We start from the raw sequence: 243,793 nt of genomic DNA, 5'->3' as shown, positions 1-243,793 counted from the left end.
ATGCTTGTATTTTGTAACTTTTTCATGAAGAATTATGCACCTGTTTCCTAGGTCAGCTTTGTTAATTCTGTTGTTCAGGTATTTATGTATTTTATGAACATTTTGTCTCCTGTTCATTCCACTGCTACATATAAAAAATTACCCTATAAATTATGGTATGCCTCCTTGCCTTATCAAGATCTAGTACTTATTTGTGCTTTTACCATTTTATAACCTTATTATTATTATTACTATTTGAGACAGTCTCGCTGTGTCACCTAGGCTGGAGTGCAATGGCACGATAGCTCACTGCAACCTCTGCCTCCCGGGTTTAAGCGATTCTTCTGACCCAGCCTCCCGAGTAGCTGGGATTAAAGGCATCTGCCATTATGCCCAGCTAATTTTTGTATTTTTGTAGAGATGGGGTTTCATCATGTTGGCCAGGTTGGTCTTGAACTCCTGACCTCAGGTGATCCACCTGCCTTGGCCTCCCAAAGTGCTGGGATTACAGGCATGAGCCACTGTGCCCAGCCTATAACCTCATTCTTTAAAAATGCAGATTTTTAATGAAATGAAAGCTGAAAAAATTACCACCAGTAGAAATTCACCAAAAGAAATATTAAAGAGTATTCTTCAGGCAGAGGAAAAAGATTTACAATGAAAGGTGAAGGAAGAAATAAAAAACAAGAAAATGGCAAATGTGGGAATGTGGCTAAATGAATAATGAGTATTAGAAGAAGAATAACTTTTCAGATTTAAAACACACAGAATTAAGATACAGCAAAACAGTAGACATGGTGAGGGAATAGTTAATGCATTGTCTGTAAAAGTGATAAAAGCATCAATAAGTATTAGGTCTTAATAAGTCACAGCTGTATACTATATAGGGCACTAATTATGTGTATGAAATTCTAAGTTGGGAGTTCTTTTCATTCAGCATATTAAAGATGTTTAACTGCCTTTAGAATTCCTTTTCTTATGCAAAGATAAGACTATTAAACATGCATCAAACATTCACAATTGTCATAATTCTTTTTTACATGGAATCTGTCTGTTTCCTCTGGCTGCCTTTATGATTGTCATTTTTACTTCCTTTCACTGTAGTGCTGCTACTTGGGAATTCTTTGTTTTATCGTCTGTCATCAACTTTAGAAGGCCATCAGCCATTTTCTTTCTAACTATTGTTTTTCTGTTCCATTCTATCCTTTTTCACCTTTTGGAACTTCAACTTAGTATCTGCTATATTCTTTACCTCTTATGCATTTTCTATTTGTACTTCTTTTCATTTGATCTGTCTTCAGATTCACTCTTTTCTCTTAAGTTGTTTCTAATCTGTTAAATCCATTCAACTAAGTCTTTAATTTCAGTTATTACATTTTGCAGTTCAAAAAATCTGTTTTTGATTCTTTTCAACTTTGCTTGGCCAGTTTAGGTTTCTAATCCTCTGCTGAAATTTCTGATTTTGTCCTATAGCCTTTGAATATAGATTTATTTTATATCTAGGTCTGATTATTCCATCATTAGGAGACTGTGATTCTGAACTTGTTGTTGCTTCTGCTTCATTGTATTTGTGTAGCCTCAGATCAGCTGTGCACCTTGAATGCAGCCCCGTGGGGCCACAAACACATATGGGGAGGTCACCCGCCTTTGTATACCCAGACTCTAAAGTTTGCTCCATTTTTTCCATGAAATGTCAAAAAGTGCTATTCAGCTTCTCAGCATGCTATTCCAATAGGAAATATACTCAGGGAAAAATGCTCAGAATGCCAGACTAAACTCTAATTTGGACTTTCCCAGCCGTTGGTCTGGTAGGTTTTCCTAAGTATTTAGTTCTCCTCTGGCTTCAGGAAGAACTCTTTTTTCTGCCCAGCTTTTCCAGTTGCCCTTGGCAGGAGGATTGTTCTAAATTGCCTAATCTTCCTGTTCTGGAATGGGAAGTTCTTAGCCTTAAGAAAAAATAATTTTTGGTTTTTATTTATTTTTTAAAAAGCCTTTCTCCAAGTCAGTGCAGAGGAGCCTCTAGAGTGTTTCCATTAAAAAAAAAAAAAAATCTGAAACTAAGATATTTACTTACTGTTAGTCCATATTTCTCGATTTGTGGTTTCATAATCATTACATTTGCTTTTAGAAATGACAAAGTAGAAATGTATTATCACAGTCAATTCCTTGGGATATTGTATTATAGATGCTACTTCAGTGTACAGCAGTGTCCATCTTTCATTTACATAAGAGAAATAAAAGTTATATATTTGAGTGAGCCTCAGGGATTATATTTTAAAGAACTCAAAATATTTAAAGCATTTTAAATATTTTTAATGACATACATACATTTTATTTATCTTGCTTAATTTACTTTCAAAAGCTAAAATATTTCAAAGGATTATCTTAAATGTGACTCTACCTGGAAGTGCAAAACCCAGTTTAATAAATACTTTATTTTATAAATCAGGTCAATACACATACCCATCCAACAACACATACAAATTAGGCCTAATTATTTAAATTCAGCTCCACATAAAATTAAGGTATTACAAAACATTTTTCTGGTAAATATATATATAAATGAGATAAAAACTAAGATATAAATTATATGTTAAATTTAAACATGACGATAAAATATTTTTCAAATGAGCGCTAAATTAAATTATTTATTTATTAGAATCTTCAAAATGTTTTAATTTCAATAGTCTCATATTCCAATGTATTATGTTATAAACACTTTAAATAGATCTTGTGCTTTATAAATATTTATTCTAGGCTACGTGTTTTACAAATATTCACTCATTTAATCCTCTTAGTGGTTGATACCACTCTCCCCATGTCACTGATGAGCAATCTGAGTTACAGAGGTAGGTAACGTGTACCTGATAAATAACCGGTAAGTGGTAGAACTGGGATTAGAATCAGACCTCCAAAGGCCAAAGTCTTTACTGCCAAGTTACATTAAAGCAAATAAATTGCAAACGTTTATTGAGAATACTTATGATAGAAATGTTAAAAGGATGCTCTGGCCTTTGTTTCTAGAGACTAAGTTTCTATAGCTATGGAGTAAGGCCCAGGCCAGGGATGGGAACAACTCACCTATGCCTTTTAACTCCTATCATCTCTGCTGGAAACCAGACCCATCCTCCAGCCAGCATTTTCTCACCCTGGTTTCCTGAAAGCATCATGGGCATTCCCTTTTGATCAGTTTGCTCTCCTCTTTTCCCCTCACTTGAGTTCCCTTTGGTATCTTCAACACTAAGCACAGTGTTCTCCATCTGTCAGATATGCAGGAAAAGTGGTGACTGATGATTTATTAATGGTTACAGTTATGTAAAATTGATGTTGTTTAATAAAATTTATGCAGGATATGAACATTTACTGGAAAACTTTCACCAAATAATTTATAAAAACATATCATTGTTCTCAGTCTATAGAAACTGTCTGAAATTCATAAATGTAATAAGCACAACATTTTAGTACATTTTCCCTATAACAGTCTATTAGAAATGAAGACTAAAAGCTAATAATTTTACATTCATCGGGTACCTTGTAAAGCATCACTCAGACTTGGTAAATGATGTTATTTAAAATGACTTTTCTTAAAAATTTTCAAATACTGAGTTTATGGAGTAAGTATTTAAAATTATTTTAAACATCAATTCAAATTATAAATAGCAAATAACACAATTAAATACATATGTGTATTATTCATGCTATATTTATAGCTATGTGCAAATAGTTGTGAACTTTACGTAGCCTTACTGACATAGACAAACGAGAATCGCAAACTCGGCCAAGCAGTCTCTCTGTTCCCCTACATCCTTCACTGCTTAGGTCCAACTTTCTGTGGGCTTAAGTCTGACTTAAAAGGAATTTCTGGCCAACAATGCAGTGCTTCTTTTGTATTTTGTTTGTTTTGTTTTGTTTTAACCAGACTCTAGCTTATATTTATATCCACCTTTCCTATCCCAGCGAATTGAGAGAGTAACTGTTTTACCATTTGTATAGATGCATGCATGTATAGAAAGATGAGCTTCCAGCTGGAAAATTTACATCATTCTGAGGAATAAATTTAAAGGAAAATTATCTCATCCAAATACCACTTTTATTATTTTCCCTTTTTCCTTAAGAAAAGGATTCATTGTGTATTAAAATGTTTGAGTTTTTAAGTCATACTTCTTAATATTTTAAATGTTTCAGACCGTCTGTTTTGCTCTATATTACTCTGAATTTCAGCATTTCCATTTTGCTTCCATATCCAAATTAATGTCTCCTTTTACTTTCCCTCCTGGTTATTATATAACATGATTTGTCCTCTGAAGTGTAGGTATGCTGTTTATTGTACTAAAAAAAACCATTATGTTTATTTTAAAGACATTTACTTTCTTGGCTTCAATAGAGGGCACAATTTTGAATGTCACTTCAGTGTTATTTGTAACATAAATATTTTAAAGTACTAATTGGCCATAATTAATCTACAAACTAAAAAAAATATATAGAACATAATGATTTTTGTATCAAGCTCCTTTATTGCACTGATGCCTATCTTAAAATGAAAATCTTTTTCTTGACAGAAAACAGGGCAGGTGGGAGCAGTCGACAGACCTGGCCGCTGGTGGCTGAGCCCCCTGGGGATGGGTGGGACTACCTCTGCCCACCCACGACCTTCACCATTGCTGTTATTGTTTGGAATGGGGATAACCTTTGTTTTTGTTTTAAGAAATAGCATACACTTTGAAACTACAGATTTAACACTATGTAACATGGGTAGATTACTTTTATAATTAATCTATATTAAATTCAATTGAGGTTTGTGAGGACTTTTTATTTAATCCTCACAATAAACCAGAGTATATTGCAGAGTATAAGTAGCCCAAGCAAGCACTTAGGTTTTTATGTCATTGGACCATACAATAGTAACTTCATGATTTTATCACTAGCTACTATGTGTCAGAAAATGGCAAAACTCTGCTTAAAAGTATAAATCGTAATACTGATGTAAGTTAATGACTTTAATGCAAAAGTTCAAAATGGCATGTGATGCCATCGCTTTTTTTATTAGTTTAAGGATATCTGCTGGTATAGTTGACTCAGAGCTTCATGGGTCCAAAGACCATGTATGACTATCACTCAGGCCTAAATTGCATTTGACACATAGAATGCAATGAATAAATCGATTCAGTCAGACTCACAGCCGCTCCCCAGGGAAGAATATCTGGAAGCAGGTAGAGCTATCCATTCCAGTCCTGACTATGCCCCATGTAGGATAACTTTGGAACCCAACAGATTTGGCCTCAGTACCATCACGGATTTTTTTTTTTTTTTTTTTTTTTTTTTTTTTTTTTTTTGAGACAGAGTCTCACTCTGTCACCCAGGCTGGAGAGCAGTTGAGGCGATCTTGGCTCATGCAACCACCTCCTGGGTTTAAGGGATTCTCCTGCCTCAGCCTTCCAATGTGCCACCATGCCCAGCTATTTTTTTTTTTTTTTTGTATTTTTAGTAGAGATGGGGTTTCACATGTTGGTCAGGCTGGCCTCAAAATCCATCTGCCTCAGCCTCCCAAAGTGCTGGGATTACAGGTGTGAGCCACTGCGCCCAGCTCATCACCGAAATTTGGATAAGTTACCCACCATATGTTGACTTCCTCATCAATACAGCAGAGTTGATAAAAAGAATAAATCAGATAAAAGAATTTGAAATTTGAAATTGTAGTGTTTGCCGTATAATCATCATCTAATAAATGGCAGTTTACTTCTCTTGGCTCCAGAAAAACTGGGTCACAATATTTGGTTATATTTTGTAAATTTCAATGTGAGAATCATACCTGAACAACCTGATGCTTCAATACTATTTTTAAAAAGAGATCTAGAATTAGGAATCAACATATAGCATAAGCATTTAGACTAGGGAGGTCACAACATTTTTGTGAGGAGCTACTATTTACTTTGACAAGTATCAAGATTGATATTCTAGAATTAAAGGTCAGTGTTGCTATTTATTATCTTATTTATAGGGAGTGGGGTAAAAGACCATTTTGGAAATTTCTGTCTAATTTCTAGAGGTCCCTGACCTAAAGACAAATGATAAGACTTCAAATCATGGGCTCTGGTATAAAGCAGATTTGGATTCTTAACTCAGCCTCTCATTCACCAGACTGAATCTTAAGGCAGTTTTTAAATTTCCCTGAGCCTGTATTTACTTTTCTGAAACAAAGGGGATAGCATTACCCACAATTTGGGAGAATTGTGAGGTTAAATGTGATAATAAGTGAAGGAAACTTAGCATAACTTTTGGCTGATGATATACATTCACTGATTGCTTGAGAATGGCTTTTTAAAACTAAAACTACTTGGTAATATAAAGAACATTAATAGTTTCATAGGTTTATATTACTTACTGGATACTTCTCACTTTTTTCCATTATTATTATAAGAATTATATGCTTAGGAAAAGAATAAACCCTGAATTCTAATAGAAATAAAAATAGAATTGTATTTATTTGACAAGGTAAATATAAAAACAAAGGAAATGGAAAAATGAAATCTTTCCATAAAATGTGTTTGGAAACAGTTATTTTTAAAACATAGATTACAGAAATTCAAATAATAGAAAATATTAATCATTAAGTAAAATAATGATCATTAAATATTAATCATATAAATACACTTTAATGTATGTGTTGGTCTTAATATAATTAGATACTAAATAAAACTGAGAAATATTTCTACTTATTGAAAATTGAATTAAAATCTAAAGTCACAATATTTGCAATTGTGTTTAGTCATTAGGCTGTATTCATAATATACTAAATTGACTTTAGGTACATATTTTGATTGCTTTTGGTAATTCTGTGCCTATATAATAGGTCAGCCAGGGGCTTTATGTACTTTTCTACCTTTGAAGGAAAGACTTAAACAGTATGCATGTCTTAAATCATAAACTGCTCATGGGCCAAGCACTGAGAGCACATTTTCATGTAAGTTTCCTAATTCTATTGAAACTTTGGCTGAATACTTTTCAGGGTGATTGTCAATGTCACTTAATATCAATGGGATTTATTCATTTAAAAATTAGGCATTGGAGTTAGCTTCTAAATTTTTGTGTTAAGGCTAGAATAGCAGGTGCTTTGCAAAATTTAAAGTGAAATTTGACACTAGTAAAATTTCGACAACCATCATTTTTAAATAGTTATCATTCAGGTTATGGAAGCTACTATATTTCTGTACAAATGACTCAGCTCGTTATTTTATCAGTTCACTAGATACCTGCTCAGGTGTTTAATTACATTATGTAGAAAGATTAAAACACGCAGAAATACTCAATACCACAAATGAAAGTCTAAGAAAAGTGTTTTCCAAAAATTAGAAATAAGAAAGTAAATAAGTATCAAAACTGTAAACTTGACCTCCTTTTTCATAAAGGGCCAGTGTCTCTTCAATACAATAAACTTTCTTCAGCATCAAAAATTTCGCACTAAAAGCAATTTTTTTCTGACTTGCACCAGAAATAGCCAATAGCTGTTAGAGTTCATCCTAAAACTACCATGGGGTATTTGGGGTATTTGGTGTGTCTCTGGGTTCTGTGACTTAGATATTTGATACTTGCAAGTTGACAGAGAAATCAAAAGACAACTTGGTTGGCAAACAGTAATGGGAGCTTTTAGTTGCTCTTTAATATATACATTGTCCTTAAACAAGAATAGCAAATAACTCTGAACTAATAGATTGAATACAATTCAACAAGCCTTTAACATATAGATATTGGGTGATGTTTTGGGGATTGAATGTCTCACAGCCCAAACTAAAGGGATTTGTAAATAATAGAAGAAGCAGGCATAAAATTAACTATTATGCAAACTATGGTATGATTTCTAAATGATATATTAAAATAAGAAACCAAATTAGTACTATTACTGGGACACAGAGTGACAATTCTTCCGATAACTACAGAAGTCTTCCTACCAGCAATGGCACTTGAATTGGACATTGAAAATGGCTAATATTTCAACGTGCTGCAGAGGACACTCAGGGTAGGATCTGAGATAGTAGAGACCATGTTTAGAGTGGTATCCAGGGCCCAGAAGTCTCACCAGCCACAGGGGCCTGGGTCATGGTGTAGTCCATGATCTAACTGAAGACACCAGTCTTCCATGTTGAGGAGTTTGGATGTTATTTGGTGTGTTATTGTGATCCTCAAAATAAATAATTCAGTTGAAAACTAGATCTACATTTAGAAAACTAAAATAATAGAACGAAGCGGTTGGTGTGGAGTGAGGATATGATATAAGTAGGTTATTTAAACTGTGCTATGGAGCAATGAGAACCTGATCTTTGGAAGTTGCAGCTGGATTGTGAAAAATATGTGCTGTAAAAATGCACTTATTCCTGAATAAGTAAATTGTTCTCTCTTAATCTAATTCTTCAGAATAGTTACTGACTGTATCAACCATCAGATGCTAATAGTGAGGGAAAAAATATAGTAGGTAAGTAGGTTCAGTAAGAAAGTTACAAATTATATTGGCCAAAGAAGCATGTATGTTTTTACCAATGGTGCTTATTTGTACATCTGATACTCTTATTTTCTTATTATATTATGTTGGGGAAAAATATGGTATTAAAAAGAATAATGAAAAGTAGGATTGATCTCTTGCCCATTGAAGCAAATTTAGCAAATTGTTAATATTTTTAAAATCATAGTTTATGTCCATAATTTTGTTTTCTACATGTTTAAATAGTCCACATTTAAAATAATGGATTTAGTTTCCAACAATGCTTGTTTGAAATAGTAAATTTCAGATAATGTACACATTTAAAAACCCATTTCACTGCTTAAAATAAAAACAAAACTTAAACATCTGAATTTTCTGATTTTTTAGGACTTTTAACCTTATATAAATGCAACATTTGTGTTGGAGAAGTAGGGAGGAGAGTTTATTAAACATATTATTGATGTTACAAACTTAAAACTGTATGAGGACTCTTCTCAGCATGTTTTACTGCACAAAGCAGATGATGAAATTCTAAGTATCAAAAGATTAGAAGTATTATAATCAAACCTAAATTAGTTTCAAGGCTTACAGACCCCTTGATGTCAAGGATACTGTGCCTTTCCATGTGTACTAGCAGCAACATTGTAGCAGGACTTGCCCAGACTGGAGTGCCTCTAATACTTGTTGCATGCAGGGATGAAATACAAGTTTTTGAAATGACTTTTCTCAAGACTTCTGGGACATGTCAATAAAAAGTATTGTTAATCTACCCAACAAGTAAATATCATATCACTGAAAGAATGAATTTAACTTGAAAACCTCTAAGACATCAGATAATTTCCAGAATCACTCTATTGCTTACATAAGTAGCTTTATACTTTCAGATCTAAATATAGGTTGAACATTTGAAATAAATTCATTAATACATTTGTAAGCATGGTTTATTAAATTGAACAAATCGTTTAACAATTATTAGGTACTTATAGAGCAGGCCTATTTGAATTTTAATGATTATGGCTTTTTCAGAACTTCTATACTTGAATTCTGAGGCCCCCTTTTCTGTACTATCTCCAAACACTATTATTTTGAAATTGAGTGACTTATACTTTCCTTTTTTATTGGGCAGTTATTGAAGTTATGATGTTTACTGAATAGAACAGTTTGTTGTTGATCATCTCAGCAAAGAGTTCTCTGACAACAAAGGGGAGGAAAGTAGAATGTCAATCTGAGATAGCTATATATTTGTGAAAGTCTAACTGCAAGAAGAAGTTGATCTTGGACAAAAATGCAAATAATGCCATTATTATTCATGAATATGTACACTGTCATAAATTCAAGTTCTTCCGTGGGTTGGTTTATGTATTATTTCTATGAGGAGAGAGGAATGAGGGGGTTGAAATCATAGATGGGGAGGGGAGTTACTTTGGTGTAATAACAACCACTGAGTTTTAGTGCTTAGGAGTGTGTGCCTGTGACCCTGCAGGTCAAACTAAGTTTAGAGCAAGTGAGTCAGTTAATTTCCCAAGATGATATTGGGTTCATTCTCTATATGCAACAAAATACTAGGTTTTCTGAAATTCTCTCAGCATTGAAAACGCCACTGCAATTATTTCAGAGCTCATCATCCATTCTGGCAGGAATTATTATTAAGGGAAACAGGAAGACTTTGAGCTGCATAGGGGGATTGAGTCTCTAATTGCATCATGCCTGATGGAGAGAGAAGAGGTTACTAATGGCCCACCTACCCATGGGGGCTAGGGCCATTTATTAGCAAAACGACAACTTTAAATAACTGTGTCTCAAACAATCCATCCTTGAATAAAGGAGGGATGGCCAATGTCTACCACTCTTGAATACAAAGGTTAAATTTTGGAAAGCTGATTACACCTGAGAGCAATTAGCTAATAATTCCCCTGAGTATTTTCATGAAATCTATGTACTGGTAGTCCCTTTGGCTCAAGGTGTTCTTTATGAACAAGATAAAAATTAAATGACTATATGTAATGTTTTCATGACTCAATCAGTGGCATCTTTATATTTACTAAAGTCCACAATAGTTTTTCAATTATGATAGTATCCATTTTTGAATATGATAGTATTCAATTATGATAATATCCATTTTTCTTGAATATTATTCAGTGTTTAATGATTGAATTATTTTTTATATAACGATTTTTTCATGTTCTCCATCTTTGCATTAGGAAGGCTTTCTAATCTCCATTTGCTGGTCTCTAGTTTGGCTTCTAACACAATACATTATAATTTCATATACTTCTTATGCCAGAGACCAAAAGTCCAAGAAGGCAAGAAATCAAGCCTTATTCCCTTGTTGTCATCACAAATGCTTTGTACTTAATAGGTTCTTAATGCAAAATTTAAGAATAAAAATATGAAAAATATCTTTAGAGGCTTCAAATAATGATGATATATATTTTAATCCTTTAAAGACATAAATAGTGATTATAGTTTTGCTTTTTTTATCCTACACCTATTAAGGCTCCAATTACCTCTTTCATCAACACACTGCATGCTGATATGATTGATAAAGGTAGAACTATTTTCTATTATGCATTGATTAGAGTAGCAGGACTTTGCAGTGGCTTTTCATGTTCTCTGTTCAAACGAAGAGAAAAGAAGTTGGTTTGGAATTATAACTATAGGAAAGTTGTGGAGTACACTTGGTCTTCAGCTTTGTTTTAACAGAATAACTGCTTTCTCACTCTGCTAGTAAAGGGTGGCTGATTCAAGGTTATCAGTCAAGATTTTACTGTGTAGTTTATGGAGAATAGATGACTCAGTCTGATGACGAATATGATTCCACTGAATTGAGAGCTGAGATATCTGTATAGCACATTTAGATTTCAGGTATATGAACTTGCTTAGGAGTTTGATTTTCCTTAACTCTCTTAGGAGAATTGAAGGACTCCTCCCCTATTTTGTTGTCTGCTTCAGCTTGATGGAACAGTAATGCAAATTTTCCAGCCTACTTTATTCCTCAGTTTAGGGAATGAATTAAAGTTATGCTTAGAAGAGAAAAATAATGTAAATAAGAACGAAATATATGTATGTGCTTACCTATAGTCTACAATACAGGAGGTTAGGGGAAAGAACTGAGAAAGTGTGAGTTAGTGATCTTTACACCTGCATTTCACAAGTGACTGAGAATGAAGGAGACAAAAGCAGCATATTATTATAAGAAGGAAATATATTTATGTGAAGTAGACATCAACATTAGAGATATGTCTGTAATTAAATAGAATTTAAACAGGGTTTCAGTGGAAATTGGTCCTAATATCTTATGATCCATTCATGGGTGACTCTGCCCTGTGAAAATGTGCAGGGGGAACATTCCTGGATGATGGAATCAGAACTGAAAAAGATATGCAGGAACACAGTGAGGACGGTTGACAACACAGCAATTTTAATCTGCATCTATAGAAAACACTTATATAAGCTCTCTAATGGAGGGATTATAGAAATACATTTAATATATAATAGTGTACTTTTGTGTACTTACTGTGAAAATAGCACATTTATTTAGAGAGGGATTTTATGCCCAAAGTTCTTGTTGATGTTTTGAAATATATCCATTTCCTTCTGTTGTAAGTAACTGTTATCAAGAAAAGGAAAAGTACCAACACTTTTCCATTATTCCTCATCATAAGTCTTCTCCTTTGACTGATATTTCTCAGAGTCATCTAGAATGTTCACATCAGTAAAATGTTCTAGAAAAAGTCAAGAGTTTGTGTTCTGGGAAGCGTCTACATTTGCCTGCATTCATGTCTTGTGCACATGGCCTGCCGCTCGATTCTCCATGTGCCTTCCTCATAAGTACAGTGGCATATGGTGCACTCGTCAGTCTTCACTTCTCTGCCAGCAGGGATCACCGCGGTTTCTGCAAAGCAGTTTGGACCTGAAATGCAGAAAAAATGTTTTATGCTATATGTGTGCATAAACATATAATGTACATAGGTATTAAGCATTACAGTGTGTGTGTGTGTGTGTGTGTATATATATATGTATATATTTGTTTGTGAGACAGAGTCTTGCTCTGTCACCCAGGCTGGAGTGCAATGGCACGATCTCGGCTCACTGCAACTTCCGCCTCCCAGATTCAGGCAATTCTCCTGCCTCAGCCTTTCAAGTAGCTAGGATTACAGGGGCATGGTACCATACCCAGCTAATTTTTGTATTTTTTGTAGAAATGGGGTTTAACAATGTTGGCCAGGCTGGTCTTGAACTCCTGACCTCAGGTGATCCACCCACCTCAGCTTCCCAAAGTTCTGGGATTACAGGCATGAGCCACTGCACCCAGCCAATGGCACACATTTTATTCAGTTTTTTTTATGAAGGACAGTGGCAAAGTTATAGTTTCAGTAATATGAAGTACTCTACTTTTGTTCTGAAATGAAACCAATGTCATTTAATTTTTTTTCTTTGAGATAGTCTTGCTCTGTCGCCAGACTGGAGTGCAGTGGCGCGATCTCGGCTCACTGCAACCTCCACCTCCCAGGTTCAAGCGATTCTCCTGCCGCAGGCTCCAGAGTAGCTGGGACTACAGGGGCATGCCACCATGCCCAGCTAATTTTCGTATTTTTAGTAGAGATTGGGTTTCACCATGTTGGCCAGGATGATCTCGATCTCTTGACCTCATGATCTGCCCGCCTTGGCCTCCCAAAGTGCTGGGATTACAGGTGTAAGCCACTGCGTCCAGCCCATTTAAAATTTTTCTAAGAGACAACACTGTGACTTTCATTAACTATTCCATTTGGGGGCTAAAATCTGCAACCATTTGATTTAATTAATTCTAAATAATCACAGAAAAAGCATAACTAAGACCTTCAAAGAACCAGTCTTCTTCAGGACACTTTCGGCAGAGATATCCTAAAACAAGCAAACTGCTTGAAGTGACATAAATTCAGTGTACCTTCCAGGCCTCCCAGGGCAGCTTTTCAAACTTTCCCATACATTGCAATGGCCTGGAGGGCTGTTGAAAACACTGTTTGCAGAGTTTGTGGCTCACTAGGTTTGGGTTGGGGCCTGAGAATTTGCTTTGATAAGTTCTCAGGTGATGTGGATGCTGCTTTTTTGGGGATACACTTTGAGAAGCACGATCTCAGTGTGCTGCAGGGTGTATCTTTCACAATCTTCGATGAGAATTGAGGATCTCTGTAATTCTCAATCAATTCTATGTCAGTTATAATATATCAGCCAACAAATGTGTCATATCTGCACTTTATGTTAAGATCAAGGACATGGAGAGATGGCTATCAGAAAGAGTTCCAATGTTAGTTAAAACACATTATTTTTTAAAGATTAATGGCTTTCTATTATGGTTTATACCTATAGACCTCATTCAACTATGAGCAACTGCTCTACCTCTATACTTCCCTCCAAAATTCAAACACTGGTAATTACTGCATCCTGGCCCTCAACTTCTATCTTCAACAGTTTGCAAAATTCTCATTCTCCTCCCTTCTTTGCTTCTAATATCTTTGATAATGTGCTCACAACTAAAATGTGTTCAATTATAATGTGTGAAGTCATCAAAGAGATGAAAAAGGTCCATCTGCAAAATTTAAAAAAATGAATTAATCCAGCAAACTCCAGAATAACAGCCAGCCTTTGAATAATTCTAAGTACAATAGCTCATGTTCTATGGTGGTGGTTTTCGAGTTCGCCCAGGAGGTGGAGGGCCCGCGCCTCTGGATGCCCAGCTCTGCACATGGCTCCCTGCTTGCAATGCGCCCCCTTCTCCCTCCCTGAACTCTGTTTTCTTTTTTGTTTGTTTTGTGTTTGAGACAGGGTCTTGCTCTGTCACCCAGGCTGGAATGCAGTGGCATGATTACGGCTCACTGTAGCTGCTTCAACCTCCTGGGCCCAAGGGACCCTCCCACCTTAGCCTCCCAAGTAGCTCCGATTAGAGGAGCACACCACCACACCTGACTAACTTTAAAAAAAATTTTTTTTTGGAGATATGAGATCTTTCTGTTGCTCAGGCTGGTCTCAAACTCCTGGGCTCAAGAGATCCTCCCGCCTTGGCCTCCCATAGTGCTGGGATTACAGGAATGAGTTGCCACATCCAGGCCTGAACTTTCTTTTCTTCTTGTCCCCTGCTCAGACACTGTCCTAAGATTCTGCCCTTGAACTCTTCTCTTTCAGAGAACCCAACAATCATTCATCTGCCAATGACTCCCAAATTATAGTTCCCATTGTACTTTCTTGCTTGAGTTCCAGTCCCGTGTTTCCAGGGGGCCAGTATTTGCATTACCTGAAAACACCAGATTTATGATATCTGAGCCCAGTGTCACATATCCATTAGCTTTGGTGAATTGTAAGACTTTAAATTCAAGACTCCTCCCCACCCGGTGGCCCCAAAAGGATATTCTAGTCTTCTCTGCACTCCACCACACCCCACACAACTGGTCTCCACACTTCGCTGCCTCCCTTGCTCTGCAATGCGTTTTCCTTAGTCCATAAGGCCAACAGTGCCACAGTGACCATTCGGATGGTGCCTAGGTTGTAAAAGTTTCCCTAATTAGTCACATTTGGCTCGAGCTCTCTTTGGCATGCCTTCTTTTCTGTATCATCTTTTTTTGCAGAGGTAAATTTGAAAATACAATCTGCTTTTATTTCACCCTAATATCTGTCAGTGTGCTTTGCACAGAGAAACCACACCATAATTGCCCAGGCCTGTATTCTTAAATACAGATACTGACAGGTCTCATCTCCAGACAAATCTGGATTAAAAATCTGCTACTTAATAGTTATGTGATCTTGGACTGATTAAATTAATTATCGTGTGCCTTAATGGGAATAATAAGACCTCACAAGGCCTCATGAGGGCTAAACTGGATAATTATATTTCACCTATCCTGTTGTTCTACAAATGCTAGCAAATGTCTTTACCTGAATAAATCTTTCTATGTCAGGGCAATAGTCACTTGTAATGAGCTTTTATCATTCTAAAGTTAACTCTTCATTTTGCATTTTACTGTAGAATATAAAATCTTTATTTTTCAGTCTTTTGCAACACACTGAAGTCTTTTTTCTTTTTGATGTTCAAATTGTCCAAAATTTGGCTAATGGGAGATCTGGACATCAAGCTAACTCTCATGTCTTTTTGACACACTCCTTTAATCATTAAAAGCTTCTTTCATTTCTAAACTAAGAAGATATCTTCAGCTCATCTTGCCCATATCTGTAATTAACCTTCTCTCTTCCTTTTGGTGGAGAATATATTTAGAACAAAGACCTGGTTATCACATGTAGTATACTGGGGTGGCACACACATATATATATAAAGCATATATAATAGTTATACAGGAAGGCTATCGTGGGCTAAAGTTGGGTATTTCTCTTCCCCCAGATTAGTTAGGCTCTGGTAAGACCCTAGCAGGTTAAGTTCTGGTTAAACAGTTTCTCCTGAGAACTGAGAAGAACACAATGCTCTGGAGTGTTTCAAATGGCTACTTTTCCCCTCCCGCTGCAAGAAGTGTGAGTGAATTTTTCTCTAATATTCACTGTGAGAACCTTGTTGAGCTCCTGGCAGTTAAACTCAAAGTGTGGGAACTGTGACCCTATGACTGGATCCCCCTGGAGTTTTTTTACTTTCAATTTTGTCCAGCAAGCTTCCAGCAATTCATCAGTTACCAGTTAGGTTTTCCTCCACTACAGTTTACATTGTCGTAACCCAATACTGGTTCCCATGGAGCTTTCTGCTCAGGTAAGTTGTGATTTTCTGTATTTGCCTGTAGATCTCTTCAATTTGGAGAGTAACAGTTTGTCCTATTACCTCTGAGGGATCCAAGAAGAGTTGTTGATTTTTTAGTTTGTTCAGAGTTTTACTTGTTTTTAGGATAGAGTTGCAACTTCCAAGCTTCTACATGCCAGACTGGAAACTCTATTGATCAGTGTTTGAGAACTAAGCCAACTTTGGCATATCTGGAATAAACTCCCCGTGGTCTTGGCATGTAATTCTTCTTCTATAGTGAAGTATTCCTTTTATCAATATTTTAAAAGAAATTTTGTGGCAGTATTCATGCAAAATCTTGGCCTGTATTTTTTTCACTGTTTTTGGTTTTGGTATCAGGATAATAATAACTTCATAGAATGAGCTGGGAAATTATTGGATGAGATTCAAGGATATAATTAATTCTTCTTTCAATGTTTGGTATTATTCTTGAGTTTGAGTTTTTAAAAAATTATCAATCCAATTTTCTTAATAGTTCTCAAGTGAATTATTTCATATTGAGTGAATTGAGGTAGTTTGCATTTTGAGGACTTTATCTACCTCTTCTTACTTGTTAAATTTATGTGCATAGAGTTGCTGATAATATTCCTTTGTTTTCTTTTTAATGTCTGATGGACCTGTAATCATAGCTCCTGTTTTATTACTGATTTTAGTAATTCATGTCTTCTTTCTTTTCTTCCTTTGTACTGCTATGTGTTTAATTGTCGATCTTTTCAAAGAACCAATAAGCTTCTGGTTTCATTGATTTTCTTGAGTGATTTTTTGTCTTCAATTTTACTGATTTTTGTTCTCATCTTTACTATTTTTTTCTTTCCATTGCTTTTGGTTTATTTTGCTTTGCTTTTTCAAGTTTCTTCAGGTAGGAACTTAATTATTGATTTAGGAATTTTTTCTCTTTTCTAATGTGAGCATTTCATCCCATACATTTTCCTTTTAGCACTGCTTCGCCTGTCTCTCACAAGTTGTGATGTGTTATATTTTCTTTTCTTTTTTTTTTTTTTGAGGTAGAATCTTGCTCTTTCACCCAGGCTGGAGTGCAGTGGTGTAATCTCAGCTCACTGCAGCCTCCACCTTCTGGGTTCAAGTGATTCTTGTGCTTCAGCCTCCTGAGTAGCTGGGACTAAAGACGTGTACCACCAAGCCTCACTAATTTTTGTATTTTTAGCAGAGATGGGGTTTTACCACATTGACCAGGCTAGTCGCAAACTCCTAACCTCAAGTGATCCACCCACTTTGGCCTCCCAAAGTGCTGGTATTACAGGTGTGAGCCACCACACCGGGCCTGTATTTTCATTTTCATTAAACATTTACTTTAATTTTATAGACTTGAAACCCAATAACTACTAAGAATCTTGGGAAAATATATCACTCATGAGTACCTGGTGGATGAAAATATGAATTACTTAAGAGAATGTATAAAATTTATACATGTATACAAATGGATTCTACTATTATAATTACTCAATGCAAGTAACCTCCCATAAATTTAACTTCATTAGTAAGTAGGAGAATGGGTTAATCTTAATTAATTAACATTGTACTTAATTTTCATATTTACATGCTACTTATTTTTTATATTTATATACTATATATTATAAGAAATATGATGCAGGCAGAAAAATTATATAAATATAAAAAATGAGACTTAGACTATTAGTCCAAGTCATATGGCTGATAATTAATTACTGATATGTTACATTGTGTTGATTTTGCATGGTTTCAGTTAAAGGATGCTCTGGTTAAAAATGATTAGTTTTGAAATTACTACAGGATATAATGCTTTTCTTGTCTCATGGACAGTTGATAAACCTGGCTTAACTGAATTTTTCTGTGATCATTTGATGTCAGAGCAGAGGGTTCACATTGTGAAGGGTTTTTTTGTTGTTTATACCATCTAGACTCCATGAGTATGTCCACCCTGCTCACTGGTGCTGATGCACAATGCTATGATCTGAATATTGGTGTCCCCCTGAAATTCGTATGTTGAAACTTAATCAACAATGTGATAGTGTTAAGAGGTGAAGCCTTCAGGAGGTGATTAAGTCCTGAGGTCTGCTCTCATGAGTGGGATTTAGTGATCCTAGGGAAGAGATGTGAGGGAGCTGTTCATCCTTTCCATCCCTCCCCTGCCCGCTGTGTGAGAATGCTACCATAACAAGACACCATCAATTGAACAGACCCTCTCCAAACACCAAATCTGCAAGTGCCTTTATGTTGGACTTCCTGGTCACTAGAACTGTGAGAAAATACATTTCTGATGTTTATAAATTACCCAGTCTGTGGTATTTTGTTATAGTAGCATGAATGGACTAAGACATATAGTATCAGAATGGCCTAGCACATTTAACAAACACTCACTCTTGATTGGGAAAGAGCCATCTTCTATCCCTTAAAAAATCTCCTGCAATGCAGAGGCTGCTGTTGCCCTAGTTGCCAGCACACTGTAGCCCAGGATAGGTGCTTTTCACTTAGCGCTGAACAGATGATAAGGCTGTGGCTTACAAATTACAAATCCAGCTAGAACCTCTTGGGCCATTTTTAGTTGAGCCTCCCCTCCTGGCTGCTCCTGTGTCTCCAGCAAAACTGCCTTCTCAGTGACAGCCCTAGGTCCCCACCCACGCTTTTCCCTGATTGGAAGTCCCTCAGGACAGGAGCCAACACAGCACTGCAGCCTCACCTTAGAGTCTAGTACTGCCTGCAGCACAGAGCTAAAGCTCAGTATATGTACGGTTGAGTTAAGTTATCAAATTAAATAATGAATTGGCATACTGAAATAAAAGTATCACAGCTGTGTTGGTGGATAAATTGCCACTATGTTTTAGATTTTTATAACAAGGGATGGTAAGCCATAGGAAGACTGTGTTGATGAACAAGGATCGGGCACAGTGGCTCATGCCTGTAATCATAACACTTCGGGAGGCCGAGGCAGGCGGATTGCTTGAGCCCAGGTGTTCAAAATCCCGTCTCTATAAAAAATAGAAAAATTAGTCGGGCATGGCAGTGTCATCTATAATCCCAGCTATTCAGGAGGCTAAGGTGGGAGGGTCACCTGAGCCTGGGAGGTCAAGGCTGAGGTGAGCTGTGATTGTGCCACTGCACACCAGCCTGGATGACAGAGTGAGAACTTGTCTCAAAAAAAAAAAAGAAAGAAAGAAAGAAAAAAAAGAAAAAGCCCAGAAACGACACACATAGGTGTCTATGTCATATCTCCTCCCCTTCCATCCAGGACTAGGTATTGAGGAATGGTCCATCACACCAGAATGACATAGCCCCCACGGAGCAGAACTCCAAGCAGTGAGAGCCCAGCAGGGTACAGCATCTGCTTGTGGCAATGCATTTTATTTCAGGCACTAGACTATTGGTAATTTTTTTGCGTTTTTCTGAAATTAAACTGCAGATAATTCCCAAGTATTCCAAAATTTACATCCCAAACCTCTTTTGAAACAGCTGCTTTTTCTGTAACTTATTGTAAATTATGTTCCTTAGCACCAGCTCTGACTGCCAAATGTAAAATTTCCCAACTGTTATTTATAGAGAGGAATCAACATCTATTGTATTTAGATTTCCCTTTTACATACCGGATATATTTTAGTTTCACAGAGCGCTGGTCTCAAAAGGATTAAAAAAAAAAACAAACACTGGCTTCCTAAGATGCATTTTCATTTCACTAAGAGTAAACTAAAAATATGTCGATGTCTTTGTGCACATTTATGTGTTCATGTGGACTTGTGTGTTTTCCTAGTAAGGACCTAGTACAAAATCGTTTTTAACTAAGAGTTCAAATGAGCAACACTTTTTAAAAAGGGACTAAAACAAGCATGAAAAAAAGCAAATCTGGTCTCTATGGAAGAAATAATCTTCATCAAAAGAAAACGCCTGCCAGCTTGAAAACTATCCTGCCAAATTAATATCCTGTCTTTCTCAGTGGCTCCCAGGGAGTGCTGTGCAGGAATAGGAGCGCTTCTTGTAGTTTATACTCTTCCTTCCAGCCCTCTGGGAACATGCCCTAGTCTAGATTCATGGAACCTAATGCATAGCTCCTTGATCACGCTGTTCCAATCCTTTCAAGTTGATTTATCATATGCTACCCAGTCTCCACCAAAATTCAAGATATAAAATATATCTCCATTTTTAAAGGCTAAAGTATTCTCATGCTCAACATTCTCAGGAAACAGAAATAACATGTCATCCTCAAAGGAATAAAAACGAAATACTTCCCAAAGTTCATACTCCAGTATAGCAAAAGGTACCCTGTTTAAAAAAGTGTCCCTGCTGTCAAATAAATTGAGGACAGGCTTCATTATACAACTTAAGTGAAGATTCTTCATTGAAGATCTTTTCAGAACCTTAATTGTGCTAACATATACTGAGAACCTCAGAGAAAGGGGCAGCGTGGGCAGCATTTTCTAAATTCACTTGAATTGAAGTCTTTGCTCACAAACAGTTATTAGGATCTGATGAACATTTATATTCATTCCACGGAGCAGTGTTTGTAAAATGAGCCAATACAATGTAAGTAAAAAAAAGTCACTGTCTCCTTTGCATACAATATGCAGAACTGAGAGGCAAATACCCAGGGCTTGCACAAGCTAACTCACTGGGCAAGTATTATTATTATTATTTTTTGTTGTTGTTGAGACGGAGTCTCGCTCTGTCACCCAGGCTGGAGTGCAGTGGCCGGATCTCAGCTCACTGCAAGCTCCGCCTCCCGGGTTTACGCCATTCTCCTGCCTCAGCCTCCCAAGTAGCTACAGGCCCCCGCCACCTCGCCCGGCTAGTTTTTTTTTTTTGTATTTTTAGTAGAGACGGGGTTTCACCGTGTTAGCCAGGATGGTCTCGATCTCCTGACCTCGTGATCCGCCCGTCTCGGCCTCCCAAAGTGCTGGGATTACAGGCTTGAGCCACCGCGCCCGGCCTGGGCAAGTATTATTACATAGGCCTTCCCATCCCCCTGACAGAGCACACACAAAAATGCCAACGCAGCATGAAACTGCAACACAAATCAAAAAACAGAACATGACCAGGGCCTAAGAAGCCCCCTCATGTGCCTTTGCTGACTTCTCACAGAATAAAATAGGTTTGCCTATCTCCGCACTCCTTAGATAATCATAATGTATAAACTCCTGTAGAGCAGGACTTCTTTTCCTCAATATTATGTTCATAAGATTCATTCACATTGTTGAAGTTGCTGTGCTTATTTCATTCTCATTGTTGTGAAAGAGACCAAATGAAATCTACAGGCAGGCAGCCCGGGCGGCGCCTTGAGCCTAGTTAGAAGTTGACCCTACAGGCAGACAGCCCGGGCGGCGCCTTGAGCCTAGTTAAAAGTTGACGCCGGACCTAACCGATAATGTTATCTATAGATTTCAGATGTTGTATAGACAAGCAATGTGAAAGTCCCTGTCTTGTTCTTTTTCTGTTCTAATTACTAGTGCTTGCCATATATCTCTCAACTTCCTGAGCCCAGTATAAACATATCCCACCATATGTCTCCCCTCCATATATCCCTCAGCTTCCTGGGCTCATCCCACCATATGTCTCCCTACCATATATCTTTCAATTCAAAGACTACCATATATCTCAACTTTAGAAGGACACCACCTGGAAAATCCCCGATAAGAACACAGCCGTTTGTGAGAGCGCGGGAACCAATAAAAAAACTGCTAAATGTATAAACTTAAAATGTTAACCAATTGTAATGCTGTAACCTAGAGAATTCCCTCGTTCCTCTGCAACTTTACAAGTCCTGTTTACATTAGGCTATAAAAGGCAAGCGCACGCATCGTTCTGGGCCCTCCTGTATGTTGTGGAACGGAGGGACCAAGTTCGAACTTGCATTAAAGATCCTTGCCGCTTGGCTTTGACTCTGGACTCTGGTGGTCTTTTTCGGGGAACAAACGGTCTGGGCATAACAGTTGCATGGTATGGTGTTTTCATTTTATGAATGTATCACAATTTATTTACTACTCTTGATAGACATTTACTTTCTACTGGATAGATATTCAAAGTATCAATAGCAGAAAGTTAGAGTACTATAGTAGTAGCTATTAAAAAGACCTATTATGAAGTAAAACATTATTCCATAAGCATTTTTAGAAGTGTCCTTGCTGTGCAACTATCCCAGGAATGGAAGAGTTGGGTCATAGGGCATGTATACTTTCAGCTGTAGCAGAAAGCAGTAAACGTTTTCCCAAAGTGGTTACATCAGAATCAGCATATAAGAACTCCAGCTGATCCAGAGCTTGATGTTGGTATTACTGTTTTTTTTTTTTTTTTATTGTTATGTTTTACTTACCCTGGCGGATGTGCAATAGTATCGAATGGTGGCTTTAACTTGCATTTCCTTGATGACTGATTGTTTGGATACTCTCTGCTAATATGTGTCTTTTGAAGTATTTTGTCATTATTTTCTACTGGTTGTCAAGTCCTTATTTATTTGTCAGAATTTTCATGTACTCTAGAAAAGTCCTTTGTCTGATGTGTGATGACAAATAAAACTTCCAATGATAATTATGAGATTGTCATCTCTCTTTTTAGTTCTTTCAAATTTTGCTTTACTTTAAAGCTATGCTATTGAGTACATATATGATTAGCAGAGTAATGTCATCTGGCTAAACTGAGGTTTTTATTGCTTGTCTCAAGAGATGCTTCTTGTCTTAAAAGCTACTTTGTTCTGCCAACTGCATTTTTTCGGTTATAATTTATAGGGTCCATATTTGTATCTTTTTACATTCAATATTTCTTCCATCCTGCAGTTAAAGTGTCCCTTGAAAGCAGAAGATAGAGTTTAAGAAACTGTGTTCGAAAATCTTTGTCTTAAAAATATATTTAATTGATTTTTATTCAATATAATAATGAATATATTTGGCTTAAATCTATGGCCTTAGTAGTTCTTTTCTATTTAGCCCATCTGTTTTTATTCATTTTATCTCATTTGTTGTCTTCTAAAGGACCTTTTTTTTCATTCCTGTTTACCTGTCTCCTGGCTTGTGGGTTTCCTATTGCCTGATACAAATCCTTAAATACAAATTTTAAAAGAATCTTAAAGTAACGAGGTGAACATGGGGTTTATCTCAGTGAGCCTTCCTTTCCTGTGAGAGCTAGACCTTCAAGTCCTTTGTTCTCTCATGCTTTCTGTTTGGATGAACGGAGACAAGATGGTGCACTTCCGGGTTCTTCATCCCCCCCCCGCCCCAACTTTTCCCGCGCGCGCGAAAATGCAGCCGGCGACCGGGGAAGGTGCAGACCAACTAGGCATGCGCCAGGTGATGTCAATCCGAAGAGACCAAGATTTACCTGGTCGCACCTGTGGAACGCCCCCCGACACGCCCGTGCCCCGCCTATTGCCCTCCCACTCCTAGAAAAGCCGCTCCGGAGGGACGCCATGCGCGGCCTTCCTCAGTCCTTCACTCCTGTCGGGATGTCAGGACTCCAGGAACGCCGTCCGAGAGCCCCACGGGGGGACTCTGTCAGCCTTCTTTGCCGGAGGCCGACAGACCTCTTCCCCACACCTTAGGTGACCAAAATAAACTTGCAGTTTTGCTCCTACACTTGCCTAGTCGCTGGTTCTTTTGTGCCCGCTCTGGTGGTCTTAGAAAAACAAGTCACTTTCAAATCAGTTTTTTGTTTTGTTTTGTTTTGCTTTGTGTTTTAATGTGTGTGCATTCTGTCCCTTAGAGTTGTTCTCAGTAGTGGGAGTTACTCTCATGCACCCTATTCCATCATGGCTAAAAGTAGCTTTGGGATGATTTCATTGTCACATTTTATTTGACTAACACCTCCCAAATAAGAAAGGAGCAGATCGTAAGTATCCCTATAAAATGAGAAGTTAACCTGCAGAGATTGATAAGGTGTTATGATTGTGTAGTTCAGTAGGGATGCTAACCCAGAGATGTTATGGATTTATTGGTCTGTAAAAAGTCAAACAGCATTATTATGTAATTTAGCAATCTTATATATGCATTCCTTTCCATATTGACTGTTATAAATCCCTGTTTTTGAACAAGTAATTTTGTCTTCCTCATGGTTCTACCATTAGAAATTAAATACAATTTGCATGTGTCCCTGATCCATTTATGTGAGAATATAATTTATATAATAGAATTTCAAAGTTTTTATCAAATACACTTCACCTGGGAAAATTATTAGGATAGTACCTCCCCTTGTCATTTTGCTACTTATGCAGTTCTTCATTGTTAAGACCTCAGAGCTCTGCTTCATCTGTGTTAATCTTCCCTCTGTTCCTAAAGGAAATGTATGGGTATTAAATGTGAGGTGGGAAATTGAGGCTTTGAATGCTCAAACTACAAAATATTAGGCCTTGGTGATCTTTGTTCTGATAATTCAACACTCATATGGGAAAACTGAAACCTAGAATTAGATCCCAATTCTAATCACAAGATTAAAATTGAGATTAGTTATTTGACTCTTGTGCAAAACATATATTTGTCTCTCAAACTTTTTGGTAGGATCTAACATGCCAGATGGTCTCCCTGTTTCAAAATTGCAAGTGTGAATGACGGCATACTGGGGCACCTATTTGTTACCGTTAAAGACCAACTTGGACTGTTTGAATTCAAATAGAATATATTCAAGACATGTTAATCAGGTTTGTTGTTTATTTCCAATAAGTTCTTTTTCTTCCAATACAGTTTGTAGTTGTCACTGGCGAAAGCAACATGAAAGCCTTGAGGAGCTCCTAGGGCAAATTTAAGGGGCAAGAAGGTCCACATGTGTGTCACCCAAAATTCTGACTGGGTCATCACATTGTACCGCTGCTCTTTTCTTTTCTTTTTTTTTTTTTTTGAGACGGAGTCTCGCTCTGTCGCCCAGGCTGGAGTGCAGTGGCCGGATCTCAGCTCACTGCAAGCTCCGCCTCCCGGGTTTACGCCATTCTCCTGCCTCAGCCTCCCGAGTAGCTGGGACTACAGGTGCCCGCCACCTCGCCCGGCTAGTTTTTTGTAATTTTTTGTAGAGACGGGGTTTCACCGTGTTAGCCAGGATGGTCTCGATCTCCTGACCTCGTGATCCGCCCGTCTCGGCCTCCCAAAGTGCTGGGATTACAGGCTTGAGCCACCGCGCCCAGCCTACCGCTGCTCTTTTCATCCTCATCTTTGACCAGCCTTGGTGTCTAGCTCCCGGGACTCCTTTCACTGGACCCATTTTAATGTCTTGGCTGCCCTGATTCTGCCGCCATCTTCTGCCTCTCATGCATTTCTTCCCTCTACTTCCCCACATTTGAGGCATAACAATTTCAAGTATGTGGGAAAGCACTAATATTGCCACGATATGTTTAAATTATACCGTCTTATTTTGATAGTTAGACCTCAATCCACTGGCTACTATGACATGCCATCAAGTTTAACTTTCACAATAGAAGCCTAAGTAGCATTTTGAAAAACTCGCAGAAAAATGGCAACACCAGGAAATGCTCCTTCTCCAAATTCCATTCATATATTTTAAAAGTCATGAAGTGAATGTGATGTGACTCAGAAATGAGGGAATAATAATTAATGCACTCAGAAGAAACAAAAGGTGAGCATTCCTGGTATATCTGGTCTCACAGGGGTGAGCCATCGGGCCCGGCAAAGGGTGCACTTCTTAAACACCGCTGGGCCCAGGGAGTGTGCTTGGATGCAGGCTGCCTAAGGCTTCAGGGAGGCCTGCTATGATCTCAGATACTGAAGCCAGTCCTCCTGAACTGGTCTTAACCCCTTTGTAGTGACATGGTGCTAGGATGAATGGAATGTTATGAATTAGAAAAAAAAAAATCGATATTACTAATAGAATAAAATGTAGTGAAACCACAGTTTTGTAGCTCTATACCATACCTAAATTGATAATCTGAACAAGAACTAAATTTAGGAAAATCAGTGATCATCTAGATAGTAGCTACAGAGCTAACAAAATCGATAAACACCAAGTTATTGTGAAACAAATAAGGAAAACTAGAATTAGGAGCAGGATTAAACCTAAGAAGATAAGGAAAAAGGAAATTTAGTGGTGTCTTGATTAGTATTTAACTGGCTGTTAGAAAATTTAAAAAAAGGCCCAGAAAAAATAATTGCCATGGACTACTTCCACCAAGGCCAATTTTGAGCTACCAATGCGACCTCACTGAAGAGGCTGGGAAGAGTCCCTGAGCTGGACAGAGAAGTACATGATCAACTCTCAAAGCCAGTAGGAGCCCGCCTCTAGCGACGTGGATGAATACATGATACCAAGTGGTTGTGAAGGGCAATGATGAAACAGGCTACAAATACACAAATGTAAATAAGTGAAGCAGTAAACATAGATTGGAGAACTGTGAATAAATACAATGCAAGGAAGAAACCAGCAGCTAGTTTGGTGGTTAAGTGCAGTAGGCTAGAACATTTGTGAATAGATATTTCTGGGGGATGGGAGAGAAGTTCCATATCTGGAAAGCACAGTGCAGACAGCGGAAGTGACATAGGTTGGTGTGATGTTGTATAGACTTCCTAATTCAACAAATGGAGACACTTGCATTTGAGCTGGGCCCCGGGACGAGCCTCTCTGAGAATTCACTGAAATTTTGGAAGGGCCTATTTTACTTCCATAAGTTGTGTTGAATCCTGTACAAATGGAAACCACTGACATCTGATTATCATATAGACACAAATGAAATGATACACAAATGAAAAGACCATGTAAGGAGAATACAGCATGATGTTATCTAACACCCCACAATTACAAGTTTTATTAGGGAAACAAAAACATGGTAATCCAAGCACATACACTAATAAATCAATGATATAACGACATTTAAAATCAGTCCAAAGTGATGTCAATACTTTGTCTGTCATTCTTGATGACTGGCATCCGACATAAAACAAATCAATTGCAAATCTTTCAAACGATGCAGAAAATCCTGATGTCAAAATTGCTGTTGAGAAATTGCTAAGAATCACACACAAAGCCACTAATAAATAAGTGTATGTCAGAGCTAGACCACAAATCTAGCATCTATTCAGTAGTGCTGAGATTGGGGGGGAAACCCAAATCATCATTGATCAGTATAAAGCATCCCTGAAGTTAAAATACACAAACCTTTGTCGATAAAGGATTTTATAATTCAAGTAGTTTAATGTTCATGTGCAAAGACGAGGTTGGGCTAATATGGTGAATTTTGTGTTTCCAAATAGGAATATACTCTATTGTCTGCATATTCAAGGGCTTTTACTAAAAGTGATTCAAAGCCACACTGATAATTTCAGTAAAGTAGAAGCACAGCTTACCAAGGTCCCCTCACTTCCCTCACCCCACACTGTGGTGCCCCAAATTCAGTGTGGGATGCTTCCTTCTCTGTACTTGCCCAGCCCAGGGGCTTCAGAAACTGCCCAGCACCTTGATGATGCCTCCAATCTGGACCTCTCCCCTATCTCCAGTCTCCTGCACACACTGCTTTCCTGACTTCTCCACTCTGATGTCCAACAGCCTTTTCAAAATCCATCACATCAAAAATGTAACTGATTTTCTCCAAACTTCCCCTTGCAGGGAGGGGAGACTCCTCTGACTGCACAGCACCAGAATCACAGGGGTCTTGATTCCTCTCCTCCTCTGCCACGCCAAGGACCTGTAGCCCTATCAGGTTTACCCTGAATGCAGCAGCGGCCAGCTGCTTCTCCCCAGCTCCAGGGCTGTGTCCTCGGTGCTAGTGGTCCAGGCCGCAAGCGCCTGCACTCATAAATCAATGCTTTAACCACATCTAAAATTAGTCCCAAATGCTTACACCCTCCTAGACTCTTGTACCTATTCCTGATCACCATGTTAACACCTTTGTATTAATAGACTAGGTAAGAACTTTCCAGAATAAAATGAGAGGAGGTATTTTCCTAAAAACAAATCTTGTGCTTCACTTTTTTGTTGCTGTTTAGGAGACTGAGTTGAAATAGATAATTCTTGTAATTGAAAAAGGTTATTAGAAAACATCCTAATTATATATACCTTTTCAGAATGTATTTTCATAAAGTTAATCTTCCATCTTACATCTGGATCAATAAGTGCAATTTTCCCATGTTTTCTTGTAAATTTTTATTTTTAATTTTTATGAACATAATTAATTGTATATATTTATATAGTTTTCCTTTGAGATATATTTTTTAAAAATTAGGTCGTGGTTTAGAATTATCCTAACTTTATGAAATTTGTTGATAAATTACCTGTCATTTTATGTGCCAACTTTAACTGAGACATATTATTTGCTTTTCAAAAGCCTTGCAGAAGTTACATTAAAACTTTTCTGGAACTAAATTATTTAACAATTATTTCAATTTCTTATGTGCTTTTTGAAGGATTCTATTTTTCTGCTTCTCCTTTAGACACACTTTTAGTGAACCCAGATAATCATGTAATTGAGATTTTGATATTTTATCAAATATTTTAAAAATTGCAGTAGTACAAGGAATTCTCCTTTAATTTTAAATTTAGCCATACAACTCTTATATTATATTTCCTAATTTCAAAAATTTGACGCTTTTCATCTTTGTATTTGACTTGTTAGAAGCTATGATTTTATTGGTTTGGTCAAGGAATTAGTTTTTAGGTTTCTAAATTTCCTCTGTAATTTTTCTATTTTCTAATGTATATTTTTCTATTTGTTTTGACTAGCTATTGATGTCTATATAATTTTTGGACTTTTGTTTTTCTCTCCTTTGGAATCCTAGGTTTATTTATTTATTTTTGTCCCTGTTTAGGAGTGAAAATATTTAAGACAATGAATTAAAACTTGAGTTTGGGCTGTAAATCTTATAGTGTTGACACAGTCAGGTGGCAGGTCCTGCTCTCCTGAGACAATCAGCCCAACTGTCCTATATAAATGATATTTACTGGTTTTTAAATAGACATAGAAATTGACTCACTGCCTTAAAACTTGAAATTTATATTTGTCTTAGAACTGAGTTCCTTCCTGAACTTCAGTGGATCCCAGGATCCAGAGAATGAGATGCCACACCCCTCATCCGTCAGGATGGCTTTCTTACCCCACCCCAATTGCTGTTCTCCACCTTCCCAGCTATGTGAATCCCCCAATTTTAGTCAAGGAGACAATGTGAGACTTTATCTCCTGTTCTCCTTGGCTGTAGCACCCAGTTAAAATCTTCCTCCCAGGCAGTACTCAACTCAGTGATTGGCTCTCCATGCTATGGTCAGCAGGACATAGGAGGAACCCGTGTTTCTGTAGTACTGTCACCCATTTGCTATCTTTGTCCTTCCTGCAGCCCAGACATGGGCCGCAGCTCTTCAGCCAGCAGCCTGGACCCTTCTTCCCTCCCAAACTCCAAGGGACTGGCTCCAGTACTGTGGCTTCAGGGCCCACTGCAGGAACCCCTTCCTCTACCAGCCTGACAGGTCTGCAGCTGGTTCTGTGCTCAGTGTGCTGTGTGGAGTGTGCAATGCCCCTAGGTCCTGGGAGTTTCCTCCTACCTTGGCTGTCCCCACACCCACAGTCGTGCTAACCCTCTGCAGGAAGAAATACTATCTCCACCCATCATGCCTAAGGGGGATTGCTCTCCACTGCTTTCTGTTCTTAGCACAGGACAATCTGAGGCCAGCATGACTTTTACATCTTTGCAGAATACTTGTTTTCTTTACTCTAGAAATTCAAACATTCACTAGGGTATGTCTATGAATTAGGTTCTGTTCATTGATTTTAACTGATACTTGATGGACCATTTCAAATTTGTGTTCAATTAGAAACTTTAAAGCCAAAATTTGTGTTCATTCTCTTCAATCTGTTCTGATGTCTGCTTGAGGAAGTGCAACTAAAGGAAGGTGAAATTTTCTTTTTCTGTCAATTTTTCCCATTTTATTTTTACATTGTTTATCATTTCCACAACTTTGGAAGAACATGCCTGAGCTAATGTCCTCATCAATCCTACATGTGCAACTAATGTTTTACACTATGATTTTTGAACATTGGCCGATGTGATTTTAATTTTTTCTTGGGCTCTCCCAATCTGCAAGTTAGTTTAAATCTAATACCATGGATATATCATTATTTTTAATGTTTATTTTGAGAACATAAATCACCTTTTTTCCAAACTGTTTTTCCTATTTTTCAGTACATTCATTTCAGATGAAACCATTTTTATATTTAAGCTTATTTTTTGAGTCAACATTGCAGCTTGGTAACTCGGCCTGATCTGTTCTCCACGGCAGTGCCCTGGATTCGCTGTTCTGGCCCCTGCTCTGGGAGGACGCCTCCCTGGGTTAGGTACTGCTTGGCAGGTTCAGGTCAGTGGACTTCCTTGCCTGCTTCTCCTCAAGTTCAAACCTGCATGAAAGCCTGACAGCTCCCCGCGCCTTCCTCATTTCCCCTCAAAAGTTGTTTCTTTTAGGAAATCTCTGGCCCATCTCATCCGTTCTTGGCTTCTCTGTCTCAAAGGACCCAGACAAGCTCAGGGAGGAAGAGGGAATGTTAATCCAGGTAGCAAGCAGGTGGGCCCACGGCAGAGACGAAATGGAGACAACTCTGAGGCGATTGACAGGGAGGGAGCTTTGAGGTTTTCTGTGGATTTATTCTCCAGAGAGTTTAAGATAGAGGAAAATTCAGGTTAAAAAAAAAAAAGAAAACAAAAAACAAAAAACCCACAAAAAATAGAAGATGTAGTTGAAACTTATAAATGACTTAAATTTCCTTTTAGAAAAAAAATTGGGAATCAGATTCTTTTAAATAAATTTTTGTCTGTGCTTCTTGTGTGGCCTTAGGAAGCTTACACATTGATCTCTTCAATGGACACCCAGAGGTGCAGAAGCTAAAAGCTCACCAGGGATGAGACATAGTGTTTACCTCTCTCCCCGTCTCTCTCCCTGGTTCCTCTCTGTACTCACTGTCTCTGTCTCTCTCCGTGTCTCTCTTTGTTACTCCCTGTCTTTCTCTGTCTCTCTCTCTGTCTCTCCCCCGTCTCTCTTTTTCTGCATCTCTCTCCATATCTCTCTCAGTCTCTCTTCCTTCCTCTCTCTCTCTTTACAGTGACAATCTAAATTCCGTATAGGATGTATATGGAAAAAGACTAAAAGAGAAGACAAAATAAAGACAGTGGATGGTTTATTGACGTGAAATACTGGTATGTTTTTCTTTTTCTAGTTTGCTTTATATTGCCATGTGCTAACATTACAAGGTGGAGAAGGTTTAGCAGAACAAAGAGAAATAGCCAAGAACCTCTCTTGTTACTCCTAATTGAAAACGGTGGACAACTTCCATGTAAACAAAAAAGTGTTACTTCCACTAGCTTTGTTTTCTTTTAAATTAATAAAAGAACAGAACAAATATTGATTATATCACCAGTTTTTTTTCTCAAGTATTATGACACATATAAATCTATTTTTACACAATCATTTTTTGTTTTAAATAATTTTTAAAATTAATAATTTTATTTTTAATAATTATTATAATAAATAAATATAATAATTATATAAATAATTATAATAATTAATAATTATTAATTTAAAAAATTCTATAAAACAAAAAATATGAGCAACTGTTAAGCAGGCACTTGGGTGATTCTGTAAAAGCTGTTTTCATTTTTACTTATGCTTATAAAATAATACCAAAATGTAATTTATTTTCAAGACAATTTAAAAAAAGGAAAGGAAAATTTTAATTAATTGGAGATTAAGTATATCTAATATTTGTCTCTTTTATTAAAAAAATCTATGAATTCAACTCCAGAAAAATACCTGTTTAGTAGTACAAACATAAATTATGAATTATTTTAATTATTATTATATACAAAGTGATTTCAATCCATATTTTAAAAGAGATGAGTTGCCTATCAAAAGCCTGTTTATAGTTATTCTACTAGAAATCTAAACAAACCAAAGACTTTTAGGGAAAACTAATATATTCTGAAATAATATTGTAGTGGTTTGAGACAAGCAAGGCATAGATAGACGGGAACACGAGTATCTCAAAGAAACAATATAGCACACATTTTGGGGGGCTAACAACACATATCTTGAGCTTCCTCCTAATTAATTTCAACCCACATAACTAAGGCAACCCAAATAACTAAGGCCACAGTCAAAAGAGACAGGATGTTTTGTGCATGGGCAGAGGTGGGGTAGGATCAGGCACAATTAGTGCTCTTTTACTCTTTTTTAACCTTTCTACTAAATCATTCATTCCAGACTCCCCTATGACCCCAAATATAATTTCAGTGCTGTTCTTTTAAATTTCCCAAGTTCCACAAGCTGTATTTTCAGATGGGTGGAGTCTCCTATAGGCCAGCGGCACTCTCTAAAGATTTAGCGGGTTGGTGGAACAAATGGAACAAAAGAATTGGAAAGCTGGAACTGAGGCAACCTGAACAGGACTCTCCTCCTCTCTGCTCAAGCTCAGTCAGCTTCACCCCCTGAGTGAGCCTAGTAGCCCCAAAGGCTCAGGACAACTAAATACAAGTCAAACACAAACCTAGCCTCTCAGCCTGAGACAACTGACGCCAGGAATGGAGGGCAAGATAGGGGAAGATATTGGCCAACAGAGAATGGGCAAAAGGACCCAAGAAAGGATGAAACATTTGAATAAATCACTTATTATACAAAGGATGGATTGAAAGCTTACTCTTTAAAAAAGCACACAAAGCCAGATAAACTGACAATTAAATAAAATAAAACCTTTGTCTACAGCCATACTACCCTGAACACACTCGATCTCATCTGTAAGAGAACCTTTACTCCTGGTAGTATTTACAGTATTCAGTGTCATAGGCAAAAATGAAGAGCTTCCCGTGACATAATGAAGCCACGTAAACTTCAATACAAATGCTACAAATGCCTAACAAAGATGGTAACATGAAAGAAACCCAAAGTTATCTATAAATTCAGATAAAAGCTTAAAAGGAAAATACATAGAATTCAGCATCATGCATTAAAAATACAAAATGATATATTAAGAAATGCAAGTGTGGTTCTATATATGGAAATGTGTCTACATGTTTTATAGCCACACATATAAGAGAAAAATCATTATCACATGAAGAGGTAAAAAAGGCACTGATGAAATTTAGCAGATACTCTCAGTAAAATATTGCAAAAGCAGAAAAGTTTTTAAATGAAAGAAGAAAATTTTGTCAGCATCTAACAGGAGTTATTATTCCAAATCATGTTGAACTAAAATTATTTCAATTAAAATCAATTGATTTTAATTGGGAGAAGATGATGCTCCCTCTAGCCATTACTATTTTCTTTAAACTTGAAGCCTGTAAAACAATAAAACAGAGAGGAGAATGAAATTGCTTCAATAAACACTGGAAAACCAGTGATGAATCTCATCTGTCATGCTGTTGGGAAGACTGGATACCCAGAAAACCAGATAACTTTCTGAGGTTTTAAAATCAGTACATAAAAAGGGAAATGAGAAAAATATCCACTAACAATTGTGATCACACCTAAAATTATAAGAATAAAATTAGCCAAGATAGCAAAGGGCCTACTTAAAAAAATAACTATGGAAAGAAATAAAACAAGAACCAAAGAGAAAGAATTACTGTGTACTAGGATGGAGAGATTAAATATCACAAAAACTGCAATACAAGCCCTTCCAGTTGGGGTTGGGACAGAGTTGCCTGTGAACGCCACGAGCTTTGGGTCAGGACCTGGAACTGCTGTGTTCTGGAACTAGGAGTGAAATAGAAGTGGACAGGCCCTACCAGAGACTAATGCTCAACTTGATTTGGTGATTCTGCATTCTATTACATGCTATGCTTTGGTGGTTCTGGTTGTATTACGTGCCATGCTGTCTGGTACCTGCACATATAAACCCTCTCCGGAAAAGATAATGGCATCTTTAGTCTCAAATCATTCCTACAAATGTTTACAAAAAGAGTATCCAGCAAATAATAAAAATTAATAAACACATGAGATCAGGCAAACAAGAATAAAAACAGCAGACTAAAGCATAGTTGCTCTAGAGATTGGAATTATCTGACAGAATTTCAACTAGATTTGCTCACTATATTCAATAAGATAAAAGACAAAATTAAGAATTTAGGCAGAGAACTGAAAACTACAGAGAATCAAGTGGAAGTTCTAAAACCAGAAATATAGTCACTGACATTACAAAGGCAATGGAGAGAAATAAGAAAAAGCAGAGACCTTTGAGGATTGAGGGAATGAACTGCCAAATATTAAGAAAACATCCAGTGGAGTGGAGCACAAAGAGATAAAAATTTAAGAATATGGAGAATACATAGTGACATAAAGAATATGGTGGTACGATCTAACCCAGGGGTTGGCAAACTTTTCTGTAAAGGGACAAACAGTAAATATTCCAGATGTATTAGATTATTCAGTTTCTGGAGCAAACTGAGCTCTTCTGTTGCAGCAGGAAAAAGTCACACCTGGTACATAAGCGACTATAGCTGTCTTCCAACATGTCTTCATTCACAAAAGCAGGCAACAGGTTGTGTTTGGCCAGTAGGCCATGGTTGCCCACACCTGGTATAACCTGTGTGAAATTAAAATATCAACAGTACAGGAGAAAATAGTGCGTGAGCAATTTTTTAAAAGATTATGGCAGAGAACTTATCAAAGACATTGAACCATAGATAAGGGACACCAGGAGGAAAAATAAAAACTACTAATAATATACAACTTGGAATGCCATTATATAAAAAAACTGCTGGAACAAAAACAAAGATGAGACACTAATGGCAGCCAAAGGGAAAAAAAAAAAAACAAAACAAAACATTAAATTACTTCCAAAGGAGCAAAAGTAGACTGAGCATTGAGAGCTAGGAGTCAGGAGACAGTTAAAAAATATATTCAGGGCCGGGCGCGGTGGCTCAAGCCTGTAATCCCAGCACTTTGGGAGGCCCAGACGGGCGGATCACAAGGTCAGGAGATCGAGACCATCCTGGCTAACACAGTGAAACCCCGTCTCTACTAAAAAAAAAATACAAAAAACTAGCCGGGCGAGGTGGCGGGCGCCTGTAGTCCCAGCTACTTGGGAGGCTGAGGCAGGAGAATGGCGTGAACTTGGGAGGCGGAGCTTGCAGTGAGCTGAGATCTGGCCACTGCACTCCAGCCTGGGCGACAGAGCGAGACTCCGTCTCAAAAAATATATATATATATTTATATATATATTTATATATATTATATATATATTATATATATATTTATATATATTTATATATATATTTATATATATATTATATACAGAGTTTTGAAAAAAATAGTCAAAACAGATATGTATTGAGCAACTACATTATTTAAGAATTAAAGGAAAATGTAGACAGTTTCAAATGAACAAGTACTGAGAAAATTCATCACTCTCAGGTCTTTACTAAAGGAAATACTACAGGGTAATCTTCAGGCAGAAAGAAAAGTATCCCAGAAGGAGCTTGGAGAGGCAGAGTCACACACTCATAAATATGTGAGCAGATCTCAGTGACTGCTGTCTGCAGAAAACAACCGTATTAACATATTGCAGTGTTTAAAATACAGCGAATGAATATATATGAAAGAGAGGGAGTGTGAGAGGGAGTATTTGGAGGTAAGGTGATCTGAAGCCTGAGTGTGGCCCAGGCTGTGGGCACCAATTAATATTAACATTTAAGTCAAGGGGACATGCTGCAACAGTTGGAGCAGTCACTGAAAAAAGCCAGAAAAACTTCTGAGCTCACAGAAGTGGAAAGCTGAGTAAAAGACCATCAGTCATCCAAAGATATCAAGAAAGGAGAAGATTATTTAACCCAAATGATATGACACCAAACCCCAAAATGACAGAACCTATGTTTTTCAACCAGACCCAAAACATTTTGCCCAGATGCAAGGTCAGGAAGATGATGACAAAGTGGCAGTTGCTTAACAGTGCGGTGGAGAAATGGTAGCAGTAGCCTTGGAGACTACTCCCTATTCCAAATAATAATAACAACAACAACAACGGCTTAGATAAAAGCAGCTGACACCTGAAAAGTGAGTGCTCTCCAGAATGTAAAAGTTAGGACTAGATGGGAGGGGTCCTAACACCCAGTTCATGACTCTTGGGGTGCTGCCACAGGTAAATCATCACATAAATCACAGCATTTACAGACCAAATTTTGTCCATCCATGAGTCCAGACTTCAGTCATGGAAACAATCATAAAAAAGGAAGACAAAGGATGAAATGGGTGAGCAAGTGACCAAATATATATATATATATATATATATGTGTGTGTGTGTGTGTGTGTGTATATATATATGTGTGTGTGTGTGTGTGTGTGTGTATATATGTATATATGTGTGTGTGTATATATATATATGGAGAGAGAGACAGAGAGAGAGAGTTTCTCTCTTGTTGCCCAGGCTAGAATGCAATGGCATGATCTCAGTTCACTGCAACCTCCGCCTCCCAGATTCAAGTGATTCTCCTGTCTCAGCCTCCTAAGTAGCTGGGATTACAGGTGGCTGCCACCATGCCCAGCTAATTTTTGTATTTTTAGTAGAGACGGGGTTTCCCCATGTTGGCCAGGCTGGTCTTGAACTCCTGACCTCAGGTGATCCACCTGCTTCAGCCTCCCAAAGTGCTGGGATTACAGGCGTGAGCCACCGTGCCCGGCCCCAAATAAATATTTTTGAGCACTGAGACTGTGTGTCAGGAAAGAGATACGTGTCTTCCAATGTATTTTCTCACTTGATTCTCACAACACCACAGCATCTTTCCTTCCAGTCCCTTTGGGCATCAGCTGTAATCTGGAGGAGACTGATGGTCAAGTAGAGTGCCCTGTACCGCAAGGCTATCCTAAGGAATAAATGTCGCTGAATAGATTTGAACCTTGAAGACCTGTCAAAAGAAATTGGGCAAAGACACTGACAGGAGTGCATCAAAAGGACCCACTGATAAATTTAGACTTTGTTTTAAGTCATCTCGGTGCGTTGTGTCATATTCTTTAGATGTGAAGGCTGAGCAAATAAAGCAACTCCACAACTGTAATTAAGAGAATCATTTTCAAGCTAATTATGCCATATTTATTCATACCAAATAAAACTGTGTTGACAGGTAATGACTGAATACAGATACAGGCTGTCAGGAAAAAGGAGGAGGAAGGGGGAGTCTTAAAATAGGGTAAAATGTCAAGCCTTCTAAAAAACAACAAGGCATTTCTTCCCTTGATCTCTTTCCTGGAGCTGCTCTTCGTTAGTGCTCACAGAGTTTCTCCAAGTAGATATTTAATTGAAGCACTAAATTAAATATGAATAATGTCAACAGCATATCCCTGAATACAACTTGAGAATTATAATTATAGATGAGTTTGTGGTCTTAAAAGAGCTTTTACATACAGTTAATTATTTTCCAAACTCTAGGAGACAGGTGCTATTTTCCTACACTATAGATGTGGAAACGAAGGCTCACAGATATTGACTTGGCCAATCTTGTCAACCACAAAGTGGCAGGCCGAAAAATCAAACTTGGATCTTTTAAATGAAAAGCATTTTTCACCAAACTAACTACAACTTCTCCCTGTAATGAAAATTTACCTATATTTTCAAATTATCTTGGACAAAACATGTCAGTATCTTACCATCTGGACATGATTTACCCAACCTTTGTCGCTTAAAGGTTACCAAATTCTTATACAGCCAAGACAGCCTTCCATATAATTCCTGGTCTGTATTTTGGATCCTTTCTTTAGGATAAGCTTCCAGAAGTACAATCTTCAAACCACAAACTCTGAACAATTTTGATACTTGATACACAAGGTCAAGTGGTTTTTGAGAATATTGCCTGGGTTCATATTCACAGTACAGAATAAGGGTTCCGGCACAATGCAGCACCAGTTTCTTCTACTCATTATTCCAGCCACTACATAATTAAACACCACTATTTATTAGATAACATAGTCGATGCCAAGGACAAGGTGGTGAGAAACCAAGCAGGATTCTCCTGCTTGTGGAGCCTGGAGCCAGTAGCAAAAAGGAATAATAACACCAATACTAACAATAAATAGTTATGTTTTGGTTGCAGTACTATGGCATTGTTTTAGAGGCTAAATATACAGCATGTTAAAGTAATTCTCATGCCACCCCATCAGACACTGTTATTACCCTCATTGCAAAGAGGAGGAAAGTGAGAGTCAGGGGGACAACGTGACCAGCCAAGGCCACAGAACTGATACTGGATGGGAGTGGGTTTTCACTCAGCAAAGCACAGGCAGCTGCACCCCTGACCACCTTTTATGTGTCAATCATGCAGAAGGACTCTAGCCACACACCAGAAATAGTGGCTCTCCTCCAGCTTCCCCAGCTCAGCACAGAGGCTCCACATTGTGAGTGAACTGCATTCAAATACTTTATTTTTTCCTGTTTTTTAAAAATATGTGTAACATGACATTTATTCCTTTTTTTTTTTTTTTTTTTTGAGATAGAGTCTCACTCTGTTGCCCAGGCTGGAGAGGAGTGGTGTGATCTTAGCTCACTGCAACCTCCATCTCCCAGGTTCAGGCGATTCTGCTGCCTCAGCCTCCTGAGTAGCTGGGACTACTGGTGCACACCACCATGCCCCGCTAATTTTTGTATTTTTAGTAGAGACGGGGTTTCACCATATTGGCCAGGCTAGTCTTGAACTCCTGTCCTCATGATCCACCCGCCTCAACCTCCCAAAGTGCTGGGATTACAGGCATGAGCCACTGAGCCCAGCCATTTTTTCCTATTATTTAAATATGTTGGAAGCTCTTTTTTGTTGTTGTTTTTCACAGAAACAAGATCATAAACTGTTTCCAGTTCTTTCTGCAAAATTTCTTTTATCCATTGGAAACGATGAAACTATTTCAAAGACACCTCTGCATAATTTAAAACTGACTTCTGTGGGTAATTAACATTCCAAGAATCTCACTCTCTCATACAAATAGGAACAACCAAGAGGCAGGTCCTGCTTTCTGAATTCTGAGTTAGGGAAGAGGGGCAGGAATCTTTACTGAAGTAGGAAAAGGATGGACAAGTGAGACGTAAGACTCCTGGTCTCTCATCACTTCACACTCCTATAGCAAAGGTGCCCTAACCCGAGGCCTGCTAGTAGAGTCTTTCTGTAATAATTTTATAAGTAGAGGTTACAGCAATTTTATAAATTCCAGAAAAGAAAAAGGAAGAACACAAATACCTCCAATCCTGTCACCTAAACCTAACAGCTGTATTTCTCTCTCTTTCTCCATATATACATATATATATACACACACACACACAGACATATATCCAGACATATATATATATATATATATATATATATATATATAGTCATGTGTCATGTAACAACGAGGATACATTGTGAGAAATGTGATGTTTTGTGATCTTGTTGTTATGTGAACATCATAGGGTGCACTTACACAGACCTAGATAGTACAGCCTTCTACACACCTAGGCTGTACGGTATAGCCTATTGCCCCTAGACTACAAACCTGCATAGCATGTTCCTGTACTGAATACTGTAGACAGCTGTAACACAATGGTAAAGATTTGTGTATCTAAACATATCTAACCTATCTAGATATCTAACATATCTAAAGGTAGAGTAAAAATGCAGTATTGTCATTCTATGGGACCACCATCCTATGTGCAGTCTACAGTTGACCAAAATGTGGTTATGAGGCACATGACTGTGTGTGGGTGGGGGTGTGTGTGCATGGATATAGTTTCACTTTTTCAAAACCTTGGCTACAACGCATAGAGCAAGGGCATCCTTTGCCCACCAACTCCAGTCCCATCCTCACTCCTTCCCCAGGGAAAGCCTCTATCAAAATATGCCATGTATGCGATAGTGTGTGCATATGCTAAACACACGCACACATACACACACACACTCCAAGCAATATAATGCATTGGTTTTAGTTTGTTTGAATTTGCAGTAAATAAATATATCATACTAATACTGTTTCATCTTTTTTTTTTTTAACTTAGTTATTTGTTTTGACATTTCTCCATGCTGGCGTAAATACAAATGCTGTGTAGCAGTACATTATACAAATGTTCCATAATTAATTAACCCACTTTTCTCTTGATGACCACATTTCTATTTCTGTTTCCATTTTGTATTTTTGGTCATTAATAACAATGATTTAATCAATATACATGTTCAGGTTTCCCTGTACAAAATGCATGAGAGCATCTCTCTATCAACCCACAAGCAAAAATTTGTGACTGCTGCACATTGCCTGGCTATGCACATTTACAATTCTAAAATATACTGGCAAACTTTTTTCCAAAGAAGTCCTTCCAACTCATACTCACACCAACTGTGTGCACCATCATTACTTTACACACTAGCCAACCACCACTGTGCAATGGTCTGAATGTTTGTGTCCCCCCCAGATTTCACATGTTGAAATGTTAACCCCCTAGGTGATGTTATTAGGAGGTGGGGACTTGGGCAGATGATTAGTTCATGAGGGTAGAGCACTCATGATGGGATTAGTGCCATTATGAAATAGACCCAAGGGAGCGCCTGCCTTCCCTCCACTATAAGGTGGAAACAGGGAGAAGGGGCCATCTATGAACCAGGAAGCAGGCCCTCACCAGGCACCGAATGTGCAGGCATCTTGATCTTGGACTTCCAGCCACCAAAACTGTAAATAATAAATGTCTGTTGTCTACATTTCACCCAGTTCATGTATTTTGTTACAGCAGCCCAAACAGACCAAGACAAACTGTTACTCTCAAATTTTTTTTTCTTCAAATTAATGGGTAAGAATTTGCTTTCTTTTGTACTGTTTTGCAGTTCCCTGAAAACTACTAAAGTTGAACGTTTTTTCTTCATATCATTCTTGTCATCAGTACTTCTGGTTCTGTTCCTGCTCATTTCTCAGATTTTTTCTTATTTAGAATAAGGAAATATTTATTTAGAATAAATATTTTTGAAATACTTATTTAGAATAAATATTCTAATATTTATTAAAAATAAATATTTAGAATAAGAAAATATTTATTTGGGTACAAAATTCTTATTTTTAAAATTTCATTTTATTTTTTGAGATGAAGTCTTGCTCTGTCGCCCAGGCTGGAGTGCAATGGCATGATCTTGGCTCACTGCAACCTCTGCCTCCTGGGTTCAAGCGATTCTCCTGTCTCAACATCCCAAGTAGCTGGGATTACAGGTCTGAGCCACCACACCCGGCTAGTTTTTGTTTTATATTTTTTGTAGAGACGGTATTTCATCATGTTGGCCAGGCTAGTCTGGAATTCCTAACCTCAGGTGATCCACCCACCTTGGCCTCCCAAAGTGCTGGGATTACAGGTGTGAGCCACTGCACCTGGCCCCAAATTCTTATCTTCATGGCTTTTATTGTATCTTATTGTGGAAATATATGGTAGTTTTTTTCCTTTGTGTTTTGTAATTTTTTGTGTATCTTAAAATTTTCATTCCCCGTAAGCCATAGATTCTTACTCATAGATATTGAATCTTACTTTTTTTTTTTTCACACTTAAGAGTTTTAAACCACCTAGGATTTATTTTTGCATATACTATGAGGCAGTGACCTAATTTTTTCTGTGTAAACCCAATTTCCTTGACATTATTTATTGAATAATACCTGCTAGGGTTAGGCTTGTCTGCAAACAACAGGCTTACACTGTATTTTCTCTCACATCAGGAACTCATGGGCAGCATTCAGGCCTGGTATGGCAGTTATGTGCTCCAAGAGGCCTAGCTCCTTCTGCATTTCTGTCCCCACAATCTGTGGTTTCCTTGCTCAAGTTCACATCATGCTCCAGGTCAGCTGCTGGTGCACCAACCAACACATCCCAGTTCCAGAAGGGAAGACAATGCTGAGACGTTCCATCCATAAGCCTGGTATATGCACTCATTTAGGTTGGCCTGTTTTTACTTAAGCATTGTGGACATATTTGGTGAGGTAATTTTTATGGGAACTATATGTTTGTTACTGTTGTAAATGGTATGCATTTAGGGGAACATATAGAGCTTTGCATTTTGTATTTGGCATGTTTCTCTTTGCTTCTTTCTTTTCTCCCCTCTTCATTCCACCCGTGGTGCTGATGTTGTGTCTTCCCTTTGTTTTCCTCTACTAGTCAAGTTGTTAAATATTCTATGCATATTCTTTTGATGGTTGCCTTTACATTTTCTAACATAATTGAAAATTAACTAAAGTTAATCAGTATTTCTAGTCTCCCCTCAAAGAAAAAGAAGTTGTTGTGTGCTTTAACTGCTCTCTTTTTTTCTGAGACTGAGTCTCACTTTGTTGCCCGGGCTGGAGTTGGGAGGCGCGATCTCGTTTCACTGCAAGCTCCGCCTCCCAGGTTCATGCCATTCTCCTGCCTCAGCCTCCCTAGTAGCTGGGACTACAGGCGCCCGTCACCACGCCCGGCTAATTTTTTTGTATATTTAGTAGAGACAGGGTTTCACCATGTTAGCCAGCATGGTCTCGATTTCCTGACCTCATCATCCACCCGCCTTGGCCTCCCAAAGTGCTGGGATTACAGGTGTGAGCCGCCGCACCTGGCCTTAACTGCCTTTTAAACATCCTTGCTAACTCTCAAGTAATGGTTAGCCATTCTTTTCTTTAAGAAGTGATTCTGAGCACACACAAGACCTATGTTCCTTCTATTCTCATTTTTAGACTAATACTTACTTAGATTTACCATAATATTTTACCTTTTTTCATTCTCTTTGCTTCTGGCTTAGAGTTCTGTACCCCTCAGAATCCTCTTGCCTCTCCGCCTTCTCCTTCTGTTCTGTGCTGGGCTAGTAAGGATGGTGGAAGAGTCGGGGAGAGTCTTCAGGCTTCTGGCAGCGTCTGCCCAGGGATGCCCAGCTTAAATCAGAGGGAGCAGGAAGAGAGGCATGACACTTTCAGCTATCTGTGCACCCAGCCCCCAGGCTCCGGGCTGTACATACCTTTCTCTTTCTGGGTTCTACAGAGGACTCAGCTCCTGTCTCTGTGGGATGGCATCCGCTGAGCCGATAAACTCCATCGACTGCAACGGCCCGACTCCCAGGCATCTGTAAATCACTGTTTTGTTCTTTTTGGTTTTTACCTACCATTGCTTTCTGGATGAAAAAGATATTTTTGTTGGTAAGGTGCATCTTCAGTATTAAAATATCTTAGTTCTTGTAAACTTAATGTCTTTACCTTTATTCTTAAATGAAAATGGGTAACTACAGAAATCTAGATCATCATTATTTTCTCTCAGGACTTCTAACTATTTTAAATACTCATTGCCTTTCCATGCCCATTATTATTGTTGAGAGGAAAGCTATTGTTACTTTGATTGCTGGTGTTTTCTAGAAACCTGCCTTTCCATATGGACATTTTCAAGAATTTCTCCTCCAGCTTCACTGTGATGTGGCTGGGTGTGAGTCACTATTTCTGTCATTGTTCCTGGCACATCTAACTTGACACTTGGTGGACAAGTTAAATCCAAGACCTTTCATGTTTTCACTTTTTTCTCAAAATTCCTCAGTCACTGTCTCTTCAACAGTAGCCCCTCTGTCTCTCCACCTCCACCCCCAGCCATGTTACTAATTCTCTCTTTAATTGTGACCAATCAACTGGATTTTTAGTTTCAATGACCAAATATTTTTCACTTTTTGGGATTTTTTTAACTGCTTTCCACATGTTAACTACCTGTTTGTTTCATAGTCTACTGTTCTTTAAATAAGTATTATTCCTCTACTTAGTTTTGTTTAGTCTATTAATTTTTTTCTATATATTACTTTATCATTATCTCTTGTCTCTGCTTATTCTTCCTACCCTCCCTCTCTCTCTCGGTGTGTGTGTGTGTGTTTATATACACACATATATACATAATATATATGCACATATGTATGTGTTTGATTGGGTTTATAATTTCCCTTAAATCTAATTACAAAATGCATGCTGCTTTCCAAGGACAGTATTTTTAAAATAAACCATTTATTTGTTTTGATCTTTTTCCTTACCTGATCTAAATCCCCTGCCCAACATTTGCACAGAACAACAGTATCATCCCATTATGTTTCCTTCCATGACATTCCATTCTCATATCACATGAATAAAAAAATCTAAATCCCCTGCCCAACATTTACATAGAACAACAGTATCATCCTAGTATATTTCCTTCCATGTCATTCCATTCTCATATCACAATGAATAAAAACACATAGAAGTTTCTGTTTTTCCCAATTCTTCTTGTAGGAAAAAATGAGATACTAATCAACTTTTCTGCCATTTGTTTTTCTGCTTAAAGACTCATTATAGAAACCCCACCAAGCCAACTCATCTATAACGAAGTCACTGCTTTTAGTCACTGTGTATTAGCTCATGAATGTATATGGTGTATTTTATTCAGCCATTTCATTACTGATGAGTATTTACCACAATTTCATATTTTGTTCTTATTAAAAGCAATGTTATAATAAAGAAAACTATGGGACATACCTTCATGCACAGGGGTTTTAATTGCACAGTGCTTCAGGGAATCAGACTTGGATGGAAAAGTCCATGAAATTTCAGTTTTAGGCAAAAATACCCAATTGTTTACACAGAAGGCTGTAAGAAGCCTCATTAAGATACCAACAATAGATATTATTATTCATTTTTATTTTTACCACTGGAATTTTGCTATAAATTGATATCTTATTCCTTTATCACCTTATGTATTTGTGAAATACTACTTTGAAGTCCTTCTTGGATGGTTCCATTAGCTCTCCATTCTTAGGGTTGAATTCTCCAATTTACTGGTTCTGTGGAATACTTTTCATGGTTTTGCATTTTTTAGCATGTTCTATCATTTTGATTATCAATTCATTTTGCAAAGGGGTCTTCTTCTAAGAGAGTTTAACATATATCCTGGAGCAGTTCCATAGTTGTTTTGCCTGGGTTCTATGGAGTTCACCTGTTATTAATAGGTTTTGTTGATGGGTTCTCGAACTGGGATTCTCCCACAAATATCAGTATAAATGAGGTGCACAGTCTATATTCCTTCTTTGTGGATGACTCTTTTCCAATCATGCATTATCACGCAGGTTGCATTTTCAGCAGTGTGGATTAGTGAGGAGAAACTTTGTTGTCTACTCATGATAATGTCATGGTTTCCCAACTCTTGTTTCAGAAGAGGAGCCCTTTTCGGACATCCTGCTGCACATGTGAACTATAGCCTCAGTTTCCCTGTGCAAGTGTGAAAATCCTACTCGTAAGGCATGCCCTATATTCAGCTGTGTAAGTGCCAGTCACCACTCCCACTTACCTCTTAAAATGTTTAGTTTCATATACAGAAAAAGATGCAAATCTTATAGGTTGGTAAAATCTACATATCTATACACTCATGCATCTACCACTCCAATCATAATATAGAAAATTTTTATTTTTTTGAGACTGAGTCTCGCTCTGTCACTCAGGCTGGAGTGCAGTGGCGCAATCTCGGCTCCCTGCAAGCTCCGCCTCCCAGGTTCATGCCATTCTCCTGCCTCAGCCTCCCTAGTAGCTGGGACTACAGGCGCCCGCCACCACGCTTGGCTAATTTTTTGTATTTTTAGTAGAGATGGGGTTTCACCATGTTAGCCAGGATGGTCTCTATCTCCTAACCTCGTGATCCACCTGCCTCAGCCTCCCAAACTGCTGGGATTACAGGCATGAGCCACGGCACCCAGTGAAATTTTTTTTACTCCACGTTTCCTTGTGTCCCTTCCCAATCGGTACTACACTTCTGTCTTCTACCACCATAGATCAGTTTTCTTATTCTTGAACTTCAACTAGACAGAATCATATAGTATACACTCTTTTGTTCCAAAGTTCTTTTATTCAACATAATGTTTTGAGACCACTATATCTTCTATATATCCAGTAGTCATTCCTTTTGGCATCTGCTGTATGAATAGGACACAGTTTGTTAGTCCATTCTTTTCTGAATGGGTACCTAGGAAGCATCCCGTTTTTGATTACTATGAGAAAATATATATGTACATTTTATAAATGTAGTTTGGTGGCCATGCACATCCCATTCTCTTGGGTGTATCTAAAGGTATAATTGCTGGTCATAGTGTAGACATAGATTTAAGTTTGTGACATCAACTTACAAGAAGTCCAGTGGCTTTACATCCTTGCCATTCCTTGCTATTGGCAGGTTTCTTAATTTTAACTATTCTGGTGACAAACAGATCCTTTTTTAGGACTTTTAAATTCCTTAGCCAAAAGATCAAAATAAGGATTTCAATCTTTACAAAAGGATCAATATAAAAATATAAAACACATAAAGCTTAGAAATATCATGATACAGCAACCATAGCAGCTACTTTTGTAATACACAAGATAATTCTTTTTTCCTACATCCAATTTGCTACCCTAGTGTAGGCTTTGATTTGGTAAAATCGTTGCTTTGTTTGAAACAGTCCTTCCTCCCCTTCTCCTCCTGGCCAGATGAACCCACCCTTTCAGACCTTGCTCAGTGTTATTTCCTCTAATATTCTTCCCCAGATTCCTAAATGGAGGAATTATATCCTCCATTCACTGTGTATTTTGCTAAGGCTTAATTTATAACAATTATCTAATGGAATTATAGTCAATGTCTGCCTCTTCTCCCAAGCTGTAGGATACCATGTTTTATTCATATTTGTGCCCTCAACTTACTGTAGTGTTTAAGCACATAGCTAGTGTTCCATGAATATTTATGGGGAAAAAAAAAAGAAAGTGTAAATGTTTCCTCACTTGTACGGATTTCAAAAATTCCCTACAACTCAGAAAGATAAACAACTAATATTTTCTTAATTCATAGCTTATCCCTTTGGAAACTGTACTCTGGAAAATCATACATATATTTGAGAGAATATGTACGAGAAAACTTCTTCCCTATATATAACTATTTTTAAAGATCTCCCAGGCCAGGCACGGTGGCTCATGCCTGTAATCCCAGCACTTTGGGAGGCTGAGGCAGGTGGATCACTTGAGGTTAGGAGTTCAAGACCAGCCTAGCCAACATGGTGAAACCCCGTCTCTACAAAAATACAAAAAAATTAGCCCAGCATGGTGGTACATGCCTGTAATCGCAGCTACTCGGGAGGCTGAGGCAGGAGAATCACTTGAACCCAGGAGGCAGAGGCTGCAGTGAGCCGAGATCGTGCCATTGCATTTCAGCCTAGGTGACAGAGCAAGACTTCGTCCAAAAAAAAAAAAAAAATTCTCCCTACATGAGATCATTACACTTAAACGTTGCAAATTAATGCTTAGAAAAATTAAACATACATGTAGAACAATATGATGAAAATCCACATATGGGAACATTTTTAGGTACTTTTTTAGAATTCTATATGATTTAGATGTTTTTATAAAATACAGTTCATATACTCCCCAAGTAGACATGGTGGCTCTGAATTAGATGTGCTTCATCTCACAAATACTATAAATGTTATTGTCACTGATTTATGATCAAGGAAATGAACCATCAACTAATATTTTGAAATATCTACAAAATTGACTTGGCAAAAGAGGTCTAAAGCAAGTCTCGGCTTTAAAAGAAGCAGCATATATCTCCTATTAATGAAACCTAAATTATTCCAAGCTCTTGGGAAACAGCACCTATTAATGTTACACAAAAACACCAAAATACAGTCATTGTAGGGTGAATGAATCATTCACTTGGGTTTTCCTCACTTATAATGTAATTTTCCTTGGCCGGGCACAGTGGCTTATGCCTGTAATCCCAGCACTTTAGGAGGCCGAGGCGGGTAGATCATTTGAGGTTGGGAGTTTGAGACCAACCTGGCCAATATGGTGAAACCCCATCTCTACTAAAAATACAAAAAGTAGTAGGGTATAGTGGTACGCACCTGTAATCCCAGCTACTTGGTAGGCTTAGACAGGAGAATTGCTTGAATCTGGGAGGTGGAGGTTGCAGTGAGCCGAGATCATACCTTTGCACTCCAGCAGGGGCAACAGAGCAAGACTCCACCTCAAAAAATAAAATAAAAAATAAAAATAAAAAATAGAAAATAATGTAACTTTCCTTAAATAAAAGGCTGCTGCAGGCAGCCCCAAGAGATACCAGCAGGTCTTCGGCTGTTTCTACTTTTGTAGCCATGTAGTGGGATCATGGCTGACTGAGAGGTGAGCCTCAGGGCCAGAATTCTCTTGTCTCTTCAGCCAGGGCCTCGCAGGTGCCAGGGTTCATGAGAACGAGTGCCTCCGATGTCCCTGTGCCTCCAGCACCACACAGCACCTGTGTCCTCTATGTAGCCTTTAGTTACTTGTTCAGTCTTTTATTTTTAACAGAGCAAGACGACTATGTCAGCACATGAGACATACTCTGTTTGGTATGGTGCATCCTTTCTTAATATTTTCCTTCGCTTGGGAGGCCCACCTCTGCCTCTCTGTTGATCTGTACTCCTTCCCTTACTTCATCCTCCAGGTCTGTCCTCTCTGTGCCGGGGAGCAGCTGCTGATACTGAATATGTAAATGTAAGGATGGCCTTTCTGGGTTTCTCATGCTTCTTCCTTTCTGGCAATCTTCAGGAATGAAAAAATCTTTAAGTATATTTTTAGTGATAGTTTGGTCAATATCATATTCCTATGGGATTGTTAAGGGATGTGGACAAGGTTTCGATCTCTTTAGATGAAGTTGACTGAAAGGGAAAGGCCTTCCTCACAGGCTAGTCTGTGTGTGTTGTTCTCTCCAGAGGCTCCCCACATAGCTGCAGGACCTCCAGGGAGACATTTGGCTATTTACGTTTCTTGAGCCATCTGTCTCTCTAACAGGGGTTACAAAGATAATGTAATCAGTCCTGGATTATCCCTGCTGTAGTTTAAAGTTTCACTTATGATTTTGCTTCTAGCAAGAAGAGGACACAGATGGGCTTCTGGGTCTGTGTGTCCTCAGAAAAAGGTGGCTTTGCTGCGCTGCTGCTCCACTGGAGCCATTTCAGGCATGTTTCTGCCTCAGGCATGCCTCGGGCTGTCTGATTTGAAAGGAAGCAAATGTAGATCCAATTCAACAAATACAAGAACCTGAATGCCATAAAAGGAAGCTGTGCTTCGTGTAGAATTCCAGCCTATCCAGCTGTGGGCCATCATCCTCTGAAGCAGATGCTTGAGTGTTTCTGCCTCCTTCTAGCAATGCACCATAATTCTGCAAATGAGGGACCTGTGAGAGATGTCAAAACTGATCACCCTTTGTAATGGGATGTTGCATTTCATTCCATCAAGAAGAAGGCTGTCTTCCTTCTTTTCCAAGTCACATGGGCAAGCCCGAACTCAAAAGATTCAGGGCTTGCGCAAGTGACCTGCTTTGATCAACGGATCCTTAGCAAATGTAATGCAAGCAGAGGCTTGCAAAGGGCTTACCTGCAGGGGCTGGCTCACTACTGCACTCGCAAGCCTGAGACCACCACAGGAGACCCCTAGGCGAGCCTGTGGCATTAGTTTCAGGATAGAGTATAAGGCAGGGGTTAGAAAAGCAATGAGGGAAGAACGCCAGTCAGGACAGGAAAAGTGGCAACCAGCGTTAGGCCATAGCAAGATACCTGGCACAGCAGACAGCTGGAGGACCTTGAAAAAAACATACCCAATGAACACATCTGGCGAAGGGTCTATTGGTTCTCCCAGCTGTGTCTGAATAGATAAGCAAGTGAGAAACAATCCGAAGAAGGAATTGTTTGGCTTAGAAGCAGAATTTAGAGGTGATATGAAAGAGCCAGGACTTGCTGGATGGAAGAATGAAACTATTTCACATTTCTAATCTCTCCACTGGCAAGAGTCTCAAAGGAAGGAAGAAAATTTAAAAAAAGAAAAAATAATAAAAGCAAGGTATGGCTGTAAAAGTCTTTTATTAAACCTAAGCAATTTAAAATGGTGCTGAGTAGACTCTCTCAACTGGACAAGTGCGCTTGTAAGAATCTTAAGGATATTGTTCCACTGAAACATGAAATGTTCCCCAAAGTAGAGAGACATCCGGACTTTGAGACTGAGGTTGAATCGAATGAGCATTCTGGGTGCTGGGATGGAGTTGATGTATCTTGCAAGTTGGAGGTGGGTGGATCAGGAGGCTGACTTGTTGCCATAATAGACCCCTGTGTTTGGGTCTGCTCTTCTGAAGGCACGCCCTTAGGTGTGACTTTCACTTGACATGTGACTTGCTTTGGACAATGGGACTGCAGCCAGTGATATACAGAGTCTCAAAAATACTTGCATATTGGAGTTTGCCCTCTCTTGATGCTTTTTGGAGTCCTAGGCCCACTATGTGAAGGATAATGAGTTAGCTTATGAGGAACCACATCGCCAGAGGCCACACCTGCCCAGCCATCTCAGCCACTTAAGAAACAAGAGCTAAATAAAACAATTGTTACTTGAAGCCACTACATTTTGTTGTCGGTTGTACAGCCAAAGCTAACTGATTCAGTGCTCATGTTACTCCCATTTTTCAGCTGGGAAAACTGAGGGTTATGTGCTTCAGTAAATTATCAAAGATTATAAAATGGATAGGAAAGAACCTATTACTTGATCCAAGGTACTCAGATTTCAGATACCAACTCTTTCATCACCGTTCCTCAAGAAGCTTTTGCCTTTCTCTCCTACCCCACGGACCACACTAACAACTGGACTGCACATTCTCTTCCTCCTTTTCCTGAACCGGCATATTCTTATAAAAGCAATATACAAAATCAATCACATCTCTACATGGCAAATTTCAGCGAGAAAACATGACAGAAAAATATTCCATTTAGAATTCTTTACAAAAAACAAGACCTTTAAGAATCAATACAGAGGAATATCATCAAACTGAGAGTAGGCAGCTCTACCCTCCCGTTCTCCCCACAGGAGCACTGAAAAACAAGCAGGAACTGTCAGAACCAGCTTCATTAGAAACGTAGAAAACAGTCAAAGGTTTACAGCAACAAAGCAAACACTGAATCACGAACAAGGCAACTTGAAAATGGCAGGAAAGCTTTGAGGCAGTCTTGTTTGTCCTTGCTTCATCCTCCCCTGCTCAGCAGCAGTCTTCATTCCCATGCTGGGAACTTAGTCCTGGGTTCCGGAGGGAGCAGACAGCATTCATAAATTATGGTGCATGTCTGTTTGAAACTGTCTGGAGTTACTTGAAAGACCAACAGAAGATGCAGGCCTCTGTTTTGCCTAACTCAGAAGCCATTTGGGATGGAAAAGCAGTAGATGGTGCTCGAAAACACTGTAAGGCAGACAATAACCTGCAGCCACCCACCCAGGCCAAAAGACAACTGCTGAGACATGCAGAGGCCTACTAGAGTGAGGGAAGAAGAGCCCAGAAACTGCTTCCCTGGGATATTCGGGCATTCAAAAGCACCCATGTATTTGGAGGAATCTAGAACACCATGCACACACCCAAGGTAAGATGCATGACCAGAAAAAACCTGAGAAGACCTTAAGCTTCCATCCCAGATGGATTCCGAGGCTCCCGGGAAATCCAGTTAAGGACTGAAGGAAGGTCCCAGTACAGAACCATTCTGCGGAGACTACAAGAGGTTCTCCTATCTTCTCCTCCCTCCTTCTTTGTTTTCTTTCTCGTCTTCTTCTCTTTCCCTTGATATTCAAGGAAACTTTTGGAAAAAGCTAACTGAACAATATCTAAGGAACAGAGACTTCAGTGACACCAATGGTAAGGAGTACAGTCTGAAAAATAGTTAAGAAAAGTCGCAAAACAGACAAACAACCATAGCCTGCAATACCCACAACAAAAACAGAAAACCTCTGGAAGAATGGAAGTCTGGTTTCCAATTTTATCACATTATAATAAACAATATATGATTTTTGCAAAAATAAAGGAAAAATATTTTAAAACAAAGTAAAGGAAAAATATTTTAAAACAACATGCCAAAACTTACAGAAAAAACGGTGCTAAAAGGGAAATTTATGGCTATAAATGCGTATATTATAAAGCATAAAAGGATCTCGAATCAATAATCTAACTTTACACCTAAAAGAATGAGTAAAAAGAGAGCACACTAAACCCAAGGTTAGCAGGAGGAAGGAAATAATAAAGATTAGCACAGGGCAAACAAAATAGAGAACAGAAAAGCAGACCAGGCACAGTGTCTCACGTCTCTAATACCAACAGTTTGGGAGGCTGAGGTGGGCGGATGGCTTGAGCTCAGGAATTAAAGACCAGACTAGGCAACATGGCAAGGCCCCTTCTCTACAAAAAATACAAAATTTTTCTGGGCATGGTGGTGCACACCTGTAGTCCCAGCTACTTGGGAGGCTGAGGCAGGAGGCCTAGGAGGTGAAGGATGCAGCGAGCCAAGATCATGCCAGGCACTCCAGCCTGGGTGACAGAGTGAGATCTTGTCTCAAAAAAGAAAAAAAAAGAAAGAGGATCAATAAAGCCAAATTTGGTGCTTTATGAAGATCAACAAAATTGACAAATCTTTAGCTAGAGTGGCAAAGATAAAAAGAGAGAAGATACAAATGACTAAAATCAGGAATGAAAGCGGGAACTCACAGAAACACAAAGGATGGTAAAGGATTGCTGTGAACAAATGTACTCCAACAAATTAGATAACCTATGTGAAATGGACAAATTCCTAGAAACACACAAACTACCTAAGCTGACTTAAAAAGAAGAAAAATAACAAAACACCTATAACAAGTGAAGCTACTGAATCCGTAATCCAAAACCTCTCAACAAATAAAAGTTCAGGACCAGATGGCTTCACTGGTGAATTTTATCAGACATGTAACAAACAATTAGCACAAATCCTTCTCAAACTCTTCTATATAATAGAAGAGGAAGGAACACATCCTACCTCATTGTAAGAGGCCAGCATTACCTTGATACCAAAGCCAGATCAAGATATCACAAGAAAAGTATAGGTAAATATCTCTAATGAGACAGATAAAAAAAATCCTCAATGAAACAGTAGCAAAGTGAATATAACAGCATATTAAAAGGATTATACATCGTGACCAAATGGGATTTATTCCTTGAATGTAAGGGTGATTCAACCTACAAAAATTAATGGACACAATACAACACATTAACAGAATGAAGAATGAAAAAAAAAAAACAATTCGTGGTCATCTCAATTGATGCAGATAAAGCATTTAACAAAATCCAATGCTCTATTATAATGGGAAAAAAAAAAACAACAACACATCAAAGCAGGAAGAGAAGGGAACTTCCTCATCATAAAGTCTTTTACGGAAAACCTACAGCTAACATTTTACTCAACGGTGAAATAATGAAAGTTTTCCCCCCTAAAATAGGAACAAGACAAGGATTTCCAATTTCACCACTGCTATTCAATATTGTATTGGAAGTTCTAGCCAGAACAACTAGGCAAAGAAAATAAAAGCATCCAAATTGGAAAGGAAGAAGTAAAACTATCTCTATTCACAGTTAGTATGATCCTGTCTGTAGAAAACCTCAAAGAATTCATCAGAAGGATACTAGGGCTAACAACTGAACTCATAAAACTTGCATGTTACAAGATTGACACACAAGAAATGGCTGTTTTTCTATATACTGGCAATGAATAATCTGAAAAGAAATTTAAGAGAGCAATTCTATCTCGATAGCATCTAAAATAATAAAATAGTAATAAATTTAATTGAGGTAAAAAGACTTGTGCATTAAAAACTATAAAACATTGCTTAAAGAAATTAAAGAAAACACAAATAAATGAAAAGATATCCTATGTTCATGGCTTGGAAGACTTAATATTGTCAGGATGGCAGTACATCCCAAAGCAATCTACAGAGTCAATACAATCCCTTCCAAAATTCCAACAAACATTTTTTACAGAAATGGAAAAGCCTATCCTAAAATTCGTTTGGAATTGCACAGGTCCCTGGATAGCCATAATAATATTTTAAAAAGTAAAAATACACAGTTCCCAATTTACCACCAACTTACTGTAATCAAAACAGTGTGGTACTGGCATAAGGACAAACATATAAACAATAAAATAAAATTCAGAGTCCAAAAATAAACCCCAGCATCTGTGGCCAACTGATTCTTGACAAGTGTGCCAAGTCTATTCAGTGAAGAAAAGATTAGCCTTTGCAAGAAATGGTGCTGGGAAAACTAGAAAGCTATGTGCAAAAGAATGAAGTTGGTCCCCTACCTAATACAAAAATTAACCCAACATTGGCCTATGGCCAAAATACAGTATCTAAAAATCATAAAACTCTTAAAAGAAAACAAAGGTTTAAATCTTTCTTACCCAGAATTTGGCAGCAGATTCTTAGAAGTGACACCAAAACATGAACAACAGAAGAAAAAATAGATGAACTGGATTTCATTAAAATTAAAAACTCGCCTGCATAACAGGATATTTTATCAAGACAGTGAAAAGACAACAAACAGAATGGGAGAAAATGTTTGCAAGTCATATATTTGATAAGGGCTATATTCAAAATATAAAAAAGTCTTGAATATTTTTATATTCAAAATATAAAAAAGTCTTAAAACTCAACAACAGGGCCGGGCGCGGTGGCTCAAGCCTGTAATCCCAGCACTTTGGGAGGCCGAGACGGGCGGATCACGAGGTCAGGAGATCGAGACCATCCTGGCTAACACTGTGAAACCCCGTCTCTACTAAAAAAATACAAAAAATTAGCCGGGCGAGATGGCGGGGCCCTGTAGTCCCAGCTACTAGGGAGGCTGAGGCAGGAGAATGGGGTAAACCCGGGAGGCGGAGCTTGCAGTGAGCTGAGATCCGGCCACTGCACTCCAGCCTGGGCGACAGAGCGAGACTCCGTCTCAAAAAAAAAAAAAAAACTCAACAACAAAAAGACAAGCAACTCAATAAAATGAGTTGAACGGTCATTTCTCCAAAAATTATGGGCAATAAGCACATGAAAAAAGGCTCAATGTCATCAGTCATTAGGAAAATCCAAATCCAAACCACAATATGGTTCCATTTTACATATACTAAGACAGTTGTAGTAAAAACAAAGACTAAAAAAAAAAAATAACAACTGTTGGTGAGGACATGGAGAAACTACAACACTTAGAAATGGCAAACTGTCCATTGCTGCTGGGAATGTAAAACTGTGCAGTCACCATGATAAAGGGTAGTGGGTCCTCAAAACGTTAAAACAAAGTTACTTTCTTAGTTCACTAGAGCTACCATTTAAAATACCATGGACTGGGTTGCTTAAATAATAAAAATGTATTTTCTCATGGTTCTGAAGTCAGAAAGTCCAAGGGCAAGGTGTTGGCTGGTTTGGTTTCTGCTGAGGCCTCTCCCCTTGGCTTGCAGATCGCCACCTTCCTTCTGTGGCCTCACATGGTCTTTTCTCTGTGCACACATCCTTGGTGTCTCTTTCTCTTATAGGGAGATCGGCCCTATTAGATTAAGGCCTCACCCTTATGACCTAATTTAACTTAATTACATCTTTAATGGCTCTATCTACAAATATAGAAACACTGAAAGTTAGGGCTTCAACATATAAATTTTGGGGGAAATAATTCTGTCCCTAACAGTTACTATATGCCCTAGCAATTCCACTCTTAGGTATACAATAGTCAAAGGAATTGAAAGCGGGGCTGAAACAGGTACTTGTATGCCAATGTTCACTGCAGCATTATTCACAGTGGCCACACAGATAGGAGCAACCCAAGTGTCTATCAGCGGATGAATGGAGCAACAAATCATGGCATATACATACAATAGAGTATTACTCAGCCACAGAAAGGAATGAAGCACTAATCCATGCTACCTTGACCTTGGACTTTCTGACTTCAGAACCATGAGAAAATACATTTCTATTATTTAAGCAACCCAGTCCATGGTATTTTAAGTGGTAGCTCTAGTGAACTAAGAAAGTAACTCTGTTTTAACGTTTTGAGGACCCACCACCCTTTATCATGGTGACTGCACAGTTTTACATTTCCACCAGCAATGGATTAAGTGAAATAAGCCAGACACAAAAGGACAAATATTGAAAGAGCCTACTCATGTGAAATAACTAGAATAGGTAAATTTTTAGAGACATAAGTTAGATTCAAATTTACCCTGAGCCTGAAGTAGAGAGGAATGAGGAGATATCACTTAACAGACAGAGGTTTTCAGTTTGGAATGATGAAAAAGTTTTGGAAATAGTGGTGATGACTGCACAACCTCGTGAATGTACAATGCCACTGGATTGAACACTTAAAAATGATTAAAATGGCAATTTTTTGTCATTTTTTTAACACAATTTTAAAAACCTTAAGAAAATAACAAAAGTGGCATAAAACTATGGATAAAATTATGAAACTTTAAAGAAGCCCTTAAAGAGTACCTAATTAAATGGACATACATGTATATAAATATAAGCATATATTTATATACAAGTGAATATTATATAAATAATGTTTATTTATTTATATCTAGATAGAAAAACTCCTTTAGGCAAAGTTCTTAATTTTCCCTGTGTTGATTCATACATCAATGCAACTGTGATTAAAACCTCAACAGAGTGTGTGTGTGTGTGTGTGTGTGTGCATGCACGCGCAGGCGCACACGTGTGCGCTCTACACATCAAGTACATCTGTAGGGAGAAATAGATGGAGAAAACAGTCAAGATCATTTTGAGGAAAACTGACTCGCCCACGGATTGGCAACACATAGTATAAATCTATAGCACTTAAGAAAGCAGAGTATTTGAATGCAATAGGCAAATGCACCTGTGTAACAGAATGGAAAGCCCAGACGTCAATGCACACATATGTAAAAGTAGCCACATGACAGAGGCTGGACTGAAGGTCCCATTGTTGGGGCTGAGACAAGTGGTTATCCACATGAAGAACAACAAGGAAAAAATTAGATTTCCCACCTCACACCACACACAAAAATCAATCTCATCTTCATTAAAGTTTAAATGCAATAAGCAAAATTTAAAGAATTTCAGACTTTAAGGAGGATATATATGAGAACAGCCTTGTTACCTTAAGGAGGATAAGATTTTAAAAACCAGACTTAAAATAAAAAACCATAAAAGATAATTTAGAGACTTTAATTCCATCAAAAGATACCACAAAGGAATTGAAAAGAAGAGCCCCCCAAATGGTTACTCAAGACATCTGCAATATATAAAACCCTTAGAGAAGATTTTAAAAACTCCTAAAGGTATTATAATTTTGGTGTTGCTGAGTAACGCTGAAGACACACACGCCCCATGAGTGAAATTCTCCTCTAAGGTATCCTTCCTAATGCTTCCTAAATAAGTATGTGCCCATATGGGCCACAATGTAGCACAAGATGTGTCACTAGTGGCACCTGCAGTTGCTAAAAACCATCAGATAGCAACACCAATGTCTAGCAAGCACAGTGGTTGAAGATATCCTGACATATTCTGATAAACTCTGTGGGGCCATGAAATAAATATACCTTCAACCTTTGTCAATGTGGATGAATCTCTGGAAGAGAATACTAAGGAAACAGGGTACGTTTTTAAATAATTTCCACAATGGGATTCCATTTGTATGAATTTTATAAACAAAAAAAGTAACATTTAAAAACTATCTACATAAGTAACAAAACTGAAGGTAAATGCATAATCTTGCATTGTGTTCCCTTTCTTATGTATGGCTTTCATTGACACGAGGTTACAGGGGAGCTCCACAAGCCTAAGAAAAAGAAATCAGGGTGATGTTCTGGGGAAGGCTGTGTGGTCTCATCTCTGATGTATCATCATCAGTAGACCTGTGGAAACAACAAACTTAGCTCAGATGCCCTCACCACCTTTTTCAGATCCAGGATTGAAAATCATAGGCAAAGAAGGTAAGGAAATGGAAGCCCTGCTTCACTTCTTATGGATTTATACCCAGAAGTGAGAATGCAGAATTGTATGGTGGCTCTGTTTTTAACTTGTTGAGAAATCTCCATACTGTTTTTGACAAGGACTACACCATTTTGCATTTCCACCAAGAGTTACAAGGGTTCTAATTTCCCCATATCCTCACCAATACTTGTTTTCTTTTGATTTTTGTTAATAGCCATTTTGACAATTATGAGGTAATGTCTCATGGAGGTTTTAATTTGCATTTCCCTGATGATTAGCAATGTTGAACACTTTTTCTTCTACCTGTTGGCTATCTGTATGTCTTCTTTGAAGATATCTACACTCCCATATTAATTGCAGCACTATTTACAATAGGTAAGATACGGAAACAACTCAAGTTCCCCTGGACAGATTAATGAATGAAGAAAATGCGCTATATGCCTACATTGGAATATTCGGTCTTAAAAAAGAAGGAAATCCTGCCATTTGTGACAACATAGAGGAACCTTGAGGACATTATGCTTAGTGGAAAAAGCCAGTCACAGAAGAACAAATACTGCATGATTCCATTTATATGAAGTCCCTCATAGAACCAGAGGAGTCAAACTCATAGAAACAGAGCTGAACCAGAGAGGAGAATGGTGGTTGCCAGGGGTTGGGGGCAGGGGCAAATGAAAGTTGTTGAATGGGTGTAAAGTTTCAGTTATGCAAGATAAGTTCTAGAGATCTGCGGCACGATATAATGCACATAGTTAACAATATGATATTGCGCACCTGAAAATTTGTTAAGAAGGTAGATAACATGTTACGTGTTCTCACCACAACAACACAAAACAAATAAAACAAAGCAAATAAAACCAAAGGGACATCAGAGAACTTTTGGAGGTGATGGATATATTAGTTACCTGGACTGTGGTGATGGTAATATGAGTGTGTACTTATGTCCAAACTCCCCAATTGTATACACTAATTGTGTGAAGTTTTTTATATACCAATTATACTTCAATAAACCTGGTGGGGGAAATGGAAATCCTGCTGCATTATTCCATTTTGTGTTGTTATAAAGGGTAATTTTTAAAGAAAAGAAATATATTTGGCTCATGACCTGCAGCGTGTACAAGAAGCATGGTGCCAACATCTTTTTCTGGTGAACCTCAGGAAGCTCATAATCATGGCAGAAGGAGAAGGGGGAACCAGTATATCACATGTTGAAAGGGGGAGCAAGAGAGAAAAGGAAGGTGCCAGACTCTCTAAGCAACCAGATTTCACTTGAGATAATAGACTGAGAACCCACTCATTACCAAAGGGAGAGCACTAAGCCATTCATGGGGAATCCGCCCCCATGACACGAACACCTCCCACTAGGTCCCACCTCCAACATTAGGGATCACATTTCAACATGAGATTCCCTGTTTGGACACACATCCTAACCTTATCACCTGTCTTTACTTATATGGTCTTATGCATTGCCTCCCAGCAGGGTGGCGTTTCTGGGGACAGAAGGGGACACCAGCCCTGAAAGGCAGCCTTGTATACCTGAACTAAGCAGGGCTGAGCATTATCTCAAAAGGTTGCAGAAATAACTGAAGGAAACCCTTCCTCACAGCAGCAAACTGTGGGGCTTAGTGTCTCAGTGTGTCTGAAGGAAACATCAGCTTTCTTCCTTCTCTTCCCCACTTCAGTCTGTCCCTCTCACCAAATCCCTGGGAATCAGCCGGGGAGCCAGGTGCTCTGGGAATTAATGTGCACCGTCAGCCACCGACCCCTGGCTGGTGAGGGCAGCTGGGAGGGCTGGGCTGGCTGCTCGGGAGGCAGGGACCCTGGAGGCCAAGCACTGAGCTGGCCCCTCAGGGGACTCATTTTTGCCTAATTCACACTACTCACCATCTGCCACCACAAGGCCCCCAGAAATTATTTTGGAGAACTGCCACATTCTCCTGCAGCACAGATCAAGAAACCTGTCCTGACTTAAAGGGACGCTACCTAGCTAATGCTTGGCAGGTCTCTAGGTCTCTTCCTCCTCTCTGTCCCTGGAACCTGTCCTCGCTGAGCCTTCTTTACCTCTCTCCATGACATCTGTCCTCTTTCACCTGGGAAATACCCAAGCCTTCCTCCTCCCAGCTGGGCTGAGAGTCCTTAAAGCCTACTCCCTGGATGTTAAACTCCCACCCAGAGATGCTGACGAGGTCCCTGTCATGTAAATGTACCACCTAATGCCAGGCAACCTGGTAGTGAATTGAATCAAAGCTGTCAGTGATCATAAGGAAGATCATGAAACTTCACTAAGAAAGAGACTACACTGTCCATAAACTATGACCCAGTGTTCTCCTCAACCATTTATTGCAAAACATATCCCATTTTCAGAGACATGAAAAAAAAGATTTGCCTTTTGGGAACTAAGAAATATGATAATTGCATATTAACCATTAAGACTCAAATGGGAGGAGGCCTTTCACATACACAATCTCATTTATTTCTATCTTCACAGCTGTACCAAGGAAAATATTTATTTTTCTATTTTCAAATATAAAAACCAAGAACTCCTCATCCCTCTCAAAGAGGCAGGCTAATGCTTCAGTTTGCATTTTCAGGAAGCTTGGCACTCCTCTTATAATCAAAAGCCATATTTGTCAAGTCCTCTAACCTGGACTAGGCTGCACGGCATTGGGCAAGTTACTTAACCTTTTTGAGCTTCGTAATTCTAATCTAAAAATATGGTTGATAACAGCCATCCTGTCCAGGAGTTGTGACACGTGCACCAGTGTATCTAGAGCATTTAGCACAATGTGTGGTTCATGCTAAGGATGCAGTAATAAATGACAAGTAGAAAAACAAATGTTCATAAACATACTTTATGTAAATTCTCTCATTTAATCTCATTATAGGGCTTATAGTCTGCCATGATAAAGAAAAAAAAAAAAACTTAAGACCTATCTTATCCCACTCTGTCTTTCGAACTGTAAGACACTGGAGGGCAGAGATGAGGTTTGGATCCCTAATAGGCCCCGATGCCCAGCAGAGCTCCTGACACAGAGCAGATAGGCTGGCTGCCAGCATCTCCTGAGGCCGAAGGCCAGTCCAGATTTCAGGCGTGACTTCCTAGGCCTGGGGAGGGACAGGGGGTGCCCCCATGGGCAGATGCTGGGGACCGGCCACAGGTTCCTAAGGGAGGCTACAGTCATCCCTGGTAGGGTCTGCCATGCAGAACATGCACAGTCCACACGGCAGCAAGAGCCTGACCACCAGAGGCCTCACCTTCAACCTGGGATCCAGAGCAAAACCAAGTCCACCCCAGGGACTGCTCCTGTTTGGAGCCCGCAACCCTGCCCCACAGCCTGGGAGCCCGCCTTCAGCCTGCAGCAAGAGCTGGGCATGCTGCCTTCCTGTGGCCTCTGCTTTTGTCCTTGGTGCGGCTGTTGTTTTTAATGTGTGGGGTGAGGAAGAGGAAAGGGCTCTGGACTGGAGTAGATCTGTGGTGATAAAGGACTGGATTTGTTTGGAGGCCTAACTTCTGCACACTCATTCTGGTAGTTACCCAAGTTCACAGAGTGCCCTGGCTTTACAGAAGCGGGTTTCCACCTGCAACTGTAGTTCAAGGAGCCAGGCACTAGATGGAGACGCAGTCCAAGTCATGGCCAAATGTTCCTCACATCTGGGAGTTTGAGAGCAGAGGGAGGAAGCAGGGTTTGGAAGAAGTTGATTAAGACAGTCACTTAAATCCCACAGATATTGGTCTGTAGGAGCAAGGCCCGTCCCCCATCTGTCACACCAAGGTGATAGGGTTCTTTCTGAAGAGGGAAGGTGAGACATCATCCTGCACCCACCCCTCACTCCTCCCACAACATCACTTCTCAAAAAGCCACAGAAACAGGAAAAACCACTAAAGAGCATTATCCCCAGGTATGCTCTTCAGCCCTTCTGACCCCCAATTTTAAGATAATTATAAAGGTGAGCTTAAAGATGGAAAGAAATTATCTCCCTAAAGGGTTGGGCCATGCACGGATCAGATTTCTAGCAAGTGCAAAACAGTACCAGTCATCTTGTTAAGGAGATGAGTGAACAGGCCAAGAACAATCACCAACTCATGCCTGGCAGGCCTCTTCTTTGAACCAGAGCCTGCAATGTCGTCTGCATGCATGTCCCTGAAGAACGCAGCCACAGAGCCATCATGACCCTCTGATGCTCCAGGGGCATGCATCTGGAAAAGGAAGAGCTTTTGAGGCTGAACTTTCAATTCAGGCCATGTTAGTGAGGGTCTGAGATAAGGCAGTGGTCACAAGGCAGAGAGACCAGGGCTGGCCTGATGACCGACTCTCCAGAAAGCAGACACAGGTGGTGCTGGTGCCTGCTGGCCTCTGTCAGGCTCCCAGCATCCAACTGCTCAATATAGTTCTTGGTTTAATCACTGACAGCAGTGATCTACAGGGGATGAAGATGCCATCTTCACTGCCTAACAGTCCTTAGAACAGGAGTGGGAAGGAGCCCACTGGGCTTTAGAGATCCAGTGTTGTGGGTGTGAATGCTCTGTGGGGTCTGGCCGTTTTGCAGCAGACTTTTTTTTTTTTTTTTTGAGACAGGGTCTTGCTCTGTCACCCAATCAACCCAGGCTAGAGTGCAATGGCATGATCTCAGCTCTCTGCAAACTCTGACTCCTGGGTTCAAGTGATTCTCCTGCCTCAGCCTCCCAAATAGCTGGGACTACAGGTTTGTGCCAGCATGCCCAGTTAAGTTTTGTATTTTTAGTAGAGACAGGGTTTCACCATGTTGGCCAGGGTGGTCTCGATCTCCTGACCTTGTGATCCACCCTCTTCGGCCTCCCAAAGTGCTGGGAGTATAGGCATGAGCTACCACACCCGGTCTGTAGCAGACTTTTTATTTCAGAGTTGGTCCCAGAGCCTGGACTCTGTTCACTCACACACCGTGACATGGCACTGTCAGAGCCGCTGGAGCACTTTCAATATAACATTGTGCTAAGCAACTGTCCCCTTTCCTTTGGGCAGACCTCCTTAAGTGTCTGTCTGCTATCAGCCAGGCTCTGGTGCTTAGCACCAGAGTGAGTTGGATGGTGGCCCCCAGAATGTCTGTCCACTGAGAACCCACGAATGAGGCCTTATTTGGAAAAGGGTTTTTGCAGATGTAATTAAGAAGGATCTGGAGATGAGATTATCCTGGATTACTCAAGTGGCCCTAAATCCAATGACAAGTGTCGTTATCAGGAAAGGAGAAGACACAGGCACAGAGAAGACCACATCAAGACCGAGGCAGAGCCTGCAGTGAAGCCTCTAAAGCTCAGGATGCCCAGGGTGGCAGGCAGCCACCGGGATCCAGGAGAGAGGCATGGAAGGGAGCAGCCCTCGGAAACTCCAGAAGAAACCAATTCTGTCGGACCTTGACCTACTTTAGACTTCTGGCCTGCAGAACTGTGGACGAGTAAACTGACTTTCCTGAAAGCCACTCAGGGTGTGGGATTTGCTATGGCAGCCCCAGGGAGCTAATGGAGTCTGGTGCCATGATCACTCCATGCAGCCTTCTCCACAGGGAGCCATCCTGAGGTGCAGTGTCCACTATGGCCAGTACAGTGCCTGACCAAGCGTAATGGTGGTACGTGGTTGCTGAGTAAATACACAGAGGTCACTGTAGCCATGATGTAACTGAGAGTTATGCAGGGTGAAGTAATTTGGGGAAAGTCACACAGGTCAGACACTGGAGACCGATACATGAACACAAGTTGTCTGATGCTGGCTTTTTTCCAGAAGATGGCATTACATCTCCTAATCACAAACAGTTGATTGCTTAGGTAATATGAAATTAGACATGATCTGGCCTAGTAAAAACTGATGAGGCTGCTGTGTGTGGGCATCTGTGTGAGTTCATGCACGCACCTGTGAGCAAATGCTCCTCTCCTCTCTCAGGACCTCCTGCAGAGCCCCTGTCCATCTCCTTGTGCCTAAGCTACCATTCTTTCCATCGTTCCAGGAGTACTTGGCTTATAAGGATGCCACAGGAAGATGGGAGGCCTCTTACACTGGATGTGAAGCTATGTCATTGCACTGGCCAGTTTTGTTCATCTTGGACTCACCAATGGAACTGGCAGATGGCAGGTGTGTTAAACAATGTGACTTAAAATAAAGGACAAATTCCTAGATGATGATGTTAATTCTAGGTCCGTGGTGCGTGGCATGAAGTAATAAGGTTACTATAGTCAAACCTTCATTGATGACAGACCCTACCTAACCACTGTGTTGTGGTACTATGTTCAGTCTTTCTGAATACTGCATTACAGCACTGTGCTCTGTTTTCCTGCGGCACCATGCTATGTACTAGGCTCGGGCTTTCTACAGCAACATGTTGTGGTACTGTGCTTAGTCTTCCTGCAACTGTGCTAGGATACTGTGCTCAGTCTTCCTGTGCACCGTGCAGTGGCACTGTGCTCAGTTTTCCTCCACACCCTGCTGTGGTACTGTGCTTAGTCTTCCTGTGCACCATGCTGTACTACTGCACTGAATCTTTTTGTACCTGTGCTATGGTACTGTGCTCAGTCTCTCCAGGGTCCTCTCAATCCCACTACATGAGGCTTCATTGGCCTCGCAGGTTAGAATCTGAGAAGTGATGCTACCCTAAGACTTGGTTAGAACAGTAGCCACTTTCATTAACTCTCAGCAGAATAAGTGACAGGCTGGTTGCCCATTCTTCAGGCTTCTGCTGACATCCAAAATCTCCGTGAAATAAATAGGGCGCTACCAAGTGGTGAAACAAGCACGCAGCATTAGACCCCATCTAATGATGCATGTTCTCAGTCTGAGTCTTGGTTGGAACATTTACATTTGTGAAACAAGAATACAAGAGGCAGCGTGTGTATGTAGAAGAGCTGACGTGTGGCGTGGAGCAGGGGTGCATATGCCAGTGGGCTGCAGAAAGATACACTTCAGAAGGGAGATCCAAACCCCATCCAGAGACCCCCGAGGAGCCTTCCTGATAGTCTGCTCCCAGCAGGGCCGATTGCTTTTGAAGCCCTCAGGAGCAGTGGCAGGAACACAGCAAATCTAAACTCCCTTCTTAGCCATCTAATTTCCAGTGCTCCCCCTAGCCAGTTCATCAAAGGTAGCACTTACTTTCTCTCTCTCTCCTCAGGGAAATTCATTCATAAAAGACAAAAGCATTGTGTGATCAAGAGATGGTGACTGTATTGGTTTCCCCCACAGCTGAGGCTTCATGGGATCCAGAGGGGTCTCCCTGGGACTGTAGAGTATGAACTGCTGAGATATGTAAAGTCCAACTCTGAGAAATAAGAAATACAATACAGTAGGACAAGAAATGCGAGGCAAGCGTGCCCACATATTTGTCATACATGAAGCAAGCAGGACCTAAAGAGAAATAGAGACAATTGGCTACTATATTGATCAGATATAATAAACACACATTTTCCACAGTTTAGATAACTTTTTGTGCTATCATATAAGAGATATGGAGATTAGGAAATTCTGAAAATATTATTAGAGGTGTTTTCTGTCTAGATTCCTTTCTGGTCTACTGAATTAGATACAATGTAATCATTTTATTGACTATACTATAAAAGTGTATTTGATCTGTGGCATAAAAAATAATTTAAGGGCTGAAGAACAGTTACCAAAATATCCACTTATATTATTAACATGTGAGAGAAATGATGCATACAAAACACAAAAATGTGTTTGCCTTTGAACATATAACGTCCGAGGAGGTGAGAAACGACAGTCAATGATTTATAGATGCACATATTTTTGACAAGATTTTACAAGTGGAGAAAGGGAAAAGATAGCTCCTGAGAGCAGCTAAAGAGGAGCTGGGTGATAAACCAGGAAACGAGAGAGCAGAGCACAGCTATGGGAGACACACCACTTCTGGGCTCACTGAGCGACAGCTCCCATGGCCCACAGCCGACCCTGGGCAGGTGGGTTGGAAACAGAGGATCCCATGTGTCCTGGGATGGACGGCTGGTCCAGGGCCATGCCCAGCTCCCACATGCTGCAGGGCGTCTCCTGCTTCCTCTTGTCAGTGGAGAACAGGACATTTGGAGCTGCCCCACAGGAGACAGAAGATCCTGGAAAGACCCTGCTGTGGGAGGTTGTGAGTAGAGATGGGAGGGTGACACACTCCAGACAGCTAGTGCTGCACCACAGACTGCTCCCCAAGGCATTTACAGCACAAGTGCAAAACTCATGCATCACTCAAAGTCTGGGCCCCTACCTTGCAGCCTCCCCAGCTCCCACTGGGTAGACAGGGCATCCCACACACAAAGCTGACTCCCGTTACATTTCTCCCTGAAAGAGATCTAATTAGCGACTGAGACCTAGAGAAGCCCCCACTCCCCACCCATGTTGCTGTGGAAGCAACACGCTGTACTAGCCCTGTCTCATTTTCTGCATTCTAATGCTTTGACATTGGGCCTTGCTGATGCGGGAGGGACTGCCCCTCCCAGGGCTAACCCATTCCAGGAGATAGTAAACCACTCACCTGTGAGTGCATTTTTCATGTTGATTACCCAATCAGAGCTCACATCCCCATGACCTCCTCTGCGGGGCTTTCACAAGAGCCACTGTCCACCTCTCCTGATCATCAGGGCCAGGTTCCAGACACTAGGGGCGTTCCTGTGCCCACAGCCTGCTGAAATCACTCCAAGTAGCCAATCCTAAGCCTGCCTCACCCCTTCTTCCCGTGGAAGCCACCATGAGGGCTTTTGCTCATATTTTCCTTCAGCTTCTGCTGCCTCCTGACCCAGGCCAGAGTGCCCCTGTGTGCTCCTCAATAGAACACCATCTTCTCTTGGGATCTCTAAGTATAACCAACTCTCTTTGATCAATAGCGATCCTCTCATGATCTGTTGACCTTACCATACCCAATAATAAAACCCACATTCTCAAACCTTTGCCCTCGGGAGGTTCACAAGTAATAGCACTGAATTAATAATGGTCAGGGATCCTGGCGAGGCTCTGTGCTCAGGCTATACACACATTCACTGTTTGACCCTCTCAGCAACAATTCTACAACACAAATAGTACTATTATGCCAATTTCAATATTAAGAAATAGAGGATGAAAGAGGATAAGTAACTTGTCAATAGTCGCAAGTGATACTAGTCAGATGTGGAATTTACAGCCTAATCAGATATTATATTATGATAGGTTCACACTTTTTTGTGTCTTAATATTACATCCCACAGAGGATTCTTACATCCTGGCAATGACCCTTTTAAAATCCACCTATTCCTGTCACAAGCCCCTCTTTACAGCTTGCTATTCTTTTAAAACACTTTGCAAGTAATAAGCCAACCTTTTCAAAGACATCCACAATTTGACAGAGACCTTCTGCTCACTGCAAGTTAGCGTTAAATTCTGCAGGTAGGAAATTTACTGCCTCACACTGAGTAATTCACATTCGCAATCTGTCAAACTGCTAATTATTCCTGCAAAGAAAAACAATCAGATATTTGTATCATAATATTTTACCTCATCTAGGCTAAACTGCCAAGGTGTCAGAGTGATTAGGAACCTGCTTCTCTGGCTGTCAAATGAGGCTGGGGAAATTTACATATGTATAAAGAAGGGAAAATGTATGCATTCCTATATCAGGAAATTATGAGTTAATCCAACCAATGTGGAGCTCGGGGACTTAGGCATTATCTTATCTGTTCTTTGCTCTTTAGGTATAGTGGATACTGTGACGAAAACGTCTCTATGGTACTCACAGTTTCATGCAAGAAATAAGTATGGCGATAATAATAACAGCATAATAAAGAGAAAAGGAGAGAGCCATCTGTCTTAGCCCACAAGGCTTTCTACAGTGATAAGCCTTGAGCTCAGCACTGTCAGGCCACAGCCAAATTTGGAAGCTTGGAGATGACACTCCAAGCACAGGAAAAGGCATGTGCAAAGACGTAGAAGTGAGGGAGAACTTTATGTTGTTCTGCAGATGTCAAAAATGTCCCACAGGGCTGGAGCCCTGCATGTAGGTCTGGGAACAGCAACAGTGGAGAGCTGTTAAGAGACCAGATCACAGAAGCGCAGGTAAAGACCTGTGTTCGTTGTTGTTATTGTTTTAGTCCACTAAATTTCTTTCCATATTTACCACAGAGGAAGTGGTGATGTGCAGGTTGGAGCAACAGTCTTGGGGGGTGACTCTCTGCACCACACATGGAATGATGGAAAGTTATTGGAAATGGGGTGGATTCATATCTTAGTAAGTCTAGTGGGCTCTATTGACTTGCTTAGATACTTGGGATAGTTATCTCTAAAGAAGCAATGTGATATCATCCAAAAAAAGCAACGTTTATTTTTGAAGCTGCCTGAAATACTTTTTAGAAAGCAGGACAACATGGATAATTTCCACGGACTGGAGCCATCTTTTATCATGACTGTACCAAGGAGGCATTTAGAACAAAATATCCACAGGGTTAGGTGTCAAAGACTCATTAGTAAAAACTCTCCAGGGATGACTATGTAATATGAGTAACGTGTGGGTGTGCACACGTACTCACACTCACTTACTCACTCGCTCTTCCTTCCTGCATAGCTGTTCTGTTTGCCACTCCCACATCACAAGGTTCTATATCTGTGGCCATAAAGACAGGGGACACTTACCCTGTCACTCTGATGTCTGTTTTGTACTGGGAAGTGCTCTTGGGTTTAATTTTGTTACAATGTCAAGGTCTTTTATTAGGAATTATAATTTGTTTCCAAAGTATCACCAAGGGCTGGTATTTTAAAGTTAGGAATGTCTGTATTTGAAGACTGACTTTGGGTAGGAAGTCCTCTTGGCCACAGATATTCTGCATTTTGTTAGCATCTGACCAATTTCACACAGACACCTTGCCTGCCTCTCTCTCTCAGATATATTCCTTCACCATTCTACATTTCAGTCTTTTTTACAGTTGAACTAGTAAATGTCACGGGTTTGCTATCTCACTAATATATTGATAGTAATAATCACCAGCATTGTTGTTGAAATTAGAGATTGTATATGAAAAATCTAAGTTTCTACAGAAACTGTAGATGCTTAACAGATGGATAGCGTCCTAGAGATTGTATACTTAAATCATGTAATCATGTATCACCTTTATTTTTTTCTTCGACTTTTAAGTTCCAGGGTACATGTGCAGGATATGCAGGTGTGTTACATAGGTAAACGTGTGCCACTGTGGTTTGCTGAACAGATCAACCCATCACCTCGGTATTAAACCCAGGCTCCATTAGCTATTCTTCCTGATGCTCTCCCTTTCCCCACCCCTACTGACAGGCCCAGTGTGTGGTGTTCCTGCCCATGTGTTCATGTGTTCTCATCGTTCAGTTCCCATTTATAAGTGAGAACATTCGAAAATAACTTCCTTTTGAAAAAGGAAAAGTGAAGCCCAAAAATGAAGACAAAAGTGACTTGCGAGCTGGGCGCAGTGGCTGCTGCCTGTAATCCCAGCATTTTGGGAGGTCGAGGTGGGCAGATCACCTGAGGTCAGGAGTTTGAGACTAGCCTGGCCAACATGGTGAAACTAAAAATACAAAAAATTAGTTGGGCGTAGTGGCGGGCATCTGTAATCCCAGTTACTCAGGAGGCTGAGGCAGGAGAATGGCTTGAACCCGGCGGGCAGAGGTTGCAGTGAAGCGACATCGTGCCATTGCACTCCAGCCTCGGCAAGAAGAGCCAAACTGCTGCTCAAAAAAAAAAAAAAAGAGTGACTTGCCCAAGGTAATGTGGCTGCTGCGTGCCAGATCCATTGACCCTAACCGGAGAGTCTCAATCAAAGACCAGGGCTCTCACACTCTTCCATGCTGCATTCCCATTCTAGGGCTTCTGTTTGCTACAGTTTTATGACCCATTAAAAAGCAGAAATTTATATTCAGCAATAGATATACCATTAATTGAGGAACATAGTATAAATATTGCCCAGGGAAGTATTTATAGGATAATATTTTAGAAGCTATCATATCTATAGTTAGCTAACTCTGCCAGGGCAAAGCCGATCGTTCTGACAGACCTGGTTTGGCTTACCTAGAACTGTGAAAATGGAAAGTTTAGTAACTTAAGGAGATTTCCAAATGTAAATACTGCAGTGTTTTAAATTGCTTTAAAGGCTGAAAGGATGGAATCGATGCCCTCAAGGGACTCAGTCAGTCATCATATAGATTGATGTAGAGATATTCTCTACCAGCATCCGTGACGTCCACTCTGAGTGTGCGATTCTTGTCTGAGTAGACCTTTCCACGTTGTGGTCCCAACACACCTTAGGTGAAACAACACACATTCATCTTCTTGTTGCCATCGTCTCCTGCAGCAAAACCTGCCCTGAGTCCCCTCCTGTGCTGCCAACCTTCATGAATCATCATCCAGCCAATTCCATGGCTAAACCCAGAAATCTTCATTGACTTTTTCCCTTCCTTTACACATAGGCCCCTGTAATAGAATGAGTCCTAACTGTCACCTTTTCTTCATCTTTTAAAGCTCTGCTATCTCTCCATCTATCAGGGATTATTACCACTAGTCTTCTTTTATCCATTCATCCTCTGCACAACTGACAGATTGAGTTTTCTAAGATGAACTGTCATCACATCGGTGCCCAGGTTAAGTCCTTGCATGATGCCCTATAGCACTGGGGGCAACATTTCAACTCTTTGCTTCTCATTCCAGTGCTTCTATGATCTGGCCTCTAACAGACCTCAGCTGTTGCTGTTCTCCAACCAACATGCAAGACTCTAGCCCTCTGGCACATTTTTGACATCATTACCTACATTGTGGGCATTACAAATTGAAAACTTTTCTCTACATACAGAACTAAAGTCATTCACTGAAGAGTAATTCTTAGCTTTTGTTTGGTGTTTGTTTTTCACTTGAGTAAAATAGTCAAATTATCCTGAATCAGTGCTGTAAGCTGGGCCCCTGCTGTCCAAGCTCATTAATCATAGACCCTTTCATTTCTTGAATGATAAGAAATGGCACCTATAAACAATCTCTGAAAATATTTGCTTAATATGTCCATGGGCCTCACTGAGCTGTGTCTCCTCTTCACTTAGGAGATTTTTCACATCTGATGTTTCTGAGAGCTTTACATGCCTGCAGCCATCAGGAAAGGGGCTCACCATGAGAAAATGAAGTTTAAACCAGAATTTGAATTTGGATTTATATGAGTATGGAAGAATATTGGAATTCCCACATTTTCCATTTCTTTTTTTTTTTTTTTTTTCTGAGACAGAGTCTCGCTCTGTCACCCAGGCTGGAGTGTAGTGGCACAATCTCGTCTCACTGCAAGCTCCGCCTCCGGGGTTCACGCCATTCTGCTGCCTCAGCCGCCCGAGTAGCTGGGACTACAGGCGCCCACCACCACACCTAGCTAATTTTTTGTATTTTTAGTAGAGATGGGGTTTCACCATGTTAGCCAGGATGGTCTCGATCTCCTGACCTTGTGATCCGCCTGCCTCGGCCTCCCAAAGTGCTGGGATTACAAGCATGAGCTACCACACCTGGCCTATTTTCCACTTCTTATTGGTTACATAAGCAAGAAGTTTACAGAATACTGCATGTTCTCACTTGTAAGCAGTAGCTAGACATTGGGAACTTAGAGACATAAAGTTGGCATCAACAGACACTGGGGACTGCTGGAGCAGGAGGGGAATGCAGTGACTCAGGGAAAGGGAAGGGTAAAACAAACTGTTGGGTACTATGCTCAGAGTTCATAAGTTCACTATGAGATCATTTGTACCCCAAACCTCAGCATCACACAGTATACCCAGGTATCAAACCTGCACATACACCCTTCTGAATCTAAAAATGAAAGTTGGAAAAAAACCGAAAGGGGAGATGAATAATATTATGAGATATCTTTCATTATGCAGTGAAAGCATGAGTAAACACACTTCTTTGCTATAGAATCTGCCCACCTTCTACATGAGATGTATTAAAGCTACATTGCCAAATTCATACTATGAAATTTGCCTCTATTTCAACATCTCCAGGGAAATCACTAATAGTGGACTTGCATGAATTATTGCATCACCTCCCACATTTATTCCCGATAACTTTAAAGACAATTATCATGCAAGTATATACAGACAATGCCTGATAAGAACATTCCTAAGTTCACTGACACATGATTATAGGGTGATTTCTGGAAGCATCCTATAGACAAGGGTGTGGATTCACTGTCATGTCAGTGAATTTCACTAGATGGTGAAACTCTCAACATGAGTTTCTTAACCTCATTTGCTCTCCTATATTATCTCTAAGGTTTTAGGTTCTCTCCTATACTGACTTGACTAAACTATCCTATGTAACAGGCATCCAGTTAAAAATAAAATAAAATAAAAATGTCATGGCATTTCAGTAATTTTTAAGTAAGCTAAAGTATACAGATAATATAGTTTTAGTTTCTTTTTATTTCCTGAATAATAATATTCTCTCATGAGCTATGGCATTGCAATAGCCATTTACTAATTCACGCATATCCACTAAGATTCAACTTGTATTTATCAACATGTATTTATTTATCATTTATATAAGGCTAATGACAACACTTAAAAGAGTTGATTTGGCCGGGTGCAGTGGCTCACACATCTAATCCCAGCTTTTTGGGAGGCTGAGATGGGTGGATCACCTGAGGTCAGGAGTTCAAGACCAGCCTGGGCAACATGGTGAAACCTTGTCTCTACTAAAAATACAAAAAGTTAGCTGGGCGGGGTGGCGAGCACCTGTAATCCCAGCTACTTGGGAGGCTGAGGCAGGAGAATCGCTTGAACCCGGGAGGTGGAGGATGCAGTGAGCCATGATCACGCCATTGCACTCCAGCCTGGGCAACAAGAGCAAAACTCCATCTCAAAAAAGAAAAGAAAAAAAACAAGAGTTGAATTTATGGCATTCTCCTCCTAGGAGTTATTTTCTATCAAGCATAATATAAACAATTGCTTTGGTCATGATTTCTCACAAAAATGGAATTCCATGAAAAATGCCTGCAAAAATTATTACACATGATAAGAAATGTGTGGACAAGGGCATCAAGTAGGATGAATGCTTAGAAGAAACGCAAACCATGCTAAGTAAATTTCTACTGCAGGGCCTCCCTAAGTGTGTCCCACAGAACCTCTGTCCTCCCAGAAGGTATGAGGGAAAAAGCTCCACGTCCAAAGCATTTTAGGAAATTTGCCATATTTGGCGATTTGTTATATGCACTATACTAGTTAAGCTCCGAGTCATGAAACTTCCAAAAGAAAGACTTGTTCAATACTGTTTAAGTGAAAATTTTATATTCACATTTTAACACTGAATCCCTACCTTAAATTCCACCAATCCGTTTAATTTCTCCACCTTGAAATCATTTCTTTTTGCTTGCCTACAGTACTTTGAGCTGACAGTTCTGCTTACTGCTTTTGCCTGATTCTCGTACTGAAAAAAAAGAAAAAGTAATGTGTAAACATCTTAGGCTGTTTCAACTAATACTAGCTTTCAAAACATGGCCACAAGCCCAGTGGAATTCATCTCTGCAAACAGGGAACAGTCAGGCCTCTTTCTTGCTTTGGTTACTTGAGTCTGGAGCACGAAGGCCACTTGCTCTGGAATCCCTCCTGGGTCAGAACAGACAACTTCACTTGTATGCATTATGTCTCATAATTCAGACAGAAAAAAATTCCAGTCCACATTCCTCTGGAATCCAAATAAGACCAAATATTTCCATTTTCTGTCGTTGCAGTGGAGTCCAGTTATGAAAGAGGTATTCCTTCTAGCTCTTCTCCTGACACCATCTGAGTCTGTTCCTTGCATCCCATCAGGTCATTCATGTTAACCCACTGTAGTGTTGACCAGCTTTCACCAAGAGGCAGAAAACTTGAGACAGGGCAACAGTTCTGCCTCGGGGGTCAGAAAGAGGATGGAGAGGGACAAACTGTCAGTGGCTTGACTCACTGTGAACCTGAAATATAGGGAAACTAACTAGAGATTTTGGAGAGTTTTCCTGAATGCCAGATCCACAAAAATGAACAATAAAAGAGTGAATAATCGGCTTTTTATGTAAACAGCTTTTGAAGCTGCACTGAAGCAAATTTCTTAGTAATATGGGAAGAAAAAATAATCAAACCAATACTCCTTATGCTCACAAAATAGAATCAGAGGAGTTAACAAAGACTTATTTATTTGAGAACCCAACTGACTGATTTGTGCTCAATGATCCATAATCACCCCCTCCCACTGCTAAACATTATTACACAGCACTTGAGGTTTATAAAATGGCTCCTCACCAAGCTGGGGGCTACCAAGCAGCAGCTGGTACATCCTGATAAACATGATGGATCTGGAATCAGTCACTAATCAGATGTGATGCGCCCCCACGAGGCAGATAGTATATGCAATTAAAACACGGTGAAACCCCGTCTCTACCAAAAATACAAAAAGAAATTAGCCGGGCGAGGTGGCGGGCACCTGCAGTCCCAGCTACTCGGGAGACTGAGGCAGGAGAATGGCCTGAACCCGGGAGGCGGAGCTTGCAGTGAGCCGAGATCACGCCACTGCACTCCAGCCTGGGAGACAGAGTGAGACTCCGTCTCAACAACAACAACAACAACAAAAAACAAAAAACCTCAGAGCTGCTGATGATCTGCTGCATGACTGTCAGAATTTCCTATATTCCATGCCCCTCCACCATACCACCAGACATTCTCTGCAGCTCTGGAAGACCGTAGTCATTTTCATAGTTTACAATTAGCAGCCGAATAAACTTACTTGTTCATCTACAACTCTCTCGAAAATAGCTTCCTGGGTTTGCTCTACCACTGACGGAAGAAGAGTCACTCTTCTCAGGCAGTCTCTCCTCGGGTGGAAAGTGAGGTGCAAAGTGAGAGCCAAGTAAATGGGCTCCTGCTCCGGAAGCCTGGTCAGCCCAAGAGGGCCGGGATTTTCCATGAGGTGAGACTGACACGCCTCAGCACCCATTTCCTGGAAACAGACCTTACTGCCTGGGTCTTTGCCACAGTTTTGATTTTAGGAAGACATGATTTGATCCTAGAAATCATTCATTTGGGAAAACAACTACAACAAAAACTTAGCTTGGAACCACCAGATCTTCTTTGAATGCTTCTAACTTTAGGCTCTAGAGACATAGGACTTCACAATTTCAAACCTGTGGTTCTCACTCCTGACTTGAGTTCATGTCAAAGGCCCCGTTTGTGAAGTGGCTTTATTTCTGCAGGCAGCTCTTTCTTCTCAGACCATTTTCAAAAATTACAAATTTCCAGTTGCCTGGATCCAACATACATAGTCCTCGGTCTTCTAACCATGGCCACCACGTGAGAGATCTTTGGCAACAGACAAAGAAAACCTTTTTTTTTTGGCTCTTGTTTGAAGGTGGTTATCCTTCAGTCAGATCTTGTCCAGGTGAAACCTCCCCTAGGTTTCTCAACAATTATTATGTTGGTTTCTCTCTGCTTTAATCATGAGATGCTTTAATCATGAGAATGTGAAACATCATTCAGTTCAAACAAGAAATTTTGAAGGGATAAAAGACATTTCTTAACAAGCAAAGCCTTGGTTGTCCTCAGATTTGACGGCATTAGAGCATGTTTTAAACAAGCATATAAATTAAACGATGTCACATATTGTAAGTTATCCCCATTGCTGCAGAAGTACCACGGTATCAATGAGACCTCAGGGGACACACGGGCTAAATTTAAATTCTGCCTTTGGTTCTTATATTGGTGCTGCCATAATAAAATATCACAGACTGGGTAGCTTAAATAACAGAAATTTATTTCCGACAGTTCTGGGGGCTGGAAATTTCCAGAAGCAGATCCAGGTGGATTGTTGTCTGGCATACTCGTCCTGGTTTACAGACAGCCGCCTTCTCACTGTGTCCTCACATCCAAAGAGGACAGGGAGGGTTCCGGGGTCTCTTTATTTTCTTACATAAAGGCCCCACGCCTATCAGAGTAGGGCCCTACCACTGGGAAATCATTTAAACTTTATCACCTCCCTCACAGGCACTATTTCTAAATTCTGTCACATTGGGGATTAAAGCTTCAATGTACACATTTTAGGAGGACACAATTCAGTTCCTAGCACATCTTAACAGCTGTGTGACTTTGGGCAACTTACATATCACCTCTCAGCCTCGTTTTGTGATTTGTAAAATGTACGTTATATTGATTTCATAGTATTACCATAAGGCTTAAGTGATTTAATGTAGGTAAAAAAGCTCCTGGAAAATCCTGGAAACTTTTAGATCCTAAAAAATAAATTGTAGCTATTACTGTGTCCCTTGTAACCTTATGAGGATGTTGGTTAATCCTTCCATCAAAACACTGCTTGTAGGGAGCCACATTCTACTCCAAAGGCATCGTCTACTCAAGCGCAGTAGGATGCTCTGCAGCCCGTCCCAGAGACACAAGCCCTCCTGTGCTAGCCCTGGGAGAACTCCAGCTGTGAGCACTCACATCCTCAGCAGGGCAGCCTCCCAGCTCCCACTCTCCACTGACAAGATCCCAAGAGACCGGAATCTGCTTCAATCCTACTGTCTCCTGACTCCACTCCGTCAACATCTGCACTCCCCTAAAAGTCCAATTAGTTATCTCTAAGGAAATGAAAAAGTGCACCAATCTGGTGGAAAGAAAGTAAGAGATAATAGATAAGTCTCATTATGTGTTTAACAGAATATTGTTCAAGAATCTCAAGTGAGAAATGTCTCACATCCATAGAGCGTTTTGCCTTTTATGGTTGTGTGCTCCCAGCATGTACTTACATTACTGAGGTTATAAGACCAGCCTCTGCCTCCTAATTCACACAGGCTGGCATTAGATGGCAGGCTAGGGAAGATAGTTTTCAGGATCTTCATTCCTCTGTCCCCATAGCTAGAGTGAACTCAATACTTAGGCCAAACCAGTCCATTTGGGACTTGCATATCTTGACTGGATAGCATTGACTTCCCTTTGAATTGCTTCCACTGAGCTGCATGTGATACTGTCCCATCAACATACGTGGAAGAAAGTTATAGACAGATTTTTGAACTTTATGTTTATATTTTCTATATGGATTTGAAAAAAATTTTTCATTATATCATAAGGACTAAGAGGAAAATTTCTCTCAGGTCTCAAAATAAGAAATAAATATGCTCTTCCTAGGTAACACATCTTTATTTTTATTATCACTACTGTGGATTGTGCAATGGATTAGATTTCCACCCCCTCGGCTACTGGAAAATTCAAAATGAAATTTGTATTCCATCTCTGCTAAGTAAGTATTTGGAAAGCATTTAGAGTCATAACCTTGCCATTCAATTTATCTTTTTTCCTTCTTCCTCTCAAATCTCATAACTTTAAAATTTTTCCCTCACAAAGTGCAAGTAATTCCCTGGAGACTGAATCCAGCAAGTGCTATGAGTCCACGTACAAAACTCTCCCCATGACCTCCCCCAGCCTTCAGGGATTCCAAGGCAAAACTCAAAGTGAAGGATCCCTCTTCTGTTTTTAGCTAATAAGGGGGAGAACCGAAAGTCCTTCACATGTTTTCGGGACACTTATACTCTTTCTTGACACAGTAGGCCCATAATCGAGGTGACTTGCTATTGGTTTTCTTGCATTTAATATCAGGTTTTGCAAAAGGCAGACACAATTTTCAGCAATTACTCTAAGAATGTCTAAATTTAATTAAGTTCTTATTCCTCAAGCCAATATCCAAAATGTTTGCATGGTTCATTGAGTCTCACAGAGCTCTGGTTATTTAAATATTCCCTCACTGAATATTACAGTTGCAATTCTTAATTTAAAGTCTGCACATCTCTATGGAATATGTTTAATAAAAATGTTTGAAAAGAACTGGGTCATTTTGGTTAAGGTTCTCAACTCACTTCAATAGTTGCCACATATGATCATCTGTAAAGTCAATTTTTAATGTCACACAAATCAAATAAGTTAAACTTCAAAGACTAAATTTCAAGCATTTAGTGACTATATACTTTAGCAATTAGTTGTGCACACATTCTCATGATTTTTGACATTTTGTTCAAGGGTAGGAAAAAAGTGGTGTCAAACTCTGATCTAATTGTGACACATCAAGTGAGGCTGCTCTCTGAGAAGAACATATGACACAACTTACTAAAGAAACCAAACCAATCTACATATATCTACAACTAAACAGTGGTTTGGTTTCTTTTGTAATGTATCTATATTCGTTGCATATAAAAAATCTAAAATAATTTTTCTAGGTCTCAAGAAAGATTTTTTATAAATTCATGCACACTTAAGTATAGATTTTATTTATGTATTCATGTATTTACTTATTTATTTATTGTGATGGAGTCTTGCTCTGTTGCCCAGGCTGGAGCGTAGTGGGAGATCTCAGCTTATTGAAACCTCTGCCTCTGGAGTTCAAGCAATTCTCCTGCCTCAGCCTCTGGAGTAGCTGGGATCACAGGTGCCTGCCACACACCTGGCTAATTTTTCTGTTTTTTTTTTTTTTGTTTTTGTCCTTTTTTTTTTTTTTTTTTTTTTTTTTTTTTTTTTTGAGGCGGAGTCTCACTCTATCGCCCAGGCTGGAGTGCAGTGGCCGGATCTCAGCTCACTGCAAGCTCCGCCTCCCGGGTTTACGCCATTCTCCTGCCTCAGCCTCCCGAGTCGCTGGGACTACAGGCGCCCGCCACGTCGCCCGGCTAGTTTTTTTTGTATTTTTAGTAGAGACGGGGTTTCACCATGTTAGCCAGGATGGTCTCGATCTCCTGACCTCATGATCCGCCCGTCTCGGCCTCCCAAAGTGCTGGGATTACAGGCTTGAGCCACCGCGCCCGGCCTTTTTTTTTTTTTTTTTAAGGGACAGAGTTTCACCATGTTGGCCAGGTTGGTTTCGAACTCCCAACCTCAAGTGATCTGCCCACCTCTGCCCCGCAAAGTACTGGGATTATAGGCCTGAGCCACTGCGCCCAGTCCACACTTAAGTATAGATTTTAAATATCATTTCACTATAAGTCATAGACCAAAAATTTAAGTGTAAAAATATCAATGCAAACCATCAGCCTACATGTTTATCTCGTAGTTCATGTTAGCAGAAAAAAAAAATTTCAGTTTGGTTTTACAAATGTGAATACAATTATTGATTGAATGTATCTGCCTAAAATATTCTATCCAAATTAAATCTGATGACGTGATGCCATATGGAATAATCTGAGAACAGCAACACAGACTTCTGTTTTAACGCAGAATGAAAACAAATTAACTAGCTAACTCCCTTTCTCTGGCTTCTATTCATTATCATTTGCAAATTATGATTTAATGCCTAGGAATCAATAACCAGAAAATTGTATTTTCTTCTAAAGCAATTTAATTTATCAATGTTTGTTTTTATAAGAAATTTAGTAATGATATCACGACTTTTTTCTTTCATACAATTTAAAAAATGGTTGTTATAACAAATAGGAAAAATATATAAAGAAGAAGCAAAAGGTCTTAATAATGTTCAAAGAGAGATAGCTAATGACAATAGTTTATTTCCTTCCAGTATCAATCAATCAATCAATCAATCAATCATACATTTTACTTATAAATTCAATTGCTTTAACACAATGCTGCCAAACCCTAAAATGCACATAAACGCAACACAAATTGCCACACCACTTTTTCAGTAATTCTCCACTTAGCCCCTACTGTAATTTTCCATTTTCTCATAGGCTCCAAGTTTCTTTTTTGTTCTTGCTTTTTGTTCCCTCTCTGTCCTCCTTTTAAAAACCTCAGCCACCTTGGTCTTAGTTGAAGTTGAGCTCAGTGTATACTGGATTGTCTCCCTTACTGCAGCTGTCTGAATACAATCCGTCTTACCCTCTTCAACAAGTGTTCAGTCCTGTTTCTCTTTAAAAATTTCTGATCCCGGTCCTCCCGGCCCCCACTATGCATGTAAGAAAATTTGCACCCAAGCCCACACGTGTCACTAGCTTAAATATTGAGAAAGAAAAGAAACTTCATCTGAGGAATGTGAGCCCCCTTTAATTATCAGGCCTAATTACATCAATCACCTCTCATTCCTCCTTGAACTAAATAATTACTGCTTGAAGCCACTTGCTAGGTGGGTTCTGGACTAACCGATGTCCAGTAGCCATAAAATACCATACGCTGGACACTATGTTCCCTACCCTATTGTTCAACAATGTATAGCCAATCACTGACAAATGTTACTGCTGTAAACCAATGAGAATTCTAAGCAAACAACTTTGTATCAGGGCACTCTTTGTCTCCTTTGCCTTTAAGAACCTGTTTGTAACAAAGGAGCACTCCCCAAGGCAACGTGGAATTATGTCCTAGGCTGCTGTGTTCAACCTTGACCCAAATACATTCTCTATATTAATTTTTCCTCAGCTTCTATCTTTAGGTTGACAGTATCTCCCCCATCCTGGCCTCCACCACCACACACAGTTTAGATTAACAACTGTACGCACAGGGTGTGCTCCAGGTCTTCTGACTAACAAGCATTTACAGCCAAATGTCCTGTCCCCATGTGAGATCACCACTTCAATCCTTGGGGCCTCCAGCCAGTCCCAAACTCCAAGAATCACATGGCACTGCCTGTCTGATATTACTCTGGGATTTACTTCTTATTTGATTTCCAGCACCTGGGGAATTTTATTTTTTCCAAACTAAGCTAGATATTTTAAAGGCAAATATATCCAGCATTTACTCAGCATTTTGTGTTTACAGTAGGAAGGATCCATGAACCTCAGCTCCATCTGCCACGTGACCATAAACCCTATTTTCTACTAATAATTTGGCATATAATAGAGACTGACACTCAGTAGGATTAACAGATCTGTGGAATAATCCCCACTTGCTCATTCACTTGTGGCATGAACATGTATTTACATAATTGGGGTCCTCCTTTAATAGTTTTATATCTTGTTTCCAGCATGGGCTTCTTAATGTATGATGAAAGCTCTCTGCCTAGATTCATTTTCCATATAATTGAACTATTTGATTCCCACAGAGTCCCCTGGAAATGAATTAGCCACTGGGGATAATGAATAGAGGACAGGAGAACATGCCAATGAACTGTATCAGGCCAACCTTGAAGTTTGGCTCAAGGCCCACATAACCCACACGGTGATATTCAGCTAACCAGAACAGCCCTGCGCACAGATCGGAGAGGACTGTGGTGGAAAATAGAAGGCCCCCTTTACTCCCAAGTCCTCCCATCAGCTTAGAAACCAGTAGAATCGTTATCACCACTGGTTTTGCTCAGCCAATACACTTCCCATGGTACAAGATCAACTTTATGACATCTGGATGTGAAGATCCACAAGCCACCTCTGAAATCAACAGCTAAGCTAGTGATCTTGCAAAACTTTATCTGTTTTGGTTGCTTTTAGTTCCTTTTTTCTAGTTGATCTTAAAACCTATATAGTTAAAAATCATGAGCTAAACAATATATAACGAAATTCCCACTGCCTAACTTATAGATAGAATCTGTAAGTTACGACGGTAAGTTGCTTACATTGTTTTTCAGGAACTTGGGGTCAACCCTTGTCCAGTTCAAGCCATCTGAGCCTCCAACTGGACAGGGTTGATTCCCTGCAGCAATGTTCAATAAGTGATCTTCTAACATTGGAGGGACAAAAACATCACTCTCAGATCATGTTAATGATGCCATTTTGTGAAGACGTGTCCCATAAAGAGCCATGAAGCTTGACTGCATTTACATGGACCACTGATTACCTCATTTTTCCTCACCCCCAATCACCTTTCCTAATGCCTTGGACCACCTTGCTCCTCTATCTCATAAATATCCCTAAGACCCCATCTTCAGGGAGGTGGATTTGAGAGGTATTCTCCCACTTCCTTGTTTGGCTGCTTTGTGAATAAAATCTTTTCTCTACTGCAAAACTTGTCATCTCAGTGATTGGCTTATTGTGCAAGGGGTGGAACATGCTGGTTCAGTATCACCTCCACATTCATCTTTCTGGTCGGGATCCCATCTCTGCATTCCAAACTCCAAATCTCTACTTGAAGAAGTTACTCAGACTTCTAACAGGGCTCATCAAATGTAACACAGACAAAACTGAATTCTGCATCTCCCTCCACTGTCTCCTGTTAAGCCCACATTCTTCTCTGTATCAATAAATATCAATCCCATTCATTTAGTTGCTCACACTAAACTCCTTGCAGTTAACCTGGAAACCTTCCTTTCTCTCATGCCCAAATGCAATGCATCAACAAGTCTTATTAGCCTAACCTTCATAGCATCCTTTGATCTTTAGCCCTTACTCTGGTCATTTTGACTTCTGGACTTTTCACATTTTCAACTCAGGAGGTACAGGGCCTGTAGCTGCAATTCTGGAAGTGTACTTCTCCAGAGAAGACTCTTAGACTGTGATCTCCTTGAAGCAGTGTCGATTTTTGACCCAGATTTTTAACCTTAGAGCCTAGTGAAGGGCCTGGAGGTACCTGGCAAATGACCAAAGACAGCTAAATGACAACTGGACACAGCTCATTGCCACGAAGTGAATACAGCTTGACAAAGTCTTGGCAATGTAGAATTTTACCTGAATGTTGTTAAACACGGTTGATGAGAGGCTGTTGGCTTAGACCAGCCTCCTGCACTAGGCCCCAGCAGACCAGACCAAACCAGAATGGAGAGACCTGTGGTAAGTGCCATGGAACCAAACGGAAGTTTGAAATGGGTTGGTTTTCCTAAAAAACAGGAGATTTCAGTTAACCTGGTTCAGCACAATAAGGAAGTTCCCTCTGTTTTAACCCTGTAAGGAAAGAAACTTTCAGATGACCAATACACTTTTTGTTCCTTGTTTCTGCTTCCTTGAGTCCTTTCTGCCTGTAAAGCCAACCTCCTCTGATCAGTTGATAGGAACCTCATTCTATTTCTCAGAAAATAGAGAATATAATTCTCTCTTTCTCAGAAAATAGAATGAGGTTTTATTTCTCAGAAAATTCTCTTTTCAGAAAATAGAATGAGGTGATGCTCAATTCTAGAATAGCAAATAAAAGCCAATTAGATCTTTAAACAAAATCTCTTATAATTTTGTCTTTTGATGAGGTAAAGGAATATCCCACCCTTCTGTGTCCCTGAAAACAGCTTACTGCAAAGACTCGCCCCTCCCATATGACTTAGATGTGTGGATGCCCCCTTGTTCCTGGTGAAAAAGACAAAGACCCTGCAAATTTCCATTTTTCTGCCTCATAAATAATTAGCTGAACTGCTTTGTCCCCACTGATCAACCAAACAAAATGCTTGTTAACCTTCCTCCAGGGCCCCCTCAGCCTGAGCAGCCGATGCCCCTCCTGAGAACAGGCTGGCCTCAGGGAAAACATTATCTGTCTACTATCTGATGATGCTACTCTTTCATCCCAATTCCCCATGCCTGGTTCTTTCTAGCCTTGTTGACTCCTGTCTATGAAAGAAATAAACTGTTTTTTTTTTTATTTTTAACTATACTTTAAGTTCTAGGGTACATGTGCACAACGTGCAAGTTTGTTACATATGTATACATGTGCCATGTTGGTGTGCTGCACCCATTAACTCGTCATTTACATTAGGTATATCTCCTAATGCTATCCCTCCACCCTCCCCCGCACCCCACGACAGGCCCCCATGTATGATGTTCCTCTTCCTGTGTCCAAGTGATCTCATTGTTCAGTTCCCACCTATGAGTGAGAACATGCGGTGTTTGGTTTTCTGTCCTTGCGATAGTTTGTTCTGAATGATGGTTTCCAGCTTCATCCATGTCCCTACAAAGGACATGAACCCATCTTTTTTATGGCTGCATAGTATTCCATGGTGTATATGTGCAACATTTTCTTAATCCAGTCTATCATTGATGGACATTTGGTTTGGTTCCAAGTCTTTGCTATTGTGAATAGTGCCACAATAAACATACGTGTGCATGTGTCTTTATAGCAGCATGATTTATAATCCTTTGGGTATATACCCAGTAATGGGATAGCTGGGTCAAATGGTATTTCTAGTTCTAGATCCTTGAGGAATTGCCATACCTTCTTCCACAACGGTTGAACTAGTTTACAGTCCCACCAACAGTGTTAAAGTGTTCCTATTTCTCCACATCCTCTCCAGCACCTGTTGTTTCCTGACCTTTTTTTTTTTATGGAACGCTTCACTAATTTGCATGTCATCCTTGCGCAGGGGCCATGCTAATCTTCTCTGTATCATTCCAATTTTAGTATATGTGCTGCTGAAGCGAGCAGTTTCCTGACTTTTTAATTATTGCCATTCTAACTGGTGTGAGATGGTAACTCATTGTGGTTTTGATTTGCATTTCTCTGATGGTCAGTGATGATGAGCATCTTTTCATGTGTCTGTTGGCTGCATAAATGTCTTCTTTTAAAAAGTGTCTGTTCATATCCTTTGCCCACTTTTTGATGGGGTTGTTTGTTTTTTTCTTGTAAATTTGTTTGAGTTCTTTGTAGATTTTGGATATTAGCCCTTTGTCAGATGAGTAGATTGCAAAATTTTCTCCCATTCTCTAGGCTGCCTGCTCACTCTGATGGTAGTTTCCTTTGCTGTGCAGAAGCTGTTTAGTTTAATTAGACCCCATTTGTCAATTTTGGTTTTTGTTGCCATTGCTTTTGGTGTTTTAGACATGAAGTCTTTGCCCATGCCTATGTCTTGAATGGTATTGCCTAGGTTTTCTTCTAGGGTTTTTATGGTTTTAGGTCTAACATTTAAGTCTCTAATCCATCTTGAATTAATTTTTGTATAAGGTGTAAGGAAGGGATCCAGTTTCAGCTTTCTGCATATGGCTAGCCAGTTTACCCAGCATCATTTATTAAATAGGGAATCCTTTCCCCATTTCTTGTTTTTGTCAGGTTTGTCAAAGATCAGATGGTTGTAGATGTGTGGTATTATTTCTGAGGGCTCTGTTCTGTTCCATTAGTCTGTATCTCTGTTTTGGTACCAGTACCATGCTGTTTTGGTTACTGTAACCTTGTAGTATAGTTTGAAATCAGGTAGCATGATGCCTCCAGCTTTGTTCTGTTGGCTTAGGATTGTCTTGGCAATGCGGGCTCTTTTTTGGCTCCATATGAACTTTAAAGTAATTTTTTCTAATTCTGTGAAGAAAGTCATTGGTAGCTTGATGGGGATAGCATTGAATCTACAAATTACCTTGGGCAGTGTGGCCATTTTCACAATATTGATTCTTCCTTTCCATGAGCATGTAATGTTCTTCCATTTGTTTGTGTCCTCTCCACCGATCCCACAGAAATACAAGCTACCATCAGAGAATACTATAAACACCTCTACGCAAATAAACTAGAAAATCTAGAAGAAATGAATAAATTCCTGGACACATACACCCTCCCAAGACTAAACCAGGAAGAAGTTGAATCCCTGAATAGACCAATAACAGGCTCTGAAATGAGGCAATAATTAATATCCTACCAACCAAAAAAAAGTCCAGGACCAGATGGATTCACAGCCAAATTCTAACAAAGGTACAAGGAGGAACTGGTACCATTCCTTCTGAAACTATTCCAATCAATAGAAAAAAAGAGAGAATCCTCCCTGACTCATTTTATGAGGCCAACATCATCCTGATACCAAAGCCTGGCAGAGACACAACAAAAAAAGAGAATTTTAGACCAATATCCCTGATTAACATCGATGCAAAAATCCTCAATAAAATACTGGCAAACCAAATCCAGCAGCACATCAAAAAGCTTATCCATCATGATCAAGTGGGCTTCATTCCTGGCATGCAAGGCTGGTTCAACATATGCAAATCAATAAACGTAATCCAGCATATAAATAGAACCAAAGACAAAAACCACATGATTATCTCAATAGATGCAGAAAAGGCCTTTGACAAAATTCAACAGCCCTTCATGCTAAAAACTCTCAATAAATTCCGTATTGATGGAATGTATCTCAAAATAATAAGAACTATTTATGACAAACCCACATTCATACTGAATGGGCAAAAACTGGAAGCATTCCCTTTGAAAACTGGCACAAGACAAGGATGCCCTCTCTCACCACTCCTATTCAACATAGTGTTGGAAGTTCTTGCCAGGGCAATCAGACAGGAGAAAGAAATAAAGGGTATTCAATTAGGAGAAGAGGAAGTTACATTGTCCCTGTTTGCAGATGATATGATTGTATATTTGGAAAACCCCATCGTCTCAGCTCAAAATCTCCTTAAGCTGATAAGCAACTTCAGCAAAGTTAGGATACAAAATCAATGTGCAAAAATCACAAGCATTCTTACACGCCAATAGCGGACACAGAGAGCCAAATCATGAGTGAACTCCCATTCACAATTGCTTCAAAGAGAATAAAATACCTAGGAATCCAATTTACAAGGGATGTGAAGGACCTCTTCAAGGAGAACTACAAACCACTGCTCAATGAAATGAAGGAAAGAAACTCTTTTTGCCTAAGTTCTGGAGTTGTTTAAAGATCTTCTGTTCTTCCATTTGCAATCGTCTTTTATTATCACAAAAATCCTTTTGAACAAATGTCTCTTCTTGCTATGTTCAGATTTATGTTTTTATTTTGCAGTTGATCACCTTGTTGACAGAACTGAATGCTTCTTATCATTGCCAGAGTCAGGAACTCTTCTCACTGTAGCTAAAGCATGGCCAACGAGCCTTTGCCCTCCCACCTCCAGTAACTGGAAATTGTTGCTTCCTTAGTGTCTGTTTCACTAGGGGTAGCCCTAAGTATGAGGAGTGTCTCTTTACACTGAGCGAAAAACTGCCACCTGTATATTCTACCCATGTGCACCCTATCAAATTATGCAGACGAAATCGAATTCCTTTTCCATAAAATAAGCACTCAAGTATCATAACATTTCTCCCCTGAAGTACCTGCATCTTCTCCAGGTTAAATAATTATTTCCTGGTTAAATAAGAATGCTAATAAATACATTTGTTATAGCATTCCTGAATTCTGGTGTTCAGAGAGTGTGGAATAGCCCTTTTTACAATTGCTGGTGAAAAAATAAAAAATTCAAATTACTGAAAGTCTAAAGCACAGACTTTAACATTTCAAAAAATAAAATCTACATCAAAATAAATGAGAATGACTTCAAAAAGCAATGAGAAATTTACAAAAGAAGATCACCACCACCATGAGCTCTTAGGAGAAGAGCCAGCAGCTGGAGATGGGCGCCCTCAACTCAGGAGCCACAGGGAGCTTCTGGAGGTGTTTGGTCACCTCTTCAGCCAAAGCCAAAGAAGAATGATTACCACCTTAGATGCAGACAAGCACGTGGCACTGTATTGGGCTTGCTAAAACAGTCAGGTTTGGCGGGGAGTGGGGGCGCGTGCTGGGTAATTAACAAACTTTCCAGAAGTTATGAACAACTGAATAGAAAGAAATACTGGAAGAGCAATGTTAAATAAAACTAGCCCAAGAAAATTACCATTGGACAGTGGACAGGAATAACAATAATAATACAAGGTGAATTAACACATTTTGAAGTCAAATCCCAGTAATACAACATGTTATGAAGTCTAGATACCAGAGAAACCAGAGACTTCTGTCAACATAGAGCCCCCATCACCCCACAGTGAAGCGCAAATTATTAAGGAAACAACTTCTGTTCCGGGACTCCTACTTGTTAAAGTTCTTTTTTTTCTTCAAATTTTAAAGATTAATAAAAGATTCTACAACTTGCCAAGGACAAAAAGGACAATGCCTAATATTTCTTCCTGGAGACTTTGAAAAGGAAGAGAACCACAGGGAAGAGCTGAACAGTCAAAAGCAAAAAGCAAGTTTCCAGTACAAGTACTACATTCAGTGATGTTGACTTTTCTTTTGAAGGCAGAAAAATATAGAGTAGTTGGAGGACATGAAAAAAGAAAATCTGTAAACACAGTCCATGGCTGTAAAAAATTTTCCTAAGCAGACAATAGAGATCTGAGAACAGATTGAAAAAATGACAGTAACCCAAAAGATAGTTAATGGCACACAAATCAATCAACATGAAGTTCTGCTTCCAGGTAGCAAATAAAGAGTCTCCAGAGATGGCTATTCTCATCCTAACAGAAAGAGCTGGATAAACTGTGAAACCACAGGTTCTTGTAATTGTTGTTTGTTTAATGTATCTATTCATTAGAGAGCTAAAGATGCAAAGAGATCCAGGTGGACTAAACGCAGAAAGGGATAAGCCTTCTGGCACCTACAGCTTGCCCTCCTCACTGGCAATGTGAAGGCAGAGGAAGAAGGCTGTTTAGGCAGGGCTAAGGAGAAAGGAGACAATGGGATCACAAACTTCAAAGGGCGTGTGTAGGCTGGCACGATGCCTTAGACCCCAGAAGAGCACCAACCATGGAATGAGTCTGCAACTAAACACCAGCCCTTTCCCATGAGCTTCAACAAGTGAACAGGGATGTTAAGGGAAGGGCACGAATGCCCAGATGCCCTGCCAGGCTGTCAGATCCTTAACTGGGGTACTATGGATGCCTCCATGGGACACAGAGGAGAGAGAGGCCACTGAAGAAGTGGGACCCAGGAGCAAAGCTGGAGAACAAGGAACTCCCTAGAGACCCAAAACTCTGGCAAGCTGTAAATCGGAGAGACTCTAAGAGTTCAGAAAGCTGGTCGGTGGGATATTATTTTCTAAAAAATCTCAGGTCACCTGGGTGTTCAGATTCTAAGCACTGCTAAAGAGAAATTCTGATACAGCCTTGCAAACATTTTAAGCCAGTGAATAATTGTTTTAAAATATAGTGTATTAACAGAAAGTTGAGGTACAGTAAGGACAACAGATCAGGAGACAACTCTCTTTGCAAGATAGTTCATTACTCATAGGTTCCAGTAGAAGAGAGACACCACCCTCAGGGGACCACTGGGAAGTGGCAGGGTTAGCCAGGAGGCAGAGAGAGAGAGAGAGGAGCTGTGGGCAAGAGCCTTGGTGTGGGTTCTATGGGAAGGAATTGGTAGAGCAGGGCAAACAGGCTCCCAGCATTGACTAGTCTGAATCATTTCAGTGGGCTGTGGGGCACCCGGGCTATCCCTGGGACCTGGCCCTGAGTGAGTATTAGGGCAGGGTACAGCGGCCCAAAGTGTAAAAGCCTGCTGCAGGAGGTCGCTGGGGGAGTGAGCTCTGGATTGGTTGTTTATATTTGAAAAACCTGCTCTCTGGCAAGTTGCTTACTACCTCTCAGAACTGATGACTCCTGGGAGAGGCCGTCCGTCTAGCAGCAGTGAGACCCCAGATGTCAAAGTATCAGAATACAAAAAATAAAAGACATGGTTAATACAGAACTAAATCCAACTACACAGCAGCACAGCCCAGCCCAGCTCAACACACACAGGCTACCACCACACCCCACTAGAATGGACAAGTTTATAAAGACTAACAATACTGAGTGTTGGTGAGGATGTTTAACAACTGGAACACTCACATATTGCTGGTAGGAGTGTAAAATAGTACAAACCCTTTGAAAATTAGTAATTTATTATAACTTTTCACACAGACCTACCCCATGACCCACTCCTTAGTATTTACTTGCAAGCCATAGAACTGTATGTCCACAAAAATCCTGGTGCAAAATATTCATAGCACTTTATTCATTATAGTTCCAAACTGAAAAGGAACCAAACATCCATCAGCAAGAGAATACACTTACAAATTGTGGTTTATTTGTACTATGGAATACTATTCAGCCAAAAAAGGAACCAAAATACAAATAGGCTCAGCACGGATGAAATTCAAAAATATGCTGTGAAAGAAGCCAGATATAAAACATCTCATGTAAGATTCTACTTATATGATGTCTCAGAACAAGCGGAAATAATCTATAGAGACAGAAACTGGAAGTAGGTATTTCTGGCACAAAGGGTGGGGTGGGAATTACATGGCAATGTGCATGAGGGCACATTCTGGGATGATGGCTGGTGGAAGTATGTAACTATGAATACTTAACTGAATGATCAAAATTTGTGCATTTTATTGTATGTAAACCGTGTCTCAATAAAAGACTTGATCAGAATATATAAGAAAGCAAAATGCATTCTGAAAAAACAAAGAACAGTAAGTATTGCATTTTACAGTAAAAAACTAAATGGTAAGATGTAATGGGGTGTCCAGAGAAGGCTATACCAATGCCAAATTTAGAGAAGACCCCCAGAAAAGAGGTGAGACATGAAATAAACAGGCCATTATTAAGAGGAGGCTTAGAATTGCTCTTGTATATGGTGGACCTTTTAAATGGTGATTATTATTAATACAATATAATGGTAAGAATGGTAGAAAATAATGAAAGCAACTTATTTTCAGCATAATAAATTCTAGAAAATGAATTTAATAACATGCAATTACCTCCCATCCAATACTAAGAAAAATAAAAAGCTATTGTTTTATACAACATAGAAATAAAAAGACACAACAAAGCCTAGCTATGATATTGAATATATTGGAGAACGGTGTCCTGTACTAATAAAATACTAAAATGGGCTGGACTTTTCTATAAAATAGAAGGCACTTTCTGGAATTAATATGAATTAAAAAAATTTAAAGCATGTCAAACAACTTTGCTAACTATACAATAACACTTAAAGTCAAAATGCATTATATAAATACTAAAAAATGGACAAAGCTTCACTCTACTTGCATGAGTATAAAAATGTCAGAATTGACAATAAAAACTAGAGAATACAGAAAAGTACTTAAAATGTAAACATACAAATATGTGAGTCCTATTCATAAACACAACTGCAATATGATGTAACTAACTGTATTAACAATATATAAAATCATACAAAGCAAGAAATAATTTTAAAACTTCAAAATTATAATAAGCATATGTCAAAACTTGGGAATATTATGAAAATGAAATGTGTATTCTTATGTATAAGTGGATATAAGCAATTAATAAAACAATTATGAATAAACTATTTTTTCCTGACTTGGAATACTGAACATGCTAAAGATAAAAATTTTGCCTAAGAAAATACACCAAATTCATATAATTGTAAATTTATCATAAGGCATAAATAATGCATAGTACTTGCTAGAAAAAAAAAGAATATTTATATAGTCCACCCATCAGGGGCCAGCAGAGTCTGTTAAACGACTTTAAGTTATCTTTTGTGATAATATTTTCAAACATATGAAACATTAGTTAAACAAATAAGAAATCTATTAAAAACTTTTTAGATGAAACCACCAAAAATTTCCTAGCAGATTTGTAGTATACAAGACATTAATATTTAAAAATATCACTGGTTTTGACATGTAGTATTTATTTTGTTTCTAAACAGCACACAATTTTAGTATGATTTCTTCTTTAAGCAAAAAATGATTAAGACAATATTTTTTTCAATTGAAATTTTATAGGACATACATTTGTGCACTTCTAAAGACTCTGGCTTGTTCATCTGCAATGCTATAGTTAGAACCACACCTGTATATAACAGGTTCTTGACTGAAAATTATTGAATGACTGTCTGTGAGTCTCACCTTTTTCAGTCCACTAATATTTTTGAGGGGACCTATTGCATGATCATTTTTTTAAAAATGTTCTAAGATGTTTTAAAGGAGATTATTCTTTTTTGGACACAAAATTCTATAGGTGAAAATAACTAACTTGTTAAAGATTTCTCGTATCTTCATTTTCTTGAAGACTAAAAGTGGAAGACTTCTGGTAATGATGATGGTGTCACTGAAAAACTGTTCCCCAGACAGCAATGATGAAAACCAGACAGAAGGAATAACTATTGGGAGGTATCAGAAAGCCACCAAAAGCAGGCAGAAAACCTAGGAGAGTTTACTCTAAACAGACGCTTACAACAAAGGGTAAGAATCATGAGTTTGTAGCTTTTTTGCCTGTGGTGGTTTTTGTCAACTCTCCTTTCTACTCAAGTCACAGGAAATCACAGTCTTACTGCCTCAAGGACAGAGTCAGATTTGGCAGAACAGTTGGAAATATGGGGGTGGTAGGGATCACTGAAGTAAGAAAGCCAAAGAAAGGGGTAAGACTCCAAATCAGTACAAACTGCCTGTAACTCTGGCCAACTGATGAATAAGCATGTACAGTGAGGAGTCTGAGGAGGTAGCCAGAAAGTAGGTGTAAATGTAAGAGGAGTCTTTCATTAAAGGACAAAAGTGCATTAAGAAACATCAGTTTCTTATTGCTGTTTTGATTGTATGACTTTCTCAACTCACCTGCAGTTCAGATAATAGAAAGCAAAGTCTTACAGCTGGGATTAGCAGAGCAGCTGGAAAGTGAGGAGGAGCACATGGAAGCAAGGAAACAGAAAATGGCTGGGCCCAAAATGCCAGCATAAACTGCACAAGTACTTTGCTTGACCACTAACCTCCACAGGCACAGTGAATTCTGAAGAGGTCCAGACCAATTTAGAAGCAGCTGTAACCAAAAAGAACTAGGCAAAGAATAGAGGAGATCTATATTCACACTGTGGTTCCAGGCAGGAACAGAAAACCATCAATCCTCAGAAGAAACAATAGAACGCAGAGTTGCTGCAATGTAACAACAAAATGTATGCCCCATACTGAAGGAGAAAAAACTAAAGAAATGGACTCCAAGAAAGCCTATATGTTGTACTCTGTAGACAAAGACTTCAAAGCAGCTATTAAGGGATGTTTAAAAATTTTAAGGAAAATGTGATCTGAATGGGTCTTAATGAGCAAACATATAGATAACATGAAGAAATAAAAACTATAAAAATAATTCTATGGAATTTCTAGAATTGAAAAGTACAATAACTGAAATGAAAAACTCACTAAATTAACTCAACAGATGATTTTAGAGGGCAGAAGACAATCAATCAACTTGAAGATAAATCAATATAAATTATCCAATGTAAAGAACAGAAAGAAAAAAAAATACAGGGAAAATAAATCCTTAAAGACCTGGGGGGTGAAATAAGAAGTTTTCATATGTATAATTTGGGTTTAGGAAGGGTAGGAAAGAGAACAAGAAACAGAAAAATAACTCAATAAATAATGAATGAAAATTTCACAAATTTGGAGAGTTTTGTAAGGTAGGAAATACAAGATTAATAAAAATCGAATATATTTCTATACTGAAGGAGCAAACAACTGGAAATTGAAATTAAATGTAAACATTTCCATTCAATATTAGGAAAAGCATAATATTAAGAATAAATTAACAAAAGATATGCAAAACCTGTATAATAAGAACCATAAATATTACTGAAAGAAATTTCAAAATATCTAAATAAATGAAGAGATATGCCGTGTTTGTAGACTGAAAAACTCAATCTGGTTAAGATGTCTATTTTTCCAAAATTAATCTGTAAATTAAATGCAAACTCAACCAAAATCAAAACAGGGTTTTTGTAGAACCTGACAAGCTAAATTTAAAATTTGGTGACAATGCAAAGGCTAATGGAATTTTAAAAAATAAAGTTGGACATCTTATAGTACTTAATTTCAAGTTTTTCAATAATTCTAGAGAAGAGTCTGACATTGGCATAAGGATTAACATACAGGTCAATGGAAAAGAACAAATGGTTTGGAAAAAGGTCCCCACATATGGTGAACTGATTTTTGACCCAAAAAAGTCAAGATAATCCAATAGGAAAAAGCTAATCTCTTCAAAAAATGGTACTGGAACAACTAGATATCAACATGGGCAAAAGCAAACATCAACTCTTATCTTCCTCCATGTACCCAGACAATAAATCTGAGAGCTAAAATTACAAACTTTTGGAAGACAATGTAAAATAAACTTATGACCTTGGATTAGGCAAGTATTTCATAGACAGGACTAAAAAGTAAGCCATGAAAGAAAAATTGAGAAACCGAACTTTATCAAAATTAAAAACTTCTGCTCTTTAAAAGATACCATTAAAAATGAAACGGCAAGCCACAGACTGAGGGAAAATACCATATACACATATACTAGACGAAGGATTTGTATTAACTTTTTCAAGTCAATAACAAGAAATATGACAGAAAAACAATAACAATAAAATGAATAACAATAAAGAATGAGCCAAAGATTTGAACAGGCACTTCACAAAATAGGACATAAAAATGGCTATAAACAACATGAAAAGATGCTCTTATCACTGGTAGTTACGGAAATGCATATTAAGGTGCACTAGACCTCCTAGACCTTCTGAAATTAATCTCTGTCAGTACCAAGTGTTGGCAACGATGTGGAATACCAGTGTAATATAATATTTCACAAGTGTTGTTTTGACCTAGATTTGATGTCATGGCTGAAAACTTTCAATTCCTCTACACAGGCAGTTTGCTAAGCCCCCGCCACCACTACTTCCCTTACCAGGCACTAACACTGCTGAATTATAATAAATACACACTCAACCGCCAGGGACCCCAGGATACTTAGGGCCCAGGAATGGACCTTCTTATTTGGAATTATTCAAAATGTTCAATGTCCAGGGATCCCAGTTGGCTCCACCAAGCTCACCCCACCCTACTTGCCATACAGAAGATTATGTTTTCCTTTAAATCTTTAAACATACCCTAATAGCTACTTTGAAGCCTTTCTCTGCAGAGTCCAACATTCTAGACTCTCTTAGAGTCGGTCTCTTTAGTCTTTTTTCCTTCCGTATGGGGAGTACATTTCGCGGTTGTATAGTTGCATCTTGCTGTTACCCTGTCCCTGGATGCAGCTCACTGTGTAGCCCAAGTGGCAGCCTCTTCTCATTCAAAGCTGTAACCAAGAGTTCTTTCATCTGTCCAAGCATCCTTGTATGATATCCTGCCAGTTAGAGAATCCATACTCGTAACTATTATTGTTTAATTATAAAACAAACTGGAGCACTTATGCCATCCTGAAGGGAATGCTCAATAGAACAGCCACTTTGGAAAACTGTTTGACAGTTTCTTATAAAGTAAAACATATCCACTCGCTCCCACAGTTCCATTCCCGGGAAATTACCCAAGACAAATATAAACATATTTCTACACAAGGGCTTATCCATGAAAGCTCACAGGAGCATTATTCATACTAATCAGAAGCTTAAAATCTCAAATCTCCACCAAGTAGTAAATGAATGAAGTGTGCTGTGTCTATATAAGCGAGCACTGCTCAACAGTAAAAAGGAAGGGACTGATACAGGCAACAACATAGGTGAGCCTCAAAAACATCACCAAGTGGAAGAAGCCAGACACAGAGACTCATACTCCATGATTCTCATCTGAAATTCTGTGAAGCACTGGTTAAAAATAACCATAGTGATAATCCGAACACTTTGGGAGGACAAGGCAAGCAGATCACCTGAAGTCAGGAGTTCGAGACCAGCCTGGCCAACATGGTGAAATCCTGTCTCTACTAAAAATACAAAAACTAGCTGAGTGTGGTGGCAGGTGCCCATAATCCCAGCTACTCAGGAGGCTGAGGCAGGAGAATCAAATCGCTTGAATCCTGGAGGCAGAGGTTGCAGTGAGCTGAGATCCTGCCCCTGCACTCCAGCCTGAGCAACAGAGTGAGACTCCATCTCAAACAAAAAACAAAAAACAAAATCCCACAAAACCCCACAGTGAGATGAAGCAGAGCATCATCTGCTTAGGGCTAGAGCTGGAGAGAAAGGTGAGAAATAAACTGCACCTTTAAAAGGCAGGTTTTTAATTATATGTGAGGTATATCTCAGTAAGCATGATTTATAAAAGAAGAAACTAAAAACACTACACGATTTATACATGACGGCATAACTGCGTTAACAATGGCAACTTTCTAAAACTTCAAAAGCTAGAGTTTTTTTTTTAATTAATTAATTCGTTAAATACTGTAATGAAAGATTTCTAGTTGGAAAGAAATATGCATCCAAAATAAAGAGAATTCAATTTTTTAAATGTCAAAAACTTTGTTAGGCATTTAGATTGACTTTACAGTAGGTCTTCCAAAGTTCAACCATTTCTAAAGAAATTCCAACTGATGAAAGAGAAAACACTACTGCCATGCTGAGAATTTTTTTATATTCATAAAAAGATGGGTTTATGAGAATATTTTTAAATTTTGACAACTATAGCTTCTATATTTATTTTTAGAATGTCACAGCTTGTTTAGATGCAATTATGAATATGTGCAACACAATCAAATTCAAGTGCATTTGTACTCTGTTGGTTTCTTAAGTTAAATCATGGTTTTTATCATGACACTCTGCTCCTGCCAAAATTTATCCAAAGTATTAGTCAAAAAAAATTGTACTTTTAACACTGAATTCTTTAAATGAATTTAAAATACAATTTGCAATAGTATTAGATGTTTTAACTCATGGAATCAACTTCCAAAAGCTTTTTTTTATATCCAAGAATAGATTTGTTTTTAATTACTAACTTTGAAAATTATGGAATTGTTTTTCTACTTGAAGTATGTAAGACACTGATATAAAACTGACATTATTTAATGTTTTGCTGCTTTTTTTTTCTGCTATTGGAGTCAACATAGTAACAGGATTTGTTTTACTTTTTGCACAGCTATTAGAAAATTGCAGTTGAAAATGAGTGATGTTAATCTCGGGTAAAATTCTCATCTGCTGTCAATGAGCATTCATGGTTCAGAGAGTGACAAGTAAATATTCCTTCCACTGCCAAGTGTGTTACATCATTGTCTTGAGATCCTCTTATTACTGTAACTATTTACTTTTGAACTAGAAGCTGATGTTTCTTCAGCAAATTTATGTTTTCCAGTTTGTTTGTATCTTGCCAGTGAGCTCACTGCAGCCTCCAACAATGAGTGGGCAAACTGCAAATTAAACACTCATCAATATCCTTGCAAAAGCAAAAATCAATATTAAAAATTGGCTAAAGTCCCCTTTCCCTCTCTGCTTCCTTCCTCATTGCTAGTGAAAGGACTAGTTGCAAAATGGAAAAGTTCATAGAATAAGTTACTTTCATTGTGATAATATTGGCTAACATGAAAACAAGCCCTTCATTCAGCATCCTGGGTGTGGGGGGGCTGGGCAGCTCATCTCCAGGCTGTGGTTCCATAGGTGGTGCTGGCTGAAGGACAGCTCTTATCTGACCACGCTCCTCACTGCACAGAACTCTCGTCCTGCCAGCCTTCCTCAGCCTGTACTTGGGCTGCACCTTTGGGGGATGACTGTCAGTGTTCATCTTTTTGATAAGTTTCAGGTGCTAGATTTTTGTGTTTAATCAGGGATCGCAAAGCATTGCAAGGATAAATGATGGGGAAGAATCAATATAAGTGAGGTACACTTTACTCTCTGCATTTCTGGTATGTGCAATGACCATATTTACATTCTTTAGACAGTGAAACAAAAGTCAAATTCTTGTCAGTTCCATTAGAATTTTTGAACAAAATGTTACTAATGAAACATTTCAAGAGTACTTAGTTCAAAGACTCACTCACAGTAACTGAACTTCATTTTAATCCTTTTTAAAAATAAATTTGAATTCCCTACAAAGTTCCTCAAAATTAGAATATTGGACAGAAATGAATTTCTTTAAAACAAATATCCAATTGTTCTCCTCTGCTTATAAAATCTTAATGAATGAGCCCTTCCTTCAGGCTTTCATTACTCATGGGAGCCAGAGGGGAGAGTCTTAGCATCTTCATTATTCTGATGCTGTATTTTCAATAATGACTGCGGGCTGCCATGGTAATCATCGTTCATGGTGCCTGGAGTGTGGAGCGGTTGCCTGTGAGATGTTTCCAGCACTCCAAATGGGCTCAGAGCTACAGAGTAGCTGTGGGGTAGAGCGTTCCTGAGATATTAAAAGTAATGGCACCTACCTAATATTTACAAGAGGTAAGAAATCATCATCAATCTCTTCAAGAGCTTCAGGGAGGTTGTGAGGGTCAATCTCTCTCAGAGTAATGAGAGGGAGCTTGGTGTTTCTAATCTCACTTTATTTAGAAAGGATTAAAACCTTAGAAATATATTGTGAGAGACCAAAATACACCTCCTCAAATAGGGAGGACTGTTGAGCTGAAGATGATTAAGAAGCAGCAGATGCAGGAAAGACCTCTGCCCTCCCTTTATTTATATGGAAATAGTGTTACAAAGACTTAAGGTACCCTACCTGTCCCCTTCTACCAGGGAGAACAGAGACCCTCCTGGACCTGAGATGGTACCAGAGGAGCCCACACTAACAAGCATCGCAAACTAGTCTCTATCTGCCAGTTATTTGCCCTCCCCCACTGGATCTCTCAGATAATCAAAGTCCTTTGCTTTTGTCTCCTTACTTCTCTAAAAATTTACTGTTTCCTGTTATCAGCTAGAATTCAAAGCCACCTCTTTGAGAACTATTCATTCTCTGGGTATCTCCCATGTATGTATGAAATATAAACATGAATAAACTTGTTGGTTTCTTTTAACTTGCCTTTTGTAACAGGTCTCCACACTACAAACCTATGTTATTTTTCCCCTACAATATAAAGAACATCATGCAGTATTTTACATTTTAGGCTGCACAGCATGGCCCGCGTTTTGGCTGCATGTCCCTCATGTTTCAGAGAACTCGGTCATGGAGAACGCAGTGTGAAATGAGCAAGTTCACGAAGGTGGCCAAGGAGTCATGTCACCCGAGACTGTGAGCACCACAGCAGGGGCACACACGCGCTTTCTGTGAACACAAAGTGGAGACCTTGTGAAGCAGGAAGTAGACATCTGCCTCCACCCTTGAACTCCTGTAGAGTTCTGTTTGTTCGAGAAGGGTTTTAAGGCATTCTGGATGGAGTAAGCAACAAAGCGAAAAGAGGTGAACAGATGTATTGACAGTTTTGTGTAGGTTCAATACAGAAGGAAGGGCTGAATGCAGCCACAACAGAGGGAACTGCAGACCAATGAGGAAGCTGTTGGATGCCAAGGTGTCTGTCTTCCCAAGGGGCCAGTGAGAGGGCTTCGAAAATTGAGTTATTAGGAGGTAAGTGAAGTTCGGGTTTTGGGACATGTGTGACACTTTTCATAAACATTAATCACATTCAAGTTATTTGCTGAGGCTGTTGACTTCCTTTACATAATATTTTATTTTATTTTATTTATATATATATGAATTTACATATATACATGAATTTATATATATATGAAGATATATATATATATTTTTTTAATCTTCAATTTTGCTTTCAGTCTCCTTTCACTGATGAGGAAAGTGAGGTGCATGCATCACAGGTGGCCCCGGCAGCAGATCTAGCCAGATCCAGCTCCCTTGCTGCAGGGTCGACTCTCTCTCGGGGTCCTGCAGAACCCCTATGCAGATTGGATGTTGCTCTGTTCCGCTTTGGGGAAAGGTGATCCGCACCTTCTCTCGAAGGTCTTCAAGGAATAAAGGATGAATGTTTTAAGTGCATATCTCATTCACTTACCAGATGATTTACTGGCATAAGATGGGGAAAAACAAGAAAATTTGTGAGTTAACTGGAGGAAAAAACAACTGTTCTTTCTGTGCACCCAAAATGGATCACTGAGTAACGATGTCTGAAACATTTATGCATTAGTGTCAAAGAATAATAGATTTTTAGCGTTGAAGGGCTTTTCAAAGAAACTAGTCCAATTTGGGAAATATTTCTCTGTGAATTTGGCTCCCCATCCCCTGAATACTTAAGTAATAGGAATTCTAATGATTAGAAAATTTTTCTTTGTGTCACTTCCCAATCTGCCTTCTCTCAATTGCCATCCACTTTTAGCCATTCCCTCCTAAGATTACCCCTAGATGTGGACATGTTCAGCATTTGGTGGCTCTCCTTGAGGTAAAGTCTAATGTGTACTTTTGTACCTACCGTAGCCTGCTCATAAGGTGACAAAGTACATTCAAATAACTGCTATTTTTAACCAGTATTATAAGAATCAAGTTATAGCATAGGCTAAAATTCAGACACTCTTTTCAGAGGCATTTAATTCTTACTATCTGAAAAATTTCTGTTTTCCTTATTAATGAATTGGCAATGTTTTTCCCCCCATATGATAATGCTTTACTCAATGATGGCTGATGTGCTTTCAAAAGACACTCAGTGAATGTGTGATTAAAGATAAATTCAGTTCACAGCTGTCAGGACTGGCAAATTGAAACTGCTCTTAAGTGAAGGCATTTGTTTTAGAAAAGATGAGATGCAATTTTCAGAATTGGAGGTTTATGGATACCTCCTGGGGTAATGAACTCTTTTATACCTGAAGTTTATCTTCCTGAAAGACAAATAAAAGGTTTGGGTTTTGCTGTTAGTGTAAGAGCAGAATGTGTCTTCTGATCAACAAAGAGGGTATTTTACATTCCCTGGAAGCACCCACTGAAAATCCTTGCTAAGAATATTCATTGGCTTATTCTCCTGGAGATGGAGACAGATTGGGCAAGTCATCCACAGGGTTATTTGTCTTCACACTGTCTACCACTGACAGATCATTTCTACCAGAATGTGTTCCATGTAAGTGTTTTGGATGCAATTCAAGTTACCTCTGGTAATGGCGCCATTGATCATGCTGTGGATGTGGTAAAGATATCTGCCTTAGGATGAATAGCTATATTGTATATTGTGACAATTGATTTCCCTTTTGCTGAAGACACAGGCTGGAGATATTTTAAAGCACTGTATTAATGACCAAGCAGCTTTTAACAGATGACTAATGGTGAAGGAGTGTGAATGGATAATCTTCTAGAGGACAGAGGGCCTTGCCTGTGAAATACAGCTGGAAATTTAACCGCTTCTGCAGCTTGGGGCCACTGCCTGAGACTGGACAAACTGCCATAGTGTTCAAGCAACAAGTCTTAGAGGTTGATTGAAAGAAAATTTGGAGGTGGATATTACTTTTAAGAAATTCAACTTGGGATGGAGTCCCAGGGGGCCAATGGCAGGGAGAAAGCAGTCGTGAGTGTCTGGATTCAACAGTGGGCTCTTGATTTACTTAATCCTCATATGAAGCCCACAAGGAATGAATGGAAGATTGTCCAGTTTTACAAGTGAAGAAACTGAAGAGGGGAAGCAAATTAGACAAGGTGATAGGGATAAAGCTAGAATGTGCCAGTCTAGCTCCAAAGCCAAGGCTATGTGTACTATTTCTTCAAGGAATTCAGTCTAACTTGACAGTTCAGAACACTGAACATAAAAGCATCCATCAGTGCCTGTGATGTGCTCTTCCTCCCATTCTTCCTGCCTCTTGGATCAACCCATAGTCTTTGCCATTACCCAAATAAGAAGTGAAGCCCCATTCTTAAACTTTTGATCTCCCCCTACCTCGTCTGGTCAACCACAAAGTGCGGTTGACTTGACCTTTGATGTATTTCCTTAGTGCACCGTGTCTCCCTGTGCTCACTGCCCATGTCCAAACTATTGCCCTTCTCTGGATCACTACAATAGCCTCTTTTCACACACCCTCAACCAGAATGACTTTCAAGAGGTCAAATGTATTTGCACCATTTCCATCCTATAATCCCTTCTTTGGCTTCTCATGGCCTCAGAATTAAATCTATTAATAACTTCTCTAATGAAGCATCAGGGTCCTTCCTAATCTAGTCAGCATCCATTCTCACATCCCTGCCTCACTTCCCAACTCTCCCTCCAACTCCAGGCTCAGGCAACAAATCCAGTGCATAAATGTGGTTCACTCCCACCCTCTGGACATATGCTGTGCCCATAATCCACAAAATCCTTCTCTTCTTCTCCTGTTTCATGACCCACTCCCACTCTGCAGCAGGGATTCTCCTTGCTCAATACTGTGTCCTTCAAAAATTCAATGGAAATCACCTGTTTCCTTCACATAATCTATGGTTCTGGAAGTTTTCCTATTAGCCATTTTCTCTTCTGTGACATACAGTAAAGGATGAGTCAATATATCTGTTGAATAAATTAATGAAGGACTTTGAAATTCATCCTGGTATTTAATTGACACAAAGCATCCACTGATGTGGCTATGTTAAATATTTCCAAGTTATAGGTACCCAAAAGGATACACAGAAATCAAGTTACTTGACCAAAGTTTTACTGTATAATACTCCGTCGTATTACAAGGCAGTCTGATCATTGGTTTTCACATCAAGGGTCTTCAGTTATTGAGAACCACTTAAATTATGTTCAAAATTATTTTACCAATAAGGTAGAGAAGTATAATACATTGTGGAAAAATTACCATCGAAAATATTGTAAGGTTTATGTGCTCAATATTGAAATAATGAGGCATCACTTTTCTATAGTTTAAATTAACAAAAGGTTAGCAAGGTTATAATAAAATCAGAGGCTTTATAAATTTACACAACCTTTTTTAAAACAACATGGTGATATGTATCAGAGTCATAAAATATCCTAAGCTGTCAGCCTAATAATCTCACTCCTGGGAGTTTCTCCTAATAAAAGAATTCAAAGGCAAATAAAGGCCATATACATTATGATGTTTACTGCAGTATTACTCACTTCTTCCCCCTCTTTCCCTCACTACTTTTATCATAATTCAAGTAAAACAGCAAACACAAGTTATTTACAAGGCTACCTCATCTCTAGACTGTGAGATCATTAAAGGCAGGCATCATAGCTTGACTCATCTTTATACATGCAGTGAAATAAACAATAAGTGCCTCAGTGTTTTATAAGAGTAACATATATATGCTACAATATATACAAAAATGCATGCACATACACACAACACACTTTTCTCCAACAATCTGAAAAACAAAGGGTCCAACATAACATGGTGTCTACACAATTCCTAAACTCAGTATCAATGGCATAAGAATACAATGGGATTAGGACTGTGGCTTCTGAGAATAGTCACGAGTGAAATCAATCTCCATTAGGAAACAAGCCAGAGAAAGTTCCCACAAGGATCTCTGGACACACATTTATACAGACTCAGTGACAGTCAAAGAGAGGCAGAGATGGGGAAGTGACTCCAGGGTTGGTCCTCAACAAGTTCAAGGGGCACAGTGTAACTGGTAATGGCCAGGCCTAGTGGACGCCAGGTTTTGATCCGAGTCCCTGGCTTTGTCTGAAATCCATTCCCAAAGGCAGTTTGTCTTGAGGAAGCATACAAATAAAGCCACCAGCACACATCTTCTGACCAGCAGTTTAGAAGTACACTTAATTCTGAAAAGTACTTCAGCCTAATAAACTGGTAGCAACACTTTGGGGCAGTCTGTCTGTAACTTTATTTATTTATCTTAAAAATATGATTCTGCCGCAGTGCTTGCAAACAAAGGGACTATTTTAAATTGTTTTCAGATTTACAAAGAAGAGGTGCTAATTCAAAGATCTCAGGAAGAGACAAAAACAAATTAAATTCCTATATGTAAGAGATCAAATGCTATCTATTCATCCTCCTTATCTAGTTTGTCAGAAAAGAAAAGATCGGAGAACCATCTGAACTCTTTCCTGCTGATACTGAGCACTAAAGCCTGAAATAGCAACAGCAAACACATAGTTAGTATTAGTCAAGGAAGTGATCAAGAACAGCGTGAAAATACTTATTACAGAGGCTGGGATACTGAGGTTCTTCTCTAATAAGAATAAATAATTCATACCCGTTGGGTTTTTTGCAGATTAACGGGATGTCATCTGAATCAATATTCCCACAAAATCAAAATGCAAGTAAAACAGAAGACATGTGTTAAATAAGTACTTTAGCACTTTGGAGTAGAGTTCTTGACTTTTGTTGGGAAATGCCAACAGGAGGAACTGAATAAAGCTTTTAAATATTTTAAAATGTATTTATGTGTTTATTTGTACAGAAACAATTCACCAGCGAGTCATTTCCTCCAGGCTTCAGTACCAAGAAAAACAGAATTGTGTGTTTCTGATAAATATTGTAGCTAATGTTTCCTATGGTTCTCTTTTTTGCTTTGGCTGCTAGCAAGCCTATAGTCTAATTTTATGCCAACCTGTACTAACTAGCTGTATATGACGATAGAGAGCGTATTTCTGTATAAAACCTTTCTGATTTAATTTGCCATTCAACAGTCATGTTTTCTCTGCCCTGATATTTTCCAATTTTAAAGTATTATTGCATGTTAATATATTTCCATGAACCCTACAATCTGTAGAATACACCAAGCATAAATTAATTAAGGCATTTGAAATCCATCCGAAGTCTCAAATTTATCTCATTTCATGTTTAAAGCCTTCTAAGCACTGTATTCTCTCAGTAAATTTGACTGGCAGGAAATATCCAAGAATAATATGAACAAATGAGTGCCCGAAAGCAGTGGCTCCCACAGCAGCAGCAGAAGCACACAGCAACAGAAGACCAGCAGCAACAGAAGCACACAGTGTTTGTTAAAATGCAAATTCTCAGGCCCCAGCCCAGACCTCTGGACCAGGCACTCCAGGCATGGGTCCCCAAAGTGTGCTTCACCAAGCCTTCGAAGTGGTTCTGCTACACACAAGACTTTGGGAATCACAGGTCCTAAAAAGCATGTGAGTGTTGCGTCATGGGCTCTGCAGTTTTAACAGTATGCAGTGCCTGCAGGAGAGCAGGAGGCAGGCACTGGCTTTCATTCTCCCTGCATTTTCAGTGTTCAGCCCCATCTTCTGGGAAGCTGAATCCATAAAAAGGAAGAGCCTAGAATGACATGGAGAAGAGCACTGCTTGAAGGAGAAAGAGGGTATCTCCATGGCAAGAAAATAGTAACAGGAGAGAGGGAAGTGTGGGGAGTTGGACTTCCACATTACGCGTAAGGAACCAAGAGTACAAAAAATCTATAACCAGCTATAGCCTTGTGTTTCTTTGCCTATTTTTCTTTACAACTTCTTACCTCTTACAGGTATTAAATAAGAAGGAGGCTATTAGCTTGAGGCAGCCTCCTTACTTTGACTTTCTACCTAACAAATCAAAACATAATTTAGGAGTATATTTTTATAACAATTGCTGGGCTTCAGCCAATCACAAGCAGCTGAGCTTCAAGCAATTACAGGCAGCCAACTGATCAGACTATGCCCAAATAAGGGAAATGCCTCATCACACCACACCCAAATATGGCAGACGTCAGGCTGCAGCAAACCAGGTGACTTCTCCACTTTGCTTCTGTGTTCAGCCTATAGAAGCTCACTGCTCACACTGCTGGGTGGAACTTTCTGAACCTCTTCTGCTTCTGAATGTTGCCTGACTCATGAATCCTTTGCTTAAATAAACTCAAGTTTAATTTGTCTAGAGTTTCTATTTTAACACTGGCAAATAATATATACTTATAAGGGTCTCAGCTTCAGTAGGCTTAAGAAGGACGATTTCATAAAGCTATTAAAGACATCAGACCAGAATTAGAAAAGTCAGTCTCTGAGGAAAGATAAAGGATGTGTATCAAGATTAGCCTTGGGAGTGAGTCAAAGGAAATTACAAAAATTTCACTTTGCCTATCTTTTTTAAGAGGGTCAATAATTTCAGGTTTATTCAGGAATATTTCACATACCAGAAAACTCACCCCGTGTAAATGTATAATTTAATGATATTTAGTAAATTTAATTGTGTATCCACCTGACAACTCAATTAATAAACATACCATCACCTCAATAAATTCCCTCATGATGATTTGCAACTAATTCCCACTCTGATTATAGCTCTCGGCTACCACTGATCAATATTCTTCCTATGTAAATTTGCCTTCACAAAATATTTCAAAGAAATAGAAGCATAAAATATGTAATCTTTTGCAACAGCTTCTGTATTTGAGGTTCATCCATGTTGTATGTATCATTAGTTCATTCCTTTTTACTGATAAATAGTATTCAGTACATGAATATACTACATTTGTTTATCCATTCACTGGTTAACGAACATTTGCATTATTTCCACTCTTTGGCCATTAATAATAATTCTAGGAATAATAATAATCTGCTAGGAACATTTGCATACATATTTTTGTGTGGAAATATGTTCTCAATTTGCTGGGATATAATCTTAGGAAGGAATAACTGGGACATATGGTAAGTTTTCTTTAACTTTTTAAGCAACTGCCAAACTGTTTTCCAAAGTAAGTGTACCAGTTGACATTTCTGCCAACAATATTTTTCCATTTTCTCCACATCTTTGCCAACATCTGGTACTTTCTGTCCTTTTTATTACAAACATTCTAATGGGGTATAGTAGTATTGCATTAGACTGCTCTCATGCTGCTAAATAACCTAAGACTGGATTATTTGTAAAGGAAAGAGGTTTAATTGACTCACAGTTCTGCGTGACTGGGGAGGCCTCAGGAAACTTACAATCATGGTGAAGGGGAAACAAACAAGTCTTTCTTCACATGATGGCAGCAAGGAAAAGTGCAGAGTGAAGCAGGGAGAAAGCCCCTTATAAAACCACCAGATCAAAAGAACAGCATTAACACCCATGATTCAATCACCTCCACTATTTCCCTCCCACAACATGTGGGGATTACAGGAAATACAATTCAAGATGAGATCTGGGTGAGGACACAGCCAGGCTGAGGTTGAGCATCATCTGCATTGGTTATTTGTCATTTGTTTGTCTCTTTTGCTGAATTGTCTGTTCAATCTTTTGCCTGTTGTTAAATAGGTTGTCTTCTTTTCAAGTTGTGTGAGTTGTTTATATATCCTTGATACAAGTCTTTTATCAGATACATGACTTACAAATGTTTTCTCAAAGTTTGTGGCTTATATTTTCATTTTATTTGTTGTGTGTTTTGAGATGCAAAAGTTTTTCATTTTGATGACATTCAATTTATTAGTTTTTTCTTTTGTGGATTATGATTTTGACATTAATTTTAAGAAGTATTCACACAACCTATAGTCATAAAGATGTTCTCCTATCTTTTTAATCTAAAAGTTACATAGTTTAAACTCTCACATTTAGGTCTATGGTTCATTTTGAGTTAATGTGTATATAGTATAAAATAAGGGTCTAAGTTTTATTTTGCATGTGAATATATAATTGTCCCTGCACCATTTGTTGAAAAGATTATTCTTTCCCCACTGAGATATCTTACAACATTGGTTGAAAATGAATATGTGAATATTTGCATACTGGATTTCTTTTGGGACTGTCAATTCTTTTCCATCATCTATCTTTGCACCAATACTATGGTATCTTGATTATTGTGATTTTCTAAAAAGTTACAAAGTGAGATAGTAAAAATTTTCCAACTTGGTTCTTTTAAAATTTTCTTTTGGCTATCCTTTACATTCTACATGAATTTTAGGATCAGACTGTCAATTTCTACAAAAAAAAGTATGCTGGGGTTTGTGTGGAAATTGTACTGAATTTATATTTTAATTTGGGAAGAACTATCATGTTGACAACATTGAGTCTTCTACTCATGAAATATCTCTCCATTTATGTATATGTCCTTTGATTTCTTTCAGCAATCTTTTGCAGCTTTTAGTGTGCAAATCTTGGATTGTGACATGTGTTTCTAAGTATCTACTCTTTTTGAAGCTATTCTAAATGAAATTATTTTCTTAGTTTCATTTGTATTACCCATTGTATACTACAAAAATGTGTATTTTTGTATATATATCTGGTATTAATCTTTATTAGCCCCCATAGTTGTGTGTGTGTGCATGTGCATGTGTGTATGCATGTATATGTGTGTGTGTGCATGTGTATGTGTCTGTGTGTGTACGTGTATGTGTAATTCTTGGTATTTTCATATACAGGAGCATAACTTCTTCTGATAAAGGTAGTTTTACTTCTTAATTTCCTTTTCCTTCCTCTTTTTTCTCCTGCCTTCTCTTTCTCTCTGTATATAGGACCTCCACTACATTGATGGATGAAAGTGGTCAACATGGATATCCTTACCTTCTCCTAGATTTTAGGAGTATTGAGAGAGTATTCATAACAGTTGTTAGCTGTGAGTTATTCATAGTTGCTCTTTATCAGATTGAGAAAGTTCCCATTTATGCCTAGTTTGTTGAGAGCTTCAATCATGAATTAGTGTTGGATTTTTCAGATACCTTCTCTGCATCTATTGAGATCATATGAGGTTTTTGTTATCATTTACATCATTAATGTATTATGTTCATTGATTTTTCAGACAGTAAACCAAACCTTGCACAACTGAAATCAACTGCATTTGGTTAAAGTATATAATTCTTTATATGGTGCTGGATTCAGATTGCTGATATTAACTCATTTTGTTAAGGAGATTTCCATTTATGTTCATGAAATAAATTTGTCTCTAGCTTTCTCTTTTGTGTGGTGTTTTTGTCTATGTTCAGTGTTGTGGTAACAACAAATGCAGAAACTAAACAGGAAAGTGTTTCCTTTGCTTCTGTTTCCTGGTTGAGTTTGTAAAAGATTGGTATTATTACTTTCTTTGAATGTTTGAAAGAATTCACCAGTAAAGGTGAATGGGCTTGGGCTTTTATTTGTGGGAAGCTTTTAATTATTAATTTGTATTTTATTTGTTTTAGGGCAATTCAGAAATGAACTGAGTCAGTTTTGGTAATTTGCGTTTTCCTAGGAATCTGTCCATTTCTTTCAACTATTCTAATTTGTTGGCAAAGAGTTGTTCATAGTATTGCCTTGTAATCATTTTCATTTTTGTAGGGTTAGTAGTGATGCCCCTCTTTCATTTCTGACTTGTGTCTTCTCTAATTTTTTCTTGGTTAGTTTAGTGAAAGTTTTGTCAATTTTATCAATGCTGTTAAGAACCAGCTTTCAAAAACGAACCTGGTTTTATTTACTTTTTTCCTAAGCTTTACTATTTTCTGTTTAATTGATTGACGCTTATATTTTTGAGTTCCTTCTGCATGCTTTTAGTAAAATTTGCTGATCAGTTATTAGTTCCTTAAGGTAGATGGTTATATTGCTGATTTGAGACCTTCCTTCTTTTCTGAGATAGGTCTTTGTATCTATATATTTCCCTCTAAATACTGCTTTAGCATCATCCAACAATTTATAGTGCATTCTGTTTTCATTATTAAATCAGTTCAAAGTATTTTCTAAAATCTCTGAAATTTCTTCATTGGCCTTTGGGTTATTTAAAATGTGCTGTCTAATTTCCAAATAATCTCCAATTTCCCACATTTCCTTCTGTTGTTGATTCTAATTTAATCCTTTCAAATTCTGTTGTGTTCAAAAAAGAAACTTTATATGATTAAGTCCTTTAAATGTATTGAGACTTGTTTTATGTCGTAGCATATGGTCAACTGTAGAGTGTCCACCTGCACTTGGCAAAAATGAGTATTCTTCAGTGGATGGGTGGTATATTGTACATATATGTCAGATCAAGTTCACTATATAGTGTCATTCAAGTCTTCTACATTATTGTTCATTTTCTGTCTAGATTTTCTATGAATTATTGAATGGTTTATCAGAATTTGCAACTACAATTACTTGTTTATATTTCTCCTTTGAATTCTATCAATTTTTACTTCATGTATTTTGGGGCTCTGTTATTAAGTACATATATGTATATAATTTTACTTGTCTTCTGTCAGTTTCCTGACAGTTGTTCCTCTGTTTCTCCTTGACTGCCTTTTAAAATTAGATATACAATTCTTTCGTGTGTCATGTTTAATGCCTTTATTGATTTTCTTAGTGATTGTTCTAGGAACAACAAAATGCGTCTTAAGTGATCACAATCTATGTCAGGTTAACACTAATTTAATTCCAGCAGAACAGGAAATTCTTTTTTTCTATTTTTTATTTTTCCTCTCATATATGCAGCAAGAACAGGACCTGTCATGGAAACGCAATGTTACAGAAATAACGAAGGCAGCCCATTACTTAAAACTCAGTAAGAAAACTCATCTTGCTGATCAGAGGGATTAGGAAAAAGGTATTGATGTACAAAGAAAGTTGGGAATCTCTCCTTATACTTTTCTCTCTTTTGTATCTTTCTGCTTTATTTGGATGTGTTGGAATTATTTAAATAGATATTAGTTAATTATACATACTGCAAATACTTTCTCAAAACATGTGAGCTATATTGTGCTTGTTTAATAGTGTTGTTTGGTGAACAAAGATTCTGAATTTTAAAAAGTTCAATTTGTAAATTATTTCCTTATGTTTAGTGCTTTTAGTGTTCTTTTAACCTTTGCATACTCAGTGACAAAGCTGTTCTATGTTTTCCTCTGAAAGCATTATTGTTTTAGCCTTCATATTTAAATCTGCAATCTGTTTGGAAATGATTTTTTGTCGAATGTGAGGTAGCAATCATGATCTCTTTTATCTCCATACTGCTATTCAGTTGGTCTAGCACCATTCATTGGAAAGATTACTCCTTTCCCACTGTTCTGTGACGTCGGCTTAGTCACACAGCTGGTGGTCTTACATGCACAGGCCTTTTCTGACTCTGTTCTGTTCCATGTGTCAGTCTTTCTTTGGGACCAAACCACAACTGGCTAATTACTATCTCTTTGAGTAAGTCTTAATATTTGTACATTTTTCAGCTTTGTTGTTCCTCTTGGATATCTCTCAGGCCAGCCTTTGGCTTTTGTATACCATTTGGATTTTAGAATCAGTTTGATAATTGCTAAAGAAAACCATCGGATTTTTGGCTAGAATTTTGTACTGAATCAATAGATTACTTTGAAGCAGACTCACATCTTTATATTATTGATTCAATCATGAACATGATGTATCTCTCCTTTTACTTAGGTATTCTTTAATTTCTCTCAATAAAGATTCATATTTTTTAAGTACGGAGACTTTTCACAATTTTGTTAGATTTACTTCCAAGTCTTTGATTTGTATGACGTTATTTGAAACTCTAGTTTTTAATTCGCTTCTATTTGTTTCTGGTATATAGAAATACAGCTGATTTTCAAACACTGATCTTGCTAAACATCCTTGCTAAAATCAACTCTTCATTTTGATATTTGTAAATTCCTTTATTTTTTATGGGCACAATCATGTAATCTGTAAATAATCACAGAGCCTTTCCATAAAATTTGTATTATTTCTTTGGTAAAAACGTTGGAAGGATTCAATGGTGAGACCATATAGGAGCGGGCTTTTCTTTGTGAGAGGATCTTGATATGACCACACACACACACACACACACACACCATTCCGTTTTGTCTAACTCACTGCATGAAATTTACTACCATCTTATCCCACTCGATGAAATACACAGGAAAACAAACAAAACTTTGCCGAATTCTCAGTCAGTGCTTCTTACATATTTTCCCATGAAATTATATTTAATAATTTGACGTCTCAGTGTTTATCTTTAAAGTGTCATAAAAGTTTTTCACTTTCCTCCAAAAAAATAGACATTTACTTTTCGTGTGAAAATAAAGCTGCAAGTAATAATCATCAGGTGGCAGTAATACTTCAGGGAGATATACAACCTTTATATCCAGTGGCTTTGTGCTTTTGGCATAAGTCATATCCTCCCCTGGATACCATATTCCACCTTTGAGAAACACAGCTAATTCTGACAAAGTCCTCATATTTCAATACCAATGTCTTACTTTTATCATTTTTCTTCTTTGGATCTATAAAGTAAGACGACATGTACACCTGCAGAATGGAGGTCTTCTGATCGCTAATGGGAGCCTAGTGCCTACTTGATGCAGACAAGCATGTCTAAAACTAAGGGGTTTGATCGGAATCGGTGCTGTGCACCTATCACCAGAGAAAAGTTGAATTCTTGAAAGTCAAATAATACTCACTGTTTGTATCATTGTGGGGGTGGGGGGAATTTAAAAACAAATAATGCCATGCAACATCCATTTTATCAAAAGAAAAACACTGGGAGATTGATCTGCACAAGTCAACAAAGTGAATATATTAAAGTACATGTGATTTGTGATCATTTATTTATATTCAAGACATTCTTGGTTTCCATCTTCTGCTCCTTTGATGCAAGTGACTTTGGCAGCTGGCAACTGAACTGTAATTTTCCTTCTGTCGGAGAAAGAGCTATTTAATGCTACAGGTCAAGATATGCCAGAGTGAGGAGTAAAGGCCAGTCTATGGAGATCAAGAGTTGAAACCTTCATATTTCATCCAAGATAAGTCTATTCAAGCTTTTAATTTCATATAAAGCATTCATTTCTGATGTCACCTAATCTGTGATGCATCAAACATATAATCTTTTTACAAGAACATTGTTTATGTGGGGAGGCAGGGTTAGACTACTGTAAATTATTCATTAATCTCAGTCAATTATTATAGAGCATTTGTTTTTCATAGAAGCTGTTTTCATTTTTCAAGTAGCTCTCTTTTACTAAGAATTTCAAACCCCGTTTTCCCTGTCAAGGTCAGAATACCCTATAACTAGAGACAGCTGAAAGCCAAGCTCTATCTGGTGAATAAAAGAAATGTAATTGTATGTGCGTGATTAGACACATTTAAATTTATTTCCAGTTAAACTCCCCAAAATAAGTTGTTGATGTTTTGATACAACTGGATCAAGCCTTATAATAGAAGTCTTTCTGTAATATAAATCTAGCTTTAAAAAACATATTCATCTCCCTTCTAAAAATCTCTAGTGGGCCACCACAAAATCTTACCTTATTCCATCCCATACTGCCTCTCAAAATATAGAGGGAAAGGGTCAACATTTAGAAGTTTACTGTCAGGACAACAACTATCTCACAAAACCATCAATGCAATATTAAAACAAACTGTGAATCTCTGAGTATATAATATTTATAAAGTGTTTCCTTTTTGTACATTTTTTTACTCAAACATATAATTATATCTTACATGAAAAAACTGAACACAGAAATAAATTACATCTCTGTAAATTTAACATATCTGCACACTTTTAAGTATTCATTCAAATAACTGTCCAATGTAGTTCTCTGACTATATGCTCTAAGAAGGATAAATCCTAAGGACAAAAGAAAAACTCTAAAAAAATCTTGAACGCTATTCAGTAGGTTTCACGTTGGTGGTAGTCGCAATAGAATTTGTGCTGTGTGTCTTATGGGAAAGAACAAATAAGTAAATATATTGATGGTGTTGGGTTATGTATACACAGAGATGGGGCAAGAGAGGACCAAAGATAGAGGGCAAAAAAAGAGACAAAGCAAATATGGCAATGTGTTAGGAATAGGTGTAGCTAAAGGTATACAATTCTTCACTGGACAGTTATTTCAACTTTTCTGTAGGTTTGAAATTTCTCTAAAAGCGGGAAAAAACAATCCAGAGGTTGAAATCCTGTCTTCTCACCTATTGGTAACACCCAAGGTAGGATTCCCTGGCTATCTAATGCCAAGACTTAGTCTATAATCAAAATTTACAGGGAAAACATGGAATATCTTGGATAGTTAAGATGCCAAATATTTGAGCAACACATATTTAAGCCACTCACTAAACCCCCTGATGCAGTGAGAGTTGTTGTCCAGTACCCCTGAGATGCAGGGCACATGGCCTGAGCGCCAGCCCTCAGATCTCCCAGCAGACCAGAGGTGCTCACTCGGGCTCCTCAGTACATGTGCTGAAAGCCACACCCCGAGACTCTGCCAGACTCTCCACCTGCCTCTCCTTCCTCAATCCGAGTCTTCTTCCCCCTTTATTAGTGTTAATTAGTGGAAATTAACACTAGCAGAGTAAACTGTATTGATTTCCCTCAGTCTCACAGCTGGTGTCTCAACATCATTAAAACACACACACACACACACACACACACACACACACACACATACTCCATGCTCAAAGGCCCACTCGTTCCAAATGGAATCCTACCTCAGGATTTCTTCATAATTAACATGCACAAGAGACCAGCCAACCCCATATAAAGTACACTCTGTGACATCTTTGTTTTAACACTGTCCACTTGCCTTTGGAGGACTGGATGTACTATGCTACAATGATTATGACATTCCTAACACAGTCATCTTGTTCTTTCAGGGCTATCCTTCAACAGCAACATCACTCCCTCTTCCAATTATTTACCTCAAGAGTTTTACAATGTGTTGTAGTAAAATTTGGATATGTACAGGTACGTGGTCGAAGGTACCCATGGAACCTCATGGCCCACACAATTTTGACTGTGATGACACGGACTCTGGGAGTTGCCTGAGCACCATGACCACCCCTGTGTCACCATCCTCTGACACACGCCTGCCACTTACCAAACCTATGCCACACAGCTATCAAGCCTCGGTCCAGCAACCCACTTGAACGGCCAACAGTGTCACAAGTTAGCCCTGAATGCTCTCAACCAGGGGTCCCCACAGCATGCCCGGGCAACATCCAGAAAGTCCAGTCGCTCCTGTCAGCAAGGCCACTCAGATTCTTGTAGACTCCAGCTGTGTTCCCTCCGTCCGCTGTTTCCCAAGCTCTGCTCAGCCTCTTGTCAAACTGCCCTCCAGCCATAATTCTCAGGCCCAGCCATCCTGGGAATGCACTCTCGTCAAAAACCATCTTAAAGTGTAATGCCCTCAGTATTTCGGGTACAGAGTAATCATCGTTTGTCAGGATGAGGAAACACTCTCCCTTGACAAATTAAGATCAAGGACATCCTGCCACTTCATTTTCATAAAGCAGGCAAGGCTTCTGATCTACCAGGGGTTCTCACTGGGAATAAGAAGGGACTCTCTTCCTGCCTAATTTGCTTATGAAAAATATTCAATTATGTCCCAAGTTTAATTCACTTAGTAATGAAAAGTAAATGAGCCCAACCAGTGTGTTTAATTTGTCTTGGAAAGATAGAAATAGCTTTGCAAGAACAAACGAAGTTAAATTAAAATAAGTGACTCTCCTCAAAGGTGGAAATTGAATTTCTCCCCAAAGAACTTCTTAACATCCATAAAACATGGTGCCGATGCCAGTAAGAGAAGGCCTTGCTACAGAACCACTGTGGCCGAAAGATTACACACGTGTGTATGCATGTGTATAGACACATAGGTTGAAACTCACATATCCATACGTGTGTCCCGTCTACCATGAAGCAGCACATGGGTTGTATGTCAGGGTGGGACGTGCACCCCATCACCAATGGGCATCTCACATACCGTTTTTGCAGATGGGACAGCACTGATCAGGCTCGTACACAGGGTCTACACACTCCGTCTGGGGACACGCTGACACCGTGCACAGCACCTCACCGTTGGCTTCACAGCGACACCTCTCACATGGAGACACCTGAAACACAAGTCCACAATCAGCGTCATGCCTGCTGTCATGTTTATCCTACAGGGTCATATATATATATATTTTTGAAATGGAGTCTCGCTCTGTTGCCCAGGCTGGAGTGCAGTGGCACAATCTCAGCTCACTGCAACCTCTGTCTCCTGAGTTCAAGCAATTCTCCTGCCTCAGCCTCCTGAGTAGCTTGGATTATGGGCACCCGCCCACCATGACTGACTAATTTATGTAATTTTTATAGAGATGGGGTTTCACCATGTTGGCTAGGCTAGTCTCGAACTCCTGACCTCAAGTGATCTGCCCACCTCGACCTCCCAAAGTGCTGTGATTACAGGAGTGAGTCAGTGTGCCTGGCCCTATAGGGTCATACTTTTCTTCCCCTAAACTTTCTGCAAAGACACCTAAGTGTTTTAGGAATGTTAAAAAAAATGATCCAGTCCAGTGGTTTTCAGAGTGTGGACACGGCGTGCTGGGTGTTTAGTGAGTTGTGTTAGGTGAAAATGCACAGGACGGGCTACAGGGCTATGATGTTCCATCTCCTGTCCAGCCAGAGCCACTGTTTAATTCGTGGTCTGCATATTGGGTTTCTCAATAAACTTTTTTTTTTTTTTGAAGAAACGTTTTTCATCTCTTAAAAAATTAAACAAATAAAAACTTGCTGCTGAGTTGTTGCTCATCCCCTCACCATGTAGGTGAGTCCCTTGTCTAGAACCCTGTCAAGTCACCACCCAGCCTCATATGGAACACTCCCAGTGTTTCCAGTTACAAAGACACTGGAATAGGAAAGGGGAAAGGAATGAAGGAGGAGAAACAGAGTGGCATCCAAGCAGGGCCACGGGCCAGGGACTCTGAATATTCCCTCACAGAACTTTTACAGCAGTGCTAAAATACACCTACTCAAATTACTGACCCTTTGTACTAACAAGAAACTGAGACTCAGAGGCGTTAGACAACATGCCATGGGCAGGTCTGTCCTGTGAGCACAAGATCCTCTTCCACTGACGGCTGCTGACTGCGAGTCCATGGTGATTCCAATCTCCTCCATGTCATTCCGCCCACTATCCAGCATCATGATGCTCTGTTAGAAACCAAGCTTCCATTTGCCTCTCTGTACTTCCAGCCCTGAGCTCAAACTCTGCCTTCTTGAGCCATCCAAATCAAGCATACCAGCCATTCCCAGGAAAGCTGTACGTGGCTAATGGAACCCTCCACGGTCACCCACACAGGGCATGGTGATTTATCTCCTGGTTACCACCAATGGAGTGATTTTTGATCTCGGTTAACCCAGGACAAAGTGGGAACAGCATATGCAGACCCAGCCATTAGAAGCAAAACAGGAAAGTGGGGATACCCACTAGAAAGACTATGGAAATGGGGGACATGAAAATGGGTCATATCAAGCTGAGTTCCTGCTTTCCCAGGGGCAGGGAGACCCCAGTTGAGTTGTGTGCCCCACGTCCATGGTACAAACACCACTTCTAAGGTAAAGAACATGAGCACCTCTCACAGATGCTCCCTTTGTCTATACAACGCAAACACTAAAAACTGAAATCTCCACTGAGTGGACTGGCTATTACGAGAAGCAAAAGCTCAATGTGAGTTTGACCGTGTCTCTTTCTGACGCACTAGACCACAGTCAACCTGCCTGGGAGTGAGGGCTAGGTGTGTGTGTATGTGTACTTGGCCAAAAAAAATTTTAAAAGAAAGGAAACTTAGAAAAACTTTAGAGTAGCCTGAGACAAAACGCTGACCTGGTTTGCAATGTAGCCTTAGAAGTTAAAATCAATCTTGAAGTAATATAAAGACCTGTTTTTGAGATGAGTTTTTTTGTTATTGTTGCTGTTGGCACATTTAGGTTTTTTCTTTTTTTGCTACCATAACCAGTGTTGTTCTTTGCTGTTGCTGTCATTGCTGTGGGTCTCATTGCCTTGTATCTCCTACCAATTGCCCCATTCAGTCTGTAGCATTTTTGTCTCAATGGGGATATATACATAGCAAGCAGAATGAGAACAGGATTCTGAGTTTTAAAAGCCAAGACCTTCAGTTGCAAGAGACATGGTTTATTGCATGTCAGAACTCTTTGACCAGAAGGACTCAGAGCATAAGCCCTCAAGCCCAGGTGGTGTGGATTATGTGATGGAGAGCCAGAACACCCTGCCCCAGGGGAGGGGAGCACCATCCCCTATAGAGATCAGGATAGTCAGCAAGGAGCAAGAGGTCTGTCCTCACGAAGCAGCACAACGTGGCATCCACTCCTCACCTAGGCATACACCAGGGAGGGAGTAAAAAGCATCATTTCCATTTGGGAATTTAAAGGAAGGCCAGATCATGCCCTATGTCATATCACCAGGGAGGGCCCTGGAATACAGCAGGACCAAAGATAAATGTCCAACTGCAACGTCAAACAGGCTCCAGGTCCTTAGGCAGCAGGCCCTGAATCAGCCTCGTCCAGCAGCTTTCTGCATGAAGGCGCACACCTTGGCAAATGGGGCAGAGATCACTGGCCTGGAAACAAAACACTTCTTACTGCCACTGGAGCTGAAATTTCACTGAATCCATGCCACAGAATACTGCTCAAAGGCATGCACACAGGCCGGCATGCTATTTTCTCAAAGGTTTTGTAGCTTTGTAAAACATTTGATTGTCAGTTATATTGTCATTAAATAATTAGAAATCCTGATTCAACTTCAGTCATGTGCCCCAAATGTAGTCAAAAAGGGACTACATATATGACGTGGTCCCATAGATTACAATGCCACATTTTTACATATCTTTTCTATGTTTAGATACAAAAATACCATGTGTTATAACTGCCTACAGTTTTCAGGACAGTAACATGCTGTGCAGGTTTGCAGCTTGGGAGCAATAGTCTATACCATATAACCTAGGTGTGTAATAAATAGGCTATGCCGTCTAGGTTTGTGTAAAGCCCACTTTATGTTGTTCACATCATGATAAAATCACCTAAGGATGCATTTCTTAGAATGCTTCCCTGTCATTTAGTGATGCATGATTGTGTCTGGAGATTTGTTTACTTCTAAAAAATGAGAGTTGATGCTTAGAATTAGGATCGCCAATCAGGCCTCACCTCCTAGCGCCTACATCTGCCTTCACCAGCACCCATGCTGGGCTCCTATGCACTTCCCTCCCGGTTTGGGCATGCCTCAATTCCCAGAGAAAGTGAGGCTGGTGACAGCAAGTGGCAAAGCTGTGTCAGTCCCTCAAATGCCAGCCAGGTGCCCTGCTAGTCCTGCCTGGGCAAAAGCCCTCAAGCTAGTCACAGGTCCTGGATACTTAGAAGTCAGAGTTTCTCATCTGATAAGCAGGTTCCAGAATCCCTACCCAGGATCCAGGTCACATAAAAGAACCCTGCTTTCACCTGGTTTACGTTCCTATCTCCTGCAGGCAGGCGTCCTAGGCCTGAGGCAGCCACAATCCCAACCTATGAACGCACCTTCCAGTAAAACCTTCTTGCCTCAGTCTCCCACCACCTGCTGGGCCACTGGGCCACTTGCCAGTGTTGGGCCCTGATCACTGATCAGACTTCACCCAACACTGTGGGTGTGCCCAGACTCAACAGATGAAAATAATGCCCCGTCCTTTTCAGCCATGCCAACCCCCTGAGCCCACCCCGCCAAGCTCCTCGCTTGGTGGAGCAGTGGCCTGTGCCCCCTCAGTGCTGTCCTGTCTCTCTCGCTCACATTTGATAAGCTCCTACCCATCATGGATTCAGCTCAAACGTGCTCTCCTCTACGGAGCCATCTTTGATACCAACATGGATGAAACTGGGCACTTTCCCTCCATTGAGACATCGCTTGAGATCAAACCTAGGCCTTGCATAGCCCTCATGTAGGGAAGGGAATGTTGTTAAAATAGCAAAACAAAACAAACACAAAACCCAGTGCCCACGTGAACTCAGCAGCCAGCTGAGGAAGATGCAGCCTCACCACATGAGGGAGGAAAAGCCACCACTGAACTCCACACCTCAAGTCCTCCAGGGACATCTGACAGAGACCCAGCTGGATTCAGGCCAGCTCTTCCCATGGCTCCAGTCCCTACACTGCCTAAGGACCCCTCATTCCAACACAGGGCTCTGTTTGGTGTCCCAGGATGGCCACTGTACACTCATAAAAGCAGCTTCCTGCTCAGAGTCCTCCGGGACAATGTGCCAGTGCCTCCCACCTCCTGAGACACAGAGACGCTGCCAAGGAGCAGATGGAAGCTGCAGCCGTGGCTCCAGCCATGGGTTCCAGCTTTGACATGAGGCTTTAATCCCCAGTCATCAGGGCCAATCTGGCATTCTGGGTTACAGTGGCCCTCTTTTAGGCTCATTTTACCAACCCATGGCTGGATCCCCACTGGCGTGGTCAGCAGGCCCAGGAAGCTGACCCAAAGGTCTAGGAGTGAGGTCAAAGATTTGCCTGTCCCTCGACCTGGTCAGACACCAAGCTGCTGCTCTGACTCTAAGCACCCACCAAGCGATGGTTGTCCACCTGCCAACTCCAGCACCACAGACCTTTTGCCAGGCTGTGCTCTTTGTTCCACGTGGAAACTAAAGGTAAGATGCCCAGCACATCACTTACACTGCAACCAGCAGCTGGAACTTCCATGCACATTTTTTTCCAATCAGATGAAACCAATCTTTCTCCTCTTCTAAAGTTATCATTTCCCCAGAAGACACTTAACTAGGGATAACTCAAGTTTAAAGCACTAGTACTTCTTATTAGCAAATCACCACCTACATTTTATATAGAACACCTTACGGCAGAAATATCATTCTTCACAATCTTCCAGTTATAATTCCAAGTTTTGCATGGATAGAATTTAGATGCATAGCCTGGAGAAACAGCTGGGTATTTGAGAAAAGAATTCATTCCCTTTTTTTTTTTTTGAGACAGAGTCTCGCTCTGTAGCCCGGGCTGGAGTGCAGTGGCCGGATCTCAGCTCACTGCAAGCTCCGCCTCCCGGGTTTAGGCCATTCTCCTGTCTCAGCCTCCCGAGTAGCTGGGACTACAGGCGCCCGCCACCTCGCCCGGCTAGATTTTTGTATTTTTTTAGTAGAGACAGGGTTTCACCGTGTTAGCCAGGATGGTCTCGATCTCCTGACCTCGTGATCCACCCGTCTTGGCCTCCCAAAGTGCTGGGATTACAGGCTTGAGCCACCGCACGCGGCAAAGAATTCATTCTCAAGGCCCCTACTGTGTGCCAGGAGTAGTGAAAAAAACTTGTGGGATCCAAAGAACATAGTTTCTTGGAATTGGGAGTGAGAATGAAGACATTCTCTATGTGTTCATTTATTCATTCCAGTCCTGAGGCCAGAGAGATGAATGCTACTTATACCATTTTTCAGGAAGGTGAGAAAACAGATAATAGCAGGGGGTGGTAAGGAAAATTAGCAAAGGTGTGCACATTGCACCTGACCCCCACAAACAGGGTCTCTAAGCTGATGCACTAATCATTCTCACTCATCCACATTGCTTTCACAGTTACCAAGTGCCACTGTCTGTAAGACAGCAGTTAAACAGGATCTGAGAGATATACCCTCAAATCTGAAGCAAAACAATGGAGAATAGATACGTTAGGGAATATTTTTTCAACTATGACTAGCAGAGGCTAGTCATAACTACTACATGCATAGCAGAGGCTTTGTAAAGATATTAACTTGATGGCAAAGTAAAATTATTCATAATTAGTTAGACCTTTATAATGCTCAATAATTATAGACATGTCTATATCATATGTACATAGGCAGCAAGGACTGCAGAATAAATATTGAATCTATTTCTAAATAATTAAGTAGGAGTAGGTAATAGAGTTTACACATGAAACAATTCTTAAATGAAAAATGAGGCCTATAAAACTGGATACTGCTTAAATCAAGTGACATACATAAACTAAAGCTGTATATAATGGTAAGTGGTACAGAGTTGGGATTAACACTCCTAGATGAGTAGCATTTAAGGAGCTTCATGTTGCATTGCATATATTTTACGTTAGTAAACTGAAGACCAATTAGGCATCTATCTGTAAGAAGCTTTGCCTTGTTTAACTTCATAACTGTGATTATAATCATTATAACCACGAGAAGGACCAAACTTCGAAATGTTACAGAAAGCAGCTTGATTTTAATGTCTCAAATGTCTTTCCACTATGGAAGGTAGGAAGTATTTTTCAGACACTGCCTCCTACTCCATCCTGTCTGCAACAGCAGCAACCCTCACCATCTACCGGGATGCCTACCTACCTGGGAATGCCAACCTATTTTTCTCAAATCCAGCTTAAACACATCTTTCTGTGAGAAGTCAGAGATGCCTATGCTCACAATGTCACCTGAATAAGGACCACCATGACATGTCTAATCTGGAGCTTCTGATTGTGAGCTGCTGGAATAGGTGCCAGGAAATCCCACTGCTGCAAAGTGCACTGGCTTTCGGTAGCTAGAGAGTAATTTCAGGCTGAATGCACATGCCCACTCATGAGCAGACATACGGGAGGCATGAAAACCCCAGAACAATTTTCCAAGTAATTGTAATGGTTTCATAGATGGAGTTAATTTAAATATAGAGAAGAAAGAGAAGTATTGAGCTGATAAACTTCAGCATAGAACTTTCTCAACTACTATTCAGCATAAAGTAAATTCTTCTTCCCATTTTGCTATTTCTTCCATTAGTAGAGATACTGCATTGATATTTTCTAACTCTCAGATTATTGGATTCTGCAATGATACAAAATAATACTAACATGAAACCAATGAAACACTGAAATATTGTCTGCCCCCTTCCTTCCTATCTGCCTATCCCAATCCCTCCCTTCCTTGAAATTCTTTAAGTCTCTGGACCCCCTGGAGCCTGCCAGGCCTTTTGGACACAGATGATCTATCACTGAGATTCCTAACCCCCATGTTTGCAGAAAGTGTGGCCACCTAGACTCGGTGCAACTCAAGGGCCAGAGCCATCTCTCAGTCACATCTATGATGGCTACAGTAACTGGGCCAGTGCAAAATGTTGAACAAGCTCAAGAAATATTGACTGAGTCAAGAAAGAAATGGTTGGAAAGACACAAGATCTAACACGAACTTACACAACATATTATGAAAACAAAAACAGTGTCTACAACTTTGCTACAGGGACAATTACTCAACACTTCACAAAGAGCTGCTCAAGGATTAGGCACCCAACCCTTAAGAATGGGGAATAAAGTTAAACCTTTCTATTGAGATGGATCATGATTTGAATTACACATGTAATCCACAAAGGGAATAGAAGGCATAGATACTAAAGCAGTGACTTTAAAGAAGGGGCCGATAGTGTGTGAGGGCTGTGTGGAAAGTGAGTAAATGCAAAATCTGAGATCAGAAAGCAAACTTCAAGGTCCTGATTCCAGTTCTGAACCTAGGGCACATACAGCTGCATATCACACTCCACCTATTCCAGACGTCTAACTCTCTGCTCTACTCCCTCTGTTGATGTCTTCTTTAAACAGCTAAAAATGTATAATGAATAATTGATAATTCATACTTACACAATTGACAAAAATTTTCAAATTCAAATATGAAAGATACACATCCATCTTGCTGATTAGAGATTACATACACATGGGACCTGGGGCAACAATACTAAGAAGAGGCCCCACAAATCGCATCAACAATCCGGCCATCCTACTCTTGATCAATTGCATAGGCTTACTACATTATCTCTCCTTGTGTTCTCAAGGAGAGACATAAAGAAATACACAAGTCACTCACCTCAAATGCTCAGTCTGGTTAGGGAGATGAGGTATAAATGTATGGAAGAGAAACCAACAAAATGGCTGAAAATGTTGGGTACTAACTGAGCTATGTGCATACTGAGAGTTTTAAAGGCAGTGCTGTCACTTCTGGTTGGAATTATCGGACAGAGAACTTGGAATATGGTAAGTCAGGTGGGAAGGATTGGGACAGGTAGAAAAGAGAAGAGGACCACGTAGACAAGACGATGAGGATGGAGATGTGTCCAAAGGATGCTGCACATTCTAGACTGGCCGAACTGAACTATGATGAAGAAGTGCAACAGTGGATCAGATTGGGCAGGTGAAGAGGGAAGGCATTAGGAATATAGCCTGTATACCCTGGGGAATATGGAATGAGGTGATGAATATCCTGTGCTCTGGGTCCTTGTACCATAAGACAAGACCAACTTGGATCTACAATAACCAACAATAACCTCTTCAAACTACATGCAATATTTCCTTCTCAAGCTTCTGGGTCCAGCACCCATACATACGTGCCTGCTGAGCTCACACCCTGTTTATTACAAGGGCCAAAGACAGTGCAGCTAACAGGCATGGATGCAAATTCCAATGTATTTATTGGTGTAAGCTTGGGTAAGCACTTAACATTGCTGTGTCTCAGTGTTCTCAATTGTGAATGCTCTATTAAGTGGCAAAAGAAGAAAATCTGAATGGTCAATTAATGTATAAAAGAACATTCCATCTCATTAAAAATCAGAAAAAATGCAAACCAAATGATAGTATTTCATGCACATTTGAGTTGCATGAAAAGAAAATCTGATAACATCAGGTCTTGGCCAAGAGAAGGGGAACCAGAGTTCTTACATTTGTTAGCATGCAACTGGGCAAAAGGGCTTTGGTTTGGGATATGTAATAGGTTAGAATGAGAGGGTCGGGAGTGAGAGAAATTCTTGCTTCTCTTTCAGTCTTTAGTTATGTCTCTCTGGGAGGAGGCATTCAAAGAAACTCTACAGCCACTCTGTTCAGCCCCTCTGATTAGCTCTCTGGTGTTGGCTAGTTCACAGGATGAGTGCATTTGTGCCCTCCTTTCAGAAACCTTGCAGGTACCCCTACAGGTGGACTCTGAGTTGCTCAGACTGCTGATGTTCAGAAATGCCCCTGGTCTACCCTGGTCCATCTAGCTACACTTCCCAGTCGAGGATGCTGATCCTGGTCTCTGTGTCCCTTCTAAGTTGGTTGTTAACGTCGAAGGGAAAAAATGCATGCCATTTATGTGCTATCTATCAAAGACCTAAAGCCCTAACAGTTTGCAATAGAAAAAAGTTAGAAACAATCGACCATTAAGAGAGTGGATAAACACATTGTGGTGTTAATCAGATGGAATAATAGACAGCAGTTATAAATTAATGAACAAATATGCCTGTGACAATACAGATAAATCTCAAAAACATAAACAGGAAAAAAAAGTTGCAAAAGAATATATGTGGTATGATGTTGCTTCTATCAATGTCAGTCTTTGAAAACACATGTACAAACAGGTGTTGCTTACAGATACAGGCTCATGAATAAAATAAGAAAATCAGTACAGGAACGCATGTAGTAACTTCACTGCACCAGCTACTTCTGAAGAGAAAGGAAGGGGGGCAGGATGGGATTAATGAGAGGGCAGTTTTGTTTCTATCTGTACACTTCAATTTCATTTAAAAAAGGAGGGTTAGAAACAAATGTGACAAAAAAGTGGCATCCAGTGATGCCTGGACAGAGTCTGCATATTATTTATTTATTTGATATGATATCAATGATATCATTTTTATGATTCATGTTGATAATTTTGTCTTCCACTTCCAAATAATATGTTATTATTAGAGTTCTTATTTTATTTCATCTAAATAAGCCACCATTTCCCTTTGTGATGGCTTTATAATTAGCACTATTTAAAATTTTAATCATAATTGTTATCTATCTTATCTAGTTCTTAAAGGGCATGGCCGTGCCACATCTGCAGTTGCTGTTATCATTTATGTTAGTTAGGATGGGCTAAAGGCACATTTGATATATTCTAAACATAAATTTTTAAAAATCTCAGATACGAATTTGTTCCACATCAAAGGTCATTTATGAAGTACCTAAAAAATGCCAGGAAATATTCCACATCCCACTGATCACCTGTAACCAGCAGCCATCTGATGGAGGATTTTAGTGGCGCTTTACCGGGCTGCAGCTCTTCCATAAGAAAGCAAAGACAGAGAGTGGAATCATTAGCACAATTTAAAGTTCTGTCAGGGCCTCTGGGAGCAGCTGCCAGGAATCTTAATTGCAAAGGAATAAGCACGAGGGTTCTCCCAGATCTAGAGACCCAGGTAGGCCATGAGACGTGGGAAACTCGGTCTTGGACCTCACTCCTCAGCCTGCCCTGTAGCCTCAGGCGAGCCCCTGACCAACCACCCAACATCATAGTACCAAGATGAGACACACAGGAGGAATCCCATGTTCCTTCTCCCACTGAAACCCCATGAGACTTCCCCAGCGAGGAGGCTGTGCAGTGGCTCCAACATCTGGCCTCTTCCGGCCAAGCCCGAGGAAAAATACAAAGCTGGACACAGCGCAGATGGGGAGACCTCTGGCCACCAGGACAGGAGGCTTCCAGAGCAAGGGTAGGAAGGGTGGCCAAGGAAACAGGAGGAATGACAGCATACATGGCAACAGTACAGCGATTCTCAGGAAGAGAAGCAGCTCTAGAACTGGACTGTGCCATCTCCAGCCAGTCCCTTTTCCTTCCTGAGTTTCCATGTCCTCATGTTAAAAAGGGGAAGGAGGAAGTTACCTGTTGAACCTACTGGGGTACCCATCTTCACAGTCACTGCCTGGCCACAGGAGTGCAAAATCAAAGGTGTCTAGTGCAGTGTAAACGTGCACAGCAGGAGAGGACAATCAAGCCCAATTCTGCCCCTGATTAACTGTGGGACCTGGAGCAAGTTATCTGAAACTTGTGCCTCAGTCTTTTTATCTGTAAAATGAGGATGGTTAAATTACTGTTGGCAAAGTGCTTAGAGCAGTGAGTGGCTCGTGATGGACACTCCACAAGGATGAATTTCAGTCGTCCGCTGGTATCCACTCGGGACTGATTCTGGGAAATTACTCGGATACTAAAATTCAAGGATGCTCAAGTCCCTTCCAGGTGGCTCTGCATATGTGGCATCTGTGGATGTGGAGGGCCAAATGTGCTAGTAGTCATGGCGGAGAGAAGGACAGTGTTTCGAAGTGACACTTGTGTATTTCTTTCTCACCAGTGTTTCCCTTTGGCCCTTCCACCATTGCATCTACACAAAGAAGCTAAGCTTTGGTTTTCTAGAGAGCAGACACAAGTAAGCAGAACAAGTAACTACATAATTGCCGTGCTTTTAAGAATGATGAAGGCTAGGCTTTCCAGGAAGGCAGTGGTCATTATCACTACTTCCTGAGCTCAAGTTTTACAGACCAAGAGCCAAAGTCCAGAGGTTCAATCATAGAGTGGGAAGAATGAAAGAACATATAACAAAGGAAGGCAAAGCATCTTCTCATCTGGAAAGAAGGACCTGAGGGAGGAGAATGGAATGAGGGTGAAGCCAAAAGGTCAGATGTCACCACCCTGGCTTGAACCAGCCTGCAGCTGGTGGAGGGGGCACTCAGAAAAATGGCCCTAGGTTTGGAAGATAACTCCTGAAAAGCTGAGTAACTTCCCAGAAGTGATCAGATTCCTGACTGTCCAAAAGGCTGGGATATCCCAAAAGAGACAGAAACTTTAGTTTCATAAGAGCAACTGTTTTCAGCCATCAGCAAATGTTGGGAGCCATGAAAGGAAAAGCAATGTTCTAAACTAAGAGGACCTCCCTGCTTCCACATATGACTTTTGTTGTATTCATTTTGACCCTGTTACATGATTATTTGGATGAACCTCGGATTAAGAAGTTAGTGAAAGGTATGAATGACAAAGCAGTCTCTCCGTGTAGCCCAGGACAAGCAGCCTCCCAAAATCATTGTCACAGTTCTGTCACCAGATGGCGAAAGTGCCTTTTCTAGCTGCCCAATTTATGAAAACCTGTTTCCAGCTCACACCCTTCCGATGCATGTGGCGGCAAGTCACAAAGTCCCTTCCATTTATATAATGAAGTCTTACTAGCTTCTGATAACCCGGGACTGTGTGATTTCAGAGCTGGAGGAAAATGCTGAAAATGCTGAAGTGATTCCTTTCAACTTTGCTTTTTATGGAGTGAAAACACACCTAGAGGTCTGGTGACTTTCAGAGGCAGGTCGCTGCCTGAACTCAAGTCTGGTCCTACCACAGGGCCACTGATAGAAAATCTTCATTACTAAGTACTCAGAATCCACAGGCATCCTGAAGTGGCTCTGCCTGCACCTGTCAGCCCTCCTCACGACCTGTAAGAAACCTGGAAAATGAGGTCTTCCTTTCAGCCGTCACCTGGAACTAAACCTCTCCCCTGTCCTTCTTCAGTTTTCTTCCCTGAAACTGTCTGATTAAACTAGCACAGGACATGGCCAAATTCTCCTTCCAAACTTGACAAACAGAAGGGCCCTTGCCACCTGGGGACACTGGCCCTGCAGCCTGAGTCCCCGACCCCCTGAGGGCTGGCAGGTGCCCTGCGCATGATGTCCCTTCACCCACCCAGGCAGGCATAGAAAGGCTCCCCACCTAGCTTCCCTGCCCCTCTCTACTTTCTCCCTCAAAACGAGAGCTAATTCTAATGTGAAGTGATGCTGATTCACAAGCTACCTTCCAGCCTCCAACACAAGGATTATAGCAACAGAAACTAAGGACAGAAAGATGCTGCTGCCTGTGCCATTCAGAAAAGAATTTTCTTCTGTTCTCTTTGTCTTTCCGCTCTCTGTCAGAGAACAGATTTGCACACAAAGGGATTTAATTAAGAACTGTCCCCCAGAGGCTGTCAGTTTCCGAGTGTCAGTAAGAAGACAACTCCACGTACCACACAATAGATTAAGAATACAGCAGCCTGACAATCTGAGGCAATACAGCTTTCTTCTCGGGCACCACAGACAACTTTTCCTTCTTTATGGCTTAAGCTTCAGGCAAGACCCTTGTCTACTAACATCTTTTAAATCCTCTCCTGAATAATTCCTTCATGTTAATACAGATCAACAGGAACTTGCTAGGTCAATTATGAGAGGAAAAACTAGTGGCAGTGTTTATAGTACATATTTATTTGGCTGCAAACAGCAGAAGAGCTAGGAGAAGAATGAGGAAGACCTCCTTCTTTGCTGATGGTTCAGACCTGATGGGCAGTCTGGAATCTGCCAGCCTGCCTACCAGATACACAATCAGAAAGGATGCAGCCAAATCTGCTGGCCACCTGCACCCCGTGGCCGTAGGGCCACCCGGAGCACCAGGGCCAGTGCAGGGAGCGGCCTCTCACTTCCCACCTGGGAAGCAAGGGTGAAGCTGAAATCTTTGTAGAATCATTTTGTAGATAATTTGCTCATTTATAGATTCCTAAATTAAGCCTGTAAGAGAAGGAACGTAATGTCAGCTGCATCTGACCACCTGCTTGGGGAGAGAAGAAGGTTCTCTGACAAATTTTGAAAGAGATTCTCTTCTTTAAAAACATTAGAAGATCAAAACCCTTTTGTTTTAGAATTAAAGAATTAAAGCTAAGTAATCCTTGGGAGAAAAAAAAAAAAAACAGAGAGCTTAATTTTCACTTAATATATAAATGACTAAAATAATGTTTTCCTAAGAATAGACTTTTAAAAGACGAGTGTGACATGGGGATTAGTTCTCTCAGGGATGACAAATTCAAATTACTTCAGGGACCACTCAAGTAAGAAAATGAGGCAGTGAACTAGGTGTGTAATAGGGAGTGGTGGGGACTGTGGCCAATGGGGGGAAATGTTAATGCAATGGAACTACTATGCCTACTTCATACACACACTCACACACAGTCACATATACACTCACACGCACCCACACACTCACACACTACACCCACATTCAGGCACACACACACCCACACTCTCACACCCACACACACAGTCACATATACATTTACATGTACCCACACACTCTCACACACACCTACACCCATACTCATGGACACACACACCCACACTCACACTCGCTCACACCCGCACTCTCACATACACGCATACAGCCACATTCACACACACACCCACTCCCACGCCTACACTCTCATTCACACACTCACACGTACACCCACACCCACACATATGCACCCACACACACACTAACACACATACACCCACACTCACACATACACCCACTCATTCTCACACACACACATGAACTCTCACTCATTTACACCCACACCTACACTCTCATACACCCACTCACACACGCACTCACACATACACCCACTCACACACGCACTCACACATACACGCACTCACACCCGCACTCACACATACACCCACTCACACACGCACTCACACATACACCCACTCACACACGCACCCACAACATGCTAACACACACACACACACGCTCATACATGCACCCTCATCTCTCACACACACACGCTCACACACACACACACACACTCATAGTCTCACCCACATATGCCCATACTCATGCAACCCACACACACTCACACCCACACATACACACTCCACATACACCCTCTCACACACCCACCCCCCTCACACACCCCCACACACATGCTCACACTCTCATATCCACATATCCACTCTCACACTCACACACACGGTCACACACTCTTACATACCCAGTCACACATACACACCCTCTCTCACACACACATTCACACCCCCCCACCAACACACACACATCCACACACACCCCACACCCATACACCCCCTCTCACACACACACCTCACACCCCCCCACTCACAGACTCTCATACCCACACATCCACACACACACACACCCACTCACACACCCACCACTCATGAGAGTGTGGGTGTGTGGGTGTGGGGGTGTCACACACCCCCAAACTCATACACACTCACTCTCTCACACTTACACATACTGTCTGACACCCACACTCACACACATCCACAGTGTCTCACACACCCACACTCACCCACTCTCACACACACACACACAGAGGCCAGGAGAAAACAGAACTACACTGCTCCCATTTGGCATTCTTTTATTTGAGACGGCAATGACAATGCCCACTATAAGCAGGAAGTGAAGATGACCAAAGGCACCCATCAGTCTGCCTTTGCCCAAAGCTGGCCTGGCTCCAGCAGTAGCACTCGCACCCGCAACTGTGAAGTGACCCAAATGGATGCTCGTCTGGACGCTGTCTGAAGTCATGGTTTGCTTGTCTTGTTAAAGTTCCTTCAGCATATCAGCTGCCAATTACCCAGAAAGTGCAGGGCCACAGCCCGGGCCAGGAGTGGACAGGCACTGTGGGCTCCCATTACTGGCTCTGAATCTCTTCTTGAAGCTAAGCCTATTCAAAGGTAGGCTGAAATTAGAACAGGACACCCACTGCGGATTCTCTGTTTAATGAAGTCCCTTTCCATGGAGTTTTAAGCTCTGGTGGAGAAGGCACAGCAGTGCTCACTCACGCAGAAAGGGACTCTTTGCACTCAGTCATACGGTGCAATGGTCCCTGAGATCTGACCATTAAATTATATCTGTCATCCCTTGCTGTTACCTAGAAGCAAGATGAGCTGATTTTCTTGGCTTCCTGGAGGGCACTGGGAGCCCAGACATGAACTCTGTTACCAGTGGGAGGTTACCCTGAGCTGGGAGGCTGACATCAGAGCACAGTGTACCCCTCAGCTGCCTGTCTCTCTCCTGATTCTCCTGCCCAGGCCACAGCAGCAGCCTTGTCAAAAGCCATATTCTTTTTCAACCTACCCACTCCTGACATTTGTGTGTGTGACGCAGCAAAAGCACAGTGAGTGGAGGTAAAGGCGCTCCGGGCAGTTCTGCCCCACATGAGAAAGGAAGGTGAGCATCTGGCCACCTGCTGGCTCCCTGCACATCCCAGGCTCCTCACGGGTGGGGCTTGTGTCCCTCTATGTCCCTAGAGCGTAGCTGTCAACAGTGCCACAGTGTTACCAGGCAGGGAGGTTTAGCTCCTGGCATATCAAGAGGAATTAATAAGAATAGTGACTCACTTGAAATTCATTCTATTATATTTCATTTGTTTCAAGCTTTCTAAAACAAAAATGTTGAGCTCTCTTTTTTAAAAGCACACAGAATTTGAAAGTGAAATATAAATAAAAATTGTTTTTAAAGCTAGATATGAGGAAAGCGAAGACACATACAGAAGAGCCAATCTGTTTGGTATGGTTGAAGGTACTATTTATTTCTGATTGGCCTATTGCCCCAAGGGTATAGAGAGCAGTAGGAAAGGAATCTGATTTCCAGGCATTCTGACCTTCATTACAGGAAGGGCAGGAAAAATTGCCTATGGCTGAGTAGAACTTGGTGGTGGGCAATTCTGACCAGCTGGGGGTGCCTTTGAAATGTTCACCTACTTGATGATTTGGCCTAAGGCTGAGCTGGCTCCCAGCACCTGTTTTCTAAGAATATTTAAACTAAAGAGCTTCTGCACAGTAAAATAATCTATCCACAGAGTAAACAGACAGTCTACAGAATGGGAGAAAATATTTGCAAACTATGCATCCAACAAAGGTCCACCATCTATAAGGAATTTAAACAAATCAGCAAGCAAATAACTAATAGCTCTATTAAAAAGTGGGCAAGAGACATGAACAGACACTTCTCAAAATTAGACAAACAAGCAGCCAACAAGCATATGATAACATGCTCAACATCACTGATCATCAGACAAACGCAAATCATAATCACAATGAGATACTATCTCACTCCAGTTGGAATGGCCATTATTAAAAAGTCACAAAATAACGGATGCTTGTGAGGCTGCAGGGAAAAGGGAGCACTAATACACTGTTGGAGGGAATGTAAATTAGTTCAGCCACTGCAGAAAGTAGTTGGAGATTTCTCAAAGAACTTAAATCAGAGCAATCTACTACCCAGCAATCCCATTCCTGGGTATATACCCAAAGGAAAATAAATCCTTCTACCAAAATGACACATGCACTCCTTTGTTCACTGCAACACTACTCACAATAGTAAAGACATGGAACCAACCTAGGTGCCCATCAACAGTGGACTGGATAAATAAAATGTGGTACATATATACCATGGAATACTACATAAGTCTTAAAAAAGAATGGAATCACGTCCTTTGCAGCAACATGGATGCAGTTGGGGGCCACTACCCTAGGTGAATTAATGCAGGAGCAGAAAAGCAAATACCACATGTTTTCATTTATAAGTAGAAGCTAAATATTGGGCACTTATGTACTCAAAGATGGGAACAATAGACACTGGGGATAATAAGAGGGGCGAGGGAGGTGGGCAGGGGTTGAAAAACTGACTGTTGCATACTATGTTCAGTATCTGAGTGATGTGATCATTCTTATCCCAAACCTCAGCATCACACGATATACCCAGGTAACAAATACCTTGCAAAGGTCTCCTGAGGGAAGGCAGGCAATGTTGCCCACAGCTGAGCTCCACCGGTCTACACCTTAGTAAACAGTTAAGTTTCATCCACTCCTCCTTGATTCTGTGACTTTGCTTCTGGGATCATCTTCCTTCTTCCTAAATTTCATCCTTTAGACTCCTTTTTAAAAATTATTTTAGTAAATACTTTTTGGTGATCAGCTCTCCATTGTATAAAGTATCTTTCTTTAGGTTTATTCCTGAAGGACAATTTTGTTGGATACATCAATCAGATTAACACTTGTTTCTCTCTTATTTAAAAATATTCTCCTACTGTGCTGTGTTTTCTGTTGACCAGGTGTCTGCTGTCAGCCTACTCACTGTTATTCTAGAGGTAATGTCTTCTCTGTCTGGTTGCTCCGAACATCTTTATTTTGCCTTTGTTGTTCTGCAGTCTCTATAATATGGCTGGTTGTGAATATATTTTTATTTATCTTTCTTTAGATTCATTGGGTTTCCTGAATGAGAAAATAGATGTCTTTCAACTAGAAAGTCTTGGAACTTCCATATCTTAATTTCTCCCATGCTCTACAATCTCTATCAGAATTCTAAGCAGATGTGTGGTAGATCTTTTCACTTTATCCTTCGTGTATCGAAACATCTCTTTCCTGTGTTCCATCTATATATGTTTCATACTAGTTAACTTCTTCAGATCTGTGTGCTGGTTTGCTATGAAATATCTCAAAATAGATATCAAAATGAGTATATATCAAATATACTCATTTTACATCCCAATATCTGGGCCTGATTCAACTGCTTTTGCCTCAGCTGATTCTTGCTTACAATGCCCTTTCTCCTTGTGACTAGTTTTTATTTTGAGGTCACATTCCTTGGAACACTATTTGTGGGATTTTTTTTGTAGCCTGGGTGAAGGGTGCATTCACCCCGTGTGCATATGTTTAGGTCAGACACCTGTCCATCCATTTAAAAACACATATTCTATTTGGACTTTGCACACCACACAGGGAAGCATAAATGGGGCTCCACATTCATAAGACGGTAAGCCTGCTACAGATGGCAAGTGACTCAGGGAAAACACAAACATTTCTTTCTCTTCTGGACAGAGCCAAGGTTCACTGAGAGATGTTTGTTTACATTGTCCCACTGCAGTACAGGCTCTTGGGTCTCCTGGCTTTATAAGATAGATCCTGATCTGATTCTCTCTACTTGGGTACCTGCACTCATCACATGCCACAACCCAGCAATGATTGGCCAGGAGGGCCAAGGGCCCAGGCCCCGAGATCAAGAGATGCTCCCAGACAGCCACCACTTCAAGGCAGACTTTGCTCTATGCATTCCAACTCCACCTCTAGAAATTAATTTCTCTTATTTTCTTGCCATGTCAGCTGTGCTTTTAAAAATGGACGTAGAATGTGAAATGACAGACAATGGAGACTCAGAAGGGTGTCAGGGATGGGGAGGGAGTAGATAACGAGAGATTATGTAATGGATGCAGTGTACATTATTCAGATGCAGTGTACATTACTCGGATGCAATGTACATTATTCTGGTGATGACTTCACTAGACACTCTTCCTTTACCACTACACAGTGTATCCATGTAATAAAATTACACTGTACCCCATCAATTTATACAAGTAACATTTTGCTTTTAAAAATATGTATTTTATATGGTATTCAGGATTTCAGGCATTTTGTTGAAGGTGAGTTGTCAGGCTGTCCTCCATATTCCCAGGAAAGGAAGGAATAGTCTCATGTTTAAAGCATCATCATTTCTACTATACTTGGATACTTGGAAATGTGCAGAGCCACCTGGCATTTTAATTTCTTTTTCCCCTTCCTGCCTCCCTCCCTCCCTTCCTTCCTTCCTTCCTTCCCTCCCTCCCTCTCTCCCTTCTTTCTTTCTTTCTTTCTTTTTCTTTTTTTCTTTCTCTCATTATTGTTATTTTTTTTTTAGAGACAGGGTCTCACTCTGTTGCACACGCTAATCCTAAACTCCTAGGCTCAAGTGATCCTCCCAGCTCGGCCTCCCAAACTGCCTGGAATATAGGCATGAGCCACTGTGCCCAGCCATGGAGTTTTAATTTGCAAGCTCTATGCTTTTTCACAGGCCCAAGGCTTCTGAGAGAACTCACAGGGCCCTCGGCAGAGGCCTGACATCATCCTTTTCCACAGATTTGAAAGGCGGTCTATGTCCTGGCCGCACCCCAGTGCCCGACATAAATAGAATGAGAAGTATGATCCAGCTGGCAGGATCTCATCCTTGGAACAGACAGGCAGTAAGAAGGATTTCCAGCTACGTGGTCAGAAAAGTACCATGAAGGATGGTCACAGGGTAGGTAGGCCTGGGTGGGAAGCCATATCCTTCATGCAAACTCACAGTTGTTACATTTGATACAGACTTTTTTCTTTTCTCTAGAACATCTGGCCCAGGATTCCTCTGTCATTTAAAAACAAGTCATCAGCAACAATGGAGTCTATTAATAATAATAGAGTGACTTCTACTGTGTGTCCCCTTGAACCCCTGACCCAAGCTCTCACAGTGCCTCACACACCACAGTACTGCTGCCTGTCTCCTGGAGGGGGCCATTTGCTTCCCATCACATCTCGAGGATGCAGCCCAGGGACTGGCACACGTGGTGTCCTAAATATTTTCAAATAAATGTAAGAATAATGTTTCTGTTGGGACTTATCAGATTTAGAGATATCATCTGAGGAGGTAATGCTTTATGGAAAAACAGCTCCATGGAACCTGTCCCTAATGGTCTAGAAGAGTCCTTCTAGAGACCAAAATCTGAACCAGGGTGTGGCCACCTACCCCTGAGCAGCACACTCTGCAGAACTTGTCTAAATATTCACATCAACTTTGTTCAGAGCTTTACAGGTTCAAATTGCTTTCACATACATCTTATTTACTTCTTATAATGGGAGAGAAATGCAGAATACTATCCACTTTTTAATTTTTCTTTTCTGATTTTTAAGATGGGGTTTCATGCTATCATCCAGGCTGGCATGCAGTGACCCAATCATGACTCATTGCAACCTCAAATTCTTGGGCTCAAGCCATCCTCCTGCCTCAGCCTCTCAAGTAGCTGGGTCTACAGGTGAGGACCAAAATGCCTGGCCATTTTTTTTGTTCTGTTTTGTTTTCAATTTGTGGTAGAGATGGGGTCTCACTATGTTGTCCAGACTGGGCTTTAACTCCTGGACTCAAGTGATCCTCCAACCTCAGTCTCCCAAAGTGCGGGGATTACAGGCATGAGTCACCACACCAAGCCCCGTTTTTTTTTTCTTTTTAACCACTAGAAAACAAGGCTCTGAAAGTTGTCCAGGGAAGCACTGGATAAAACAGAACCTGGTTCACACTGCTGTGTTCAGATGATAAGTACCCTGTCCTCAAAGTCCCAGAAGCTGATTCTCCACCAAAACTGAAGAATAAAGGACTGCAGAGCATGGGACCTGCTTTCCTAAACGTCTTCACGATATCAACTGCCTGTATGATTTTGGAGGGGGCACTAATTTTCTGAGGTGAATTTTCACTGCCTATGAACAAGAGTCTTTTCAAAGTCGTGTATCTATAGAAGCATGGGTGAATCGCACATCTGCCGAGTAGGCGTGTGGTCAGCTGGAAAGCAAATGCCCTGCCCAGCTCTGACAGATGGCTGCCATCTGGGAATCATTTCATTTTTGTAAGAATTAGGCAATCTGGGAATTTACATGAACCTCCCACTTGTCAAATACTGGCACTAATAAACAAATGTTTTATATGCCGTGAGCCAAACAGAATACCTCCTAGAACCAGATCTTCCTCTTGGGCCACCTGTTGCCCCACGTGGGTCTGATAATCCCTGGAGTCCCACCCACCTCTTGGGATCTAGTCTTCTTTTCACTGCCCCCTGGACTCATTCCCCCTTGCTCTCAGGGAAATCCTGGGACTAAGTACTTTTTTTTTTTTTTTTTTTTGAGACGGAGTCTCGTTCTGATGCCCAGGCTGGAATGCAGTGGCTGGATCTCAGCTCACTGCAAGCTCCGCCTCCTGGGTTCACGCCATTCTCCTGCCTCAGCCTCCCGAGTAGCTGGGACTACAGGCGCCCGCCACCTCGCCCGGCTAGTTTTTTGTATTTTTTAGTAGAGACGGGGTTTCACCGTGTTAGCCAGGATGGTCTCGATCTCCTGACCTCGTGATCCGCCCGCCTCGGCCTCCCAAAGTGCTGGGATTACAGGCTTGAGCCACCGCGCCCGGCCGGGACTAAGTACTTTTAGTTCCATTACAACTCAAGACTTCATCCTTTGAAGGACACAGGCGTTATTTTGTCCATCAGATGGTCAAGTCAAATATAACATAAATCCATGTAAATACATGTTTAACCAAGTGGATCAAGCATTTATTGGACAAACATACGAGCAAGGTACTCTGGACTTGTATAATTTTTCCTTTTTCCAGGTACCTGAAATGTTCTCCACCACACACAAAATGCCACTTTATCACCATATGGTCACGAAGACACTATGCCCGATCTTCAGAGTCCAACACGCTAGGATTAAAATCTTGTCTTTACCATTTACTAGCTCTATGATGTTGATCAAGCTATTTAACTTTTTTGGACCTTAGTTTTCTCTCCTTTAAAAATAAAGAAAATACCACCAACTGATTAGTCTGTTGTGTAAATTACTCCAGAAAAGCCAACACATAAAAAATATTGGCACTAGATAAATATTGATTCCCTTCTGCCCACTGCAAAAGGTTATGGTGTTAATTCCACCATACTTCACATCAGATATTGGATGAAGCAGGCAAATAAGCAGTTTTTAAAGCTGTGTTTCCCCCACCTCACTTAGGAACACATCTAAAGAGTCTACATATGGCATATGACTCCCTCTTTAAAAAAAAAAAAAAAAAAAAGTCACTGTTTAAATGACTTTAGACAGAAGGGTAGAAAATGAGAAGTCAAGAATTTACAAAATCTTACTCACAACCAAAACAAACTCAGAGACAGCAACAGTACATGCATTAGCCTGACTTGCAGAAAAGAACAGAGATTGACTCATTTTACTTAGTGAAGGTAGATAATAATAGCATTGTTTTCAGTTAAGTAACATCAGCCAAAAGAATATAAATACCATTAGACTGAAAAGCATGAATAACCGTGGCTTTCTCTTTGCTGGCATTTTCTCATAATTGCAGTAGAGATCTATTTAGATGGAGGTTTTGATTCCAAATTTCATGTTTGAATTTTTTTAATTGATAAAAACCTAGAAATAAGATTTTGCAGTGGGGTTAACGGCAAGTCAGATACGGAAGCAGTCAGAGAGAATTTGGCTTAACTCAGCGGTCCCAAATCATTTCACCTCCAAGTACCCCTTCCTGTTATCTCTCTCTCAACAGTTCTCATGCTTTGAAAGACAGTCTAGTAAGCTTCACTTATTAATAATTCATCTTCCCTTTTTCTTCAAAGACTTACACAATTGCCAATCAGAGCTCCTGATCAGCTATGATAACCAGTGTTGACACACTTTGCTGATATCAATCCTACCAAAAGCAAAGAAATGTGAAGATTTAGTTATCCTGTATGGCCCTATTTCAGAGTCACAAAATTTCCATTAGGTTCTATAAAGCATGCAATAAGCCTGCAAACTCCCCTTTCCACCATCACAGTCCTCCCAAGATTCACAGAGGGAATCACAGAGACCAAGATTCTCTTGATGAAAACAACTTGTTTTGTTGATCAAAATAGAATGTTTTTTTAAAATTAACACATTTCAAATGTTATTTTACTTCTGAACAAATCACATGGTCACTGAAGCAAAATTTACAACTACTCAATATAGCCCCCCTCCGCACCCTTAGTCACCTTTCAGTTTTCCATGATACAAGGATCCATTCACATAAGTAATACAAGAACTCCTAAAGTGACTCTCAGAATGCAACAGACACAGAATCAGAATGGTCAAGATGAGCCCCTCAGTTAATGTTCATTGGCATACACTTCATCACCACTCACTCTATGCCTTTGCCGTAAGCACTGTTTTCCCATCATGCGTGCTGATGCATCCTCACACACCCCACTGTTACTACCTCATTAGATTTGTTTTATGAAGTCAATTTTGGTCATTGACACTATGTTTTGGGCTGAACTGTGTGCTTCTACAATTCAAATTTTGAAGTCCTCATGCCAGTAGCTAAGAATATGACTGTTTGGAGACAGGTCTTTAAAGAGGTAATTAAGTTAAAATGAGGTCATTGGAGCAGGCCCCAATCCAATATGAGTGTGTCCTTATAAGAAGAGAAGTGCACACAGACAGATGCAGAGGGAACAGCACAAAAAAACCCAGGGAGAAGATGAACATCTGCAAGCCAAGGAGAGAGGCCTCAGAAGAAACCAGCCCCGCCAATGCCTTGATCTTGGACTTCCAGATTACTTGCAAAACTGGAAGTCTGGAAATCTTGGATTTCCAGACAACAAATTTCTGTTTAAATTACCCAGTCTGTGTTCCTTTGCTCCAGCAGCCCTAGCAGACTACTATACTGTAGGAAGCACAAAACAGTTAAAAATATCATTCCTTTACTAAAAAAAAAATAATGATAAGCCAATAGACAAGCTTCCTTATTCAAAGTTGGATGCCTGCTGGTCTAAGTTAAAGAAAAAAAAGACACTTGGTATCATTTGAGAGGCAGTGGAGAAAATTCTATTATTAACTATGTTTTTATTTGAATGTACAAATTAAATTACAACCATCCCTGGAGGAATGAACACATTACTCTCATTATTATTAGCAGCTTAATGGTATTTTGTGGAATCAGTGAGATCTTTCACAAGTATCTAACTGAGATCAAACAGGCTGTAAGGAGAGGAAGTTTTAATGGGGTAAAAGAGTACAGAGAGAAAGGAAAGAACAGGTTCAGAATATGCTGAAAACTGAGTATAGAAGGCAGCAAGAAAACATGCCCAACAAAAGAGAAGCCTATGAAGACAAGGAGAAACCACACTCCTGCCGGAGCCAAATACCCTGCACATCACAAGCACAGGCAGGCTCTGGGGTTAATCTACTGCTCAAAGATGGTCAAGCCTCCATCAATGACTAGTAATTTCCCCTCTCTCTGTCTCTCTGTCTCTGTCTCTGTCTCTCTCTCTCTCTCTCTCTTTCTCTGGAAGCAGAGAACAGACTGTTAAAGAATCTATGCATCTTGCAGGGAATGAGGCCCAAGTAATCTCACTTTCACTTCCTTCCTTGCTAAAGTAAACAGTGTTCCAGTCATGACCCTACTGTACCACAATCTCCATTTGAATCACATTTTTTTCAGAGAAGTGTAAAGCACTTCAGACAGAAATGCTTTCCTTTTTCGTTTTCCATGTACTTTGTGCTATGCAAACTACAGAGTACAATTTATCCCTCTCTGAAACCCAGAATACCCAGAGCAGGCACGTTAATTTCTGTGCCCTGGTACTCAGCATCATGACAAATCTCTATTACTACAACCCACAAACCCCGTGGACTCACAACTAACCCTATACCATTCTACATTCATATTTTCAACATTCTTCAAAAAAAGCATTGCTTTCTCTTTTGTACACTGAAGGAAAGAAAAATGGAGACAATAAATGGCCTGCACAAGGCCACGATAAATTAGAGGAATGCCTAGAAATGTTCCTGATACTAACAAAAAGGAGTAAACATGATATAACATTATAAAACCTTTATGTAGTTGACATAAGAACAAGCATATAATTAAAAATGTGTAACACCTTTGCAACTTTCAAGCATGTGTGCATCCCAGCATCTGGTAATAATTGATGAAAGTTTAGAATGAAATGTCATTTGAAGATGGAAGATGCACTCAATACTCCAAAAATAGCTTTACTGGTATTTTAATTCTTCCTAAGATTGTAATCTTTCCAATTTCCCTTTTGTCAGTATCATCTCCTGTCCTCAGAGTTTGAAAACACATTCTACCTATGGACTACCAAACAGGTAGCAAAGAGGAATTAAATAAGAGATCCTTCTCCTCCATTGACAAAAGCAGCTTCATGGCTGCTAGCATTTAGCATGTACAATTAAGACAGAAGTTTGAATTATTCCCTTTACCTGTGATCTCAGGTAGGTAAGTGGACACTGAAGTATTTGGGCTTTCTAGATCAAAGTGCTACTAATTCCTCAGTTTACCTCTCATGACAATTCTAACAAATTACTATGGAACTATAAACAGTGCAAACAACAAAAGGAATTAATTACAAACCACTGCTTGCTTATCTTTGACTTTAGAAGAGCCAATGATGTTACCAATTCAAAACTTAAGAGAATTGTTCTAGTGTTCTACGACCCTGCTCCAGGCCAAAATGGAAGGCCCCTCCTCTGGGGTCTTCTGGCACCCACAAGTTCCTTTACCTGGACACATTTGCCTATGCACTTTTGTATTGCACCCAAAACATCTGGAGAGATAACTACCAGACCCTCCCATAGGCAGGAAGCATTTTGAGGGCAGGGTTTCTGATTTAATTTTGTATGGCCTGGGCGTGGATCATATGAGTTGCTCCTCTCAGCTGTCTTTCTCCAAAGGGCTGAAGTCAAATGTTAGTACTTAAGCAATGTATGCCTGGAGCTATATTTTGCTACATGAGCCTAGGGATAGCTGGCCCCTTATCTTACAGATAAGAGAAAAGAAACCCAGAGGGGATATGTCTTTTGTTCCAGTCCTGCAGCTGGTCAGTGGTAAAGCCAGAATGGATAACCATGTTTCCTGACTCTAAATTCCAGCACTCTTTCCATACTTTGTACACCATATATAGATATGTCCTTCCTGGCTTTGTACTTCTATAACACTTGATAATTCATTGCCACAAGTCAGTAACTACATGGCCTTCACATCCTGGGAATTAGCAGATCTCACAGGCTAATTCCAGGAGGGGTATTCCAGCAGAATTCCTCCCTACCTGCCTGCCGAGCTTTGCTTTAGTAGCTGCACGTTCCATGACGCCCTCTGCAGGTGGGAAAAGGACAGCTATGGCCTGGCAAATCAATGGGCCAAGTCCAGGCAGGCCATAGGTTGAGCCTACCTTGAGGAGTTTGGAATAACTGAACACCTGTGCAGGTCTCTCTCAGGCCCCCAGCCCACTTGCAGGGATTTTACCTGGAGCCTGTGCATGCAGGCTGTGCAGCATCTTCACCCAAACTAAAGCCCCAGTGGAGCTGGGCTTTTGGTTCAAGTAGAGTATAAGGGTTAAAAACCTAAGATATGGAGTAGAACTGCTTAGTTTGACATATGAATCTGCTTCTTAATAACTGCTCTGCCTTCAACACATTGTTTAAATATTCTGTGTCTGTTTCCTCTTCTCCATAAAATGGAGACAATGGATAATAATCCACCTCCTAGCATGGTATGAGATTTAACTAATGTACATGTAAAACAGCGGGATCCTGACGCACAGTAGGCATTAGATGGCCGGTATTATTAACACTACTACTACATATCTAAATCAAAACAATTTTTAACCATTAACTGCACTTGTTGGTTTCGCCATCCACTATGATTTGGCAGCCCATGAGCAAATAATTTTTTCTTTTAATTTTTAGAACATTTGCATGATACCCTAAACACATAATCTAGGGAAATGGCTTATTTATATGAATAGTCTCCCTTAATTAGCTATTAGTTGAAAAATATATCCCAAATGGCATGGTAAATTACCCTGTGTTTGAAAGCAGGTTGAGCATTTCAGCGACAACATTCCCAAATTAGGAGCAGTAAATTAATGTTGAAAGTCCCTCTGATACCTGTTGGGACCCTTCCCTTCAGTGCCATGCGCTTCATCCTCATGAAGCCCTTTTAAAGTGAACACCGAAGGAATCCCTATGGATTGGCCACAGTGCTCCTGGAAGGATTACCTCTGCCCTGAAAAAGAGAGGTCATGTCAAAGGGTCTTGAGCACAGCGCTCTCCACCTCTGAAAACCAGAGAGCACCTCTTCTTCAAAGTGGGGGACCACAGAACCAAAGCTGTTCCACCCCTTCCTGGAAGGTGCAAAGTCGCCCGGCGGGCGTTCGCCTCTTACCACGAACTCCTCCAAAGTCTGATAGGTCTTGCCCCGGAACTCGCAGTAGTTCTTCCTCTCCTTGCACTGCGGGCAGCACTGGCTCGTGTCGACGTGGATGCAGCGCGGGTGCAGCCTCGGGCACTCCGGCTGCGCGCACAGCGGCCCCTCCTCGGTGCACAGGCACGGGCAGGCCGAGGGGCCCGGCGCGAACTTCTCTCCGATCGCGTACACGAAGCCGCTCTCGTCCACGCAGCCCTTGCCGCGATAGTCCGGGTACACGTACTCCTCTGGTGGCTCGGGCGTGGGTGCGAGTTCCGGGCCAATCGCGTCCTGGGCGGCTGCAGCCAGTGCTTCCCCCTGCGGGGTGTCCCCGCGGGGCCGGACCTGCAGATCCCCGGCCTTGGCGCCCCCGCCCTGGGAGACCCAGGCCTGCTTCAGCTTGCTCCACGGCTCACGGCCGGCGAGCCCACGGCCGCTCTTGCTCTTCCAGTCTCGGCCGCTGCCGCCCTCGTCCCTCGCTGCGCGCCCGAGCTCGTTCACCCGCCCCGGGCCGTCCCGAGAGGCGTGCTCACGCTTCTCCTGGCCCGGCTGCTCTGGTGCCTGGGCCAGCTTCTCCAGCGGGATGCTCGGACTGCACAGAGCCACCATCAGGCAGCAGGTGACCAGGAGGGAACTGGAGAGCGCGCCAACTGCCATCGCAGTGGAGCTGGGCATCCCCTACCACGTCCCGGCGGGCGGGCGGGCGGGGAGCGCGGCCGAGGGGAGAGTCGCATTCACAGCCCGGGGGCGCGCCGCCGCCAGCCGGGAGCCGCCGTCCCTGCGGAGAGAACAGCAGCACAACTGAGCCCCGCGGCCCGCGCGCGCCCCGGCCCGCCGCGGCCCCCACCTGGGCTCCGGCATAGCTCTAGATTAACGAGCTGGGCGACGGGGGCGGGGGCAGCATGCCCAGCGTCGGTGCACGGCCGGGGTTCTTAGACATCACAAATTGTGGAGCGATATATTGGAAACGAAATCCAAGAACGACACCGGCCGGCGTGTTTCTGATGTAGTCGTGATTAGTGTTGGAGATGGCCAAGGGCGGCTTGCGGAGCCCAGGGAACGCAGCGAACAGGGCTCGCGCCCCCCTGCAAAGCTCTGCTGGGAACCACGTAATTCGGGCACCCAGGGTGTCCCTCCCTAGGTCCTCGCCACATTTCCCGAAGGTTATTAAATGGAGAATTCAGCAGTGGAGTTAGAGACAGACGAAAGTACAGGAAGATAAGAGGGAAACTCTTCCTCATTTGCTTTAGGGGTTTGTGCTGGGAAAATGCGGGGAGGTTAAACAAAGCTTCTACTAGGACTCCACGACTCATTTCTAACAACTTCTTAAAAGCCTCCCGTCTCGGGAGCAGATGTCCCCTCCCTGCTCTCTAAGCCCGGTTGCATGAAAAGAAGATGCCCTCGACCCCTTCCCAGAGGGCCGAGTCGGGGATTCCCGGGGCTTCAGTTCCTCCGTCGGCCCGCCCCTGGGAGCCTCGGGAGCCAGGTCGCGGGCCGCGGCGCTCAGTCTTGTAGGGTCCTGGCTGCGGAGCAGAAGCGCCCGGGCAGCACCAAGGAGTGCAGTGCGGAAGGCTGGGGCTCCAGGGCGCAGAGTGGGGGCGAGACCCTCCTACTTGCCGGACCCTCGCCAGCCTTTCTGGATTCCAAAGTTTCTGCCGCCCAAAGGGGCTGGGAGAGCCCGATACGCCGCAGGACACCGGCAATCCAGCCTCTCTCTGCCTCACTCCCCGAACGCCCCCACTCTGCGCACTCCAGTGCGTCTGTCCCCTCCCCCTAAGCCCTCCTCCCTTAGGCCTCCGAATGTGCCCGGCCTTGCTCACCCCCTGCCCGGTCCCTTCCGACCTCAACACTGGGCGAAGCGCCCATATTCACAAACTTGGGCGGGGGAGGGGGGGTTCCTCCGGGGCAGCTGAGCGGCCGAACAGAGCGGGAGCGCGTCCGGCAGCGCGGGGACACCCAGCATGCACCCTCAGCCCTGAAGACCAGCGCCCAACCTACATACATGAGTGCAAGGCGTGGGCCGGACGCCGGGCTCTTGGCGGGAGCAGGGGTAGCAGCGGCGGGCGCGGACCCGGGTTGCCAGCGCCCATCCTGGGCCGGTAGGGGACCCACGCGGGGCGGACCGCGGAGAGCCCAGCCCCACCTGCGCGCTCCGCCCGGCGCGCGCACCAGGCTAGGGCGTCTCCGGGGACTCGCTCATCGCGCTGCCAGCTGCCGGTGGTCGCGGCCCCAACTCGCGTCAGTGCCCGCGTCGCCCTCAGCCGCTCATCCTCCAGCCTCGTCCCCACTTCTCCAAGACCAAGCGCTCGCCGGACGCCACCAGGGCGCCGCCTCACTCCCCTCCGCGGAGGGGTTCGGGGAGCTGTCCAGACCCGGCAGCCGGAGTGTCTGAGCAGCCGCTGCGGGTCGGAGGGGAAAGAGAAGCCGGGAGCGCCGCAGGCGCGCTAGTGGCACCGAGGCCAGCATGGGAGCCAGCGCGCCTGCCACCCGCCTCCCCCTGCCGCAGCCGCCTCCGCCCGGCTCCCGCTCCGCTCCCTCCTCTGCTGCCCCCGCTCGGGAGGCGCCGCCTCGGCCCGCGCTGCCCCAGGGGAGGCCCTCGCGCTGCCCCCGGGGAGGCCCCGCCGCCGCGCCCGCTCCCTTTGCTGCGCCAGACCCACCTGTCAGTCATCCGCGCGACCGCGTCCCCACCTCCGCCGCCGGCCGCAGACCGTGCTAGGGTTGCCATTCTCCAGGCGTGTCACTCACTTTGCGCTGGACCTTTCATCTTGGCTTTTCTCTTTTCTTTAATTTCTTCCTCCCTAATTGGCCCCCTCTGGCTTTCCTCTTTGTGGGCGGCTTGGTTCAGCTACCGTGTTGAGTTTGGGATTCGAAGGCCGTGTTAGTTTAGCAGACTTGAGACTTTTTCGTCTTTGCATTCAGAAACCCAGAGAAATAGACGTGTATGAGTAAGAAACGTAAAAATCTCAAGCGCGAACTTTCTGAATCTCTGCCAGTCTCTCCCCCCGCTCCCATCTTCCTCTTCCTGCCTGCTCACTCTTCTGCTACAAATAGAAACCTGTTTCCTAACTTTGCTGGAATCCTCAACTGTTAAGCAGAGGCCTGGTTGTTTTTACTCTTTGATGTTGTGTACAGGAGAAAAAGTCAATAGCACCTGTTCAGATTAATCCCCGAAATGGAATTTTCATGGAAATGGCCGTTCCCAGGGCACTGGTTCCCACTCATGGCATTTTAGAATCCCCGAAAGTGCTCGGACGGTAAACGGATAACCTTCCCTGCAAGGTCAGGCGCTCTGGCTGGTGGGAACTGGGGAGACTGGTTTAGGACAAAGTATTTCTACCTTTTAATTGTACAGACAAACCAGTCTTAGCTGAGGTGGTAGGAAGCCCTCCTTGAAAGCCTTCTTAGAAGGCTGCCCCTCTACCCCCTCCAACACACACAGAACCAACAGGGCAACAGGGCTGGATGGAGGATTTCTTTCTGGTTTGTTTGTTTGTTTTTGAGACGGAGTCTTGCTCTGTGGCCCAAGGCAGGAGTGCAGTGGCTGATCTCCACTCACTGCAAGCTCCGCCTCCCGGATTCATGCCAGCCTCAGCCTCCTGAGTAGCTGGGACTATAGGCGTCCGCCACCACCAGCCGCTAATTTTGTTTTTGTATTTTTAGTGAGACGGGGTTTCACCGTGTTATCCAGAACGGTCTGGATCTCCTGATCTCGTGATCCGCCTGCCTCGGCCTCCCCAAATGCGGAGATTACAGGCATGAGTCACCGCGCCCGGCCTGGATGGAGGATTTCTATGTCCAGGATGATCTGAGCCCTTCTGCTGTTTCAACTCTGCTCTCATTTTTCCTTTTTTTTTTTTTTTTAATGTTTTGGAGACACGATCTCACTTTGTCATCCAGACTTCAGTGCAGTGACATGATCACGGCTCACTACAGCCTCAAACTCTTGCCTCAGCCTCCGAAGGAGCTGGGTATACAGGTCACCACACAGGGCTAATGGTTTTATTATTATTATTTTTTTGTAGAGATGGAGTCTTGCTTTGTTGCCCAGGCTGGTCTTGAACTCTTGACCTCAAATGATCCACTCGGCCTCTCAAAGTGCTGGAATTACAGGTGTGAGCCACCACACTCGGCCCTTTTATTTCTTGTTACCGTCAGAAAAGAGATAGGCCACATTTGCCTGTGGCTGCAGCAGCCTACCCACCCACCTGCCTCTCATCACATGCTCTAATCAATTATGGCTTCCGTGTCTTTATGATGCCTCTATTCCAAATATCACACCTTTCACAATACCACCGAAATAAAAACACGCCTCAAGGTATGATCATATGTAATGTGCAAAATGGGTCCTCAGTTCTATAAAATCAAGTTTTTATAGCATGGGTTAGGCTACAAATTTTGTTATTTGACTTACTTTATTAGCTAATTCTGTTCTTGTCATTAAATGCCCTGTTTGTTTTGTTTTGCTAACAGTACTCTCATGTGGTTACAATGGGGTAGCCCCAAACGTGTGACTAATAAGAAGAAACAGTAACGGTGTATGTGTCCAGGATTTTAACTGAAAAATTGACTGGGGGCTCAGGTGAGAAAATAATGATGTCTTTTTATTGATCCCACCTTGATCACTGGTCTCTTTGAATCGGAAACTCCTTGTCCCAGCCAGCTGGTTCCAGTAGAGAGCCATGAATATGAGACAGCCAAGTTTTCAAGAAGAGGCCTGACAGAACTGAGGATGAAAGTGACCAAGTGTCCAAATGGCTTTGTTCTGTTAGATGGTCTCAGAGATAGTGTTATAGGGCTGATAGAAAGAGGGAGGAAAGCAGTTTCCAAGGGATTGCTGTTCTTTGTGAAGAAGAACAATACCCATGCAGCTCGATGAGCTGAGTAATTTGAGAAAATATAGGGGATTTTGCAGGCACTGAAGGAATATATAATTCATTTATTGCTAGTGCAATGAATTGTAATTCACTTTTCTTCTTTCCTTCCTTCTTTGTTCCTTTCTTTCCTTCCTTCCCTTCGCCCTCCTTCTGCCCTTTCTGCCTCCCTCCTCCATCTCTCTCTCCTTTCCTTTTCCTCTTTCTCTCCCTCATTTCTTTTCTTCTTTCCTTTATTCCCTCCCTCCCTCTTTCCTTTCTTCCTTTCCACTTATTTTCCTTTCCCTTCTTTTTCTTTCCCTTCTCTTCCCTTTCCCCCATTTTCCCTTCCCTTCCCTTCCCTCCCCCTTCCCTCCCCCCCTCTCCCTCTCCTCTCCACTCCTCTCCTCTTCCCTTCCCTTTCCCTTCTCTTTCCCTCCCCTTCCCCTTCTTTTTCCCCCTTCCCTTTTGCCTTTCCCTTCGTCTTTCCTTTTCTCTCCTTTCCTTTTTTCCAGGCTACAGTTTGCAAAGCAGCAGCAGAAAGATCTCTGGTCAGGGAGTGAGGTGACATGGGTGTCATCCAAGTTCCACCAGAGGCCAGTTTTGCAACTTTGAACGAGTCACTCAGTGTTACAGGTTCTTTGTTTTCTCACCTTTAAAAGGAAAAAGAGAGGATCTCTGAATGAATAGGAAGTCCAAAGCACTCTAGGAATATAGCACATTTCTGCTTTCATGCTGTGTTTTAACTGAGTTCGTTGGTCCATTTTCTTCCTGTGCGCAAGAGTTAAATCCATCTGCTGAGATATAGTCATATTTAGTAGCTGGTGTGACAGTCTGAGCTTGGCCACAGGGCCAATCCTGAGCAATGCAGAGCAAGTGGGTTCCAGGCAGGATTTTAGGCCAGTCACCTTTCCTGTCCCTTTTGGCAGAATTAATCTTACCTTTATTTTCTCTCCAGAGAGTGGTTTATGTCTCTTGTAACAGTCAACTTTTTATGTCAACTTTTTTTTATGTCCCTTAAACTTTTTTTAATGCCAACTTTTGTTTTTTTTTAATGTCCCTTATAACAGTCAACTTTTTCATAGCTCCGGATTGTCTGTACTCATCTCTGAAATGGTTGTTTATTTAAGGGCAGTGGCTATGCTTTATTCATCCTTCTATTCTTAGAGCCAATAGGACCAATTGAGGAGGGAAGGGGAAAAGGAGGGAAGAAAGCAGCAATAGAAGGAGGGAAGGAAAGAAGGAGGGAACGAGGGAGGGGAGAAAGGAAGGGAAGGCGATTCAGAGGGAGGGAGAGAAGAAAAGCGAGGGAGGGGGAGAAGAAGAGCACCAGAGGGAAGAAGGGAGAGAGGAAGAAAGGAAAGAGAGAAGGGAGGAATGAAGAAAGGAAGTAAAGAAAGAGAAGAAGGTAGTGAAGGATGGAAAGAGGTAGAGAGGGAATGGAGGCGGGAGAGGGAAAGAAGAAGGATGAAGGAAAGGGAAAAAACATAGGAAGGAAAGAAAGAACGAGGGAAGAGAAGAAGAAAGGAAAGAGGGAAAGAAGGAAGGAATGAAGAGAGGGTAGGAGGAAGAGAAGAATTGAGGAAGAGAGGAAGGAAGGGAGAAAGTAAGAAGAGGGAGGAAGGAAATGAAGGGAAGAAGGGAGAGAGGGAAGGAACGAAGAAGAAAGGGAAAAAGAAGGAAGAAAAGAACAATGGAAAGAAGAAGGATTGAAGAAAGGGAAGAAGGAAGGAAGGAGGGAAAGAAGGAGGATGGAAGAGGGAGAACGGGAAGGAAGGAAAGCCAAAACTAGGAGAAATTCACTTATATAATATTGGGCAAGTTCACAACCATCTCATTTAATTTCTTGCAGTACTACTAGTCTCAGCGACCATTATTGTTTTTCATTTTGCCCATGGGAAACCATGCCTGAAAGAGGTTGAGACTTGACTAAGGTTACCCAGCTAATAAGGGCAAGTGCCTGGTTGACAGTGACACCTGTGATGGGACCCCCAGTGTCCTGTCCCACACCCCCACTGCTATCTCCTCCAAGTGGGCTGTTTTGGGTCAATGACTTAGTATTCTGGATTAACTGGCTCTCCTGAGCTTCTCTATCCAGCCAGAACTGCACGACCTCACGCACTGGGACTTAACATTCATCACAGCAGAGAAACAACAGGTCATGCAAGGACCAGAGTGGGTTGGTTGTAGGGGGCCTCAGGAGCAGTCCTGAGATGCTGGCTCCATCTTCATGTCCTCAGGCCAGGACCCCCTCTAACAGGGACTCATGTTTGCCAACAAATGAGAGAACACATCAACACATGCATGGCTGAGAAAGGATCCCTTGATGCATATTATCCCATACCCTGAGGACGAAGAGTCAAGGAGCACATTTGCCTGGGAGGAAAACACAAGAGATCATGCCCTGGGAGGAGAGGCACCTCAGGGCATCCAGTCGCAAGTGAAATGGAAGAGAGGTAAGGAGCTTAGGTGTGCTCACAGAGGGATGAGACAAGGTCTTCTGCTGCAACTGAGGGTGCCAGCTATTTGTGGTTTGAAAGTGGAAAAGAGACTGTGTGGAATAAAACATAAATGAAGTTAGGATGACTGCAGACCTGACCAGGAAACCAAGAAGGCCTTAATGGAACGCAGAGCCAGCGAAGGAACCTTGCATGTTTGTTCTATGGGGAGAGCTGCTTGTGATGCACAGATGAGCCAGCTTTACAGGTGGCAGTGGAGAGAACTGGCAGAATGCTGCCACGCCTCACCTTTATGGGTGAAGAGACAGTGTGGCTGCCCTGGGGAAGGAGGGTCTCCCGGGAACTGTGTGTTCCAGGCACAGCAGCTGCAGCAGTGTCTGCAGAAAACACAAAGGGCTCCCCACTCCTGCTCATGCACTCACTCCTCCCGCTGACTGCAGATTGCCTGAGCCCAAGGAGAAGAGCTTTCCTTCACTTAGTTCACACCTTTGGCAAAGCCATTTAACTTGAATTCTGGGTTTGGGCCAGTGAAGGAAATGCTTTGAAACCTTCATCTTTGAGGGTTAGAGGGAATAAAAACCTCTTCCACCTGAAATCAAGGGTCAGCAGGATTGTTGTGGTTCAAGCAGAAAGGTGACCATTAATGAGTGGGAGAGGCCACTTTGGTGTTCAGATGACTTTTTATGGATGTACACAGAGCAGGCCTGGCTGTTAAGGGAGCCACTAATTAAAGTTCTGCCCTGGAACGAGCTACCAGTCGGCAGGGCAACAGCTCCATTACTGCTTCCCCTTTTGATACATGTCTGCGGTGGAGAGTTACTGTTCCCTGGGCTGACCCGCCGCACATGCTGCCTGATTACAACACACCTTGGGGACTCATCCCTTCTGCTATGATGCCAGAAGTCAGCAGCATCTGTTCAGATAATCAAATAGATGACTCACAGATATTCTTCTGAAATCAGTGGCAAAATCTTACTCCTTGAAAAGAGGTTTCCAGGGATCCATTTTTTGTAGACTATTAAGTCATCCACTGTACTGTATCACAGGCCCCATAGATACGGACCAAAGAAGTTTCAGAAACAATTGTGAAACAAAGGCCTATCAAAATTTGATACTCCAAGAAGTACAATAAGCAGTTGGCTTAGAATGGTTGGAATTGCAGATGGCACAGCACTGTGCAATAGTGGGAAAGGATCTAGGTCCACAAAGCAGAGGTAAGAAGCTTCAGGTTGCATTTGTAAAGGTGTTTCCTCTTACCTTTGGAGAGTTCCAAAGGAGGAAATCTCTGGCTAGTGCCACATGCCACGTGGCCTTATTTGGGCAAGATTTTTCCCTGGAGTCAATAAAGGGAATCTGAAATCCACTCTGGAGCCCTTCTGACTTCGGATGTGTTTTCTCCTGACTTCTCTGGCCCATGGTCTTCCCAGGAGCCAGACACTGGACCTGGCTGTGATACCACAAGAGATGGAGTGTTATTTATACCCTGTAGTCTATGTAGGGGATGCTTTGCTTGGCTGAGCACAGCAGAAAGCAGTGCAGGAAGGGGAGGGTGTTTCCAGGTGGGCTCATAATGAGTGAGCGGCTAAGGGAAAAAAACAAACTCTATTTTTAATTTGCTTTCACACCATGGTGATCAACACAGAAAACTTCTGTGGCCACATGTTTGGGGATTACCCCTAACCATAAAGCAAGCAGTCGATTCTGCAGTAGACACCAGCTGGGTGTCCTTCAGTTCAATTCCAACTCCATCTATTTGGAGATAGCCTCAGATTCCATACGTTGGGAGCTCAGTCCCCAAGACTGCCTCCACTTCTGATGCCAATCTCAAGACCCAGGTTGTTTTACCTGTGCTTCTGAATGACTGGCTATACATTGGGGATTCCATAAGCCCCCTCCTTGGGTTTGATTAATTTACTAGAGTGGCTCACAGAATTCAGGGAAACACTTTGTTTACCAGTTTATTATAAAGGATATTACAAAGGATACAGATGAAGAGATCCTTAAAAGCAAGGTGTGGGGGAAGAGGCATGGAACTTCTGTGTCCTCTCCAGGTGCCCCACCCTCATAGGAACCACTGCACATTCAGCTATCCTGAAGCTCTTCAAATGCTATCCTTTTGGGTGTTTATGGAGGCTTCGCTAGGCAGGCATGTAGGTTAAATCATGATGGACTTATTAAAATACAAAAAACATTACTTTGGAGACTCTAAAGATTTTAGCAGATATATGCCAGGAAGCAGAGTTGAAGACCAAATATGTATTTCACAATATCACAGGGCCACATGCATCTTTGGTGGAGAGTCAGGAAAATGGGTCTGCCTGGATGACTTATCTCCTTGGTCCCAAGCTGGTTGAGCTCTAGAACATTCCCTGGTGTGCCAAGAGGGCTTCGAAATTCTCTGGGGTTGCTCAATTCTTTCCCAAGTATCACTAGCTATACAGGACAATGGCAGAACCTGAGGATGGGTGGTACAAGGGATTCCCTCTGTAAACAGATGATCAAGAACCTGACTTCTCCCTGCCACTACTTAAAACCCTGACAGCGGGCCTCCTACTTGGGCTGGGACAGTGGGTGTGTGCTTCAGAAGAATCCTGGGCTCATTATCACAAGGCAAGGCGGTAAGTCCTTATTCCAAACAACTTCTTCATGGGTTCTAAACATGAGAACATATAGATATCTAGGACTTACGGGACAAGGACAATGACAGCGACCACCCCTACTCTATCTCACTTCTTTATTTCTAGCATCTAGAGCATGTAGCATCTATAGCAGGCAGCTGGGGCACAATGAATGTTTACCAGGAGAATTAACAAAGAATCACAAAACGACATGACACAAAGTGCTTTTTCCTACATCTCCCATTACCGACCCCCTCCACTCCCTCACCCCTCCCCCTAAGCTCCCCATTTCCTCACCACCAACCCACTAGGACTGTACTTAATCATGCAAAACAGTTCTGCAAATACACTGAGCCCTAGGGCACTGAGTGAGCACAGACCTCCGGACTTCTCTGCATTTGCTGGGCTTTCCCAGGCACCACTTCACCCCCTCACCCAGGAACATGCTAGCTAGGTTTTATCTCCAGCTGTCGAAAGAAACTCCTTCCTTTCAGCACCAAACATAAATAAACCTGAAATTTTTCTGTGGTTCTGGGCCAAGAATTCTTATTATATTTCTTTTCTCATACCTTATGCATCCTAATTATTCCCTATTCCCTTGAGGTATTCAAGAAGGCAATCCTTTGAGGGGCTATTGAGGAATTCAGCACCTGGTTTCCACCACTGGCCAGTGAAGAAATGCCCAGGAATCCATGGAATTTGAGAATGGAGAGGTCTTCTCTATTTTATTTCTGTGAAGTTGGTATTATGTACCTAGTCATTAGCCTTTAACTTCATTATTTACATCACATTATTCAGTTTGGTCTATTATTCTAATAATTGACATTCTGTCTTCCAGCAAATTAAATAACCAGTCCCTGCTTGGGGTTCTCTGAGTTTCCTCCATCTGTGGTTTGATATCTGACATTAACTTGAGGAAATTCTCAGTCATTATTGCTTCAAATATTTCTCCTGTTCCTTTTTCTCTTTCTTCTCCTTCGGGAATTTCCAAAGCACATATATTGCTCCTTTTGTAGTTGTCTCAGATAATTTTCTCAATTCCATTCTGTTGTTTTCAGTCGTTTTTCTCTTGGCTTTTTAATTTTGGAAGTTTCTTCTGAGATATCCTCAAACTCAGGGATTCTTTTTTCAGCTATGTCTAGTCTACTATTTAATAATAATAGGCTTATCAAAGGCATTCTGCATTTTTCTAACAGTGGTTTTCTTCACTAGTGTTTCTTTTTGGTTAACCAAAATTTCTTAGAATTTCTATTTCTCTGCTTACAATGCTCAACTATTCTTGCATGGCATTTACTTTATCCATTAGTGGCCTTTGCATATTAATTATAGTTGTTTTAAATTTCTGGTATGATAACTCCAACATCCCTTCCATATCTGGTTCTGATGTCTGTTCTGTCTCTTCAAACTTTTTTTGTTTTGTTTTGTTTTGCTTGCCTTTCAGTGTGCTTTGTAATTTTTTCTTGATAGCAGGGCATGTTTTAATGCATGAAAGGAACTGTGTCAACTGGCCTTTAGTGCTGTAGTGGTAAGGTGTGGGGAGAGGATCACGCTATAGTCCTGAGAGTAGGTCTCAGTATGTGGCAAGTCTGTGCCTCTGGGCTGTAAACTTCATCAAGTACTTCTCAATTTTTTATCCCCCTTTAGGTGGCACAGGATGGTTGGAGTGGGCTGGAGTTGGTATTTCCCTCACCCAAGGTAGTTAGACTCCAAGAAAACCGTGGCAGGCGAGTCTCTGGTTAACTAGTTTCTTCTGAAGGCAGGCCTTGGTAAGAAGAGAATCCTCTGGTGTATTTCAAAATAGTTCCTTTTCTCCTCCCCTTGCTGGAAGCAGGATCCTGTTTGATCTCTAGGAGGCAAAACTCACAAAAATGTGCCCCTTTCACCCCGTGCCTGGTGACTGGGTCTAGCCAGAGTTTTTACCTCCAGACTTGTCCACCATGAACCCTCAGCATTTTGTCAATTACAGTTCAGGTGTTTCTACTCTGGCACCGGATCCATGGAGGTTGCTCCTCCATGGATTTCTGCTCTGATAAGTCATCATTCACTTGTCTGTCTAATTTAGAGGCAGTGGTTTGGCCTGTGATCTCACTTCCCTGACAGATCTAAGAAGAGCTGTTCGTTGCTTTTTCAGTTCGCTCAGCTTTTGTCTTGTAAGCGTGTTGAGAAGACTTCTTCGCTCCTTATGTGCTGGATCAGAAACCAGAAGTTCACGAGTATCCTTTGAGTAAAATGTTTCAAATAGTTTCAAAGCCACCTTCTATACTTGCATTCAAATCATATTTCTGCCATGTGCCTCAAAGATATTGTTGTTGTTAATTCAGCATAGATTTATTTTTATGCTAATACCTATTTTGTTGGAGATTGTGCACTGAAAGATAGATATTGATATGTATTTGACAACAGATATGTTCGCCACCCAATATCCGTTCTCTTTCTTCTGATAACACACACTGACCTGTTTTCCTCTAGAGAACCAACTCCTGCCCCAGTCTCAACACACCTGATTCTCAGTTGGAGCTGCTGGCTGCAGCAGCGGACCCTGCCTGGCCAGCATTGTCATCCTTTGGTCATGTTGGATGTTCAAGGATGCTCCTGTGATCAATCCCATTGAGCCTGCAAGGGCTGGGTTCATCTTGAACCGTATGAAAATAAAATACGTCTTTTCTTTTTCCTACTAGACTTGAATCTTGTAAAAATTAAGGCTTCCCCTGCTAGGGTCACCACAAGTTGTAGGTAGGTTCTACCTGAAATGGAGACAGCACAGAAGAAAACTGAAGCAAGAAAAGAAGACAAACCAGCTCCTGATAATGTGATGTGAAGTACGAGGTCCTTGCAGGGTCAAAGAAGTTTCTAACTGGTTCTCTTTGTAATCACCAGAGCAAATGCGCGTCTTCCCCCACACCCCGCCCCCCAAGCTTCTTTGAATTGAAGTCTTCTGTCACTTGGAATTTCAGAAGCCCTGACAAATAGAATGGTTCATTAATTGAATCAGCTATATCACAATTCAAATGGTGGCCTGACAACGTATCTGCAGATATCAAAATCCTACCATAATAATTAGACTATAAATGGTTTTGAGTCCTATTTTCAGTATTCTCAAAAGTGCTCTCTTAGAAATTAAGCCACCGCTTATTCTGCACAAGAATTCCTTTCATGCCATCCCAGCAAATCTGCCTGTGTGCGCTCAGATGCAGAACTGGTTCTGAATTGTGCAAAGAGCCAACGTTGCCAGCTCTGCTCCATTTTTTTCTGGCAGCCCCGGCATCCAATCAAGATTTCTGGATCTTTTCCAATTATAACACCATTTGGAAATACTCAGCATTTTCCAGCCTTGAATAATGTATTGATCTCTTTAAAGTAGAAAATATTCTCACAGACCCCCAATGTTGACTTAAATTCTTTTTATTGTAATTTCACTTAAATATATATGCAAACATAAAACACTACAAACTGTTAGGCTTATAGCTTTTAGACAACTATAAAAATAAACTTACAGATCAGATATAAACTACAAAACCAATGAAATGGAAATGAGCTATATTAGCTTACCAGGGCAGAGCAGAGAGTATTCCTGAAGCCCCATGGCTGCTCAGCTTGGGAGGCCAATGTTTCTAATTACTCTGAGTTCTGAGCTCAGCATTATCAGAGGATTCCTGCCTGGCAAGGCCTGGATTCTCCACAATTTTTCTGTATTTAGATTATTTCAATGCTTCATTAGGATGGCTTCCCATAAAGTCACTGGCCTCTACTTAACATAACTATAGCTGTTATTTATGAAGACTCTCTGCTGTTTCTTATTGAATCTGTGACTATTAAAATTGTACCAAATGCAGAATCAGCATAATAATAAACATTTGAACTGTGAGAAATAAAATCACATGATAGCCCTCAGCAAGGTGATCGTCTAAAGATCTAGAAGATGCTTATGTAATTTTTAACCAACTTTACTGAGGAATAGTTTACATACAATAAAATGTATAGACTTTATATGTTTGGATGAATTTTGACAAATACATACATTTGCAACCAAGATGCCAGTCAAAATATACATTGTTACCCCTCAGTAACTTTCCTGTTGTCTATTTCAGTCAATATCCTATCTGACTGCTATGAAAGTTGTCAGAATCAAAAGGGAGTCACTAATGTTAAGAAACTGCTGACAAACAGAGCTGAGAAAGGCTCTGAGACTTCTCATGCTTATATGCCTGGTAATAAAAAAGGCTACAAAACCCAAAAGTTTGCACAAAGGCTGTCACAACCCTACAAAAAATCTTCCAGGACATCTGCCCAGCAACTGCCCCGTCCATCCTCTGGCTGGTGTCACCCTTGCTATTGATCTTTATAGTCAAAGATAATTATTTAAAAGCAATTATGAAATTCTTCTCATTTTCCCTTTAAAATCCTTAGTTTTCCCTTACCTCCCTGAATACACACATAGTTTAGTATGACATGTGTATTCCCACTGCACTGCCCTATTCCCAGATAAATGTCTTTTCTCTTGGAGAGCGTGACTCTGTTTGTTTTTTAGGTTGATATTGCCAAACCAACCCTTCACAGCCCCCAGTATCAGAAAATCACTTCCATTTTGCTTAAGGACTTCCTATACATGGAATCATATAGCACCATATAGTCTCTTGTGTCTGTCTTCTTTCAGTACTATGTTTTTGAGATCTATTCATGTGATTATGTACATTAGGAAGCTGTTCATTTTTCTTGCTAAGTAGTGTCACATTGTATGGCTCTTCCAAAGTTTGTTTTTCCGTTCACCTGTTAACAACATTTGGGTTGTTTTTGGGTTTTGGTTCAAGGTAATTTTGTGATGTACCCAGAGTTAGAAGTCAAGGTTTCTTTCTTCCATACAGATATCCAACCTTTCCATTATCATTTGTTGAGGACTGTCCTCCTCAACCTCAGAGCAAACAAAAATATCCTAGAAAAGATGACTTTCTTTTTCAGTATTTGTCAAAATTCCGTCAACTATCAAGTGTATTTGTCAAATATCTGTTCTGTTCCGTAGCTTTAAAGATAGATTTGTATGCCAATGCCATTAGTGCCTTAATTAAATATCTTTATATGAGATATAAACATCTTTATATAAGCCTTGAAATCAGGTCGTGTAGGTCCTTTTGATAAAAAAGAAAGTATTAGCTTTGAATTTATTGAGTATATTGCTTTGAATTTCCTTATGAGTAGTTGAAGCAGTCTGTCAGCCTCTACTTGCTGGGTGGTATTGAGTCCACAGATCCACTGGGAGAGACCTGACATCTTAATAACATTGAATTTCTAATCTATAAACATAGTACATCTCTCTACATATTAAATTGATTTTTTCTGTGAATTTTTTAATACAAAGTTCTAACACACTATTTAAAAAATTTATTACAAAGTATTTTCTGTTTTTAGATCTTATTATAAATACTTTAAAATTTATTTTCCAATTGTTTCTTGCTAGTGTATAGTAATGAAATTGGTTTTAGCATATTGACCTTACGTCCTATCACCTGGGTTAATTCATTTATTAGTTCTAGTAATTGCTTTGCATATTCCTTAGGAGTTTTTAAAGAAAAAAATTGTATTGGCATCAAATAAAGACAAGTTTAATTCTTTCTTTCAATCTTTATTTCTTTTTTATTTTTTTTAATTATTTTTATTTTTATTTTTGAGACGGAGTCTTGTTCTGTTGCCCGGGCTGGAGTGCAGTGGCCAGATCTCAGCTCACCGCGAGCTCCGCCTCCTGGGTTTATGCCATTCTCCTGCCTCAGCCTTCGGAGTAGCTGGGACTACAGGCGCCCGCCCACCCCGCCCAGCTAGTTTTTTGTATTTTTAGTAGAGACAGGGTTTCACTGTGTTAGCCAGGATGGTCTCGATCACCTGACCTCGTGATCCGCCCGTCTCAGCCTCCCAAAGTGCTGGGATTACAGGCTTGAGCCACCGCGCCGGGCTTCTTTTTTATTTTTAAATACTTCATTTCATTCATTACGGACCTCTAACACAATGTGGAATAAAAGGATTCAGAGCCTTGCTCACATTCACACATGGAAAACATTCAAAATGGATGATTAAATATAATAATGGCCATAGGTTTTATTGTGGATGTCCTTTATTAGACTGAGGAAATTTCTTTCTTTTTTTCTTGGTTGATTATTTTTATAATGAATGAGTGTTGAATTTTGTCCAGTGCATTTATTATTTTCTCTAATAAGCTTATCATAGGTTTTTTTCTTAATGTGTAAATTATATTGAGTTTTGAATGTTGAACACATGTTGCATTCCTGAGATAAACTCCACTTGGTCATAATGCTGAATTCAGTTTGCTAATATTTGATGAGGATTTTCATGTTTATATTCATGAGAAATATTGGTTTATAATTTCTTTTCATGTAAGATTTCTATTAGCTTTTGCTTTTAAGGTAATTCTGGCTTCACAATGGAAATTGGGAAGCATTTTCTTATCCTGGGTTTTCTGAAAGAGTTTGTATATGGCTGATATTATTTACTCTTTAAATATGTGATAGAATTCACCAGTCAAGCCATCTGAGCCTGGAGGTCTCCTTATAAGTAGGTGTTTAATTACAAATTCAATTTTTAAAATGATATAACTATTCAGGATTTTTAATATTTTGGTAAATTACTTTTTAGAGAAATATGGTCAATTTATCTAAGTTGTCAAATTGTTTTGACATAATATTCAAAATATACCTTTGTTATCCTTTCAATATCTGAAAAATCTGTAGTTATCTTTCTAATTTCATCCTCTTGTTTTTAATTGTTTTCTCTCACTGTTCTTAAAAGTTCATTATTATTTTTAAAAAATCTTAGTTGGGCTCTGTTGATGTGTTCTGTAATTTGTTTTGTATTTCATTGATATTTGGGGGGTAAATCTTGCTGTCTTTTTTGTAGATTTTTATATTGGAAGCTTAGGTAATTAGTTTTGTACTCTCTTCTTCTATTGAAATGTAACCATTTAAAGATATTGGTTTTATTTAAGGACCACCATATCTGCATCCCATAAATGTTGATATCTGTCTTCTCAACACTCAGTTGAAAATATTTTTTAATTTTTCTGGAGGAGTTTTTTCTTCAACCTATTTCTTATTTAATGTCTGCTGCGAAGTCTCCAAATATTTGGAGAGTTTCTACGGAATTTCTAGATAATTTTTTAATTGCAGATATTTATTTTTAATTTAATTTAAATGTGGCTAGGGAATATAATATTTACTATTTTAATCCTTCAAAATGTATTAAGACTGGTTTCAGGGTCCATCACATGTTCCATCTTGGTCTGTATTCCATGAGCCCTGGGAAGGATTGTGCACTCTGTAGATGTTAGGTGTGGTGATCTGCAAGTGGCAATCATAGCTGGTTGGTTGATGATATTATTCCCATCTTTTATATTCCTACTGATTTTTTTTTGTTTATATTTTTTATCACTGAGAAAAGCTAGACATTGAAATCTCAAACTATGACTGTGGTGTTGCTTTTAATATCTTTAGTTCTGTCAATTTTGTTTCATGCATTTTGAAACTACTTGTACATATGTAGGACTGTTAATACTTTCAATTATTTGAGCTTTAGTTATTATAAAATGGTTCTCTTTATATCTGCTTATACTTCTTTTATAAAACCCTATTTTGTTGTTATTAATACACTCACACCATTTTTCTTGTGCTTCCTCTTTGTATTACATATCTTTTTCCATTCCTTCAATCTTGCTATGTATCTTTGTATTTTCTATACCTTTGTATTTGAAATTCATCTGGCAAACAGCATAAAGTGAGAAAGGCCAACTAGGCCATCCTGTGGCCTAAACATCTGTGCCCCTTCTTTCTTGTGTTTAAATAAAATTCCTGGCCTTTATTTAAAGTGCTTAGTCCACTGTAATTACGAGTATAATTGGTTTTACATCTATCACCTTGCTATTTGTTTTCTCTTTGTCCCCATATTCTTTGCTCCTTTGTTTTTCTCTTTTTATGTTCTTGTGAGTCAATTTTTTAAAAAGTGTTTTACTATATCTCTTCTATTAGCTTTTTAGCTATACGTGCGTATTCTACTTTTGTTATAGTTGCCATATGAGTTACAGTATTATCTTTATCACACTGCACTTAATTAATGTTATTGCACTTTGTGAATAATGTAAGGACTTTACAATAATGTAACTTAATACATACCCTATCCCATTGCTCAGGGTATTAATGCACTGTACTATATCTTATATTGACATGTTATAAGCACCACAACACATAGTTAATATTATTTTTTCTTTGAACGGTCAATTAAATTTTTCTTGAATAAGAAACAAAGAAAAATAACATGTCTATTTACTCACGTATTTTCTCTTTCCAGTATCCTTCATTTTTTTCTGTATACCGAAGGTTCCCTCTGGTATCCCATTTTAGTCCATTTTCAACTTGAGGAACTTCCTTTAGCATGTCTTATACTATAGGTCCTCTGAAACAAAGTATCTCAGCTTTTATTTATCTGAACATTTTACTTTCATTGCTGAAAATATTTATCACTGGAAATTAAATTCTAGGTTGACAGGTTTTTACTTTCCTTAGAACTCTAAAGATGTTGTTTCGGTGTTTTTATCTTTCATTGCTTTGAACGAGAAGTTCAGCAATTTCCTAAATATTGGTTCCCTGTGTCTACTCTGCCTCCTTCTTTGGCCTCTTTTAAGATTTTCTTTATATCATTATTTTTAAGTTAACCACTTAACTATGCTGTTCCTACGTGTCATTTCTTATTTATTTCTTTATTTTGAGGCAGAGTCTCACTCTGTCGTCCAGGCTGAAGTACAGTGGTACCATCTTGCCTCCCTAATAGCTGGGGTTACAGGCACCCGCCACTATGCCCAGCTATTTTTTGTATTTTTAGTAGAAATAGGGTTTTGTCATGTTGGCCAGGCTGGTCTAGAACTCCTGACCTCAAGTGATCCACAGCATCGGCCTCCCAAAGTGCTGGGATTACAGGTGTGAGGAACCGCAACTGGCCCATTTGTATTTATTTTCTTTTTTCTTTTTTTTTTTGCCATAGAGTTTTGCTCTTGTTGCTCAGGCTGGAGTGCAGTGGCACCACCTCAGTTCACTGCAACCTCTGCCTCCTGGGTTCAAGCGAGTCTCCTGCCTCAGCCTCCAAAGTAGCTGGGATTACAGCCATCTACCACCATGCCCAGCTAATTTTTATATTTTTAGTAGAGACAGGGTTTCGCCATGTTGGGCAGGCTGGACGCAAACTCCTGACCTCAGGGGATCCACTGGCCTCGGCCTCCCAAAGGGCTGGGATTACAGGTGTGAGCCACTGAGCCTGGCCCGTTTTTATTTATCTTAAAGTTTGCTGAGCTTGCAGTGTGTCTAGATTGCTGTTTTTGATCAAATTTTTAAAAGTTTTGGCCAACATTTTTTTTTTCCAATCTTTCCTTCTACTTGGGCTCCAATTACACATATTTCAGAATGCTTGACGCTGTCCCCATCTCACTGAGATTTTATTCATTTTTTTAAAAAACAAGTATTTTTTTCCAGCCAGTACTTCAATTTCAATGATTTCTATTGACTTATTTTCAAATTTACTTAATCTTCATTTCTCTGTATCCAATCTGCTATTAATCCCATATAGCAAAATTTATTTCAGATATTGTATGTTTTAGTTTTTTTGTTTGTTTGTTTGTTTGTTTTTGAGACGAAGTCTTCCTCTGTCACCCACGCTGGAGTGCAGTGGCCGGATCTCAGCTCACTGCAAGCTCCACCTCCCTGGTTCATGCCATTCTCCTGCCTCAGCCTCCCGAGTAGCTGGGACTACAAGCGCCTGCCACCTCACCGGGCTAGTTTTTTTTTTTTTTTTGTATTTTTTCGTGGAGACGGGGTTTCACTGTGTTAGCCAGGATGGTCTCGATCTCATGACCTCGTGATCTGCCCATCTCGGCCTCCCAAAGTGCTGGGAATGTTTTAGTTTTAATATGTTATTCTATATAGTTTCCATGTCTCCTAAATTATTTCTCTCTTTATCTATCTTTCTTTATAGTTTTTTAAAAAATCCATCTCATTGCTATTTTAAAGAATTTATCTGCTGATTCTAAAATCTGAGCCATCTGTTGGCTTGTTTCTATTGATTGATTAGATTTAATATAGATATAGCCCCCTAATTTCAGGAAATACCCTTTCCTCTGTTTGGCATCTATAAGTTAGGACTGACCAATTTGAGATAATCTGGAGTTCAGCTGGTTAAATAAAGTATTATGCTTTAATATGGATATAGCAGGGCCTTGAAATTCAAGCACTAAGAGTTGCTTGAACTCTTTGTTTATCTTCAGTTTTCACAGAAGTTTGAGTTGGGGTTTGGTTGCATCTTTGCTTAAACTCAGCTCACCTGGCACTTCAAATGCTTTGAGGGTGAGCTCAGGCTCTTCCTCATGAAGGACTCTAGATCTCCAGAGTCAAACAGAGGAAGACTGTTATACCTCAAAGGCAGGAGCCCTAGAGACCACTGGGTTGCAAATCTGATGACTCAGAGATGTCCAGCTATGGAAACTGGGAAACCTTAAGGCTGAGATGGGGAAGCTGCAGGACTGTGAGACTCAGGCAGTGAGAGCTCATGATTTCTTTCTGTTCTCTAGCCCTCCTCCACCATCTATAAAATCCTTGGGTTACAGAATTACTGGGTGGAAGGGATTATCCTTGCCTCTGTGTTTTTTCCAGACTCAGAGCTGACCTGCCTCTCCATAGGGGTGTCAATAATTTGGATGGTATTGCCTCACCCCAGCAGCTGTCTTTCCCTGGCCAGCCCATGCCTCTCCCATGCCTGCAGCCACCCTCAGTCATGATGAGAAAGTGCACTGTGTCCCTTGCTCACCTGGGCCATGCTTGCCTTCAGGAGTTTTAGCTCTTGCTGGTTTTTTTGCTTCGAAAGCTCCACGATGACTTTAAAAATTCTTTTAAAATATTTCCTGTGCTTTTTGGTTAAGATGAGAGTTTTTTTTTTTTTTTTTTTTTTTTAGCATCCTTCAAAATATTAACTGGAAGTGGAACATGATTATATGATTTTAAAATTATTAGAAAATGAAATTAAGACGCTTAAAGTCAATGAAACAAGACCTCAAAATCTGTACCCCCAAATTCTCAGGGTCCTCAGGTCCCAGTTTTGGGAAAAATAGCTAATCATGACTGTTTAGGAGATGAAGTTCATAGGAATACTTCCTCACCCACCAAGACTTTAAATAAAATATCAAGACAGACAGTCGCCAGCCCTCCTGGTTAGTGCAGCTAGGTCTTTAGGGCCAGGGCTAGAGTCTGAGCCAATAAGTAAGTGGCCAGGTTTTTATTATCTTGGACTCTCTCCATTTGAGATTGCCAGATAAAATACATAAAATACTGTATGAGGCATAATTATACTAAAAATATTGTTTGTTGCTTATTGGAAATTCAAATTTAACCAGGCATCCTGTACCTTTCCTTGAAAAATCTGATAGCCCTATTTCCATTGCATGATACTGACTGTTTTTATGCTAAGGATTTCTATAACAAGACATTAAAAGGATGGTTTTTCCTTTTTTTTTTTCCAAATCAAAAGGTAAAAAATGAGTATTTTAACTTTCTGCTCTTACATGTGATCAGAGCTTTGCTGATAGAGAACTAGTGGAATCACGTTATGATCCTGGGTTCTAGGGAAAGGCCATAAGCAAATGTAATGATTTATGGGACTAAAGTTTATCTTATTAAACTGTAATCTCATTGAGAAAAGAAATGCATGCTTCTTACTGATATTAAAATTTACATGAAGGACATTCAATAAAAATAATACATGCTCATTTAAGGACATTTGAATAACTATAAAAATATATAAGAAAATAATCAATAATAATTTAACCACCTAAGAGAAACTCCTTCACATTTTAATGTATTCCTTTCATTCTTCATATTGATATAAGAAGGGCATCTCTGTGTGTGTGTGCACATGTTCATAAAATATTTGTAGAATCGCTATGTCTCAGACTCAAGCAGCCATCCTATGACCACAATATAGTCGTATTGAAAGAAACAGCTTTTTATAATATCCTGCAAAGCAACTTTTACATACTGACTCCATACATATGTTTACACACACTTTTGCCTAAAGATGCAAAGCCTAAGATGTCACTCTGCTCTGTCTTAGTAATTGTTACACTAGACTCCTTGTTTCTTGAAATGATACATGCATTTGCAAACCTCCAGGATAAAATGTCCCTAGTGTCCCCCTACAGAACGCCCATCTGTTACAGTAACAGCAGTTAATTGCTTGTGTTTTCGCAGCTCTGAGCCAAGCCAATAGTTGGCTTTAGTGTCCACAGTCATTTGCTGTCACTTGGAAGAGCTGTTTTCACCCCTCCATGCCAAAGTGGGCAAGGGCCATCCTGAGTGTCAGCCATCCATCACTAAAGAATATATAAAACTGACCTAGCAAGGAAGACACTGGAATTGTTAGAGCTGAAGGTAGACCATCGTAGGAGTCCAGAAACAGCCTTTGATTTATTGATTTATTGGAGGATTAATTATCTTCTACAACAATTTGCCACAGTGACAAATAGGGACTGCTAGAGACAATCTGGTGACACGTGCAGTTAGTATCTGTGGCCTTATCTTTGACTGGTGCATGACGATTTTCTGTTTTACTAATCAATATTTTTAGGTGACAGGTGACTGGATGTATTTCTTTGCTTTGGAAAAAACCATCAAAGGAAAAGAAATCAAAGTGCAGATTACATAGGTTAGAGAACCACAGGACAAAAATTAAGGAGACCTATGTTTTTAAAGACAGAGTTACTTCCATGGGCAAAAAGAGAGTTTAAGTTTTGAAAGTCTTGATTAGCAGGAAGTCCTTTCTTATGTTCCAAACATTTTCTACCAAAATAATTTCAAAATTTTCAGGGATGCTTGCACGTCTCACAGATCTGCCTGCCATGGGGAACTGGCAAAGTCATTTCTACCGTTGATTTCAAATTCACTGGGTAAAATTTATCCACCTGACAAGGCTCTGGGACTGAGCCATCCTCCTTCTCTCCTATTGTGACTCTTTTTCAGCCTTCAGAAATGGCTCTTCCCTCTACATGTCCAGCTTTTTGAGGGAAGCCGTTCATAGCAGAATTCTTTGGGCTACAAGTGATTCAGGGGTTTTAGTTGTATCTTTTCCTTCCCAGAACCAAAAGACCCCATGGAGCTCCAGAGGAAGTTAGGCCAAGGGTATTCAGGAGCCACACGTGTGGCCTGGAATCTCCCTGCTGGAGCAATTGGGGTTCTGCTGCAGAGGCTGGCTCACCTTCCTCATTCTTTTGTTGGGTCTAGGAGCTCATAATTTTCCCCAGGCCCGGCTTCCCTTAGATCAGTCCTGGCACGAGCTGTGAAGTGGGAGGTGCTCCATTTTTCACCCCTGGATATCCCAGGTCTTTCCCAATCAGAGGTAGGAGCTCTATTTTGTAGGAAGAGTGACAAGCATCCTAAGACAACATGTTCTACTAATACCCTGTGTCTCCTAAGAGGCCCCTTTTCCAGACAGTAGGGTTGAGAAGCAGCATCATTTAACTTCCATGAGGGTCAAGCTCTGATCTCCACCCACCTATTTTACCTCTATTTTCCTCACCTTTGCTTTTATTTTCTTGCACAAATTCAGGGCCTTCATTTCATTAAAAAGTTCGTCTCCAGTTCCTGACTGCATTTAATCACTTTCAGAGTGGCAATGACATGATTGAAGGGGATAGTCTTTGAAAACAAATTTGCCTGAATTTACACCTGATTCCATCATTTATTACCTGTGTGATTAGGGGACAAATTTTGTACTCTTTGAGTCTTAGTTTTCAGCATTTACAAAATGGAGTCAGTCATGTCCACTTCAAACAGATGGGTGTGAAGATCATGTGATTTAATGCATATATTTTTTCATGCAAGGAAGGAATCTGCGGAAGATTTATACTCCTACTCTTCCTGTATTTTCTCCAGTTAATCTCTTGTAAGCAGTTGGGATTTTGGTGTGTGGAACATCTGATTAATTTACCACCAGCTCTGATCTAGTTGCAATGTTTTCTTCTTCCTTGAGTTTTGAGAAGCAAGATTCAGTTCTTTGACTCAGGGTCCAAACCATTCCTGCCTCTCTCAGGCTGGAGCTGGCACTTGTCCTGGGAATTCTCAGACTCTACCATGTTCTGTTCCAGGCTGTATTCTGTATGGACTGTTCTTTCCTTATCTTGGCCCTTTCTACAGATTGTGACCTGAGAGTCATCCGTTAGAAGTCCTCAATTAAATGCTGTCTTTTCCACAAAACCTTTTCCAAATCACCCAGTTGGAGAAAGCACCATCTCAGTATAAACCTGACAACTTTTCCTACACCATCTTCTTCCAAGCATAAAATTCTTTCTCACATTTTATATAGCTGTTAAATAACTGTATTTGAGGAGTTGATCTCTTTCCCCATTGCATAGTAAACCTGTGAGATCAGAATCTTCATCTGATCCATCTTTATTTTTTCACAGAGCTTAGAAAATTGCCATATATGCAGAAGATACACTGTAAATGGTTTTAAGTAAATTGATTCATTTATTAAGATATAAAGTACTTGCCCTCAGAGTCTCCCAGGATCTTTTGCCATCTTATGTCCCTAAAAGTCTGGCTTTATTGATAAAGGTCTTTCTCTAGCCTCTAGCTAAAAATGTTCAAATAAGTTACAGCATACTCAAAGCAGCAGTTATTAAAAATAATAATGCTGGACCCAGAGCAAGATGGCCTCCCAGCATGAGCAACACAGAAGATGGGTGATTTCTGCATTTTCAACTGAGGTACTGGGTTCATCTCACTGGGGAGTGCCAGACGATCAGTGCTGGTCAGCTGGTGCAGCCCCACCAGCGAGAGCTGAAGCAGGGCGAGGCATCGCCTCACCTGCGAAGTGCAAGGGGGAAGGGAAACCCTTTTCCCAGCCAGGGGAACCGAGACACACAACACCTGGAAAATCGGGTAACTCCCACCCTAATACTGTGCTTTACCAAGGGTCTTAGCAAATGGCACACCAGGAGATTACATCCTACACCTGGCCGGGAGGGTCCCATGCCCATGGAGCCTCCCTCATTGCTAGCACAGCAGTCTGCTATCTAACTGCAAGGCAACAGCAAGGCTGGGGGTGGGGCTCCTACCATTGCTGAGGCTTAAGTAGGTAAAGAAAGTCAACAGGAAGCTCGAACTGGGTGGAGCCCACAGCAGTTCAAGGAGGCCTGCCTGTCTCTGTACACTCCACCTCTGAGGACAGGGCATAGCCAAACAAAAAGCAGCAGAAACCTCTTCATATGCAAATGACCCTGTCTGACAGCTTTGAAGAAAGCAGTGGATCTCCCAACATGGAGGTTGAGATCTGAGAACAGACAGACTGCCTGCTCAAGTGGGTCCCTGACCTGGGAGACATCCCCCACTAGGTGCAGACCAACATCCCACATCTCACATGGTGGGGTACACCCCTGAGACGAAGCTTCCAGAGCAAGAATCAGACAGGAACACTCTCTGTTCAGCAATATGCTATCTTCTGCAGGCTCTGCTGCTGATACCCAGGCAAACAGGATCTGGACTGGACCTCAAGCAATCTCCAACAGACCTACAGCTGAGGGTCCTGACTATTAGAAGGAAAACTATCAAACAGGAAGAACACCTATACCAAAACCCCATCAGTACGTCACCATCATCAAAGACCAGAGGCAGATAAAACCACAAAGATGGGGAGGAAGCAGGGCAGAAAAGCTGGAAATTCAAAAAATAAGAGCGCATCTCCCCCTGCAAAGGAGTGCAGCTCATCGCCAGCAATGGATCAAAGCTGGTCAGAGAATGACTTTGACGAGATGAGAGAAGAAGGCTTCAGTCCATCAAACTTCTCAGAGCTAAAGGAGGAATTACGTACTCAGTGCAAAGAAACTAAAAATCTTGAAAAAAAGAGTGGAAGAATGGATAGCTACAATAATTAATGCAGAGAAGGTCATAAACGAAATGACAGAGATGAAAACCATGACACGAGAAATACGTGACAAATCCACAAGCTTCAGTAACCAACTCGATCAACTGGAAGAAAGAGTATCAGCAATTGAGGATCAAATGAATGAAATGAAGCGAGAAGAGAAACCAAAAGAAAAAAGAAAGAAAAAGAAATGAACAAAGCCTGCAAGAAGTATGGGATTATGTAAAAAGACCAAATCTACATCTGATTGGGGTGCCTGAAAGTGAGGGGGAAAATGGAACCAAGTTGGAAAACACTCGTCAGGATATCATCCAGGAGAACTTCCCCAACCTAGTAGGGCAGGCCAACATTCAAATTCAGGAAATACAGAGAACGCCACAAAGATACTCCTCGAGAAGAGCAACTCCAAGACACATAATTGCCAGATTCACCAAAGTTGAAATGAAGGAAAAAATCTTAAGGGCAGCCAGAGGGAAAGGTTGGGTTACCCACAAAGGGAAGCCCATCAGACTAACAGCAGACTTGTCCGCAGGAACTCTCCAAGCCAGAAGAGAGTGGGGGCCAATATTCAACATTCTTAAAGAAAAGAATTTTAAACCCAGAATTTCATATCCAGCCAAACTAAGTTTCATAAGTGAAGGAGAAATAAAATCCTTTACAGATAAGCAAATGCTTAGAGATTTTGTCACCACCAGGCCTGCCTTACAAGAGACCCTGAAGGAAGCCCTAAACATGGAAAGGAACAACCGGTACCAGCCACTGCAAAAACATGCCACAAATGCTATTGGTCTGTGGTTTTCTTAAATTATAATGTCCATTTTCTTTTACACTTTGGATGAGTTTGCATAGATTTGGTATTATAGTCATCCATCACATAAGGACAATAAGGTCAATGATGGACCGTATACACTATGGTGGTCCCGTAAGATTGTAATGGAGCCGAGAAATTCCTATCATCTAGTGGCATCGTAGTCCTCATAATGTTGTAGCACAATGCATTACTCATGTGTTTGTAGTAATACTGATGTAAGCAAACCTACTGCACTGCCAGTTGTATAAAAGTATACCAAATACCATTATGTAAAGTACCTAATACTTGATAATCATAATAAATGACTGTGTTAACTGGTTTACGCATTTACTGTACAAAACTTTTAATCATTTAATCATTATTTTACAGTTTACTCCTTCTACTTATAAAAAAACAGCCTTGGGCAGGTCCTTCAGGAGGCATCCAGAAGTAGGCATTGTTTTCATAGATGACAGCTCCCTGCATGTCATTGCCCGGAAGGGCTTCCAGTGAGACAAAATGTGGAGGTAGAAGATGTGATATTGATGCTCCTGACCCTTTGTAGGCCTAGACTAGTGAGTGTGTTTGTGTCTAACAGAGTTTGTATATTTGCCCCTGCCTAAATCTCATGTAAATGTAATGTTGAATTGTCATCTTCAGTGCTGGAGGTGGGGCCTGGTGGGAGGTGCTTGGATCATGGCGGTGGGTTTCTTATGAATGGTTTAGTGCCATCCTCTTGGTGCTGTTCTGGTGATAGTGAGTGACTTCTGAGATCTGGCTGTTTACAAGTGCATGGTGCCTACCCCCACCTTACTCTTGCTCCCATTCTCCTTATGTAATGTGCCTGCTTTGGCCATAAGTAAAAGCTTCCTGAGGCCTCCTTGGAGGTAGATACCGCTATGCTTCCTGTACAGCCTGCAGAACCATAAGCCAATTAAACCTCCTTTCTTATAAATTACCCAGTCTCAGGTATTTCTTTATAACAATGCGAGAATGACCTAACACAGTGTCTTAGTTAACAAAAAAGTGTAAAAAAATTAAAAAATAGAAAAAGCTTACAGAATAAGGATATAAAGAAAGAAGAAGATAGTTTTGTATAGCTGTACAGTGTGTTTTAAGCTAAGTGTTATTATAAAAGAGGTACAAAGTTTAAAAAGTTAAAAAGTTTATAAAGTAAAAAAGTTATGGTAAGGTAAAATTAATTTATTATTGAAGAAAGAAAAATATGTTATCAATTCAGAATAGCCTAGGTGTACAGTGTCTATGAGGTCTACAGTAATAAACTGCAATGTCCCAGGCCTTCACATTCCTTCACCACTCGGTCACTGACTCACCCAGAGCAACCTTCAGTCCTGTAAACTCCATTCATGGTAAGTGCCCTACATAGGTGTACCATTTTTTATATTTTATATAATATCTTTACTGTTCCTTCTCTATGTTTAGATATGTCTGGAAACATAAACACTTACCGTTGTGTTACACTTGCCTATAGTATTCCATACAGTAAAATGCTGTACAGGTTTATAACCTAGAAGCAATAGGCCATACCCTATAGCCTACATGTGTAGTAAGCTATACTTTCTAGATTTGTATAGGTGCATTCTATGATGTTCACGAAATGATGAAACTGTCTACTGACACATTTTTCAGAATGGTGTCCCCCATCATTAAACAACACATGACTGTATTTTGTTCTTAAATATGTATTAGAATGGCACAGTAAAGGCATTTGTTCCTGGAGTTCCTTTGGTGGAACTCTGTTAATTATTAATTAATTAATTTTAATAGATATAAGGCAATTCAGGTTATCTATGTGTTCTTGGTAGAGTATGGCAATCGGTTCCTTTAAAAAATTTAATTTCATTTAAACGGTTGAATTCATGAGTGTGCCATTTATAGTTTTATTATTTGTCTAATGTTTGTAGTCTGTAGTGATGTCACTACCTGTTTCTGATGTTTATAATTTTTTTCTTCCCTACTTTTTAGTTGGGCATTCTGATTAGAGGTTTTACAATTTTAGTTTATTAAAGAATTGGTTTTCTGTTTTATTGATTTTTCTCCATTGGTTTGCTATTTCAATGTAATTGATTTCTGTGCTTATCTTTATTTTTCTATCTCCTGCTTGCTTTGGATTTGATTTGTTCTTCGTTTTCCAGTTTTTCAAAGTGAAGAGTTGGAGAACTGATTTACTTTTCTTCTTTTGTGACATAAACATTTGATGCTATCAATTTTTCTTTAAGCACTGGTTTTGTATCCCACAAATTTCAATGTGTTGTTATTTTATTTTCATTAAACAAGGTATTTCCTAATATCTTGTGTAACTTCTTCTTTGTGTTATGGGTTATTTAAAAGTATTTTTCAAATATTTGGGGATTTCTATGCATATATTTTTCTGTTCATTTCTACTTTTTTCTTACTATGATTCAAGAACATTGTTAGTATCATTTTAATATTTTGTGTATGTTAAAGGTTGTTTTGTGGCCAAGAATACATTCTATTCTGGTGATCATTTCATGTGCACTTGAAAAATATGTATTTGTTACAAAAAAAATTAGCTGGCTGTGGTGGCGGGTGCCTGTAGTCCCAGCTACTTGGGAGGCTGAGGCAGGAGAATGACGTGAATCCAGGAGGCAGAGCTTGCAGTGAGCAGAGATCATGCTACTGCACTCCAGCCTGGGTGACAGAGCGAGACTCGATCTCAAAAAAAAAAAACCAAAAAAACGTATTTGCTATTGTTGGAAGTGTTCTATGCTTCCAATTCATCAAGCAGATAAAACTGGTTGATAGTGTTGTTCAAGTCATCTAGATATTCATGTATTTTCTGTCTATTTGTTTTACTAGTTACTAAGAAAGGAGTATTGACATCTCTAACTGCAACTGTGGATTTCTTTATCTATTTTTTCAGTTCATGTACATTGAAGCACTGCTCTTAGGAGGAAAATTATACAATGAGTCTCCTGATCTCTGGCAATACTACTTGTTTCAATGTGTATTTTCTCTGATAATTTGTATAGGTGCTTCAGTTTTCTTTTGATTTGTATAGTAATCTTTTCATATCTTTAAACTTTTGATTCATTTATATATTTAGATTTAAAAGTGACTGTTTTGTATATATAATATATTTGGGTTTTATTATTTCATCTGCTTTTATGGTCTCTGTCTTTTAAATGGAATATTTAGACCACTTATATTCAATATAGTTTTGATATAGTTGAATTATGATTTATTTTGGTAGTCATTTTAAAATTTGTTACATCTCTTCACTTTATCATGTTGTACTTTTATTCGTTGCCTTAATTCAGTATATTTTCAATGATGCTCTTTTGCTTCTACTACTGGGTTATCATTTAGTGCTTTTAAAAAATGATTTTTAGTTATTTCTCCAGGTTTTAGAATATACATTTTGAATTAATTATATCCAGTCATCAAATATTATATAACTTTTCTATAGTGTAAAGAGCTCCCAACTGAATTCCCCATTTCTTTCTCCCAGTTTTTCTAATATATTTCTATATACTCTATATTTGCATATACTATAACACACAATGCATTGTTACTGTAGTGGTTTTACACAAGTAATTGCATTTTAGAACAATTAAAAAAATTTTAAAAATGATTATTTACCACCATTCATATCACTTCTTGCACTCTTTATTTCTTTGTTTAGATCCAAGTTTCTATATGATATTCTATTCTTTTGTTCTGAATAATTTATTTTACCATTTCTTGGAGTGCAAGTCAGCTGTTAATGGATTTCCTAAGCTTTTGGTTGTCTGAAAAACTCTTTCATATTTTTTAGAAAGATTTTTCACTAGGTATAGAATTCTAGGCTCATTGTTTTTTCAATTAGCACTTTAGTCATATCATTTCATATTCTCTCACTTTAAATGCTCTGATGATAAGTCTGCCTTCAAGATATTCTCTTTATCTTTGGTTTATGCCAGTTTGTATATCACATGTTTAGGAGTGTTTCATTTGTTTACTTGTGTTTATCTGTTTATTTTCTGAGCTTCTGTCATATGTGATTTTGTGTCTTTTATGCTTTTTGACAATTATCAATTATTATTCCTTTAAATATGTCTTTTGCCCCATTACCTGTCTCCCTCTTTTGTGATTCCAATCATATACACATACCTGATAACTTGATATTGTTCCATATCTCTTGAATACTGTAGTCTGTTTTATTTTTTTCTCACTGTTTTGTTCTCTTTGTATTTCAGCTTGGATAATTTCTTTTGAAGTATCTTCAGTTTTACTGATTCTTTACTGTGTCAAGTTTATAAATGTGCCTGTTGAATCCATGTTTTTTCCATTTTTGCTGCAATGTTTTTTATTTCTAGCATTTCTGGTTAATTCTTTTTGGTAGTTTCCATGTGTCTTCTAAAATTCCCCATCTGTCCATGTGTCTATCTTTTCCACACAATCCTTTGACCTATTATAGTAGTTATTTTATTTCTTTGATAGTTTCTACTTCTGGATCATATATGTTTCCGTTTATGTTGTCTCTTTTTACGAATTTATCTTTTTCTTTTTTCTTTTTTTCTTCTTTATGTGTCTCTTAATTTTTGGTTGACAGCTAGGCATCCTATGTGGGACAGAAGAGATGGAAGTAAATAGTATTTGTGGCACAAACTGAGCATGCCTTGTTTTGCTAGGCTTTTAGTGTTAGGCATTTAGTCTATGTAGTCAGGAATTGAGCTGGGTTTGGGGTTTGTTGTTACTATGATGATTATCCTCAGTTCACCTGGGACTGAGTTCTCTACATTACTTTGAGTTTAGGATGGGGGCTAGGTTGCCAGAGGATTTTTCTTCATAATCCTGATCTACCATCAGCTTTAGTCTTTCAATGTGTGCCTATATCTTAGAGAAGACCAGTTTTTGTTATGTATTTTGTACTTCGCTCTCCTGGCTTTGGAATCCTTTTATTTGTGACTTGTTGCTTGCTAGACTGGTGGGAAGTGGGCAGAGGTGCTTTCTTCTATCCTGGCTCAGCCTTCGCGTTAGGCAATGCTTAGTCCCTGGTTTCTCTGTGGTTCTTGTTCCGCTGTGTTAGGGGGGTTTCTGCTAGTCTGGGCCCAAGATTTTTTCAGCCTCTCCTCTAGGTTTTTTCTTCTTGTTCCCTTTTCATAGCTGCAGTGGGTCTTCACCTATGTCCTGAGGGTGACAGAGTTTGCTGCCCTTCCCCCAGCAGCTTAAGGCTTTTGTTCTGCAGAGAAGGTGAGGGCCAGGCTTTAGGTGGAACTATGTGTCTTTCCTGCAGCAGCTACTTTTCTTCCCCACAGGCCTGCAGCATGAGACAGGCTTTCTTCTGTTTCTTGCTCTACCCCTCATTTTCTTTGAGTTTCCAGTGAAATTTCCAGAGAAGAGCCCGTGAGTGGGTGAAAAATTTATTTTTTTCTGCAGGTTCCGGGATTCTATGTTCTCGTGCGAGCCTACACTCAGCATTTAGCAAGTGGTCGTTGATTGGCTTTAATGCGACCCCCAGAGCAAATGCCAGAGAAAAGGCAAGTAGGCAAGACAAAAAAACCTTTATTTACAAACCAAATGTGAGGGAGGGGCGAGGTTCACCAGCCTCTGGCGGTGGAGGGCGACGAAGTCGCTCGGGCGTTCTCGGGCGAGGTTCCCAGGTCCGCACAGGAGCAGGGGCCAAGGAAGCTCGCTCCGGCGCTCTCGGGCGAGGTTCCTGGGTCCCACGCAGGAGGAGGGGCCAAGGAAGCTCTCTCCGGCGTTCTCGGACGAGGTTCCCGGGTCCCGCGTAGACGAGGAGGGGCCAAGGAAGTTCACGCCGCGCGCCCGCGGGGAGCGGCTTTTCTGTCCTGGGCCCAGGAGTGGGAGGGCAGTGGGCGGGACATAGGCGGGTCAGGGGCGGGGCGGTAGGCGTGGCTAGGCGGGTTCCGGTTTCTCTCCGTCGGAGGTCGGGTTGCGCCTGTGCAGTCGACCCGTGTCTTTCCCGGGCGCGGGAAAGTTGACAGTGAAGAACCCGGAACTGCGCCATCTTGCCTCCGTTTGTCCAAACAGTTGTACCCTAACCTTTGGTTTCAGCTATTTGGTTGCCCTGCTGTCAGCTCTCTAATGGATTGAAGAAAAAGCTTGATTTTATAGATTATCCTTTTTTTCTTATTGTTGTAAGATTTGGATTAACACTTTTCAACTTCTTACATCTTAATTGAAAGCCAGAAAAAAAGGTCATTCAATTAATCCTTCATATTCTTCAGTTCTTGGAAGGTTTCTTGAATTATTTCACTGATGATTGTCTTGACTTTCTCTTAGTTATCTCTTTGTTTTTTGGCTTTTGGATCTTCTGAACTGAAACTGAATCTGTTACCTTTTAAATTTCTATTTCATAGTATTTTTTTAAAAACTACAGATTTTCTTGACTTCATTCCAAAATTCTTCTATTCAGTTATGTATTCAGGCTATCACGTCTTCATTCTTAAGAACTCTTTGCTGTTTGTTGAATTTCATATATGTGATATAAATGTTATATGTCAAATATATATTTATGAATGTATAATTCTTATTTATTAGAATAATATAATTAATAAAATATGTATCTCTTTATGAGTGAGATATATGTAATATATGACATATATCCTAATTATATATAATTACTTATTTAGTTGCCAGGGTTTGTTTGTTTTTGTTTTTGTTTTCGTTTTTTGAGATGGAGTCTACTCTATTGCCCAGGCTGGAGTGCAGTGGCACTATGTCAGCTCGCTGCAACCTCTGCCTCCCAGATTCAAGCGATTCTTGTGCCTCAGCCTCCCGAGTAGCTAGGATTACAGGTACCTGTCACCAAGCCAGGCTAATTTTTACATATTTAGTAGAGATGGGGTTTTGCCATGTTGACCAGTCTCAGCCTCCCAAAGGGTCATTCTGACCTCAGGTGATATGCCTGCCTCAGCCTCCCAAAATGTTAGGTTTATAGGTGTGAGCCACTATGTTCAGCCAACAGAATGGTTTTGAGAACATCAATTTTTGTTTCATTTTCATTTTCCTCTTTTGTGCTTTTTTTCTTTTTTCTCTAGCTCCTCCAATCTTTCCTTTTTTTCCAGGAAGCATCTTTCTTCCTTAAGACTTTCTTTAGATATATAGTATATAATACATAGCTGTCTTCTCATAATTAAAAGTAGGGGACTGAAAAGCTGATTGTAAGCTCTGAATGTGTGCTCATTAATTTTGACCTTAACTGTCATATGAGCTACTTGTGGAGGCAACTAATGAGAGTATCTTTAGAACTTTCCCACTGGGTTTCTTGAATTACCCAGCGCAGGGCCTTAACAACTCCCACATGGAGGTAAGGGTCTTCCTTCCATTCATTATTCTGGGAGCTCACCGTAGGCATGGGTTGGGGACTCTTAGCATTCAGTGTGCACAGTTGCTGAATCCTCCCTTGATGGTGAACACAAGGCTGTGCCCTCAGTTGAGTTTTGTGTTCTCATTCATTTCCAGGATTCTATCTGTGAGGAAAAAGCTGTGGCCAAGTCATGTGCAGTGCAGCAGTATTTCTTATCTCACATTCACTATCCCATAACATACTCTACGTAAGCCCCGTTCCTACAGTAGTTCTAGTTACAGAGGTACTAAAGTTGCCAGTTCATGTGCATTTTTAGGATTTTGCAGGGTAAATCATGTTAGTTCTCAGCTTATCCCACTGTTTGGGATTCACCTTTGTGGGGTTCTGCAAAGTCAGTTACCACCTCATCCATCTGTATCTTAGTTTTTGGCATTTTCTGTTCTTATCTCCTTTCTTGGTTTCACCATTGCTTTGGGTTTATATCTTTTCAAGTTAACTTTTATTTTAAAGATACATCTAGAAGGACCAAATTTGGATCCCTGTGTTTGATCTTCTGTCAAAATCCAGAAGCTGAATATATCATGCTTGATTTTTCTCCACTTCTCCACAAGTTGCAAAGTACATTTTGAAAATGAAGATAGCAAAAGGCAACTCGTCTCACTCTTTATTAAAACAAATAAATGCATAGCAATTGAGAAATCCCAGATAATCAGTGAGAAAGGAGTTCTTTGAAATGGGTTTCAGTACCCATATGAACTTAATATATCTATGAGGAAGAGTCATAAATCAGCAAAGCAGGAGATAATAACATCTTAGAAATAAAATCATATTAATTAAAGTTATATTTTTAAAATAAAATAATTATAAATTAGAAAAAGTGAATAACTGATACGATGAGAATAACTTTTCAGAATAAAAGCAGTAGATAAATTTATGAAAAATATATAATCGTGTTCAAAAACATTGTGTACTTTCTGTATTTCCAGGTATTAGTATGCTTGATTTTTTAAAATTTATATTTTTCTGTAATTTCAAAATACATTACAGAAGCATGAATTATATAATAGTAAAATATTGCACATTAATTTAGATAGCTTATACTTCAATTGCATGAACGTTTAAGAACAATGTGAATGCAGGCTGGGCACGCAGTGGCTCATGCCTGTAATCCCAGCACTTTGGGAGGCCCAGGTGGGTGGATCACAAGGTCAGGAGATCAAGACCATCCTGGCTAACACGGTGAAACTCCATCTCTACTAAAACAAACAAACAAACAAACAAACAAAATGAGCCAGCATGGTGGCGGATGCCTGTAGTCCCAGCTACTCGGGAGGCTGAGGCAGGAGAATGGCATAAACCTGGGAGGTGGAGCTTGCAGTGAACTGAGATTGCACCACTGCACTCCAGCCTGGGCGACAGAGCAAGAGTCCAACTCAAAAAAAAAAAAAAAAAAAAAAGTTTATAATTTGAAAACTTAAGTTACTTATTTAGTAGTCTATACCATAATTTTTTTCCAGAGTATCTTTTGTCCACAGACGTTATCTGACAAGCACCATTTTTCTAGATGGACTACAGGAACTGTCAATTGTTTTCCTTCTGCAGCTAAGATCAGATATGTCTACACAATTGCCACTTTAGCCGCAGTATAAAATGTCCGTTCTCTCTTAATTGTTTCCCTGTCAAAGAAAAGATTAAAAAAAAAAAAAAAAGACGTCAAACACAGATCATCCTTAAATACCTTAAGTGTTTGTGGGGAATAAAAGCTTATTCTCATTTTTAACAGTGTGATACCAAAGTTTATTAGTATGTCACATTTATTCTAGGCACTATGATTGATGCTAGGAATAAAGAGAAAAATACCACACAGTCCTTGCTCTGGGATGAGGTACATACTGAATGGGGGTGGGACCACAAGAAGAAGAAGGTAATTGTGTTAGGTGATATGGTGAATGGTTTGACTTAGTAGGATGTCAAATCTGTGGTCTCATGTGGATGGAGGTGGAGTGGGAGTGGGGAGGGGATGGGGAGTGCCTAGGGCATGGCTTGAAAACAGCCAGATTTGTACATAATCACCACAGCATACGATATTCTCCTTCACATCACTCCACTGCAACGCTGCACACAACACATATCTAGGAAATCTGGTTGTCAGACTGAACTCATTTACTACCTAAGTGATTTGCTGCTTGAGTCTACTTAGCCTGAATTGAGCAGCAGGTAGAAGTTCCCTTTGCTTTATGTCCGCCCTTAACACTAGGGGTTGTAAATTATTTAACATGGCTTAGCTAATACTTAATTGCTAATGAAGCTGAGAAATGTTTATCTATTTATTTGTCATTCATGATTCACCTTCACTGTTTAATTTGCTTGCCCATTTTTTCTTAGATTGTTTTTCTTATTGTTACTGAGGTAATATGTATTTCGTATCTTTACCAAAGCTTTAGTTTGCCTTTTCAATCTTCATGAACTTTTATTTTGATGAACAGAAGCTTTTAATTTTAATATAGTCAATAAAGAAGCAATTTTTTTTTTGAGATGGAGTCTCGCTCTGTGCCCCAGGCTGGAGTGCAGTGGCGCGATCTCGGCTCACTGCAAGCTCTGCCTCCCGGGTTCATGCCATTCTCCTGCCTCAGCCTCCTGAGCAGCTGGGACTACAGGCTCCTGCCACCACGCCTGGCTAATTTTCTTGTATTTTTTTAGTAGAGACGGGGTTTCACCGTGTTAGCCAGGATGATCTCGATCTCCTGACCTCGTGATCTGCCCGCCTCGGCCTCCCAAAGTGCTGGGATTACAGGCTTGAGCCACCGCGCCCGGCAATAAAGAAGCTATTAATTTTAATGTAGTCAGTGTATCCATAACTTTTATTTTTAAAAATTAGAAATAATTATAGAATCGGGCTCACGTGATCCTCCCACCTCAGCTTACTAAATAGCTGAGACTACAGGTGCATGCCACCATGTCTGGCTAATTTGTTTTTTAATTTATTTTTTGTAGAGGCAGAATTTTTCTATGTTGCCTAGGCTGGTCTCAAATTCCTGGGCTCAAGCAATCCTCGCACCTTAGCCTCCTAAAGTGCTGGGATTGCAGAGGTGAGCCACCGCACCTGGCCCCAGTGGTTACATTTTACTCAACTGTAGTAAAATATCAAAACCAGGAAGGTGATTTTGGTACAACGTACGTGCACGGATCTCTGGCATTTTATTATGTAAGCCCATGCATGTAACCACTACCACAATCAAGATACAGAACAATTCTATGAGCACACAGATAGCACTCCTGCTGTTCCTTTATTGTCATACCCCTTAACTAATCTCAACCCTTGGCAACTATTATTCATTTTTCCTCTGTGTGTGTGTGCATGTGTGTGTAGGTGTGTTTGGTATTTTTTATTGAGTTGAAATTCAAATAACATAAATTTAGTCCTTTGAAAGTGTATAATTCTGTGGCATTTAGTGCATTCACTGTTATACAGCCATCATCTCTATGTAGTTCCAAAACCTTCTCATCACCCACATAGGAAAGCTTGTACCCCATAAGCGGTTGCTCACCATTCTCTCCTCTCCCTAGTTTCTCTGAACCCCTAACCTGCTATCTGCCTTTAGGGTTCACCTACTCTGTATTATATAAATTGAATCACATGATTGTGAACTTTTATGCCTGGCTTTTCCTCATTAGCATAACGTTTTTTTTTGTTGCTGTCTGTGTTTTTGTTTGTTTGTTTATTTGTTGTTTGAGACGGAGTCTCACTCCTTTGCCCCGGCTGGAGTACAGTGGCACGATCTCACTTCACTGCAACCTCTGCCCCCAGGTATAAGTGATTATCCTGCCTCAGCCTCCTGACTAGCTGGGACTACAGATGTGTGCCATCACACCCAGCTCACTTTGTATTTTTAGTAGAGACGGGGTTTCACTATGTTGGCCAGGCTGATCTTGAACTCCTGACCTTGTGATCTGCCTGCCTTGGCCTCCCAAAGTGTTGGGATTACAGGTGTGAGCCACCACACCTCACCTGGCATAAAGTTTTTGAGGGTCATCCACATTACAGCATGTATCAATACTTTGTTCCTTTTTATGGTAGTATAATATTCCATAGTATCTATATAACACAATCTGTTTTGTCATTTTTCTGTTGATGGATATTTGGGCTATTTCCACCTCCTGGCTATTGTGACTAGTGCTGCTATGAGAATATGTGCACATGTATTTGTTTGAGTACCAGTTTTTAATTATTTTGGATAGGTACCTAAAAGCAGAATTACAGGATCACATGGTAATTACTGCTTAACTTTGTTAGGAACAAATTGCTTAGTTCAGCGACTGAACCATTTTACATTCCCACCAGCAATGTAGCAGAGTCTAATTTCCTTAAATCCTCATCATTATTTTTGTTTGTTTGTTTTTTAGAACAATTATAGGCTTCCCAGGAGGTGTGAAGTAGTATTGCACTATTGCTTTAATTTGTGTTTGCCTGTGACAAAGGATTTTTCTTTCATACGCTTGTTGTCCACTTCTATATCTCCTTTGGAGAAGTGTCTATTCAAATCCTTTGCATATTTGAAGATGGGGCTGTTTGTATTTTTGTTGTTGAGTTGTTATGTATTCTGGACATTAAACCCTTATTAGACATATGCTTTGCAAATATTTTCTTCTATTCTATAGGTTGTATGTTCACTTTCTTAATGATAACTTTTGATGCACAAAAAAATTTAATTTTGGTGAATTCCAGTGTATCTAATGTTTTCTGTGTTGCTTGTACTCTTGGCATCCTATCTAATTATCTAAGGCCGTATCTTGAACATTTAGCCTTATGTTCTGTGGAAATATTTTTATGGTTTTAACTCTTTTATTTATGTCATTGATACATTTTGAGTTAAATTTTGAGCATTATGTCAGGTAAGAATTGAACTTTACTTCTTTTGCGTATCGATGTCTGATTGTCCTAGCACCATTTGTTGAAGAGACTGTTCTTTCTCTCCATTGAATAGACTTGGCACTTTCATTGAACATCACTTGGCTATAGATGTATGGGTTTATTTCTGGACTCAATTCCATTCCCTTGGTCTTTACGTCTATCATTATGCTAATACCATACTGTTTTGATTACTGAGCTCTGTAACATTGGAAAGTGTATTAGTCAGGGTTCTCTAGTGGGACAGAACTAATAGGATCTATCTATCTATCTATCTATCTATCTATCTATCTATCTATCTTTCTATGAAGGGGAGTTTATTAAGGAATATTGACTTACATGATCACAAGATGAAGTTCCACAATAAGCCATCTGCAAGCTGAGAAGCAAGGAAGCCAGTTCAAGTCTCAAAACCTCAAAAGTAGGGAAGCCGACAGTGTAGCCTTCAGTCCATGGCTGAAGGCCATAGAGCCTCTCTGGCTAACCATTGGTGTAAGTCCAAGAGTACGAAAGCTGAAAAACTTGGAGTCTGGTGTTAGAGGGTAGGAAGCATCCAATATGGGAGAGAGATGAAGAAGAGAAGACTCAGCAAGTCAAGTCCTTCCACCTTCTTTTGCCTGCTTTATTCTAGCCGCACTGGCAGTTGATTAGATGGTGCCCACCCAGATTGAGTGTGGGTCTGCCTCTCCCAGTCCACTGACTCAAATGTTAATCTCCTTTAGCAAAAGCCTCACAGACACACTCAGTAATAATACTTTGCATTCTTCAATCCAATTATGTTGACACTTAATATTAACCATCATAAGAAGTGTGAGCCTTTCAGTTTCTTAAAAAAATCTTTTTAAGATTGTTTTGCTGATTCTGGGTCCCCTGCAATTCCATATGAATGTAAGAATCAGCTTTTCCATTTCTGCAAATAAAAAAGGCCATTTAAATTTTGATAGTAATTGCAATGAATATGTAGATTGCTTTGGGTACTATTATCCTCTTCACAATGTTAAGTCTTTCAATTCATAAGCACATGATGTCTTTCCATTTATTTAGGTCTTCTTTATTGTTTTCAGAAATGATTTGTAGTTTTCATTGTATAAGATTTTATATCTTTGGTTAAATTTATTCCTAGCTTTTTTTTTTATTATTATTATTTTGAATGCCATTATAAATGAAAGCGTTTACTTAATTTCCTGGTTAGGAGAGCTTTTCTCCTGGCCAGTTACTGTCAACAGGTCTTCCTGCTGATTCTTCTTGCTGGTTTTACTAGGCTTGGTGACACTGTAAATGAATTATTACTCAGTCTCTGGAAGGAATGAGCTTACTTGGGCCACCTTCAGTTGCTGAGCTGGGGGTCAGGAAATGTTGGGCCTGGTAAGTTCCAACAATGATATGAACCTGTGGCCATCCAAATCTCTGTCAATATACAGAACATGACCATTGTTGTAATGTCTCTTCCTAGTAAATCCTTGCTAACCCCAGGCAACAACTTTTTTGATTTTTTTTCTACCATAGGTTAGTTTTTCCTATTTCTGAAGTTCATATAAATGGAATTACACTGTACGTACTTCTTTTCCAAAGGCTTCTTTCACACAGTATAATTATTTTGAGATTTTGTGTGTTTCTTCATTTTAATTGCTGAATAGGATTTCGTTGTATATGTGGATGTACCACTATTGTTTTGTTCATTTATCCTTTAATGGATGCTTCTAGCTTTGGGCTAATGTGAATAAATCTGCTTCACTCTAGTATAGTCTTTTTCTTTTGTGGACACATCTGGGGGTAGAGTTGCTGGATGCATGTTTAGTATTTAAAAAGTAGCCAGTTCTTTTGCCAGAGTAGTTGCATCAGCAATAGGTGAGAATTCTAGGGTTCCATGTCATTGTCAGCATTAGGTGTCTTTCAGTCTTTTACATTTCAGTCATTGTGGTGGGTATGTAGTGATGAGTAATTTTGGTTTTAATTACTATGTCTTTGATGACTAATGATGGTGAGCAAAGTCATGTGTTTATGGGCCATGCATGTATCTTCCTTTGTGAAACATCTGCTCAAACCTTTTGCCTCTATGTTCTTGGAAGTCTTCCTTTTATTAGTGAGCTGTAAGATTTATTTATATGGATTTGTATACTAGTCCTTTGTGAAATATATTATTTGCTAGTATTTTCTTTTAGCTAATATTTTCTGCTTATTCTTTTAAAAAATTATATCCCCTTATCAATAGAATTTTGTAATTTTGGCAAAGTTCATTGTTTTCCTGTTGTTGATTTGTTAGATTAACATTTGATTTATATAATTTGAGGTTATATTATTAGGTGACTTCACTATGAAATACTTTATTACTCTTGTTGAATTTTACTTTTAAATTAATATTTGATACTAATCAGTGATCTTTATGAACAAAATATGACCTGTGAATGCTTTAACTTGGGTTAGAGCATTTTCCTTTTCAACTTTTATGCTATATTTGCTGAATATTTTGGTTTTATCTTGTTTTTATTAAACCCCACAAACTGGATAGAAATATTTTTGCATTATGTAATAAATTAGGTTATTAATTCATTTCTAACATAATTTTTAATTGTATTTTCTTGCTTTTCTGACTTTTCAGTTTGGATCATTAATCCCTAATGAAAATGTGATCTTCAGAAGTTACTTATTTGTTGGTGGAAAAATCTCTCTCTCTTTTTTTTTTTTTTTTTTTTGAGACGGAGTCTCGCTCTGTCGCCCAGGCTGGAGTGCAGTGGCCAGATCTTGGCTCACTGCAAGCTCCGTCTCCCAGGTTAACGCCATTCTCCTGCCTCAGCCTCCCCAGTAGCTGGGACTACAGGCGCCTGCCACCTCGCCCGGCTAGTTTTTTTTGTATTTTTTAGTAGAGACGGAGTTTCACCGGGTTAGCCAGGATGGTCTCGATCTCCTGACCTCGTGATCCGCCCGTCTCGGCCTCCCAAAGTGCTGGGATTACAGGCTTGAGCCACCGCGCCCGGCCCAAATCTCTCTTTTTTTTCTGTAAAATATTTTTATTTCTGTTTTTGATTTTAGGATTCATTGTGATCTTGATTCTGAGAACCGATTTTTTCAACCATTCTAAAACATTGTTATTATCATAACGTATATTGCCTCACCTAATTCTTCTATGACCTTTCTAGAACTATTATTAATAACTCTCCAAATAGATTAACCTCTTTTTTAATATTGTTTTAATACTTTATATTTGATATGGTTTGGCTCTCTGTCACTGGCCAAATCTCATCTTGTAGCTCCCATAATTCCCACAGGTTGTGGGAGGGACCCAGTGGGAGATGATTGAATTATGGGTGCAGGTCTTTCCCATGCTGTTCTCATGGTAGTGAATGGGTCTCATGAGATCTGATGGTTTTAAAATTGAGAGTTGCCCTGCACAAGTTATCTTTTTGCCTGCTGCCATCCATGTAAGATATAACTTGCTCCTCTTTGCCTTCTGCCATGATTGCGATGTCTTCTCAGCCATGTGGAACTATGAGTCCAATAAACCTCTTTCTTTTTTAAATTGCCCAGTCTCAGGTATATCTTTATTAGCAATGAGAAAACAGACTAATACAATATTCTTCTTCTTGTGCTGTGATCTGAATAATTTTTGATAATCTATATTCTTTTTACTAATTTACAAATTTTATGTCCAATTTCAATAATTTAAAAAATTTTTATTTTTTGAGAATGAAATGTATCATTTTTTTCCCCAAATCTACCAGATCTCTTGTCCCTTAGTTATATTTCAAAACACCACTTTTGTTTTGGGACACAAGTTATATGTATTAGTTTCCATCTCCATTCCTTTTAATAACTGCATTGTAAGTCTTTGCTTTTATGCACAATGCATTGTTTTCTTGCATGTTTTGTAATTTTTTTATTTGAGTGATTGAATTTCTTTAGAACAGTTTGGAAATTTATCTGTGGGTTGAAATACATATACCTTGAGGACGTTTACTTCTGTCAGTTACCTCTAACACCACCAACCCAAGACGATGTTCAACTAAATTCTTCATCTAAGGGTTTTCAGGCACTCAAGTAGCATGAATTTTGTCTATATACTGTGGTTGGATTTGGTGAGACATTTAAAAAAGGTCTTCCATGCAGCCTTCAGCTTAAAACAGACATGTTTGCTGTTGTCTTCTTCTGTGTTTCAGGATTGCTTTGTCTTTTGGTGAATCAACACTTAACTTGATGGTGTGATGTTCACATCCCACCTGTAAACACCTGTCACCTTTCAGATTCCCAACTTGCTCCCACTCTAGCTTTCAACACCTGTTTCTTGCAGAAATATTTTAAGGACAATACTATTTAAATTGAAATTCTTCATGTTGCTAAGATGTGAGCCTCTCTGCCCTTCCTAAGAAGTCTTCAGTCAAGTTGGTTTAGTAGCTATTCTAGTTTGTGTGTGTGTGTGTGTGTGTGTGTGTGTGGCATTCTGTTCATATATAAGCTGAGACTCTATGCATGTAAGACAGATGGAGAGTACATTTGTAGGATTTCCAGACATCAGTCTATTAAATTAATTATGTCAGTGAAAACAGGAGTTCAGAGCCAGAGATAACCTCCACAATGTAAGGCCTTTGAGAAATTTTCAAAAATGTTATGGAGAGCTTTGATTGCTATAGGCTGTAAACTATGTAGTATAAAATGTTTTATTTTATTTTAAACAATTGTAAACAATTTTAAGATATAGATACCCCATTGAACATTAACTGTAATCATTTCCCAATATGGATTGTAATTTTTGCTTTTTAAAAATAATTTTGTGCCTCACTCTAATAATCTACTGCAAATGTTATATTCTGTTCTAAACTACTTGTCAAAACCAGCTGCATCAGTTTGGAAGACACTATTTTTCTTTAATCCCTTGTTTTTGTTTATCCAGTGGCTATCAAAATTGGTGATAATGATCAACAAATAAAAACTGGGAGTTATTGTTGGATTGATTGCAATTGAGTTTAGTTATATAAATTATCTTTCTTTCTTCTGTGAATTTGAATGAGGAAGATCTCTTTACACAATTTAGTATAATCACATTTCAAAATAATTTTTTAAACGTGAGCATATAATGGATTATAATTCCTACAGTACAGAATAATTAAAGGAAATAATTACTTTTATGAATGAAAACATTACCATAGGAATTATAATCTATTGACAAATAGTTCATATAATCCAGTGTCAAATAGCTCATGTTCTAACATTTGTTTGGATCTTTGTAAGTTGTAAAGTGTTACAGAAGTGCTAGATTTTATTTAATTCAGACAATAATTTGGCCTTTTTATCAAGCCTGTTGTTAATTGCTTTAGAAGAACCAAATGCCTGTCATCAAAAAGAAAATATAAGCAATCAGGCCCTGGGAAAGCATAGCAGGTGCAGAAAACAAAAAGTAATGGCTGATGCCTAGCCACCAGTTTCTCTCTTAAAAAGACAATATTAGAATTAAGTTTGTGATGGTACAGTATATTGAGTGGATCTGCTTTGATTCGCTTGTACCTAGTTCAGGAGCCAATTTGCTATTGAGGTCATGTGTCTATCGTCTTAAAAAACCTATCTGGAGAAACAGTTAATTTCTGAGGCAAATGATATAATGTATGTGAACATTATTTAAAAACCAGTCATTATATGAGTATAAATTATTATTATAACTATTTCCATCAAAATATCCTTTGGTTCCTGAATTCTATCTGCAATTATTTTTCCTTACATCCAAATTGAAAGTTCAACTCTCAGAATTGAACAGTTTAACCTTGTTATACTTTCTGATCAATGACTGCATCTCAATTTCTTGATTGGAATGTTCACAATAATAGAATTATCACTTATTGCAATAATAGTTATTTTCAACTGCAGAAAATTCTTTTATTCTCTGCTCTATCCTAAGGAAAGTTAGCCTATGGATCAAAGTTAGAAGTAGCACTTCCTCTCGTTTCTCCTTGTACCCTCCAAGGCCACAGCCTGTGTTCTGTACTCAGACTCAACATCATGTAATTAATTATGAGGATAAGACAAGACACATGAAGATTAGTGTATTAAATATTTAACACCAAACTATTTACAGTAGCAGAATATTGTAAACAACCTCTTTATCAGTTTATATGGATTAAATAAAAGTTTATATATCCATATGTTAGAATATTATGTAGTGATCCAAATATTTAGGAGGGATTTTAAAGAGATTATATGCATGATATAATCTTCATTGAAAAAGTAGTAGCCAGGATCATTTGTATATTAGAATTTCAGTGTTGTATAAAAGATTGGCAAGAATGCTGAATGGAATATACATAAAAATGTTTCAGTGGGTCTCTGAAGAGTGATACGTAGGTGATTTAAAATATTTTTTATACTTTTCTATTTTTTCAACAATGATCACCTACTGTTTTTATTATCAAGACAAAAGGATAAAATTTCATTACAAAATGCAAAGGATCTCCTCTAAGATGGACATCAGCTAACTATAGCCACATTCAGCTGGCCACTTGAATTTCTAAATACAATTTGATTGGAACACAGCCACTCCAATTTGTTTCTGTATTGTCTGTGGCTGCCTTTGGACCACAGTTGTAGAGTTGAAGCTGCAATGGAGACTGTGTGGCCCAAAAAGCCTAAAATATTTACTATCTTGATTTTTACAGAAAAAATTTTCTGATGCTGATTCTACAATATCACCCTGCCACTAATCTCATCCAGCAATTCCTATTGCCATATCTGAGAAGCCCTCAGCCAATATTACTCCTCACTAAATGCTTGCTTATTTAAGACAGATTCTTCTCCATGCAGACACTCACTGTAACTTTTGGGATCCTAGAGCCCACTCTTGCTCAGTCAGCTACCTCCAAGAGCCTCTGAGAGCCTGTTCACCAATTGCGCTCTGCTTGTAGCCATTGCTATCCTCTGAGGACTCACATTCAGACTCTTTGTGATTGATGCTGTGCCTGGAATTCTTGTCCAGTCTTCTGCTGTTATGGAAGCTGGTGCAGATCCACTTACCTTTCCTGGGTTACCTAGATGCAGCCACTGCACTGACTTCTCTGTGTCCTGCTGAGTTGTGTCAACCTCTCCATTTCTCTTCAAATGTTTACTCCCTCTTTTTGGAGCCTAGTCTGTCTACCTTGAGACAACCCCATTTTTCTTGGTTGCTCTCTGCTATTCTCAGTGAGGGTTTTGCTACAGGATAACCTGTACCCAGACACTAGAGCAATGAAGGACAACCCTGGAAGTACATTAGGCACTATGGACTCATTGGCAGTGGGGAAGAAAATTGATTTTCCTATTCACAAGGAATGCACATGGGTATTCATTATTTAATTTAAAAACAAAAACAAAAACAAAACAAAACAATAAGGTAACAAACTCAAAAGGAAATAATGTGTTTCTGCTTGACTCACTCACCTACATAATTTAAATATGCTCCAGGTACTTTCCATACATTTTTCTTTTAATTCTCCTAAGCACTCTGAGTATTATGATTTATTATGATATTTTATGGATTTTCTGTTGATAAATCAAACCTCTGAATGTTAATGCCATGACTTTAAGAACTCGCTATGCTGACTGACATCAAGTCTTACACAAATGAGCTTTTGGGTTGTGGCCTTCCTTTAGAGATCCACTCTGGACATTTTCTTGCCAATAGGACCATCTTTCTCGGCTCTGGAGTTAGGATTGTTAAGCTTTCTATGTGACTCCACCTTAGTCTTTAATGACTAGGAATCTTTCTCATCTGATTTATGGAAGATATTTTGTATTTTGTTTCTAGTATCTTTCATTTCATTTTTTCACAGCTTTATTAAGGTATAATTGATGCATAAAAATCTGCATATATTTAATGTATACAATTTAATGAGTTTGCGCATGTGCATACACCTGTGATACTATCACCACAACCAAAGTAATAAGTACATCCATCAGTTTCAGAAATGTCCTTATATTCCTTTGCTTTTTTGTGTGTGGTAAGTACACGTAACATGAGATCTAGCCTTGTTTTATTCTGTTTGTCTTCCTGCAAAGGAATACCTGAGGCTGGGTAATTTATAAAGAGAGGAGGTTTATTTGGCTCGTGGTACAGCAAGCTGTACAAGAAACATGGTGCCAACATCTGCATCTGGTGAGGGCCTCAGGTTGTTTCCACTCCATGGTGGAAAGGGAAGGGGAGCTGCCATGTGCACAGATCACATGACAAGAGAAAAGCAAAAGAGAGAGGGGAAGAAGATGCCAGACTCTTTAACAACCAGTTTGCAAGGAAACTAATAAGAGTGAGAACTCACTTATCCCCTCCCATGAAAAGAGGACATTAGTCAGTTCATGAGGGATCTGCTCTCATGACGCAAACACCTTCCATTAGGCCCCACCTCCAACATTAGGATTAAATTTTAATGTGAGGTGTGTAGGACAAACATCCAAACTGTTGCAACCCTCTTAAAATGTTGAGTGTGCAACACTGCATTGCTAACTATAGGCACCAAGTCGTATGGCAGACACTAGAATTGATTCATTTGTTTATCTGGGACTTTATAGCCATTGTGCAACTTCCCATTTTTCCCCAAACCCCCATCTCCTGGCAATTATCATTCTATTTTTCTTAAAGAAGTATCTGCACTCTTTAATTTATAACAGCATTATTCACAATAGAGGAATGTCCTTCAACTCAACTGTTGGTCAACACATAAATGATAAATAAAATGTGGTGTATTCCTTAATGAAACAGTTTTCCCCCTTAAAAAGGAAGGAAATCCTTCCATTCGTGACAACATGGATAGACCTGGAAGACATCATTCTAAGTGAAATAAGTCTGTCACAAATACTGCATGATTCCACTTACATGAGGTATCTAAAATAGTCAAACACATGGAACCTTTTCTTTCATTTTGAATAAAGCTTTCTGTGTTTTTTATATTCACAAGTCCCTATTATTTGGTTGTCCTGACACCACATTTTAAGAACTGGAAGGTAGTTCTTAAAATGTGGTGTCAGGACAACCAAATAATAGAGATTTATGAATATAAATCCATAGTATTAATCAATGGATATTGACTCATTATTAATTAGTATCTGATGGAATTGTCGCTCTCCTTCAGATTTGGTTTTAGAATATTGTGTCTTTACCACTCATTTCCATATGCCCGGGAAGAAAGGTCATTGATGTGGCCTTAGTTTTCTCTTGTATCTGTCAGTTCTCAAGGTTTCCTTTACTCGCTAAGAATGAGCTCCTCCCACCAATCCGCAATTTGATTTGAATTTTGCATATGTACTCAAAATTCTACAACACATTGCATTATCATTATGATTCAACAAACAAAATGGAACTGAGAAACATTTGGAGCTTTGTCAATGTCATTAGAAGAAAATACATAGGAAAGTAGGAAATCTTCAGAGAAGCTCAATATTACCTCAGCATTCAGCCTCCTTGAAAGTCCCCATGCTCAGGTAAGTTCTATGCTGAGTTATAACTGCTGAGCTTTGTGGACTCTCTTTTGGTAGCTGATCCTTCCACACCATCCTTTTATGTATCAGAAAAGATACCTTTTCCAACAACAGTAGACTTTTTAAGCACCCAAACCACATACAAGTTTATCACAATTCTCCCTTGAGAAGGAGAATGGCAACATTGCTGAATATGTATTTTATTTTATTTCTTGACTTTCCTTTTATTTTCCCAGATTGACTGCAATTCACTCACCTACACTCTTAAGCCATTAATCATCCTTATGTGATATTTTTTTTGCAAGAAGTGAGGTCATGCCTGCATCCATTATTTGAAGTTGCCCTTCATCTATCTGATTATGGACATCACATTCAGAAACAAATGCAAAATGGAGGTGCCATTTAGCTGAAGTCAGGAGAACACCAGATGTCCTGATGTTTGCTGCTCCTGCAAAGGGAGTGAATTAAACCACACTTTCTTCTCTAACACTGAGTTTAGGTAATGTTTTTACCACACTGGTCTCTCACTCAATCTGTTTTCTGATTATGCCTCTGTAGACGTTGTCTTCTTTAGGAAGAGACTGGAGGATTTCTTTTGACTGAACTATCCAACAGCCTCCTCAGCACTTACTTCTATTGCAATGTGTAGCTAACCACAAGACCCTCCCTGAGACTCAGGCCAGGAGGTGTTGAGTGGTCTACTTAGCGTAAGATGAAAAAGATGGAGAAGTACAGGTGCAGTGGGTTACACCTGTAATCCCAGCGCTTGGGAGGCCGAGGTGAGTGGATTGCTTGAGGCCAGGAGTTCAAGACCTGCCTGGGCAGCATGGCAAAACCCAATCTCTACTACAAAATACAAAAATTAGCCAGGTGTGGTGGCACATACCTACGATCCCAGTTACTCAGGAGGCTGAGGCACGAGAATTGCTTGAACCGGGAGTTGGAGGTTGCAGTGAGCCCAGATCGTGCCACTGCACTCCACCCTGGGTGACAGAGTGAGACTCTGTCCTAAAAACAAAAACAAAAAACAAAACAAAACAAAAAGGGGGAGAAGCACGGCACCTGGAAAACCTGGTAATTGTTTTAGGAGAAGGTCATTCTTCAGTAGGAACTGGTCCAGGGTAATTTTCTTATCTCTTACTTTGTCATATTAAGGTTTTTGGAACAGAATTATTGTCACTGAGATTAGTAATATTTTAAGGAAAGTGTTGTGATTGGTTCTCAACAAGGAAGGCTAACTGAAAACAGTCATATTGTAAACAGAATGATATATGACTTGGAGCGCTCACTGAGTCCAAGGCTTGCCGCTTAGCCCCTGGGCACTCAATGTTGTCAGAATCCTAAAACTAAGCAAACTTGAGGAATGCAGAATTATGTTAACCAAACTCCAGAGAGAAATAATTTTACACAATAGATACCAGTTATTCATCTGTAATGAGGAATAAAATAATGCCCAAGGACTGGATTTCCCTGTGGCATACATTGCTGGAGCCTCTACTCTCTGAGATCAATAAGTGGCATGGAAAGCCTTGTAAGTCAGAAGGTTACTTCTTGAGCTCAGAACTGAGAAGATTTTATTGGCTAGGCTATCTTCATGCCTCCACATTCACAGAAGGTGTTTATCTTTTTCCAGGAGCAGAGTACACGCAACTCCATGGCCTGACACCTCCTTCTATGGGGAGGATACATGAGTCCTACAAAGTCTTCTTCCCTGGTTCTTCATTTCTAATGCTTTCATTGCTGACCAAACTTTTTACAGGAAACTTTCCCCCTCTGAATTCAATAACATCTCAGTCAATTGTTTTCTTTGCATTCAGTGTCATTATATGAATGCATAGTTTGCTATCCTGATTTCTTCTATTTTTGTCTGTAGTAATTCTCAAAAGACAGTCTTAGTGTAAGTTCAAGGTCACAGAGTTGGGGTGCTGGCAGGGAGAAGATTTATTGCTGCCTCAGATTAGACAACTCATTCCTCAGGAGGGGAAAAGAAAGATGCAAATGTGGGTTACACAACCCTTCAACCCAAATAAAATTTAAAGTATATGCATCGTGCTTTTGCTGTTATTTCATTTGCCTTCTATATTGTGCCTCACTTCCTAGTCCCTAAATTCATCCTGTTCAAATCAGGTCTCTTTAATTCCAATTACCCTGGCTATCCCTTACATGTCTGGTGTCTGAGGTTGTTCCCCTCTTACTTGATATCAATCACTACCCCATTGAAATCTTTTATCTTCTTAAGTGAGAATTAGAAAACAAAGTCCATTTGGTCATGATGATGTAGGATGAGTTCAGGTTGATTATATCAGCTATATTCAATCTAGGATTTAATAGGAAAGAAACAAAGATGATTGGCCAAGGCAGGATCTGAAAAGGTGAATTTTAAAAGTGTGCTTCTTAGATTACCTTGTGGATATTATTTTTTACTTTTGCATCCCAGAATGAAGGTGATGAAATATAGAGTATGAAAAATCTAAAGGAGCATCATCGCTTATATTAAACATCATACTGGAAGTCCTACCTAGTGCAATAAGACAAGAATAGGAAAGAAAATATACACAGATTGGAAAGGAAGAAAGAACTGTCTTTATTCTTAGATTATATGATTTTCTATGTAGAATCAACAAGAAAATTCCTGGAATATAAATGATTACAGCAAGATTCAAGGATTCAGTGCTAATACATAAAAATCAAGTAATTTTCTACATATCAGCAATGAAGAATTATAATTTGAAATAGAAAATACAATAGTGTCAAAAAATAAAATATTTAGGCCTATGTCTGGAAAATATGTACAGGATCTTTATGGAGAATATTACAAAACTCTGATAAAAGAAATCAAACAAATTCTAAATAAGTGGATAGATATTCCATGTTTATGAATTGGAAGAGAATGTTAACATGCCAGTCATCCCTAAATTGATCTGTAGATGTAAGGCAATCCCAATTAAAATCCCAGCAAGCAGTTGTGTAGACATTCACAAACTGATTCTAATGTGTATAGAAGATGTAAGTGGTCTCTAACAGCCAACACAATATTGAGTAAAAACAAAGAGGACTCATACTCATTGACTTAAAGACTTACCATAAAGCTACAATAATTAAGACAGTATGATACTGATGAAAGAATAGACAATTAGATCAATGGAATAGAATAGAGAGCCCAGAAATAGACCCAAATAAATATAGTCAATTGATCTCTGAAAAAGGAGAAAAGACAATACCATGGAGAAAGGATAGTCTTTCAAACTAATAATGTTGGAACAACTGAACAGCCACATGCAAATAAAAATGAATCTAGACACAGACCCCACATCTTTCAAAAAATTAACTTAAAATGATTCATAGACATAAATGCAAAATGCAGAACCATAAACTATCTGCAAGAAAATAGAAAACAAAAATCTAAATGAGCTTGAGTTTTGTGATGTTTTTAAAATATATTGTGAAAAATACAATCCTTTAAGAAATTATTGTTTATTTAAATATTACTAAAATTAAAAAATTCAGCTTTGTGGAAGACCATTAATAGAATAAAAATGCAAGCCACAGTTTAGGAGAAAATATTTCTAAATGTCTTATATCCAGCCTATATGAAAATCAAGAAAAACAAAACAGCAAATCAAACATCACAATTAGACAATAAACAAAAGATCTGAACAAATATCTCACCAAATAAAAATGCAATGGCAAATAGGCATAAGAAAATACATTCAACATCATTTGTCATTAGAAAACTGCAACTTAAAATAACAATCTGATATCATTGCACACCTATTAGAATAGCTACAATTAAAAAAAAAAACTGACAATACCAAATGCTATTTAAGATATAGGGCAATAGAAACCCTCATTCGTTTCTGGTGAAAATGCAGAGGATACAGTTACTTTAGAAGACAGTTTGGCAGTTTCTTACAAAGCTGAACAGCCTTGCCATACTATGTTAGTCTATATTCTGTTGTTTATAAGAGAATGCCTGAAACTGGGTAATTTATAAAGAAGAGGAATTTGTTTCTTACAGTTACAGAGGCTGAGAAGTCCAAGGTCTAGGGGCTGCATCTGGTGAGAGCCTTCTTGCTGGTGGGGACTCTGCAGAGTGCTCTGGTAGTGGAGGGAATCCCATGGTGACAGACTGAGTGAACTAATACACTGGGTCAGGTCTCTTTCCCTCTTCTTATAAAGTCACCAGTTTCATCCCATTATAAATCATTCATCCATTAACGCATTCATGGATTAATGCATTCATAAGGGAAGAACCCTCGTAATACAATCACCTGTTAAAGTCCCAACCTTTCAATGTTGCCACATTGAAAATTAAGTTTCAACATGAATTTTGAAGGGGGCATTTAAACCATAACAATCCAGCAGTTACACACCTAGGTAGCTTTCCAGTTATTTTGAACACTTGTTCATACAAAAACTTGTTTGAGAATGCTTATAATCACCCCAAACTGGAAGCAATCTAGGTGTCCTTCAATAGGTGAAGGGATAAAATACTTTTTTACATCCATGCAATAGAATATTATTTGGCATAAAAGGTGAGAAAAATGAGCTCTCAAGTTATAAAAAGACACAAATGAATTATAAATCCACATTGCTAAGTAAAAGAAAAACTTCATACTAAATGATTCCAATTATATGACATTATAGAGTGCAAAATTGTATTCAGAGTAAATAGATCAGTGGTTTTCAGAGGTTTGGGGAAAGCAGGGATGGTGGGGGATGTTGAATAGGTGAAGCCCAGGAGACTTTTGAGGGTGGTGAAACTATTCTGTATTCTACTGTCATGGTGGATACATGACATTATGACTTTGTGAAAGCCAATAGAAATTTACAGCACAATGAGTTAACCTTAATGGATGAAAATTAAAAAAAAAAAAAAATCACTGACGAAATCAGGGTATTCCAGGATGGGGTGCAGAATGTGACAAAATCATCTAACTTGACTACAAATGCATGAAAACATCCCATTGAAGGTGATAGATGAATAAGGTGCTAACCCAAAAATGAATGAAGTCTGTAAGACTAAAGGCAAAAGTAATTTAATATAAGCATTGCCCTCTAGTTGATAAGGCGTTTGCCACTGGGATATGAGTTAACCATTCTCATACAGATGGATCCTGACTTATGATGGTTTGACTAATGATTTTTGGACTTTATAGTGTGTAAAAGCAGTACACATTGAGTACAAACCATACTTTGAATTATAATCTCTTATGTTTATTTTTACTACTAGAGAATAGGCTTTGTGTTAGATGATTTTGCTTAACTATAGGCTACTGTAAGTGTTCTGAGCATGTTTAAGGTAGGCAAAGGTAAGTTATGATGCTCAGTAAGTTAGGTGTATTAAGTGCATTTTTGACATGATATTTCCAATTTATGATGGATTTATCAGGATATAATCCCATCGTAAGTTGAGGAGCATCTGTACTGTTATGCATGTATGCTGGAGTCAAATACCTAAGTAAATGGGTGATAGGTGGTTGGATCCCAGGTTTTTCATTGTTGGAGCTGGCATTACACATCAACAAGGTGGGGAGAAGGCTAGAGTGATTCATGTGGTAATGGGTTAGGGTTAGACACAATAGAATAAATTCCTTTTTCTTTTTTTTAGTACAGTGGCACGATCTTGGCTCACCACAACCTCCGCCTCCCAAGTTCAAGCAATTCTCTTGCCTCAGCCTCCTGAGTATTTGGAACTACAGGCATGTGCCACCATGTCCAGCAAATTTTGTTTCTTTGTTTGTTTTTTGGTAAGCCTTAATGCAGGTGTATCTGTAGTGAGTGGGGGCTAAGACAAAAGAACAGGGAGATAATGGAAACCTTTAAAACTCTAAAGAGATTGTTCATGAGGCATATATACTCTAATCAGATCTCAGTCCTGGGCTCTTTGGAAATGTACTTCTCTAACCAAGCCATAGAAAAATTCAAAAGGCTGCTAGTTTTGAGTGGGGCCCAGTCTGAAATAAGCTCTGTAGCAGTTCCAGGCTGTGATATGAACCTTCCTTCCACTTGAGCCCTATGATCCAGTAGATTTAATGATGCTCAAGGAGTGATCTCTAGTAAATAAGGGTGGCCCTAGCAGTCCCTGAAATAAAAATCATGAGGCAGACCCTGGGGGGTTTAGAACAAAGCCATGCTTTCTTCTGTTGATGATAATACCCCTTTTAATAGACAGCTTCTTGCTTGCCATTGAGTCGTGGCAGAGACTGCCACTTGCCATGAAGCACCAAGTGACTATGAATGGGTACAAATTTCATGTATATACCCAGAATGCTGGTCTTGACATGTACCCATCATCTAGGAGCAAGTAGTCTGATCAAGCCATGTTATGTCAACAGATAACTTGCTTGTGACTGTAAGAGAACCACATTTAAGAATGGATTGCTATTCTGTCAGATGGAGCATATAGTGAGCCAGGAACTGGATATAAATAACCTTTACAAGGTTTTTGCTTTATGTGCCTAAAATCCTGACATCTGCTGGTCTAGAGATCCTAGTTTCCAAGAGAGGAATACTTCCCCCTGTGGATACAACACTGGCCCCTTTTGGCCGGAAGTTGATACTGCCACCTGGCTAATTTTGTCTCCTCTTGACTGTAAATCATTTGGCACATGAGGAAATTACTGTACTATTTGGGATGATCAATCCCGGTTATTATGTTAAGGGTAAATTGGATTGCTATTCACAATGAGAGTAGTAATTAGATCTGGAAACTGGGGAATTCTCTAGAGTGCCTCTCAGTAATTCCAGGTTCAATGGTAAAAATCAATGGAAGACTTCATGACTCAATAAAGTGAGGATCATTAAGGGACTCTACCAGGTGAAAAACACAAATCAGGGAAGTGCTAATTGAGGGCAAGAGTAACCTGGAATGGATGTGGGTGACAGAAGTAATAAATATTAATTACTCCCTCTTTACTAGTTACAGAAAAAGGGGCTGAAACGATTACATATTTTTGTTGTATATGCAATAGCCAAACATTTCCTTTGCACTCCTGCATATGAGAAGTATTGCTGCTATTTAGTTCAAATATTATCAGACCACGTAGAGTCATATCCACACCTCAAGGGGGGAACTGTAGATATATGGGACACAGGGTGTGAAGTGGATACAATGAGCAAGAGGGCTTGTCTTGTTTAGAGAAAGTGTGAACGTGTCTTCATTTGTGCAACTGTTGGCTTGTGACACAGAGGGAAAAAAGTTAAGTCTGGGCAAATTGGTGAGAGCAAGCAGTGAGCAGCAAAGTATATGGGCTGTGCTGAGCTTGCCTCGTTCAGACTACCCTTCATCTTTCTCCTTCTCTGCTCAGTCTTGCAGAAGGGCTGATTCCTACAGGCTGAGTGTGAAGTCTTCTGTGCCAACTGCCTCCTGTCTGAGTCAGTCAGTAAGGAGGCACTGGGGGATACTAGAGGACAGGAGGAAGGAAGAGAGAGCAGTATCACAGGCAATAGCAATATCTTGTCTATGTTTGCAGCCTCCGGCAGACAGACCCATTGGAATTCCAGTTTTTGTGGGATGACTCTGGTAGGCTTCAGAAAAGCCTACTCCTTGTGTCCTTCTGGTCTGAGGGTTGGAAATGATGGCTTCCTGATATTGCCCATTTCTGGCTTGCTTCACTGTGTTTCTTAGGCTTCTCAGCATTTTCATAACCTGAGTAACCAACTCCCTGAATTCAGTTCTCTTTGTTTCAAGTACTTAAGGTGGCTTCTGGTTTCCTGGTTGGGCAATAACTAACAGGGCTGGGTTCATGGGTGTATAACCTATGCAATTGCACAGGGACCTGGCCTGGGACGGGCTTGTGCTTGCTTTACTGCTCATTTGTTGCCATATTGAATGAAAGAATCTGCAGTTTAATTTTACACTAGGCCTCAGAGATTGTGCAGCTATTCTTGCTGACGAACACACATGAAAACTCTTAGAATTGCTTGCTGTAATAGAACACATCTAGAAGGGGTTTGTTCTTGACAGGTCACTTGCCAAGACCTCTAGACATGGGGTGGGCTGTTCACTCTGACATGTAGACAGAAGGGTCACCTAAAGCTTTTATCAAGGACAGAAGCAATGACAGTGACCAGGAAAGTGTCATAGAGCATAATGACTGAGGTGATGAGGTAAGATTATAAACAAGACTGTAAATAACAGAGTGAGAAGCTGGGAGAAAGGGCAGTTCCTTGCTGTGGCACCAGTGGTTTTGCTATACCATGAGCAATGCAAGGATATTGCAGATCCAGTGTTCACAGTGCTTGAACGTCTTAAAATTCACACATTTTTTGCTCAGCTTGTTTTCTTTTCTAGAGACATTATGGTATGAAAGACTTGGGTTTTTTTCCACACATAAATTAATGCTATTATTGGCTCATCTGAGAAATATGGACAATTTCTCCAATCTGTAGCCCAGCAGATCAAGATGTCCCAAAATAATGTTTGTACCTATACCAGGAATGAGTCCTTAAAAAAATCAATCTTTTGCAATTGAGCCAGAAAAAGTCCAGCACTGCTGTCGTCTCCAAAGACAACGTATTCTGAACCTGGAAATCCTGCCTCTATCATCTTGATCCATTCACTCTATTAAGGAGATTTCTATCCAAAACATGATGAGGCTTACAAACCCTCAGTGGAGAGAAGAAATTCAAGTCTGTGTGTCTAATAGCTATGGCACAGATGTTTGTCCCCTCCAAATCTCATGTTGAAATTTGATCTCCAGTGTTGGAGGTGTTGGAGATGTGGGGACAGATTTGTCATGAATGGCTTAGTGCCATCCTCACATAATGAGTAATCAACTATTAGGTCTATTTGCTCTTGTGAGAGCTGGTTGTTAAATAGAGCCTGTCACCCCACCCCCTCTCTCTTGCTTCCTCTCTTGCCATGTGATCTCTCAACACGCCAGCTCCCCTTCACCTTCTGCCATGAGTGGAAGCAGCCTGAGGCCCTCACTGACACAGATGCTGGCACCATGCTTCTTGTACAGTCTGCAGAACTGTGAGCCAAAGAAACTTCTTTTCTCCATAAATTACCCAGCCTTAGTTAATCCTTTATAAAACACAATCAGATTAAGACACTAATTTATAATGAAAACAATTGCCAAAATTCATATAAGGCACAATATATTTCAGGTACCATGCTAAACACGTTCCTTTCGTTGTCTTCATAAAAATTTCATGAGATAAGACTATTGATATGCCCCTTTCACTGTGGAGAAAACTGAGGATCAGATAATTTAAATAGTTTGTGCAAGGTTCCATAGATAGTAAATGTTGGAGTTGAGATTCCCACCAAAGCAGTATGCCTGCAGAAACAATTTCCTTAGCTAAGGGACTTAGTTCCTTGTTCGATGTAAAATGTGATTCTGGCCCTGTTAACATAATTGTTTATACTGAATATGGCTAAGAGGGTTAACATTATAAGATTAATTGATTGGTTGCTACAAACCCTTTATTTTAACCCCTGACCCACTACATGAGGAGCTCAAACCCTTCTCCTCCTTACTCCTGTATCACCCTAGGTAATACCCCACTGTTGTATTGCTTAGAACACTGGGTTTGTTCATCTGCTAACCAGCCTGCCCTCTTCTTCAGTCCTGGGTCTCTTGAAGACAACAGTGTTGTAAATCTGATATCAGCCTTTAGACAATGTCTAACACATAAAATCACCCCACACACGTCAACTGAAAAGGTGGCTGAAGGACTATGTATAATTCTAGACCGGAATTTTGAGATCAAAAATGAGGTTCTGTCCCACTGCTCTCCTGAAGTTTGACTTCTGCCAGCCTTGCCTTCAATGCCCTCTCTGTTTTCACACTCACTGTTGACCACCCTCTTTGCAGTCTCCTCATTCCTAATGGTTGGCATTTTTTTAATGACAGTAGCTAAAAGGAGATTATTGTTTAGCTTAGATCTTTTTTTTCTTTGTTACTTTATTTTTTCTCTTCATTCTTGATTCCTTCAGAAATCAAGAACATCATAAGGAAGATTTAGGGAATTCTTAAAGCCTTTCCAAGCACCATAGTAATAGCATACTTCTAAGCAAGTTAAGTTCTGTCTTCAGGTAAGCCAGGGAATTTGAGGAGTTGAATAGAGATACTTTGTTGACTCTGGAGAACCTAGATTTTTGGCAATCTTCCATGCTCCCCACCCTTGCTACACTTTATTTCTCACATTTTTCATATCAACCCCTGTCAAGTTACCATTTTCTTGACTGAAAAAGATTTGGGAGCCAGGAAAAGGTACCTTTCCTGTTTAGGAGTGTATTTTTTATTTCCACCTTCAAAGCTGTTTTTATAGCTTTTGCTTTTTCTCATTCCTCTCCGGCCCAGCTTCTGGGATGAGATGATCCCGCAGAAACTGTTTTCTCATGTGCTGTGCCTTCTGAATCATAGGCTGATGTGATTAGTCACTCGTGAAAAAGGCCAAACTAAATAAAATTCGTATTCTGATCATGTGGCATCATTTCTCATGTACGAGGGCTGTAAGGTAGTATTGTGTAATGAAGCAAAACAAACAAACCGTCCTATGAAATAAAATAAAATTCCTGACTGGCTCTGGTTAAATCCCAGGATATTCTTTCGATATAGAATCTCAGAAAAGTTTCTTTATCTTTCTGAATCTTCTTTCTTTTTCCTATAAAATGGAGGCACTATGGAACTGTGTCATTATTTAATTAAAACAACCACCATTGCCACCACCATTTGCCTGGGTAAAGTATCTCTAATAGTGTCTGGCAAATATTAGGTGTTCCAGCCATGCTAATGTGCTTGCCAGTTGTCTACATTAGAAATGAGACATCAAAAATTCACATAGTATAGGCACTTCATCCTATTCCAGTATCCTAAACAGCTAGCTGTTCTGCTTTTGTTTGAAACTTCCAGTGACGGGTAACCCTCTGCCCCCCATGGCAGTCTATTCTTTTTTTTTTTTCATAAACCAATAACATCATCATTTATCATTGTCAAGTATTATGTACTGTACATAATTATATGTGCTTTTAAAAAATTTATTTATTTTATTATACTTTAAATTCTAGGGTACATGTGCACAACGTGCAGGTTTGATACATAGGTATATATGTGCCATGTTGGCTTGCTGCACCCATCAACTTATCATTTACATTAGGTATTTCTCCTAATGCTATCCCTCCCCCAGCTCCCCACCCGCTGACAGGCCCTGGTGTGTGATGTTCCCCTTCCTGTGTCTAAGTGATCTCATTGTTAATTCCCACCTATGAGTAAGAACATGCAGTGGTTGGTTTTCTGTTCTTGTGATAGTTTGCTCAGAATGATGGTTTCCAGCTGGATCCACATCCCCGTAAAGGACATGAACTCATCCTTTTTCAAGGCTGCATAGTATTCCATGGTGTATATGTGCCATGTTTTCTCAATCCAGTCTATCATTGATGGACATTTGGGTTGGTTCCAAATCTTTGCTATAGTGAATAGTGCTGCAATAAACACATGTGTGCATGTGTCTTTATAGTAGCATGATTTATATTCTTTTGGGTATATACCCAGTAATTGGATTGCTGGGTCTAAGTCATAATAATAGAGACATCTTTATTAGCATGAACTGAATAGACAGAGTAGCATCAGACAGCGATTGCAGGCATGTGCCTCAGCCTCCTGCCTTCATACCCTGATGACCCAGGGTAAAGTCTTGATGTTTTGGTGTCCATCACCCACCATCCCTGAAAAAGAAAAGGTTATAAACTCACTTATGTCTGAGAGTTTTGTAATAAAGTTTGAAACAGGCAAGATATTCAATTAGCCTCATAAATCATGAAGCACAAATTGTAGTTGTGAAACAAGTTAATGGTTAAGAAGAAATCTAGCTAGAATTTTGGTTTTTGTTTGACTGTTTGTTTTAACATTTCCGTTTCCACATCTTTCTAAGAAAGACCAGTGTGGCTGTTGAAGTCTGAGATAGCGCCCAAGGATCCCTGCCTCTTGGGGCTCACATCCTTTGGTTAGATTTTCCTCTTAAGCATGGATGTTTATCCAATAGAATAAGGCCAAAGGAGATGTTACCTCCATGATTGAAGTTGGTACACTTGTAATGTGTATCTTTCTAGAAGACTTTATCGTTCTCTTAGATGATGGTTCCCAAACTAATTGGCTTGCTTGTAATCACTCAGGAGAACAGACCATCTTTTGAATTTGTCCTCAGTTTGGTGCGAGGTCCACATACACAGGCACTGTGCTATGGTGTCTGGGTTTGCAAGTGTGGCCGTGGGCCTGCCGTGCCTTCCTACAGGCCTACCTGCACCTGCCACCTGCCCTGAGCCATAGTTTCACTGTGTTGCCTTCTCACTAGTTTCCTCCCTGCCTCCAGCTTTGGTACCACAGTTTATTGAGGCTTTTGTGGCTATCTTTTTTTGTTTGTTTGTTTTTTGAGATGGAGTTTCGTTCTTGTTGCCCAGGCTAGAGTACAATGGCGCAATCTCAGCTCACTGCAACCTCCACCTTCTGGGTTCAAGTGATTCTCCTGCCTCAGCCTCCCGAGTAGCTGGGATTACAGGCACCCACCACAATGCCTGGCTAGTTTTTTGTATTTTTAGTAGAAACAGGATTTCACTATGTTGGTCAGGCTGGTCTCAAACTCCTGACTTCAAGTGATCCACCCGCCTCAGCCTCCTAAAGTTTTGTGGCTATCTTACTGCTCTGCCTGCAGGCTCCTGGCACATTCCCTGACTTCCTGCTGAGCATATATCTTGGACACACTATGCATGCATTAGATCTCCTTGGCCTGGTATCCTAAAGCCCTCTAGCAATGTGTCACGTAGACAGACTCCAGTGGTCCTGGCCCAGTGTTGCCTGTACCTAATCCCCTTCTTGTGTCCTTTATTGTAGGGCTAGGTGTGAGAAACTTACAGTTTTTTCAAATAGGTGCAAGGAAAAAAAACAATAAAAAATACACCTAGTTCTCCACACCCACCAAACTAGTGGAGGACATTTTATCCTTGTTAGTTTTCATTCTGCTGTCTTTGTCACTGCTTCTTAGGTTGGCTGAGACTCTGGCATTCAATAAATTTGCTAATCATCCTGGCTTTTGTCCACTTGAAAAAATGATAAACATATTGTCCAAATATTCACTTCCATGATACTTTTATAGGACAAATCTGAACAAAATATTGTGTTGTTCTCCAGTGTAGTTTAAAAATTTGACATATTTTTCCCACATAGTTTAAAGCATATACAACTAGATTTGCCTTAACATTTAATGCAAGAGTTTGAGAGAAATTTAAGACTCATTTGCTTAAGAAATTATATCCAAGTTACATCCAAATACACTGATTCTGCTTCTTTATGGTTAATGGATGATTAGGTGTTTTAGGCTTTAATTTTGGAAGGAATATAAAAGGTTACAGCATACACAACATGAAAATGTATATGACAAAATCTTTGTCAGATGTAAGTTACATTCATTAGCATGGACTCTTCTTTAGCATAATATGAATCTAATGCCAAGTTTATGTTTACCTAAACTGATGATGTTCTGGATGGAGATGCTTAATCTACTCTCTTACAAGAAGAGGGTGAAGCAGAAAAGTAGATGTGTGGCCTCTCCCTTCTTTCTCCCCTCCTTCTTCCTCAGTGCCCTGCCAGAAGAGGCCAGGGATCTCACATCACACAGTTAGCGGCTTCTTAACCTGTCTCAGGGTATGTGAAGATAGATGGCAATTAAGAACATTCATCTGACTGGGCTAGACACATGTCTCCACGGCACTGATCAGGGCTCCCAGCTTCTTTATTGCGGGTCATCAGGTAGTAATAACTTTCAGTTTTCACAGTGCAGAGCTGTATACAAGCTGAACAAGGAGAAAATGCTGTAGCTTTTTAAAAACCTATTCCTTGAGTCACTGATTCTTAAGAAACAATCCGATTTTCCTCCTGATTGTTGTGTTTTCAAAAGGATTGATAGTGGCTCATGCCTAAGGGGAGAAGCCTTTGATGTGCCATAACTGCGTGCCCACTTTTAACAAGGTGGTGCCATACAATAATGATATTCGTGGTTCCCACTTATTGAAAGGCATGATGCCTACTATACTCTTTCTTTACAACCCACAACTTCCTTATTATGTAGGTATTAGTATTTTTCTCTTAAAAGAAAAAAAAGTAAAAATAAAATTTAAAAAACTGGAAACTCAGAAGAGGTACATGTTCCAATCAACGTAACTACAAAGTCCCATTGTACAATAATAACAACCAATTTTCTAACAGGCAAGCTCACACATAGTTTGGTAATGAAGCATGCTACAATGTGAGATAAGCTTGGTACAGAGCTGTAAAAATACTTGTGTCAGTTTAAAAACAACACTAGGATTTCACATTTTGATTGAATGAAAATGTGCATGTTAAATAAAAATTAGGCAGGTGGTTATTTAAACAGTTGTTCATTTGATTAAAGTGAAAAAACACTTAAAAAGATATAATCACATTGATTAACTTCGAGCAGGTTTGCAATCTGATCCTAGTTCCTTTTGGGTTTTTTTCTTTGAACACACATATATAAATCCTACAGGAACATTTATAGACTCAAAAATTTCCCAGAGTTTGACAAATCTTCAGTACCAAATCATAGAAGTCATCTGCTCAAGTCAAGTACATGGATTCTATTTACTCTTCTCAGCCAGAATGGAAACTTTCTATTTCATACATTTTTTAGAAAAGGAAAAATGTTATTCCCTAACTATGTATCTCAAGAACTCACTTCTTCTAAATCTATCCTCCCATTAAAACTTATCTGACTGTTTTGATCCCCTGAGTAAAAGCTGTCAGTGGTTCCTAGGAAGCTGCCTGTTGTTAAATTCTTTTAATGCTGTGGTCAATTGGATGATTGGCCCCTGTCCTTCACCCCTTATTGTATCATACCCTCTGCCTCTTTGCTGCGGTATTCCTACCACAAAAGCAAAGTGTGCTCACTCACCCCTTGACACTGGGCTGTGCCTTGTGACTTGTTTGGCCGTTGGGCTAACAGCTGACTTGGCACAGACAGGAACTTCCCTTGTGCTTGTGCAGTTGGGAGAGCTCCCTCATGCTTCTGCCACTGCCACGGGAAGGATATTTTGCAGTAGCCAGCTGGTCCTGCATAAAGGTTGAAGGACACATGGAGGAGAGTCATCCTGGCTTATCCACTAATATGTGAACAAGACATAATTGCTGAGTTTTGTGTGCCAGTGACATTTGAGATTGTTTGCTATGCAGCGATCTTAAACTGTTAGAAATTCTTTGCAACACTTTCCAGGGTCTTGTCCCTTCTGATCCTTTGCTTCCCCTCTCCCCGCTGGTAATTTTTCCCCCAGTGACTCCCACAGGCTGGTGGCTCCTGAGCATCCCTCATCAGCTCATGTTGTTTCTCTGCTAGCCTGCATTCCTGCTGTGATTTTCCTGAGACTTGAGTCCCCCTACTCCTTTCAGAGAAGATGATAACCACAGGGCTTAGGGGATTGACTTTGGGTATCAGTGGGCCCTTCACGGTAGACACAGACCTAAGCTTCGGGCACATAACTGCTCCAACCTCAGTGCTCTCATCTGGAAAATATGAGCAATAATATCTCATAGGGTTTTTATGACTATTGTGTGTGTTTAAATCACTGGTTGCTCTAGTTTAACCTGCTCAGTAAGATTTGCGGACGTTAAGTGTTTTTACATAAGATCCATGTAAAGGTCATCTTATCTTGACAATTACTTCTTCCATTTCCCACTTTCCTGTATCCTTTCTCTCCAAATGTAGAAATCTTTGTACTGCATTGGGACTGGTGTGAGACCTTAAACACTGTAAGGCAGGAATATATTTCTTATTCAATGCTAGTTGGCACAGAGTAGGGGTTATGTCTTTCTTGTACTGAATTGAATTTTACACTTGGATTATTGTCTCCTGGGGGGCCCTACAAGCAGATCCAAATTTCCTAGAGCAAACTCCATTGCTTGTGTTCCATTTCAAGCCTCCCTCCCTCCTTGCCTCTGACTGTGCATTCTGTTTACTTCTTATAACCAGGAACATTAATCATTTTTGTATGTTTTCCTCCAATGGGACATGATGGACATGATTATTCATATGTAGGAGTAAACAAACCCAGCTTGTTTCCTTCTGGGAACCAATAAACCTAGAAGCTATTAATTTAGACTGGAGAACAGGAGTTTAAAAAGCTTTTCCCTTTTTAATGATGCATTCCCTGTAATTCTATAGTATTACATTTGGGAAGTAACATGAGAGTTCTCTTGTGGCTAATTTAACACCTGTTCTTGTATGGACAGGTCTTTGAATTTATTTTTTAAATGTTTTTTGTTTTTGTACCATCAGTGCTTTTGTCTTATTGCATTTCCACTGAAGAAAAGATAAGATTAAATATCTTTCACAAGAATTAAAGGAAACCAAATTGAACGTAAGTTCTAGGTAGTGCTGTATCATGTGAACACTTTCGTGAGTGCTGGATTGAGAACTGAGTGAACATCATCATTGATACACATAGTACTTCTGACAATTTTTGCAATCTTTTGGTACCTGTTTCTCTGTACAAATTATGAAGAAACAATTGATTTTTTAAATAGCTTTTTGATATCTCAGAAGCAAATAGGTTTTAGGGATTTAAATTTCTGCAGAAGGAAGCATGGTGTATACAGTAGGAAAGAGTCCCCATTTAAAAGTTAAAGAAAAGTGCATTTGGGGAATTTGCTCATTCATTGTGTGAGAAAAATTAAAAACATCTCCTCTGAGCCTTTTCTCAACCACAAGATGGAAATAATAGTATGGACATCACAAACTGATTATGGGGTTAAATGTAAAATTTGTAAACATATTGGGTTCCTTCATTTGAATAATATTTGTTTGGTGAGAAACATGATAGAACTTACTTCTCTGTGACTGGAGGGACAGATGCACCTGAGATTGCTGCCTTCAGCTTAGGTCAACTTAAATACTTTTCGTTCACTGTGTTATCCTGAGGAAGTCACTTAACTTTTGTAACCTCAGGTTGGTCAGCTATAAAGAAAGATGATTATAAAACAAACTTTATAGAATTATTTGAGTAAGAAATATGTCAGATGGTATAATTATCAATTAAATTAATAGCATTCCTTTTTTGCACAGCTTTATTTAGATACAATTTATACACTGTAAAGTTCACATGTGTAAAATATCTGATACTATTAATACAAAATTGTGAAGTCATCACCATAATCTAATTTTAGAACATTTTCATTACTCGGTAAAGGTATTTTATTTTTCTGCTAGCAAAGCATTGAATGCCAGTTTTTCCACATCCTTGCTAACTCTTATTTTTCTCTGTTTATCTACTTTAGTCATTCTAGTAGGGATGAGGTGGGATCTCATTGAGGCTTTGATTTGCATCACCTCAATGTCTATGAGGTGAATGAGGATGAATATCTTTTTAGGTGCTTATTGACCATTTGTATATCTTTTGGAGAAATGTCTATTCAAACACCTTTCTTCTTAGTTCAACATTTGTCATCCTGCCCTGCCTTGTTCATACACTGTTAAATGGCATTTATCACAAGATTACCAAAATTCCCTGACTCTAGTTTACTGTGGCTTGGTGAAATAGAAAGAGTAGGGTTTGGAAGCTAGGCACATATATTCTTGATTCTATGTTGTTTGCAAATCACCTGACCTTTTCTGAGCCTCAGTTTCTCTTTCTGTAAACATAAATAATAATACTCTCCTTACAAAGGTAATGATTAGATGAGATGATGTATGTAAAGAGGATACATACACACACACACACACACACACACATACACGTATGCACAAGATCATGAACATAGAAGGAGATAAATAAACGGTTGTTTATTTTTCTTTGTCTTTCTTACTTGGGCCATGGAGTATAAATATAGAAAAAAAAATCATAACAATTATTGGACAACTTTCAGTTTCCCTTCTGTTCTGCTGAAACTTAGGAGTGCTTCATAGCACCCCACCAGTCTGGCACTGGGTGAACTCCAGGACAGTGCTGGACATTAATGGTAGGGCTGCAATCAAGAGAACACAATAGAGTGACAGGGCAGATCTATCCCAGACACCTCCAGGTTCAGGATGGAAAGGTGTGTAGTGTAGTCAGTGTTCTTGGTTGTAAATTGAAACAGAAAATACATGTATTCAGTAGATATTGGGAATTTTCAAGGTCCTCTTGAGGGGCTGTGGTCCAGGTTGGGAGAATGGCCAGGACTAAAACCCAGGAGGTCAGGCAGCTGAGGTAGTGCCTGGCTGGGATGGCACCACTGGCATGATCACACCATTCATGCTCTGCAGCCACCGCCTGGAATCTCCTCCTGCCTTGGGCCTCTGCCTCACTCCTCCACCCCTATATTCATAGTCTTGACTATGTCTGGAGTTAGATGGTGATTGGGTCCAGGTTACCTCCCAACTCCTGGCTGCTTAATGTGGGAGGGATTATCTGCTGTCTGATGGCTTCCTTAGAAAAAGGTGGGGACCTGCCTCTCCCACACAATGAGGGACTCCTCAGACAAGAAAAGGGTTCATTTCCCGGTAGTCCGCAAATGACAAATAACTAGTGAAGGATCCTAGGCTGTTGATCTGTGTGTCAGGTGGGTGGGTGAAGAAATGAGTGAATGATTATATCCCCCTACAGATAATTGCAGAAGTGAATATTTGCTATGTAAGTCAATCAAGGTATTTGGCTTCCTTAGACTTGTACACTTAATAGCATACACTTGACATGTTTATATTCTTTCTACTTTGTCATGGCTTTTCTTTTCTTAGGGTCCACTGAAAAGAGAAATTTCAATGACTAAGAGAAGCGTCTTCTAATTCCCTTATTTGTGAAGGTTCTGGTTTTCCAGGAGATAGCGCACTAACAGGTTGTTATCAGAGCCTTCCCCAAGCTACATCCCCATCCCTCCTGCCATCATCTCCTGCCTGGCTGCCTGTCTCTTATCCTGTGCTTTCTGTCTTCAACAGAGCGGCCAGAATGACCTGCCAGCCCATTGCTCCAAAGGTCATGCTACGTGCTCTGTCCCCACTATCCCTTTCCCCATTTCTTCCTGGCTAATGGCTACTTAATTATTCAGAACCCAGTTCAAACATCAACTCCTGATTTCTCCTAACACTTGTTGCTTATCCGTGTGTCTATTATAGCTACTTAATTGCTTGTGTGTGTAGGTTCTTCTCTCTTAGATTACGAATTCCTCAAAGGCTGAAAATAACTCATCAACACTTGTGGCTCTCAGTTGCACTCCTGCTACCAATCATCCAGCAGAGGATGTGGTTCACACACACATTCAATCCAGGAATACTGAACACAGTAATTCATTGCTGTCAAGGAATGCCTTAGAAACCCTGAGGCCACCTTTGCTTTTCCCAGGTCCAATTGTGTAGATTTCCACTTGCTCTCCCCAAGGGAGAAAGCTGTCCCGAGGTCTCTCACCAACTTGTTCACTCTCGCAATCCATTTTAGACTCCACAAGCAACAGATTAATTTGGCAGCCCAAAGACAATTTCCCACCAACGAGTCTTCTAATTCTTCCTTTCTGCTTTCATGTAAACATTTGCACTTGCTGACACAACTTCTACTTAACATTTATGTCTCTTTTTACCAAATTAGGCTACTTATTGCCTCATTTGCATGTAAGACTCACTACTTGAGAAGTGTTCACAAATCACAATAATTAATACTTACTTGCACTTGATATCACCTATCTACAAAGCAATTTAAATTTATTAACTAAGTCAGCTAATTGGTAAACAAGCACAAACCATTGCCACGGTTACAGAGAGTGGGAAATTGAGATGTGGAGGCACTAAGTGATTTATTTAAGCCATTCAGCAAATGAACTGCAGAGAGAGAGTTTGCATTAGTCCGTTGTTGGCTCTCAGCCCCTATCTAGACAACTGGCACAACCCAAGCCGCACAAGCAACAGGGGGCAATTAGTTATGCAAATCAGGTAATTACAGACATAAATACTCATTGTCTCATGCCATGTCTGCTGGCCTGAGAAGGCCTATTTAGAGCCAGGTCTTGAAGGACTATGTTAACAAACTCAGCAGGACTTTGTGGCTCAACATCAATAGGAGAGTAGACTATTATGTTAGTGACTCTTGTCTACCACTGTGTTGTGTAAGGAATATCTGTGCTCTCAAATTCAGTATTATCCTTAGTGAACTTCTCTTGTCATTTTTATACCAAAGGGTTTGTCTCTTTGAGAAAAATAAGCAAATTCATCATGTAATTGGTAATTCAAATAAAATATTTGTTAAGATCTTCCTTTGTAGGCATTTGGGGAAAAGGTTAAGAAGACTCAGGTTCCTTCCTTATGAGAATTATCAAGAAGTGCTGCTGTGTTCCAGGTGTTTTTGCGTGTGTAAAAATGTCTTATTTTCCTAGGAGAGCTCTGGAGGGGGGCGGTGCTACTTTTCTTACATGTAGAGTCCAGAACAGATAAGCACACTTGCCCAGGATCAAAGGTAAAAATGAATGCTTGAAAATTTAGGCTTAGGTTTGTGTGATTTCAGATCTTCCATGTATTTTAGGGTATATCATGAATACAGAAAAGTGCACAAATCAAAAGTGATATATTTTCACCAACTGAAAACACTTAAGTAACCAACATCAAATTAAATCTTCCTAACAATGAAAGTTATAGTTTTAGGCACTTGTTAGGAGATAGTCCACTCTTCTAGAGATCACACACTTTTACTCACAGCTATAAAGTGAGGACATGCAGGCCAAGGGAAGGATGAAGCCAACGTTTGCTGGAGCAGAGCCTTGTGTGTACATCTCTGGCTTGGTCTGAGCAGGGGTTGTCTGCTACCTTCACTTTCCTGTTCCACTGCTCTGCACTGTGGGAGGCTCCCAGTTGCAACTCAGGAGGAAACTAAGGCTTGGGGCACATTCTAATCTTCTTGAATTCTCCAGAAGGCCAGGTACTTACTTATCCATGATGGACACAGGGGAAGAAATTGCCCTGCATTTAGGAGATTTGGACATTGTTGGTAAAATACTTTCTGCGGTGTGGTGACCCCTTGTCAAGACCCGAGGCTACAGGAGCATAGACAAAGCGTTAGGAGACATAGAAGGTAAAGAAAAATAAAAACAAAGAGAAACTCTAGTTAAAATACAGACAGTCTCTTCAGACATATTCATTCTGCTACCTGGAGGCTGTGGGGTTCAATTAGCACGAAACACCACCTTTGCTGTAACAGGTTTTAAATGCAGACAGTGGTGTGAAATATAGGGACATGACACATGGTGCCTATTCTGTTCTCAGCTTCTCTGGGCTTCAGTCTCCACAGAACTTAGAGTTTTGGATAAGATAATTTCTAACCTGACATCCAGCCCCAAAGCGATCGTGTCTTGTTTAGTGAAGATGAACTGTAACAGGAATGCAGAGGATGGCAAGGACCCCTGATACAGCAGGGGTCGGAACATGGATTCTGGGGCCACTCATGCCTGTGCACAGATCCTGCCTCCAGAGCTTCCTGGCCATGCATTGTGAAGCAAATTGTTTAGACTTTCTATGTATATCTTTTTTCATTTGTAACATAAGAACGGCAATAATAACTTCTGTAAAATATTTCTGTGGGAATTAAAAGAACTAATAAATCATTCAGAGCAATGTCTGGTGTCTAACAAGACCTCTCTAACAGTCTGAATTAGTGCTGGGCTCATGGAGCATGTTCTTTAAGTCACCTGAGGGCAGGATTGGGACATTGTGGTTCACTGCCAGGCTCCTAGGACTTGGTGTGGTGTCAGTACTTGGCAGGCACTAGATGAATGGCTGAATCAGTTTTTTAAGGAATAATATGCAGACCAGGGCTTCGTACTGGGGCTCTGTTAACATTTCTACCATGACCACATTGTCATCTTTGTTTATTCCTTTGAGCAGAGTTTTACAGTTTTTCTTTTTTTATGTCTCGTTGCATTTTATCCTAACATAAGAGAAACCCTAGACTGCTGCTCTTCAATGAAATGCAGACATGACCTCTTGGTAAGTAGAATCCTGAACATCTGACCTAATTTCTTAGCCATATGTGAGTAGATATATGCTCCCTTGCTCTACCTGGCGTCTGTGAATGAGAATGCTTTCCCATATTACACTGTAGAAAAGAAAGTGGGCAGATGGTTGGTGTGAGAAATGAGAGAATAAGCGGCTGTTAAGAAGGGGTTGCATTGACCAGTCGGGAAGGAAGGAGTATTTTGTAGCTCTGAGCATCTCTTTGCAACATTTGCTTTTGGCGTGGAGGTCACGTCTGTGGCTCTAAAAAGGATGTTGGGGGTTGGATTAAAAATGGAGCCTGGGAGGGGGTTTTCAGTACTCCTGACTGTGGACTGTTCTGGTCTTAGTGAGACCTGGAGTGAATCTGATGGGTGTTCTGGGAATAATGTCAAAAACATAAAGTCTAGAAAGTAATCACGTTTAAATAAAATTATGACCACCCAGAAATAAATATAAGGAGTTAAATGTGACTCTCGGTGAGAACATCAGACCACTTCATCTCTCACAGTGGAGAGCAGGCCATCTCCTTTGATATTTCCTTTGCAGATTAATTTTTTGTTATTAAGAAGATAAATAGTACACAATCAACACTTCAATCTGGATAACATTGAAGGCAGCCGATTAATTTAAAATGAGAGAACTGCTCTCAAATGAACTTACCCTGCAAGAAGAGGCTCATGCATCATGAAGAGAGAATCAGATTAAAATGGGCAAGGTTTGTAATAAAACTAAAACATCAGACATCTGGGAATTTAGCCAGGAAGATGCTCCTAGCTTCAGTTTTTCCTGAGGAAAAAATACAATTATCGGGTGTCCTGTAGTAGGTGTTTCTATTAGGTAGGGCCCTATTAGTTGATGAGAATGATAGCTTTTCAAATAGAGATGTATTTGTATTTATTTGTGAAGTTTTAAAATTCATTATCATGTGTGTACATGTAGCATGTTTGCTAGATTTTTGCAGGACTGCTTACATAGTGGAGGCTTCTAAATAAAACATTCTAAAAGTGTGTGAGATGATAACTAACGCTGTATTGACCAATCACAGTCAGGACTAATATTACAGGTACCATCTTCTATATTTGAGGGATTAGGTATTGGTGTTTTATTTTTTTATTTTATTTTGAAAAAACAACTAAAGAGAACAGGTATTACTCGTATAAAACAGTCACCTTGAGAGACTGTGAATATTCATTAGAAGGTGACAATCTCTCTATGGAATGTGTTGATAGGATGTGCTGTAATCTCGTGTTTATTCTCATGTTTATTCTCCTTTTCACTAATAATAATGTATCCACTATCCCAAAGATAAACACTTCTAATTTGTTTGTGTGTTCCGTTGTCTCCACCACCCACACATGGCATTTTATTTATTTATTTATTCATTTATTTATATTTATTTAGACAGGGTCTTGCTCTGTCATCCAGGCTGGAGTGCAGTGGCGCAATCTTGGCTCATTGCAACCTCCACCTCCAAGGTTCAAGTGATTTTTGTGCCTCAGCCTCCCAGGTAGCTGGAACTATAGATGTGTGCCACCATGCTTGGCTCATTTTTGTAGTTTTAGTAGAGATCAGGTTTCACCATGTGGGCCAGGCTAGTCTGAACTCCTGGCCTCAAGCAATCCACCTCCCTTGGGCCTCCCAAAATGCTGGAATTACAGGTGTGAGCCATTTGTTTTATATAAGTATAATCATACTGTGAAGAGCCTTTTACATCAAAATGTACCCATTTACATTAAATCATTAGTAAATTCCATAATACTATGCATTTGGAATGCCTTTTTAGTAGGAAGTAACGAAGTGAGTAATAAAAAAGTGTAATTAAGGTTTCCTCTGTTATGGGACTTTTCCCCCTAAGTATTCTCTTCTATAATGCAGTGCCATCTCACCAGTGGCAAGTCTAGTTTTGTAGATGGGTTTACTTCGGAACCAGTCAGAAGTCTTTCATACTCATATCTGGCTTAAAAAGAAGCTTGTGGGGTTTTTTCCCCCACAATTTAGGCAAATTCTTTAAACATTACAGGGCAGTCAGATGGGTGACCTTCTCTGGAAGCACAGTCACTGGTCGTCTAGCAGCAGACCTGCCATGGAACTTCTCCAGGTATCCACCGGGATGACACTGGGTGAGAAGAATGTAGCATCAGAATAGAAGTGATAGAACCCAGGAAATGTTGAAAGAGGAGACTTGACTGGTGAGGGAATATAGAGGAAGTTGTATTTGCCTTTGTCAAATTGATGCCATTCCTGTCACTGTGTATGCCAGTCATGTGTTCTTAGGTGGGAAGACCCGCCAGCCATTTAGGAGAGACTCCACCTAACCTAGACCTATCAGGTAATATGGACCCCAGCCTTAGTGATGGGTCAGGAGAAGGGTTCGTGTCTTGAGATGTTCCATGCACATTGAAGCTGAACATGTTTTTATAATAGCTATGAGAAGAGACATATAGTTTCCCCTAGATATGAAGCTTGAAGCCCTGTTACTACTGATAGTCTCTGTCTTGGGGCAAAGGCAGAGCATGTGGGTGGCAGGAGGAATTGCGGGGAAACAGCTGGAGCTCTTATGACCTCCAGGAGACAGGGCAGGAAGCCTGCAGGCCTCCAGACTGCTCAGTCACTCAGCTGATAAAGCTCCCTCGTGATCTAAGATAGTTCAGTTACTTTTTTGTTTCTTCTGATTGAAAAGATTGTAGTGATACAGAAATGCTGGGTCATGCTGGCATAAGGAGGAGAGGTTATCCGAAGAAAAATAATGGTAAGGAGAGAGAGTCAACAGGATGGAAAACACCAGCGAGCAGAAGTCACAGAAAAACAGACAGGATCTATGTGTGAAAGGGAAGCGAAAGGGATGAGAATACTGTGTGGGGCTCGTTTTGCTATCCCTTTTAAATAACTGAAGCTCAGACCAGTTAATTTTTGAATCCAATTTGAAGCATTGATTAAGCAATGAAGGCAAGAATTGAGCTCAGATCTGGCCAATTCCATGCTTTTTCTACTAAACATTTGCCTCATTACCGTTCACAGACAGCCCATATGCCCAGGTGTAAGGGAAGATGTAGAAGCTACCTCTGCAGTAGGTGGGTTTACAAATTAAATATTCTGGAAGGACACTCTTTCACAACCAACACTCAATGTGTGTAACTAGAAACAAAGAAAGTTGAAATTCATCTCTTTAGAGGTCTGGTTCAGCTGAGCATTGGGAACTCTGTACATGTGTGCAAACATGGGTGTATAAACACCTTCCTAAGGATGACTATAAGGCACAAGCATTAGACCTAAGGCAGCACAGAGTTGATAAATACTTCATGGGGGGAAGAAGTCCCAGGATTTTGTATTCTTCTATCATTGAGCATTCTAGAGCTGGGTGGACTCCTTTGTATCAACCATTCAGTGGGACAGAATATTTTGGATATTGATTTAATTCTGGAAATAGATGATAACATGTCATCTGCAGCCCTAGCATCCGGGCAGCAGCTGTTCTATAAAGTGCTTGCCAAGTGAAGACACAAGGGAATTCTTGTGAGAAAATCATTCACTCTGCTGACTTCCACCTGTAGCAGGTTTCACTCTAGGGACTAAAAGTCAAATACATTTTTCCAGGAAAAAATAAATTTATTGCATGTTTCTGTTGTACTATCATTTTTGACATACAATTCTTGATTTAGATGGACTCATTAATGAGGACTGAGAAATTTCAGTTGATGGGTTATACACGAGTCAAGGGATCACAGAGACATATGGATGGTGACTGAATTATGTAGGGGTTCAGCTACATAAACTCGAGTTATTTGTGTGTATGATTAAGGGGAAGGAAAAGGAACCAAGAGTAATTTAGCATTTTTAATGCGCCAGTCACAGTGCAAGAGGATTTATAAGCATTGCCTCATTTTGTCCTCTCAATAATCTCATGAAGAAAGCAATATCCCTGCCATTTTCTAGACAAGGAAAATGAGCTTTTGAGAGGACAAATAACACAGCTGAGGAAACGACATGTTGGATTTAATACCATGTTTCTGATTTCAAAGCTACTGCTTATCACTTTCATGTTAGAGAAATCTAAGGTTTATATCTGGTTCTTGAGATTCCAAAACCTATACTCTTTGGTTAAGAAATTGAAATAAAAATATACAATAGAGGAGAATGATGCACTAATATGATACTGCACTTTGGTTAAGTGGCGTTTATATTACTGTTAAAATATTTGTAATACTAAACCCTTAACATTTAAGAAATCAATCCCAATTTAGCATGAATAAATGAGACCATAGTTTTGAGTACAAAACATAATTACAGATTAATTACAAAAAATTAGAATGAAGCTGAGAATTAGAACTAGTATAAAAGTCTTCTGAGTATTTAAATTTCCATTCGTAAAACAGAGGAAATTTACCGACATTTGAAATGACTTAAAGACCTAGTATATTACTAATATATTACCTTGGATATTACTGACTGGTAGTAGGTTTTCAAATATATTGACCGTTCTTAACATCTAAATCATGATTTGGTTTAATTGCAAGATAGTAAGCTAAAAGAAAAAGTTGGAGACAGGTCACACAAACTAAACTTGTGCTCGTATTAAAAGGAAATACAGGCCGGGCGCGGTGGCTCAAGCCTGTAATCCCAGCACTTTGGGAGGCCGAGACGGGCGGATCACGAGGTCAGGAGATCGAGACCATCCTGGCTAACACGGTGAAACCCCGTCTCTACTTAAAAAATACAAAAAACTAGCCGGGCGAGGAGGCGGACGCCTGTAGTCCCAGCTACTCGGGAGGCCGAGGCAGGAGAATGGGGGGAACCTGGGAGGCGGAGCTTGTAGTGAGCTGAGATCTGGCCACTGCACTCCAGCCTGGGCAACAGAGCGAGACTCCGTCTCAAAAAAAAAAAAAAAAAGGAAATACAAAACAATCATTTTATCAATACTTTTTAATAATTCTTCTTCTCCTCCTCCTCCTCCTCCTCCTTCTTCCTCTCCCTCTTCCTCTCCTTCTCCTTCTCCTTCTCCTCCTTCTCCTTCTTCTCCTTCTCCTTCTCCTTCTTCTTCTTCTTTCTTCTTCTCCTTCGCCTTCTCCAAGTACTATGGTCTTCTGACTACAGTTTAGAAAATTCAAGTAAGAAAATCTCTAAAATGAAAATCACCAATAGTCAGAACTCTTAGAAATAAAAAAAAAATACTAATGATTTTAGTGATAATACTTATGGAAACCTACCTATTGTTGACTCCCATACTTAGTGGTGCATGCTGTTCGCTGTTGTCGTCCCCATGGAGGAACCCTGGCAGCAGGTGACTTCCCCTGCCCTCCGCTCCTGCACTTGGTGCTGCTGTCAGAGGCTGCTGCTCCTCTGGGGATGTGTCACCGCAGCGCGGCCAGCTCCTTCTTTAGCTCCTCAGACAGAGCTGAGCGTGGAGGGTGTCAGGGGTCCTCATCACCGCGCTCTGCCCCCCAGAAACCCATGTTGTATAGATTTATATTTGAAGGGGAAATCACTCAATTCCGTGCCTCTTAGATTCTGAACCACAATTGAGAAACAGTCTTGGGAGCTAGGCAGGAATGAACACATCAAAATTACTAGTCAAAGGGTAGTGATGATGATGAGGTTTGGCCGTACGAGTGGGCTTTCTTTGATGAAATCACAGGCAGCCCAAGTTGAGAACCAGGAGCCCATGCCCTCAGGGCCTACCCAGCTTCCTCTCCTGCTTAATGTGGAGCCAGAAGTGAGGAGAAGAGCACTGCTGCTGCAATACAGGGGAAAAGGAAGGACCGTGCACATTCTCAGCACCCTGTAAGTAAGGACATTTGACAGCGGGCACTGAAATTTTAATTTAGCATAGTGCTGCTTCCAGAGAAAGGTTGTTTAGCGCTGCTTTTAAAAAGCAGTAGAAAAGGCCCCACAAGCGGTCGTGAAAACCCGCAGAAGGCATGCCAGGTGGAAAAGGCTTGGCTCTCTTAACTGCAGTCGCTCCCAGGGCTCAGCTGCCTACTGGAATGACCTGAGTCGTGTTGGAAACAACGGATGCCTGGGCTCCTCTCCAGATGTTCTGATTGAATTTATGTTGGACATCAGTGATATTTTAGCTGTTTGAACAATTCTCCCCAGGTGATTTCAATGTGTGGCTAAGGTTGAAAAAATCCAAAAGGACCTTCAAAATTATACCAATTTTATTTGATATATTTAAAGTCTACTAAAAATTATGCAAAATCATGTGGCCCTCATGAAGGCAACAAGCATCAGATAGGAGCACAGAGAGGCAATGACCCTCCATGGTGGCTGGTAGTGATTTTCAGGGCCTTCCACTAACCAGACTACAAGGCCCCTCCTGCTGCCCGTTGGGGAAAGAACTTCTTTAGTTCTAACTTGAGTCAGAAACAGACTCAATCACAATGAGGACAAAACATGCCTATTATGGGAGCAGCAGAGGATAATCGCCGACCGTGACATTCGTTAAATAACACTCTTCCTGGGATTGTACTTAATTAGTGGGAGATATTTAAGTTACACAGCAGCAGAAATCAAAACCTCCTTCACAATTCTATAGTTAAGATGGAACAGGATTTATGTTGAATATTTAAGCTGAAGAACAGATCCCTGATGTAAGTGAGGCTCAAACCAGTATGGACTGACATAGAGCAAAATCACTGTCGACACAGAAGCTTTGGAAAGAGGAAAATTCAAGAATTCAGATGGGGACAATAATGGAGGCTATTCTTGAAATCACATAAACTAAATAATATCAATAGTTTCTGCTAGAGGCAAACCCGGGTTTTACCCCCAAATCCATCCAGAATGAAAGGCTTTTTTTTTTTTTTTTTTCTGTTCCCCAACCCTAGTTATGTTCTTTGGAACTCTTGGGTCTAATGGCAAGTACTTCTCCCTGCTATGAGCCATTCTTTTCTCAGCCAGAGCAACTCTGCTTTTCATTATTCACATATGAGGGTATTTTGCGTCAGATTTTTTGTTTGTTTTTTTAGGGAAAAATGTGTCTGGTGCTTTAAAAAAGCAGCTGGGAAACCACTAACTTAAGGGTAAATATATATTATTCCCATTCCGGGATGGGTCCAATTATTCAAAACACATCCTTTACTTGTCACCTTGTACCAAATTGCAAGGGACATGAACCGCCATGGTTATTGCTCTAGACACGAGAATAGGCTGGGGGAACCCCACCTGAGTGCAGGCCTCCAAGGGCTAAACAAGTTGGTTGATGCCCCCCACCAAAGAAAAACCTTCAACCTGTGTAGTTCTTTCTAGCTTAGTAGGCTTCCTGCTACACAGCAACAAATTTTCATGACTCATATTAAATCCACAGTCAAACATTGTTTAGTATACTAATCATCTAGGCACCAAAATAATAGAGGAAAGTGTTAATGTAAGCATGTTAGTTCACATCATATAGCTAAAAGAATTGAAATGCAAGTGTGAGCCCCTCACGTCCACAGAAGGTCATACAAGTCAAATGAACTTGTTTATGTATATAATTAAAGACAGATGTTTGCAGCTGTTTTTTGCATATTATTTTTATAGTGACAAATTATAATTGTATTTATTTATGGGATGTGAAGTGATGCTATGATGTATGTATACAGTGTGGAATGATTACATCAAACTGGCATATCCATTATCTCAAATACTTATCATTTATTTCCCCTGTCTAACAGAAATTTTGTATCCTGTGGCCAAAATCTTCCTATTTCTCCCACATCTCACTCTCTGGTAACTGCCATTCTACTCTGCTTCTATGAGTTTGATTGTTTTTGATTTTACATATAAGTAAGAACATACAGTATTTGTCTTTCTGTGCCTGGCTTATTTCACTTAACATAATGTCCTCCAGGTTCATGTATGTTGTCACAAATGGCAGCATTTTCTTCTTTTTAAGGCTGAATACAATTCCATTGTGTATCTATACACCACATTTTCTTGATCCATTCATCCCTTGGTGGATGCTTAGGTTGATTCCATAACGTGGCTATTGTTGATACTTCTGTAATGAACATGGAAACACAGATATCTCTTTGACATAACTGATTTCAAATCCTTCATATATACACTCAGATGTAGGATTGCTGATCATATGGCAGTTTATTTTTAGTTATCTGAGGAGCCTCCATACAATTTTCCATATTGGCTATACTAACTTACATTTTCGCCAACAATGTACAAGAGTTTCCTTTTTTCCACATCCTCATCAACACTAGTTCTCTTTCATCTTTTTGATAGTAGTCATTCTGATAGGTGTAAGATGATATCTCATTGTGATTTTAATTTGTATTTCCCAGAAGATTAGTGGTGTTGGGCATTTTTTTTTCATGTTTCTTTTGGTAATTGTATGTCTTCTTTGGAGAAATGTCTATTCAGTCCTTTGCACTAGCAACATACTATCCAAAAATAAATTAAGGAAATAATTTCATCTATGATAGGTATAAAAATACTTAGGAATACATTTAACCAAGGAGGTGAAAGATCCTGTAAGTGAAAACAATAAAACATTGATGAAAGAAACTAAGGAAGATAAAAATTAATTGAAAGATATTTTGTGTTCATAATTGGAAGAATTAATACTGTTAAATTTTCATGTGACTTGAAACAATCTACAGATTCAATGTAACCCCTATCAAAATTCCAATATCATATCTCACAGAAATTGAAAAAAATTCCTAAAATTCACAAACCTCTCAAATGTTCAGGGAAATCTTGAGCAAAAAGAACAAAGCTGGAGATATCACCCAATGTCACTTCAAGCTATATCACAAAGCTATAGTAATTAGAACAGCACATGCTACTGGCATAAAAATAGACATGATGACCAATGGTGTAGAAAGAAAGCCCAAAAATGAACTATGCATTTACAGTCAATGGATTTCAACAGAGATGCCAAGAATAAACAATGGGAAAAAAGACAGTTTTTTAAATCAAGTGTGTTGGACAAACTTGATACTTATATGCAGAAGAATGAAATCGGATCCTTATCTCACACTATATACATTAATCAACTCAAAATGGATAGAAGACTTAAGTGTAAGACCTAAAACTGTAAAAGTACAAAAAAATTACAAGAAAATCTATGAAATTGGTCTGGGCAATGATTTTTTTGGACCTGATCCCAAAAGCTCAAGTAACAAATGCAAAAAATGACGAATGGGGTTACATCAAATTAAAATACCTTTCATACAGCAAAGAAAACGATTAACATAGTGAAGAGACATTCTAAAGATTGGGAGAAAATATTTATAAGCCATACAATTGATGAGGGGTTAATATCCAAAATATAAAAGGAATTAAAACAGCTCAGTAGCAGGAAAACAAATAATTTGATTAAGAAATGAGCAGCACTGTTTGAATGGAGAGTAAAGTGAGGAAAGATGTTGGTCCGAGGGTACAGACTTTCAGTTGTTAGATGAAGAGATTCCGTGGATCTAATGTACAGCATGGTGACTACAATTTATAATATTTTATTGTTTACTTTCAAATAGGTAAGAAAGCAGATTTTAAGTGTCTTCACCCCCTTCCAGACAAATAGTAACTATGGATAGTGATGAATATTTTAATTTGTTGTAATCTGCATAACATGCATATGTATTATAAATTATCATATGGTACATCTTGAATATGTACTTTTTTTCTTTGCTAATTACATATTTTTTAAAAAGTTAAATGACCCAATTTCTTCTTGTAGTACCTCAACTTTTCTAAATTTGCATATGGGCCACAATTGAGAAAGGAGGCAAGGACTGGAAGCCTCCATGCAAACCTTGAAGGGTTTAGTGACACTAAGTATTTGAAGGAGAACACAGGGCAGATGTCTAAGAAGTGTGCACATGTATGCCTTTGTGCATGAGTGCATGTATACAAATGGGTTTCCTGATTCAACAGCCATAGACATTCATCTCAAACACTAGGACATGAGCTGTTGGTGTAGAAACATTACAAGGCCAAGTTTATTCCTTTCGTGACTGGAATTTAATATCGTCCTTTGGTCCTCAGCCAAGCCCTTATACTTCCTTATTTAGATAAAATGATGGAGGCTTAACCCTTACTTCATGCCTCAGATCTGATTAACAACAGACCTACTATTAAGTTCATTGAAGTCATTCTTGCCATTACTATTATGTATGCTGCCTCCTGTTTTAATTTTAAATAAAATATAGCTCCTAATCATACGGTTTCTATATCCTAGAGAGGGTCCCCAGTCGACCTAGAAGAAATTGTCTTAGCCACATGTTTGTGAATCTGGATTAGTCAGTCTGGTGTGGTCTCAAGGATCTGATTACAAATTTTGATGTGTCAGCAGTTACAAAAACATAGCCTTCCAATTTTCATAGCTGTGTTGAAAACGTAGAAGGTTGCGATATTTTGTTCTAATTTTATTCTACCTAATATGCTCCACTGAGAATTCCTCAAAGCCTAATGAACCTGTACAAATAAGTTATTTCACATAGGTTAATGCTGCAAACAATAGAATATGTTACATTTTTTCCCAACCTTTAATTTGAATCTCGGTTGTAATTTCATTAATTCAAATATTCTTGTTGCTTTTATCGTTGCTTTTTTGACAAGTATCTTCATGTTGCCCTAATTTAAAGACTGTGTATATTTAATCATAGAACTGTTGCTTTACAAAACATAGGTTTAGTGAAATTAGTTTAAGCAAAAACGGGAAACTTGAAAGAATAATTAATTGGCAAACTTACAGATCCCAGCATCAAAAAGTGGGCTTGGACCCATGAAATCTGACAGTGAGGCACTTGCTCCTTCTTTCCCTCTTTCTCTCAGAAACCTGATCTCTCACCTGGGTTTCATTATTCACTTCTGTGTTCTCTCTTTCTCTTTTTTCTTAACTTTTTATTCTTTTCATAAATCTTGCTGCCCCAGACTCAGATTTATGGAGCCTCTCAGTTTAACTGACTCATGGACTAGCTGTGGTTTTTGTGTCTCTATTCCAAATCCTTGAAGGAACAAACCAGGTTCTCCTGCTTGCACTCACAGTCCACTCCTGTTTCAGCCATCTCTAGCCTGGCTCAGCAGGCCTGGAGGGATGATGCTGTCAACTTGCCGGCCATGAGCTCCACTCCTTAACAGGCAGGTAGCAGCAACTATGATGACAAGCTAGGCCCAGAGAGGAAGACATGAGCCAGGCCAGCACCACAGGTAACTGTTAGACTTTTTTAAATGATCTACTTTTTTCACAACATTCCACGATGTAAGAGTAGTGTAGGAAATATAGGAAGAGACTTGAAGTGTGAAACTTTGAGTAGAAAAGTAAAATTTATTGAGATAAAAGAAGAAACAAGATAGTAACAATGGAAGACAAAAGGTCAACTGTCCATGTGATGTCAGAGATATAGCACCAAATGGATATTTTCATCACAGATATTCCATAGGTACAGTGTGGATATCTATCTATGTATCTATCTATCTATCTATCTATCTATCTATCTATCTATCTATCATCTGTCAAGAGCAAGAGGGAGAGAGAGATAAAAGAAGATAACCCTGCCCTCTCCCACCCAACGCAATAATTGTCTGACTGAGCAGCATGCCAATATTAACTCTGATGAGATTTCATTTTCTATACATTTCTGAAAATAGTCATGGGTTTCTACTGAAGGTGGACAGAGATCTGTGTGATGTTAATTTTTCTAGAGGGAGGAGAGTATACATGTAGTGATGCGAGAAAATTGCGTGTGGTTGAGAGTACCTGAGAAGATGGAATCTCCGTCTCCATCACCAACTATCTCAAAAGAGGCCGAAAGTCTGGGAAGTGAACGGATGGAAGAAATGGGAAAGGTGATCTGTCAGCTCTTTCAGGAGTCTGGTAGTCACTGTTACATTTTAAGTCAATATAAATCTAGTATTAGCACATTTTATCTGTGGGATACAATCATCCAAGTGATTTTCTATGATGCCAATTCCTAGCTTAAAGGTAGTTAATAATGAAAAACATTTCTGTGTCATCGTGTGTCCAATATTGGAATTACATGAATGGCTAAAATTTTCTCTTCTAGACCTTGTCTAAAACCTGTCTATGTTGCTGTGTATATGTTTTGTCTCAAAATAAAATTTACATTGTATAGTATCTCTTCTGATATAGTTTCAATTTCACAGCTAAAATACGTTTTCTAAGGAACCTTTCATCGAGGAGAATTTGTGTATCCTCTTGTTCTGGTTAAAATATCAGTCTTCAAAGGTGGTTGTAAAATCACTAAGTAGGACTTTTATTGGGATCATGGTTGCAAAAGCCTGCATTGTCCTTTTCCTCCTGGAAATTATTCAAAAGTAAAATTTAAAAGAACCCAGACAGCTCAACTTTCAGCAAAGTGAAGATACATATAATTCCTAGTCTGTAACAACATACGTGAGTCAAACAAAATGAGCAGATAAAAGAAAGAAGTGAGAAGGAATGAAGAAAGTACAGAGGCCTCAGTGGCATGAGATCTATCACACAGAAGCGCTGTCTCCAGGTGAGAAGCACACACTTTTAAGTATAAAAATCTTACAGCAGAGACATTGTAAACTGGCTTCAGTTTGCAGGAGCAGAGAAGGCAGCAAGAAAAAGAGCATATGTGTGTTGTGAAAACTAGAAAGCTTTAGAAGCTACTTTGGCTCTCTTCAGCCAATAGGAATTTGGTTTGAGGAAAGCCTACACATTAAATGACAAGACATATAAAAGATTCATGTAATATTGGAAGAAGGATACTGTGTGAAAAAAATGAAGAAAAGATCAGCAAAAATAACTAATAGAGAACATTCACTATGGAAATACTGCCCTGAAGAGATAAAAATAAAGACAAAAAATTTGGCTTAAATTTAAAAAACAAAACCAGAAACTTGGTAGACAATAGACTTTATAAAGAGAGACCACAAAGCAAGAAAAATTTTAAAAATAAAGAAAGACATGGCATGGCAAAGGAGGAAATGCAACATTAAGTGGGGGAAATCAGGAGAGAAGTAAAATAAAAGAATAAAGTCATCATAGATATAAAAACAGTAAAGGAGAGGACAGAACCTACTAAAATCCTAGCAGGTGATGGAGAGGACAGAAATGAGAAGAGTAAGCAAAACAAAACATTTTCAAATAAAAAGAACAAAGAGAAAATTTAAAAAAACCATAAAACACAGGAAAAGGAGATCCAAATTATGCACAATTTGAATTTCCAAGAAACAAAACTGAAACAACGACATCAAAAAACAATTTAAAGACACAATTCAATAAATAAAAATGATTTGAACTCATACTCTGAAAGATTATACCAGGTGAAACGTTTCCTAAAGTGGTTGATATTGAGGCATAGAATGGAACTCATGCATAATTACTTGGGCACTCTTACAAAAAAGATCCAGTCATTTATAATGAAAAAAAATTAGTCTCTCACTTCTCTACGGCAACAATCAACACATTCATTGTGAGAAGACAATAAAATTGCCTTCAATATTTGTGAGAAAATAAACTGTGAGTCTAGTATTTTAAATTCAACCAAATTGTTCTGCTAGAATACAGGTTGCAAAACAAGAGGTTTCAACATGCAAGAAGTCAGGAAATATTTTTTCTTGACAAAATTTCTAGAAGACATGCTTCTAGCCCACTAAAATATTCCTAAAAAATGGTGATAAAAGACTGGCTGTAAACTTGGAATTCATGTAACTAAATTAACATGACAAAAGATGGGTTTTAGGGTGACAAAGGAGAATGGAAACGTTATATAATGATGCAGGAAATTGAAACAGAAAGTGGAGAAGAGGGTGGGGAGCAAACTCAATAGTTGCCTCACGAATAAGAGCTGGCAGTCAAAGGACAACATACAAAGTTTACAAATCCTCTAATGGAAATTTGAGTATAATTAACAATACACCAAGAAAGATAAACTTATGACTTAATTGGGTGGTTGAGAAGAGAGTTTAGAAGGGCTAGAAGAGGGCGTAAGCCAATTTCATCATGGCTTATAATTAGAATTCACAGATACTGTCCAAATCATTAGAGATAAAGCTAACATATCGCTTATAATTATAAAGAAATATAAAACTTGTAAATAGCAGAACTAGATGCAACACACACACACACACATGCACACACACACGCCGTGCACAAACGTGCGCACACAACATACCCAAGACACATAATAAAAGACTTAAGGACAAAACAGAGAATAACATTACAAGATATAAAAAATTTAGACTGAACATATCTGTCATAAATGGGCTTAATTCACAAAAGTAAAACAAACAAAATTTTCATATCGGCTGGTAAAACAAAACCCAACCCTCTGCTAAGGATACCGTGGGATTCAAACGGTTAAAACTAAAATGATATTCTGGTGGAATGCAGTGGTTCCCAGCACTTTAGGAGACTGAAGTGGGTGGATCACTGGAGGTCAGGAGACTGAGACCTGCCTGGCCAACATGGTGAAACCCCGTCCCTACTAAAAATACAAAAATTACCTGGGCATGGTGGCATGTGCCTGTAATCCCAGCTACTTAGGAGGCTGATGCAGGAGAATCGCCTGAACCTGGGTGGCAGAGGTTGCATTGAGCTGAAATCACGCCACTGTGCTCCAGCCTGAGCAACAGAGTGACACTCTGTCTCAAAATAATAATAATAATAGTAATAATAATAATAATAAAATTAAAAATGATATTCAAAGCTAAAGTGGGAAAAGTAAAAGCAAAAAAAAATTCATAATGGTAATGTCAGACAAAATGAAATCCAATTAACATTATTAAATGAGAAAAAGAAAAATACATAATCATGCTAAATAATACAATTATGAGTAGATATAGAACATAAATACTTTTGAATAAAGAGCAGATTATGAAGTTTTTAAAAATGAATATTTCAGGAAATAAAATGTGGAATAGAAAGACACTGGAAATAGGAAATTTTATTCACTTCTCTCAGTACAAACACAGATTAAAAGAGCCAAAAATAACATAGCCAATGTGACATGATGAACAAGTTACATCTGATTAGTAGCTATTAAAATATGTGCTTTGAAAAGAATATGTATATACATTTAGGTGCTTCTATATTTACAAAAATTGACCATACATAAATGTAATATAACTAGAAATTAAATTTAAAAATAAGAAATGAAATTTTTTGTCCTAAAGCTTTAAATATTCTTATTTAAATATTCTTACTTATCTCCTTGTTCAAGGGGGAAACAAACACCAACAAAAAATGGAAGAACAACTGGGAAAGAAAACGATGAAAATACAAGTAAAAACCTCTAGAATATAGCTTAATGAATATTAAAAGAAAATTAGTTATAGACTTAAATACTTACATCAATAAAACAAAGAATGAAAGTACGTGATTAATATCTGACTCAAAAGGTTAGACAAAGAAAAGTAAAATAAACTAAAGGAAAGCAAAGGAGGGAATTAATAGGGATGAAAGGAGAAACTGACACAGAATAGATAATTCTGATTTAGAAAGTAAATTCTAAATGTGGTCTGTTATAAAAACAGTAAAAGGATAAACCATTAGCTGATGATTACAAGAAAAATGCTCAGAATAAACAATAAGGACAAAATAACCTTAAGAAAAGAAGAATTAAGAGAGTGATGCATGTACTTTGCTCAATTCCATGCAAATACTTTTGGAACTATGGTTGAAATGATAGTCATATTACTACCTACATATTCTGAAAAAGTATTTGGAAAAATAGTTTTAGTCTCAATGTGATTAAAATTTAAATGAAAACAAATTGTACTATTACAGAACCTTAATAATTAAAATATCGTGGCACTGATGTAAGATAATTCAAAAATACACATACATGCATATGAAAATTTAGCTTAAATTAAATTTGGTATCTCAAATCAGTGGGGTAATATATGGACTACACAATATATATTATTGAGAAAATGAGGCTATCCATCTGGAAAGAAATTAATTTGAACACTTCACACTGAATAGCTTGAAAAAATTCTGTATCAGTCAAAGATTTCAATATACTTAATGAAAATTAGAATCCATTTATGACATTACAGTGGAAAAGGACTTTCCGATCATAATTCAAAATTCAAAAGACACCAAGGAACAAGATGAAATATTCGATTACAGAGAAGTTAGTAAGCACAACCACAAAACATATGCTTGGTAAAAACAAACAACAAACAAATGTAATTTAAGCACAGTAAAGTCCAAACTACAGAAGAAATGCTCCAGATTAGATCACAAATCAGGGGATGATTTCATTATATATCAATCCATCCTATAAGCCAATGCAACTTTTAAAAATCTATTGCCTTCCACCCCTTAAATTCTCATAAAGATAAGTGACTTAAAACATCAGACAGTGTGATCAAGCTCCCTCAAGCTCATTATCAATTGACAAAAGTTTAAAGTTTGTTACTGTTCTCTATTAGTAAGGCTGTGGGAAACAGGGGATCACATACACTGTTGGTGGAAATGTAAATTGGTTAAACACCTATGGGAGAGGGAGTGTAGTCGATCAATATTCATCAAAATTATTAATATATATATATACCTTTTGGCCCATCAATTCTACTTTTAGGAATTTATGTTACGGACATAGTCACATATTTAAAAAATAGTGGATGTACAGTATTATTCATTGCAACAATGTTTTTAACAGCAAAAACGATGGAAAAAATCCTAAAATTTCATCTGTATAGGATGGTGAAATAAATTCTGTCCTTTTTTTTTCTAACACCAATATGAAACTATAAAAAAGAGAGTTCCCTATGTAGTAAAATGGAAATATCTTCAGGATACATAGTTAAGTTAGTAAGTTAAGATGCCGCATACCGTGTATCGCATGCTACCATTTGTATTAAGAAACTTGCTGGGCTGGCTGTGGTGGCTCACTCTTTTTTTTTTTTATTTTTTTTATTTTTTTATTTTTTATTATACTTTAAGTTCTAGGGTACATGTGCATAACGTTTATATCATGTATAACTCCCCAATGCAATCCCTCCCTCCTCCCCCCTCCCCATGATAGGCCCCAGTGTGTGATGTTCCCCTTCCCGAGTCCAAGTGATCTCATTGTTCAGTTCCCACCTATGAGTGAGAACATGCGGTGTTTGGTTTTCTCTTCTTGTGATAGTTTGCTAAGAATGATGGTTTCCAGCTGCATCCATGTCCCTACAAAGGACGCAAACTCATCCTTTTTGATGGCTGCATAGTATTCCATGGTGTATATGTGCCACATTTTCTTAATCCAGTCTGTCACAGATGGACATTTGGGTTGATTCCAAGTCTTTGCTATTGTGAATAGTGCCGCAATAAACATACGTGTGCATGTGTCTTTGTAGTAGAGTAATTTATAATCCTTTGGGTATATACCCAGTAGTGGGATAGCTGGGTCATATGGTACATCTAGTTCTAGATCCTTGAGGATCGCCATACTGTTTTCCATAATGGTTGAACTAGTTTACAATCCCACCAACAGTGTAAAAGTGTTCCTATTTCTCCACATCCTCTCCAACATCTATTGTTTCCTGACTTCTTAATGATTGCCATTCTAACTGGTGTGAGATGGTATCTCATTGTGGTTTTGATTTGCATTCTCTGATGGCGAGTGATGACGAGCATTTTTCATGTGTCTGTTGGCTGTATGGATGTCTTCTTTTGAGAAATGTCTGTTCATATCCTTTCCCCACTTTTTGATGGGGTTGTTTGGTTTTTTTCTTGTATATTTGTTTGAGTTCTTTGTAGATTCTGGATATTAGCCCTTTGTCAGATGAGTAGGTTGCAAAAATTTTCTCCCATTCTGTAGGTTGCCTGTTCACTCTGATGGTAGTTCTTTTGCTGTGCAAAAGCTCTTTAGTTTAATGAGATCCCATTTGTCAATTTTGGCTTTTGCTGCCGTTGCTTTTGGTGTTTTAGACATGAAGTCCTTGCCCATGCCTATGTCCTGAATGGTACTACCTAGATTTTCTTCTAGGGTTTTTATGGTATTAGGTCTAACATTTAAGTCTCTAATCCATCTTGAATTAATTTTCGTATAAGGGGTAAGGAAAGGATCCAGTTTCAGCTTTCTACTTGTGGCTAGCCAATTTTCCCAGCACCATTTATTAAATAGGGAATCCTTCCCCATTTCTTGTTTTTGTCATGTTTGTCAAAGATCAGATGGCTGTAGATGTGTGGTATTATTTCTGAGGACTCTGTTCTGTTCCACTGGTCTATTTCTCTGTTGTGGTACCAGTACCATGCTGTTTTGGTTACTGTAGCCTTGTAGTATAGTTTGAAGTCAGGTAGCGTGACGCCTCCAGCTTTGTCCTTTTGACCTAGGATTGTCTTGGCAATGCGGGCTCTTTTTTGGTTCCATATGAACTTTAAAGCACCGGGCGCGGTGGCTCAAGCCTGTAATCCCAGCACTTTGGGAGGCCGAGACGGGTGGATCATGAGGTCAGGAGATCGAGACCATCCTGGTCTACACGGTGAAACCCCGTCTCTACTAAAAAAAATACAAAAAAAAAAACTAGCCGGGCGAGATGGCGCACGCCTGTAGTCCCAGCTACTCGGGAGGCTGAGGCAGGAGAATGGCGTAAACCCGGGAGGTGGAGCTTGCAGTGAGCCGAGATCGCGCCACTGCACTCCAGCCTGGGCGACAGAGCTAGACTCCGTCTCAAAAAAAAAAAAAAAAAAAAAATACATGGCTCACTCTTATATTCTCAGCATTTTGGGAGGCTGAGGTGGGAGAATTGCTTGAGGCCAGGAGTTCCAGACCAGCTTGGACAACATAGTGAGACTTTGGTCTCTACAAAATAACTAAAAATTAGCTAGGTGTGACGGCACTCCCCGTGTAGTCTTACCTACTTGGGAGACTGAGGTGGGAGGCTGCAGGGAGATATAATCACACCACAGCACTCTAGCCTGGGCAATAGAGCAAGGTCCTGTCTCAAAACAAAACGAAACAAAACAATCCCCCCCCCAAAAAAAAACTGAAAAATGAGATGTAATTTTTGCTTGTGTGTGTGTGTGTAACATATGTCTAGAAGGACACGCAAGAAAGTAATAATAGTAGTTACTTGGTTGAAGATGAGATGGATAGTAATTTGATAGATGGGACAGATTTCTTACTCTATTATTTTACTGTTTGACTCTTAACCATATAATTGTAATACATTTTTCAAGAATTCAGTAACTGCTGTGAATACGAATGTTACCATATTTCTTTATGTTTGGGGAGGGGGGAGACAATTCTTAATAGATCTGACTGAGATTCAATGACGACTCTGAAACACATTCTAAATCTTTTGACACTTAGGCTTTTGCTATGGAGTTTCCTACTGCCTCATTCTAAGCTTTCATTTAATGGAAATGATTACTTTTTCCCGTAAGTATTTTTGATAATTTTCACTTGAAATGTCAATTATTTCTGAGACATGAGTTTTTTTCTCTGCGCATTAATTGTTTCTACAATAATTTTGTTCAACAGTTTGATATCAATTGTTTTAATAGCTCAAACGGTAATAAAATTGCTCTTTTAGGTGTTATGACTATGTTATAACTGCATTTATAGCATTTATATTAAATAGATGTAATCAACATAGTCCTAGGTCAACTGTGGACATGTGAAATCTGAGACAGGCAAATTTATTTTCTGATTACACTGCTAAAATGACCCATAAACTAGAGAAGTTCTTCTTAAGATGAAACTGAGGTTTTGGAGAAGCACCTGAAGAAATGAGAAAGGAAAAATACATGCACACAGTTGCCTGGTTGGCCAACTCCGTGTCAGATGGAGACACAGGTGTGGCAGATTGATCACCAGCAACCTATGTAGAATTGCCAGTTAAGTCTAGGTAATGTTTTCTAATTTTCCTCGTGATTTCTTTTTGATGCATTGATTATTTAAGAGCATGTTTTAAAATTTTAATTATTAAATTTGGATAATTATTAAGAGCATGTTATTTAATTCTAAGAGCATATTATTTAATTTTAAGAGCATGTTATTTAATTTGCACATTTTTATGAATTTCTCAAACTTTCTTCTGTCATTGATTTCTATTCAACTGTGGCTGGAGAATACACTTTGTATGGCTTCAACCCTTTTACATTGACTGATGCTTGTAAGAATTCGTGTGTGGTCTATGCTGGAGACTGTTCCATGTGTGCTTGAGAGGAATCTGCACTCTGCTGTGGGGTGGAGGGTTCTCTAGATGTCTGTTAGGTTTACATGCTTTAGAATGTTGTTCAAATCAACTATTTTCTTACTAATTTCTGCCTTGTTGTTCTACCTAATATTAGAAAGCAATAACAAGTATTATTAAGCAACTGTTCTATTATAGACATTGAACTAAATTTGTGACCTTATTTCTATGTATAGGTCTCAAAAATAATGACAACAAAGAATATTGCAATTCAAAAATATTTTAAAACTAAGTAACTATGTACACGAATTCCTTCCTATTATGAAGCAATTTAAAAGACCAAAGTAAATATATTAAGGCTCTGAGAATAAGGCATAAAGTGGAAATCACAGCACCTAAAATTAGGAACATCTGGAAATCTGTCTGCTTTGCCATAGCTGTTGGATAGATGGTCACAGGTGCTGTCCATTCCCATTACAGGTTAAATAATGAGGAGAGCCATAGCTTCACATGTTCTGCTGCATTTTTCCCCATCCACAAGTCTTTTCTGTATTAAATAACTCAGGACAGCTACTTTTAGTTGATGTATTATCATATCACAGATGCTTGTTACTGTTTGTTCTCTGGTATTTGTGTTCTATTAATATACTTTAAGTTCTGGCATACGTGTGCAGAATGTGCAGGTTTATTACATTTTTAATGATTTTTTTGTGATTCATGTGTATTTTTGTGATGTTTTGATTTTTTTTGTGTATTTGTGACTTTTACAAGACAAAATTCTACTTGTAGTTAGGAATTCTGTAATGTGAATCGGGGGCATTGTGTATTTACCAAAAACTCATGTCTGTTTCTTTCTGGTCTTATTTCTAAGCCAATTGTCCTCTAACTCTTGGTCTAGAGTCTCTATACTTAAAAAAAATTATTGATGATCCTAAAAATGTTATTGTTTATGTGTTTTCTGAGTATTGAAATCAATTGTACTAGAAATTAAACAAGTAAATTTGAAAATATTTATTAATTTTAAAATAATAAATCTACAATGTTAACTTTTTTTATGAAAAATAAATATATTTACCAAAGCAGAAAAATATGGGAAAAGTGACATTATATGTTTGCAGATTTCTTTACAGCCTGAATTAACAGAAGATAGCTGGATTTATGTACCTGTTTCTATTAATATAGCCAATCTGTTTCAATTTGTGGTTTTGGTTGAAATATACGAAAGCAAATGTGTCCTCACAAAGATATGTAGTTGGAAAACTGAGTAGGATTTTAAAAGTTTTCTCATTGTAGATATTAATTGGAACTACAATTATAGACATTTTTCTTGAATTCTAGATCAAAACGGGATAAGAGACAATTTCTTAAAGGTTAGTTGCAATGAACTTTGCATACAGGGTGGCATTAAAGTCCATTGATCTATCTTGCATTTGAATATACCTTTTATCCACACGTGATTGTTGTTATGTAATGGTTTGGTCATTTGGAAAATATTGGGTCACTGTCTTATGCAAGTCTTCCTTTAACTGTTAGAAATGTAAAAGCTTTTGATTGGAACAGTTTCAGAAGGAATGGAATGAGTTCTTCTTTGTACCTCTGGTAGAATTTGGCTGTGAATCCGTCTGGTCCTGGACATTTTTTGGTTGGTAGGCTATTAACTATTGCCTCAATTTCAGAACCTATTATTGGTCTATTCAGGGATTCAACTTCTTCCTGGTTTAGTCTTGGGAGGGTGTATGTGTCCAGGAATTTATCCATTTCTTCTAGATTTTTTAGTTTATTTGCGTAGAGGTGTTTATAGTATTCTATGATGGTAGTTTGTATTTCTGTAGGATTGGTGGTGATATCCCCTTTATCATTTTTTATTGCGTCTATTTGATTCTTCTCTCTTTTCTTCTTTATTAGTCTTGCTAGTGTTCTATCAATTTTGTTGATCTTTTCCCTAATTCATTTTATGAGGCCAACATCATCCTGATACCAGAGCCTGGCAGAGACACAACAAAAAAAGAGAATTTTAGACCAATATCCCTGATGAACATCAATGCAAAAATCCTCCATAAAATACTGGCAAACCGAATCCAGCAGCACATCAAAAAGCTTATCCACCACGATCAAGTTGACTTCATCCCTGGGATGCAAGGCAGGTTCAACATACACAAATCAATAAATGTAATCCAGCATATAAACAGATCCAAAGACAAAAGCCACATGATTATCTCAATAGATGCAGAAAAGGCCTTCAACAAAATTCAACAGCCCTTCATGAAAAAAACTCTCGATAAATTCGGTATTGATGGGACGTATCTCAAAATAATAAGAGCTGTTTGTGACAAACCCACAGTCAATATCATAGTGAATGGGCAAAAAACTGGAAGCATTCCCTTTGAAAACTTGCACAAGACAAGGATGCTGTCTCTCACCACTCCTATTCAATATAGTGTTGGAAGTTCTGGCTAGGGCAATCAGGAAATAAATAAAAAAGAAATAAAGGGTATTCAATTAGGAAAAGAGGAAGTCAAATTGTCCCTGTTTGCAGATGACATGATTGTATATTTAGAAAACCTCATTGTCTCAGCGCAAAATCTCCTTAAGCTGATAAGCAACTTCAGCAAAGTCTCAGGATACAAAATCAATGTGCAAAAGTCAAAAACATTCTTATACACCAATAACAGACAAACAGAGAGCCAAATCATAAGTGAACTCCCGTTCACAATTGCTTCAAAGAGAATAAAATACCTAGGAATCCAGCTTACAAGTGATGTGAAGGACCTCTTCAAGGAGAACTACAAACCACTGCTCAACGAAATAAAAGAGGACACAAACAAATGGAAGAACATACCATGCTCATGGATAGGAAGAATCAATATGGTGAAAATAGCCATACTGCCCAAGGTAATTTATAGATTCAATGCCATCCCCATCAAGCTACCAATGACTTTCTTCACAGAATCGGAAAAAATTGCTTTAAAGTTCGTATGGGACCAAAAAAGAGCCCACATTGCCAAGACAATCCTAAGCCAAAAGAACAAAGCTGGAGGCATCACTCTACCTGACTTCAAACTATACTACAAGGCTGCAGTAACCCAAACAGCATGGTACTGGTACCAAAACAGAGATATAGAGCAATGGAACAGAATAGAGCCCTCAGAAACAATACCACACATATACAACCATCTGATCTTTGACAAACTTGACAAAAACAAGAAATGGGGAAAGGATTCCCTATTTAATAAATAGTGCTGGGAAAACTAGCTAGCCATATGTAGAAAGCTGAAACTGGATCCCTTCCTTACACCTTATACAAAAATCAATACAAGATGAATTAAAGACTTAAATGTTAGACCTAAAAACCATAAAAACCCTAGAAGAAAACCTAGGCAATACCATTCAGGTCATAGGCATGGGCAAGGACTTCATAACTGAAACACCAAAAGCAATGGCTACAAAAGCAAAAATTGACAAATGGGATCTAATTAAACTAAACAACTTCTACACAGCAAAATTAATGGCCATCAGAGTGAACAGGCAACCTACAGAATGGGAGAAAATTTTTACAATCTACCCATCTGACAGAGGGCTAATATCCGGAATCTACAAATAACTTAAACAAATTTACAAGAAAAAAATCAAACAACCCCATGAAAAAGTGGACAAAGGATATGAACAGACACTTCTCAAAAGAAGACATTTATGCAGCCAACAGACAAATGAAAAAATGCTCATCATCACTGGCCATCAGAGAAATGCAAATCAAAACCGCAGTGAGATACCATCTCACACCAGTTAGAATGGCGATCATTAAAAATGTCAGGAAACAACAGGTGCTGGAGAGGATGTGGAGAAATAGGAACGCTTTTTCACTGTTGATGGGACTGTAAACTAGTTCAACCATTGTGGAAGACAGTGTGGCGATTCCTCAAGGATCTAGAACTAGAAATACCATTTGACCCAGCCATCCCATTACTGGGTATATACCCAAAGGATTATAAATCATGCTGCTATAAAGACACATGCACACGTATGTTTATTGCAGCACTATTCACAATAGCAAAGACTTGGAACCAACCCAAATTTTCATCAGTGATAGACTGGATTAAGAAAATGTGGCACATATATACCATGGAATACTATGCAGCCATAAAAAAGGATGAGTTCATGTCTTTTGTAGGGACATGGATGCAGCTGGAAACCATCATTCATAGCAAACTATCGCAAGGACAGAAAACGAAACACAGCATGTTCTTGCTCATAGGTGGGAACTGAACAATGAGAACACATGGACACAGGGTGAGGAACATCACCCACAGGGGCCTGCCAGGGGGTGGGGGCATGGGGGAGGGATAGCATTAGGAGATATACCTAATATAAATGACCAGTTAACAGGTGCAGCACACCATACATGGCACATTTATGCATATGTAACAAACCTGCACCTTGTGCACACATACCCTATAACTTAAATTAAAATAATAATAAAATAATAATAATTAAAAAATTTAATTAAAATTAAAAAAAAATGTAAAAGCTTGGCCGGGTGCAATGGCTCCCGCCTGTAATCCCAGCATTTGGGAGCCTGAGGTGGGTGGATCGCTTGAGGTCAGAAGTTCAAGCCCAGCCTGACGGGGTGAAAATCTGTCTGTACTAAAAATACAAAACATTAGCTGGGCATGTGGTGGATGCCTATAATCCCAGGTACTTGGGAGGCTGAGGCAGTAGAATTACTTGAACCTGGTAGGTGGAGGTTGCAGTGAGCCGAGATCGCGCCACTGCACTCCAGTCTGGGTGACAGAGTGAGACTCTGAAAAAAAAAAAAAGAAAAAGAAAGAAAGAAATGTAAAAGTTTGAGGCACTTACATTTTCCCAAACTTTAGGTCAATTGTAAAAACTGGGAAGCCACCAAAGAAAGCAGAAAACATAATGTTCCGGTCAGACTGGCCCTCAAAGATGAATGCAAATGGGTTATCTTTGAATAGGTGGAGCGAAGTTACAGATAGTAATGTACTGTGGAGATTCTTCTCCAAAACAAAACCAGGAGCTAATCAGCGAAACATTCCCAACCCGGGAGAGGGTAGCTACCCATCAAGGGTTATGGGTGAATGGACCTGTGTGCAATGTTTTTACACACTCTGAAGGAGAAGGTTTACTGAGGTTGCCCAGCCTCTGCTCTCCCACATGTATTGCACATGTATGTGATGACCACATGACTTGCACTGCAAGCTAATGTTACCAGCCCACGAAGGGCCACATCTGCAGCAGAAAGTGAATGATGTTGCATGTCATCTATATTATTTTGAAATTTGAGCTGATGTGGTGCTTAGATGGAACCTGTGATTTTCTGTTTGAGAGAAAAAATGAAATGCATACTTGGGCACAAGAAGAGTGGACTATGGCAGAGACAGCAATGTGCTCCTCCTATTTTGTTTCCTCTCCCTGCACACAGTGGGGCTACATTTCCATCATATTCAGGGCTCTCAGGTGGTTCCAGTTAAGCAGGCTCCCACGGGTGACTTCTCTCCTTCTGTCTGATTCACATCAAAGATAAGTCTTAGACATCACCAGATGCTCAAAAAATTTATTCTGGCAGTATTCCTAAGAGTCAGATAGTGGGAGCAGGCTGGGGCCTGGGCCAGTCTCAGACAGGGGTCAGGTGACGGCCTGGCTGAGAGGATCTCCATCTGGACACCATTCTCGGAGTTTGGAGGATTCTTCCTCCTGTCTTATAACTGTATTCAGTCTTGGTCAGTTACTAAGTATTTCCTAAAGAGAGTTAAACTACTCTTGCATGAATAACCTTTGTTTTAAGACTTATGACAGTTGAATCCTGCTGAATTGGCCTTATCTTCTGGAAATCCCTAGGTCAGGGTTAAAAGTTCCCAGGCCAGTTTGTAGCTTACCATTAAGTGTTGTGTAGCATTGGCCCTGGAAGATGCTTGGGTGGGCCTATGGCTATCATTAATGCTATAGCCACTGTGTGACAATTTCCCAGCATTTCATGAAGTCCATTGGGGCCATTGAACACTGACCACATGAAAGGGTTGTCTTGCAATCAGGTGTGTTAATATTGACCCTAACCTTAGTGAGAAATAATGTTCTACTGTGCAAAGTAACTGGTTTGTTGGTTGCTTTTGTGGTGTTGTAACACTAGTCTTACTTGGCTGATGTTGCTTATTCAATGGTGTTTCCACATTTTAAAGCTCACAATGTGCTTATTTAATAGTTTCTGTGAGCCATGTGGCACCCGATTTGATAGCAAAATTCAGTGAAAATTATCATCTGAGAGTGTTGATGGATTACTAACTCAATGAAACCTAGAGTATGAAAGGTACAAAAAAACTTAGTGAAAAGGTCCTTCTGAGACCCTGATAGAGTAAGAAGCAATGCTAATTATTCCATCAAAAGCATCCAAAGGGAAGAGAATTTGTAGCAGCAAGAGCAGCATCAACAATGGACAGAATATGGTCTTTTCTCAGTTAAGATAATAGGGCTTTCTACATTCAGTAATTTTGGAAATATAGTCTATAATATATTCCCCCATATGTTTATCTCATAATTTTGAACCTATATGATTTCTCTATATTTACTGAATTCTATGAAGGTGTGTTTGGTAATATCCAATAATACTGTCTTGAATCCAGTTAAGATTCTTGATTAGCATTAGGATATGAGAATGATTTATCTCTCTATTTGTCCCTGGAGGGAAATAATTTTTCTATTAGAAAAGGTGCCTCTGGATAGATTTTAAAGGCAACTTTTTGAAAATCATCCGTTATTATGACAATAAAATACAGAATTTAACAACAAATGTATAGGCATTCATTTGAAATGATCAAGTGAATAATGTTTAGAGACACAAAGAAAGTCTTCCCCTTGAAAACATTTACTTTATAAAATAAAATAAGACTATAGAGTGGTTGGTATTTATTCTCAATCTGATTAGAGAGTATTTCATGCATCAAACAAATAGAGACAGAAAGAGAATGCATTGAAAAGAAGACCTTAACAAACTAAATACATTAGATTTGGAAACAATTAAAGAGTAGAATTAAGCTTGCAGAAAAGTTAATCTGTGATATTTAAGATAAAATGAAGAAACAGTGAATCAAAGCAATTATAGAAAATATAATGAAATAGAAAATAGTATAAAGTAACTTAATCCAGGAAAGAAAGTAACTGTTGATGGAAAGAGAGGAAATAAATGAGAACATATTATGCAAGGTAAACTGGGAGAAAATATCCAGAAACAAACAGATAAATGAACTCTAGGACTGTGTAATAATATAACTGATCAATTCCTGTGACAACTGCAAAAAATTGTATGTAATTAAGAAGCATATTGTTTTCAACAAAATGGATAAAGAAACTGTGATGTATTTATACAATGAAAAATCATAAAGTGCTAGATATAAATGAGTTACCCTCCAAGAAGAACATGGATCAGCCTCACATACATAATACTGAGTGAAAGAAGTAGACATAAAAATATGTATTTCAAAATTTTATTTAGGTGAAGGCTACTTGTGACAATAGGATTTCCTTAATTTTGCATTTTTATGTGTGAATATATTTTAGAATTTTTAATACTCATGCCCTTAATAAATGGTCTGCACTAATGTTACCAGTTATCAAAATATCATTACTTTTTAAATTTGCTTTTCCCTTATAGACTTCTCAAAATAGATGTAGCATGTTGAAGACACCGAATTAATGACAGGAGGATTTAAGTGCTAGACCTCTCTTTAATACAATGTAAAATTGTGGGAAAATCATATAGTTTCTTTATAGATTGACTTCCTCATTTGCACACCAGATAGTGCTTTACAAGGCATAGGAGAAGGGCAGCTAACTATGGGCCAACATAATTGCAACTCTACAATTTGACTCACAGAATAACAATGACATCTTTTCTTCTTCTAATTTGAAAGACAGTAATCTAATCCTTTATGAATGTAACTACTTCACAATTTTTGATAGGTGGAAACTATTCTTACAGGGCTTTAGGATAAATTAATGATATAACCATAATCTGTCAATAACAAGCAAACTTGAACATCCAGCAGATAATTCAAATAACACACACTTGTAAATATAAATCAGAGTTAGCGTTATGCCTGATAGTCTTTTCTATATGAAATGTATACTTTTCTAAAGCAAATGGGAGCTGGAGCAGCTGCAAGCTTGGTGCTTGCCAATTTGTCAGTTGTTTGAAAACTGTGCAAATTATTAGCACTTGTACTATACTTGGATACTTGGAAGCCATTTTTGCAAAAAATAGGAAGCAATTTTATCCTAATATGGATTTTAAAGCAAGCATATTGGCTAGGAAGTCACACTGGGCAGAGATTTACATCAAACTGACACTTCAAATAAAGAGTATGGTGGGAAAAGGTGATGCCACTTGCCTCTTGGAAACTATGACCAGGCTTTGATCTTAGAGAAGTAAAAGGCAATTTTCTCTTCGTATGAAATTGGCTATATAAATGCATGGCTTGGATAAGAAATATGCAGAAAGAGAGAATTCCTCTAGCATTGAAGAAGTTATGTGCTTGTTGTATACAATTTTAAAACTGTAGAAGTTACAAATAAAAATATCAGCCATGTCCTCATCTCCCCAAGATAGAATATCATTTGTTTTCACAAAATTGGAATCCTTCAGCATATTAATTCTCAATCTTACTTTGTTCACTTAACATTCCATCATATAAATTTTCCTACATCATTTGTTGCCTTTAAAAATGCAGTTAATTACATTTTGTGATTGCACATTATGAGTCCACTACAATTTGTTTAACCAATATTCAATAGTGGAGATCTACATTTTTGCTCTTGTTTACAAAAATGTGGTGAATATGTAAATCTGATAAATCACTTAAAGTATTTTTTTTGCTATAAGCAAAATAAATTATTGGGTGACAGGGTGTCTTAATTTTTAAGGTTCTTCAGAAAACCAAATACTGCATGTTCTCACATATAAGTGGGAGCTAAATGATGAGAACATATGCACTCATAGAGGGGAACAATGCACACTGGGGTTTGTCGGCAGGTGGAGGGTGGCAGGAGGGAGAGGATCAGGAAAAACAACTAGGCTTAATACCTGGGTGATGAAGTAATCTGTACAACAAACCCTCATGACACAAGTTTCCCTATAAAACAAACCTGCGCACGTACTCCTGAAATTAAAATAAAAGTTAAAAATAATCATAGAGTAGCTTCTGTAAAAAACTTTTTAAGATTCTTGAAGCATATTTTGAAGTTGCTTTCCAGAAAAATTTTTATTGATTTTACGTTCACAACAGATGTTGTGAATGTTTAACTTTTTGAGTTAAATTATTCAATTGACATAGATTCATACAATTATTTGTAAGGTTCTTTGACACCCTGACCCTAACACAGACTGGAAGGAATTCTTTCTTGTAGTCATGTTTCCCTCCACTACCCTAGGGAGTGAGAAGTTCTAGGATGACCAGGTGTGCTTAAGTACATTTGAGGGCAAACAAAGTTCATTGGTCAAAGCAGCTTTGAGACCAGGTATTTGCTGGGGGTGATGGGAGCTTCTTATTTCTATAGAGAGCAGATAATAAGAATCTATTTTTCTATGGGATAAAATATTTATTTCTCCAGAAATATTTTAAAGAAATTGAAGGGTATATTTTTTCTGGAAAGTTCATAATGCATGCTCTCCGTTGTAGACAGATATACCATATAATGCTTAAAATAGTTTATAATATCATTACATGATATTAAGAGATAAATCAAGTCATCCTTTACATTATTTTTATAGGATCTTCTCTGGACTTGTCATGTGACCTGGTTTCCATTTTATATGATAGTTTTTTGTGGTTGTTGCTGGCTGGGGGACCTCTCTCATTTGTTATGTCCTCATTAAAATCTAACACTCAGCCCCATGGGCAAACTCATAAAAACTTGTTGAATGGAGCAAACACTCATAAAAATTTGTTGAATGTGGCAAAGAATGCATCAATGAATGTGTATGTGAGTTTTATATGTGATAAACTAGTTACTAGATTTAGCACCAGGATGATTAATCAGTTTGTTAGGTCCTTCTTGGTTTTTCCCTTCTAAGCTATTTGAACAGCTCAACGTTACTTAAGCTGTTGGGTGATCTAATTCATATTGACTGCTTTTGCCCAGTCATTCTTAGTGTTAGATTCATAGAGTCATCAACTGATGGAGTGGTTTCAATGCTTGGAATCCAAGGGATAAAGTAATTGAAGCAAACAAAACAGGGGCACAATGAAAAGTTTCTTAACTTTTAAATTTTGTAAAAAAGATAATAAATGCAATCAATTAACTTATGCTATCACTTTTATTTCACAAGATAGAAGTCATTTTGACATCCCCAAATAGGAAGAATTTACCCTTTGGAATTCTTCTGAGAACGGATTATATATCTAACAAGTGCTTAATTTTTGTTGATTGATGGATTAATCTTTTTTTTAGTATGGAAGATAAAATGTTTATTTTTTTCAAAGAAGAATGGCAATAGCCAATTGGAAATCTACTTATTTTTTCATTTGCAATTTTGTTTTCATTACGTAGAGAAGTGACTTACTCACTTACTATTTTAAATAGCTCCTTCCCCTTCTCCTCTGAAGTTTATTGCCTACTTGTGGTGAATCCTTCCAAACAGATCATTCCACTGTACCTCAAGTTCTGGCTTTGCTTCTTATACCAAAAAATGCAAAACGTAATTTCATAGTGTTATATGTGTGTGTCAATTGTTAAAAATGAAAAAAAAAATTGGAATAGGCAATTAAGTTGAGTTTTTTAAAAATCCACACAAATGGGGCTTGGTTGCAGCAGAAATCCATTCCTGTGCTCCTGGTCATCTGATTTGGCTCCATGAGTCTTTGTAAATTGTCCTTTTTGTCTTAGCCACATTGTGATTTTAAGAATATTAATTCAAATGTAAAGAAAATAATTTCATGGCAAAATATCTTGTGTGTGATTGAACTGAGGATATGTTGGCATGGGCTGGCATTCAGGAACTGATGATAAGAGTACCCTCCTTCCCAGTTTGAAATTCCTCTCTTAGTGTCTATGCACCAGATCCTTAGCAAGGGGGGAACCCCGTTGTGCTGTGGGAGGCATCATCACATTGAACATATTTGAGACCTTCAATATTTGGTAGAGCTAGAGCCTGTATCTCTTTTGCTCTGCAACCATTTTATGAGAAACTCCTGAAAGATCCTCCCGTAAATTTGAAATTTTAAATAGAGTGACCTATCCATAGGTTTATAAAATGAATGGTATACAACAGTTTATAATACAAAGGAAGAGCTCTTGACCCCTTCCTCCCCACATACGTTCTTTTTTTTTTTTTTTTTTTTTTTTTGAGACGGAGTCTCGCTCTGTCGCCCAGGCTGGAGTGCAGTGGCGCAATCTCAGCTCACTGCAAGCTCTGCCGCCTCCCAGGTTCACGCCATTCTCCTGCCTCAGCCTCCCT

At 39.6% G+C, this 243,793-nt stretch overlaps 1 protein-coding gene and 1 non-coding gene across 4 annotated transcripts; both read right to left on the bottom strand.

Annotated features, from left to right (window-relative positions):
- Positions 1-2,398: 2,398 nt before the first annotated feature.
- VWC2 (von Willebrand factor C domain containing 2) lies at positions 2,399-144,797 on the bottom strand. 3 transcript variants are annotated; one of them, XR_004433231.1, is made up of 5 exons: positions 144,014-144,523; positions 141,991-142,789; positions 114,578-114,707; positions 11,970-12,365; positions 2,399-3,239 (listed from the first exon to the last, which is right to left on the bottom strand). XR_004433231.1 is itself a non-coding variant. In XM_033194259.1 (4 exons), the coding sequence occupies exons 2-4, from the start codon at positions 142,684-142,686 to the stop codon at positions 12,214-12,216; spliced, it is 978 nt and encodes a 325-aa protein (XP_033050150.1). In that variant the 5' UTR covers positions 142,687-142,789; positions 144,669-144,797; the 3' UTR covers positions 6,636-12,213. The 3 variants fall into 3 exon arrangements, 2 of the variants coding, with proteins under 2 accessions (XP_033050150.1, XP_033050149.1); XM_033194259.1 differs by lacking the exons at positions 2,399-3,239; positions 144,014-144,523 and adding an exon at positions 144,669-144,797 and having other exon boundaries at positions 6,636-12,365; XM_033194258.1 differs by lacking the exon at positions 2,399-3,239 and having other exon boundaries at positions 11,852-12,365.
- Positions 83,940-84,046, bottom strand: LOC117073783. The gene has a single exon (XR_004433352.1). It is a non-coding gene; the product is annotated as a U6 spliceosomal RNA (small nuclear RNA).
- Positions 144,798-243,793: the final 98,996 nt, after the last annotated feature.

Source organism: Trachypithecus francoisi, unplaced genomic scaffold, assembly GCF_009764315.1.
Source record: "Trachypithecus francoisi isolate TF-2019V2 unplaced genomic scaffold, Tfra_2.0 Lachesis_group4, whole genome shotgun sequence".
Taxonomy (NCBI): domain Eukaryota; kingdom Metazoa; phylum Chordata; class Mammalia; order Primates; family Cercopithecidae; genus Trachypithecus; species Trachypithecus francoisi.
Note: the sequence above shows the minus strand (reverse complement) of the source record. Positions and strands in the feature narration are given on the sequence as shown.

Excerpts from the sequence above, each read along its gene's own strand:
- VWC2 (XM_033194259.1), bottom strand. The coding sequence starts at position 142,686 with ATGCCCAGCTCCACTGCGATGGCAGTTGGCGCGCTCTCCAGTTCCCTC. Across the intron at positions 114,708-141,990 it reads AGACTTTGGAGGAGTTCGTG|GTGTCTCCATGTGAGAGGTG; the intron begins GTAAGAGGCGAA and ends CTTGTGTTTCAG. Across the intron at positions 12,366-114,577 it reads CTGTCCCATCTGCAAAAACG|GTCCAAACTGCTTTGCAGAA; the intron begins GTATGTGAGATG and ends TCTGCATTTCAG.